General features: G+C 38.5%; 3 protein-coding genes across 6 annotated transcripts; 1 reads left to right on the top strand and 2 right to left on the bottom strand.

Moving 5' to 3' along the window:
* Nucleotides 1-43709: 43709 nt before the first annotated feature.
* ARMC1 (armadillo repeat containing 1) lies at nt 43710-77948 on the bottom strand. 4 transcript variants are annotated; one of them, XM_044245526.1, is made up of 7 exons: nt 77757-77948; nt 70076-70376; nt 65225-65316; nt 54520-54709; nt 46903-47019; nt 46743-46817; nt 43710-44971 (listed from the first exon to the last, which is right to left on the bottom strand). In XM_044245526.1, exons 2-7 carry the CDS (start codon nt 70256-70258, stop codon nt 44780-44782), a joined length of 849 nt encoding a protein of 282 aa, XP_044101461.1. In that variant the 5' UTR covers nt 70259-70376; nt 77757-77948; the 3' UTR covers nt 43710-44779. The 4 variants fall into 4 exon arrangements, with proteins under 4 accessions (XP_044101461.1, XP_044101464.1, XP_044101462.1 ...); XM_044245529.1 differs by having other exon boundaries at nt 70076-70296; XM_044245527.1 differs by lacking the exon at nt 77757-77948 and adding an exon at nt 73901-73920.
* Nucleotides 77949-88308: 10360 nt separating this feature from the next.
* On the top strand, nt 88309-150406 carry MTFR1 (mitochondrial fission regulator 1). The gene is made up of 8 exons (XM_044245525.1): nt 88309-88380; nt 112336-112478; nt 119131-119229; nt 127004-127119; nt 144961-145193; nt 147055-147319; nt 147886-148054; nt 148881-150406. The coding sequence occupies exons 2-8, from the start codon at nt 112413-112415 to the stop codon at nt 148947-148949; spliced, it is 1017 nt and encodes a 338-aa protein (XP_044101460.1). The 5' UTR covers nt 88309-88380; nt 112336-112412; the 3' UTR covers nt 148950-150406.
* Nucleotides 150407-158044: 7638 nt separating this feature from the next.
* Nucleotides 158045-274909, bottom strand: PDE7A (phosphodiesterase 7A). Its single transcript, XM_044245524.1, has 13 exons — nt 274151-274909; nt 218975-219035; nt 215574-215657; nt 186355-186506; nt 184237-184300; nt 174242-174337; nt 172081-172181; nt 167371-167502; nt 167086-167177; nt 164614-164758; nt 163947-164043; nt 163193-163273; nt 158045-159831 (listed from the first exon to the last, which is right to left on the bottom strand). The coding sequence occupies exons 1-13, from the start codon at nt 274286-274288 to the stop codon at nt 159623-159625; spliced, it is 1452 nt and encodes a 483-aa protein (XP_044101459.1). The 5' UTR covers nt 274289-274909; the 3' UTR covers nt 158045-159622.
* Nucleotides 274910-288358: the final 13449 nt, after the last annotated feature.

Here is a 288358-nt window from a genome sequence, read left to right as displayed (position 1 = left end):
ATCTGTCAAATCAAAGTGGTAAACAGAGAAAAGTATTCTGGCAGGAACAGTGAAGAAAGACTACTATAAGGAGGTGGAGCTGAATGGAGGAATCTTAAGAAGAAAAGGCTGTTCACCCATTAAGAGCTAGTAGTGAACAGTAAGTGAGTTTTGGATAAGGCAGATTATCAGACACAGAAGATACAAGAAAGTCCCGTAGAAATGGACATAGTTGTTATAACTTCTAAAGCCCAGTCCTTCTGGAAAACTGATAGCAACATGTGGGAATGAATAACTATAATGTATAATTACATTTATAACTCAGCTAATTGAGTATGAACTTATAGGCAACATAGATGATTATGATATATATTTACATGGGACAAATGATTTAGTGCCAGAGCCTAACAGATTCCTACCTCAGCAAATGGTCCAACACACATGCCTTAAGAAATCTGAAATTGGGGGTGCCTGGGTGGCTCAGTGGGTTGAACCTCTACCTTCAGCTCAGGTCATGGTCTCGGGGTCCTGAGCTGGAGCCCCACATGGGGCTCTCTGCTCTGCGGGGAGCCTGCTTCCCCCCTCTCTCTGCCTGCCTCTCTGCTTACTTGTGATTTCTCTCTCTGTTAAGTAAATAAATAAAATATTTAAAACAAAAAAGAAATCTGAAATTGTCTGATAAGCTAAGTTTTATGTTCCCTGGTGTACCCACTAACCCCCATACCAATCATTTAATTTATTTTTTATTTTTGTTGAGTGATTTTGAAGTATTCCTACCAACTAGGGAACTGACAGATTAAATGATGGATGAAGATAGCATTGTCATTCACCAGGATTTGTTTCTGATTATGTACAACTTTATACAGGTGAATATTGGAGCCCTTATTTTAAAGAAAAAATGTGATTTTTAAAAAGGGGCGGGGACGCCTGGCTGGCTTGACCTCAGAGTTACGAGTTCAAGCCCCATGTTGGGCCAAGAGCCTACCTGAAATAAATAAATAAATAAATAAAGTGAAGCTATCACTTACAAAAGATGGGTTTCTTAGCAGACTTTATTTTTTAAAACAGTTTTGGGTTGACAGCAAAACCAAGCAGAAGACACACAGTTCCCATACACTCCTTGCCCTTGCAAGCACATAGATGTCCTCTCCCATTATCAATATAGCCCACCACAGTGGAACACATGTTAGAACTGATGAATCTACGTTAACACATCAGTATCACCCAAAGACTATAGTTTATGTTATCCACTCTTGGTATTACACATTTTATGGGTTTGGAGAAATATAGTTTCACTGCCCTAAAAATCCTCTATGTTCTGCTCATCATCCCTCCCCCAACCCCCTGGCAACCTCTGATCTTTTTACTGTCCTCCGTTGTTTTGCCTTTGCAGAATGTCACATAGTTGGAACCCTACAATATGTAGTTTTTTAGATTAACTGCTTTCACTTAGTAATATGCATGTTTAAGTTTCCTCCATATCTTTTTGTAACTTAATAGTTCATTTCTATTTATTTTTTAAAATATTTTATTTATTTGACAAAGAGAGACAGCAAGAGAGGGAACTCAAGCAGGGGGAGTGGAAGAGAGAGAAGCAGGCTTCCAGCTGAGCAGGGAGCCTGATGCAGGGCACGATCCCAGGACCCTGTAACGTGGCCTGAGCCGAAGTCAGATGCTTAATGTCTGAGCCACCCAGGCACCCCAGTAGTTCATTTCTTTTTAGTGCTGAAAAACAGTCCGCTGTCTGGATGTACCACAGTATATTTATTCATTCACCTGCTGAAGGATGGCTTGGTTGCATCCAAATTTTGACAATTATGAATACAAGTGTTATAAGCATCCATGTTTGGGTCTTTGTGTGGACATAAGTTTTCAATTCCTTTGCATAAACACCAAAGACTACAATTACTGGATCATATGATAAGAGTATGTTCACTTTTATAAAAAACCACGAAACTGTCTTCCATGGTTGCTATACCATCTTGCATTTCCACCAGTAATAAATGAGACTTCCTACTGCCCCATATCCTCAACACCTTTTGGTATTGTCAGTGTTATGGATTTTGGCCATTCTAATAGTGGTATATTCTAACAGTGTGGTGGTATCTTGTTGTATTAATATGCATTTCTCTGATGACATATGATGTGGAGCATATTTTCGTATGCTTAATTGCCATCTGTATATCTTCTTTGGTGAGGTGCTTATTAAGGTCTTTGGCCAATTTTTTAATTGGGTTATTTGTTTTCTTATTGTTGAGTTTTATGGGTTCTTTGTATATTTTGGACAACAGTCTTTCATCAGATGTCTTTTGCAAATATTTTCTTCTAGTCTGTGGCTTTTTTTTTCCTTTCTCAACAATGCCTTTGCAGAGCAGAAATTTTTAATTTTAATGAAGTCCAGCTTATCAATTCTTCCATTCATAGATCATGCCTTCAGTGCTTTATCTCTAAAGTCACCACTCAAGGTCACCTAGATTTTCCTCTCATATTATGTTCTAGGAGTTTTACAGTTTTGCATTTTACATTTAGGTCTGTGGTCCCTTTTGAGTTAATTTTTATGATGGATATAAGGTCTGTATCTAGATTTTGTTTTTTATATGTGGATACCCAGTTGTTTTAGCACCATTGATAGAAACACAAATATTTTCATTTCCCTACCAACTTTTAGTGAGAGGTGCCTGGTAGTCTGTTAATGTACAATTGTTTCTAACAATAATAATAAATCTTGCTAAACACCTAGGATGCAGGCATTTCATACAAAGACTCAACAGTAGTGTTGCTTTTATTCACTTCTCTCACAACTGCTCTGTGAGCTGGATTAATGGTGTGACCTCATTTTACAGGCAGAAAGGCTAACATAGAGATAGAGCAGGAAAGCTGCCTTGCTCCCCCTACAAAGCCCACAGCAGAGTGAGAATTCTCATTTACTGTCTCTGTCATGTGCTCCCAGAGTGCCTGATGCGTGAGGGTTGCTTGTTTGTACCGTGTCATTCATAAAGCAGTGAAGAGGGTGCATGCTGGGTCCTCTCGGTCTTACATTAGGGAAACACCTAAGGACAACATTTTCCAGAAGTGATCTTTCTCTCAATTATCATATGGTTTCACTTACTTGTGGAGCAGAAGGAATAACATGGAGGACATTGGGTGAAGGAGAGGAAAACTGATGTGGGGGAAATCGGAGGGGGAGGCGAACCATGAGAGACTGTGGACTCTGAGAAACAAACTGAGGGTTTTAGAAGGGACGGGGATGGGGGTGAGCCTAGTAACGGGTGTTAAGGAGGGCACGTGTTGCGGGGAATAGTGGGTGTTATACGCAAACAATGAATCTTGGAACACTACATCAAAAATTAATGATGTACAATATGGTGACTAACGTAACGTTAAAAATAATAATAATTAATTTTAGAAAAGAAGTGATTTTCTCTCATATTATAAAAGAAATGGGAGGAGAAACCCTGAGTGACCCAATCTCAAGGAGTATGAAAATCCCTTCTTGTCAGGAAAGGAGGCATCTCACAGTTTCAGTGGTCTTGCTACCAAAAAATACTAATCTTGTTCCCTTTCCTCTCTTTAGCAGTAATGTTAACCAACAAAAAAACAAAAACAAAAACAAAAAAAATCCCAGTTGTGAGCCCGAATTACAGGTGAAGGGAAGTATCAGGTGCCTCCCTGAAAATGTTCTGCTTGTTTAATCTGTAAGTGATCCTTCAGTAAAGTTATAACAAAAAAAAATTGGGGGAATTTGGGAAGTTGTGAGGACCAGAACACATTGGGATTATTTCTTTTTTTCAAAGATTTTGTTTATTATCTATTTGACAGAGAAAGAGAGACAGAGAGAGAGAGGAAGCAAGAGAGTGCAAGCAGGGGGAGCTACAGCAGGAGAGGGAGAAGCAGGCACCCCGCTGAGCAGGGAGCCCAATCCCAGGACCCTGGGATCATGACTGGAGCTGAAGGCAGATGCTTAACTGACTGAGCCACCCAGGCATGCCCGTCAGGATAATTTCAGAAGCAGAAAGAAGATGGTTCTGCCAATCTCCAGCAGTCCCTATTTAAATATTCCCTTTCCTAAGGGAACACTGCTACTGATTTTTATGATTACTTCACTTGTGAATGGCTGGGGGGTGGGGGGGCGTGATGGTGGAATAAAAGTTATATGACAAATTCACTGATCCCTGGAAAGAATACTCCAGGATTTCTGGGACTTCGTAGAGATCTTTTTTCACTTTGGAGTCTAGCCTTCCTATTACCTACTTCATTTGCTGGCTGCTCCCCTCGCTCTGAATCAATGCTGCTGTCACAAGGAGACTCCAGGCAGCTGTCCCTGTGGTCACCAAGCACTTGTGTTTCATGAGTTGTTCATATGTTGACTCTAACAACTGAATTTGAGAAACTGTGACTCAGAGAGAGGGCCCTTTAAAAAAGGCAATGTTTTTAACACATAGAAAGACTTTAATTAAAACAGAGATAACTGAATCCCCTGGCAAAATGTCTTTTTTAAGTGGGATATGACTTTTCTCTTTGTTCCTGAGTAAGACTCAAATTCTAATATTTCTATTCTTCTCCCTGCTGGTGGCATTCACTCCTTGAACTTCTTTTCCTTAATCATCCATTTGGCTTCTGTACTAACCCATCAATTTCATACTTTGTCAACGTTTATATCCTTTAGCTCTACCCTGAGAAGATAAAAATGGGGTGCCCTGGGAGTTAGGAAGGACATGGTCTGTGGAGACAGTCCCACTTTGTCACATATGAGCTGAAGGACTTTGGACAATTTCACCCACATTAATGTCGATCCTCTAAATTCTGTGGGAGGATTAAATGAAACACTGCCTGTCAAACACACGGCACTGTCCAAACACTAGGTGTGGACTTCACAAGCACCTGGCTGCAGTCAAGCCATTTAACTGCTTTGTCTCGGCTTTTTCATCTTGATGGTGGTAGTGATCATATGTGGACTAGCAATAAAATGGAAGCAACATGAAACATGCAGAGTATGTGGGAAGCAGCGAGCGCTCTGCAAACGTCAACCTCCCACCCATGATCAATACGAGAAAGACCATCTGGATGGAAGTTTTATGATTCTGTGACTTAAAATATACACTTTTAATGGACTCTCTAGGTTGGAAAATCCTGGGACCATTGTTTCTCATGTGAATGGATGCATCGTGTTTGTGCTGATGGTAATTACAAGATTCCCACCCATCCACTGGTACTTTCTAAATAAGGCAAATGCCTTCATTACCTCCGTTTTTCTAGATCCATGTCCTCGCAGGTGTACCCTGGATAGCATTCTTGGTACAGCATATTTAATTAAAATTACATACTGAGGCAGTATAATGGTCACATAAGTTTTTGAATATGACTGAGGAAGAGTTAAACAGATTCTTTTAGTCTAGGATAACTAAGAGCTTTTACTGTACGAATGTCCATCATGACCCTCCAAAAAAAGTAGTGAACATTCTTTAGCAAAGTTCATCAAACTGGTGTGGGTGTGCCATGTGAGAGGCCATGTATTCTTAGGGAAACACATTAGAAATGTCACTTATAGTACGATCACTGGCAGGCCGTGTTGTCAATTGAGGACTGAGTAGTTTTAATTATCAACGTATAAGCCACGTTCGACACTTTGGGGCACCACAGACTTAAGACTCTAAAACATAGCATCCCAGGCTTTACCCCAGACCAACCGAATCCAGATCTCCTGGGATGAGGCATTGGCATCTGGATCCATAAAAAGCTCCACCAAAGGATCTGATGCCCAGTTGATGTTGAAAATGACTATTGTGGAAGGTCTGCGTGGATCCTGAAGACACCATCCTTCTGGACTTTGACATAGGGTTTGACATATTAATTCCCGCTTTACAATCAACCGAGTCATAGTCAGTACCCCCTGAGGCTCCACACACTCACTAATCCAAGCCTTGCTAACTACGGGTGTTCTTACTCAGACCCTGTGAGGTCTGACCTGGAGACCAACGCCTAGAACTCTCTGACCGCTCCCCCCACCCACCCCATGCAAGTCTTTCCAGTGAATGGCAGTTTTAAACTTAGTAGACTAGTTATAGATAACTCCATGTCTGTCTTAGATATTACTGGAGTTCTGACAATAACCACATTCATAAGGTAATCTCAATGCCTCCTTCCCACTTCACCCTTATGTACTACTAGAAGTAGTATTGTCTGGAATCTAGCCAAAGAATACCTCCAACTGGACTTGCACTTCACTCCACTAAGTGGTCTTGGAAACCTGTTAAAAGAGTAACCCAAATGTATTGGTTTCCTCTCGCTGTGATAGCAAAGTCCCACAAACTAAGTAGCTTACAGCAACATATTTATTCTCTTACAGTTCTGGAGGTCAGAAGTCTAAAATCAGGCTGTACACAGGGCTACATTCCTTCTGGAGACTTCAGGGGAGAACTCATTTCCTTGGCTTTTTCAGCTTCTAGAGACTGCCACATTCCTTGAGGAGCTTGTGGCTCCTCCCCGCTTTTTTCCATCATCAGTTTCCTGTCACTGACCCTGATCCTCCTGCTTTCCTCTTACAGAGGCCCTTGTGGGGGGTCGCCTGGGTGGCTCAGTCAGTTAACCATCTGCCTTGGCTCAGGCCCTGATCCCAGGGTCCTGAAATCGAGCCCTGTGCGTCAAGCTCCCTGCTCAGCGAGGGGTCTGTTTCCCCCTCTGCCCCTTCCCCCTCCTGATGTGTGTGTGTGTGCGCGCGCGCACGTTCACACACATGCATTCTCTCTCTTTCTAATAAATAAAAATTTTTTTTAAAAAGGCCCTTGTGATTATACTGGCCCACCCAGACAATCCAGGATAATCTTCCAGGCTCAAAATCCTTAGTCACCCCTCTGAAGCCCTTTTCACTTTGTAAGGGGACTTATTCCCAGGTTCCAAGGATTGGGATTTGAATGTCTTTGGGACAAACATTGTTCAGCCTACAGCACCAATGATTTCTCAATTCATCTAAACCATATATTGACACACGTATTATTTTAAAAGTACAGGGCACTCTTGGGTGCAATCAGGGATCCTAAGGATAACAGACCAAGTCCCAAATCTTAAAAATCCTCTTGAGGACCTAATAAGGCAAATAAAATAAATTTATAAAAGATTTTTTCAGTTCAAAGATTTGTATAACCAAGCAAAAGGGACAGAACAATATGGTCTCTCAGAGCCAAACACAGGAAATTAAGTAGGACACTAAATTCAGAAAGTGCCAAAAGTTAAGGTTGTCATGGCAACATGAACTCAGTAACACAGCAAAACCTGTTCTTCAAAAGTATACACTTAACAGCTTTGCACAATTATGATCTGCTGAAAGAGCAGCTTTCATTCAATGATCCAGAACCCTTTACAATTACAGATTAGCTCTTGTTCTGTAGCTATAAGACAAGAAATGGCTTGCTGCACCAAACTCAACTTCCCAAACATTCAGATGTCATCCACTATGCGTAAGACGCGGAGAGCTAGGTCCTGAGAGGATACAAGTATGCCTAAGACCTGATTCCTGACCCCCAGATACCTCTTATCCCAGGCTAAGCGTGCAAGTGTTGACCGAGAAAGTCCAGGAAGCAAAAGGAGTGCTGGGGGGTCCGAGGTGGAAGGGCTCAGGCTGCTGGGCCCTGGATCCGGAGGCGTGGATCCGGGAGCTGCACAGGATAGATGGGAATACCCCAGCAATAGCGCAGAAGCTGGAGGGAGCAGAGTGCGTAGAGGAACGTTAATTAACAGTGTGGTTGAAAGGAAGATTCCATGTGGAGGGTCTGGGTGACCCAGTCAGTTAAGCATTTGCCTTTGGCTCTGGTCATGATCCTGAGGTCCTGGGGTGGAGTCCCAAGTTGGGCTCCCTGCTCAGCTGGGAGTCTGCTCCTCCCGCTCCCTCTACCTCTCCCCCTGCTCGCTCACTCTTTCTCTCTCTCACTCTCTCTCTGTGTCAAATACATAAAATCTTAAAAAAAAAATAATAAGTTACATGAAAATGATCTTATAAAGCCAGGGCCAGGAATGATAATTAGCTGATATCAAGTGTTTTCAGTAAGGATATTTCACAGATTTAAAGGGTCAAATGTCTTTTCAGAAAAGCCCTAATCCGTTTTTCTCAAACTTTTTACTGATTAAAAAAAAAAGTTTTACTGATCGCGCTCTATTGCGACCACCTGCCTTGGCACCTGTCAATCTCCCCTCCCCCGCACCTGAAATGCAAGGCAGAATTTACCATATCAGCTTTGTAGCCGAGGAGGTTGAGAATCAAAGATCAGTTTCCCAAGCATACGCAAGAAAGGAAGTGGCAAGCAGGGGTGTGAATGTTGTCTATCCAACTTCAAAGCCCAAGTAATTTTCTTACTCTGATGGTTGATTATTTGATGTCTCTGTCCCCGATGAAACTCCAGATTGCTTCTGGATAAGGTTCATACCTTGCTCAACTTTGTGTCCTCAGAATCTATCTAGTTGAGTGACAGACACACAGCAGGCCCTACGTAATTTTTGTTGAATGAATGAATAAATAAAAACTTGAGGCCAGCAGTTATTGAAGGCAGGGTGTTCCTTTCCCTGTGGAGGCAGAATCTTTTCCCAGACAGCACTGATGTTCATTGCATGCCCTGTTACAGTAAACATTTGGTGGGCTTTATTCATCAGCCGGTTATATATAATAATTTTAAAAATGAGTATGAATTTCATGGATGTCCCTTCCCTCATCCTAATTCATGCCTGCAGCTTTCCCTTCTCCTGTTCTATCTAAAACTTGTTCCTGGGAGGACTGAAAAACGCCATCTCCCGTTACACTGGCGTCCTTGAAGATCATATTCTGTCATCCTTCCCAGTTGGGTTTTTTGTCTCCCAGAGACCCCCACCTAAAATGTCTATATAACGTGTGATATGACAGGGCGCCCCTGACTTCTCAGAGTCCTGTCTGAACTGGCTTCTGGGAGAGCTTTGTCTTTTTTCTCTCTCCTCTCCCTGAGCTTTTTATGATCTGAGGGCATTTTGAGGTGATCCCTTCCTTTTTCTACTTGCAGTAAGAGAAGATCATTTGCTCTTTGCCTGTTATTTTGCCTAACCTTGGTAAACCCAATCGACTTTGACCCTGTATTTTCACCTTCTGAGTTTAAAATGGCACTTTGTCTACTGCTCTTTCTACAAGATCTGTTCAATGCTTCTCAAAAAACAGGTTATTTAACTCTTCAGTCATGAGCCTTCCCTGGCTCCAATCTCCGAATATTGGAAAGACGGCTAACATCTCTTCAAAACTACAAACGAAAGGGATGCCTGGGTGGCTGAGGTGGTTAAGCGTCTGCCTTCAGCTTGGGTCATGATCCCAAAGTCCTAAGTCCTGGGATGGAGTCTCACATCAGGTGGGGAGTCAGCTTCTCCCTATTCCTCTGTTCTCCCACCCCCAACCCCCAGCTCTCACTCTCTGTCTCTCTCTGTCAAATAAATAAATAAAATCTTAAAAAAAAAAAATACAAACAAGGAACCTTGGAGAAGCACTGAATTTATCTTCTATCCTACACACTAAACACTAAATTGCCAAATGTTGCTGGTGTCTTCACTATCAAATTTTTCATAACCATCCCTTCCCTTCTATTCCTCACTCACTACAGATTTGTTTGAGATTATTATATTTTCTCCACTCTTTGCCTTTATATTACCCATATTGCTACTGACAAAGGTATTTTCTGTGCGCTTTGCTTTAATTGGGACAACTTCATTCTCTGAGCCATAATGCCTTTGGCTCATCTCACAGGCCTTTGGATCCCATCAGAAGTCTTCACTGCGCTCTTCACCAAAACACTATGAATTACCCGAATTCCTTAGCTTCCTTCCACATCCAAGGTCTCCCCCTCTTGTCAGGCTTATCTCCTAAATGATTTCTCCCCACTCTACTCTTCCAGCTTCTTCTTCTGCTTCTCTATTCATTCAAGCTGTGTCAGAAATTCTCCCCTCCCTTAGACCCTTATTAGGAAGATCCCATACTATCAGGAAATCCTGTCATCATGACCCTCAAAATAGATAATCTCCATGTCCACCACCACCATGTGGTGTGGGCCAGACACGCTCCTTCTAAGATTACAGCGGTGGCCTCCACGGGTCTCCTGGCTGCCCCCACTGCACTGTTCCCAACCAGCACTTCCACTGACCCTTTTATAAATAGAATCGAATTGCTTCTCTCCTCTGCTTTTAAACCTAGATAGCAAAGTCTTCCAGAACCTAGACTAGAGCCCCCTTCCCTCTTTGACCTCATGCCGCGCTCTCTCCCCCTCACTGAGTGCGCTCCAGCTACATACCCACAAGGCGGGCTGCTGCCTGGAGTGGTGGCATATGCTAGGCCTCCTACTTGGGGCCCTCTTTCCTGGTTTATCTACTCCTTCCAGTCATTGTCCAAATGTCATCTTATTCATCCTATGAGTAAGGCCTACCCTGCCTTAAAAATACAACTCATTCCCTTTCCCTGCTTTGTTTTCCTCCCTTGGCAATGATCCCCGCCTAATAGCCTGAGACGGGTTTGTTTGCTGAATTTTTGCCTATTTTTTTTTTTTCCACAAAACAGTGACAAGAACAGTACCTGGCCTGTGGCAGGGACTCAAAGTAAGCTTGCTGAATGAATGAAATCAAAGCATTAATGCCCCACAAGCTTGATATTTTGCCCTCGTTACTATTCCAACTGCATGGGACGCGGAACACAGAAGATGCAGCCTGGATGGAGCAGAAGTGCACATTCATGGCTTTGCCTTTTTTACAGGCTTCACTCATAAGCAGCAGAGCAGCGCTGTTTTATTTGTAAAGTTACAAGCAACAATGCATGTGCTGTGCTGGGAACCTAAAAGGGACTATGAGACACCAGACACACGGTGAGCAGTCCCGACTATCGAACAAGGCACAGTTCGAAAGTGGGACAAGAAGAAAAGCTATTGTGCAAGAATATTGATAAGATGTTGCGTTACATTATAAGGAAAAGTTGTTCCCAATGGTCTTACTTGCAAATCTTGGGATCTTACAGTGTCAGGATCTTTTTTTCCCCCGTTCATACGAAGACAGGTTTTTATTTTTTAAAGACCCTAAATCCTCAGCTTATACAGCTAGAGAGACATAAGATTTAATAAATAACCAAATAACCATGGGACTTGAAAAAGAGGTCTGAATTTGAAATGGTCCGCATGTCTTAGATTTTAATTCCTACCATTTGTATCAAATGTTGATCAAACATCACATGGAATAAATGAGTCTGAGTCCTTTGGCGGAGAAGCCCTATTGTAAAACCATCTTTGCCGGCATTAGCCCCTCCGCGTGAAGTGGCAAAGATGACAAGATGAGGCTGCTGCTACCCAGGCTCGTGGGTGAGGGGAGCCACCATAAGGCGACCACTCAGAAACACGCTTGAGTAAACAGATGGGTCTTCTGCTATGCCCTGAAGGCAAACAGACCGGGCTCTGCTGGACCTCGGGAGGGAGTGCATTCCAGGGTCCTGTTTCTCTCCTTGAAAATACCCTGTCTCTTGAGTTCCCAGACTTCAATCCTCCAGCTCCTTCCTCTCTGGCACCGAGGAGGAATCACAGACAGAAGGGTTCCTGGGGAGAGCACATTTCGGTTCAAGCCGGCTGTCTAGATAAAAGCCGGCCCCTGCACCTGCTCGGCCAGTCATACCGGGAGCCAGCAGTGTCAAGGCTGCACAAGTGCAAAGACATTCCATGGAAAGGGGAGGGCTTTTGTAGAAATCGCTACTACTTAATACATTTAAAAACTTGGGAAAGTTTGTCTTCTGTCCTTTGCTGCCACCATTCAAGCACAGGCTTCACCTGAAAATTTAAAAAAGGAGAAGGACCCTTTAGCAACATGTTCCTATGTTTCCTGCACAGACTCTATCCATTGTGGCAACAATGTAATTATAGGATCTTATTACTAATTTCAATGTGGTGGTCCAGCTTTGAAAATGTTGTTGGGTCAAAAGTTTAGATTTGAGAGGGTATGTGCTATGGTGAGTGCTGTGAAGTGAGTAAACCTGGAGATTCACAGATCTGTACCCCTGGGGATAAAAATACATTATATGTTTATAAAAAATAAAAAAAAATTTTTTTTTAAAGTTTAGATTTGAAGTACACAAAGATCAACAAACTTGTTTAGTGCAACATTGCCATTAGCAACAAGAGTACCATGGAAAACAATATTTATCCATTGAGGTAGTTTAAGAAATTACATCACCAACATACTTTGGAATAATATATAGCCTGCAAAAGTTAAACATAGGAAGGTGTCCACGATAAAGTGAATGTAAGATTTAAGCCACGAAACAGTATCAATGTTACAGGATCTCATTTTATTAAAATGTAAATGCTTGTCTTTACACAAAGAGATACCTCGGAGGATAAGAACAAACCACCTGAGGGGATTATGGGAGACTTCATTTTCTCTTTCACATATTCCTATGTTTTGGAAGTTTCCAACAGGAGTGCCTGGGTTACTCAGTTGGTTGAGCATCTGCCTTCGGCTCAGGTCATGATCCCAGGGTCCTGAGATCAAGTCCCACATTGGGCTCCCCGCTCAGTAGGAAGTCTGCTTCTCCCTCTCTGCCTACTGTTCTACCTGCTTGTGCTCTCTCTCTATCCCTCTGTCAAATAAATACATAAAATCTTTTTTTAAAAATCTCTCATAAAATAATAAAAAAGAACGAAAGTTTGCAACAAGCATTTATTATTACTTTGAACAAAAAACACATGCAGGTTTGCGTGTGTGTGTATGTGTGTGCCCACGTGCACCTGTAATTAAGTTCTCCAAACTGTGGACATAATAAAATCCAAAGTAATAAATGACACAGTGTAATGGAAGTTAATTTGTTATTAATCATACCCAGACTTACATTATGCCTTTTATCACTTCCTAAGAAATACATGATCCTAAACTGAGACGACAGAGGTCATTCACAGAAAAACAATTTCTTTTCTTCTGACTCAAAAGTGCCTGTGACCATCTATTGTTAACTGCAATTACCCACTCGAACAAATACATGAAAGAGAAGCCCGTAATGGAAATATAAATTTAGGTGGAAAACCACAGCCTAGATAAAAACACCTTCTCTCCCCAAAGCACACTCTTTCTTCGTGCTCTACCCACCCAAACTTCCCCAGTTAACCTCAAGGCCCCAAGACCCCAAAATCACTGTCTTTCATTGTCTCTCTTCTTTGTGGGAGCAGGTTGTCAATCACCACAAAGAACACAGAAAGATCCCAAAGTTTTTGTTCCCAGATTTTCTAAGATTACTTAAGAGAATACAGTGACAGAAACACGGAGGGCAGCAGGCACACTGCCCCAGGCTCAGACCTGACTCACAGCAAAAGATGGTAAGCAAGGAAAACAATTTCAGGACGAACAAAGAAAATAAAATCCTCAGTACTTGTCTCATAAAAGGCCCGAGAAGTGGTTTGAAAGCCCTCGCCGGCTACTCTCTGTTCAGAAAGAAGCAAATTAAAAAGGTTAGTCTGTTTTGCGGTAGAAGCGCGCTTATAACCACCTCTTTGTGGATGATAAATTTAAATGAACATTTCTCTGCTGCCATCTCGTGGATTATCGAGGTAATGCAGTCAAGGCTGAGGAGTGGCCAATCTAGTCCTTCCCCACCCATTACACCAGATATGAAAAGACTCTTGATTGTTCATGATCATTTATGTGACAGAACAAAATATAACTCAATTTATATCGAATTCTATTTCTAACATATTATATTAAACATCTTCGAAAGAACCAGATTTATTTTTAAATTTAAGATGTTTTAGTTTTCAAATGTTACCTTGATAGGGAAACAAATGTTCTTGTCGCCGCTTAGGCAATAATTATTATAAAAGACCAATGTTTTATAAATGGTAAGACTGGTAGCTGCAACTTTTAACCAAATAGATAATAAAATGTTAAATGGCTACATACTATATTGAGGCACTGATCACTTCAAAAAAAAAAAAAAAACTAATGTTGTAATATACACCATTGGCATTATCTCTATCACCCAACACTAAAATTTAGAAAACAAAGTTAAAATCCAAGGGCGCTGGCTGGCTCAGCCTGTGGGATTTGCGACTCTTGATCTCAGAGCTATGAGTTCAAGCCCTATGTTGGGTGTAGATATTACTTAAAGAGCGCCTGGGTGGCTCAGTCATTGGGTGTCTGCCTTGGGCTCAGGTCATGATCCTGGGATCCTGGGAGCCCACATCGGGCTCCCTGCTCCGCAGAAGGTCTGCTTCTCCCTCTCACATTTCTCCCGCTTGTGTTCCCTCTCTCACTGTGTCACTCTCTGTCAAATAAATAAATAAAATCTTTTCTAAAAGATAATACTTAAATAAATAAACTTAAAAAGTAGAAGTTAAAATATCTTATCTAAAAAGTAACATATGTGGCATTTTGGTCTAACTCCAAACCCAGTCCCTCCAAACCTACACACCGTTGGGAAATTGTAGCCGGGAGCAGGAACACAAGAGCATGGAGCTGGGGGTCCCAAACAGACCAGGTGCAGCCACTAGCCCCTGACAAAATCCAAAGACAGAGAAATAAGTAGTAGTGAAATGAGAAAGGAATTAATTTTGGTGAGGCCAACCCTGGGAAGACAGCAGACTACCATCTCAAAGACTATCTCCAAAAAGCCAAAAGTACCTCCACAGTTTATACAAGGAAACTGTGGGACAGAGGTGGGTGTGTACTTGCAGGTGGGCCTTGAGGATCAAAGCAATGACCGTCTTGGAGTCAGTCACAGGCAGCGTCTTGCTGCCTCAGTGCGAAATTGACAGCTTGAGCGAGTTTCCCAACAGGCGTTGCTTTGCCCTCAAGGTCTTCCGCCAGAGCTCACCTGGTGGTGTGACCACTCCTTAGAGACTGGAACAGCCCTCGAAGAACCGCCAGCCTACTTTTGATGAGGTGAGGTAGGAGTACAGTAACTTCAGAGGCGTTCCCCTCCACAAACACTGAGAGCAGGGAAAGGAGAGAGAGGGAAAGGGGAAATGGGAACGAGATATTGTGATTCTGGCGAGAAATATATAGGTGGTCTTTGTCGCCATTCCCATTACAGAGTTCCTAAAACTCTTGAAATTTCCTAAATGATGAAAGCAATAAAGGTGTCTTTTGTTACGTTAATAATGTGGCTTTGGACCACATCTCTGAATGGGCCCCAGAGGTTGAATCAATCACCAATAGCCAGTGCTTTAATCAATCATGCCTATGTAATGAAACCTCCTTAAAAACCCAGAGGGTTGGGGCGCCTGGGTGGCTCAGTGGATTAAAGCCTCTGCCTTCTACTCAGGTCATGGTCTCAGGGTCCTGGGATTGAGCCCCGCATTGGCTCTCTGCTCAGCGGGGAGCCTGCTTCCCCCTCTCTCTGCCTGCCTCTCTGCCTACTTGCGATCTCTCTCTGTGTCAAATAAATAAATAAAATCTTTTAAAAAAATTTTTTAAAAACCAACAGAGGGTTCAAAGAGTTTCCAGTTTGGCAAACCTGTGGAGATTCAGGGAGAGTGTGTGCCTGGAGTGGGCACAGAAGACCTGCACCCTTTCCCCCCACCTGGCCCTATGTAACACTTCTCTCTGATTGTTCCTGAGTTAGATCCTTTTATAATACACTAGTAATCTAGTTAGTAAGATGTTTCTCTAGGTTCTGTGGGCTGCTCTTGCAAATCAATCGCACTGAAGGAAGGATCCTTAGAACTTTCAATCTGTAGCTGGTCGATTAGAAACACAGGTGACAATCTGGACTTGCAATTGTCATCTGAAGTGTGTAGAGGGGGCAGTCTCATGGGACTGAACCCTTAGCATGAGGTATGTGGTACTGTCTCCAGGTGATGTCAGAACAGAGTTGAAGTGTGGGACTCAACTGATGCTAGAGAACTGCTTGGTGGTGTTGAAAAACACACAGAATGAAACTGGTGTCAGGATTGTGGCTATCATCCCTTGTCTGATTCTGAATGCAGACCCAGTGGGTGAATGCTATTGTGAAGTGTGGGGAGACATTTCCTACGTGGCTGCCAAACCCACCGTCAAGTGTTGTTACTCATTCATGCTGAAATGTCCATTTCTGGACTTGCAAGCATTCCTTGGAGTACCCAAGTTTTAGGGTCAGCAACAAATCCAGAAAGGGATAGAAGGCAAAAAATAGAAATACTTGTTAGTAATAATATACATATTGGAGAACTGAAAAAAAAAACTGGAAAAAATCCTGCTGCCTAGCCTTCTCTGACTTCTTTCTCCAGTAAATCTGAGGAAGTATAGAATTTTCCCCACTTGAAAGAACTTAAAAGAGTCTATTAAGGGAATGTTCATGAGACTCTCCAAATTTGTTCTTCAGGATACCATGATCAAGGTGGAAGACATGTATTTCTTTTTCTTTTTTTTTTTTTGAAATTTATTTTTTTAAATTAACATATAATGTATTGTTTGCTTCAGGGGTACAGGTCTGTGATTCATCAGTCTTACACAATTCACAACACTCACCATAGCACATACCCTCCCCAATGTCCATCACCCCCGCCACCCCATCCCTTCCACCCCCCTCCCCTCCAACAACCTTCAGTTTGTTTCCTGAGATTAAGAGTTTCTTATGATTTGTCTCCCTCTCTGGTTTCATCTTGTTTCATTTTTCCCTCCCTTCCCCTATGATCCTCTGTCTTGTTTCTCAAATTGCTCATATCAGAGAGATCATATGATAAATGTCTTTTTATGATTGACTTATTTTGTTTAGCATAATACTCTCTAGTTCCATCCACGTGGTTGCAAATGGCAAGATTTGGGGGGTTTTGATGGCTGCATGGTATTTCATTGTATATATATGCCACATCTTTATCATTCATCTGTTGATGGAAATCTGGGCTCTCTCCATAGTTTGCCTATTGTAGACATTGCTGCTATAAACATACAGGTGCATGTGTCCCTTCAGATCACTACATTAGTATATTTAGGGTAAATGTCCAGTAGTGCAATTGCTGGGACATAGGGTAGCTCTATGCTCAACTTTTTGAGGAACCTCCAGGGACATGTATATCTATGGCCACAGTCAGACCAGCACCTTGCAGTTGATTGCTAGTCTAAGCATGGTATATATAGTAAATCAGTTTTTAGGAAAGGTAGGAGAGCAGGGTACTAATATGCACTCTCAGTTGCAATTTATTTACCTCTGGTTATAATGTGGATGGCTACATAAGAGGAGAAAGGTGACCTGATAGATCTTCTGAGCCAGATTCTGGCTCTAAAATGCCACTTCTTCATAAGGTTCTATAAAATGTATTCTTGGGGACTTGAAGATAAAATATTACATTGGCCAGGAAGAAAGCCTGTATTGCTAAATTTAGGGGAGGGGAAAAGGACACCCAGTTAAATTCAGATTTTAGCTTTTTAAAAAGAAATTGGAGGGCGCCTGCGTGGCTCAGTGGGTTAAGTTGCTGCCTTTGGCTCAGGTCATGATCTCGGGGTCCTGGGATCGAGTCCCGCATCGGGCTCTCTGCTCAGCAGGGAGCCTGCTTCCCTCTATCTCCCTCTCTGCTTGCCTCTCTGTCTACTTGTGATCTCTCTCTGTCAAATAAATAAATAAAATCTTTAAAAAAAAAAAAAGAAATTGGACAATGGTCTATTACTCGGCCATCCAAAAGAATGAAATCCTACTATTTACAATGACATGGATGGAACTAGAGGGTATTATGCTAAATGAAATAAGTCAGTCAGAGAAAGACAAATACCATATGATTTCACTCATTGTGGAATTTCAAAAACAAAACAGATGAACATAGAGGAAGGGAAGGAAAAATGAGACAAAAACAGAGAGGGAGACAAACCATGAGAGACTTTAACTATAGCAAAAAAACTGAGGGTTGCTAGAGGGGAGGTGGTGGAGGGATGGGTAACTGGGTGATGGACATTAAAGAGGACACGAAGTAATGAGCACTGAGTGTTGTGTGCAACTGATGAATCACTAAATTCTACTTCTGCAACTAATAATACAGCATATGTTAGTTCAATTGAATTTAAATAAAAACTTCTTTAAAAAGAACTTGAGACATAGTTATATTAAGAATTTATTCAATGTGGGGCGCCTGAGTGGCTCAGTGGGTTAAGCCTCTGCCTTCCGCTCAGGTCATGATCTCAGGGGCCTGGGATTGAGCCCCGCATCAGGCTCTCTGCTCAGCAAGGAGCCTGTCCCCCAACCCCCGCCTGCCTCTCTGCCTACTTGTGATCTCTGTCTGTCAAATAAATAAATAAATAATATTTTAATAAATAGATCAGAACTGTCTGATTCTTGGTTAACATCAAAACCTACACATTGTTGGGGTGCCTGAGTGGCTCAGTCAGTCAAGTGGCCAACTCGATCTCAGCTCAGGTCTTGACCTCAGGGTCGTGATTTCAAAATCTTCACTGGGCTCCATGCCCAGCGTGAAGCCCACTACAAGAAACAAACAAAACAAAACCTAGACACATTGTCTGTCAGATAATAAAATGATAAAATGTCAAAGCTGCAAATTACAGAAATCTCATCCAGCATGTCTGTGTGATAGAACAGAGGCATAAGAGCCCTGTATCAGTGGGCATCAGCGTGGCAGTCCCCTAATCTGCAGACTCTGTCCAGAGTCTTGTCCTGACTATTGCTTCCTCAGGTGACATCAGGCCATGGGGGTGGACTGGCCCATATCTCAGGTTCCAAGTGACGAGTAAACTCATGTTTCCAGACACCAAAGCTGTCAAAGTAGTGAGAATTTTTAAGAGTTACAAGAACGACTATTGCCACACTGTAACACTCCAGCAAGAGCAAAGTGCACAGTGGGTTTAGGAAGGAAAACAGAAAAAGGTATTAAAATCAAATGTGATGCTTCCAGCTAATTCAGCGGGAAATATCCAGTCATTCTATCCTTTATCCTCACAAGGTTGAGTCAAAGGGCTTATGTCTAAACTTAACTAAAGCAAACTGGTTAGGCAAATTCACAGTGAGTTGACAACGGGTTCGCAGAACAGATAGAGTATAGAAATTGACTTATGAATTGCTGATGCTAGTTATTTATTGCCTTCTTTCCTCTGCTTGTCACTCTAACTTAAAAGAATAAATAGGGAGAAGAAAGCAAAAAAAAAAAAAAGAACAGAGCTGAGATTCCATCTCCGAGAGAAAGGGGTGAAATGACATTAACATAGTGAAGTACTTGTCCTCCTTTCCCTTGAACTTTCCCTTCAGCAAATTTCCTTTATTTAATGCATCTTCCTGTCAGAAATCCTTGATGTTGTGTGGGGAAGCTTTGTCTCCATCTCTCCAGAAATAGCCCACGTTCCTATTTATGTATGTATAGGGTGATCCCTTTTAGAAACAGGAAAACTGATTAGGACAATTCCCATTAAAATGGAAACGGTTAAAAGTTTCTAATCTTCCCAATTCACACAGCACCATTTCCCTGTTCTAACAAAACTGATGAAGTTTTAGACATAAACACAAAGATATTTTTACCCATTAAGTGTTTCTTTCTCTGCCCCCACTACCACCTATAATAGGGGACGTAGACATCTCTGGACAAACAATCTGTTTGCTACATTCTGGTCAGTCCCTTGCTTACTGCCCTCCAGTTCAGTAAAATGCCCAACACTCATCTGCCTTTGTTCCACATAGTCAAAAAACTTTTTGATGTTTCCAAGTTACATGATTGCAGAAAATATCTGTTATATTTTGTGCCTAGAACCTCTTCTCCTTGTGGTTACCCCATTTTGCTCTGTTCAGCTGTAGCCCACAGTCAGCTCTCGTGTGTCAAATGCCTTTGATTTCACTCCACACTCTAGGCCTAAATTCTGTGGCCAGACAGGCGATATGGAAGAAAGATGGCTATAAGCACCCTAGAACAAAATTTCCAGATTTCATTCCTATAACTACTGGAGTATGTTGAGGAATGTGCCCTAATCAGTGGGGTGCCAGGAGACACTTGCTGAGAACTACAGGACAGTTCCTGTAGTTCATGTAGTAGCACATGTCATGTAGTATCATGAGAAAGATACTCATTCTCATGCAACTTTCACTGAAGTAGGCTGAGCTGTTGCTATCTCTTGTTACCATGAGTAGAGAGTCTGAGAACAGAACTGGACTAAACAGAAATAAAGTTTAGAATGATAGAAAGCAGGTGCTGTGTTACTATGTAAGCTCCCATAGAAAACTAAACTTCTTCTAAAGAAATCACTATTACTCAGCCTTTTCAGTTTTGTGAATCGTAAGTTACATCCCTGCCTTTAGATCTCCCAGGGGATGATGCTTTAAAAAGAGGGCAAAGATGTGGGGTGCCTGGGTGGCTCAGTCAGTTAAGCCTTTGGCTCAGGTCATGATCTCAGGGTCCTGGGATTGAGCCCCATGTCGGGCTCCCTGCTCAGCAGGGAGCCTGTCTCTCCCTCTCCCTCTGCCCTTCCCCCTCCTCCCCACCCCATGCACTCTTTCTCCATCGTCGGATAAATAAATAAAATCTTTTTTAAAAGCGGGGAGGGAGCAGAGAACCAGAAAGAGTCTTAAAATTAAAAATATGATTTTTTAAATAAAAATTTCAATAGAAGCTCAGAAGACAAAGCTGAGAAAATTCCACAATGCAAACCAAAAAAGTAAAGCGGTGAAAAATATAAGAAAAAAGTTGGAGAATGGAGAATCAACTAAGGAAGCCCAGTATTAGTTAAGTGGGAGTTGGGGTGGGGAGAGACAACGAAAGGAAGAAAATTCCTAGAGCTGAAAACAAAAGTCTTCAGGATGAAATGCCATGCAAGATAAATAAAAAGGGGGGCACCTGGGAGGCTCAGTGGATTAAGCCTCTGCCTTCCACTCAGGTCATGATCTCAGGGTCCTGGGATCGAGCCCTGCATTGGCTCTGCTCAGCAGGGAGCCCGCTTCCTCCTCTCTCTTTCTCTCTGCCTGCCTCTCTGCCTACTTGTGATCTCTGTCTGTCAAATAAATAAATAAATCTTTTAAAAAAAAAAAAGATAAATAAAAAGGATTTACACCAAGATATATAGATAGATAGATAGATATTTATCTATATATATACACCAAAGTATACCTTATGCCAAGGTAGAGCCTTGTAAAACTGCAGAATTTCAAGGAAAAAGTAGAGACCATAGAGCTCCTAGAGAATAAAAACAGGTTCCCTACAAAGGAGGAATTCAAAGTAATATTTAACTGCTCAACAGAGTGCCTGAATGATATAAGACAATATTTTAAACATTTGGAGAGAAAAAAAATGGTATAGATCTAGAATTCTAAACTGCATAGTACCAGCCATCTTGATCAAGGAAATAAGATTAAGAAAATGATAAGACTTAAAAGGAAAAAGATAAAACTGACTATCAATCAATTCTTAGAAATAACGAGTTAAGCCAAGTTCCCAGATTCAAAAAAAAAAAAAAAAAAATGAACCTCTCAATAGCATTATTCTACACTCACCAATTAGAAAATATAATTGAGTGGCACCTGGGTGCCTCAGTCAGGTCAGTGTCCAGCCCTTAATCTCAGCTCAGGTCTTTATCTCAGGGTCATGAGTTCAAGCCATATGCTGGGCGTGGAGCCTACCTAAAAAGAAAAAGAAAGTAAAATTGAAAGTAAGATACTAGTCACCTGGGTGGCTCAGTCATTAAGCATCTGCATGTGGCTCAGGTCCTGATCCCAGAGTCCTGAGACCGAGCCACACATTGGGCTCCTTGCTCAGCGAGAAGCCTGCCTCTCCCTCTCCCTCTGCCACTGCTTGAGTTCTCTCTCTCACTGTGTCTCTCTCTGCCAAATAAATAAAATGTTTCAAAAAAGAAAGAAAGAGAGGAAGAAATTAAGATATCATTCAGAGAAGCAACAAAGCCAAGTGTGAAGAAAAGTAAAAAGGTTCAGAGATATTCAAGGACTCTGTGGACACACTCTTCTGGAAAAAAATTTCATAGAATCTGAAAACAATAAGATTAACCCACATTACTATGAAAAAAAATCCTGTGATGACAGCTATGTGGCTAAGACAAGACATTAGAAGATATAAAGAAGACTGTCTTCAAAAAGAATGTTGGAGGGCGCCTGGGTGGCTCAGTGGGTTAAGCCGCTGCCTTCGGCTCGGGTCATGATCTCAGGGTCCTGGGATCGAGTTCCGCATCGGGCTCTCTGCTCAGCGGGGAGCCTGCTTCCTCCTCTCTCTCTCTGCCTGCCTCTCTGCCTATTTGTGATCTCTGTCTGTCAAATAAATAAATAAAATCTTTAAAAAAAAAAATGTTGGAATGGATTTTATTCAGCAAATCATATGAGTAAGAAGCTGAAAGAACTTACTGATATGGCAAAGAAACGTGTTTTTTTTCTTTCTCAACAAGAACTTAAAAGGCAACTCTGGAAACCCTGGAAAATTTTTAGAAACCTGAAAAAAAAATAGGAAAAATTCTCTTTCAAGTGGCAAAGATTTGATTTGGTGGGAGTATGTTTGTTTATTGGTTCAATCCTACTGGCTCAGTGTTAAATATTATTACATGTACCACTCACAAGAATTAACTCAAAATGTATTAAAGACCTAAATGTAAAAGTTGAATTGTCAAACTCTTATATGAAAACATAGGGGAAAACCTGCTTGACATTGGTCTGGGCAATGATTTTTTGGATGTAACATCAAAAGTACAAGCAACATGGGATGCCTGGGTGGCTCAGTTGGTTACGCCACTGCCTTCAGCTCAGGTCATGATCCTGGAGTTCTGGGATCGAGTCCCACATCGGGCTCCCAGCTCCTTGGGGAGTCTGCTTCTCCCTTCTCATGCTCTCTCTCCCTCTCTCAAATAAATAAATAAAATCTTAAAAAAAAAAAAAAGTACAAGCAACAACAACATCAACAACAAAAAAGTGTAAGCAACAAAAGAAAAAATAAACAGATAAGACCATATCAAACTAAGAAACTTCTATACAGAAAATGAAGCAATCAGTTAAGTAGCACCTGGGTGGCTCAGTCGGTTAGGCATCTGCCTTCAGGGCTCAGGTCATGATCCTGGGATCAAGCCCTGCGACAAGCTCTCTGCTCAGCTGGGCTCCTGCTTCTCCCTCTCCTTCTGCTTGTCTCTCCCCCTGCTTGTGCTATCTCTTCTCTGTCAAATAAATAAATAAAATCTTTTAAAAATAATAATAATAATACAACTAACAAACTCAGGGGCCAGTAGTGGCGGAGGTGGGAGTCATCTTTCACATTAGGGTGTTGACTAATACAGCCTAATGATGACATTCATCAGGAAACAGAGAACTCTGAGTATTATTTACTCTGGTGGTAGCCACCTTTAGAATTAAAAAACAGAACAGTTAAGAAGTGACCACCTCTGAAAAGTGATACTAAAGATAGAGTGAGAGATTTTTACTTGTTATTTAAAACCATTGAATACCAATCTATTTTTTAAAACTATGTGTATGTATTATATAATAATAATAACTTAAGAAGTATCATTTTATCTTCAAGACATAACTATATTTTTCTATATTGCACATGCTGGAAACAGAAACAGTACACTGACGTCCAAGAAACTGTTAAAATACTTCCGCTGCCTCATAACAGAGTGATCAAACACTGACATATGCTTAATACAGCTTTAATGCTGTAAAAGAAAAAACATCATGCAAACACTAAACTTGTTCAGATTTCTGTGTGTTCTAATGGGAAACAACTCTTCCACAGATTTGTTTCAGAAGTTAAGAATTTGCAGGGAGCCGGGGTGGCTCAGTCTTTAAGCCTCTGCCTTCAGCTCAGGTCATGATCCCAGGGTCTTGGGATCAAGCCCCACATGGGCTTCCTGGTCCGTGGGGAGCCTGCTTCTCCCTCTCCCACTGCCCCTGCTTGTGTTCCCTCTCTCACTATGTGTCTCTCTGTGAAATAAATAAATAAAATCTTTTTTTAAAAAAAAAGTTAAGAATTTGCTTGCTTCCCACAAATCCACACTCACTGTCTTTAAGAACCACGCCTGGGTGGCTCAGTTGGTTGGGCAGCTGCCTTTGGCTCAGGTCATGATCCCAGCGTCCTGGGATCGAGTCCCGCATCGGCCTCCTTGCTTGGCAGGGAGCCTGCTTCTCCCTCTGCCTCTGCCTGCTGTTCTGTCTACCTGTGCTCGCTCTCTCTCCCTCTCTCTCTCTGACAAATAAATAAAATCTTAAAAAAAAAAAGAACCTTTCTTTTTCATGTTTCCCAAGTCCTGAAACGCAACTGAAAATAAAAAATAGAGTGAAAGATGATATTCTTAAGTTTGTGGTGCTAGGGGCTATTGACCATTTTAGGAGCCAACTAAGATGCTTCCAGAAATAAATTTTAAAAACTAGCTTATTGCAGAAAACCAATGAAAATATATCGCCCAACAAAAATGTCCCTGTCAAACACATCTTTAACTAAAATCAACATGGTGAGTTGATTTCTTGGGTAGGAGAAGGACGAACAGAATATTAGAGCAGTCTGCCTGCTAGCTCTCGCCCCAGAGAGAACAGACCAGCACGGACCTGTAGATGTAACAGGAAAGCAGTTGCTTCCGAAATTATGATGAGAAAGTAGACACTTGGGAAATAGTTTTCATACAAAATTTGACCCACTATGGATAGTAGGAATGATTTAAGCTGCCACAAAGTGTCAGACAAAACAAAGGAAAACCGAGTTAGCCTCGCAAGTCTGTGAGGCCCCGAGGATCAACCTGGCATTAAGTCCCAAACAGAGTTAACCATCTAGAGAATGGTTGCTTTTACTCAGGCTTCTTTATGGATTGTAAGCCTGTCACATTTCACTCGTTTCATGAGCCTCATCTACAAGCCACACTAAAAATTAATTAGCAAAACAGATTCATCACTGTGATTATAGGACGCAGAGAGTCTAAAGTCAGGAATGTAATGTTTGCCATAGAACTATCTGGCGAGGCCAGAAAGACAGGAGTGCCTGACCATAATAGGATGATTAATCAAAGTTCCCTAAGCAACTCTTCCATGGTAAGCCCACAGTAAAGAGGAAGTGCTGCAAGGCATAGTCAACTCCAAACAACGTGATAAAACTGTAGAAACAAGGGTAGAGAGGCCAATCTGATACATCAATCAGAAACAGAGCAGCTAATTTTAAACACATGAAAATTTTATAGGCTAAGAGCTTCAACTGCACACATTGACAGGACCTAAAAACTCACATGTTATTCCAAACTAAAGGACACAGTTAGACACAAATTGGGGCAGCTGCCAATGACCACCCAAGGTCACGTCTGTGCTCTTCACTGCTAACAGCTCATGCTCCCACTGGTGCCAGAGGTGGCACACAGCCTGCTGACTCACATAGCTCCTCTCCCACGCTGGCCATGATGCCAGGTCCAGGATTGGACAATGGTCCAACCTGTAGCTAGGATGCAGGCGCCATATTGCCTGTCAGAGTGGCACGGGGACGATGCTGGAGTGGCTCGAGCTTTGTTCCCTGCCATTCAGGGAAAGTCCATCCATGGCAATGTACAAGGCAAAAACAAAGCTAGCCTGTGTAAGGTTCCAATGGCATTCAATTCCCCAGATGTCACCAAACCTGGAGCTGACTCTGAGCTTGCCCTTTCAGCACGATATCTATGTGAACCAATGCATTTTTTTTTAGATTTTATTTATTTATTTGACAGACAGATCACAAGTAGGCAGAGAAGCAGGCAGAGAGAAAGGAAGGGAAGCAGGCTCCCTGCTGAGCAGAGAGCCCGATGTGGGGCTCAACCCCAGGACCCTGAGATCATGACCTGAGCTGAAGGCAGAGGCTTTAATCCACTGAGCCAACAGGCACCCCGAACCAATGCATTCTTTTAGCTTTAATTAAAGTTGGGTTTTTGTCATTTGAAAGAGGCTTAATGTTTATCATCTGTGTAAATAGTTTATTGAAGAAACATGGCTCTTTAGGGGAATGATGTAAAGCAATTTTTTAAATTATTGCCTGAAGCTATACTACTTTGAATCTCCCTCTCTTGTCTTTTAAAGATATGCACAAATTAAATGCCTTCCAGTTTTTATGGGAGTCAGCAAACTTTTTCTGTAAAGAACCTGATAGTAAATATTTTAGGCTTTGTGGGTCACATATGATCTCTATTTCATATTCTTGTTTTGTGATCCTTTAAAAAATGTCAACACTATGGATTGGGACTGGATTTGACCCATGAATTGTTTAAAAAGTTCAGTTTTGAACTTCAGTCTCATTTCTTTTTTTTTTTTTTAAGATTTTTTTGTTTGTCTGACAGAGAGAGAGAGCAAGAATAAGCAGGGGGAGCAACAGAAGGAGAGGGAGAAGCAGGCTCCCCAATGAGCAGGGAGCCCAATGTGGGGCTTGATCCCAGGACTTTGGGATCATGACCTGAGCCAAAGGCAGATGCTTAACCATCTGAACCACCCAGGTTCCCCAAGCTTCAGTCTCATTCTTGGGAGAAGCACATTTCTGCCATGTGTGCTGGGCTGACAGGTTTATGTGTCCTCTGACACTGAGCAAATACTGTAGCTACTCATGTAGATAACTAAGTAAATCAAAGTGACCACCAGGAAGTCCCCCATGATTCCCAAAGCCAGGATTAGGGTGAGGCAAGCAAGATGCCCAGGACACAAAAGTTAAGGAATTTCTCACCCTTAGATACTAATCCTACATTTGTGCAAACCTAGGACTGAGTGCTTCCCTAAATTTTGCACCATGGATGCCCTCCTTTGCCTCACCGTTCTCCTAGCCCAGACAACTCCCACGTAATAGCTCACTCTTAAGAAGAGTGAAACTGGTTTGCTTGCTCTATGACGTTTGCTGATTTGGGTCCTGGCTTCTCCTGGAGGATAACCTACTCCATGTATTCATATTAGCCCAGCCCATGAATCACCCCTACCCTCAATGGGACTTGGGGGCAAGGAAACCAACCAATATGCTGAGGTTTGTGCTTTTATTGTGTGGTGAGTAATATAAACAATTTTTCTGACTTAGGAATCTAATATCTTCTGCCAGTAGATGCGGAAGCTAACTTGTTAGCTTGCGAAGTAAAATCAGACCCTCTACAGTTCTTGACTTTCATATCTGATGCAAAACCCCTTGCCCATCGCTATCCTCCAAACCATCTCCATCGAGGGCTGGATGGCAACCCCAGGACTTATAACAGTATTGTCCATCCTTGTGATACTTTCTCCCTTTTCTTCTTTAACTCTGGAGCTGGAGACAAGGAGGAGGGAAGGAAGATTCCCCCCAGTAGGAAGGGTCCTTCATTTCTCTTCACTGGACGTGGTTCTGTCTCACGCTGGTGGTCTCCAAATAGGCTTTATGTGTGTTCGTCTCATGCTCCTGTTAGCTTCAGCCCAGCTCCTTCAGGGAGGAGGAGTCTCTCCCTTTGACCCATACACAACAAACGTCCTCAAAGCCCCTCTTGAGGTGGTTAGTTTTCTCACTGGACCTAGGTAACTGTATAGTTCCTGTCCTTCCTTTAACCTCCAAGTTCCTTCTCAAAGAGTTCAAAGAATCTCTAGGTAACTTTTCCATAGCCTGAGGATATCCTAGAACAGGATATCTAGAACAAACATAGAACAGGGTGGCAGCTCCCACCCACTTCTACAGAAGCCCTCATGCCACATGCACTTCAAGGTCCCGTCACGCTCTCCTGACACAGGCTACTCTGGCCAACTTCTTGCCTTCAGAGACCCGTAGACAGAAGCACGTAGTAGTTCTGTGTACACATTCCATTCCAGATTCTATGGGAAATATTTTCTGCTCTCTGTGCTCTGTCCATGCTCCACTAAAGTGACAATGCAAGAAGGACCTATTGGTACTTTTGGTGTCAGACTGATTGTCTTGGAGCCACCCACCCCTCCCCACCCGCCCCAGGTTGGGAGAAACCACCGGGAGAAGTGGAACAAGTCCTCTGCTATTTCTTCTTAAGGTCAAAATTTCACTCCCCCTTCTTCAAACTTCTTACATAACCTCACAGGTAAAGGAAGTGTTCATACAATAAATATAGAATTTGGTAGTGTTGGACAGTAGATAGTCCATTTTGGATTAGGACGGAGAATTTACTACCCTTTCTTCTTAGTTTCGGGCATGGCCATCGATTCCAGAACAATAGGAAAGTTCCTACTGAATATCCTGACACCTGCATTAAGACATGAGTCTTTTATACACATGGGAAACGAACATATGCAACAACTTTGCAACATTGTTAGGTTCCTCTAAAATAAATCCCACAATGAGAAACTTTGTACTATTTTCATAGGTTTCAGTATATATGATGATAGCACAAACAAAAACTGGTCTCAAATTTAAGGGAAATTTTTTTCAAGAGAAATTTATAATACATTCAAACATATTAACCAGAAAAGACAACTTCAGAAATTAGAAAAACAAAAATGTCCTTACTAGAACTATTAAACTGTTTTCTGACTCAGTAGAATGCTTGTGGTTACTTCAATGTTCAAATGACTTTATTGTCTTGTACACCAATCATGACACCACCAAAAACATCATCTTGTGCAGTTTTAGGGCTGGCCTCAAAGGGTTCTAGGTCTTCATAGCAGCGGCTCTTAAACTTCAGCATGCCTGCATTGAGGTCCCCTGGTGGGCATATTAAAACCCTAATTGCCGGATCTCAACCCCAGTTTCTGACCTATCAGCTACTTGTTGGGTGGGGTCCAAGAATTTGCCTTGCTAACAAGTGTTCAGTGATGTCAATGTTGCTGGTCTGGGAATCAAACATTATTAAAGAACCACTGCATAGGGCACCATCTTCTAGCTCAGGACAGCCCAGAGGGGCCCAATCTAACCTGTCCTCTCTTTATTCAGCTTTATTATACCACAGGCATACTCATTTGTTTACATATTGTCTCTGGCAGTTTTCTTGGTACAGTTGTAGAGTTGTGTAGCTGGGACAAACTTTATACCCTACAAAACCCTTTTTTCTGGTCCTTTTTGGAATATTCACTGTTGGTGAATTTGGTCTCCTAAAGGAAAAGTTTGCTCATCTCTGATCTAGAGCATCATCTTTTAGCCCATAGCAAACCCTACCACATAGCCTTCTGGACTGGACAAAGGATGGTTACAGAGGATAACCATGCAAGGCTGATGCCATGATTGGGGCTTATTTCATTAATTATGCAATTCAATTAAATTGTGTAATAGCCTTGGCTTTGTATGGGTCATTTGCAGCTATATCTAAACTTTAAAACTATTTGCTGGAAAACTTAATTGATATTCAGGTCATTATTTTAATTCTTTTAATGAAAAAAAAATGTTAATGTCCCTATACACCTTGAAAGATAAAGAACTGTTGGAATTATCTGTTATCCAGTAACAAAGGGAAATTGGAAGGATGCAACATTTATTATAGTAGAGTTTACTTCTCATACAGAGATGTACATACAAGGAAAAAAACCTCATAAAGTCAAAATTATGCTTGAAAATCTAAGTCACCTTTAAAATACAGTATACAACATTTACAGACCATGTTGGAGGCAGACTCTCAATATGTCCAACACAGCCAATTTTTCCTTCAGCATTCAAACAGATGGCTCATTCTTTGGGTGAGCACCAGATGAAGTAGTTGGCTTGTATTTGAGGCCATCTTGTATAAAAAAAAACACTTATCTTTAAACACTAGAATCACACTCTGCACAGTGAGAAGCTCACACTACATGGCACAAAGAATCTATGACCAATTGAGGAAGCCATAGATTAATGTCTCCCTTTTAACACTTAGTCTGGGGGATACTCAAGAGAAATGGTAGGCACAAGTGACTGCAGGACTTAAATTCTCAACCTTTCTCACTTTCTCTTTGGCACAGCACTCCAGTTGGAGTCATAAAATTTGAATGTAACTCTGATGGGATTCCTCTATGTACATGAAGATACTGGTAATGAAATCAAGATCTTGAAATGGTGGTTCATATCCCACTCCTGGTACTAATTTCTGCTATTGCTTTGCTCAGAGTAAGAAAAATCCAGGTAAACTTAAAGAAGAAAGATTTGAAATTTTTCAGCATCCATAATGGTACTAGTACTTTGATACTATTATCTCTGTTTATGTCAGGGCTTTTTAGCTCCAAAAAATCCAAGCTGGAAGTTGACTAGGTCATCCGTCACCATCCCTCATCTCTGACCCCTGAAGAGTCATGACCATGGCTGAGTTAACACCATGGTAAAATGCAAACACTTCTATTCCAATAGACAAAGCTGTCTTGGGCTATTTTCCTTTGACAAAGGCTACTTAAGAGACTGTCGCTTTAAGGCTCCATCCATATTTAGTACAAATACCAAATACCAAGCCCCTCCAAAGGATCCCAAAGATTATTTGAAGCCATTATTTATTCCTCATGGTAAGTTCACATGAGATTGTTTTCATTTTTAAAGATTCTACTTATTTGAGAGAGAGAGAGAGAGAGAGAAAGAGAGAGTGTGTGTGTGTGTAATCAGGGGAAGGAGCAGGGAGAGAGGGACAAGCAGACTCCTCAGTGAGCATGGAGCTAGACGTGGGGCTGATCCCACAACCCTAAGATCATGACCTGAGCTGAAATCAATAGCTGGATGCCTAACCAACTAAGTCACCCAGGCGCCCCAACATGAGATTGCTTTTAGAAAGACAATACTGGTTAAAATTTTTTAAAGATTAAGTTCAAGTTTACCTTTGTTTCAAATAAAATTAAAATGCTAAGTTGAGCCTCACACAAGTCCTATGAAGATAGGTATTAATCTTACTTTGCATATGAGAAATTGAAGAGCACGATTAAGTCACACAGGTTTTGGGCTATGGCTGGACCCTAATCCTAGATCTTCTCAGATTCCCAGAAGCTGAATTAGTAGATTTCTTGATAAGTAAATCAATGGCTAACTTTGGTGTAATCATTACAGGAACATGAAAAGAATACAAAATAGCTACATACAATTATTTTAATTGTTGAATGTATAAGTCCAAAATAGAATAAGGTAAGACAGTCTGACTGGAGTAACAGCCTCAGGAAATACACATTTTACAGTTTCAGCAATTTGTATTACAGGGCTAGTGAAAACGAGGAATGCCATCTATCCCTATCTTACTGAAATAGAATAAACACAAATTTATAAGATTCTTAGTTCTAGTAAACAACCTTTCCCTTAGCATATTATTCATCTAGCTAGAGCAAAAAGTCACATGAACAAACTGAATTTTACCATTTTTCCTCCTTTTGCATAGAAGTCAGAAATATAGTTTAAGGAAGCTTGGGCTCATTAGAAAAATGGCTTAAATTTTTTAAAATTAATGTAAGAATTTCAGTATGTTTACTCAAAAATCGTTATTTGTTTGATTCAGTTTAATGAAATGTAATTGTTTCTTACATTTAGTGGTTATGAGTGGAGATTGTATAGACTGACCAATCCATTAGAACATATGTCTACTCTTCCATTAGAATATAGGTCAAGGGGCCCCTGGGTGGCTCAGTGCGTTAAGCCACTGCCTTCGGCTCAGGTCATGATCTCAGAGTCCTGGGATCGAGTCCCACATCGGGCTCTCTGCTCAGCAGGGAGCCTGCTTCCTTCTCTCTCTCTCTGCCTGCCTCTCTGCCTACTTGTGATTTCTCTCTGTCAAATAAATAAATAAAATCTTTAAAAAAATAAAAAATAATATAGGTCAATGAGTTAAGAAATATCTCCTCATGAGTGATTTAGGACTTCCATGATTTCCTAAAGGTTACCATAATTTTACTTTGAGATTTAATGAACACATGACATAAAAAAGTCTTCTGTCCCAGGGTGCCTGGGTAGCTCAGTTGTTAAATGTCTGCCTTCAGCTCTGGTTATGATCTCAGGGTCCTGGGATTGAGCCCCACCTCAGGCTCTCCGCACCTTGGGGAGACTACTTCTCCCTCTCCCACCTACCCTGCTGTGTTCCCTCTCTGTCTCTGTCAAATAAATAAAATCTTTTAAAAAAATTTAAATTAAAAAAACCTGTCCCAATTTGCTGATTCATACTCAAATAAAATGTAAAATATCTGATCTAAATTTATGTAATTTATTAACCAGCAAAATTATGGTATTATTACTGGTATGCACTCAATTTACTTATTATTAGTGTTTCTCTACTTGCAATTTGGACAGAACAGTTCTCAATATTTGGGATTGTCTTGAGCAATACAGGAGTTAAGCATTTCTGGCCCCAGAACCCAGTTCACTACATTATTGTAACCACGGCACTGTGTGGGCATGAGACATGAATGTGCTTCCAGATATTGTGAAAACACTACCACTCCTTTCACCCGTTTCAAGAACCACTGTGATGAAAAATACAGTAGACACAGACAAAGTCTGGCACAGATAGGTAGTTCTTTGGAACAGGTTTTTGGGGGACAAGGTATATTCAGTGTAAGACTTAGCTGGAAAATTTTCTTATAACCCTTAATTCAACTTGCTGACTTCTTCATTATTGAGCTGGATTTTATTTTAGAGAAACACATCTATATGATATTATGAATAATGAACACTGTTTATTCTATCAGATAATTGTGTTCATCTAAATCAAAGAAGGGTTCTGAGTCAGAACTCTGAACTCAGGAATTGTACTTCTCTCTTCCTATCATGGCTCCCAGCCACCCCCTAACCACCACACAGGACTTGGTCTGAAAGAAAATATAATGGAAAATCAAGTTATCTCTGTTTATAAATGTCACATATCATCCAAGATTTTTCTTTAAAGTAATTCAGATTTATTAATATTACTGATTTTATAGAGCACATTTATACATTAGTTCCAGACTTACTTTTGGAAAATTGTTATGCCTATACATATCACAAAAATATTACACCGCAGAACCTTTGCACAATTATGTATATGAATTCCAAATCAGAAAGCCTTAACCTTAAGAATTAAGACTGCATGGAGACTTTTATTAAAATGCATGTGAATCTGAAATCTCAAAAGTGGGTACAGCATCAATCTGCTTTCATACTTTTTTCTTCAATAATTCATTTGCAAGAAAAGGGGGAGGGAGGCAAAATTTCATTTAAAAACTTTCAAGTCTTGAAATCAAAACCACTCCTTAGAGAGCATACAGCCACAGAATCTGTTTTATATGAGCCTGTATTGAAAATAATCCAAAATATCCATTACATTTGTGTATTTGTTACAAATTGCAATGTACATTATGGATCCCTGCATCTACATATGCACATAAACTGGCTATATTTACAGTAATAATGAGATTGCCTCTATAGAGTAAATGATACAATAAATGTTGAACTATTTTGAATGGTTGCTATTTCTATTTTATGGTAAGTGATATGTCTTCATTGTTTTGAAAGTGTAGACAACTGAAATTAGATTGTCAATACCATTCCTCTACAGTAAGCACTAATGGGTATAGTCTACATGAACATATCCTGTGCATTCCTTTGAATCAGGTAAAGAAAAATAATAGCCATAACTTACTACTAAGTCGTATAAAATAGCTGCCTTTCTACTGATGACATTCTTGCTTCTAGTGTTGGATTAGTATTTTTAATTTGGAGAATTTATAAATATACAGAAAATGTGTGACACCCATTAATGTGTGACACCAAGACTCACAGACTAACATAATTCCATGTTGATGTAATAATAGAAGCTGTAATTTATAACAGATACCAAATACAATGCAAGCTTACTACAACTATCAGAGGCTTCCTTATCCTAAAACATTTATGCTTTTGAATAGTTGCTAGCTCTAAAATTTTTATATCCACTTTAAGTATTCATTTGCTTAAATTTAAGCTTTCTGCCCAGCAGTGCCTTGAGAAATTTTTAAACTCTGACTTGACTTTTTAGTGTCTTTTTATTTTGATCACAGCCTAGACGGTGGATATCTAGAGAATCCAAACATTTTGGGGTGTATGTGTTGAAATATTTCAGAACACGTGATACTGGGGGCTAAAATAAAGGAAAATTTCAAGGTTAGAAACTCCATAGCTACAAAGAATACCAAATAGGCAGCACCATACCAGAAACTATGTAGGGAAGACAGAGTATCCGGACATCCAAAATAGGAAACACACCAGACACAAGTACAAGGGCAAAACAAGCACACTAAAAACCATACAAAGCTGACAACTAATAAAATGCAAAGATATTTAGCCAATAATTTAAAAAACTGTGTTTAAGCTTGCACTCTCAATTTGTTTCTGAAACCAGCTGGTTGGAGAAAAGAAGCTTTACTAGACTAAGCAAAAGCTTAGCTCTCCCAAGATCTTTAGATCTTAAAAGTGTATCAACAGGGGCGCCTGGGTGGCTCAGTGGGTTAAGCCTCTGCCTTTGGCTCAGGTGATGATCTCAGGGTCCTGGGATCGAGCCCCGCATCGGGCTCTCTGCTCAGCGGGGAGCCTGCTTCCTCTTCTCTCTCTGCCTGCCTCTCTGCCTACTTGTAATCTCTGCCCGTCAAATAAATAAATAAAATCTTTAAAAAAAAAAAAAAGTGTATCAACAAAGTCATGATTCTCAATCTTGACTGGATATTAGAATTACCACAAAGCTGTTTAAACAAAGAAACAACCACCACTCCCCAACCCTCACCAGTCACCACCTACGCCTCTTGCCCTATCCCTAGAGACTCTGGCTCAAGTGTTTGAAATGGGGACATGAACAATGCTATTTCTTAAGAGCGTGCCGGTGACCCTAACATACAGACAGGGTTGAGACCCTCTGAATTAAAATGCAAAAGTCAAATGAAAGGGTCAGAGAAAGTGGATGGTAATCTAGGAATCTGATGATGCCTCATGGAAAGAAACTCATCCATGTTAATATAAAAAAATACAAGTGACTAGGAGCGCCTGGGTGGCTCAGTGGGTTGAGCCGCTGCCTTCGGCTCAGGTCATGATCTCAGAGTCCTGGGATCGAGTCCCGCATCGGACTCTGTGCTCAGCAGGGAGCCTGCTTCCTCCTCTCTCTCTCTCTGCCTGCCTCTCTGCCTACTTGTGATCTCTCTCTGTCAAATAAATAAATAAAATCTTAAAAAAAAATACAAGTGACTATTATCAAGACTGAGCACATGCTTATCCTGATTTAATCCTTTTTTTTAATTTTTTTTTAAGATTGTATTTATTTATTTGAGAGAGAATGAGTGAGAGAGAGCATGAGAGAGGAGAAGGTCAGAGGGAGAAGCAGACTCCCCAAGGAGCTGGGAGACCGACGTGGGACTCGATCCTGGAAGTCCGGGATCATGACCTGAGCCGAAGGCAGTCGCTCAACCAACTGAACCACCTAGGCACCCCTTATCCTGATTTAATCTTAAATAGACTTAAGACAAAACCATTCCCCTTGCCTTTTTAATCCACTAGGGATGTAAGAATAGTAATATAAGTAATGTCTGAATGGGTCAGTCCACTAAGTCCTCATTCAGCTGTACAGAAGGACCAAGAGGAGTTCATCTATCAAAGCCCAGTCCTTCTATTCGTACTCTGGATTTACTTGCTTCTGAACCTCATTTTATATTGCTCTCTTTTCTGTATCTCATCTCTCTCGAATCCATCCCGTTAATATTTCAACATTTCAGTCTCTCCCATCTTAAAGCACACATGCCTAGATCCCTAACATCCTTGCCCACAATCCCATCAGTGCAGCCCACAAGAGCAGCGGCTGACAATCCTGGATATCTCCTCTCACAACGAACTACCAAGTTCTTCTACTACGATACTACCTAGAAAGGTCTCAAATAGGTCACCTCTCTCCATGCCCACGGCTACTTCCCCAAGGCCAAGCAACCACTGCCACTCTATTTCAAGTATAGAAATACCCTTATAATATGGTATCCTCAGATCCACTCTTCTCCCCTTTTCACATTACAGCCTACTAAACAAGCTCATTTTGGCAAACTACCAAACCCGAACTTCAATTTCTTCATATGTAAAGTCCTTTTTTTCAGACTTTACAGGATTGTTGCAAAGATCAAATGAATACTAGCGATCAAATGAATGGTTAGTGACTGCAAAGCAGAAAAGGTCACTGTTTATTAGTGTACAAATACTTAAGAGCAACTGAACTACTTACATTAGGAGATGAAATATAATATCCAGGGACTAAATCAAAAGGCCTATAATCTTGTTTAATCTGGCTTCCCCCAACATTCCAGTCTCAGTTTAGCCTCCATACACCAGCCTCATAAAGCTGTTCCCTTTGTCTGGAATGCTCTCCTTGCCCCACTCGGCCAACTAATTCTGCTCACCGTTCAAGTTTTGGTTTAAATCTTAATTTCTCCAAGAAACCTACCCTGACTCTCCCACCTTTTCCCCACCAATATCAGGTCCCCCAAACCTTCTGTACTATTTCCTGGTACATCACATTTGTTGTTATCTGCTCCACGATCTTCCTTCCCAGTGGACAGTGAGCCTCATGAAGGATCATGTCCATAATCCCTCCAATAAGCACCAGGACTGGGAGAATATAGGTTTTCAAGTATTTAGTAACTGATTTTAATGATGTAACTGAAAAATACCTGTAAGCACTACACTTTAATAGAAGCCTGTGGCTCTCTTCAGCATGAGTTGGTAATTGCTGGCATTACTCTATCACTTTGTCTCCTTTGAGCTTCACCAACCAGAAATAAATACCATAAAGAGTAAGGGAAGTACCTTCATTTTTTATTTCCAATATAACTTTTTGAATATAAAAGTTGTATGTCTAACATAACTTCTGTGGAGGTAAGAGAAAATCTGCTTGGCTTATTGCTATTTCAACACCAGGAAATCATATACTGAAGAAAAAGCACTGATCAGCTTTCCTATCCTGGGTAATTACTAATCACTTGGTGATCAGGATCTTAATTTGGAATGCACTTTAACTTGTTACCTTACTTGCTACTTATTTAGTCACAGAGTGAGAAGATTCTCATAAATTGTCATCTCTAAGAATTTTACTACATTCTGATTCCACAAGAAGTTTACAAGACTAGTAGTCCTTATATCCAGCCCTATAAATATCTTCGCCCAGAAGTGTCTTTATACATTATCATCCATAAGCTAGTTTTCTACTGAATTTAATATTAAATTGTTCTCTTATCTCAATGGACTGGAAACACTTGGTTTTGTTCCCACTAGTTACATCTTGCTTTAATGCTATGTCACATGGATTATCTCCTAAAACTGAATCCTGATTTCTGGGTCAACATTTTCAGTCTGCCTTAGGGTTTTGATCTACATTTGCTATAACCATTTTTTTATTCATTGGTAAGGTTGGTATATCTGATTTTCCATGCATTTCCTTCCCTTTTCTATCTTCTTTCATTTCCTACTACCATTGTTTAATTCATTCAGCAGTACTTACTAACTTATCAGTCTTCTAATTCATTTATCTTAACCTAAAATTTCCTTTTTTTCTCCCAATCACAAAATCACTTTTTCTTCTGGAAGTGTATTTTATATTGCCCAAATTTTTTTAAAGATTTTATTCATTTATTTGACAGACAGAAATCACATGCAGGCAGAGAGACAGGCAGAGAGAGAGAGAGAGGAGGAAGCAGGCTCCCTGCCGAGCATAAAGTCCAACACGGGGCTCGATCCCAGGACCCTGAGACCATGACCCAAGCCGAAGGCAGAGGCTTTAACGCACTGAGCCACCCAGGTGCCCCTATATTGCCCAATTTTTGCCCCCACTGCAATATTTGTTAGCACAGACTACACACTATTCTTAATGCATCCTAACAAATTATCTTCCTACCTGAAATATGTAAACATGAAAAAATGGGTACCTTTACAGCTTATATTTTCACAAGAAACTTATCAGAAGAGAACAGGTTAGACAAGGGTTTCTGAGCCAGTAAGGGCTGCAAAGCACCTCGGCCAACAGGCTGGTCCTGAGAACAGCAGTAATGAGAGGCTTGGTCAGGCTTCACGTTGGGCTCGGTTAAGAAGCAGTACAGAAGAGGAAGTATGAGTTCTGAAAGCAATCTCTGCTGTCATAATCCACAAAATGAACACATTTGGGAATGAAGAGACAAATGATACGAGTGGTCAAATGTACAGCAGACGTCTTAAGTGCTGAAAGAATTTAAAGAACTGGGAGACAGATTGGCAAGGGCCAAAATGGACAGCCAAGGAGGGCTCCATGGAATGGCCAGTTCTGGAAACTAGAATCTGGTAATTTACAATAAGGAAAACATATGATGCATTGACTGAAGACTAAAAATGTCAACTGAACTACAAGTAAGTGTCAGGTAAATCAGAAGAGTAGGACAGGTTACAGGAGTCTTGAAACCAGCATAATTTGGATCTGACACAATAAAAATCCCTAAAGATGTACAACCAAAAGAGTAGAAATGAAAAATATCTAACAATTACTCGGGCAACTATTTGGTCGCTAAGAAAGAAAATCCCAACCCCAATATTCAGTAGCTGTGTTTGACTCCAGTTACTTTATTTCCAGTAAAATAAGTATGAAAACCCTTCCTCATTGAAGCACTGTGATGATGAAAGAAGGTAACACAAGTAAAGGACCCAGTACAGAGCCTGAAACACAGCATGTGCTCAAGTAATGTTAAATGTTACTAACAAGCAGTGAGCAGCAATCCAGATATGCAATAATTAAAATCCAGACAAGATCTGAACCAAAGTACTAAATACCCATGCCTTCAACATAGAAATACTATTACAATTGTCCCACCACCATAACTCATTTGTAAACACTCCCCAAATGCTCAGCTCTGTAGTGTAACAAACACTAAAACATAAGAAACACTCTGTAGTGTTATGCTCTGGAGTGTGGCAAACACTATTTTGCCCTGTATTATGCTCTGTAGTGTGGCAAACAGTAAAACATAAGAAACACTCCCTCCCCTTAAGGATCTTGATTCCAGTAAGAATATACTCAGGAAAAGTAATGGACCATAAATGAGAGGTCCCAAACGAAAAAGTTAATACAGCAGTTAAGAGGAAGAAGGAATCATGGGGTGAAAATTGTTTACAGGATTTAAGAAGCAACGGGAAATGCTGTTGCAATGTGTGTGTGCTGCGAAGGTTTTTTAGTAAAGAAATGGGCAGAGGCGCCTGGGTGGCTCAGTGGGTTAAGCCTCTGCTTTTGGCTCAGGTCATGACCTCAGGGTCCTGGGATCAAGCTCCTCATGGGGCTCTCTGCTCAGCAGGGAGCCTGCTTCCCCTCTCTCTCTGCCTGCCTCTCTGCCTACTCATGATCTCTCTCTGTCAAATAAATAAATAAAATCTTAAAAAAAAAAAGAAATGGGCAAATCTGTTTAGTATGAGGACTTCTATAAATCAGGTAAAAAAAAACTCAAATGCCTTCTCCTCTCTGCCAAAAAAAAAGAAAAGAAAAGTTCAAAGGGGGAAAAAACAGCTCTTAAATATATAAAAGAGCTAACTCTCATTCAGAGGATATCTTTTTTTTTTTTTAAAAGATCATTAAGGGCTAAATATGGGATAATACAATTGGAGAGGCTGAATGGAAACAGGAACTCTCACATCATTCTGGTGAGAGAAGAAACCAAATATACTCTCTAAGGAGGCAGAATCTATCAAAATTAAAAGCTCTCACAGGCTCTGGTGTACCAATTCTACATCTAGAAATCTACTCTACAGACATACTAACAGCACTATTTGTAATAGCAAATGACTACAGTCAAAACACTGGCTAAATAAATGGTGGAACATGAATATAATACTGTGAAGCTGAGTGGGGGGAAGCTGCTCTGTACAAGGATATAGAATAATTTCCAAGATACACTTTAAGCGAAAAAATTAAGGTGCCAGGCATTTTATTCCTACATAAATGGGGAGAAAATTTGAAAAAGGTGGTAAATTTATAGAATATTCTTGATGGGCACACAAAATTAGTAACAGTGGCTATCCCTGGTTAGGAAAACCAGGTTTGGTAGTTCAAAGATAAAGTCACTTTTCACTGTATACTTATTTTGAACACTTAAAAAATTTAAAGTGTAGGGGTACTTGGCTGGCTCAGTCAGTAGAATCTGTGACTCTTGATCTCAAGAGTTGAGTTTAAGCCCCATGCTGGGTATAGAGCTTACTTTAAAAAAAAGAAAAGGAGGGGCGCCTGGGTGGCTCAGTGGGTTAAGCCGCTGCCTTTGGCTCAGGTCATGATCTCAGGGTCCTGGGATCGAGTCCCGCATCGGGCTCTCTGCTCGGCAGGGAGCCTGCTTCCTCCTCTCTCTCTCTGCCTGCCTCTCTGCCTACTTGTGATCTCTCTCTGTCAAATAAATAAATAAAATCTTTAAAAAAAAAAAAAAAAGGAAAAGAAAATTTAAATGTACACTTCTTACCAACCGAAACAAATTAAAACAAATGAGAATAAATCAAAATGTTTAGTTACTGATATTGTTTATGTTGTAGGATAACAGAGGACTTGTTTTCTTTATTCATCTCTATAATATACTGAACTTATTTTCATAATAAAGTATTTTTTTAAAGGATCTTACTTATTTGACAGAGGAAGAAAGAATAAGAGCAAGGGCGGTGGCAGCAGTAGAGGAAGAAGCAGGCTCCCTGCCAAGCAAGGAGCCCAGTGCAGGACTTGATTCCAGGACCCTGTGATTATGATCTGTGCCGAAGGCAGAGGTTTAACCATTGGGCCATCCAGGCACCCCCGTAATAAAATATTTCACTTTTTTATTTTAAATTTTTTTTTTTAAAAAGATCCTTATTTATTTGAGAAAGAGAAAGCACACCAACCAAGAGCACAAGAGCAGGGGGAGGAGGATGCTCTCTGCTGAGCAGGGAGCCCGATGCAGGGTTGGATCCCAGGATCCTGGGATCATGACCTGAGCCAAAGGTAGAGGCTTAACTCGCTGAGCCACCAGGTGCCCCATGATGAAGTCTTTTAAAGGAGAAATAGTACAAAGGAGGAAATTCCAAATCAGAAGAGTATGAGCAAAGATTCAGAATGTAGGATGAATACAAAATACTTGTTATAAAAAATGGACAAGACTAAATAAAGCAGACATTTCCTAACAGATAAACAATCGTGCCTCCCATAGAGAAAGTCTGTAATTATACTATAGAATGTATGAAGGACTTCATTGGTAGCTAAACTCTCATGACATTTTTGGTGCTAGACAAAGCAGTCAAACTATCCAGAGTCCTTTATTGACATCACAGCAGAAAATGACAAAAATTCTGTTAAGATTAATCTGATAGTTAAAAAAAAAAAAAAGATTAATCTGATAGATTAGAATGTAGCCACCCTGGAAGTTAAAGTAGCCAATTTCTGGCCCAGAGGTGTTGTCTGTGGCACAGGTAGTATTTTAAGAGTCTGGAACAGCCACAACGTCCAGAAGCTCCACATTGTTAAAAGTCCACAATACAAGCGGCAAACATGGGTTTCCCTCTTTAGACAGGCCAGCGGCTCTATGTGTTTTCCTTTGTTGTGGCCTAACCAGACTCACTTCTCTCATTTACCAGACTTTTTTGGTGTCCAGACAGAGTTTCTGACTGCTAAGAGACCCCTGAGTTAAGTCACTTGACAAGATTCAGGTGTGAGGGTCTGGATAGGAACGGTGGTAGTAGAACCAGAAAGGTACAGCAGCAGGACCTAAGACGCAGGCCTCCTTGGAGACTTGGGAGCCAGACTGCCTAGGTTGGAATGCTGGCTTCACCATTTATTAGCTCTGTCACCTGGGACTAATGAGCTACTTACTATTTCTCTGCCTCATTTTCCCCATCTGTAAAATACAGACACAAAAGTACCTACCTATGGTTGTTAAGGGTTAAAGGATGAAATATTTGTAAAGGACTTAGCATGGTGCTGACAGATTTAGTTTTCAAGTCCACTGCATGCTGACCATGAGCTTGGTTCTAAGAGAAAAACTCATGGATTTTGTATCTGATAGGTATGGTGAAGGGAAGGGGAGCTATCAAAGATGACAGTACATGGAGATTTAGAAATTACTGACACAAGGGTAACTGAAATCCTGACAACAGATGAATTTGTCAAGGGACATTCAGATAAAAATCAAATACCTGTGAACTAACCCTCAAAAAAATACCCTCAACTGGATAGAGAAAGTTGAGGAGCCAGATAACATGTGTTTACAAAGGTATAGTGTCTCACTTGGAATCGAGCACAAGAAGAGAATCGTGTCAAACTTCCAGTAAGAGTAATTCCACCTTAAACTTAGAGGATTTTAGTTTCAAGTTACTTGTGATGATCTCAGCAGATTCAAATAATGATCCCATAAAGTAGAAGAATTATCTCCATTCCATTAATGAAGAAAAACCTCAGAGACTACATTATTACCTAAAATTACATAGCTAGTAAGTTATAAAACAGGATATTGAAACAATAAATAAATAAATTTCTCCTATAAAAATTCTATAAGAATCACGATATTATAAGCGAACCTTAACTTCATTCAACAGAGCAAGTATTATGCTCCTCTCCCACTTTTCTGAAAAATAAAAACCAAATGACAAAGCAAATGAAGAAACTTGCTAAAGTCAGATTAAGTCAGAAACAGTAAGTCAGAAACATGCCAGAAAAAATTAAAATAATACAACCTGACATTTTCCCTAGTCACCCAACAAGTTAACAAGTACCTGTCATTTATTTTTACTGATCCAAGAAAAATTCTTTGTTCATCCTCCTAAAAAAATATTTGTTCAGTTATTGCTAGCCAGTTAACAGCTACAGACTCTCTCGGTTCTCAGAGAGCTAAGCCAGGAGGGAACACTGGTAAATCTAATTTCAATCTAATACGATATATGCTACAATGAGTATATGTACAGGAGAAGCTGATCCAAACCCAGGGAGAGGCAGGTGTGGTGCGGGAAGGAAATGAAGGGAAGATGCATGGGAATGAGCTGGGTAACGCACCTGCAGGGAGCCAGGAGAAGGTGCCAGGCACTGTGGATACAAACAGGCTCAGGAGTAATCAATAATGCTTATACCACAAAAATGCAATATCCATTCAATTTTAATTATGTTACCTTTTATTATTTTACAATATATTTCAAAAAATGCTGTTACAGTTGCCTTAACTGCTCTATAAGACCTGGAATAAAAGAACACTTAGAATTAGAACACACAGACATCAAGCTGTAATACCTACTTGTACTGAACCATTACTACCAAAGAGATGTAGTTTTTTAAATAGGCAGATGTGTGGCAATGCAAAATAAAATACAAACTTGTTAAACAGTAAACTTTGTTTTAATGGCTATTGAAAGGAGGTGGTTTTGTTTTCATTTTCAACACATCTGGTTCTGGCAGCAAGTTGTATTATGCATTTAAAGCAAAACACGCCTTGAAAGCTTTTACTTTCAGTTGTGCATGTCATCTGAATCAGAGCCCAGACACATGAAAACTATCATTCCCAATCCCCTCACTACTCCTCCCTCCAGAAGGTCGTGAACTCAAGATTCTTGTTGATGAAGTATTTTACAATAATTTTTTTTTCCAGTGACACTGGATGCTTTTAATTCTCTCTAAAAGAGAAGCGATGAAAATGCAAGGAAACCCTCCAGGGTCCAATATTCACTTCACATTCTCCACAAGCAATAAAATAGCAGCTCTAAATGCTGATGAAAAAGAATGTCAAATTCTCCAGATTAGTTTCTTAATCAGATTAGCACTAAAATTTATCTGGATTTGTTGGATTTCCAAAATGAAAATTTTAGTTGCCAAATATTTCAGAAATTTAATAAAGCATTACATATATGTAATTAGCTCTTATCTACCAAAAAAATATATATGTATGTATATTTATATTTATTTATCTTACCTTCACTGAAGTTCTTTTTTTCTGGCTGGACATGAGAACAAGATTAAGTGGACCAATGCTGGCTTTATTTCTTTATAAGCAATAATTTGAGTCTTTTTTTTTTTCATTCAGTACGACTGCATGTTCATAATAAATTCACAAAAGGCAATACAAGGAAACGCCTACCGAATAGGCAGATGCCAAGCAATTCATGTTTTAAGGTTAGACTCTACCAAATGGCACTAAGGCATTATAGGCATTCAATTTTTGTTTTCTTTTTTCAAGTTTGTCAGTTCTTTACTATTTTTTAACCTAGCGAGGGACAGTATATGACCACAAAGTAAGGCCTAGAGACCACCTACAGCTGCTTCCAGTACTATGCTGGATGTAACTCTTAAGAGCTGATATAAACCAAACTGAACAATAGTCAACTGGAACCACAGCTGATCACGTTCAAACAGTTTCCAACAGTACTTTGCTAATAAACACATTTCCTTCTTCTTGGCTGATTTTGTGTTGATCCTATTAAAATTACAACAAGTAAGATTGCAAAGTTTTTGTAGACTTGTGGTTTTAGGGGACTACTATGTTCATATGGATATATTTTAATTCACAAAATGTCTCTATAGTAATGTTCTTCCTATAAACATGGTTGGCAAAATAAAAAAGGCACAAGAGGGGGATAATGAGAAAGGTTTTCAATTTCAGTGAAGATTACCAAAGCAAATATCTTTCATAAAGAAAAGCAGAGAAAAATGTTCAGTAATTCATGCACAACTTGAGCTTAAAAAAAAAAAAAAAATAAGCTTCTCTTCAGATAGGTCCTGAGGCTTGAGGAGAAAATGAGTTTTCCTAATCATGTGCTTCTCGTAAAATAAAAGGTAAAGCTGCACATACATATGTTTGGTTTAACAGTGGACCCATTTTTTTAAAAAAGTGAGGCAAATAAAGGAAAACAAAACCAAAATACCTTCATCAACAAAGATATCCACCTGTAGCCTCTGTCCTTTTTACCACTGAGTGGGGCAAAATGTCCAATAAAATGTAAAATGCAGCATACGCAATCATGTAATCTAAAAACTTTTCATGATAACTTATTGCAAATTGCACTTGACAGTTCACCACAACAATGGAAAACTGGCCCCTTGTTGGTTCATACAGTCCTTGAGACCCAAAGTGAAGTCACCAGTAAAATGATCTGGATAAAAAGTTTGCAGCTGTGCTGAGCCAGCTGGCTCCACCCTCTGGGTGTGAACCGACCCGGGACACTGCTTTGTCTTGTTCCTTTGTGGGACTCTCATCCTCAGGCAGGTAGTCGGGCAGTTCTGTGTTCTGTTCGACTTCCACAGGCGTATCTTGGAATGGGACCAGCATCTGATACAGAGACATGTTAAGAGTTACTACAAAACCATCCTAACTGACAAAGATATATACTTTTTTGTTGTTGTTTTTTTTAAGATTTTATTTATTTATTTGACAGACAGAGATCACAAGTAGGCAGAGAGCAGGCAGAGAGAGGGAGGAGGAACCAGGTTCCCTGCTGAGCAGAGCCCGATGCGGGGCTCGATCCCAGAACCCTGGGATCATTACCTGAGCCAAAGGCAGAGGCTTTAACCCACTGAGCCACCCAGGCGCCCCAGATATATAAGTCTTAAGTTAAAGTTCAACTTTACTCCTCATTCTAATCACCGTGTTTATTCTCAGGGGTTATATTCTTTTAAAAATCTTCCTCTTCACCCGAATTTTTATAGCAGCAATGTCCACAATAGCCAAACTATGGAAAGAACCTAGATGTCCATCAACAGATGAATGGATCAAGAAGATGTGGTATATATACACAATGGAATACTATGCAGCCATCAAAAGAAATGAAATCTTGGCATTTGCAACAACGTGGATGGAACTAGAGCGTATCATGCTTAGCAAAATAAGTCAAGCAGAGAAAGTCAACTATCATATGATCTCCCTGATATGAGGAAGTGGCGATGCAACATGGGGGCTTAAGTGGGTAGAAGAAGAATAAATGAAACAAGATGGGATTGGGAGGGAAACAAACCATAAGTGACTCTTAATCTCACAAAACAAACTGAGTGTTGCTGGGGGGAGGGGAGTTGGGAGAAGGGGGGTGGGGTTATGGACACTGGGGAGGGTATGTGCTTTGGTGAGTGCTGTGAAGTGTGTAAACCTGGCGATTCACAAACCTGTACCCCTGGGGATAAAATTATATGTTTATAAAAATTAAAAATTAAAAAAAAAAATCTTCCTCTTACATAAAGGTAGGCCCAAATGCTGAGCACAGAAAGGCAGAAATATACATGAAAATTAAGATGCTTTTCTCCTGAGACTCCAGGAATAAACATGCAATTCTTGTCTATTTAAAGAAAACAAAAGCAAGTTATCTGGCTACCTAGGGCCCCTGAAGGGCCACTAAATCTCCCTTCCATGGGAAGACAAATACCCTAAAGAACTGCAGATTTGTTTTCCCTAGTGGCAAAAGTAGCAAGAGGCTAAGATTTTCACTATATTTACCTATCCATGGTGAGAACAGACCCTTATTTTTTACATTAGCAAAACTAAGGTTAGAAAGACAGTATTTAAAAACCAATGTAAGAAAAACAAACAAAAACTAAAACTATAAAAACAATGTAAGGGGCATGGGGGTGGCTCAGTGGGTTAAGCCTCTGCCTTCCAGTACTCAGGTGCTCAGGTCATGATTGCAGAGCCCTGCATCAGGCTCTCTGCTCGGCAGGGAGCCTGCTTCCCCCTCTCTCTGCCTGCCTCTCTGCCTACTTGTGATCTCTGTCTGTCAAATAAATAAATAAAATCTTTTAAAAAATACTAATAAAAATTAAAAATAAAAACCAATGTAAGGAAACTAGATAACCTTTACTTCCATATAAAATTAGGAAGATGTCTCCACTGAGATAAAGACACTCTGAAACCCACAAAATATAAGAACAGACTTTGAAATCCACAAGACTTCTATTTCTAAAAGGGTTAACTGTTAGCCAAGAAACATTAAGATAATCTGACCCACTCATACTCCTGTATATTTGGCAACTACAGCCTGAAAATACTAACAATCTGCTAGCCATAAAGAATAATTAGGAGTCAGTTAGGTATAAAGAAAACTAAAAGCACTTACCTCTTCGCCACTTTCACTTTTCACAACTTGCTGAGCCTTCATAACCTTGGTTGATGCTATCGCTGATGCCAAAGCCTAGGCCAGGATTAAAAGGAACAATTTTGAACAATGATTTGTTTACTTAAAACCTCAAGCATATTCAGCCATTTAAAATACTAACCTCTGCTTTCAAATCTGAACGGATCCGCACCACACATCTTTGAACAGCCATTTGAAAAGTAAAGCTAATAACACCTTTAATTTTTAACAAAGCCTCTTCACAGAGATTTCTCCGAGACTGAAAAGGTAAAAAACAAAAACAAATTATTATTAAAATTGGCAAAATATTTTAAAAATTTGGCAAAATAAAAAAAAAGAAACAAATCAACTCAAACCACACAGAAGTCATCATGGGGGGGGGCCACAGAGGAGTGGAGACGGGTAGCAAAAATCCCTATTTCAGTTCTACGGACTCATTCTTGAGGGCATACTGGTGGGGTGTTCAGTCAAGTTTATTAAATTTTATAAGATCAACAGACTAATAATTCCCGCTGGATTTTTTTTTTTTCAAACTTCATTACCAATACTTAGTTTTAATAATTTTTATCGGAAATAAGTTAGCCAGGGGCGTCTGGGTGGCTCAGTGGGTTAACCCTCTGCCTTTGGCTCGGGTCATGATCTCGGGGTCCTGGGATCAAGCCCCATATCAGGCTCTCTGCTCAGCTCCTCCCCCACCCCACCCTACCCCCGGCCTGCCTCTCTGTCTACTTGTGATCTCTCTCTCCGTCAAATTAAAAAAAAAAAAAAAGAAAAAGAAAAAGAAAGAAGTTAGCAAATATTAATTTAAACCTTAATGAAAATAATAATACAGAAATAATACAGACTAAATATTACTAAAATAATAATACAGAATAATATATATAAAAACTGCTGAAAAGCAGAGGTTCTTCTAGCTTAAGGGTGAGCATACTCTAGTCTACCACTGTTTTTTCTGGAACACAGCTGCACGCATTTGACATTAGTCTGAGGCTAATGTCATACTATAGCAGAGTTAATAGATTTAAGAAAGACCTCGGGACGCCTGGGTGGCGCAGTTGGTTGGACGACTGCCTTCGGCTCAGGGCGTGATCCTGGAGTCCCGGGATCAAGTCCCACATCGGGCTCCCAGCTCCATGGGGAGTCTGCTTCGCTCTCTGACCTTCTCCTCGCTCATGCTCTCTCTCACTGTCTCTCTCACTCAAATAAATAAATAAAATCTTTAAAAAAAAAAAGAAAGACCTTATGCCCTGCAAAACCTAAAATATTTACTATCTGGCCCTTTAAAGAAAAGGTTTGCTGACCTGTGCTCTAGCTTGAAAGTATCTGAGGATAATTCCGATACACTGATATTAGAATTAGTGTTCAGTGTATGACTCACTACTTTTTAAAGCACTTTATCACCACCTCCATCATTTACTGCATTCTCAATGGTTACCACTGCATTCTCAAGGGCTAATACCCTCTTTTTAGTTGTCATTTTCCTCTGATAACACAATAAAACATAACCCTTTCAATGTTTTTTTGATTCCTAGTTACACACTACTTAGACCACTGGTTATTCTGTCTCATCTTGTCGCCAAGGTCCAGTGCCTAAAACTAAGTGATTTTTTTTTTCAACTTCATCTCTCAGCAGACTATTCCCATCACTTCAACCATTATGACCCTGGAGAACACAGGTGTGTATCTCCAAGAGGACTTTATTTTCATTTGCTATCAGACATATCCACCTGAGTATCAAGTCTCAAACATGGTATCCAAGGCAAAAATGGATTTAAAAGTAACTACAGGGGTGCCTGGGTGGCTCAGTCTGTTAGGTATCAGACTCTTAAAAGCCAATCTATAATTACAAAATCAATCTATAAAAATAGACTCAAAAAAAACCATAGATGATTAAATTAGTAAGGAGATTAAAATTATTCCAGCCATCTTCTGTAAGTTGAAATAGATAAAGTATAAGTAAACATGTTAAAGAGATATAAAAAAGACCCAAATCAAAGGAAACTAGATAACCTTTAACATGGCTGGCTGCAGAGCATGTAACTCCTGATTTTAGGGTCATGAGTTCAGAGCAGGTAACTCCTGATTTTAGGGTCATGAGTTCAAGCCCCATGTTGGGCATGGAACCTACTTAAAATTAAAAAAATAATAATAATAATAAAATAAAACAGTGTCAATGGTAAAGGAAAAAAAAACACAGTGAATGAGATTAACAGGAAGTTAAACACTTGCAAAAAAAAAATTTAGAAATATCAACAGAAACTAAAATGAAAGGAGAGGGGAAGAATTGAAGAAAAAAGCAAAAAATGAGCAGAGTATCAGCAAGCTGTGAGACTTCACATGGCTGAATTATGTATAACAGGAATCCCTGAAAGACCAAGGGGAAGGGGGACAGAAACAATATTTGAAGAAATAATAGAAAAAATTGTCCAAATTTGCTGTATACGATAAACCCAGAGATCCAAGAAGCTGAATAAACATGAAGAAAATTATACCAAGGAACATTATAAACAAACAGATCAAAAGCAGTATTGAAAGAGAAACTCTTAGAAGTAGGCAGAGTGAGAAAAATAAGATATAGCACATAGAGAAGAACACAAATAAGCAAACTAGAATCCCGAACAGAAACAACGCAAGGAAGACAACAGTGGAGCAATGTCTTAAAGTGCTGTGTTTTAAAAAAAGGAAAGAAAAAAGAAAAAGAAAATTCTGTCACTTAGATTTTCACACCCACTGAAAAGAATCTTTCCAAAAAAAAAAAAAAAAAAAAAAAAGACTCTACCAGACATACAAAGGAGTTAGAGACTTCAATATCTGACTTTCAAAAACGAACAGACTAGGTGCCTGGGTGGCTCAGTGGGTTAAGCCTCTGCCTTCGGCTCAGGTCATGATCCCAGGGTTCTGGGATCAAGCCTCGCATCGCATCGGGGCTCTCTGCACAGCAGGGAGCCTGCTTTCCCCTCCTCTCTCTGCCTGCCTCTCTGCCTACTTGTGATATCTCTCCCTCTCCCTCTCTCTCTCTGTCAAATAAATAAATAAATAAATAAATAAATAAAATCTTAAAAAAAAAAAAAAAAGTTGGTTCTTTGAAAAGATCAACAAAACTGATAATCCTTTGGGGCGCCTGGGTGACACAGTGAGGTTAAGCCTCTGCCTTCGTCTCAGGTCATGATCTCAGGGTCCTGGGATCAAGCCCCACATTGCGCTCTCTGCTCGGTAGGGAGCCTGCTTTCTCCCCTCTCTCTGCCTGCCGCTCTATTTGTGATCTATCAAAAAAATAAATAAATCTTTAAAAAAAAAAAAACCCAAAAAACTGAGACTCCTTTTAGCTAAACTAAGAAAAACAGAGAAAGACTCAAATTACTAAAATCAGGAATAAAAGGACTATGGACTCTGAAAAACAGTCTGAGGGGTTTGAAGTGGTGGGGGGGTGGGAGGTTGGGGTGCCAGGTGGTGGGTATTATAGAGGGCACGGCTTGCATGGAGCACTGGGTGTGGTGAAAAAATAATGAATACTGTTTTTCTGAAAATAAATAAATTGGAAAAAAAAAAAAAAAAAGGACATTAAGGCAAACCTGACTGAAACAGAGGTGGCTAGGTGGCTCAGTGGGTTAAGCCTCTGCCTTTGGCTCACGTCATGATCGCAGGGTTCTGGGATCGAGCCCTGCATCAGGCTCTCTGCTCAGCAGAGACTGCTTCCCCACCATCTCTCTCTGTCTGCCTCTCTGTCTACTTGTGATCTCTGTCAAATAAATAAAATCTTTAAAAAAAAATCTGACTGAAACAAAAGGATTATAAGCAAATACTATCAACAGTACATTATGCCAACACCTTAGATAATCTCAATGAAATGGACAAATTCCTAGAAAAATAAAATTATCAAAACCGACTCCAGGAAGGAAAAATAGACCTGTAATAAGTAAGGAGATGAAATTAAAACCAGAAAATATCACACAAAGAAAACTCTGGACCAAACAGTTTCACTGGTTAACTCTACCAAATGTTTATGGAATAATCAACCCCAATCTTTCACAAACTCATCCAGACACTTTGCAGCTCATTTTATGTAGTCAGTTATTACCCTGATACCAAAACCAGAAAAAGATACCACATGAAAGAAAACTGTAAATAAAACTATAAAATACCTTGTAGGAATACACACACAAAATACCTCAACAAAATCCCAGCAAGCTGAATCCAGCAGCATATTAAAAAGATTATATAGCATGACCAACTGGGATTTATCCTGGGAGTGAAAGGTTGATTCAAAATATGAAAATCACCAGGATGCCTGGGTGGCTCAGTCTGTCAAGTGTCTGCCTTCAGCTCGGTCATGATCCCAGCATCCTGGGATCGAGTGCCACATGGAGCCTGCTTCTCCTTCTGCCTGCCACTCCCCCTGCTTGTGCTCTCTGACAAATAAAAAAAAAAAAAAAAAAGAAAACCACCAGTGTAATACACGATACTAGAATTCACCTCAAGAATGAAAAGACAAATAAACACTTTAAAAATAGACAATAGGCATTTCTCCAAAAGAGAAAATATGTGACAAAGTAAAGATACATATAATAAGCACTACATCAACCACTGAAAAATGGCCAATAAGCACATGTAAAGATACTCAACATCATTAATCACTAGGAAACCCATATCAAAGCCACGACAAAATAGAAACAAACAAACCAAAAAACAGCAAAAAAAGCCCACAATAAGATACTACTTCACACACATCCACTAGGGCCACTACTGAACAACAAAAGAAATATATGCTGACAAGAAAGAGATGGAGAAAGTGACCCTCATATGTTGCTGATGAGAATGTAAAATGGCGCAGACTCTGTAGAAAACACTCTGGAAGTTGCTCAAAAGCTAAACAAGGTTAATGTATCATCCTAGCAACTCTACCCCAGGAACAATTCCAAGAGAAATGAGGACATAAATCCACACAAAACTTACACACCAATGTTCACAGCAGAATTATTAATAATAGCCAAAAAGTGGAAACAGCCCAAATATCCATCAATTGATGAATGAATAAACAAAATATAGTACATCCATACAATGGAATATTACAAAGAGGAAAGATGGACAATACATGCTACAATAGGGATGAACCTTGGAAACATTATGCTGAAGTGAAAGCCAGGCATGAAAGGTCACACAGCCTATGATTCCATTTATATGAAATGTCCAGAGAAGGCAAATCCATAGACACAGAAAGTAAATTAGGGATTATCGGGGGGTAGGTGGTAGTGACTGCTAATGGGTACGAGGCTTCCCTTTGGAGTAATGAAATGTTCTGGAATTAGACTATGGTGATGTCTGCACAACCCCGTAAATATACCAGAAGCACGGAATTCAACACTTCAAAATGGTGTATTTATAGTATGTGAATTCTATTTCAATTTAAAAAAAAAAAAAAAAAACCTGAAAGAATTCATTGCCAGCAGACCTGTTCTACTGTAAAAAATGTTAACCGAAGGAAAATGCAATCAGACGAAAATCCAGAATCTACACAAAAGAATTAAGAGCCCTGGAAATGGCAAAAGTGTAGGTGGACAGAAAATACTTTTTCTTATTTTAAAACATCTTAAAAGACACTGATTTTTTGAAATCATAGAGACAGAAAGTGAAATAGTGGTTGCCAGGGGCTGGGCGGGGGGAGGATGAAAGGGGAGTTACTGTGTAATGAGTATGGAGTTTTAGGTTTTACAATATAAAAAAACTGTACATTCATAAGCAGTATAGAGGTGAAGGTTACACAACATTATGAATGTATTTAATACCACTGACATTAAATAACAATGTTTTCTTTCTCTTATTTCTGGTATTGATAATTTGTGACTTCTCTTTTATTCTTGATCTATTTGGCTACAAGTTAATCAATTTTATTATGTCAAAGAATCAGCTTTTGATTTCATTGTTTTTTCCCTATTGCTTTTCATTGCACTGATTTGTTTTGTTTCTTCTGCTTTGGACTTAATTTGTTCTTCTTTTTCTAGTTTCTAAAGGCAGAAGCTTAAGTCACTGAGAAGTTTTCTTTCTTGTACATAAATATTTAGGCATTTGGTGCTATTGAATTGCCTTCTAATTATTTGTTTTACCAGCGTCCCACAAATTTTGATATTACATTTTCATTTTTGTTCCGTTTAAAATGCTTTATATTCTCTTGATTTCTTCACTGACTCATGGATTATTTTAGAAATCTATTATTTAGGGGCGTCTGGGTGGCTCAGTGGGTTAAGCCGCTGCCTTCGGCTCAGGTCATGATCTCGGGGTCCTGGGATCGAGTCCCGCATTGGGCTCTCTGCTCAGCAGGGAGCCTGCTTCCTCCTCTCTCTCTGCCTGCCTCTCTGCCTGCTTGTGATCTCTCTCTGTCAAATAAATAAAAATAAATAAAATCTTTAAAAAAAATTAAAAAATAAAAAATAAAGAAATCTACTATTTAGTCTCCAAAATATCTGGTTGGTTTCCAAATAACTTCATTTCTGATTTCTAATTTGTTTTTCCTTGTGCTAAGAGAACATACTTTGCATAAATCTTTTAAATTTATTAATACTTGTTTTGATGGCCCACAATAAGGTCTACCTTGGTAAATATTCTACGTGTATGTGGAAACACTGGACAGGGTGTTCCCATAAATATAGATTCAGTTGGCTGTTAGTGCTATTTGAGTACATAAGTATTTAAAATTGTTATGTCCTCTGATTAACTGACACCTTTAAGACAAAATGCCCCCATGGGACTTATTCTTCAAGACTGCTGGCAAATGTCACTCAAGAAACTATTTACAATAGTCCCTCTTCTCCATCTTATACATGGGAGATCCATTCTAAGACCCCCAGGGGATTCCTAAAACTGCAGAAAGTACCAAAACCTATACAGACTATGTTTTATTCCTATACATACATATGGCTAAGTTTATTTATAAATTAGGCTCAGTAAGAGATTAATAATAATGATTACTAAAATAAAATATAACAATACATTATAGTAAGTTACATGAATGTGATCTCTCTCTCTAAATTAATCTTTTTTGGGGGGCACCAAAAAAGGTGGCTCAGTGGGTTAAACCTCTGCCTTCGGCTCAGGTCATATCTCAGGGTCCTGGGATCGAGTCCTGAAGCGGGCTCTCTGCTCAGCGGAGAGCCTGCTTCCTCCTCTCTCTCTCTAGGTGGCTCAGTGGGTTAAACCTCTGCCTTCGGCTCAGGTCATGATCTCAGGGTCCTGGGATCGAGTCCTAAAGCGGGCTCTCTGCTCAGCGGAAAGCCTGCTTCCTCCTCTCTCTCTGCCTACGTCTCTGCCTACTTGTGATTTCTCTCTGTCAAATAAATAAAAATAAAAAATCTTTAAAAAAACAAATCTTTTTTTAAAAAGATTTTATTTACTTATTTGACAGAGAGAAATCACAAGTAGGCAGAGAGGCATGGTGGGGGGCAGGGAGGAAGCAGGCTCCCCACCCAGCACAGCGCCGGATGCAGGGCTCTATCCCAGGACCCTGAGATCATGACCCAAGCGGAAAGCAGAGGCTTTAACCCACTGAGCCACCCAGGTGCCCTTCTCTCTAAATATCTTATCATACTATACTTACCCCTCCTTTTGTGATGATGTGAGGTAATAAAATGCCTACATGATGAGATAAGTAAATGAGACAGAGATTGTGATATAGCCTTAGGCTACTACTGACCTCCTGATACATCAGAAGGTGGATCCACCACTTTCCCACCCCATCTTACAAACCAAGTGTTTATAAAAGTCTTACCGTATCATCAAGACCATCTATGTGCAAAACCACTGTTTTGGCACGTTTGTTTGTAGTTCCCAGAAAAAACTGAGCTTTCCTTCTACGTGAATTCATTTCATTGAAACTATCACCATCTGCCATATTGGAAGACTGAAGAATATCATAAATTTCAGAAGCCAGCAGTTTTGTTTCTCCTGGAGTCGTAGTCCTTGAAAAGAAACACATACAAATTAATTTGTCTTGTCACTTCTATTGATTCTGTAATTTTATCCCTTGACTTTGCAGAGCCTTGTGTTCATTCTGATGCTTTTTTCAACTGAAAGGAAATACCAGTGAATACTCAACAACATAGAAAAAGCACCTAGCTTTTTCTTCTAATTTCATGTCATTTTTTTTTAAGATTTTATGTATTACATACAGAGAGAGCATGTGCACATGTGCATGGGGGGGGTGGGGGTGAGGAGGAACAGAGAAAAGGGAGAGGGAGGGGTTTTAAAGAATCTCCAGCAGACTCCTGGCTGAGTGTTGAGCCCAACACAAGGCTCAATCCAAGCTGAAACCAACAATGTCACACTTAATGGACTGAGGCACCCAGGTGCCCCAGGGTCTTCTAATTTCATTTTACATCTGTGGTTCACTGAGATTCCAAACTTATCACTATAACAGTGTAACAGCATATTTAATCAAAATCATTAATTCAACAATCAACTAAAAGAATCAAGATATAGCCCATCCCTGAATTCATACTAACATAATTTGGAAGTGCCTTTTCCTTCAAGAAGGTATAAAACATAAAAATCCAAAGGGAGAAAACAAATCAGGAGAGGATCATTCATGTTAAGAGTTACTTCAATAAAGAGATTTCATAATAAATTCAAACTGATTGTTTCTTAATTTACATTTTTTACATATCTTTAACAAAGTGTGTGTGTGTGTATGAAACCACAACTAAAAGTTTTCTTTTTTTTTTTTAGATTTTATTTATTTACTTGACAGAGATCACAAATAGGCAGAGAGGCAGACAGAGAGAGAGGAGGAAGCAGGCTCCCTGCGGAGCAGAGAGCCCGATGTGGGGCTCGATCCCAGGACCCTGGGATCATGACGGAAGCCGAAGGCAGAGGCTTTAACCCACTGAGCCACCCAGGCGCCCCAAAAGTTTTCATTCTTGAACTTTTAAATCCTACCATAGCTCCTCACATAAACATCTAGTGCCATCGTGTCCGAAGACTTTCTGCATTGACAGAAAGGTTTTACAGCTGCACTGTCCACTCACCACATATGGCTCCTGAGCAACCACAACTAAAAAAAATGATTTTATTTTCCTTGAATTAATAAATCACCATATGTGGAAAGTGTCCAAACTTTCAGTCCAGACTAATGCTTTTTAGTTAGTTAAATTGAATAAACAGAAAATACACATAAGTATAAAAAATAACCCTCATTTCACTTATAGATAAGCTCAATTAAGTCCAAACCTTATACATTTGAGGCCTTTAAATCTACTCTGTTCAGCTCTACCAACATCAGCACCTTTTGTCTTTCTTTGAATACCTTTTATAAATGCCTTTTCCTCAACCAAAAGAGCTCTACCCAGACCATTTGCTTTCAAATTTACTCCTCCCTTGAAGGCTCAACCTCAACTGCCATCTTCCTTGTGAAACTTCCTCACCCCAATAGTCCATTCCTCCCTCTACATTTAAGGTACTATGCTGGGGCACCTGGGTGGCTCAGTCAGTTAAAGCACCCCACTCTTGGTTTCGGCCAGGTTATGGTTTCAGGGTTGTGAGAACAAACCCCATGTTGGGTTCTGCGCACAGCGTGGAGTCTGCTCTAGATTCTCTCTCCCCCCTCATCACACTCTCTCTCTAAAATAAATAAATAGGGGTGCCTAGGTGGCTCAGTGGGTTAAAGCCTCTGCCTTCGGCTCAGGTCATGATCCCAGAGTCCTGGAACGTGCCCCATGTTGGGCTCTCTGCTCAGCGGGGAGTCTGCTTCCAACTCTCTCTCTCTCTGCCTGCCTCTCTGCCTACCTGTGATCTCTGTCAAATAAATAAATAAAATCTTTTAAAAAATAAATAAATAAAATAGGGATGCCTGGGTGGCTCAGTCGGTTAGAGCCTCTGCCTTTGGCTTAGGTCACGATCCCAGGGCTGGGCTCTCTGACCAGTAGGGAGCCTGCTTCCCTTCCTCTGCCTACTTGTGATCTCTGTCAAATAAATAAATAAAATCTTTTAAAATGTAGTAAAATACTATATTTGTACTTAAATTAATGATCTTAATTTTCTATTTTTTTTCTCTTCAAGAATGGGGATGTATTCTCTCCACAGGGCCTCACTAAACTTTTTACAATCCATTTGTTTACTGAATAAGCAGGACCAATATTTCCAATATTCAAACTATAAATCTATAAAGAACTTCAGGTCCAGAGGTACTAATCTGGCAATTTCTGGGCACTCAATTTACTATAGCCACTGCTTTTCTGGGCTACTGTTGACCACAGAGATCAATTACTTTGAATGACTTTGGCTGTGTATTGCAAGAAGCTATGAAAAAGACTATTTTGAGGGGGAGATATCTCAGCACTTTTCTGGTAGCTGTTTTACAGTACTGAAAAGGTCACTGCAGTTCTGAGATATTTTAAATACCAGCCTACCAGCCTCTGTAAAGAGTATGAGGACAATAGTTAGAGATACTCATGAATTTAGGAAGGAAAAATATAATGTCTTTGCTACCCCTTTTCCACCACCAATACTGGTTTCAAGTGTTTGGACCAAATAAAAAAACAATCATCACAATACACAAAATACTCCACTAATGAGCTTCATATAAAAAAATTTTAAATGCATACATTATTTCAGAGACCAAAAGTTCTAAACCACTGTAACATTAAATGATTATCTATCTTCCTGTTCTGCAAAATAAGCACTGTGTAGTTCTAAACCACACATGGTTACTTACTAATGCCTTTGAGAATCTGGTGTAAAATTTGAGAATATTTCACGAAAAATGCAAATACAAAAATTTTCCACATCAGTTTCAATGAATTTATGTACCTACCCATGTCATCTATCTTATATCAACCCTGAAGAACACAGATGGTTTAACACTTTTTCAACTGATCTAGAACTGGACAGGGTAGAAAAGGAGAAAAGCAATATAGCAATCCATCCAATGTTTGATAAAATTCAATGAAGTGGAAACTACTTGTAAGAATATAATTGGTACTATTTGAAAAAAAATTAACTGTGATAAGAATACACAAAAATAAGGGGGCGCCTGGGTGGCTCAGGGGTTAAGTCTCTGCCTTTGGCTCAGGTAATGATCTCAGGGTCCTGGGATCAAGCTCCGCATCAGGCCCTCTGCTCAGTGGGGAGCCTCCTTCTCCCCCTTCTCTCTCTCTCTGCCTGCTTCTCTGCCTATTTGTGATCTCTATCTCTGCCAAATAAATAAATAAAATCTTCAAAAAAAAAAAAAAAAAAGAATACACAAAAATATACATACTCCTTGATTCTGTAATTCTTCTACTGGAACTTGTTAAAAAAAATCTACAAAATAAAAGTAATCCAAAATACAAAAACAACCTTTTTATATAGTTAGGCAAAGAAATTCCAGAACAGTAGCACTGCCCAACGTAACTTTCAGAGATGATGAAAATGTAGTCAACTAGTTACATGACTACTGAATACTGAGAATATGGCTGGTACAAGTGAAAAACTGGTTTTTAAATTTGATTTTAATTAATTTAAATTTAAACTGCTACATGTGGCTAATGACTACCATACTGGATAGAATTTCAGAAAAAAGGGAAGACTGCCTCTGCTGTCAGCTTCCTTAAGTTAACCCTCCTTTTCCTGGTTAATTATTGCTACCGTATGTCTGACAAACCATTCCTCTAACTTTTCTGACTGAGATCTGCAAAAGAAACTAGCTCTACAAGAAAACTATGTAAGTGATTATTTTCTCAATTCTCTGACAGATAGTATAGAGCAAGAGCCATTCCAGATTCAAAGGAGAGAAGATAAGTCTATTATACCTATTGGATTCCTTAGGACTTTGGGGTGTAATCCTCTCAAAAACCTGTATCAGTGGTTTTCATATTAACAGCAACAGAAGGGAGAAAATTCCATTTACTCATAAAAACAATTTGCCAAGGTGATACAGGTGCATTTACAATTGCCTATGCTGCTATAGGGGCTATCTGCACTTTCAACTAGAAAATTAAAGATTAACAAAGAAACCCAAAAAACAAAAAACAAAACCAAAAAAACCAAAAACTAAACAAAACAACCCAAAAAAAAAATTTTAAGGCTTTACAACAAACTGTAACTATGTAACTATAGAGTCAAAGAGGGTACAACTGCTTAAATAAAGCAATTACGGATGACAGATTAGAAAAATAGTTCTATGAAATAGATACTCCCACCACTACCACTTTTAACTTCAGTATTTCATAATTCCAAAATTTCATCATTTTCACACTGGAATAAATTCCTTTCTGGAAGATTTTCCATTTCCATCTACTTAAAAACTGAAAGATTTTAAAAGGAGAACATAATCAAATGACTGTGATATTCTCACTGTTAAGTATGGTCTTCAGATGTACTGCAAAGGACTAATTTTATTGTTATCCTTCTTTAGAAACAGGGGATCTATATTACAGATCCCTCCTTTTTTATTTTTTTTATTAACATATAATGTATTATTTGCCCCAAGGGTACAGGTCTGTGAATCATCAGGCTTACACATTTCACAGCACTCATCGTAGCACATACCCTCCCCAATGTCCATCACCCAGCCACCCCATTCCTCCTCCCCCACTCCCCAGCAACCCTCAGTTTGTTTCCTGAGATTAAGAGTCTCTTATGGTTTGTCCTCCTCCCGATCCCACCTTGTTTCATTTTTTCCCTCCCTACCCCACAATTCCCTGCCCTTACTCTCAAATTCCTCCTATCAGAGAGATCATATAACTTTCTCTGACTTATTTTGCTTAGCATAATACCCTCTAGTGCCATCCAAGTAGTTGCAAATGGCAAGATTTTGTTTCTTTTGATGGCTGCATAGTATTCCAGTGTGTGTGTGTGTGTGTGTGTGTGTGTGTGTACACCACGTCTTCTTTATCCATTCATCTGTTGATGGACATCTATGTTCTTTCCATAGTTTGGCTATTGTGGACACTGCTGCTATAAACACTTGGGTCAGACCCAGATCCCTCTTAAAAGTAAATAAAATTTTGTCTTAGGCAAAATTAAATTTACAAAAGCATGTAAGCAAATTAAATTACAAATGAAGTTATTTCTTGATCTGGGTACTATGAACTATCTGTTCAATAAGTCAATTATAAGTAATTATTTCCTTATTTTCAAAAAATGCTTTTAAAACCCAAAGAGGGGGGCGCCTGGGTGGCTCAGTAGGTTAAGCCTCTGCCTTCGGCTCAGGTCATGATCCCAGGGCCCTGGGATCGAGCCCCGCACTGGGCTCTCTGCTCCACAGGGAGCCTGCTTCCTCTTCTTGCTCTGCCTGCCTCTCTGCCTACTTGTGATCTCTGTCTGTCAAATAAATAAAAAATTAAAAAACAAAACAAAACAAAACAAAAAACCAAAGAGGATGCCTGGGTGGCTCAGTGGGTTAAGCCTCTGCCTTCAGCTCAGGTCATGATCTCAGGGTCCTGGGATCAAGTTCCGCATCAGGCTCTCTGCTCGGCGGGGAGCCTGCTTCCTCCTCTCTCTCTCTGCTTGCCTCTCTGCCTACTTGTGATCTCTCTCTGTCAAATAAATAAATAAAATCTTTTTAAAAAAATAAATTAAAAAATAAAACCAAAAGAAAAATCCAAGACCATTACATATTTAGAAGCTACCTTAGTCCTAAAAAAAAAAATTACTATTGGGGAGCCTGGGTGGCTCAGTTGGCTAAGTGTCTTCATTCGGCTCAGGTCATGAGTCCTGGGATTGAGTCCTGCATCTGGTTCCCTGCTCAGAGAGCAGTATGCTTCTCCCTCTGGCCCTCAGCAGCTAGCGCTCTCTTTCTCTCTCTCAAATAAATAAAATATTCAAAAAAATAAAAATAAATTACTGTTCAAATACTATCATTTAAAACATTTAAAAAGTCTAGACTTTTCTGGTCTATTTGGCCATAAATGCAAGAGAGACTGCATAATCAAACAAGTATTAATTGCCCTAATCTTCTTAGGCAAGTGCAAATTGAAAGAGCTGATTAATAATACCCCGGATTTAGTTCAGCCTTTAAAATCTGACATCAGAAGGGCGCCTGGGTGGCTCACTGGGTTAAAGCATCTGCCTTCAGCTCAGGTCATGATCTCAGTGTCCTGGGATCAAGTCCCTCATCAGGGTCCCTGCTCAGCGGGAAGCCTGCTTCTCCCCAAGCCTCTGCCCTTCCCCCTGCTTGTGCTCTAATAAATAAATAAAATTTTTTTTAAAAAGTCTACTATTCTATAGATGTCTCTCTCACTTACATATATATACACTCACACATACACATGTATACTACAACCTTAGCCAACCAAACTAAAAAATTGATTTACAGGTTTAATCTACAGGACCTCTAAAACTTGCTCTAAATCTTCGAAGTTCAAATTTAAAGTATATTTTAAAATAGCAACAGTAAGTTTTTCATCTAATTTCTTACACTTAAATAATCTGTACAACATATTTTCAACTTCAGCATCTATGTGTTAAAAGAATAAACAATCTTAAGTTCATCATATGAATAAAATAGCCCTATAAAAGCATCCATGCCTAAACCTTTCACTGTTTCCAACAGAGCTAATAAGCCAGTTAAAAACAGTATTAAAGCATACTACACAGCATTAAAGCATACTACAAACAAGAATAATGCAACCTTTTATTTTATAGGTTATAAAATATACAAAGCATTTCTACATATATTATCCCATTTGGTCCTCAATCACTTTGAAGCTGTCACTGTAGGCTTTAGTAAGGAAACTGAGGGCAAAGAGAATCTTTGTCTCAAGTAAGAGCTAGAATTCAAATTTTTACTAGTGAAACTGACCTCAAAGGGAGACCTCATTGGGAATAATTAACACAACTGATGGCAGTTAACATTTTCTGCTGTTTATTCCTAACTGATCACTCAATTAAAAACAAGAAAAAAGGGACGCCTGCGTGGCTCAGTGGGTTAAGCCTCTGCCTTCGGCTCAGGTCATGGTCCCAGGGTTCTGGGATCAAGCCCCACGTCCCGCCCTCTGCTCAAAGGGCAGCCTGCTTCCTCATATCTCTCTCTCTCTGCCTGCCTGTGATCTCTGTCTGTCAAATAAATAAATAAAGTCTTTAAAAAACAGGGACGCCTGGGTGGCTCAGTTGGTTAAGCAGCTGCCTTCGGCTCAGGTCATGATCCCAGCATCCTGGGATCGAGTCCCATATAGGGCTCCTTGCTCGGCAGAGAGCCTGCTTCTCCCTCTGCCTCCCATTCTTTTTTTTTTTTTTTTTTAAGATTTTATTTATTTATTTGAGAGAGAGACCATAAGCAAGGAGAAGGTCAGAGAGAGAAGCAGACTCCCCATGGAGCTGGGAGCCCGATGCGGGACTCGATCCCGGGACCTCCCCGGATCATGACCTGAGCTGAAGGCAGTCGTCAAACCAACTGAGCCACCCAGGCGTCCCTCTGCCTGCCATTCTGTCTGCCTGTGCTTGCTCTCTCTCCCTCTCTCTCTCTCTGATAAATAAGTAAAATCTTTAAAAAACAAAAAAATCTTTAAAAAACAAGAAAAAATCTTCAGTCTCAATCTTATCATTATCAAAGATCAAGGCACCACAGTACTATCTTACCAGGCAGCTAACCCCATAACAAATATTTTAGAGATTCCAAAGAAAATAAGATTAACAAAATAAAATTCATTCAGAAGCCAAGAAAACTAAGAAAAAACGCACACTGCCTTGGAAGTCAGTTTAGATGATTCTTCACTGATACAATATAACCATTTGTGTTTGGGAAGTACAGAACTTTTGGGAACACTCAAGCCAAAGAAACTCCAAGTTTTCTTTCCTGTGGTCATTTACAGCAGCTATTTATTGTTCTTGACCCTTTCATGCCCTGGAATGCTGTGGGGGTTATCATGCTGAATTTATGCAAAAGCTAAAAGCACCGGATGTGCCAGAGAAGCAATTTTTTATTAGGTTCTCCAAGAAGACCCTTACAACTAATGAGTTCTTTCGAGGTGGGGAGAAGGGTTATAAATCAGGACTTCACATCCTACCCTTGCAGCTCAGAGAAACTAGTTGTGGCTGAGGCTAATGCGGGGAGTTGCAGACAGCTGGACTTCCTAATATCCATCAGATCTTGCAAAAAACTGAAGGTGAATGCAGAGGACTCTGAGATGCCACCCAAGAGCCTTTTAAAATAAATACAAGTTTTGGGGGCCTGGGTGATTCATTCAGTTCAGCATCTGCCTTCGGCTCAGATCATGATCCTGGGATACAGGGCCACATTATGCATCCTGCTCATTGGGAAGTCTGTTTCTCCCACTGTCTCTGCCCCTCCCCCCTGCTCATGTGCATGCATTCTCTAATACATACATAGATAAATCTTAAGAATATATATATATATATATAAGTTTTTACAATGCTCCTTAAGGAGTCACTACAGAAGTAAGATGCCTGGGTGACTCAGTGAACTAAGTGACTGCCTATGGTTCAGGTCAGCATCGAAGGGTCCTGGAATGGAGTCCTGTCAGGCTCCTTGCTCTAGGGAGCCTGCTTCTCCCACTATCTGCTGTTCCCCTTGCTGTGTTCTGACAAACGAATAAAAATCTTAGAAAAGAAAAGAAAAAGAGAAAAAGAAGACCCAGTTGGGCAGGGGGATGGAGGCATATACAAGGGTACAACTTCTATGTTGCTATAAATTACCTCATCTGTATATCATGTACTGGGACACCTCTCCGTACTACCTGTGCCTACATTGATTAGATGGCAAGATAGAGAATGCCAATATAAGACAGGTATGTTGACAATTGCTCAATTTATTTTAAATCAAATAAATTAGGGGCACCTGGGTAGCTCAGTTGGTTAAGTGCCTGCCTTCAGCTCAGGTCCCGGGATCCAGTCCCTGCTCAGTGGGGAGTCTGCTTCTCCCTCTCTCTCTGCCCCTCCGCCTGCTTGTGCTCTCTCTCACAACTCTCTCTCTCAAAATAAACAAAGTAACCATAAATTAACTAATTAATTAAATGGTTATTCATTACAGTTTTAAAACAGTCAAGTCTAGTAGAAGATCAAAATACACAGTAAACTAAGATTAAGCCTCAAGAAGCATAGCTTTTTTGCTTCCAGACACAGTAGAAATATTGGAACACTTAATCTTCAATTTCTAGCCTTCTAACAGGAAATCAGCAAACACTAAGAAAGGAACAAAACCAGGGATTCCCAGGGCCAAGAGAACTCAAGGACTACAGATAAGTAACTTTGACTAGATGTTCCTTTTTTCTTACCTATAAAACTGTCATCTGTCAAAGCTACCTCAAAAGTTGTAACAAAATGAGACAATGGATATGAAAATCTTAGTAAGATGAAAGGTACAATTAAAAACCACACACATGGGGCGCCTGGGTGGCTCAGTGGGTTAAAGCCTCTGCCTTCGGCTCAAGTCATGTTCCCAGCGTCCTCGGATAGAGCCCCTCATCGGGCTCTCTGCTCAGCGGGGAGCCTGCTTCCTCCTCTCTCTTTCTGCCTGCCTCTCAGCCTACTTGTGATCTCTGTCTGTCAAATAAATAAATAAAATCTTAAAAAAAAAAAAAACACCCATTTGCTAAAATTCAAATTAAATGGCTCTTAAGTCTCTGAGAAATATCTTGATAATGCTCAGGAAAATCTTATCAAAAGCCTTTTTTGGCCATGATATTTCATAAAGGGTCTTTTCAATAAGATAGGAATGAAGTAGCAAAAGAACTTTGTAGGGTACTATAATATTACTTTTTTTTTTTAAAGATTTTAGTTATTTGACAGAGAGAGAGAGAACACAAGCAGGGGGAGCAGCAGAAGGAGAGGGAGAAGCATGCTCTCCACTGAGCAGGGAGCCTGAAGTGGGACTGGATCCCAGTACCCTGGGATCATGACCCGAGTCAAAGGCAGACACTTAACCGACTAAGCCACCCAGGCATGCCCCAGTACTGCATACTTTCAAATGTGATTAGTAACTTGTGTTACTTTGCTAGCAAATCAATTTACATATACCTCACAGAACTTCATACAAGGTAGGATTTTCTCTTTTTAAAGATATGATTCGGGGCACCTGGGTGGCTCAGTGGGTTAAAGCCTCTGCCCTCGGCTCAGGTCATGATCCCAGGGTCCTGGGACCGAGCCCCACATCGGGCTCTCTGCTCAGCGGGGAGCCTGCTTCCTCCTCTCTCTTTCTGCCTGCCTCTCTGCCTACTTGTGATCTCTGTCAAATAAATAAATAAAATCTTTATAAATAAATAAATATAAAAATAATAAAAAATAAAGATATGATTCATAAGTACCATATTTATCAATATTTTAAATAAAATTTGAGCATTTTCCTAAGTACTATTAATATCAGTGTTTAAGAATAATCAAGAACACTGACCATCAGAATATTTCTGGACATACAAACCACAAAAGCATGCCTTCATATCAGAATAAAAATTTCAGTAAAATGATACACTGACAATCAGCATCCATTTAACAGGAAGATCCATTTTTCTACTGCCTTAGGAGACACCCTTTATTGTACTTACTTCTGTATAACATTTTGCAGACTTAACATCATCCCCAGTTCTCCTTTCATCTTTTCTCTGTTAGCACGGCATTCTGCCAAGTACCGAAGAGCCTACAGCAAAAACAGTGACAGGTTAATTCACAGCTCCAGACGATTCAAAACTAAACCAGTTACTAACCTACTGCAAGAGGAAAAAAGGGTGCAAAATAGGTTTTTGTTTTTAGAATCAATTGGTTTTGAAGTGTTTAGAAACTCTTCTTTAAATGTGATAATCAGAGAAGTCCCCTAGGGGAGAAATGATCCTTTGAGCTGAAGCAGCTGAATCTGCTCTTTGAAATGATGGCTCCTAACCTATCTGCAAGGTCAAAATTGGGTTGTTCCAGCTTCCTTTTCACCACTTCATCTTGACAGAGATATAAGGAACCACATTCTATTTATTAATTTCAGGGAGTAGTCCCAATAGCCACCATTTCCCTAGATGCTTTTTACATATTAATTAAAAGAAACTGCTGAGAGAGGCAAAACATACAACCACCTTTACATAATGAACAGTTTCTAGTTTTACAATTCACCTTTAAAATGTCCTTTTTTTACTGAAATGCAAAAGATAAACTCACACAAATTTCTATTTTGGGAGCTTAACTTCTATGGTGCTTTTTTCTTAAAATGTAAAGTACACTTTTTAAAATTTATTTTTTACTGACGTGTAATCAAAAACGTAAAGTACATTTTGCAAGTATTTCTTTCACGTTCTGATTCTTTAGGGATTCCATTCCTAATCACTCATCATTTACCGAAGTTGGGCACCTGCTTCTCAGGGATAGGTCTGTGAACTACACCACCCAAAACTTTGCCGTCTCAGCCTACTGACCTTCACATTTTCTCTTGGTCCTCTACACTACATTTCCCAATGAAAATGGTACCACCTACCAAATCACAAATTCAAAGACCCCTCTCTGTCTATAATCTCCCATAATTTCTGCAACTTCTCCTAACTTTGATTTTCATTTCAGTCCATAAAGGATTAACTGCTATGGGAACTGCCTCCCTCCACAAAAAACTAACAAACAGGACAATATATCTTAAACATACTGAACAAGAGGCAGCATAGGACTGTGATGTCTGAGAGAAGAGAAGTGATGAGGAAAGCCTCGTAACTGCCCCCACCTAACTGCTCCGGAGGCAGTTTTCAGACTAGCACAGGGAGCGGGAACCCAAAAGGAACCCAGTGGTCTTGCTGAGTTACAGATGCAGAAATGAGAGGTGGGGAGGTTAGGGTGGTACAGTGTAATAAAAATAAATATTTGGTCTTTGCCCATTTCCTGGTGCAGAGCTCCTAAAGCCCTTGCAATTTTCAGAGTGACAGCAGTTTCTTTTGTTACTCATAAGGCAGCCTTTTTGATCACGCCAGGGTTTATTTAAAAGAAGTGAGCTGGGCTGAGGCTCCAAGATAGCCTCAGAATGTGGCTGGTCACTAGAAAGACCAAGAGATTACAGGGTGGGAAATTTCAGCCCCACCCATTGGCTGGAGGTGGAAGGTGCTGGAGATTAAGCTCTATAAAACTCTTGAACAAGGAGATTCAGAGTTTCCGAAGTGGGGAATACATCCATCTGCCAGAAGTGTGGCACACCTCAACTCCACAGGGACAGATGGTACTGCACTCAGGACCCCTCCAGACCTTGCCCTATAAACCTATTCATTTGTACCCTTTATAATAAACTAGTACATGTAAGTAAAGTAGCTTCCTGAGATCTGGTGCCATTCTAATAAATTATCAAACTTGAGGAGGGAGCCACTGGAACACCCAATTTATAGCTGCTCAGTCAGAAATTTGGGTGACCTGATACTTGCACCTGGCCTTTGAAGTGCAGGCAGTCTTGTGGGAGTGAGCCTTAAATTTGGGGGGTTTGACACTTAACACCAGGTGGGCAGAGAAAACTGAAGTCAATTGCTGGTCACCCAGCTGGTGTCCAACAGACTGAGAATTGGCTGGTGTCAGAAAACACCCCAGGTGGCTAGAATTTGCAGAGCAGAATAAAAGAGAGGAAGGATCTGACGGGGGCGGGGGGAGGAATCAACAGAAACAGACCAAGATGTGACAGAGATGGAATTAGAAAATAAGGGCATTTAAAACAGCTATTATAAATATGCTCCATATGTTCAAGGATGAGTAGGAAAACATGAGCATGGTGAGGAAAGAAATGGAAGATATTAAAAAGCTCCAAATGTAACTTCTCGCGGACAAAACCAAAATATCTGAAATGAAAACAACACTGGATGGGTTAAGAACAGATTAGACACCACAGAAAAAAAGATCAGTGAACTTAAAATGTAGCAACAGAAACTATCCAAGATGAAGATCAGAGGGGGGTGGAAGACTTAAAGAAAAAAAAAAATTAGAGCAGCACAATGACTTGTAGGACAACTTGAAGTATTTAACATACATGAAACTGGAATACTGGAAGAGGAGTGAGGAGACCAAAAAAACCTGAAAAAATAGTGGATGACAACTTCCCCAAATTAATGAAAACTATAAAAACACATATCCAAGCAGCTCAACAAATCCCAAGAGAAGAACAACAAAAATAAGACAAAAAGAAAACCATCCATCCAAAGCACATCATAATCATTGCTGGAAAACAGTGATAAAATAAAAAATTAAAAAAAAAAAAACAACAACAGAAAAAGGATTTATGTAGAGAGGAACAAAGGTAAGAATTAGAGCTGTCTCGGTAGAAATCATATGAAACCAAAGAAAGGAGTACAGCTTATAAGGTAAGAGTGATGAGAAAACGGAATTATAAAAACACCACACATGCTCTTCAAACTCAGTGGGACCTTGAACTCACTATTCCTCTCCTTTCTCTCTAGCTCTGTCCCTCCATGACTTGACCTCCCTTCCAGCTCAGCCTGGCATCTACAGGCTATCATTTCAACAACTTTTGTCAAAATCCTGAATTCCTTTGCCTACCCCTAGACAACTTACCTGGCCAAGAATCAACTCTGACCAAATCAAAGTATTTGGCTCTCAGGGCCTATACGGGCCTCAAGGGAGGTGAAAAAGGAGGTTCCTAAGCCTAAAGTATTTTATCAATTCAGTGTTACCGAGCTAATCCGGCCTTCAAAACTACTGTAACAATCTCACCATTCTCCTCAGTTAACAACCTGTCCCATTTTCTGAAACAATTCTAAGAGCCTCCTCAAACAACTTCTCCAGCAGCCCCTAGCCTTCTGAATTTAAATAGAGCCAAGTCAAGGACACCGGAGTGGATCTGTCAGTTAAGCCTCTGCCTTTGTTTTAGCTCAGGTGATGAAACAGGGTCGGGGGAATCAAGTCCCACCTCAGGCTCCCTGCTCAGCAGCGAACATGCTTCTCCCTCTGCCTGCTCCCCCTGCTTGTGCTTGTGCTCTGACAATTAGATAAATAGATCCAAGTCTAGTCCACCCCAAAAGCCCACTCTACCTTCAGGCCCAAGTCCCTATCTAGAGCCCAACACTCTTCATAAACTTATACCCTACACAAGTAATAATGACTCTTTAATACCTACTATCCAATCCATATTCATTTCAAAATCTCTAAAAAGATACGTTTATGTTTGATTTGTTCAAATTAGGAACCAAATCAGGTCCACACATTACCCTTGGCTGATTAAGTCTCCCAAGGCACTTTTTTTTAATCTTCAACAGTTACCACTATTCTTCTCCTCCACCCCAACTGTCTTTCTTTTTAATGTCATTTTCTGTTCACAGAACCAGATTATTTGTCCTAGTGTAATTATCACATTCTGTTGCCTGACTGCTTTAAATTATTCTTTCACTTTCCTCTAGTTCCCACATTTCTCATAACATGGTAGTTCCCTCTACATTATTAGCTATGATCCTGTAGATTTTTCTCTTTTCCTCTCCTTTCCTTATCTTTCCCTCCCATCTTCTATAAAAACAAGCGCTTAGTCCATCTACTGACAGGTGGATAAAGAGAATGTGGGAGGCGCCTGGGTGGCTCAGTGGGTTAAGGCCTCTGCTTCCGTTCAGGTCATGATCTCAGGGTCCTGGGATTGAGCCCCACATGGGCCTCTGCTCAGTGGGGAGCCTCCCCCGCCCCCCCGCCTGCCTCTCTGCCTACTTGTGATCTCTCTCTGTCAAATAAATAAATAAATAGAGAGAGAGAGAGAGAGAGAATGTGGCATTTCCCTACAATGGAGTATTATTTGGCCATAAAAAGGAATGCAGTACTAGACATGTGACAATATAGATCAATCTCGAAAACATCATGCTCAGTGAAAGCAGCCAGTCACAAAAACCACGTATTACATGATTCTATTTATGTAAAAATATATATAGGCTTTTTTTTTTTTTTGCCCAAATAGGCAAATTCAGAGATATAAAAGAGGTTATTTGGGGAAAGGGTGCTGGGAAGGAACAGGTAGAGGAGTTTCTTTCTAAGGTGATGAAAATGTTCTAATATTGATTGTGCTGATGGCTCTGTAACTCTGAATACACTAAAAACCAATGAATGACACACTTTAAATAAGTGACTTGTATGTGATTCAGACCTTAACAAAAGTATTATAAAATAAAAACAAAACAAGTATCTTCTTAATGTGTCTATCCATACTGAAAAGATACAGTCGTCAAGCTTTCTTAGTAAGTGAAAAAAGGAAGTCACAGAACATTCCATGCATGAGTATGCTACCATTTATGTCAAAGGACCATACACAGACACACATGAGTCTGCACATGTAGAAATACAGACTTACCACTATTTACTCTATAGTCACTTTTAATTTTTTATGTCATCTAACACTTTTTCAAATTCTTCTAAATTGCAGAATTGTCATGCTGAGATTAAAATTACTAAAGGCAACTTACGAGCAAAGCTGAGTGGACAACTGGGGGGTTGGGATGATCCATAAACAAAATAAGGCCAGGGAGACATCCCTGGTCTTGGACAATGGCTCTTCTATTTAATGGATCTGCTGCTAGATCCCGGAGCTGGTTAACTACCGAGAGAGCATCAGGTTCTTCATTCATCGTGGAGGAGGACGAATTCATCTTCTATGCCATACACATGAACAAAATCTTCTTAAATTCTGTAGAAACGGTTTGCAAGATTAGTTCTAGGCTGCCGAGGTGCGTTCTGGCATTTGTCAAACAATCAGGATTACGACACCTTTAGAAAGAACAGATGACTCTAAATCACACAGAAACTTGAGACTTGGCAATTCCACAGTTTAAGTAAAATGAACATAAGAAGCTGAGTAAAAAAAACACACCAAAAACTAAGTTATTTATGCCCACATTTAAAGAACATATGTCACCTTCAATATTCCAATAAATTCCATTTTAGCAATACATATTTTAACACTAAAGTCACAATAAACAGGATCTTTACAGCTAAAAGTTCATAACCTACACTATACTTCTCAAATTATACCACTGCCAGTGCTTTTTTTCCTCTAGAACAGTTCTGGAGCCTAACACAAGTGCCTCAGGGAATGTGGCTAGCTGAAAGCTTTTTTTCTTATTCATCTATGAACAAAACCCAGCATACTGGGTTTACAAAAGATAAAAACCCCTAGGAAAAAGGAGGGAGTCAAAAAAGGCTGTGAACAAAAAACAAGCCAAGAAGGGTATTTCACCCTGTGTCAGGCCCCAGGAGTTAGGGAGATCACAGTGAACATGAACTGAATCTAAACACACCTGTCTATCTCTTGAGTGTGCCATATTCAGAAGAATGGAACACAATTTGAGGTAATTCATTTGGCAGATAAGGAAACAGTGACAGAGAAGTTTAAATAATTTGCCTCATGTGACGAAAGCTAGTGAGTATAAAAGCGCACTAAAATCTTATCTCCTGGGGCACCTGGGTGGCTCAGTGGGTTAAGCCTCTGCCTCCGGCTCTGGTCATGATCTCAGGGTCCTGGGATCAAGCCCCACATCACAGAGTTCTCTGCTCAGTGGGGAGCCTGCTTCCCCCCACTCTCTCTCTGCCTGCCTCTCTGTCAAATAAATAAATGAAATATTTTAAATAAATAAAAGAAAATCTTATCTCCTAAACAACAGTCTTTCCACTTTCTATAGCCTTTTAAAATCTTTATTTAAATTTAATTAACATATAATATACTATTGGTTTGAGAGGCAAAGGTCAGTGATTCTTCTTCTTTTTTTTTTTTTAAAGATTTTATTTTATTTATGTGACAGACAGAGATTACAAGCAGGCAGAGAGGCAGGCAGAGAGAGGGGAGGAAGCAGGCTCCCTGCTGAGCAGAAAGCCCTATGTGGGGCTCGATCCCAGGACTCTGAGATCATGACCTGAGCCGAAGGCAGCAGCTTAACCCACTGAGCCACCCAGGCACCCCGGTCAGTGATTCTTCTTATACAAAGGTCCTATACAATACCTAGGGCTCCTTATATCACGTGCCCTCTTTCATGTCCATCACCCAGTTACCCCATCCTTTTACCCCTCTACCCACCAGCAACCCTGCTTGTTTCTTCCATAGTCTTTTTCTTTTTTTCCCTTTTTTTTTTTTTTAAGATTTATTCATTTGAAAGAGAATGAGAGAGAGTTCATGCGCATGCATGGAGGTAGGAGTAGAGGGAGAAGGAGAAAATCTCCAGCAGCCTCCATCCTGAGCACTGAATGAGATGTGGGGTTTGATCCCAGGACTCTGAGCCAAAATCAAGGGTCAGTTGCTTAACTCACTAAGCCACCCAGGCACACCTCTATGCAGTCCTTTTAAATTTGCATACCTTTTCCCCATAAAAGCAAACCTGGATATTTTAGAAAACATGCTAAACATACAAAAGCCAAAGAAACAAAGTATCAAGGAATAATCTTCATATGTGCAGAAAGTCAAAAATAATAACTTCCATTCACCAAGTTACACTGCACATTCCTTACTAGTAAGAATATAAAGGTGTAAATACTTTCCATGAATAAATAAGTATGTATGGTTAGTGTCAACTTCAAAAACAATGCCAATTAGCAAAGGGAGGGGATGGACAAAATTTTTCTGTAACTCCAGAAAGACTACTAAAGGCTATTTTGGGGAGAAAAGGTAATAATGCAGAACTGGCCTTACCAGGTATTGGAGGGGAGGGGGCCTGCACAATACAAAGATACTTCTCCCAGGAAAGTTACTTACACATTCAATATAAGAAAACAGACTCTCAGTGAGTCTGACCAAGGCTCCACTGCTTGGTAAATATGATTTCGGGCAAATCCCTTACTCTTTGACTCAGTTTCTTCATCTGTAACTTAGGGCTAATTATAGCAGCTATCAAAAGTGTATTGTCATCAAAAGAAATGAAATCTTGCCATTTGCGACAACGTGGATGGAACTAGAGCATATCATGCTTAGCAAAGTAAGTCAAGCGGAGAAAGACAACTATCATATGATCTCCCTGATATGAGGAAGTGGTGATGTAACACGGGGGCTTAAGGGGGTAGGAGAAGAATAAATGAAACAAGATGGGATTGGGAGGGAGAAAAACCCTAAGTGACTCTTAATTTCACAAAACAAACTGAGGGTTGTTGGGGGGAGGAAGGTTGGGAGAAGGGGGGTGGGGTTATGACATTGGGGAGGGTATGTGCTTTGGTGAGTACTGTGAAGTGTGTAAACCTGGTGATTCACAGACCTGTACCCCTGGGGATAAAAATATATTATATGTTTATATTGGGACACCTGGGTGGCTCAGTTGGTTAAGCAGCTGCCTTCGGCTCAGGTCATGATCCCAGCGTCCTGGGATAGAGTCCCACATCAGGCTCCTTGCTCCACAGGGAGCCTGCTTCTCCCTCTGACTCTGCCTGCCACTCTGCCTGTGCTCGCTCTCTCTGACAAATAAAATCTTTAAAAAAAATATATATATATAATGTTTATAAAAAATAAAAAATTTTTTTAAAAAAAGTGTATTGTCTAGGGGCGCCTGGGTGGTTCAGTGGATTAAAGCCTCTGCCTTCGGCTCAGATCATGATCCCAGGGTCCTGGGATGAAAACCCCGAATCCGGCTCTCTGCTCAGCAGGCAGCCTGCTTCCTCCTCTCTCTCTGCCTGCCTCTCTGCCTACTTGTGATCTCGGTCTGTCCAAGAAATAAATAAAATCTTTTTTTTTTTAAAGTGTATTGTCTAAATAAAAGGGAAATACATGGGAAGGACTGGTGCTTAGCATATTGTTAATGCTCAATAAATAGTGTTCAGTTACATGGAACCAAAAATCGATCAAAAATAGTAAGATTATGGGGCGCCTGGGTGGCTCAGTGGGTTAAGCCTCTGCCTTCAGCTCAGGTTGTGATCCCAGGGTCCTGGGATCGAGCACCACATGGAGCCCTGCATCGGGCTCCCTGCTCAGCAGGGAGCTTGCTTTCCCCTCTCTCTCTGCCTGCCTCTCTGCCTACTTGTGATCTCTCTGTTAAACAAATAAATAAAATCTTTTAAAAAAATAGTAAGATTACTCAATAAATGGTATTAGAATGACTTCTAAGCAATTTAAAACCAATGCTAAGCAAGTTTAATTCATGTAATATGGCAAAAAGAAATCCTATTCAAGATAAAATACATTAGTTTTTTTAGGTATGCAAGCAAATGCAAAATAAAGGACTCAGAAAACAGGGCTTTAACAAGATAGTATTTGGCGGGTTATTTTCAAAAAATGAAAATATTATATTGTGGCCATTTAAAAAAATTTAGAGGGGTACCTGGGTGGCTCAGTGGGTAAAAGCCTCTGCCATCGGCTCGGGTCATGATCCTAGGGTCATGGGATTGAGCATCGCATCTGGCTCTCTACTCAGTGGGGAACCTACTTCCTCTTCTCTCTCTGTCTGCTTCTCTGCCTACTTGTGATCTCTGCCAAATAAATAAAAAAAACTTTTAAAAAAATCTTTAAAATTTTAGGAAAAAAGCAACAAACTGAATGCACAGAGATAAGACTAACGGGTCTGGGAGCATGCTGCCTCTTAGGTGCCTCTATTTTCAACATCCTCAATATCCCTGTTTACAAACCACCTTATCCATGAGCTTTATAAAGTGCTGTCAACAGCACCAATCTTATCCAAACTGGAACCTGAAGAATCAACTACTGGCTCAAAGGCCCAAGAGCCAAGTTATATTTAAGAACCAAATACACTGGAAGGGGTCCTTTTGCATTCACCTCTGGCTGTGTAACCGGAGAGCTCCAATCTTAGCTAAGGAGTCCTTAGATATATTTAATCATTCAGTTTAAATGATGCTGAAAACTTTATGGCCTTTCTTGTTCCTTTGAGATGAAGAAAAGCCAAAACATTTAAAACGTTCAGTTTTCAAAGCCCATGGAGACGGGGAGGACTCAAATAAAACCTTCCAAGGAAAAAGTCAGGAATATCACAAGGCATCAAAAATCCTAACACAACAGAGGCATAAGCTGTGGTCAAGCACTGCATTTCCTGTGGCATGAATGCAAGAAAGACAGAAAGAAGCTATGATTTCTCCCCTAAATTACATGAGTTTTTAGGTAAAACTTTAAGAGATTTCCTCAGTGTTAAGAGTTCATTTTTCTTTCCTTATTTAATAGTCTTGCCAAAATCAAGTTTTTCTTAGAATTGCCTAAATCCTGTTATATGATCAATATTTCTGTGGGTTGAGGAATTCACATAGACGTTTTTATAAGATAGCTATGGAACAGTTGAGAAAATGCAAACAGGTAAGCAAAAGTTGGAACTTTATCTCCAATTCATGTATTAGATACATTTAGTCTTTGTGTTAATTGTATCATTTTCACACACTCAAATTGTTTGATAAAAATGTTAGCCTTGGGTGCCTGGGTGGCTCAGTGGGTTAGGCCTCTGCCTTCAGCTCGGGTCATGATCTCGGGGTCCTGCGATCGAGCCCCATATCTGGTTCTCTGCTCAGTGGGGAGCCTGCTTTCCTCTCTCTCTCTCTGCCTGCCTCTCTGCCTACTTGGGATCTCTGTCAAATAAATAAATAAAATCTTTAAAAAAAAAAAATGTTAACCTTCCTAGGCTGGAAAAAATGTTTTTTAAATGATACATTTTGGTATTCATTCTATGTTACCCTCTCTTATTCTCAAATTGGCAAATCTCAAAATATATTTTTTAAAGATTTTATTTATTTATTTGACAGAGAAAGAAGCAGGTGAGGCAGCAGGCAGAGGGAGTGGGAGAAGCTTCGGGGCTCCATCCCAAGACCCCTGGGATCATGACCTGAGCAGAAGGCAAACATTTAACCAAAGGAGCCACCCAGGCATCCCTCAAAACAATTTTCAAATAACATTTTAAATACATTTATCTGAGTAATTTTGTAGCAACCAATGAACCAAAACTTAAGTTAAAAACAAAAACAGCTCTCTTCTTCTAATAAGGAGTACTAATTAGGTTCAAAAGAAAATAAGCTTGCAGGGTGCCTACATGGTCAGTGGGTTAAGCATCTGCCTTCAGCTCAGGTCATGATCCCGGTGTCCCAGGACAGGGCCCCATACTAGGAGCCTGCTCCTCTGTGTGCTCCTCTACTGTTCTCCCGGTCTCTCTCAAATAAATAAATAAATAAAATATTTCCAAAAAAAGAAAGAAAGAAAAGAAAAGAAGCTTGCTTTATAGTTTCACTCTTCATTTATTTTTTTTTTAAGATTTTATTTTATTTATTTGAGAGAGAGAGACAGTGAGAGAGAGAATGAGCGAGGAGAAGGTCAGAGAGCGAAGCAGACTCCCCATGGAGCTGGGAGCCTGATGTGGGACTCGATCCCGGGACTCCAGGATCACGCCCTGAGCCGGAGGCAGTCGTTTAACCAACTGCGCCACCCAGGCGTCCCTCACTCTTCATTTAAAATACGAATGCCAAGAAATGTGGACCTGGACAGCCTGCATCAGCATAAGCTGAAATTATTAAAATGCAGATCCAAGGCCCATACCCAGACCTCACTAGGAATCCTTGGAGGTAGGGCCCAACACATGATTTTAATAAGCACCCAGGTGATTCCTGGTGCAAATAAGAGCAATTAAAACTTAACGGTGGTCAATAACTGCATGTCCTTTTAATATGGCTGGGAACATCTGAATAAAACCCTGAACATTTGAATTCTACGAAATACTTTAATTATCATGTAACATGACAATAAGTAAATTTGGGACCATGTTTTGGTTTCATTACCAGATAACCAAATAAACTAAAATAAACCCCCACTAGTAGTAGCCAACCCCCAGCAGTAGCAAATTTACTGACTCCTTCCAAAGAAAATGGAAGCTTTTCATCAAAAGAAGAAAATTGTGGGGGGAAATTATGGTGGAGAACCGTGTAGACTTTGTAAGTAAAGAGAAGGTTCTTGAAATTTTGTTAGCAGTATTATTTAATTATCTCTCTTGTCTCAATCATTTTATTTTTTTTTTGACCAATACCCGATTACTTATAAGTTAGCTTTTAATTACTTTTTATATATTCTTTTCTGTTTTAAGATTTTTGGCTGCTAAGCTAAAGTTGCCAATACAGACATAACGAAAAATCAAAGCCTCACTAGCAAATGAGGAAAACGTGAAAAAACTTTTCTGTTTTATTTTCTCTTTTTATTTAGCTCAATTTGGCCAAAGAGATCGTAAGACAATACATGCTACCCAAACTTTAAGGAGTACTCTGATTATCTAAGGGATCTGTTCAAAAGCAGATCTGATTCAGCAGATGGAGTGAGGCTTGAGATTCTGCATTTCCAAAAAGCTCCCAGGTGAGGCCTATCCTGCTGGATGGAACTGGGAATTTATGTGATACATATGAGACTATAATTATGATTTTCAATTCTTCAGCCAAAACCTACCATTCAGTTCAAAGAATGATTTAGATCTCTTATAACTAAGAGCTGCAGAGAGTACACACCCACAACCTAAATCCATATTCAGTTAAGCAAGTTTTTAAAAAATAACCTAAGCATTGAGTTCAGATCTGACTTGACTTTACTAGCAACTAACTGTAACTCTTGGAGAAGTTGAGCCTTAGTTTCCCTTCAATAATCCCCAACGACTGTCAGGATCAAGAAAATAACTGAGGCGAGCACCAGCAGTTACCAAACAAGAACTATATACTTGATCCTGTGGTACTTCTATTCCACCAGGTGTATATTCTGCACCTCCCTCACACATCAGAGCACTATCACGAAAGGAGTTGCTAACTGCACGAAGGCCTCCAAGAAGTTATTTAAAATACAAGAATGTGAAAGCTGACCTCTTTTGAATAGAGACAAACACAATGTCCTTCCACTCCTAGCAAACATGCAGGTGCACAAAACATTTACCAAAGAACAAGCTGGAGAGATGAAGTGAGATGACAGCCATTAACGCCAGGGTTCGAAAAAATCGGAGTGCCGGGGATGGAGAGGAAATGAACAAAGCTAACATTTTTACAGGACATATCGGGACAAGGCGCTTTAAAGCGCTTGGTGGGACACACTGCTGGGTCCCGGGAAGGCCAGAGGAGAGCGCCTCGGCCCAGGACGACTCGCAGATTTGATGCAGGGGCCGCTCTCCGCGGCCTTCCTGGCTCCACCGCTTTGTCTGCCTCCCCTAGACCCTTACATACCGCGCCCGAGATTCAGGAGTCCAGAGCCTGGCGCACCATCAGGGCCACATCGACGAATGAGGCAGAGGGACCCAGGAGCCGCCGAGCGGGTCCCTCCGTCGGCAGACGCGGCCTCAGCGGTAGCAAACGACCAGGTTAACTCGAAGAGCCAAAGAGCGAGGACGCTGGCGGGGAAAGGCTGTACGGACTCTCCCCCATGACCCTGCAACATCTGTCAGTTCTGGCCTCTCATTGGCTGATAGCATTCCAACGCGAGGCTAAGACGCCCAGTACGTGAAGGCCTTCTTAAACTAAAGCGTTCATTGGTGATCTAGGGGAAACGCACTAAGGGTTGAACGGAAGGGTCCAATGAGAGCACAGGAACAGCGGACTTGGGCCGAACGAGTGTCCGTCCGCTAAGCACTGAGCGAAGAAACTTGCATCCGGGCGGAGAAACCGTTTTAGTTTCCCCGACTACAATTCCCAGCATTCCCGCGCGAAATAACCTGTCTGCTCCTGCGTTCGGAAATTCAAATGTTACGTTTTTCTCTGGCAGCTCTTTCAGGTGGAATAAAGTATTTTCGTGATATTTCTTCGTTTTTGTGAGTCTTAATTATTAAAGTTTTTTGAGTTTTTGGTAAGAACATTAACCCTATGTTAGGTGTTTTTTTGGATTGCGTTCATTTCTTGGTAGTGTTCACTGTGTTCCTAAACGCGAAGGCTGCGAAGTACAGTTTTTTGTTTATTTTAAATAATAACTTCTTATTGGGAGGTTTATTTTTCTTGTAAGGGAAAGGGACTTACAGTCAGAGAGAATCTTCTCAAATCCGTCATAAAGTATTTTTTAGATATTGTCTTTTATTTAGTTTATAATAGTAAGGATTTATATACTTTTATCAATGCTAGTCACTGGCGGTTTGTTTTATTTAAGTATAGATCTTGGTTTTTAAGGCTATTTCTCTAAATATACTGTAATTTATTTTTTTTAAAGATTTTATTTATTTATTTGACAGAAAGAGATCACAGTAGGCAGAGAGGCAGGCAGAGAGAGGGGAAGGGAAGCAGGCCCCTGCTGAGCAGAGAGCCCGATGTGGGACTCGATCCCAGGACCCTGAGATCATGACCTGAGCCGAAGGCAGCGGCTTAACCCACTGAGCCACCCAGGCGCCCCTAAATATACTGTAATTTAAATTCCACAGGCCAGTTTGAGAATACTGCATCCACTGCACCAATAACTTAACTGAATGGAGTCTAGAGTCTCTTTAACAATTTGTTTTTGCCACGTAGCTCAAGGAATTTAAGAGGCCTCTAATGGGGAAAGAGAGTGCATGAGACCAAATATCCCCGGGGCGCCAAGCTTGCTCAGTCACAGAGCATGCAACTCTCCAGATCCTGAGTTAAAGCCCCAGGTTGGATGTAGAGCCTACTTGGGGGAAAAAAAATTTCCAGACTGTGTTCTATGCAATTGTCTCCAATACTTTGATTCCTAAGTGAATTTAAAATCCAAAACAGCTGGGGTGCCTGGATGGCTTGGTGGGTTAAGAGTATGCCTTCAAAAAAAAAAGAGTATGCCTTCTCCTTAGGTCATGATCCCAGGATGTCTCCGCTCAGCAGGAGCTTGCTTCTCCTTCTTCCTGCTGCTCCCCCTGCTTGTACTCTCTTTCTGTCAAATAAATAAATACTTCAAAGAAAACTAAAAAATAAAATCCAAACAGTTACTTCTGCTCAAATTTCTTTGCCTCTCTGTAACCTTGGTTATCTTCTTCCTTCTAATAAGCTCAAGAAGAAAAATACGAGCAAAGTGGAATAGAAAAGGTCTCTTTCACACTGTTTGACCAATAGCAAAAGCAAGTCTCTGGCATGGTTTCTGTTTCCCAAGTCAGAAGAGGGAGTGGTGGTAAGTGAATACTGGATCCAAAACAAAAAGTAAAAAGAAATGATGCATAATGTCCAGCAGTAGAAGCACCAGCCTGATTTGTAATAACTGACAAGACCAACCAACTGCTGGAACTTGGGGGGTGGGGGTAGGGATAAAAGAAAATCATCATACATTTACTATAAGAAAAATAAGCTGTAAAAAAGTAAATATAGGAAGTCCAAAGGACACAGACAGGTTAAACATAATCCGTTTGACTGAGTAAATGAAATTGTGTTCAGTATTGTTATCGAAAACAATGCAATAACACAGAAAGTAAATTTGCTTTTTCTCTTCTTAAGTAAGTTCCATGCCCAACATGGGTCTTGAACTCACCACCAACTGAGCCAGCCAGGTGCTACAACTTCCTATTTTTTCTAAGATTAATTTGTATATCAGAAAGGGAGAACACAAATGGTAATTGTCTATTTGTCAATTATAAATGGCAATTCCCAGCTAGTAACTGATGACATAGGTTTTTGGTAGAATGTATGTTTAATAGAGTCTTTGTCTTTTGGAAGTTCAAAATGTAAAATTAAATATAATCATGCCCATGACATTAAAGTATTGAGAAGATTAATTCTTCCTCACCAACTGCTGCTACGAAGAGTTCGATGACTGGCCTTAAAAGGCAAGGATTGTAGTCACAAAAAATAATTAACCATTTCATAAGCACCTATGGATTATAAGCCCAATGAAGTCTCTTAAGGCTTTAAGAATTTATTTTCTCATATTAAAAATGTATGAACTTGGGGCGCCTGGGTGGCTCAGTGGGTTAAGCCGCTGCCTTCGGCTCAGGTCATGATCTCAGGGTCCTGGGATCGAGTCCCGCATCGGGCTCTCTGCTCAGCAGGGAGCCTGCTTCCCTCTCTCTCTCAGCCTGCCTCTCCATCTACTTGTGATTTCTCTCTGTCAAATAAATAAATAAAATCTTTAAAAAAAATAAAAAAAAATGTATGAACTTGATACCAATAAAGTTATACTACCTGCTGTTCTGAGTCATTGCTTGTTCTTAGCCTCCGATATCTTGCCATAGGACACAGCTGGAATGTCAAGTTCTTCAACAGCTGTGTTGCTTAAGAACCATGAATCAGATAATGGCAGTTTTCATTTATTCAATTATTTTACAACTATTTTCATAACACATACAATATACTAGAGACAGTCTTAGCACTGGATTCAAACATAAGAGAAAACATAATTACTGTCCTCAAGGAGTTTATGGTCTAGTATGGCGGTTTCCAAAACCTTTGATGAAGTACCACTTTCAGCCTTAAAAACGTTTTGACCACATGGCTCTGATATGTGTGTATTATTTATTCATAAATTCTATACACATACTATCTAATATGTAGGCTAAAAGGCATGTCAAAATAGAAAATTTTAGGGGCGCCTGGGTGGCTCAGTGGGTTAAGCCGCTGCCTTCGGCTCAGGTCATGATCTCAGGGTCCTGCCTCTCTGCCTACTTGTGATTTCTCTCTGTCAAAATAAATAAATAAAATCTTTAAAAAAAATAGAAAATTTTAAAGGATGAGAAATAATTATAAATAGAAGCACTATTATTTATCTGAATGAAAATAAAATTGTATTTATATACATTATTTACCAAAAAAACTTAAATTCCAGATGGATTAAAATCTCAAATGTAGGGGCGCCTGGGTGGCTCAGTGGGTTAAGCCGCTGCCTTCAGCTCGGGTCATGATCTCGGGTTCCTGGGATCGAGTCCCGCATCGGGCTCTCTGCTCAGCAGGGAGCCTGCTTCCTCCTCTCTCTCCCTCTGCCTGCCTCTCTGCCTACTTGTGATCTCTCTCTGTCAAATAAATAAATAAAATCTTTTAAAAAAAATAAAAAAATAAATACTCAAATGTAAAACAAAATACCAAAAATCCTTTAAGATACATACACACTACATACAACTATAGAAGTAGGTGATATCTTAAATAAGACTAGAAACTCAGAAGTTAGAAAGAAATAGACCTATTCCACTTCTAAAAAGTAGTTCTAAAAAGTAGTTTTTTTGTGTTGGGGTGCCTAGGTGGTTCAGTGGGTTAAAGCCTCTGCCTTTGGCTCAGGTCATGATCCCAGGGTCTTGGGATTGAGCCCGGAATCAGGCTTTTTGCTTAGCAGGGAGCCTGCTTCCCTTCCTCTCCGTCTGCCTGTCTCTCTGCCTACTTGTGATCTTTGTCTTTCAAATAAATAAATAAATAAATCTTTAAAAACAAATAGTAGTTTTTTAAAAAATATTTTATTTATTTATTTGACAGAGAGAGATCACAAGTAGACAGAGAGCAAGGCAGAGAGAGAGAGGGGAAGCAGGGTCCCTGCTAAGCAGAGAGCCCCATGCAGGGCTCGATCCCAGGACCCTGAGATCACGACCCGAGCTGAAGGCAGAGGCTTAACCCACCGAGCCACCCCACGTGCCCCAAAAAAGTAGCTTTTTGTGTAGCAAAAATATATATATAAGCAATGTCAATGAACAATAGATATCAGGGTAAATTTGTAACTCTGTGGGTCAATAGAGGCCAGTAGCCAAAAATTTATCACAAATTGTCAAGAAAAGATTGAACAACCCTATAGAAATTGGGTGAAGAATAAAAATTAGTATTTAATCAAGAGAAAGTCCAATAAACGTGAATATATTTAAACCCACCTTTAATAAAGGAACGCAAATTAATTTAACAGAATAATCATGATACTGATCAGATTGGCAAAAAATCAAAATGACACAAAGTTGCTGGCAGGAATACTGGATAGGAAAACTCTCAGATTTTGTTGTGGAAATGTAATAAGTGGAGAGAATCAAACCAAACATTTAAACTGCCTTTCTTGTGTGTGTTATATTTCAGGGTAACAAAATAGTTGATGTGTAATAATTATTCTGAAAACTGGTAAATATTAAGAAACAAGCATTCAACTTGCTTTTCTTTAAAAACATGCCTCAAGGCGACCAGTTAGCTAATGAATGACACATGCGGCTTCACCTTGTCTTAAAATGCCCCTTACATGGGCATTTCACTGTCTACCTGGGGGTCTTTTGCCAGTTAGGCTTTTCTGGATTCTAACTTGGAACCACTTAAGGCCCATTTTAATGTGTTATATTTTCTATAGACAGGCAGTCGGAGCTAGAAGAAATGCTGAACTAGAGAGAGGGTCTGGATTTTCAGGGAGGATACTGTTTAAAGCTTGCAGAATATTCAGCCTTTCTCACCAAATGGGTATTATTTATTGGGTCCTTGTGATAAATCAGGTGTAATCCTAAGTATTTTACAAATGTTACACAATCGGTTTTCAGGGCTATCCTGTGAGGTGACTATTTTCCCCACTGTGCAGTTCAGGGAAATGAGACCTGGGGAGGCTGACTGACTTGACCAGTGCCATATGGCTGATAAAAGGCAGAGGGTCTGTCTGACTTAGAAGCTCATATTCCTTCTACAAAAAGATTCAGCTTCACCATCTACCAATAAAAACAAATGGGAACCTGACCTTTTTGGTAAATTTCTGCAAGGAAGCTGGCCCACAACTGGCCGTGTTTACCTTTCCATTGCCTAAAATATACTTGATGATGGATAAATATCTGCCTAAACAGGGGCACTATAATTCTTAAATCTTTTAGGAATTTGGAGGCACAGAAAGGTAAAGGGACTTTTTCAAGGCTGCACAGTGAATAAGCGAGAACTCCGATTCTTTCTCCTCTTTTCAATAAATAATTACTGAAGTTTCAGTTATTCTGGATTCTGCCAAGTAAGCTGAGCCGTTTATTTGGGTGAGGAACTCCAAGATCAGATATACTAAATAGAAAAGCAGAGTCCATTTTCTCCTAAAATTCCCAAATGGATTGCCTTGTAACCTTCTACATTAATTTCCCAACTTTGTTGCATAAAACAATCACCTAAGATTCAGGGAAGTGGCCTGAGCATATGTATTTTTAAACATACGATCCAAAGTGGAGTTTCAGAACCATCGATCTTGCAGAGAAGACAGAAATTGTATTAGATATTTATTGCTTCCTAGTGAATCACTCCAAAACTTAGCAGCTTAACACAATAATTGCTTATTATCTCATAGTTTCTGTGCATGCAGAATCCATGTGTGCCTTAGCTCAGGTCTCTGGTTCAGAGTCTCTCATAAGACTGCAGTCAAGGGTCCATCAACAGATGAATGGATAACGAAGATGTGAGATATATATATACAGATATATATATACACACAGATATATATATACACACACATATATACACACACACACACACACACACACATACACACAATGGAATACTATGCAGCCATCAAAACACCTGAAATCTTGCCATTTGCCATGATGTGGATGGAACTAGAGGGTATTATGCTAAGTGAAATAAGTCAATCAGATGAAGACAATTATCATAATGATCTCTCTGATATGAAGAATTTGAGAGGCAGGGCGGGGGTGCATGGGGGGAACAGAGAGAAAAATGGAACAAGATGGGACCAGGGAGAGAGACAAACCATAAGAGACTTTAAATCTCTGGAAACAAACTGAATGTTGCTGGGGTGGCAGGGAGGGATAGGGTGGCTGGCTGATGGACGTTGGGGAGGGTATGTGCTATGGTAAGTGCAGTGAATTGGGTAAGACTGATGATTCACAGACCTGTACCCCTGAAATAAATAATACATTATATGCTAATTTAAAAAAAAGACTGCAGGGGTGCCTGGGTGGCTCAGTGGGTTAGGCTGCTGCCTTCGGCTCAGGTCATGATCTCAGGGTCCTGGGATCGAGTCCCGCATCGGGCTCTCTGCTCGGTAGGGAGCCTGCTTCCTCCTCTCTCTCTCTGCCTGCCTCTCTGCCTACTTGTAATCTCTCTCTGCCAAATAAATAAATAAAATCTTTAAAAAAAAATAAAAATAAAAAAAAGACTGCAATCAAGGTATCAGTGGAGCTCCAGTCATCTCAAGGCTCAACTGAGAGACGATCTTTTGCCAAGTTCACTCACATGTCTGTTAGCAGGATTCAGTTTCTCAGATGCTGATGAAAAGAGGGCCTCAGTTGCTTGCTTCCTGATGGCCAGAGGCCTCCCTCAGTTTCTTGCCCCATAAGTCTCTCCCTAGCACAGCTCACAAAATGGCAGGTAGCTTCTCTCAGAGAGAGTGAAGGAGAGACCAAGCAAAATGAAAGCCACACTCTTTTTTTTTCTTTTTAAAGATTTATTTATTTATTTGATAGAGAAAGAGAGAGAGACAGCAAGAAAGGGAACACAAGGTTGGGGGAGTGGGAGAGGGAGAAGCAGGCTTTCCACAGAGAAGGGAGCCTGATTCGGGCATTGATCCCAGGACCCTGGGCCGAAGGCAGACGCCTAATGACTGAGCCACCCAGGCGCCCCAGCCACACTTTTTTAAAACTAATCTTGTAATTGCCATCCTATCACTCTTTTATTTGATTCATTAGAAGGAGGTCACTATGTAAAACCCACCCTCTTTAAAAGGGGATTACATAAGGGTATGAATACCAGGGTCAGGGATCCTAGCTCTGTCCACTAAGAGAGGTTGTATATAGAAAATATAAGCGAAATAGAAAATAAATATACATGATTCTTTATGAATAAATGATTGAATATAAATAAGTAAATGGGCAGAAGAAACAAATCCTACCTAGAGAAGAATGATAAGTTATTTATGTAGATATTCCACTCCAGGAGTTGAAGCTTAATCTCTTATGACCCTTGAGGGTGGGTAAGATTTAGTGACTTGCTTCTGAAGTAGAGAATATGGAAAGAGGGTAAAAAAAAATGCAGTTTTATAGTGGAGAAACTAGCAAATACTACCATGGTCAAGTTAAAATCAGCAGAAATAAATCATGCTAACATCATGTACCCCCTGATATGATGTGATGAGAAGGGCATCTCAGTGTGTGGTATTTCTCCTAAACCTTACAATCCCAGTCTGATCATGAGAAAAACAGCAGACAAATTTGAATCAAGGCATATTTTATAACATACCTGACCATGCTCCTCAAAACTGTCATGGTTGTATCAAGGTTATGAAAAACAAGGACATATTGAGAAACTGTCATAGATCAGGAATCTAAGCAAGGAGGCATGATGACTAAATGCAATGTGGCATCTTGGGTAGGATTCTGGAACAGAGAAAGGACATTAATAAAACCTGAATAAAGTCTAGAGTTTAGTAAATAGTAATGTACCAATGTTGGCTCCTTAATTTTATAAATGCATCATGGTAATGCATGATGTTAGCATTAGGTGAAATTGGGTGAGGGGTAAACGGGAATTCTGAACAATTTTTGCAACATTTCTGTAAGTCTAAAATTATTCTAAAATAAAGCTTATTGAAGGCAAAAAGTGAAGCACACTGATTATAACTTCAAGTACAATGACTGGAAGATCATCCCCTAATTTCTGTCTCAACACATTTTCCATCCTCTCTCCTCCACGAGCCACATACTTCTGGTGCCACGTGCCATAAGACACATCCATAGGCCATCTGTGAGATGGCATATAGTATGGCTAGGAATATTCTGGGAAGAGATTACAACAGTGTGAAAGTCCATAATAACTAATCACAAAAGGAAGCTAAATTCAATTTAATCATCTTCCCCTCACCCAGATCCTCAAAATGCCCACAGTCACTGGAGGGCACTTAGCAAGCAGAGAAATGTGAAGAAAAGGAAGCTGGAATGGGGAAAAAAAAAAGCACTTAACCAATCTCTGTTTGAAGGTTGCTTTAAGCCATCTTTTTTTAAAATTTATTTTTTATTTTTTTATTTTTTTAAAAAATATTTTATTTATTTATTTGACAGAGAGAGATCACAAGTACGCAGAGAGGCAGGCAGAGAGAGAGGAGGAAGCAGGCTCCCTGCTGAGCAGAGAGCCCGATGCGGGGCTCGATCCCAGGACCCTGAGATCATGACCTGAGCTGAAGGCAGCGGCTTAACCCACTGAGCCACCCAGGCGCCCCTATTTTTTATTTTTTTAAAGATTTATTTATTTATTTGACAGACAGAAATCACAAGGAGGCAGAGAGGCAGGCAGAGAGAGAGGAGGAAGCAGGCTCCCCGCTGAGCAGAAAGCCTGTTGCGGGGCTCGGTCAGGACCTGAGCTGAAGGCAGAGGCTTTAACCCACTGAGCCACCCAGGCGCCCCATAAGCCATCTTCCTTTTTTTTTTAAAGAGTAGAAGACAACATATGTGAACTCAGTGCTAGGGTCCCCCCTTGGGTCTTGGAAAGGTCTGGTGCAAGTCAGGGGGTCTGAGCTCAAGCTTCATTAGCTTCGCAGTAAATCCACTCCCCCCCTTTATTTTTAAGATTATTTATTTACTTATTTGACAGAGAAAGATCACAGGTAGGCAGAGAGGCAGGCAGAGAGAGAGAGAGAGAGAGAGAGAGAGAGAGAGAAGCAGGCTCCCCGCTGAGCAGAGAGCCTGATGCGGGGCTCGAATCAGGAACCCCGAGATCATGACCTGAGCCGAAGGCAGCGGCTTAACCCACTGAGCCACCCGGGCGCCCCAGTAAATCCACCCTTTAAAGATCTCAGCAAGTAAACTTTGCCAGAAATGCTATGTTTTGCTTCCACTCCTTTAGCTCAGAAGCTAATCATCAAGCCTCAGCCCAAGCACACCTCTAGTAAGCGTTCCCCTCAGCCTTTGGGCTGGCTTAGGCAGGTCTCCCAGGCTTCCACTATTCCTCGACGAGAGCATTTGGTTAAGTAAGTTTGTGTTTCTGTCTTCCTGTTAGCCCGGAGGCTTCCTGAGGGCGTGGTTCAAGGCTCTTAAGAATCTTTGCACAGTCATAATGGGCTCCCAAAGGGATTAATGCTCTTGCTGAAGTCGGAAAGCCCTCACCCTGGAGACTTGGGTACGGGGAATAAAAACCACCAAGGCTCTGTGCCTGCTGAGTGACCTGTGGGATCAATTACAAAGGGAGGGTAAGAGAGACAGCCAATCAGCGACAGCCAATCAGCAACAGCCGCTTTAAAGGCCATTCAGAAATCCTTAAGCAGGCTTTTCTCTCTACAAATGAATTTCGACTTGGGCCTACGCACGTTACCATGTTGAATATATTGTTAGCTATAGATGTAATGATCATTTTCATGGCAGGATTTCTTGAAATCTAGTGTCCCCAAATATTCAACTATTTAAAAAAAAACATGCGGCCCACGAATCAGACTAAACAGACGGAACTGAGGACAGTAAAATCGTCATCCATGCTCTTTGGACACTCTGCACCTTCAACTCCCCTCAACACAAACACACCCGGGATATTAAGTTCACGTGGGAAGATCTGCCGGCTAAACACAAGTCTCAATAGAGTGGGATTAAAGGACTCAACACAAGTCAGGTTAACAAGGGCTTAGAACTCCTAGCTTCTTTCAGGGTAATACACACTTGTGGCTACGTTCAGAATGCGGGTCTTGCTACACACTTAGCGGGGTTTACTAACAAAGTACTTTCCAGGGCAGAGCAGTGAAGACACAAAGCGAAGTCCACGCGAAAGCGCCCGCCTCTAGCCAAGCACCGCGCTTGCGCACATTCACAGTGAGAAGTGGCTGCAGGCCTGTGGGCGGGTCGTCTCGCGTCCCGTCCAGGCTCTCAGTACCCGCCTCCGGGCCGTAAGAACCAGCTGATTGGTCAGTCTGGTCCGGATTTGGGGCGGAGGTTGGGTGATTGGCAGTAACTCCCCGGGAGAGCCAAGCTGGAAGCCGGAGAAGCTCACGAAGGCACCTGGCTGCCGCGCGGCCGAGGTAAGTGGGGCTAGGGACCCAAGAAAGCGGTTGAGGGGGTTTCGAAGAGGCCCGCCCGGCCTGAGGGCGGTGGGAAGCCCTGGTAACAAAGTCGAAGCTGAAGGAGTCCGCGTTTCGGGCATGCGGCGAAGACGGCGGGCTCCGTGGGCGGGTTGGGAGTCTGTGCCGGGGATGAAGGGAGGCGGAGACGTTCTCGGGCCGCCGGGTGGCCGAGGGCTTTGCTGGGGCTGGAGCTCCGGCGGAGCGGAGAGAAGTCAGCTGACTCGCCCTGAAGGCTGGAACTCACCCACCCACATCTCCCGCTCGCCCCCGGCCCTTAGGTCCATCTTTCCGAGCCCACAGGTCTCTCGCCAGCCGCCCGGCGGCGGTCCCAGGAAGGCCTTGGGCGTTGCGCTCTTTCCCCGGGTTAGACCGGCCGGCCTCCGCGGGTGCGCCTCCGGGCCGGGCCTTGTGGACTCTGGGAGGAGACGCACGCCTGCTGCTTGCCTGGGAGGCTTAACCAGTCTCACCTGGCTTGTGTTGCTGTTTTACTTTTCGCCTCCCAGTAGTTCCCAGTGTAGCTCCCTGAACGTAACTAGTCGCGTTAAGCCCCACAGAAAAGATCGACCTTTAGACATTTAAAAACACGTTTTATTATGGAGATCTTCAAGCGTACAGAGGTTGAGAGGAACTTGGCGAACCCTTCACCCAGTTTTAACAATTGTCAACACTTCGGCTCCTTCTCCACAGGTTATTTTCAAGCAAATCCCAGGCATTTAATCTCTGTTGGGTATTTCTACGACTTTGTCATGGTCAGCAATTATATACTCTTTTTTTCTAATCATTTGCCTTCTAGAGGGATTGAGTGAAGTAAGGAAAACGTGAATGTGTAGACGGCGCAAATTTAGTTTGCTCTGTAAGAATGCGGGCAGTTCTCCCACAGTGCAGTTTCACTGCCCTATGCTCAGGTTTTCAAAATCATTAAAAATGAAGGTTCCGGGGGCGCCTGGGTGGCTCAGTGGGTTAAGCCGCTGGCTTCGGCTCAGGTCATGATCTCAGGGTCCTGGGATCGAGTCCCGCATCGGGCTCTCTGCTCAGCAGGGAGCCTGCTTCCCTCTCTCTCTCTCTCTCTGCCTGCCTCTCCATCTACTTGTGATTTCTCTCTGTCAAATAAATAAATAAAGTCTTTTTAAAAAAAAAAAAATGAAGGTTCCAAACAATCTAGTCTTGGTAGTAGCAGTGTTGCTTTTGAGTAGTAATAATAATTTTGATAATTTCTGTTTATATGGCTCTTGGTATGTATGAAGCTCTGTGAAATTGTTTCCACCTGTTCATTTAATTTTCACAACAGCCTTGTGAAGTAGGTGTTATCCAGTTTTACAGATGAAGGAAAAGGGGGACTAAGCAATTTGCGTAATTTCGCACTGGTGTAAATAAGGGGGAAATCGGGGGTTGGGGGATCGGGTTTAGGATAGCAACCCTGGTCAGTGCCAAGTTCTTGCTTTTTTAACCATAATTAAATTTCCTAAGAATTAATGGAGTAATTGTAACTGCTGTGGATCATTTCTATTGAGCTATAAATCTATAATGGGAAAAAAAAACCCCTGGAATTTATGAGTATATATGTTTCTTTCAAACAGTAAAAGGTTAGTTCAATTGAATTTTAAGTTAAAAATCAAAGTATGTAAATGTAGATCAGTAAATACAAGTGTTTACAATTTCTGTAGTATAGGACCAATTAAAGGGGAAAGAAAACAAGAAAAAATATATCAGCGAATAGTCTCTACTCCCCCTCCCCTTTTTAAAAGATTTTATTTATTTTGAGAGAGAGAGCACTGGAGAGAGAGCTAGCACAGAAATGGGAGCAGAGGGAGAAGCAGACTCCCTGCTGAGATCGTGACCTGAGTCAAAGGCAGATGCTTAAGCAACTGAACCGTCCTTGTGCCCCTGTCTCTAATTCCTTTGGCATATAGCATGTACTGGCTATTTATATTGACTAAACTGTATCCCTTATCTTCTCAATCTTATACTATTTCTAAGACAGTATCTTTTTCCAAGTAATGTTAGAGGAATAAGGAACCAGAAAGAGACGGCTGGGCTTTTTCAGAGGACAGTAGGGAAAACCAGTTAAATTGGAGTTTAAGATTCCTCTTGTAGGGGATTAATTCAGAAGTCTAGAAATAAAGTTAGACTCATATGTGAAGTACTTTGTGAAGTACTTTGAGGGCCAAGTTTAAGGAGTTTGAACTTGAGCAAAACTGTGACTCACTGATTGTAACCATCTGGTAGGAAAAGTTAGCTGGGCACTATCAAAGATGGCTTTACTTGAGATGTGAAAAGATGAGTGGCTTGACCTGGGGTTATAGACGAAATTGGTTTGGGTAACTGTTGAGTTTATGGATGTAAGGCAAGAAAAAGAGAAAAACAAATTGCCTAAAAAAGGGGGATGAAAAGACAATGGTTCTAAAGTGCTGGTAAATGTCAGTTTCTTTTCTTCTCTCTCTCTCTCTTTTTTTTTTTTTTTAAAGATTTTTAAAATTTATTTATTTGACAGAGAGAGTGGGAGAGGGACAAGCAGGCTTCCCGCTGAGCCGGGAGCCTGATGAGGGGGCTTGATGTGGGGCTGGATCCCAGGAGCCTGGGGTCAGGATCTGAGCCGAAGGCAGACGCTTTAAGACTGAGCCACCCAGATGCCCCAAAATTCAAAACTTCTTAATTTAAAATATTTACCCACAGTTTCAAAACTTTTTGGTCATCTGTACTAATTTATGTTAAAATACATCTTTATTTTTTTTAAGATTGAATTTTTAAGTAATCTTTGCACCAGTGAGGGGCTCGAACTTAGAGCTCTGAGGGTTGCATGCCATAATAATAGAGCCAGCCAGGTGTCCCAATCATCTATTTTATTTTTTTTAAAGGTTTTATTTATTTATTTGACAGAGATCCCAAGTAGGCAGAAAGGCAGGCAGGCAGGCGTGGGGGGCAGGGGACAGCAGGAAGCAGGCTTCCTGCTGAGCAGAGAGCCCAATATGGGACATGATCCCAGGACCCTGAGATCATGACCTCAGCCAAAGGCAGAGGTTTAATCCATTGAGCCACCCAAGCACCTTCATCTGTATTTTAAATGTTAAGAACTCTGTGAAAAGAAAATTAATTGACCATCAGTTTATTTATTTATATTAAAATAAAATGTATTATTTGCCCCAGGGGTGCAGGTCTGCGAATCATCAGTCTTACACAACTCAACAGCACATACCCTCCCCAGTGTCCATCATCCAGCTACCCATCCCTCCCTCCCACCACCCCCAGCAGCCCTCACTTTGTTTCCTGAGGTTAACAGTCTCTTAGGGTTTGTCCACCTCTCTGGTCCCATTTTTTTTCTCCTCCCTTCCCCTCCGCGAACCCCTGCCCTGCCTCTCCAGTTCCTCTTATCAGAGAGATCATATGATAATTGTCTTTCTCTGACTTATTTCCCTTAGCGTGATACCCTCTAGTTCCATCCATGTCCTTGCGAATGGCAAGATTTCGTTTTTCTGGACGATCAAATTTTTAAAAAATTTTATTACAATGTAGGTTTTTTTTAAAATTGGAGTGTAAGTGTTACATTAGTTTCAGGGGTACAAGTAATGATTCCAGAAGCCTGTATGTTCTTCTATGCTCACACACATAGCTACTGTCAACATACAACACCGTTAAAATACCACTAACTATATTTTCTGTGCTATAGATTTCATCTCCTGTGACTTATTCCATAATTGAAAGCCTGTACCAACCACTCCTCTTCACCCTTTTTTTCCATCCCTGAATCCCCCACCTGTCTAACAACCACCAGTGTATTCTTTGTATTTATGGGGTTTTTTTTAGATTCCATGTATAGATGAAATCATATGGTGTTAATCTTTCTCTGATTTAATTTACTTAGCATGGTATCCTCTAGGTCCATCCATATTATTGCATATGGCAAGATCTCATTCTTTCCCATGGCTGAGTAATATTCCTGTGTATGTATGTGTATACCACATTTTTTTTTTTTTAAAACCATCTATGGATGGATACTTAGGTTGCTACCATATCTTGGCTGTTATAAATAATGCTGAAATAAAAATTGAGGTGCAGGGGCACCTGGGTGGCTCAGTGGGTTAGGCCTCTGCCTTCGGCTCAGGTCATGATCTCAGGGTCCTGGGATCGAGTCCCGCATCGGGCTCTCTGCTCAGCAGGGGATCTGTTTCCTCCGCTCTCTCTCTCTGCCTGCCTCTCTGCCTACTGGTGATCTGTCTGTCAAATAAATAAACAAAAATCTTAAAAAAAATAAATTAGGTGCATATCTTTTCAAATTGTGGGTTTGTTTCTTTGGGTAAATACCCAGAGGTGGAATTAGTGGATTGTTTGGTATTTTATATTTTTTTTTTTTTTGAGGACCTTCCTTACTGTTTTCCACAGTGGCTGTACCAATTTACAATCCCACCAGTAGTGCATAGGGTTCCTTTTTCTCCACATTCTTGCCAACACTTTTTATTTCTTGTCTTCCTACTAGCCATTCTCTCTGGTGTAAGGTGATTTTGTTGCTTTGATTTGTATTTCCCTGATGATCAGTGAAGTCGAACGTTTTTTCATGTATCTGTTAACTATATGTCTTGTTTGGAAAAATGTATATTGAAGTCCTCTGCCCACTTTTTTTTTTTTAATTTATTTATTTTCAGAAAAACAGTATTCATTATTTTTTCACCACACCCAGTGCTCCATGCAAGCCGTGCCCTCTATAATACCCACCACCTGGTACCCCAACCTTCCCCCCCCCGCCACTTCAAACCCCTCAGATTGTTTTTCAGAGTCCATAGTCTCTCATGGTTCACCTCCCCTTCCAATTTACCCAAATTCCCTTCTCCTCTCTAACGCCCCTTGTCCTCCATGCTATTTGTTATGCTCCACAAATAAGTGAAACCATATGATAATTGACTCTCTCTGCTTGACTTATTTCACTCAGCATAATCTCTTCCAGTCCCGTCCATGTTGCTACAGAAGTTGGGTATTCATCCTTTCTGATGGAGGCATAATACTCCATAGTGTATATGGACCACATCTTCCTTATCCATTCATCTGTTGAAGGGCATCTTGGTTCTTTCCATAGTTTGGCGACCGTGGCCATTGCTGCTATAAACATTGGGGTACAGATGGCCCTTCTTTTCACGACATCTGTGTCTTTGGAGTAAATACCCAGGAGTCCTCTGCCCGCTTTTAAAAAAAGATTATTTATTTGATAGAGACACAGAGAGGGAACATAAGCAGGAGGAGTGGGAGAGGGAGAAGCAGGCCTTCCACCCGGAAGGTAGCTGGATGTGGGTCTCAGTCCCAGGACTCTGGGATCATGACCTGAGCCAAAGTCAGATGCTTAACAACTGAGCCACCCAGGCACCCCTCTGCTCGTTTTTTAATTGGATTGTTTATTGTTGGGGTTTTTTTTGTTTGTTTTTTGATGTGGGGTTGCATATATATATTTTGGACATTAACACCTTATCTGATACAGATAGCTTCTATTCAGCAGATTCCTTTGATAATTTCCTTTTTTGTGCAAAAGCTTTTCAGTTTGATGTGGTTCAAGTTGTTTATTTTTATTTTGTCCATTGCTTGATGAGACAGATACAAAAAATACTGCTAAGACGATGTCCAGAATTTATTGCCTGTGTTTTCTTTTAGGAATTTTATGGTTTCAGGTCTTACATTTAAGTCTTCTATTTTCAGTTTATGTTTGTGTATGGTGTAAGAAAGTGATCCAGTTTCATTCTGTTGCATGTAGCTGCCCAGTTTTCCCAAAACTATTTATTGAAGAAATTGTCTCTTTCCCATTTTATTTTCTGGCCTTCTTTGTTAGATTGACTATGTATGTGTGGACTTATTTCTAGGATCTCTATCCTGTTCCATTGATCTTTGTGTCTGTTTTTATGCCAATACTATCTGTTTTGATTTCTGTAGCTTCCGTAGTATACAGTTTGAAATATGGGAGCATGATATCTCCAGCTTTGTTGTTCTTTCTCAGAATTGTTTATAGCCAACTTTTATAGATGATTTGCGCTTCTGTACAAATTTTAGGATTATTTGTTCTAGTTATCTGAAAATACGCTATTGGAATTTTGGTGGGGATTACATCGAATCTGTAGATTGCTTTGGGTGATAGCGACGTTGTAACAGTATTAATTCCTCCAAGCCATGAATATGGTGTATCTTTCCATTTATTTGTGTCATCTTTAGTTTCTTCTGTCAATGTCTTAATAGTTTTTAGAGCTCAGGTCTTTTACTTTCTTGTTAAATTTAATTATAGGTATTAAAAAAATAATTATAGGTTTTTTCTACTTTTCAAGGCAATTTTAATGGAATTATTTTCTTAATTTTTCTTTCTGGTAGTTTGTATTAGTGTATAGAAACCCAGCAGATTACACTGTTTATTTTGTATCCTGGATCTTTACTGAATTTGTTTATTGTAATAGTTTTTTGGTGGAGTCTTAAGGGTTTTCAATATGTAGTATCATGTCATCTGTAAATAGTGACAGTTTTTTATTTCTTGTTTGCCAATTTGGATATCTTTTTTGTCTGATTGCTCTAGCTAAGATTTGCAGTATTGTGTTGAATAAAAAAGGCACGAGTAGGCATCCTTGTCTTGTTCTTCATATCTTCTCCCCAAAAGCTTTCAGCTTTTCACTGTTGAGTATGATGTTATCTGTGGGTTAGTCATATATGGCCTTTATTATACTGAGATAAGTCCATCTATATCTAATATAGATAGATGTAGATATCTAATATCCATCTATCTATAATACTTGAGGGTTTTTTTGTTATCATGAATGTTGAATTTTGTCAGATGATTTTTCTGCATCTATTGAGATGGTCATATGATTTTTATCCTTTTTGTAATGTGGTGTAATGCGTTGATTAATTTGCAGATGTTGATCCATCCTTGCTTCCCTGGAATAACTTTGGTAATTTTCTGGTTGTTTGTGTAGTTCTCCAATCCATTTTGTTCTCTTACTCTTTTGACTTATTTAATGACTTCAGTGTTTTTAAAATTAATTTAAAAAAATTTGTGAATGGGATCTTATTTTTTTTGCCCACTGATTCATCAGTCTTATACACAGTGCTCATTACATCATATAACCTCTTTAATGTCCATCACTCAGTTACCCAGCCTCCCTCAACCTCCTCCCCTCCAACAACCTCAGGTTGTTTCCTGTGATTAAGAGTCTCTTATGATTTGTCTCGCTCTGATTTTATTTCCCCTGCTATCCTGTTTGTTTCTTAAATTCCACATATGAGTGAGATCCCATGATAATTGCCTTTCTCTGATTGACTTAATTTCACTTAGCATAATGCCCCCTAGTTCATCTATGTCCTTGCAAATGGCAAGGTTTCATTTTTTTGATGGCTGAGTAGTATTCCATTTTATGTATATACTGCATTGTCTTTTTAGCCATTCATCTGTGAACGGACATCTGGGCTCTTTCCATAATTTAGCTATTGGGGACATTCTGCTATAAACATTGGGGTGTAGGTGTGCCTTTGGATCACTACATTTGTATCTGTGGAATAAATACCCAGTAGTGCAATTGCTGTGTTGTAGGGTAGCTCTATTTTTAACTTTTTGAGGGACCTCCATACTGTTTTCCATAGTGGCTCGACTAGCTTGCATCCCCACCAACCCTGGAAGAGGGTTCCCCTTTTTCTGCATCCTCACCACCATTTGTCATTTCCTGACTTGCTAATTTTAGCCATTGTGACTGGTATGAGGTGGTATCTCCTTGTGGTTTTGATTTGTATTTCCCTGATACCAAGTGATGTTAAGCATTTTTTCGTGTGTCTCGTCCATGTCTTCTTCAGAGAAGTGTCTGTTCTTGTCTTTTGCACATTATTTGACTGGATTATTTGTATTTTGGGTGTTGGGTTTGAGAATTTGTTTATAGATCTTGGATACCAGCCCTTTTTCTGTACTGTCATTTGCAAATATCTTCTCCCATTCCATAAGTTGCTTTTTAGTTTTGTTGACTATTCCCTTTGCTGTACAGAAGCTTTTTATCTTGATGAAGTCTCAGTAGTTCATTTTTTTGCCTTTGTTTCCCTTCCCTTTGGAGACTTGTCTGGCAAGAAGTTGATGCGGCAAAGGTCACGGAGCTTGCTGTGTTCTCTAGGATTTTGATGCATTCCTGTCTTACATTTAGGTCTTTCATCCATTTTGAGTCTGTTTTTATATATGGTGTAAGAAAATGGTCCAGATTGATTCTGTTGCATGTGGCTGTGCCAGTTTTCCCAACACCATTTATTGAAGAAACTATCTCTTTCCCATTTTATTTTATTTGTTGAAGAGAGTGTCTTTTTTCCATTGGTTATTCTTTCCTGCTTTGTTGAAGATTAGTTGACCACAGAATTGAGGGCCCATTTCTGGGCTCTCTATTCTGTTCCGTTGATCTACGCATCTGTTTTTTGTGACAATACCATGCTCTCTTGATCTTAGCTCTGTAGTATTATAGCTTGAAGTCAGATCTCAGCTTTGGTTTTCTTTTTCAGCATTCTTTTGGCTATTCAGATTCTGGTTCCATACAAATTTTAGGATTATTTCTTCCATCTCTCTGAAAAAAGGTGATGGCATTTTGATAGGGATTGCATTGAATGTATAGATTGTTCTAGGTAGCATCGACACTTTAACAATATTTTTTTTACAATCCATCAGCATGAAATGCTTTTCCATTTCTTTGTATCTTCTTCAATGTCTTTCATGAGTGTTCTTTGTTTTCTGAGTACAGATCCTATCCCTCTTTGGCTAGGTTTATTCCTAGTTATCTTATGGTTTTTGGTGTAATTGTAAATAGGGTAAACTCTTTACTTTCTCTTTCTTCTATATAGAAATGCAACCGATTTCTATGTGTTGATTTTATGTCCTGCCACTCTGCTGAACTCCTGTATGAGTTCTAGCAATTTTGGGGTAGATCTTTGGGGTTTTTCCATATAGAGTATTATGTCATCTGTGAAGAGTTAGAGTTTGACTTCTTTGCCGATTTGGGTGCCATTTCTTTTTGCTGTCTGATTGGTGAGGTTAAGACTTCTAGTACTGTATTGAACAACAGTAGTGAGAATGGACATCCTTGCCATGTTCTGACCTTAGGGGAAAAGTTCTCAATTTTTTACCATTGAGAATGATATTCACTGTGGGCTTTTGATATAGGGCTTTTATGATAGAGGTATGTTCCTTCTATCCCTACACTCTGAAGAGTTTTAATCCAGAAAGGATGCTGTACTTTGTCAAATGCTTTGTCTGCATCTATTGAGAGGATTATATAGTTCTTGTCCTTTGTTTTATTAATGTATTATATCCCAATGATTGATTTGCGGAGGCTGAACCACCCTTGCAGCCCAGGAATAAATCCCACTTGGTCGTGGTGAATAGTCCTTTTAATATACTGTTGGATCCTATTGGCTAGGATTTTGGTGAGAATTTTGGCATGCATGTTCATGAGGGATATTGGTCTGTAAGTCTCCTTTTTGGTGAGGCTTTTGTCTGGTTTTGGGATCAAAGCAGTGTTGGCCTCATAGAATGAGTTTGGAAGTTTTCCTTCCATTTTTATTTTTTGAAACAGCTTCAGAAGAATAGATGTTAATTCTTTAAATGTTTGGTAAAATTCCCCTGGGAAGCCATCGGCTCTGGACTCTTGTTTGTTGGGAGATTTTTCATTACTTCTTCAATTTCCTTGTTGGTTAGGGGTCTGTTCAGGTTTACTACTACTTCTCTGCTTCAGTTTTGATAGTTTATACATCTCTAGGAATGCATCCATTTCTTCCAGATTGCCTAATTTGTTGGTTATAGTTGCTGATAATACGTTCTTACAGTTTGTATTTTTTCGGTGTTGGTTGTGTTCTTTCATTCATGGTTTTATTTGGTCCTTGCTCTATTTTTTTTTTTTTTAAAGATTTTATTTATTTATTTGACAGACAGAGATCACAAGTAGGCAGAGAAGCATGCAGAGAGAGAGGAGGAAGCAGACTCCCTGCTGAGCAGAGAGCCCGATGCGGGGCTCGATCCCAGAACCCTGGGATCATGACCCGAGCCGAAGGCAGAGGCTTTAACCCACTGAGCCACCCAGGCATCCCGCTCTTTTCTTTTTGATAAGTCTGGCCAGAGATTTATCGATCTTACTAATTCTTTCAAAGAATCAGCTCCCAGTTTCCTTGATCTATTCTACTGTTCTTTGGTTTCTAGTTCATTGATTTCTGTTCTAATCTTTATTCATTCTCTTCTGAGTTTTCACTTTATTTGCTCTTCTTTCTCCAGCTCCTTTAGGTGTAAGGTCAGATTGTGTATTTGAGATCTTTCTTGTTTCTTGAGAAAGGCTTGTATTGCTTAAGATTGCCTCTGCTGTATTCCAAAGGTTTTAAACAGTTGTATTTTCATTTTCATTAGTTTCCATGTATTTAAAAAAATTCTTTAATTCCTTGGTTGACTGTTTCATTCTTTAGTAGGATACTCTTTAACCTCCATTTATTTGAGTTCTTCACCCTTGTGATTGAGTTCAAGTTTCACATCACTGTGGTCTGAAAATTTGCAAGGGATGATCCTAGTCTTTTGGTACTGGTTGAGAACTGATTTGTGACTGGGTATGTGGTCTTTTCTGAAGAGTGTTCCATGTGGACTCCAGAAGAATGTGTATTTTACTGCTTTAGGATGGAATGCTCTCAGTATATCTGGAAGTACCTCTCATCCAATGTGTCATTTAGCACTTGTTGAACTTTTATTTAGATGATCTGTCCATTGCAGTTAGTGGGATGTTAAAGTCCCTTATTATTATTGTGTTATTATTAATGTGTTTCTCTAATTTTGTTATTATATATATATAATATATATATATTATATATATAATTGGCTGCTCCCATGTTAGGGGCATAAATATTTATAGTTGTTAGATCTTGTTAGATAGACCCTTTAATTATGATATAGTATTGTTCCTTATCTCTTATTACAGTCTTTGGTTTAGAATCTGATTTGATAAAAGGATTGCAACCCCAGCTTCCTTTTGATGTCCATTAGCATGGCAAGTGATTTTCCACTTGTTCACTTTCAACCTGGAGGTGTCTTTTGGTCTAAAATGAATCTTTTGCAGACAGAGTATCAGTGGATCTTACTTTTTTATCCAATCTGATGCCCTGAGTCTTTTGATTGGGGCATTTAGCCCATTTACATTCAGAATAAATACTGAAATATATGGGTTTAGTGCCACTGTATTACCTGTAAAGTCACTGTTTCTGTATTTGGTCTCAGTTCCTTTCTGGTCTGTGTTACTTTTGAGCTCTCTTTGCTGAAAAGATCCCCTTTAATGTTTCTTGTAAGGCTGGTTTGATGATCACAATTCTTTAAGTTTCTGTTTTGGAAAGTTTGGAAAGTTTCTGTCTTGGAAGTTTTTAAATCTTTCCTTCTATTTTTGAATGACAGCCTTGCTGGATAAAATATTCTTGGCTGCATATTTTTCTCATATGCCACCTTAAATATATCATGCCAGTCCTTTCTGCCTGCCAGTCTAATATTCTACCCTTGTAAGTTACGGACCTCTCGTCCTGAGCTACTTTCAGGATTTTCTCTTTGTCTCTGAGGTTTGCAAGACTCACTATTAGATGTTGAGATGTTGGCCTATTTGATTCATTTTGATGGGGGTTCTCTGTTCCTCTTGGTATTGAAAGCCTGTTTCCTTCCCCTGATTAGGGAACGTCTCTGCTATAATTTGCTTCGGTATACTTTCTGCCCCTCTCTCTTCTCTTCTTCTAGGATCCCAGTTTCTCTAATATTCTTTTGCTTAATGGTATCACTTATTTCTTGAATTCTCCCCTCATGATCCAGTAGCTCTTTATCTCTTTTCTACATTTTATTCTTTGTCATTTTGTCTTCTGTATCACCAATTCTTTCTTCTGCTTTATTAATCTTATCTTTTAGAGCCTCCATTTTTTATTGCATCTCATTAGCTGTTTATATTTCAACTTGATAGGTTTAGTTCTTTTATTTATCCAGAGAGGGATTGTCTAGTGTTTTCTATGTTAGTCCAGCTAGTATCTTTACAATCGTTATTCTGAACTCTAGTTCCATCATCTTACTTATATTCATACTGATTGGATACCTGGCAGTCAGTATTGCCTCTTGTTTTCTTTTTTGAAATCAGGTTTTCCATCTTGTCATTCTGTCCAGCAAAGAATAGATTAATGAGGGATCTAAATATGAAAATGGTGACAGTAACCCCAGAGAAATATACACTGAACAAATCAGAAGAGACCTGAAACTGAAAGAAAAAAAAATCAGGTAAAGAGGGCAATACACTATATTTTGTGTGTATTTTGGGCTGTTAGAAGAAGCTGCATCCCAAAATTATGAAGAAAGACAAAAATAAAATTAAATACAATGAAAGGGTAGAATGTAACTGTAAAAATGAAAATTAAAATAAATATTTAATGAAATTATTACAAGAATAAAATTAAATACAATGAAAGGGTAGAATGTAGCTGTAAAAATGAAAATTAAAAAAGATTTTTTTGAAAGATTTTATTTATTTGAGAGAGAGTGAGAGAGAGCAAGAGCACAAGCTGGGGAGAGGTAGAATCAGACTCACTGCTGAGCAGGAAGCCTGACTCGACTTAATCCCAGGACTCTGGGATCATGACCTGAGCCAAAGGCAGATGCTTAACTAACTGAGCAATCCTAGTGCCCCCCAAATTAAATAGGTTTTTTTAAAAAGATGATGAAATAAGAAATATATTGAAAAAGAAAGAGGAAAAAAAATAAAATCGAAAGACTGAAGAATTGTGAGAAAAAAAGCAATGAATTCTATATACAGTTTTCCCCAGTGCTGGAGTTTTGCAGTTCTCTGTGATTGGTAAACTTGGTTTTAGCCAGATGTTCTTCTTCTTTTTTTCTTTTTTTTTTTACAGATTTTATTTATTTTACAGAGAGAGATCACAAGTAGGCGGGGGGCGGGGAAGCAGGCTCCCTTCTGAGCAGCAAGCCTGATGTGGGGCTCAATTCCAGGACCCTGAGATCATGACCTGAACGGAAGGCAGAGGCTTTTAACCCACTGAGCCACCCAGGCACCCAATTTTATATTTATTTTAGACAGGATATCTCATTATCCCAATCTGTTTGGGCTCTGTTAGGGAGTTCAACCTGTAGTTAGGTTTTTTAAAGTGAATTGGGAAAAAATGTCCTGAAATAGTAAGCAATGATTACATAGACATTATTGCTTGGGCCAAAGTTAAAAAAAATTTTTTTTTAAAAGTTACTTGACTTAGGGACGCCTGGGTGGCGCAGTTGGTTGAACGACTGCCTCCGGCTCAGGGCGTGATCCTGGAGTCCCGGGATCGAGTCCCACATCAGGCTCCCAGCTCCATGGGGAGTCTGCTTCGCTCTCTGACCTTCTCCTCGCTCATTCTCTCTCTCACTGTCTCTCTCTCTCTCAAATAAATAAAATAAAATCTTTAAAAAAAAAAAAAAGTTACTTGACTTAAACTAGTATCTGTTGGGCCACTATTTCTATGCCTTTTTTTTTTTAAAGATTTTACTTTTAAGTAATAACTATACCCACCATCAGGCTTGGAACTACAACTGAGGTCAGGAGTCATGTGCTCTATTGACTGATCCAGCCAGGTGCTGCTCTGTGCTTTATTTTTTTAAAAATGGAATCACAGGAGTGCCTGGGTGGGTTAAAGCCTCTGCCTTCAGCTCAGGTCATGATCTCAGGGTCCTGGGATCGAACCCCATATCCGACTCTCTGCTCCACGGGGAGCCCACTTTCTCCTCTCTCTCTGCCTGCCTTTTTGCCTGTTTGTGATCTCTGTCAAATAAATAAAATCTTTAAAAAAAAAAAAGAAATCACATGAACACACACACACAAATGGAATCACACATGCTTGCAACTATTTTCATGTATCTTACGGAAACTTTTTTTTTTTTTTTTTTAATCTTAATTTATTTGTTTGAGAGAGAGAACCACAAGCAGGGAGAGGTACAGAGGGGCAGAGAAGAAGATTCCGCAGTGGGCAGAGTGCCTGACATGCAGCTTCGTCCCAGGACCCTGGCATCATGATCCAAGCTGAAGGCAGATGCTCAACCAGCTGAGCCACCCAGGCACCCCAAAACTTCTTGCGTATAACTTTTTGTTTTTATAGCCATAAACTTAAGAGTGGAGATGTTGAATTTGTTTCAAGTATTTTTCTATTGATGGACATTGTTTACTTTTGAATTTTGTCTTTTTACAGTAATGCTCAGTAAAGACTTTTTAGCTATTAAAAAATCTTTATTTTACAAAGGTGTAATTTACTAAGTTTTGCCACTAAGGAAATTTTTTATACACATAATATGTAGGGGATGGTAATTATTACACAATTTACCCAAATCATCTTTATAGTGAATTTTCATCACTTTGGTGGGCCCAAGAACAGTACTTTTAGTGATAAATATTATTGAGTTCCAAGTATTGTGTGTGTTTGTTTCTACTGATGTTCAGGATCACTTAAGATATTTGAACCATCTTTTCAAAAGATTGTTTTAATACTGATACCACAGTACTTATTTCATTTGCATGGGAATGATTAAAATAAAATACTTCATGAAGAATATATGTAATATGTCATTCATTGTAGGGTTACAGTTCAGAGATCCTCACATGAAAATGATACACTCTTAGTTCAAATGGAAATACAAGACTATCTCTAACCTCTTGTGTATTACTCAGAGAGAAGGTGACATCTAAAAAATGTTACAGAACATGTCTGTCAGAAATTTAATGACTAAGGTGGCTTAGTCATTTAGCATCTGCCTTTGGCTCGGGTCATGATCCTGAGGTCCTGGGATCGAGCCCCACATCAGGCTCCCTCTCACACTCCCCCTGCTTGTGTTTCTTCTCTCGCTGTGTCTCTCTGTTAAATAAATAAATACAATCTTTAAAAAAAAAAAAAAAAAGACATTTAATTTCATATGTAAAAACCCATTTACTTGAAAGAATTTTCATCACATTTTTAGTTTGTGTTATTAGACTTTTTAATTTAAGGGTTTTTTGGTTGTTAAGAGATGCAGTATAGGTCATGAGATTTATTCATTTGTGAACTGAAAAAAGTGAGACTTATGTGTTAGATTTTGTGCTACATGCTGTACTTAATTTTGCACGAACAGTATAGAATATTAGTTCTAAATAATTTAATTATTTAGAATTAATAAATAATTCTAAATAATTGCCAATAAATTGTACCCATGGGTCAAATACTTTATCATTGTCTTACAATGTCATAAAGTGTGGGTTTTTTTTTTTTTTTTTTTTTTTTGTGGTAAAGTGTTCTTAAAGTCGCAACCAGACTGAAGTATACCAGTGGTCACTAGATTTGAATTTTAAGTTTTAATTTTCAGAAAGTAGGGCAGGGTGTTGACATAGGATTGACAATTTTTCATTGTGACAAGTAAGGACATTTTTAAAAAATTGCTTAATATCCATCTACTGTCCCAATATCCTAAAAGAAAAGTACTTTTTTTTTTTTTTTTTTTTTTTTAAAGATTTTATTTATTCATTTGACAGAGAGAGATCACAAGTAGGCAGAGAGAGAGGAGGAAGCAGGCTCCCTGCTGAGCAGAGAGCCCGATGCGGGACTCGATCCCAGGACCCCGAGATCATGACCTGAGCCGAAGGCAGCGGCTTAACCCACTGAGCCACCCAGGCGCCCAAAAGAAAAGTACTTTTACACCAGAACATATGAAGAATATTCTCAAGATAAAAAACTGACTTTAAATTAAATAGGTTTTTGTTTATGTTTTTTATTTCGTGGTACTTATTTTTCTTTTGCATCCCTGTTTGGCACTAGAATGTGGATTGTCATTTGGGATACATTATTAGGTTTATCTATTAGTATTCTGAAAACAGAAAACCTTATTTTTTAATTAATTAGCCAAGTGAATAAGAATGTTCTGTGAAACCTTTTAGACTCCCGCCACCCCCCCCACTATAAAATGGTCATACTTTTCTTTCATATTGTAAAGATAATTAAATGGCCATTTCCTTGAATAGTTCCCAATGACCTTATAAAAATCAGCTCCAGTGTACTGCTGTAGCTTTTAAAAGCTTTTAGCATTTTATTTTTTAGTTTTTATTTTTATTTGACAGAGTACAAGCTGGGGGTGGGGGTGGGGGAGTGGCAAAGAGAGGGAGAAGCCGGCTCCCTGCTGAGCAGAGAGCCCAATGTCGGGCTTGATCCTTGTACCCTGGGATTATGACCTGAGCAGAAGGCAGACACTTAACTGCCTGAGCCACCCAGTCACCCCGGTTTTTGGCATTTTAAATTTAATGACAACTTTGTTATTACTCCTAAGAGGATTACTATGAAACTATTTACTGCTAATAAAACATTTTTTATTATAACTGTCTTAAAAACATACGCTGCATTTGTTGACAACAGTATTGTGTTATCTTTGATTTGATTGCTGTAAACTTTAATTGGTCTCACTGTAGACTGTTGTATATTTTCATAGTTTTTGTGGAGGGAAGAGAAAGTTTGTTTTCAGGGTTTGTCTATTTTCATTTAGTCTTGATTTTCTCTTCTGCCCAGTCAACTACCTATTTCCCCTCCCGAAAACGGTTTGCTATTTCTTACAGTCTGTGTCAAAGTAGGTTAGACGATAAGCTTATACCATCATCGTAAAATTCTTGAAGTTAAATTATATATGTATTGATACAGAACCTAGAAAACAAAATGCAGTCTGATTCTTAGTTATCTTTTTTAAGCCTTTTTTATTTTGAAGTATAACACAAAAAAATGTAAGAAACCTGGATATATAACCAATAAGTTATGACAGACCAAACATCCATGTAATCACCACCCACAGTAAGAAATAGAAAGTTGTTTGCATTCTAGGAAGCTCCTTTATGCTCTCTTCCAACTATTACCTGCCCCCATCCGTAGGTAACTACCATTGTAACTGCTTACACTGTAGCTTTGTTTTGCCTTTTATTATTTTCTTTTTTTTAAAGATTTTATTAATTAATTATTTTTTTTAAAAAAAGATTTTATTTATTTATTTATTTGTCAGAGAGGGAGAGCGAGAAAATGAGCACAGGCAGGCAGAGGCAGAGGGAGAAGCAGGCTCCCCACTGAACAAGGAGCCCGATGTGGGACTCTATCCCAGGACGCTGGGATTGTGACCTGAGCCAAAGGCAGCTGCCCAACCAGCTGAGCCACCCAGGCATCCCTTAAAGATTTTATTTTTAAGTAATCTCTATACTTAAGTAATATCTATACATAGGGCTTGAACTTAAAAAACCCCAAGGTCGGGCTCTCTGCTCGGCAGGGAGCCTGCTTCCTCCTCTCTCTCTGCCTGCCTCTGTGCCTACTTGTGATCTCTGTGTCAAATAAATAAATAAAATCTTTTAAAAAAATAAATAAATAAATAAATAAAATAAAAACAAAATCTAGAAATTAAAAAAGAAAAAAAAAGCATCTCACCTTCGAGCTTTCCCTCAGATACTCCTCTGCCCTTTGTCCAAATTGAGCCCTTCCGTCTCTTCTCCCTGCAATTTTCATCAACCTAATAAATCCCTTCTTGGGACGCCTGGGTGGCTCAGTTGGTTAAGCAGCTGCCTTTGGCTCAGGTCATGATCCCAGCGTCCTGGGATCGAGTCCCACATCGGCCTCCTTGCTTGGCAGGGAGCCTGCTTCTCCCTTCCCCTCTGCCTGCCGTTCTGTCTACCTGTGCTCGCTCTCTCTCTCCCTCTCTCTCTCTGACAAATAAAATCTTCAAAAAAAAAAAAAAAATCCCTTCTTACCTGGGGCGCCTAGGTGGCTCAGCTGGTTGAGCATCTGCCTTCAGCTTGGATCATGATGCCAGGGTCCTGGGATGAAGTTGCATGTCAGGCACTCTGCCCACTGCGGAATCTTCTTCTCTGCCCCTCTGTACCTCTCCCTGCTTGTGGTTCTCTCTCTCAAACAAATAAATTAAGATTAAAAAAAAAAAAAAGTTTCTAATATTTTCTAATAGGAGTATACTGTAATTTAATTAACAGTTTTATTGACAAATATTTAAAGTTGATCCCAATTTTGTGAGTAGAAAAAGTACTGTAGACAATACCTTTATACATGTATTTTTATGTATAATGCTTTTATTTTTGTGAGAGAAATTCTTCAAAGTTGCATTATTGGGTCAAAGGCTATATGCGTTTTTAAAGCTTTTATTTGAAGCATAAATTAAGAAAAATATGTAAAAGCGTGCCTGGGTGGCTCAGTGGGTTAAGCCTCTTCCTTCGGCTCAGGTCATGATCTCAGGGTCCTGGGGAGCCTGCTTCCCCCTTTCTCTGCCTGCCTCTCTGCCTACTTGTGATCCCTCTTGCTCTGTCAAATAAATCTTAAAAAAAATATGTAAGGGTACATTTTGATAAGTTTATGTTGGAAGGTGGAAGGAAGGACTGTATAGTATCCTCCACCTGAGAAGGCACTTAGGATTGAAAAACACAGAAGGCAACTCCATACAGTTTATACAGAGTTTTATTCAGGGTAACTTACAGGATCGGTTTGACGACTGTCTGGACATCTGTGCAGCTTTTCTCTGAAAAGTCCATATCTTAGTCTATATGTCACAGAGTGAGGGTACATGCAGGAGGGTATTGTAGTGAGATCAGAAGGCTTGCACGCACTTCATTGACAGCTGACCTTGTGGCGCTATGTGCTTCAGGAGAGGGAAAGACTCATCTCTTTTAACAGACTCGTGGGAGTCCAAAGCAAGTCTCCTTGGAGGGTATTTCTAAGGTTTGTATATTAATCTCCCAGGAGCCAGGAATACATAACCATAAGACAGGTCATTGAGCAAGTGGATGTGAACAAGATGGAGGGCTAAAGATTGAGTGAGTATTGTCAACTCTCTTACAGTTTAATAGAATAAACACACCTAAGTATCTCTCTGTTAGAGATATAGTATTGCCAGCACCCTCAGAAATCCTTCTCAGGCCTCCTACCAGTCAGTACCCCTATCTCCAACAGTAAAACAAAACAAACCCTGGGGGGGGGAAAATCCCTAATCTATGATTAACTTACTTTTAATTTTACCTAAAAGTAAGTTTGGATCTTTATATGAATGGACTTACACAAAGTATCCTGTTGAATGCGTCATTTCTGTGAAAATAAAAATTACCCAACACTAGTAAATACAAGATATTTATGATTTACTAGTGCTAATGAGGGTAGAACATGGAATTCAATTAGGGAAATACTTGGAATAGAGAAGATGACTTTGCTACAGTCATAGCTAAATAATAGGGAATGACTTGAATGTTCTTGAGTTAGCCCTTATTATAAGCAGTAGAGGATAGTAGGTAAACCCAAAGCCATTCTTCCAAAGGGAAGGATTTCTTTTTTTCTTTTTTTAATAAGGGATTAATTTGGGGGCACCTGGGTGGCTCAGTGGGTTAAGCTGCTGCCTTCAGCTCAGGTCATGATCTCAGGGTCCTGGGATCGAGTCCCGCATCGGGCTCTCTGCTCAGCACGGAGCCTGCTTTCTCCTCTCTCTCTGCCTGCCTCTCTGCCTACTTGTAATCTCTCTCTGTCAAATAAATAAATAAAATCTTTAAAAAAAAATAAGGGATTAATTTGTGTACAGCAAAATTCACTCAGTTTGGCAAACATTTCTTTGATGAGCGTAGTCATGAAACCATCACCACAATACCCATGTTCCTCAAACTTCCTTGTGCTCCTTTGTTAAGTAACCCACCCACCTCAGTCCCTGGTGACCACTGATCTGTTTTTTTGTCCCTTAGTTTTGCCTTTGAGAAAGTTTTTAAAAGAGGTTAGGGAAGTTACTGATTGGAACAGCACTGATAGAAAGTGTGAGAGAATAAGCAAGCAGGAACCCTTTGAGAAGGCTTTGAGACAGCATTGTAAAAGGAGAGCCCAGTTTCAGTTTAGGAAGGGAAGGGACATTTACTCTGAAGGAAGAATTTAGAGAGCTTGTTGGAGAAGCTTGGAGGAGGAGCTGGCAGTAGGAGGCTATCACCTGACTATGTAACCTCTTTTCTGGATTTTTCTATTTAACAAGAACCATTTCCTTTCTTGAAATTTCCTTTTTTTTCCTTTGATGACAAACCTTCTCTCCTTATTTTTCTGCTACCTTTTGATCTTTTTCCCTAGCGGCTTTTATTTTTTTCTAGTAGTTCCTCAAGTATTTCCTGAAGTTTCTATCCTGGCTTCTTAGTCATTCACTCTTAGATTTCATCTCCTTTATCTAAACTGTGCTCTCTAATCTTTAGCTCAGATTGCAAAACATCTCTTCTTGGCAGAAATAATTATATATATATATATTTTTAAAGAGTGTGATCGTGAGTGGGGGAGGACAGAGGGAGAGAGGAATCCTAAGCAGGTTCCACACCCAGCAGGGACCCCTACACGGGGCTCGAACTCATGACCTGGAGGTCATGACCTGAGCCAAAATCAAGAGTCTGACGCCCCGGGCACCTGGGTGGCTCAGTTGGTTGGGCAGCTGCCTTCGGTTCCTGTCATGATCCTGGAGTCCGGTATCGAGTCCCACATCAGGCTCCCTACTGGGCTGGGGAGTCTGCTTCTCCCTCTGATCTCTTCCCTCTCATGGTCTCTTTCTCTCTCTCTCTCAAATAAATAAAAATCTTAAAAAAAAAAAAATGAGTCTGACGCCCAGCCCACTGAGCCACGCAGGTGCCCTGCTGTCAAAAATAATTTAAGGGGCGCCTGGGTGGCTCAGTGGGTTAAAGCCTCTGCCTTCGGCTCAGGTCATGATCCCAGGATTCTGGGATCGAGCCTCACATTGGGCTCTCTGCTTGGCAGGGAGCCTGCTTCCCCCCGCCCCACCCCACTGCCTGCCTCTCTGCCTACTTGTAATCTCTCCGTCAAATAAATAAAATATTTAAAAAAAATTAAAAAAACAAAAACAAGAAAAACCAAAAACACTATCCATTTAAAAAATAAGCAAAAGACACTTTGGAAAAGAAGATACCCAAATGCCCCCCCCAAACATGTAAAGAACTCACTAGAATGGCTAAAATTTAAAAGACAATACCTAGTATTGACAGAGATTGTAGAATAACTGGATCTCTCTCAGTGACCTGCTTTCAGGAGTGTAATTGTTACAAAAAACTTCAGAAAGGTGTTAGTTTCTATTAAAGATGTAGCAATATATCATGTAGCTGATGATGGAGTTATGTCCCAGTAAACCCTTTGTAAATGGAAGATACAAAAGTCTAAAATTCATTTAATACACCTAATTTACTGAACATCTTAGCCTAGCCTATCTTAAATATGCTCAGAACTCATCAGCCTACAGTTGAGCAAAATCAACTAACACAAAGCCTATTTTATAGTAAAGTGTTGAGTGTCTCCTGTAATGTATTGAATTCTGTTCCAAAAGTGACAAACAGAATGGTTGTAAGTCTATAGGTTGTTCATCCTTGTGATCACATGGCTGCCTGGGCGTGCAGTCACTGATGCTGCCCAGCATCATGTGAGAGTATCTACGATATACCAAAAGCCCAGGAAAAGATCAAAATTCAAAATTTGAAGTATGGTTTCTACTGAATGTGTATTTGCTTTCACACCGTTGCAAAGTAAAAAAAGTATAAGTTGGGAACTGTCTGTATGTATATCGTATAATCTAGCAGTTTTACTCCTGGGCATATACTCAAGGGAAGTGAGTTTGAAAGATCCCCTCGGGGCTCCAAGCACCCCGGAATGGACCCCTTCTCAGGAGGAGACCCCCGGACCCAAAAACCGAGCCGAGTCCACTGGTCAGATGCAAACAGCACGAGGTTTATTGAGTAGACACAGGTACCTGCGGGCGGTCAAGTCTTAGGAGGACTCGCGCGCCAGCCCTTAGTTCAGGGCCTTTTTATGGGGTTTGGGGAAGCGAAAGCATACGTACAGAAGCGGAAGCATGGTTACAAAGTTTTCATTGGCTGGTTTGAATGTAAAGGCATACTTGGCGCGCGGGAATACCCCTGATTGGTTCGCTCAGCATCCTTCATTTACATAGTGGGAAGTTACTTTCATTGGTCGTTAACAAAAGGGAAACAGACAGTATTGGCTAGATTTCAATCCTTCATTAGCATGTAGACTGACCATCGGCATTGGCCAGACTACAATCCCTTATTAGCATGTAGACTGACCATCGGCATTGGTCAGACTACAATCCCTTATTTGCATGTAGACTGACCTTTCAACATTCCTTGTAGTATCTTATCACTTTTTACAACATGGGAGGAATGTTTAAGGGAGTGGGAGAAGGGGGTGTTGGCTAAGCAAAGAGAAGGGGGAAGGAGGGGGAAAGGGAGGGAGAAAACCCTTTTCAAGTTGTTATGTGTACCTTACTGTGCTGCGTACAAGAATTATTTTAGCAACTTTGTTTGTAATAAATAAAAGATGGAAACAACCTAAATGTTCATAAACAGTAAATTGGTTAAGTAAATTGTGGTATAGTAATACAATGAACTACCACTACTACTACAATTTACTACGATTTACAAACAGTGTGGATTAATCTCAGACATTGTTAAGTGAAATAAGCCAAACACAAAGAAAAGTATATACAGTGGGCAAAACTATTAAGTGCTCGTAATGTTAGAATAGTAGTTGATAGGGAACTTTCAGGGTTTGGGAAATGTTATGTGTCTTGATTTGGGTGGTGGTTACCCAGGTCTATACATATATAAAATTCATCTAGCTAGACACATAAAATTGATATACTTTTCTGTGTAAGTTACACCACATTAAAAAAAAAAGGGATAGGTTTTCAAATCCTATGTAAAACCATCCTTTTTTTCCCCTGACTAGTTTTTTGTTCATCATTTCCAGCTTTGACCTTATTTATTTTTGGACCTTTGCTATTTTTCTTCCCATTAACTCTCAGTATACATGTTTAAAAGCAATAGTAGATATTGGTAACAGTAAAATATATGTCTCACCAAAGTTCTAGTCATGACCATTTCACAGTTATCGATAAATTAAATATTACTGCCAGTGCTTAGAGTTGTTATAAACTTTGATTTGTCATTAAGACTTTGTTCATTTCAGTTCATGTTTCAGCCAGTGTCTGGTGTGTTTGTAGCACCCTTTATCTCCCCGTCCCCCAGTTCATGAAGTTCTTAAAGTGTAGACAATAGAGTCTTTGTTTCTGGTCCTTAATGGGATGAGCTTGCATCAGAATGTAAATCAAATATACTACCAAGTACACTGATTCTGTTCAGCAGTTTCTGGTTTTTTGTTTTGTTTTGTTTTTGTTTTTAGCAGTTTCTGTTTTTAATCAAGACTGTGTTGATAAGGAAGCAGCACATTGACATGGTTTTGTTCAAGCTCCTTGTTACATTGGAGACCAATGAAACTTTTTTACTTTCAGTAAACTGGGTTATGCTGTATGATGAGTTAACAATTTAATTCTGTCAGATTTGTAGTATATATTGATGGGGAAGGAGATGAGAGGCAGGGGTTATAGTGCCAATACTGTGGAAGGACCTTCTAGCATCTGAATTCCTGTACCATATATCTGGGATTCCTTTGTGATTTTTGGTGGGAGGTAGAATCTGCTCGTAACTATAGACAGGTAGATTTGGCCAAGTAAATGCCACCAGTATAGATAGCAACTTAGGAGCCAGTGAGGCAGAAAAGTGGGAACTGGCAGAATGTTGGTTCAGGTTCTTTTAAGATTGTTATCTACTAAGTATCTTTTCAAAGAAACATTTTCTACTTAAATTAGCCACAGTGGGTGTTTATTGCTTCCAAATAAAAAACCCTGGTTGGAAAAAAATAGTTAAAAAAATATTGTACTGTTTTTTCAAAACTGATCACAGGCAAAATTGTTTTTTAAGTACACACAAAGTTTTAAAATGTTTTAGACTAGACTTTGTGAGACATGTTGCAGACAGTAAAGATTCTAAATAACAATTATTTCATTTTAGTATTTGCTTTTTAAAATTTTAGTGTGCTTATTGGACCATGTGCTGCTATGTATGCCTGAAGTACTTGAAATGCAAATTTGGAGACACTTTGCCATCTAAATGCTTGGCTGGATTAAGCGCCTAATTAGGATGGTTTTTCAACAGGTTGGAGGAAGCATGCAATCGGTGAGTGCTCCTAATTAATTTTTTAAATCCAGACATGTATATGTTTTGAGAATTTTTTCTGAGAACGTGAAATGAATTTATATATGACCAACATTTTAAATTCAATATGTTTATTTAAGTCATAGAAGTGAATCTTTACCTAGTATCCTAAGTATGGGAGTAACATTTTGAGTTACATTGAAAATGTACCAATATTCATGTAACTGTTAAAAGCAATGCATTTGTTAGTAGTGAGAAAAGAGATAACATGGAAATCATTGGATAAAATATGACTAGCACTTGACAACTCTGAATGTTGTAGAACTTATTGAATGCCGTTATAACATTATCACACAACTTTTAAGGTAAAAGGTAAGTCATGTCTTCTGCTAATACAATGACTATGTATATGAAGAAAAATTAGTATAATCTGTGCCAAAGATGTTCTGATCTTTATCTCATTTGAAGTATTTTCTACTGGTACATAACTTTTTTTAAGATCCAGTGTGAAGTTATTAGACCAGTGGTTGAGCCAGGCATGTCTTATGAATATTTGTTTTTCATTTTCACATTCAATACTTTGCATTAATAATGTGGAATTCTATTTTATTAAAAGATACAGGCAGGTTACATATCATGAATATGGGTGTATATGTGTGTGTAAATGTGTATATATATATATATATATATATATATGTATTTTTTTAATAATGGGTATACTTTTTAACGTACTCCTTGTACTCTTGTTTTTATTTTGTGTCTTTTTATGTCTTGTTAAGAGAAAGTCAAACTTTGAATCTCTCAACCCACCCCCCCATTACATCTATTTTCTTTGGAGATAAAAAGCAAAGAACCAAATAAAATTACCTTTTTAAATAGCTGCATAATTTTGATATTATTAGCCTGAGGATAAGCAATAGGAAAATGGTTTCTGAAGTTAATAGTATTTTCATCTTTTTCAGTTACATTTTCCTGTTTTGAACTTTACTTAATGCATCTTATACCACCTTTCTCATTTGTTTACCATCATTTGGTTACAGAGAGTAGATTAACATTTTAGTACTGGCAGTGAAAAATTTCCTTTGCTTCCAGAAAAATGGGAAGCTCTTGTAATTTAAAATTCCCCCAATGTAAAGCTTTACAATTTACGGTTCTTCTTCTTTCCAATTTTAGTAAAAAATACAATTTAAGAGAGGGGTACCTAGCTGGCTAAGCCAGAAAAGCATGCAACTCTTGATCTCAGGGTCCTGAATTTGAGCCCCACATTGGGCATAGACATTACTTTAAAAAAATAAAATAATTGAAAAAGAAGTATAATTTGGTGAAAAGATCATAGATCCTGGATTCAAACAACTCTGGGTCTGAAATTGGTCTCTGCCAGTTACTTTCTGCATGTACAAATTATACACAAGAAGAACTATTGCAGAGTTAGCTTGTGGATTAAATGACTGGATTAAATGACACTTAGTACAGAGGCTTGTATGTAGTATAGCTACATTCAATAATGGTTAGTTTTCTATGGTTTTGCTTTGTCATTCCCCCCAATCCTGGCCCCAAGTCAGGCGAATGTGACTAATGCTGATTGAGACCGAAGTGCAGAAGTTTGTTTCAGAAACAGATAACACAGTTTATTTAGCTTGTTCATTTAATTTAGTTTTATTCATTTTGCCTTTCATCCATGTTCATCATGTTCATTCTTGCCTTTTTTCTTTTTTTTTTTTTAAGATTTTATTTATTTATTTGACAGAGATCACAAGTAGGCATAGAGGCAGACAGAGAGAGAGAGAGAGAGGAGGAAGCAGGCTCCCTGCTGAGCAGAGAGCCCGATGCGGGACTCGATCCCAGGACCCTGAGATCATGACCTGAGCCGAAGGCAGCGGCTTATCCCACTGAGCCACCCAGGCACCCCCATGCCTTTTTTCATCCAAAAAAAAAGAGAACCAGGTAGCAGCATTAACTTACTCCCTATATTATAGGGTATTCATAATTAAGGCCCTAGCAACTGAAAAGACTTTTTTTTTTGGTAACAATCACTTTTTTTTTTCCTTTTCAAAGGTTTTATATATTTGACAGAGCATAAGCAGGGGAGCAGCAGGCAGAGGGAGAAGGAGAAGCAGGCTCCCCACTGAGCAGGGAGCCCAATATGGGACTCGATCCCAGGACCCTGAGATCGTGATCGGGGCCAAAGGCAGATGCTTACCCAACTGAGCCACCCAGGCACCCTCATATAATCATCAACTTTAATCCATTAACTGAAAATCTATATAGAAATAAGTTTTCTTTTAACATAAAGCAGTTTGATACTTCGGAATTGTTTAGTTTCTAAGATCTCTTAGCATGCTGCCCAAGTGTAAGAAGGTATAGTCTACGAAGATTTTACTTTTGGACATCTGAAAATAAAACTTCTTTGCTCCCTTTCAGTAGTAAATACATATTTTCCCATTGTTTGATAATGAACTTAATACTGTGTTTGAAAATATTCCAGGTAGAAACTGCCTTCATTCTTTACGTGTTTTATCTGCTTAAAAAGAAAATGTGCAGCTTTGAGATTAGAGTTTTGTTTTTGCCATTAGAACAACTGTTGAGGGCGCCTGGGTGGCTCAGTGGGTTAAGCCACTGCCTTCGGCTCAGGTCATGATCTCAGGGTCCTGGGATCAAGCCTCGCATCGGGCTCTCTGCTCAGCAGGGAGCCTGCTTCCCTTCCTCTCTCTCTGCCTGCCTCTCTGCCTACTTGTGATCTCTCTCTGTCAAATAAATAAATAAAATCTTAAAAAAAAAAAAAAAAAAGAACAACTGTTGATGATTAGCTCTTTGTATTGTACTGTACACATCAGCACTATAATGGCAGTTACTGATTGATTCTATATCTAGTTCTTTTGCCTAAATTATGTATGTTCAGTAAAACAATACTTTGTTTTATAGGTATATCTACAGTCAGAGCAAATACCTAATTAGTACTAGTAATATATTTCCAGTAATACTTAAGAATTGTAACTTTGTTTTCCTTTTGTGCTTTGGAGGAAGAATGTCAGTGTGGCTAAGAGTTTAGAGTAAGGAAGAAGAGAACTGTGGAAAGTGTTTTCTTTAATTGATTTTAAATTGTTAGAGTTTCATCTTCCTGTCTCTAGCCTCTTTCCCCAACACACACTTCGAATTTTCCCCTGGCTCCCTTGGAGTTAAGAATTTGTATTTTGTTGTGTCTTAGACTCCTTGGAATTTTGATTAATGGTATGGCTTTATTCTAAAAATAATCACATAAACACAGAATTTTGCATGTAATTTCAGGGACTTGACCCCAGAATAAAGACCCTTGCATTAATATGAAATAGCTAGGGTGCCTGGGTGGCTCAGTGGTTTAGGCCTCTGCCTTCGGCTCAGGTCATGATCTCAGAGTCCTGGGATCGAGCCCCGCATCGGGCTCTCTGCTCAGCGGGGAGCCTGCTTCCCCCCTCTCTCTCTGCCTGCCTCTCTGCCTACTTGTGATCTCTCTCTATCAAATAAATAAATAAATAAATCTTTTAAAAAAATCTGAAATAGCTAATCTTGAGAAAAATATATTTATTTAGAATTGAATTTGTACATTTTCCTGCTAAATGGTACCTCTGAAGTAGTAATTTAGATTAAACTGGTCTATAACAGATGAATTACCACATGAAACTTGAGTACAGTCATCACGATGAGACAGATGATAGCTTCAGATTCCAGGCTCACACTTCAACACTTCTACAATAGCATTTCACAATGTTAAAAAAGAACAAATTGCTTTCTTGTTGTCATCCTCCTCCTTGCTGTCATCACTTTCAAACACTGTTTCTAAATGTTAGGGACTGTCATTACTAGACACAGACATGCAAACACACATGCACACATTCATTATTAGATTATTTGTCAGTAGTCATTATAAAGCAAAGCAGAGTTTTTCTGTTTAATAATAATAGTTAATTATTTTCTAATGGAACTGAATTCTTATTTCTTAATGAAATCCATTTGGTTAGCAGTGCTAGTTTTCTCCCTTCTCTCTAACATCTGAAAAAATATTAATGACAGTTTATCTTTAGAGGAAGTCTTTCATTCTCTTGTATACCGACAAGACAACAGTTCAGCCACCAGTTAGGGTAGGAGATACACTTGGGCCTTACAGTCTCCCAGTGCACAGATGGTGACTTTTCAGTACCATCTGTTCATTATTTCTTCACAGCCATTTACAATTTCTCCCACTCCATGATGGCTGAATAGAAAAAATGAAGTAGGACCTAGTTTTAGGGTTCCTGGAAGTTAGGAGCTCTTTACCAGCACTTTTTCATAAAGTCAAGCAAAGTTTATGACTCTTCTTTCTAAATATTCTGGTCATTAGCTTACATAGACCCTTCATATTTCTTGGTGCTAAGTGCTATTCAGTTCATAAATAACAGGAAAACATTGTTAGTCTGCTGTATATACTTTGAAAAAAATCACATAAAGCAGTCTGTTTTTACTTCCTTTAGAATTTTGTATAAGAAGCCTAAATAGTCTACTTTGTCCTTAAAAGTAAATGCTGAATCTTTGGCCACCTTCTCTTACAGAAGTCACCTGGTACTCTTTTCCTTCTGATATTAAGCAGATGGGAAGATAATAGTTGAAACTTAGCCCTGAAGCATGCATAGCAAGGAATGCTAAAAGTTGGCAGAAACATTAGTTCCTGACCTTGGCAAATCCTTTCCAAATTTTTCATTGTGAGTTTCTTGCCCTCTTCATCTCCAGTTAAGATCTTTGCATACTGAAGGGATGGGAGATTCACTTTAGACTCTGTAATTGTCACATTGTGATGCATAGTGTTCCACTACACCTACATCATAGGAGAATTTTGACTTGTGACTAAATAGAAGATTCAAGAAGAGAAGGGATGGTATAGGTGCTATTGCCCTGTGGGTTTCTTTTTAAAAGATTAAGACCTATGAACATGTATAAGGTAGAGTTTGCTTAAATACTGTCTTAGAATTACTTTCCCATATTCTTATTTTGTCCTTGGCCTCTTATGTTGAATTTGTAAAACTGTGATGCTTCCCATTTTTGTCTAGTCCGATGTTTTTCTTCTCGGTCCTTATGTGTTATTATTATTAGTTGTTTGATCAATCATTGGTGTGAATGATTTGCATTCCTCAATTACAGGTAATTCTCTTCTAATCTTCACAGTAGCTTTGCCCCTTAACATTCTTTGTTTAATATTCATATTTCAAAATCGATGTCTTCTTTCTAGTGTCCTATTTCCCACTCTGTACCATCTTTTTAATTTATATTTCCTAAGCAAGAGTTCAGTTTTTATTGGTTATAATAGCCAGTGTAGGCTATAGTACTTTCTGGACTCTCTTGGATAATAGTCAGTGAAACTTTGAACATATTAATGATGAGTTAGGTAAAAGCTGAGGCATATACCAGAGCTATTATATACACATCCCCATGATCTTCACTTTGAGCCCTACTGTTATATCTAATTGGGTTGAATTGCGAAAATCTAAGAAGTCAGATTATTTCTATGCCCATTTTATAAGTTGTGCATGCTTTTAGAATGGTTTAAAAGTCTAATTAGGATTATGTGTTGGAGCCACTGCTGTTTGCAATAACATTTATTCCTTGTTCATACTGCATATATTACGGTAATTCCATTCTTTAAATTAGAACGGCCATGGCATGACTAAAAAGGGTCAATGTCTATTGCTCAGAAAACATGCCGCTGATTTGGTATTACTTATTTAGTTGTAGAATATAATTGAATGTAAAATTTAATGAATTAAGTGGTCATATCATTCTTACTCTTTTCTTTTAAAATTGCTTTTAATAGCATACCACCTCTCTGCCTTTCTGTCCAGGCTTTCAAGTGTAGCACTCAAAACAGATGGATAGTTTTTCTCTTTAAGGAAAAATCATGTACTTGGGGAGAAGTTTCAAGGTACTTTATAATGATTTAACATTCTACATGTGTGGTTTTTTTGTTTGTTTGTTTGCCTTTTGCTTTGGGAGTTTGTTTTTGCATAATGTCCTCTGTGTACTATGATTTCATCTGAGGAATTCTGCTAGTTAGGGTCACTGTAAGCTCATTCAGCCTTTGTATAAATTAGGAAAAGATACCTTTACCTTGGGACAAGGCCTCAAAAAGATGCAGTGGAACTGGATTTTGGTCTACACTTAACCTTGACCAGTCATTCTTATGTAGCAAACAAAAGCAAAGTACCCTGAATAGTACAACTTCAGGTTCTGAACTTTGTACTGATTTGGGTTTCTTTTGAAAAGTCCATTATAACAAAAGTAGCTCACAGTTTTAAAAAAATTGTGCGTAAATTCTAAAACTAAAAATACAGCAGAGGAGAGAGAAATTGTGTTTCCTTTACAGAATAATATGAAAACCTAATGAAAATGCAGTTATTTATTTCAGATGTATTATTTTACAATTACTAGTTATTCTTCTGTGTTTTTTATTTAATGCCTTACATTAAACTTTGTGTTAATCATAACCAGCTATATATATCCTTAAACTTCTAATTGAGAAATATTAGCTCATTTCCTGTAACACATCGAGCATTCTGATCCCTTAAAGTGTCAACATGTTGTGCAATTAATTGTCCAGTGTTTTGTAGGAACAAACTACAAACCTTTATAACTCTTGTAATTAAACTTTTGGTTTTTCCTACTTCCTCAGGTACTTTGGTCTGGGAAGCCATATGGTTCATCTCGAAGTATCGTAAGGAAAATTGGTACTAACTTATCTCTGATCCAGTGCCCAAGAGTTCAGTTTCAGGTACTCTACTTTATATATTTTGAAATTTTATATTAATAAGTGCATTAGAAATACAAATAGGCAAGACAATTTTAAAAGTAATTTTGAACCTTTTCCTCTGTTGATGCTACTGTCAGTAAAAGACAGTAAAATCATGGTAAAGTCTTTCTAATTTTACTTCCTCTGTGAAGTGATTATTCAAGCTTTTTAAAGTTCTTAAGACACTTATCCTTCTTAAGAATATGTAGAATACATCTTTGTAAAAGCATATGATAAGCCAAGGAGTTGTTAATTCCCAGGTGACCTCAAACGTGGCCTTATGTTACTTAAGAAGCTTCAGATACTACCATTGTTTTCTTTATCATACCTTCTCCCTTGGACAGCCATTCTGTTCTCCTAGTTTATTTTTCAGTATCTCTGTGGGTGCCTTTTTTTTTTTTTTTAAAGATTTTATTTATTTATTTGACAGAGAGAGATTACAAGTAGGCAGAGAGGCAGGCAGAGAGAGAGAGAGGAGGAAGCAGGCTCCCTGCTGAGCAGAGAGCCCGATGCAGGACTCGATTCCAGGACCCCGAGATCATGACCTCGGGCTTAACCCACTGAGCCACCCAGGCGCCCCATCTGTGGATGCCTTTTAAGTTGCTTTCTCCATGCTTGGTTTAAAGCTTAACATTAATTGTAGGAACCATTGCTTTTGGAAAGGACAGTGTCAAGACAAAGAAGGAATTGTTCTCTGAATGAGAGGATAGTGAAACCCTGATTTGGGAATACTTTTAAATGCACAGGTCTTAGAATTCTCTTAAAGCACCAGATAGGAGCAGCTCTGTTCTTTGCTTGGAGATAAATTGTTATTTTCTGGATTGGGCTTTATTCCTTATTGTTGTAATATTGTTAGACATGTTCCTGTTTTTCGCTAATTCTCTACAACAGTAATACTGCAGAATATTTCAGTTCAACATTTAAGAATGTAAAGTTCAGATAGCTATACCAATTTTAAATGATCGATTAGCATATGAAATGTGGAAGATATATTTAACTCATAATTTAGAAGCTCAGAAGTGCCCCTGCAAGTTTATTTGATATTACTGATTTACTCCTAAATCAGTTCTCCTGGTAGATGGAGGTAAAAATCTGTTCCTAAGTAAGCAGTAGAAATTAGCATTTGTTCAGGTTGACTAACGAGATTGTTCATTATTGTGCTCATAATCCTGCTTGCAAATTGACTGGCAAAACCTTTGTACATCAGTCTAGAAAGTGACAGATTGGAACTTTCCAAGAAATAATATTTTTATCAAACTATAGGCTTTTGAAAAAATAATGAAAATGAAGAAATCTGTGGTGGTAACTCCCAAGCGCAATTTCTGAGAATTCAACTCAATTAGACACAAAATGCTGATTGCTTCATTTGCTAGCTTCCTTCAAAATAAACTAGGGTTGTTAACTAGGGCTTATTAACTTTTTTTGGATTGCTCAGTTCATTAAAATTTTCTTTTTATCTGTTAATGTATCTACTTAACCTAGTTGCAGGAGAGCTTAAGCATAGTCTTTGTGTTCATGTAGCTAGAGGTATATAGAAGGTAATCTAGAATTTTTTAGTAAAAACCCAAATCTGCCTTGACAGTGAGCTGAAATACTAGAGCCAAGTACATTTTCTTGGATCTCTCCAAGAGATCTCTTTGTGTTACTAGTCACTGAAAAAGGTATGAGCGGAATTAAGCCTATTAGGTTTAGTGCAGGAGCTGCATTTGTTTTTTGTTTTTTTTTGTTTTTTGTTTTTATATTTTTAAAGACTTTATTTATTTATTTGACAGAGAGAGATCACAAGTAGGCAGAGAGGCAGGCAGAGAGAGAGAGGAGGAAGCAGGCTCCCTGTTGAGCAGGGAGCCCGATGTGGGACTCGATCCCAGGACCCTGAGATCATGACCTGAGCTGAAGGCAGCGGCTTAACCCACTGAGCCACCCAGGCGCCCCAGGAGCTGCATTTGAATAAAGATGGATAAACATAGGAGAGAGGGATAATGTAAGAGAAAGATTGGTGACCTACTTGAGAATGTAGTGAAAGGTAGAAGACATTTGTTTATAGTGAGAGTTTTATTTCCAGTTGGTTTTACAGTATACTGAGTCTTTTCTTTCTTTCTTTCTTTTTTAAAAAATTTTATTTATTTATTTGACAGAGAGAGAGATCACAAGTAGACAGAGAAGGGGGGGAAGCAGGCTCCCCACTGAGCAGAGAGCTGGATGTGGGGTTTGATCCCAGGACCCTGAGACCATGACCTGAACCAAAGGCAGAGGCTTAACCCTCTGATCCACCTAGGTGCCCCTACTGAGTCTTTTCAAATTCAAGATCAGTATTTTAAAGATTTTATTTATTTGTTTGTTTGTTTGCCAGAGATCACAAGTAGGCAGAGAGGCAGGCAGAAAGAGAGGAAGGGAAGCAGGCTCCCCGCTGAGCAGAGAGCCCGATGCAGGGCTCAATCCTAGTACCCTGGGATCATGACCTGAGCCGAAGGCAGAGGCTTTAACCCACTGAGCCACCCAGGTGCCCCAAGATCAGTATTTTAAAAGATATTTTATTTATTTATTTGCCAGAGAGCACATGTGCACAAGCAGTGGGATCAGGAGGCAGAGGGAGAAGCAGGCTCCCTGCTGAGCAGGGAGCCCAACTGGGACTTGATCCCAGGACTCTGGGATCATGACCTGAGCTGAAGGTGGATGCCCAATACACTGAGCCACACAGGCATCCCTGAGATCATATTAAAATGAATGTTTTATCTGCTACATATTTTAAGTCTGTATCTTCTGTTATATTTTAACTACATCTATCAGTAAAGTAAGAAATGTGGAATTTTTTTTTTTTTTTAAAGATTTTATTTGTTTATTTGACAGACAGAGATCACAAGTAGACAGAGACACAGAGAGGCAGGCAGAGAGAGAGAGAGAGGGAAGCAGGCTCCCTGCCAAGCAGAGAGCCCGATGCGGGACTTGATCCCAGGACCCTGAGATCATGACCTGAGCCGAAGGCAGCGGCTTAACCCACTGAGCCACCCAGGCGCCCTAAGAAATGTGGAATTTTTAAAGACATGCAATTTAGAGTAATAAAGTTGAAAATGTGTTTTTGCTATTTTTCTGGTTCATTTAAGGATTTGATTGATACGGAATTTGTTTGGACTATCTAGGGTCCAACATAAGTAAATTGTATAGAAAGTCTGGAACTGGGGAACCACAGTTGGACCCAGAGAGAGTAGATACCATTATGGGATCATATTCATTAGACAAAAATCAAAATAGCTTAAACTTACAAGTATGGCATTCGTGAGTCATTTCAGAAGCAGGAGTTAGATAGTCATGACCAGTCCTTCTAGCGTTCCGGGTAGCTTCAGTCTTTTTGAAGATTTATCTGAAACTTGGCATTTTATATTCTTTACTTCCTATATTCCTTTTGGCTTTTCTTGCCATTTCTTTTGTACTGCCCACACTCATAGGCAACACCTTGACTCTTTCACCCTCAGAACAGTTTTACCTCTTCTTACAAAGATTTTATTTATTTATTTGACAGACAGAGATCTCAGATAGGCAGAGAGTGAGAGGGAAAGCAGGCTCCCTGCTGAGCAGAGAACCCAATGTGAGGCTCCATCCCAGGACCCTGGGATCATAACCTGAGTCGAAGCAGAGGCTTTAACCCACTGAGCCACCCAGCACCCCCTTTCTTGGGTTACTTTGACAGGAACATTTCCCTCCATTTCTCTGTGGTCTCTCCACCTTCTCTTCCTACTCTTCCACATTCTAAGAATCATGAATAGAAAGTTTAATAAATGCTCAGTTTTGGGGGGGCGCTGGGTTGCTCAGTGGGTTAAGGCTTCTGCCTTTGGTCAGATCATGATCCTGGGATCGAGCCCCGCATCGGGCTCTCTGCTCAGGAGTATCTCCCCTCCCCCCCTGCCTCTCTGCCTACTTGTGATCTCTATCAAGTAAATAAATAAAATGTTTTAAAAAAAATAAATGCTCTGTTTTTATTTTATTTATTTTTTTGAGAGAGGAAAAGAGAGAGCATGTGCATGGAGTATGGCCTGGGGGGTGGCAGTGGGAGAGGGAAATCTCAGACAGGCTCCACACTCAGCACAGAGCCCAGTGCAGGGCTTGATTTCACTACCCAGAGATGATGACCTGAGCTGAAATCAGGCTATCCAGGTGCCCCTAAATCCTCAGTTTTTAAAAAGGGACCATACTACAGAGAAGCATGAGAATACCAGATTTAGTGTTGTTTACACAGGTATCTGCTTGGCTTATTGTATGTCACTGTATTAAAATATGGAAATTTCGCTTTCAGTTGTTTTTATTATGGCAGGAATTGGTAGAAAAAGAATTAATAAACTGTAAGTAAAAGCTGGAGATTATTATTTTGCTGTGCTGCTTTTAAGAATACATAATTTGCCTTGGGCTATAAACAAATGCCAGTAAAATAGACTAAGTCTGATTACTATAAACACACTTTTTGGCAAGAAACTGATAGAATCATGGTTCCTAATAACTGTTTATTTTATGAAAAGTCCCATTAGGACAAGGTTAGCTCTTCTAATATTCTAGGTATTTCAACTTTTATACAAGCTTTGTATTTTTCTTTGAGTTCTATTAATCAGTTAGTTTTACATTATCAGAATATATAAAACTATGTAAAGTTATTTTAGTAAAATTCTTGAAATATAATTGAATTTTAGATAATTTAAATTATATCAGATGTTGAATTAAATTTCTTAAAATCAGTAAAAATACAATGCAACGACTGGATTATTGCTCTGGATGAAATGGTTTTCATACTTTCTGAAAGGACTTTGGATACTTACAAATCAATATGTGCTAATTTTGCTTTTAAATTTTATAATGCCCTTGACTTTGAAGAAATTTTTTTGTCTGTTCTCTTCATTGTTTTTTTTTTCCCCTACTAACAATAGCTATGGTAAGACAGGACCTTGCTGGAATTTTTAGTAAGTTGGCTTTGTCTTTTTCAAACTTCCCTTAGGTCATCCATGCATGTCAGTACTGGCATCTAAATCATCCTTCCAACAATTCCATGCCATCAGCCTCCTTGCCTGCACTGGTGTCTCCTTAACTAGTATTTTACTGAGTGAATTGTCCTTCCCATTCCATGCTTGTTATTCAGTGCACGTTTCAGCAGCAACTGAAATGCCTTTTTAAAAAAAGATTAGTGTTACTATTTTTCACTTTTATCTTGTCTTTTCAATGAGTTTGGTTTCCTCAGAGACTTTGTTGGACTTTTTTTTTTTAATGGCATAAATCATTGTTTAATGTAGATAAATGACTTAAGTACTAAGATGACCTTGTTTTGTGGGGTAGGATGTCCATTAGAAATGATACAGATATGATCAACAGTATCATCAACGTTTTCATCTCATTGAGCACATGTTACAGACATGTTGTTAAACTAAATCCATGGAAAATTTTGGTTTGTGGTTTTTTTTTTTTAAGTTTATGCAGAAAGCAACTACATATGTAAAATTGAGCTGCATTGTTTAATCCTTAATTGTGTTATAAATACTCTGAAAAGCTGTCACAAAATAGGTAAACTTTTCTATTTTTAAGTATTTATTTTTATAAAAGTACCATTTTGCTTCCATTTGTAAGCAGAAATATCTAGGAAGAGAATTTCAATTTTTGTAACTTTTGTGGGAAAGGAAGAAGGGTCAAAACTTAATTTTGTTTTAATATACCTCACTTCCTACAAACTAGAACTGTATTGCAATAAGATTTTTTTTTTTTTTTTTGGCAATAAGATTTTTTAGAATAGTTACAATCAGATTGATCTTCATAACGTCTAGCACCTTAGGAAGGTACCATTCAGGTTTTACTTTTTTGATCTTTCACTTTTACAAACAGCCCATTAAATACTGTATGTTCTAGGAACTTCCATGGGACTGGGGGCCCTTTTTGTTCAAGGATCTCCATGTAACCCACTTGGGACTCTCCCTATTACAATGTTATGGGAATGTTAATACATTATTGTGTTTTCAGTAACGGATGGAAATAATCTTACCAGATTTCTCTGTGTCTTGAGAGGAGATGTGATGCCCAGTTAATTTCAGTTATATAAGATACCCACTGACTGAATAGCTGTGTGTTTATTGACTTATTTGGATAAATTTCTAAAATGTAAGGGGGAAAAGTAGAAAAATCTTTTTGATTTTTCTTTGATCACATCTTTTGACAGTGTACTTCCTGAGGAGTTTACTTTTTTTCCCCCTTTCTTATGGCCACAGTTATTCCACTACATGCTTTAAAACATTTGTATTTTGAAAGGCTTTTCACCTTAATTCATTATTATTATTATTATTTTGTTTTTGCCCAGGATTAGATTCTTGAATATTTACCCTTTTAAAGCTTACCCTTTTCCTGTTGCCTGTATCTTGTCCTCCCCAAAAGCCATAATTTAAGGCATTTTATAACAAAGATTTTATTTATTTGACAGACAGAGATCACAAGTAGGCAAAGAGGCAGGTAGAGACAGAGAGAGGGGGGAAGCAGGCTCCCTGCTGAGCAGAGAGCCCGATGCCGATGCCGATGCCGATGCCGGGCTGGATCCCAGGTTCCTGGGATCATGACCTGAGCCGAAGGCCAAGAGCCCTTAACCCATTGAGCCACGCAGGCATTTTAAATACTTGATATTCTTAGTATGTTATTAAAATGTCAGTTTTCTAATGCTACTTTATTAAGTTGATAATGTTGGGTAGTTATTTCAGAATGCTGGTATGCTAGTGCATACCAGCAGTGAGTATGTTCGATTAAAATTTTATTTATAATATTAATTATAATATTAAAGACCTTTTGATTTTTAACTCTTTCAGTATTAATGTGTTTGCAAGGTATATTTTGTCTTTGAGGAAAAAGCATTACATTTAAGTGTAGCTTCCAAAAGTTTGATCTGACAGTGACAGTATTAAAAGATTTAAACAGAGCATGGGTTACAGCAGAATCTTTTTTTTTTTTTTTTTTTTTAAGATTTTGTTTGTTTATTTATTTGAGAGAGAGCATGAAGCAAGGGGAAGGGGCAGAGGAAGAAGGAAAAACAGACTCCCTTCTGAGCCGGGAGGCCAACAGCGCTCTATCCCAAGACCACGGGATCATGACCTGAGCTGAAGGCAGATGGTTAACCAACTGAGCCACCCAGGCGCCCCTTGAGAACATTTTTGATAAATGCATTAATAAGTAAATCTCTTTGGCCTTTTTAACTTTTCTTCAATTACAAAGTCTGCATTTTCTCATTTATTTAAAGCTTACTGTTACTTATTTTTAGGAAGTATTAATCTGGTAACTTAATTTTAAAATTATATTCATTGGCATTTTACTTACAAAAAGACAAATTTAATTCAATTAAATTATCTTTCCTTCTTTTAAAGTAAATTCAGGAACTTCAAGAATTTCAGAATATTCTCATTTTTGTGGTTAAGGTTAACTGGGGATTCTGTCTTAGTGCAATTAGTATTTTTTGTTTTTTTACAGTTAATACTTTTATTTAAAAATTCATGATTTAAGGATTTTTAAAAAATATTTTTTCAGCATTTTAACAGCAGATCTATATAATACCCATTTTTATTATAATTCAGAGATTATTATACATTCCTAGGCAACTGTATGACATAACTAATCATCCATTTTGTGGGGACCTTCAATGTAAATATAGAAACTGTCCATGTGGTTGTAACACCAGAGCTGATGATTTTCTTTTAGGTGATTAAGTTTTATTCTGACATGTGTACCAAAGAACTTTCCTTATAACTTACAGCTTACCAGCCCTACAACAGAATGGAGCCCAAACCATCTAGGAGAAGATGCAGTGGTGTCTTTTGCTGATGTTGGATGGGTAGCCAAAGAAGAAGGAGAATGTTCAACAAGACAAAGGTTAGTCTGGAAGGCTATCAGCTGGGATGCAGTATTTATTATTTTAAAAGGTGATATATTTGCAGTATTTCCTTTTAGTAATTTGATCTCTGGTAACTAAGCCCATTGTTTTTCTCAAGCAGTCTTATTTTCTGTTCATTTTAAAGACTCAGTATTTGTGGAGTTCCTAGAGACATGCAACTGTCTTAAGTCTCTATGAATCATAGAATTGCCTGCCCTTCAGGAGTTTAATATTAAATGAAAAGGAACTATCATAAATGTGTTTAGATAAGTAATTTTTATTTTGGGGGGCAGGGGTTTTATTGGGGCAGAGGAACTTGTGATTCTTAGTAGGGAATTGGTATAATTACTGGAGAATGCTTCCTAAAAGTTAAGTCAAGATGAGTTTTGTTTCAAAGGACAGACTGTGTAAGAGTTAGATGCTTCCATTTATTTGAAAGAGTCTGAACGAATTATTGACTATGCTTCAGTCTAATGAACAGTCGTGCAGCATATTTCAACTCTTCATTCTTTTTAGGCCTCAAAGATACAGAGATAAAACAAGACACTGATTTCCAGGAATATTTCTTGTGCTAGAGGAGATTAAAAAGGAAGTCAGTACTATAAAGTTGTTAAGTAAATACAGAAGGCCCCTGTGGGATGAGAGAGGTTTGGCAAGGCTTCTCAGAGGAGAGGACAGTAAAGCTGAGGAAGGACAACCAGCAGAGGTAGGAAGGTTTCATGGAAGGGAGAACTAATTATGAGTGTCAAATACTAGGGTAGGTAAATTAAAAAAAATGAGCAAGTTTCAATTTTATTTTGCAGTTGGAAGATTGTCATTGACTTTAGCAAGAGTAATTTCATTTGAATGGTTTTAGCTGGATAAAATAAGAATCAAGTAATCCAAGAGCAAAGAAGGAATTTGATTTGAATGACAAATAGAAGTGAGGACATAGCTATAGATGAACAGAGACCAGGTATTGCAGGATTAGCAGGTAAAGAGCCTTTCTTTTTAAAGATGTTCATTTTATTTTTTTAAACTTTTTATCTTGAGATAGTAATAGATTCTTCATATATAGTTGTAAGAAATTTTACAGAGACCTTTCTGTATTTCCTATTTTTTTTTCCAGTACTCTTTACCTAATTTTTTTCCAGTGGCAGCATTCAGCAAAATTGGTACAATATCACAAGCAGGATTTGACATTGATAAAAGTCAATAAAGTTGCTATGAACATTGGTGAACCAGATTTTGAGTGAACATAAATTTTTATTTCTCTAGGATGAATGCCTGTAAGTGCAATTGGTGGGTCATCTCAGTCAACTATAGTTGCATGTTTACGTTTTAAGAAACTGACAATTACATTCCTACTAGTAATGTGTGGCTTATCCAGGTCCAGTCTCACCAGTCTTTGGTGTTGTCGTTCTTTTTTCTTTTCTTGCCAATCTGGTAGTTTTGAAGTTGTGTATATCATTGTGGTTTTCATTTGTGTTTTCTTAATGGCTAATGATGTTGAACATCTTTTCAAGAGTTTATCTGCCATCTTTATTATCCTTTTGGATACAGTGTTCTCTTCATGTCTTATCCCCATTTTCTAATTGGAGTTTACTCCAGGAGTTCTTTATTTATTTTAGATATGAGTCCTTGTCAGATATGTAGTTTGTAAACCTTTCTCCCACATATATGGGGACAAGTGAAAGCTTGTCTGTTCATCTACTTAACAGTCTTTCCCAAAGCAAAAGCTTTTAATTTTGCTAATGTCCAATTTAGCAATTTTTTTCTTTTATGGGTCATGCTTTTGCTGTCAATGTAAGAACTTTGGGCCTAGTGTGAGAGTCTGCAGGTTCTCTCTCACTCTTTTTAAAATCTGTCCTTCAATTATTAAACCAACCAAAAGAATGAGGAGGAATGATGGGAAGTTTTCTCTCCCAGACACCACCTTCTGTACAGCACGGGCCATTAATAGTATAAAGAGTAAACTACCATAAAGAATATTTATTTCCTGTGGAAAATTACTTTTCTTTTGAGTACAGATTGCAAGTTAGGTTAAGACAAATGAAAAGAAACAAAATGTTAACTTATTGAGAGAAACAGTCTATTTCCACTGCTTTTGGCAAATCTTAAACAGGGTCTGAAGAAAGCATTATGTGTTTGAAAAAAAATCACGGAGATGGTAAATTGGTGTTCCATGCCCCCCCCCTTTTTTCTGTCTGAAATCATCACTGGTTAAAGACAGAAGCTACTTCATTTCTACAAAGGAATGCCATGAACTTTTAAGACAGGTGCTGTCACACTTCTGTGAATGATCAAAGTAAAAAAGGACATTGTCATAAGAGAAAAATAAAGACAACTAGAGAACTTTAAAGGCATTTAGCTACTCTGCTATCCTCAATCAGTGTTTTTATATATTCGGTGATACAAGAAAATAGGCACATTATAATGACATGGTGAAGGGACAAATATTCCACTGTCACAGAGAACCTCACATTGCTTAATTTCAGTTTAAGGGGTTATTTAAATTCATGGCCTTTTGGAAATTTAATGATATGTTGTGGTTCATCTGAGCTTGTCAGTTGGCCCCAAGCTGGCCCCACCTTTTCTTTTTTTAAAATATTTATTTATTTGAGAGAGAGAGAGAGAGAGAGAGAGAGAGAAAGAGCTAGAGTGGGGTGAGGGGCAGAGGAAGAAGCAGGCTCCCTACTGAGCAGGGAGCCCAAAATGGGACTCGATTCCAGGACCCTGGGATCATGACCTGATCCGAAGGCAGATGCTTAACCCACTGAGCCACCCAGGTGCCCCAGTAAACAAATTTTCAATGTCCAGTTCATTTACTCCTTGAGGAGTTCTGAAGTAGCCCGTCTCTCCTCATGACTGTCCCCAGGAATTCACAGCAACCCAGAGTCTTTCTTTTCTGTCCTTTTGTTACTTAAAGTATGCCCCATCCAGTGAATTTGAGGCATACGTCTGAAGCTTTCAATATTTTCCTGATTCTTCATTTGTTCTGGTAACATGTCTATATATCCCTGTCTTATAATGGAAGAAACCCTCATGAACTTGCCTTATGGCTTGAACTGGTCCATTTTGCATGATTTCTTTCATTATCTGTTTCAGTGTAGGACAGGATTGGCATATCCTGTCTGGTTTCTCAGTTTTGTTGGGACATGGTTTTTTTTTCTTTTACTAGTTCTGTTTTATGTTTAAGTGTGCTCCTTTGATTTATATTTTGTACTTTTCTCCAGTGAAATCTGGGCCTGGAGATTTGTTTTTGGTGTGTGTTAAAATTATGAATTCGTTGTTCTCCAAGTTACAGAACTGTTCTGTCAGTTTCATTTGGATGAAATCTCGGTTGTGCCTCTCAGGGAATTGGTCCATTTCATTTGAGTGGTCAGATTTATGTGTGTGGTATTAACCATAGCATTTCCTTATCTTGTTGATGGTTAGAAGGTGTGTAGTTGTATCCTCGGTTTCATTCTTGATACTAATTTGTACCTTCTCTTTTTTTTTTTTACTTGTCAGTTCTTTTCATCTTTTCAAAGTTCATTCATCTTTTCAAAGAATCATCTTTTCAAAGAATCTCTTTTCATTTTTCTGTTTTCAATTTTGTTGATTTCTCCTATTTTCTTCTGGTTGTTTTGAGTTTGTTTTGCTCTTATTTTTCTAGGTTTTTAAAGTGGGAGCTTACTTTATTAATTTGAGGATTTTCCTTTTTTCTAATACAGTAGTCCCCCCATATCTGCAGTTTCACTTTCCACAATTTCAGTTACCTACAGTCAACGTCCAGAAGCAGATGATCCTCCTTCTGACATATTGTCAGAATGTCAGTAACAGCATAATTCTACATTAATTCTACATTTACCTCACTTCATCTTATCATGTAGGCATTTTATCATGTGTTACCACAATAAGGGTAAGTAAAGTACAGTAAGACATTTTTTTTTAAGTGTTTTATTTGTTTATTTGACAGAGATCACAAGTAAGCAGAGAGGCAGGCAGGGGTGGGGGAAGCAAGCTCCCTGCTGAGCAGAAAGCTCAATCCCAGGACCCTGGGATCATGACCTGAGCCGAAGGCAGAGACTTTAACCCACTGAGACACCCAGGTGCCTCACAATAAGACATTTTGAGCGAGATAACATTCATGTAACTTTTATTATAGCACATTGTTATAATTGTTCTGTTTTATTATTAGTTATTTTTACTGTGTTACTGTGCCTGACTTATTGAACTTTATCATTGATATATATGTATAGGCAAGAACATACTATATATAACATCCAGTACTCTCCAAAGTTTCAGGCTTACATGGAGGTCTCGGAACATATTTCCCCATGGATAAGGGGAGACTACTGTAAAACCATTTTAGTGCTATAAATCTCCCTCTCAGCATTGCTTTAGCTGCACCCTACAAGTTTCAGTATATTCAGTATATTTTTAAAAATCCGTTCACTGGGGTGCCTGGGTGGCTCAGTGGGTTAAGCCGCTGCCTTCGGCTCAGGTCATGGTCCCAGGGTCCTGGGATCGAGCCCCGCATCGGGCTCTCTGCTCGGCGGGGAGCCTGCTTCCTCCTCTCTCTCTCTGCCTGCCTCTCTGCCCACTTGTAATCTCTCTCTGTCAAATAAATAAATAAAATCTTTAAAAAAAAAAAAATCCGTTCACTGTATTTTCTTTTAAATTTCCCTTGAGATGTCTTCTTTGATCTATGAATTTTTTTTTTAAAGATTTTATTTATCAGAGAGAGAGAGGGGGGAGAGCGAGCACAGGCAGACAGAATGGCAGGCAGAGGCAGAGGTAGAAGCAGGCTCCCTGCTGAGCAAGGAGCCCGATATGGGACTCGATCCCAGGACGCTGCGATCATGACCTGAGCTGAAGGCAGCTGCTCAACCAACTGAGCCACCCAGGCGTCCCTGATCTATGAATTATTTTAAAGTTTGTTCGGTTTCCAGATATTTGGAAATTGCTGTTACTCCATTGTGGCCAGAGAACACATGCTGTATACTTCCATTTTAAATTTGTTGAATTTTTTATTTCGTTGGTCCCAGATATGGGCCATTTTTGTTTATATTCTCTGGTTACTTGAGAAAAAGAAGTATATTATGCATGGCATACCGTGTAAATGTCAAATAGATCCCGTTGTTGAATTTTTTTTCTATCCTTCCTCATTGTTCTTACAGTTGTTGAAAAGGGGGTGTTGAGATCCAACTATAGTTGTGTGTGTGTGTGTGTCTCCTTTCTGTTTTAATAGTTTTTGGTTTTTGAAAAAAACATATTCTGAAGTGTGTTTGGTGAGTCTTACCTATGGTGAGTCTTATGCTATGTCTTATCATTTCACTGTTATTTAATGTCCCTCTCTATTCCAGATCATTTTCTTTTTCTGTTTGTATACTTTCATCCTGTCTGTGTCATTACATTTGAAGCGAGTTTCTTGCAGACAGCATACTGTTGGGTCATAATTTTTTTTTTTTAAGATTTTATTCATTTATTTGACAAAGAGAGATCACAAGTAGATGGAGAGGCAGGCAGAGAGAGAGAGAGAGAGGGAAGTAGGCTCCCTGCTGAGCAGAGAGCCCAATGCGGGACTCGATCCCAGGACCCTGAGATATCAGGGTCATAATTTTTTAATCCACTCTTCCAATCTCTCTTTTAATTGGTATATATAAAAGCCATATATGTTTATGTAATTTTTATGTTAGTATAAGTCTACTTTTTTTCTCTTCTGGTCCCTTTTTTTATACTTTTCTGTGGAGTACTTAAACATTTTTTTGGAATCCATTTTTGATTTATCTGTTTTTAAGTGTGTCTCCTTGTAAAGTTCTTTTGGTGGTTGATCTAAGTATTACATTGTATATACCTAACTTACCATGTTCTGCTGGTATTGTCATTTTACCAGTTAGTCTTCTCCTTTATGTCCCTGTACCCTCCAATGTTTATAATTTTATGTTTCCTGTACAAACATTTAGAATCACATCATACAGTATATTTCCTTCAATAATCAAACATAATTTAGAAAACATAATTTAGAAAGAGAAGAAAATAAGTCTCTTTACCCACATTTGCTGTGTTTTTCTTTCTGCCTGATGCGGTTTCTCCTTATATTGCTTTCCTTCTGTTTAGAGAGCTCCTTCAGCTATTCTTTTAGGTTGGGTGTGCTTGCTCTATTTTTTTTTTTTTTTTTTAGGTTTTTTTTTTTTTCCCCCTTTCATTTGAGAATCCTTGATTTCCCCAATTTTGAGGGATATATTTGCTGGATATGAGGTTAGGAGTTCACAGTTATTTTCCTTAAGCACCTGAAAAATGTGCCAGTTTCTGGAAGCCTCCATGTTCAGGTGAGAAGTCCTTTGTCATTCAAAGAGGTTTTCCCCTATAGGTAGGGTACCCTTTCTTTCTAGTTGCTTTAAAAATTTTTCCTTTGTCTTTGGTTTTCAGAACTTTGAGTAAGGTGTTTCTTGGCATTTATTTCTTTGTGTTTATCCTGTTTGGGGTTCACTCAGTTTCTTGAATTTCTAAGTTTATGTCTTTTGTCATTATTTCTGTAAATATTTTCTTTAAGTTGTCTGCCCCATTATTTCTTTTTCTTTCTTTTTTTTTTTTTTAAGATTTTATTTATTTGTCAGAGAGAACACGAGCAGGCAGAGTGGCAAGCAGAGGCAGAGAGAGAAGCAGGCTCCCCGCTGAGCAAGGAGCCCGATGTGGGACTAGATCCTGAGATCCTGGGATCATGACCCGAGCTGAAGGCAGCGGCTTAACCGACTGAGCCACCCAGGCATCCCTGCCCATTATTTCTTTAAGTACTTTTTCAGCCTGGCCCCTTTTCTCCTTTCCTTCTGGGACCCTGATAAACCAAATATTAGGTCTTTTATAGTCATACAGGTTACTGAGACTATGCACTAGTCTGTTTGCTCTTTGCTTTCAAATTGGTTAATTTTTTCTTGTTCTGTCTCCAGATTCACTGATGCTTTCCTCTGTCTTCACCATTCTGTTTTTGATCCTATCCAGTGTGTTTTCAGTTATTTTACTTTTTAGTTCTAAAATTGTTATTTGGTTCTCCTTTATATTTTCTTTTGCTTTGCTGAGACTGTTTGTTTCAGGAGTGCTGATAAGTGCTCATTGTAACCTTTTTATCATAGCTTCTTTATGTCAGATTTTAACATCTCTGTCTTCTCAGAGTTGGCATCTGTTGTCTTTTTCATTCATTTTATGTTCTTTAGGTTTCTTTGTATAAAGAGTGATTTTTGATTGAAACCTAGATATTTTCTAGATCTAAACCTGTTCTTACAGCTGTTTTTCACTAATAGCATTCTGGCTGGGAAAGAGTAGGTACCACTTTACTTCTGCCAGGTGGGAGTAGAAATCCAGGTTCCATTCACCCCTAGGGTGTTGTTGGGAGCTCCAGCTCTTCACAAGGCCTCTTGTGACACCATCCCAGCAGGCAGATGTGAGTGCCTCATTATTGCTGAATGGGGTGTAATTTGAGGCTCCCCACATTATCTCCACTATACTATGAGGGGAGGATGCCCTTGTGACATTCCTTCTCCCTACTTTCTGTGACAGCATCCTGCAGAGTATGAGGTACCGCTTTTATAGCCTCGTAAGGATGGGAGTTAGCCTTTGTTGCATGATAAGGTGGGACCACAGTGCTTTCTGTGATGTTTGGAATAGAGCAGTTATTTTATTACTATTATTTTATTTTATTTTTATTATTATTTTTAAAAAAATTTTTAAAAAGATTTTATTTATTTATTTGACAGACAAGAGATCACATGTAGGCAGAGAGGCAGGAAGAGAGAGAGGAGGAAGCAGGCTCCCCGCTGAGCAGAGAGCCTGATGCGGGGCTCGATCCCAGGACCCGGGATCATGACCTGAGCCGAAGGCAGAGGCTTTAACCCACTGAGCCACCCAGGTGCCCTTATTACTATTATTTTAAAAGATTTTATTAATTTATTAGAGAAAGACAGAACACAAGTGGGAGGAAGAGGGAGAAGCAGACTCCCTTCTGAGTAGGGAACCTGATGCAGGGCTCAATTCTAGAACCCTGGGATCATGACCTGAGCCAAAGGCAGACACTTAACTGAGCTACCCAGGTGCTCCTAGAGCAGTTTTTATATAGCTTCTCTCTCTTGGGAGCCTACCCTTTTCTTGGTCCTTTGGCTGGGAGAGCAGGCTTTTGTTGGGCTTTTTTTCCCTGCATCCGCTGACGTTTCTGGGTCACCCATTACTCCAGCAACCAGTCTGGGATATATGAAGCAAAAGAAAAAGTTGGGGCACTCACTCCTACATTGTTTTTTTGAATCCCAAAGTCCCATTCATTCTGTCTTCTTCCCAGCTTTCAGTCATCTACATTTGTTTTATGTATAATGTCTAGGGGTTTTAGTTTTAGTTAGAGGAAGAATAGGGAAAACTAGTCTGCTCCATCCTCCCAGAAAGAGAAGTCTCTAAAGGACTTTTAACAAAAATGTCGTGTTTGTAGAGGATATGACATGGGGTAGCTATTAATGGGGATTGTGATAGTAACTGAATTGGCGTAATGGATCTGAATAATGGATTTGGCCTGTGATGTTGAAAATAATTGGCTAAAGGGTCTTTGAAAAGGTACCTGGAAGTACTGTAGGTAAAGGTAATCTGAACTTGAACAAAGTAAGAAGGAAACAGAGGAAACCCAGCTGGATTTGAATGGTGCTCTAGAGGGAGGGAGTTGCAAAGGTGGTGAAGTGTCGATGGCCATGGTTACAGGGTTAGTGATACGGCCTACATGATTAGGAAAATTGGACAGACTTTTTCTTTTGAGTATGGTGCTATATTGCCCTTTGTATTGATTTTTGACAAATTATAGATGGAGATTATGTAATAAAAAAATTTTTTAAGGGGCGCCTGGGTGGCTCAGTGGGTTAAAGCCTCTGCCTTTGGCCCAGGTCATGATCTCAGGGTCCTGGGATTGAGCCCCGCATCAGGCTCTCTGCTCAGCGGGGAGCCCGCTTCCTCCTCTCCTCTCTCTGCCTCCTTCTCTGCCTGCTTATGATCTGTCAAATAAATAATAAAAAAATTAAAAAAAAATTTTTAAAGCATAACTTAAATTTTTCTTTTAAAAAAAGATTTAATTTTTAGGTAATCTCTAAACCCTGTGTGGGGCTTAAACTTACTACCCCAAGATCAAGAGTCACACGCTCCACCAACTGAGCCAGCCTGTCCCTTGTAACTTAAATCTTAAAGACCATATGAATGAGAGTAGATTCAAGAACTTGTATATTTCAGTTTGAGTGTTTCTTTGCCTCTCATATTTGTATTTGAAAGGCAGAGCTATTCGAGATACTTGTTTCTTCTTTCTCCCTTCAAATTTATGTTAATGACATTTCTTTAAAAAATATTTTATTTATTTGACAGACAGAGATCACAAGTAGACAGAGAGGCAGGCAGAGAGAGAGGAGGAAGCGGGCTTCCCGCTGAGCAGAGAGCCCAATGCGGGGCTTGATCCCAGGACCCTGGGATCATGACCTGAGCCACCCAGGCGCCCCTGTTAATGACATTTCTATTAACCATTAAACTGTCACAGTATTTTCTCTGGGAAAATAGCTATATAAGAGCCCTTCATAGTTATTGTACAAATGATTTTTTTCAAATGCACAGAACTTCAGTTTTTTTCTTAATATTAGAAGAATTAATACTTTTGTTGAGGGGCACCTGGGTGGCTCAGTTGGTTAAGTGTCTGCCTTTGCCTTGGGTCATGATCCCAGGCTCCTGGGATAGAACCTGCATGGCATTGGGCTCCCTGCTCAGTGTGGAGCCTGCTTCTCCTTCCTCCTCTCCCTCTGCCTCTCCCCCTGTTGGTGCTCTGTCTCTCTCTGTCAAAGAAATAAAATCTTAAAAAAAAAAAAAAAAACCTGGCTTGAGAATTTTAGAAGATAACATAAAAGAATTTATCACAACTTAGCACTGTAGCATGCAGAGTAAGGCCTCATTTTTTTCTCTTCTATACACATTTTCATTTCCCTTTGAATTAGCAGAATGGCCTCAGAATTGGAAAGAATTATAAGAAGCATTGAGATTCATTGAAAGGATCAATATAACTGACAGTCTTGTTTTAAGATAATCCATTTGGGGCGCCTCGGTGGCTCAGTGGATTAAGCCTCTGCCTTTGGCTTAGGTCATGGTCCTAGGGTCCTGGGATTGAGCCTGGCATCGGGCTCTCTGCTCAGCAGGGAGCCTGCTTCCCTCTCTCACTCTCTGCTTGCCTCTCTGCCCATTTGTGATTTCTGTCTGTCAAATAAATAAATAAAATCTTAAAAAAAAAATAATCCATTTGTTTTCTTTCATAATAGTAGCCTAAGGAGAATGTATATCTTTAGATATGTACACAGCATAGCATTTGTATTATGTGTGATGAAATTTAAAAACTGTAATCTCTGTGGCTTCTTAGTAGACAACATATTGTCATCAAGTATTTGGTAGCTTTTGGAGTAGAAGAATATTATTTAAGGAATATTGGAATATTTCAAGTTCAATATTGTTAGGGTCCGTGATCAAAGGAACGAGACTAATACAAAGCGAAGGTCAAGCAAAACTTTATTTCACGCCAAGCATCAGGAATCAAACAACCAGTCAGAGCTACCTCTTAGGAAAAGGCGGTGACGATGAACCCAACAAGGTCACTTCCAAGAAGGCCACTCTGGACGAGGCCGCTCTAGATGACGCTGCTGCTCCGCAGATGAGGCCGCTCCATGATTGGAGCCGTTCCCAAGAAGAGGCCACTCCCAAGACAAGGCCACTGCTCAATGAAGTTGCTCCCCGGACAAGGCCGCTCCCAAGAAGAGGCTGTTCTGGACAAGACCATTTCCTGGATGAGGCCACTCCCAATGACGAAGAAGCAACAATGACAAGGAGGACAACCCAGATGACACAGACTCTGCTCCCCACGATGCTACTCTGACCAGGCTTCCACCCGGAGGAAGCCACCACTGCGGACAAGGCCACTTGTGGTTCGGAGTGGCGAGGCATTTTGCAGCGAGGCTGCTGGTGTCTAGGGGCCGTTGGCATCTCAGGGCTGCTTACGCCTCCAGACCGCTGGCATCTAGGGGCTGCAGGTGTCAGGACCGACTGCTGGCATCTAGGGTCTGTAGGCATCAGGACCGCAGGTGTCGAGGGACCACTGACAACTGGACCGCAGATGTCTCAGGACCGCAGGCGTCGAGGGACCGCTGACAACTGGACCGCAGATGTCTCAGGACCGCAGGCGTCGAGGGACCGCTGACAACTGGACCGCAGGCGTCGAGGGACCGCTGACAACTGGACTGCTGGGCCGCCCGCCGGAGGCTGGAGGCTGCAGGCAGCGGCGCTCGGGGCCGCCGGAGGCTGGAGGCTGCAGGCGGCGGTGCTCGGGGCCGCCGCCGGAGGCTAGACCACCGGAAGCTGGAAGCTGCAGGCGGCTCGAGGCTGCAGGCGGCGGCTTGGGGCCTGCGGGAGGCTGGAGACTGCAAACACGGTTGTAGCTCTTACAAGAGCTGTTACAGCTCTTCTATTCACCATTGACTCCCCTGCTCTCCGCCGACTTCCACCGCTCTCCGCAGACTCCATCCCTCCTGCAGCAGCCCCCCTTTGACAGCCTGGCAGAGTAACCTTTATGGGGTGGTTAAGCCCCGCCCCTACACAGGTGGCCAATTGAATTCCAATTTTCCCAGTGGATATACATACGGCTTACTGATTGGATGACTCCACTCAGTCTGCCCCACCCTTACAAATATCTGTTGTTTATATTAATCTAATTGTACCTTCTTGATTCTGAGTACCACATACATATCAAAATGAGTATGCAGCAAATGCAAATTTATAGGTTCATAAGACTTGAAAGTATTAAAGGTAGCCCCTTTGCTTACCAGACTGATTGTAATCTAATGACCAAGATGAACATATTTATAAAAATTTGCAATATAAGGATAGCAAAGTGAGATTGAGGATTTGACCAAAGATATCCAGTTTAATTTTTCAAATTTCAAAGTGAGTATAGAATGGAATGCGTTGTTCAAGGAGTGTTGGGGAGGAACTCTGACCTCATAGAGAAGGACCTTGATTAATAAGATTCTAAAGGAGATGACTCATTGTGCAAGCTGGCTGGTTTGCCACAGCTCCACAGTCGTGAGGGTAGACCAGGAACCTCTGTAGACTGGAGCAAGACTGTTTCCTATTCACAGCACAGCAAAAAGCAGTTGTTACTCATTCCTATTTTAATTTTAATTAATTGACACTAGATGTTAATTGATAATATACATCAATAAGATGCTACAGTCAGTACTGCATTAAATACATGGATTTAATGTTATTAAATAATCACTTTTAGGAAGGTCCAGCTTTTAAAATGCCAAAAAAAGAACAGAGTCTAAAACAGCTAATGAAATGGTCATCTGGGTCTGTAGCCTTACAAAAGTCCTGCCTTACTCCCCACTATAGATCCTTTAATGGATTACTTGCCTCTGAAAATAATTTCCTGGTCCAGTTGTCTATTCAGCTACTTATGCACTTTGAAAAGAGACTTTATGTTTTCAGGGAACTAAATTGCTTTAACCCCCTCCCTGGATCCCATTGACAAGAGAGTATATTTTTATCTTTCTGGGCTATTCTCTAAACTAAAAAGGTGTGGGAGAGTTAGTAACAATCATCCTAGGAATATCATCTTTCATAGGGCAGTGGCTAACTTAAAATGAACTCAGATTTTGATGTTTCATTAACTGTGTGATAGAAAGGACTTCAGAGGTGTGTTATATTTAATTTAGAATTTTCTTTGAAATGGTTAGCAAGCTTAAAAAGCCCTTCGTATTTATCTAAGTTGTACTCCAAAAGTGGCTGCCCTTGATAATATCATTTAAGAAGTAAGAGAGCTAGAAAACTCTTGTGCAGTGCTACTCTGAACAGGAGCTTGCCATAAGGCATTTTGGAGCCAAACTCAATAAAGGTAGAAATCTCACCTGTAGAGTTGGGGTGCAGAAAATGGTTTTTAAGAGATAATCATGATTTGTCTTCTGCTTTTGGGACATCCATACTTGATCCTTCTTTTTGTTGTTTTTGTTTTATATTTGCTTTGTTTCTTTCACAGTTCTCAGAATTATACATACGAATTTTGGAAAAGATCATTTTTCTTCATTTGGATTAATTCTGCCTCTATATTGTAGCTTTTACTAGCCCTTTGAAGGATGGCAGAACACATTGGTTCTGAGAATGAATTATTTGTCAGATGTCTTATAGAACAGGTCTGTGGGAAAGGGTGTATGCATTTTTAAAGGAAGGAACATGTCTGAGAATTTCATAAAATCTAAATATTTTCCATACACAAGAATATTGCAGAACAGCGTCTTGGCTTTTTTTGTTTTTGGTTCTTGCGCTCCTATAAATGTCAAATCTTTCTGTGGTTTTGAGAAGACATAATCATTTCAGGTTTACTTTCCTTTTTCAGCTTCTAAAAATCCACATTTAAAGTTCGACATTTACTATAATTACTGTGTATGGTCATAACTATTAACATACTTCACATAAGGAAATGAAAAGTCTTTATCATCAAATTTATAAAAATAGGATAGACCTAAAATACAGATGATCTGACACTGTTATTAAATTATTTTCCTAAAGGACCAAACTTTTTTCCTGTTATCCTGGCACACTTGTTTTCAAGATTAACAATAATGAGTGTTTTGTCCTTAATTTTCAGTAGAAAATCAAAATGAAAAAACTGATCTGTAGGGGTTTTGGGGAGATGCAGTAACTTCTTTTTTTTTTTTTTAACATTGCAGTTGCTTTTCAGTATTCATTAATTCTCTCAATTCATTTTGGCAAGAAGATATTTTGAAGTAAGCTGTTCAAACATGATTTATAGTTGATTAGTTGATCTCTTAATCCAAATTGTCATATTATCTTGTTCTAATTCTGGATATTGAAGAGTAGATGTTCATGGGATTTGAACTTCAGCTTACTTGAATGGTAACTTTTTTTTTTTTAAGATTTTATTTATTTATTTGACAGGCAGAGATCACAAGTAGGCAGAGAGGCAGGCAGGCAGAGAGAGAGATGGAAGCAGGCTCGCTGCTAAGCAGAGAGCCCGGTGCGGGGCTCGATCCCAGGACCCTGAGATCATGACCTGAGCTGAAGGCAGAGGCTTTAACCCACTGAGCCACCCAGGCGCCCCTGAATGGCAACATTTTTAAGACAAACTTCGAATCATTTAAAACTTCTGGATCCTGAAATGTGTAGAATTTAAGTGGGAAAGTATTATCTACTAAAGCGACCACTAGGGGGCACTTGGCCGGCTCTGTTGGAAGAGCATGCAACTCTTGAGCTTGGGGTCATGAGTTCTCGCCCTAGTTGTATATCAAGATTACTTAAATAAAACTAAAAAAAAATAAAGTGACCACTAGTTTTTGAATAAGAAGTATTATAACATCTTTTTTTTTTTTAAAAGATTTTATTTATTCATTTGACAGAGAGAAATCACAAGTAGATGGAGAGGCAGGCAGAGAGAGAGAGGGGAAGCAGGCTCCCTGCTGAGCAGAGAGCCCGATGCAGGACTCGATCCCAGGACCCTGAGATCATGACCCGAGCCAAAGGCAGCGGCTTAACCCACTGAGCCACCCAGGCGCCCTATAACATCGTTTTTTGATGAGTGACACTATAGATTCTGGTATCCAGAATTTATTTGCTGTTACAGTATAGACTTGAAGAAATTTCTGTGTTCATACATAACAGGAAAACAAACCATCATTTTCCTCTTCCCAGATACAAAAATATTCATTCTTTTGGGTTCTTTTTTTTTTTTTTTTTTAAAGATTTATTTATTTATTTGACAGATCACAAGTAGGCAGAGAGGCAGGCAGAGAGAGGGGAGGAAGCAGGCTCCCCACTGAGCAGAGAGCCCGATGGGGGGCTCGATCCCAGAACCTTGGGATCATGACCCAAGCTGAAGGCAGAGGCTTTAACCCACTGAGCCACCCAGGCACCCCTTGGGTTCATTTTTTTAAAGCAAAGTGTGTGCATGCCCTTTGCAAGGAAATAAATCTTTAAAAATAAATGACAGTGCCTTATTAAAATTTTATTGCAGGTGATTAGAGCACATGCATCTAATCTATAACTTATATAACATGTACTCTTTCAAAGAACATACTAATGTATGTAATCAGAATATAGGTACTATTTCTTAGAGAAGTTTTTACCATTGTTTAGTCTTCATGTACTTTTAAAGAAATTTTATCACCTGTTTCTTCCCAGTGTGGAGGTAAGCAGGGTAATTAAAGCTTTGTAAGCCAAACCTACTTCTTTATCCCACAGATACTCAACTTAAAATTAATAAAGTCAGTCTTTTTTTAAAAAGATTTTTTTTTTTTAAAGATTTTATTTATTTATTTGACAGAGAGAGATTACAAGTAGGCAGAGAGGCAGGCAGAGAGAGAGAGGAGGAAGCAGGCTCCCTGCTGAGCAGAGAGCCCGATGCGGGACTCGATCCCAGGACCCTGAGATCATGACCTGAGCTGAAGGCAGCGGCTTAATCCACTGAGCCACCCAGGCGCCCTAAAAAGATTTTATTATTTGACAGAGAGAGACAGCGAAAGAGGGAACACAAGCAAGGGGGAGTGGGAGAGGGCGAGGCAGGCTTCCTGAGGAGCAGGGAGCCCAATGCGGGGCTCGATCCCAGGGCTCTGGAATCATGACCTGAGCCGAAGGCTGATTCTTTTTTTTTTTTTTTTTTTTAAGATTTTATTTATTTATTTGACAGAGAGAAATCACAAGTAGACGGAGAGGCAGGCAGAGAGAGAGAGAGGGAAGCAGGCTCCCTGCTGAGCAGAGATCCCGATGCGGGACTCAATCCCAGGACCCTGAGATCATGACCTGAGCCAAAGGCAGCAGCTTAACCCACTGAGCCACCCAGGCGCCCCTAAAGTTAGTATTTTTAAAGTTTCTTGCTAGTTAAGCTAAGGCTAGGGGACAACTGAGATATTTAGTCTCCAGGTATTTTTATTTAATAATATTACGGGAAAAAAAGTTTACAGGCATCCTCCATGTATGGTAAATTAATTAAGAGAGCATAAGCAAAATTAAATAATGAAGAAAAACTTCTGAATTCAGGGAATACCAAAAGCTAAAGGTCCAAGAATTCCTTCATTAGGAACACAAGGTAGAATGAAGAATTATAACACTTGTTAAGCAAAAATAAAATGCCAATATCCAGGTAAAGGAAAATTAAAATAGAATTTAATGATGTTTTTATAACAGGATTAGGTTTGAGTACATGTAGCAGAGAAGCCCCAAATAATGGTACCTTTTACAAGATAGAAGTTTATTTCTCTCAAATCAAAAATATCCAGAGTAGATAGTCTGAAACTGACAGTGGCTCTACAGTGTTCACAGGGACCCAGATAGGCTCTCTGCCACCCTTAGCATTGGCTTCTATGCCCAGGTTAGCCTTTGGCTGTCTGGGACTCTCAAGTCCAGTCATCACCTTGTACTCAAGACTCAGGAGCAAGGAATGGGGGTGGGGCTAGAGATTAAAGGACTTTCTCAGGGAGTCCTCTCCTGTCAACATCTGCCTGTATCTTGTTAGCTGGAACTCAGTCACATGACCACATGAAACTGAGGGAGCCTGGGATATGTTCATTAACTTGACTGTGGTGATTATTTCACAATGTGTACTCAGATCATCATATTGTACACCTTAGATAAATAAAATACAACTGTCAGTTTTACCTCAGTAAAGCTGGAAGAACAAAGGGCTTAAAGGCTCAGAAAACCCAGTTGTAGAAAAATAGGATGAAACAGCTGAGCATATAAATTGATAGTTGAAAAGCTAAATTTTATTCTCAGCCTCAAAAGACTTATATTTGGGGGCGCCTGGGTGGCTCAGTGGGTTAAAGTCTCTCAGGTCATGATCTCAGGGTCCTGGGTCCTGGGATCAAGCCCCTCATTGGGCTTTGTGCTCAGTGGGGAGCCTCCTTCCTCCTCTCTCTCTGCCTGCCTATCTGTCTACTTGTGGTCTCTCTCAAATAAATAAATAAAATCTTAAAAAAAAAAAAAGACCTATATTTGTAACTATGGAGCAGTGCATAGTAAAAAAACCTTTTTTGTTTTTTTTTTTTAAGATTTTTCTTATTTATTTGCTAGAGATCACAAGTAGGCAGAGAGGCAGGCAGAGAGAGAGAGAGGGAAGCAGGCCCCTGCCAAGCAGAGAGCCCGATGTGGGGCTCTATCCCTGGACCTTGAGATCATGACCTGAGCCCAAGGCAGAGGCTTTAACCCACTGAGCCACTCAGGCGCCCCAGTAAAAAAATTCTTTAAACCCAGGTGAAAATAAGACTGTGTATGTAGTTACTTCATGGGTTCAGTTCATTCTTGTTCCTCCTTTTCAGTTTCTGATGCTGTGTTTCGGCCATATTGTTACACTATGTCTTGAAATTTGTTGTATTTTATCGTATGTGGAAAACACTGACTTTGAAATGCAGAAGCCCAGATCCTGGCAAAAGGATATTGAATTACTCATTTGATTTTGTTGTCAAATGAAACCAGTAATTAGTTTACCATTTTTAAGAACATTAAGAGTTTCTTTACCTTAGTTCAAACCTACTCAAAATGTGGATTAGCAAAAACATTGTTGGAATCTGCGATACTCCTGATAGTGTAAGTTTGTGCATATTACGTAGAAATTAAGAATGATTGCAGTAATAAACCTGGCTTGGTATGTACCTGCATCAGGTTGATAAGTACTTTGTTGTTTTCAACTTATAGGAGGGGATTTATGTAAGGTTGGTCTGAAAAGTATTTCTCAGATATCACGTTCTGATTAATTGGTAATGATCTTTATATTTCCTTACAAACCCTGTGATCTAGCGATCCTTTTTTCTTTCTTGCAGGACAGAGGTCAGATCAAGGCAACCTCTCCAGGATGACCTTCCTTTCTTTGAGAAGCCGCCAAGCAGGCAGTTTTCCTTACCAAACCTGTCTCCAGAAGATCCTCAACAGAAGACAGCACTAGCGAATGAGGAAGCATTGCAGAAGATCTGTGCCCTTGAAAATGAACTTGCTGCTCTCAGAGCTCAGATTGCCAAAATTGTGACCCTGCAAGAACAGCAAAATCTCATTACAGGTCTGTAAATCATACATTTAACCAGTGAACTGGAAATTAGGAGAATGCCACTAATTTTAAAATGTATTAGCAAGTAATAGCCATGGGGTTATTAAAAAACCAAAGATCAGTCTTCTCCATGGTTTAGTCCAGGACCCAGTCAAGTTTAAGTGGTTTTTGTTAGTTTTGAACAATTTTGATGCTTCCAGAGGGAATGAATTTGGGAAAATACTGAAATTCATACAGTTGAATTGCTGCTATGTGAATGCACTTGGGAAACTTTTGTCTATGATAATGGCACCAATTTGATCAGCCCTGAAGTAATCTCAAAAGAGCCCTGACAGGGTTGAGTGCTGTTTACTTACCTGCATATTGTAAGGCAAGTCCTAGGCCTTTCTTCCTCCCTTTTATGCTCTAAAATGGGCCAATAGTACCTATATGGTGGAGTTGTGATAGTAAATGTGGAAATTTTATACAATGCCTTTAGCACATGGTAGCTACTTAATAGTCATTTCTCTTCCTCTTGCCCAGAGTAGAAACTGAATTCAGGTCCTGTGACTCCTGGTTTAGTACTGTTTGCTTTTATTTGTGTGCATTGTTACTTTGGAGAAGAAACCATGGCCTTGAAATCCTAGCCCATTAACCCACTGGCAAGTAGTAGTTGTTTTTCCTAGTGGTGTTCCTGAGGCCTGGCTAGATTCAGAATTAGCCAATTCTAAAGGTTAAAGGATAAGGACAGTTACTCTGCTTCTGAGCCACTTATGCTCCTAGAGTTTAATGTAATCCAACACGGAAACCTCATCCAGCCTGTGTACTGCCAAGATGGACAGAGAGCAGATGCACTCTGGGCACTGAGTGCTTAAGAAGTAATTGGTTACTAAAATGAAATTTGCATGTAACTTTTTGAAATCCAGAAGTCCTGCCTTTGCTTTTAACTTTTAAATTGCATTTCTCTTTTGCTTTACCTCCCTCTTCTGGCAGACTATGAAAACTGCTGTAGTGAGGCAGTTTGGAGATTTATGTTACTAAATGTTCTATTTACAGTCAAAAACGCTTGAGTAAAAATTTTACATTGAGCTCCCCCTAATCAATACAGTTCAACCAGTGAACAACTGTGTCCTCTAGTTATGCAGAAAGATGAATTTTTACATCCTTATTTTGGTATCACTTTAACTCTTACCTTGGTTACTGTTTTGAAAAGTAATACTTTTTCTTCTTTCAGAAATTTGTTGAATAATAAGCCTTAAAACTTTAAATGCCCAGTAAGTCTTAAATATATATATTCCTAAAATGAATCATAAATTTACCAGTTTTTCCAAATAGAGTAGCGAATTGTCAAACTATGTTGAAGATGTTTATACAGCGCACACTGTTTTATATTTTATCTAAAAGTAGTTAGAGAGTGTGCAGTAGCCAGGCTTGAACATTTGAGATCACAAAAACACCCCTGTTAAGTGGAACTTTTCCATCTGGAGAGTTTGGGATTAGATGCAGGTATTCAAGATTCTAACCAAGTAAATGAAACTTCCTTTACTTCCTTAACTGAGGTTTCTTTCAAGCATATTGATTTCAGGTATACAAAAGTCCTTAACATAATTTTGCTGTTAAAAGTATTTTATTTATTTTTTTTAAGATTTTTTTTTTTAAAGATTTTTTATTTATTTGACAGAGATCACAAGTAGCAGAGAGGCAGGCAGAGAGAGAGGAGGAAGCAGGCTCCCTGCAGGGAGCCTGACTTGGGGCTTGATCCCAAGTCCCTGGGGTCATGACCTGAGCTGAAGGCAAAGGTTTTAACCCACTGAACCACCCAGGCGCCCCTGTTAAAAGTATTTTATTTGCCGGTTACCATCAAGATTAAATTGATTTTTCCTTATTTCTGTAGGTGACTTAGAGCCTGCCACATCTGTTACTACACCACCATCCTCTATTCCACCACCACCACCGCCGCCCCCACCTCCCCCACCCCTTCCCCCATCAGGGCTCCACCAAAGTGTATCATCGGCTATTGACCTGATAAAAGAGCGAAGAGAGAAAAAAGCCTGTGCTGGGAAGACTTTGGTTAAGAGCAGTCCAAAGAAACCCGATATGCCAAATATGCTAGAGATCCTTAAAGATATGAACAGTGTAAAACTTCGGTCAGTAAAAAGGTGAGAATACATTTACCTTCTCTCACACTTCTTTATTTTTGTTGTGTTTTGTAAAACAAAGTACTCGACTCCTTGAGAACTTTCTTTTATAACATGATTTCCGTGAATAGTTCTAGTTTTTAGTTTAAAAAAAAATTCTTAGTTCTTATCTAAGAAATTAGCAAACATCTCTAGGTTACACTTTGTCTTTCCCCCATTGCGTTTAAAGTTTTTATGTAAAGCCTTTGTTATTGTCCAGTGCTTCGTTTAGTAAAGCTGTGTTGTATACGCACTGTGGTGATCACTAGGCTTTGGGAGAAGAATGGAACTGTAATTGCCCTGAAGGGAGAGCACAGTGTGTGCTCTTGAGTTGAATTGAGTAGCTGTTCCTTGGGCATCTTTATGTTCTTTTACTGAGCCTTAAATCTAGGGTTTCTGTCTCACTTCTCGCAATGTTTGTCAGTAACTTCACTGGGGATCTGTGATGCTAGAGACGTGCCATCAAGCATGTGCAGGCACACAGTGGACTTCTCGGAAGGATGCCAGCATACTGAAATGTCCCCTTGGTTTCTCTTCACTTCCTTAAGGTCAGAACAGGATATAAAGCCCAAAATGGTGGATGCTACTGACCCAGCTGCCCTCATCGCAGAGGCTCTGAAAAAGAAATTTGCTTATCGATATCGAAGCGATAGTCAAGGTGAAATTGATAAAGGAATTCCCAAACCTGCATCAGACGCCACCTCAGAAACAGTGTTGGTGAGTATTAGGTCACCTCTTCCCTTGTACAGCATGGCAGTTTACTCCATTACTGAGCCACCTGTATTTTGTGACATTGAGCTGTGGCCTTAGCAAAATTCAGAAGGATGTGCTATGGGATTTAGCCCCTACCCACGAGTAGATTTAAGAGCGTAAAAAGGGAAGCAAAAGCAGTGACTTCACTGCTTAGCATCTCGAGTGTTAAATTTTCCATGCTGTGCCTGATTTCCATGTAAGCATAATGAAGCGAAATTCATTATACTAAAATTTGTATCTTAGGACAGTATGTATGTTGTGGAGGAGAGTTCAAAAAGTAAAGATCATTTTCCTTTAGGGGGCCTTGTGAAAGTAGTCTGATGTGGGTGAGATTCAACATGGACCTTCCTTGCAGCATGTTTCATGTCATAGGGGAGATTGAGCAGATATTATGGAAACTCAAATACTAATTTATACATTCCCTTTACTGTCCTGTGGTATATGTGCTTATCCATTCTAGAGAAGCAGGTATCTTAGAAATTCTAGCATCTTTGAAACTCTTTAGACATTGAAAAAAGGAAACCTTATACTTCATTCTTTTACTCAGAGAAGTAAAATTGGACTAAAGCTTATGGTCTTGCTAAGATGGTTACAGTTTTCTAGGAAGTAACTTGCTTTCCTTGTTAATGTGTCCTATTCAGTTCACGGTTTTACTATTATCTAGCTGCTTGGTTTTTCATGCAGAACCTACCCAGACCTTTGATCCATGATTAGGAGGGGAGTATATCATTACTTTTACCTGAACCAGTGTCTTTATTTATACTTTTTTTTTTGTTTGTTTCTTTTCCAGTTTGGGCCACACATGTTGAAGTCTACAGGAAAAATGAAGGCTTTAATTGAAAATGTTTCAACTTCCTAATAGACAGTGAGCAGAGAAAAACTATCCTTGTTCCAGCTGTTGGTTTGTTAGGGCTGTTTGACAAGTAGAAATCAACACTATTTAGTAAATACCTGAATTTAGTATTCAGTGGCATCCTTTAAGTCTAATTAGATTCAGCAATAACAAAAGCACTCTAAGTTTGTGGGGGTTTTTTGTTTTTTTTTTTGGGGGGGGGGAAGATGAGTTCTGAAGTTTTCCATAACATGTATTCAGACATGTGTTTTTAATGTATAGTTGGGATGTTCAGGTTTCTACTCTTGAGAACAATTACATAGATTTCAGAAGAAAGGACATTTATAGATGTTGAGTTTTTAATTTTTAACACTAATTTATCTGTGCAGATATTTTATATGCATATATTTGGATATAAAATAGTATGTAGATTTTAATAATGATGTCAGTGAAGGTACTGTTACCATCATTAGTTGTCACTGATCATTTACTACTCAATGATGGAACACAGGTTGTTGGAGTGAAATATTTAGGATTGGAACCTTTTTGCCTTGAACAGGACTTTTTACCTTAGAACCTCTCATTTCCTTGGAGATGGGTTCAAAGTAGGAACCAGATAATGTTCACTGCTGAAAATTCCATAATGCTTTCATTTAAAGGGAAGTCAGGGACTATGAAAGCTGCTTTCACTTTAGTGCTGTCCAGCACTGAGAAAGAAAATGTAGTTTTCATATAGTGAGAAATCAGATTATTGAATTAAATCTGTAACAGATGAAAACCACAATGTACCATCTTTTTTTTTTTTTTCCAGTTGAATAAATGGCATTGTAAAGATAACTTGTTGCTGAGGTAATACATAATGGAAATGGCAATATAATGGAGTTTTAAGATTTTTAATATTGGTCAAATATCGTAGCTTTATAATGAAACCTTGAATAGGCGAAAGAATTTCATATAAGTTTATCATTGGTCAGAGTGCTGTTCTGTTGAATTATATTATGCAGCAAACCTTAGGTGCTATTAGAAAGTGGAGAACAGCCTTTCTCATTGAGGGCTTCTGAGGAATTGCTATACCTGATCATTTGTGAATGCTTGATAATCTTTATGGTTTTCTGTATTTCTGTTAAACTCATAGTTAATGCCAGAATCTCTTACCATGAGTAAATATTTGGATTTACTTAAATCTAGTAAAAAGAAGTGAAGATAGGAAGAGGAGAATTTACTTTTAAGTTATTGAAAATATGTGCAGTGTTCTCAATATTAGCAAATGTTACGCAGCTTAAATTTGAACTGTGACTTATTTTACATATGTTGTTGATTACATTGTTTGATTTATAAATTCTGCCTTTAAAAAAATTCAGAAAATTTGCCTGAATTACATATTTTGACCTCCTAAGAATTTGTATCAGTATTGAATTTAGGCCACTTCTCCAATTGAAGGAAGTTACTGTTTTAAAATAAAGCAAACTTACGTTTTCCTTGGACCACAAGGCCTATATATTATTTTTTAATGGGTAAGATTCTCTTATATCGTACATGCAGATTCTTTAGAATTTACTTCCTGCATTCTGAAGGTGGAAATCCATTGCCACTTACTCATCAGTCTCCGTTTCTCCCACTCAGCACAGTGCCTTAAGTGAAAGATGATAAAAATAAACTTTCTGAGCCTCAGCTATAAAATGTAAAGTAACTAGTATGTTTTGTCTCCTATGATCTAACTAGTCCGAGATGCACTATATATACATACTGAATAGGAGTCAGAGAGCGCCGGACTTGGGAGTTTTACAAGTCATTCTGTTTTCAAAACAGGAATAATGCTCAGCTGAAACAGTCGTTGAGGATTACATGAAATGAGTTTGAATGCATTCTATGAGTGGTAGATAGATAAATAATTACTACTCACATGATTTTACGTGAGGGTGCTCTAGTTTCCAGTAGACTGATTTCTGCTAGGTGTCATCCTGTATACTGCTTACACAGGCTTGCGGTGGAGCAGAAGTCATGGGCCCGTCTGTGCAAGAATCCTGTTTTCTTGATATACCTAGTTCCAGAGTCTGTGTCTCAGTGATAAAGAAGACAACGTGAGATAGCAACTACCAGAAACAAATACTTTGGAAAAACCATCCTTCTAACAACTCCAAAATAAGGGAGTTTTCTGAGGGATAGAATGAGGCTGAAGTAGACTTTTGGGAGGCAGTCCAGGATAGTGGTTTAGGGAGCTTAGAGAGCTGCTAAACTCAAGTTTACATATAAAGCAATTGTTCTTGAAGAACTAAGGGCTGACTGAATAGCTTTTGTACAACGGAAGAGAGAGGGACCACAGAGAGAAAGGTAGGTGAGAGGTAGTAATGACAGGAACCCGAACCCCAGTACAGCTAACTACATAAGGAGGGATATCCTGGGGGAGCCGGTGTGCAGATTTGTCCACCCTGGGGCACAGCAAAAAAAAAAAAAAAAAAAAAACTGGTTTAAAGGGCAAATAGCCCTGAGTGAAGGAGAGCCATTTACTAACTACAGCTGTCAGAAGAATGGTGGAGAAACTGCTGGGCCTCAGGTGGAAAGCACTGCTCATTACCATTGTTTATGTTCCCCTTCCATCTTGATAGGGTAGACTGGAGCAGAGTCCAGGCACTCTAGCCAGCCTGCTGGGCCACCCCAGTGAGCCTCAGGCCCCCACTAGCTTGAGCCATTCCCCCCAAAGGTGGCCCTAGCTTAGTGTGCATAGGATATCCCTGGCCTGTGCCTGCTTCCATTCCGGCTCACCATGCAAAGCTGTCAGGCAGCTGCAGTCTGCACAGGGCATTCCTACACAGGGCCACTCCTTCAGGATTGGGAGGGGTAGCTGTTTGCCTACTTTATAGAAGAAAGGCAAAAGAATAGGACAAAACCTGAGAAAAAGAACTAAACAAAATGGAGATAAGCCTGTTACCTATGAGGGGGTGGCTGGGTGCATTTCAAAAAGACCCACGTATTTGCTGCCTATGGGACTTATTTCAGATCTAAAGATACATCTGTTGGAAGTGACAGGTTGAAGAAAGTTATTCTATGCAAACAGTAAGAAGGCTAATGTTAACAATACACATATCATACAAAGTAGACAAAGACTAGAGGCAAACATGTGGCTCAGTCTGTTTAAGTGTTCAACTCTTGATTTTGGCTTAGGTCATGATATTGGGGTCCTGAGGTGGGCTGCATCAGGCTCCATGCTCAGCAGAGTCAGTGTGTCCCTCTCTCTTTGCTCATCCCACACCCCCCTCATGCTTGTTTTCTCTCAAATAAATAAAATCTTCAAAAAAAACCCAAAATAGACCAAGACTATAACAAAAGACAAGGGCATTACATAGTGATTACAAGTGTTAGATCCTCTTGGATCAACCCCTTTTTCATTATACCTCTGCAGCCAACATAGGAGCATGTAAATATAGAAAGCAAAATATTGAGACATAAACATAAAAGAGAGAAAGTGACAGTAATACTTTAATAGTAGGAGCCATTAATACCCCCACTTACATCAATGGATAGATCATCCAGAGAGAAAATAAGGAAACATTGGCCTTAAATGACACATTAGACCAGATGGACTTGATACATACAAAACATTCCATTCCCCCAAACTGTAGAATACAGATTCTTTTCAACTGTACACAGAACATTCTCCAAGAGCAATCACGTTAAACCACAAAAGTTTCAATAAATTCAATATCAGGCCTCTTTTTTCCTAACAGTTAAAACAGTATGAAACTAGAAGTCATTTACATTAAAACTGGTAAAAACACAAAAACATGGAGACTAAAAACATTATTAAACATTAAGTCAATGAAGAAATCAAAGAGAAAATTAAAAAACACTTTAAGACATGAAAAATGAAACAACTTTACAAAAGCTATAGAATGCAACAAAAAGCATTTCCAAGAGGAAGTTCATGGCTAAAGAAAGTTTACCTCGGGCGCCTGGGTGGCTCAGTGGGTTAAAGCCTCTGCCTTCGGCTCAGGTCATGATCCCGGGGTCCTGGGATCGAGTCCCGCATCGGGCTCTCTGCTCAGCAGGGAGCCTGTTTCCTCGTCTCTGCCTGCCTCTCTGCCTACTTGTGATCTCTGTCTGTCAAATAAATAAATAAAATCTTTAAAAAAAAAAAAAAAAAAAGGAAAGAAAGTCTACCTCAAGAAACAAAATCCCAAATAAACTACCTAAGTTTGTATCTAGTTAGTAGAAGGAAGGAAATAATAAAGATTACAGAGGCCAGCACTGGCCTGATACTGAAAGACAAACCACATAAAAAAAAACTACAGGTCACTATCCCCAGTGCAAATAGATGCAAAAATCCTGAACAAAGTACTAGCAAACAGAATTTAGTATGTTAAAAGGGTCATACACCATGATCAAATGGGATTTATTCCAGGGATGCAAGGATGATTTGACATCTGCAAATCAATGTGATATACCACATTAATAAAACAAGGATAAAAATGTATGTAACAGATGCAGGAAAAAGAAACACTTGACAAAATTTGATGGCCATTTGTGATAAAAACAAAGTGGGTGTAGAGGGAACGTACCTGAACGTATGACTGACTCACAGATAACATCATCCTCAATGTTGAAAAGTTTAAGCTTATTCCTCTAAGATCAAGATAGGGATACCCACTCTCACCACTCTTATTCAATATAGTATTGGGAAGTCTAGCCATAGCAATCAGGAAAAAAAAAAAAAGGCATCCAAACAGAAAAGTAGTAAAACTCACTATTTGCAGTTGACATACTATATATAAAAAACTCTAAAAGGGTCTACCAAAACACCATCATAACTAGAAATGAATTGAGTTATGAAATTTTAGACAGGGGCACCTGGGTTGCTCAGTTGGTTAAGCATCCACCTTTTGATTTTGGCTTGATCATGATCTCAGGTTTGGGACTGAGCCTCTTGTTGGGCTCCATGCTCAGCAGGGAGTCTGCTTGAGATTCTCCCTCTGTCTCTCACCCCTGAAATAAATCTTTTTAAAAACTATACAAAATTAACCTACAGAAATTAGTTGTAGTTCTATATACTAATAAGGACCTATTAGAAAAAAAGTTGAGAAAATAATCCCATGTATAACTGCATTAAAAAGAAGAAGATACTTGGGAATAATTTTTTTTTAATATTTTATTTATTTGACAGAGATCACAAGTAGACAGAGAGGCAGGCAGAGAGAGAGAGGGAAGCAGGCTCCCTGCCGAGCAGAGAGCTCGATGCGGGACTCGATCCCAGTACCCTGAGATCATGACCTGAGCCGAAGGCTGCAGCTTAACCCACTGAGCCACCCAGGCGTCCCTTGGGAATAAATTTAACTAAGGAAGTGACACCTATACTGTGAAAATTATAAGATAACTGATGAAAGAAACTGAAGATGACACATACCATGCTCATGGACTGGAAGACTTGGTATTGTTAAAATGCTCAGACTACCCAAAGCAACCTACAGGTTCAGTGCAATCCCTATCAAAGTGCCAACAGCATTTTTTTTTTTTTTAAAGCAGAACTAGAACAAATAATCCTAAGATTTGTATGGAATCACAAAAGACCTTCCAATAGCCAAAGCAGTCTTGAGAAAGAACAAAGCTTGGAGGCACTGTGCCGATTTCAAAAGCTATTACAAAACTCTAGTAATTAAAACAGTATGATACTGGCATAAAAACAGACCTATAGATTAATGAAACAGAATAAAGAGCTCAGAAATAAAGCCAGGCATATATGGTCAATCAATCTATGACAAAGGAGCCAAGGATGTACAGTGTCTTCATAAGTGGTATTGGGAAAACTGGTTCACTTATACCGTATACAAAAATTCAAATGGATTAAAGACTTGAATATGAGGCCTAAAACCATAATCTCCTAGAAGATACCACAGGCAATAGGTCTTTGACATTGGTCTTAGAAATAGGCTTTTTGGATTAGTCTCCTTAGGCGGGGGCAATAAAAGCTATAATAACAAACAGGATCATATCAAACTAAAGGGTTGTACACAGCAAAGGAAACCCATCAACAAAATGTGAAGGCAGCCACTTAGTGGGAGTTGTTACTTACAGACTGTACATCTGATAAGGGGTTACTATCCAAAACAAAGAATTATACAACTTCTATCAAAAAACCAAATAACCTGATTAAAAAAAGGGGCAGAGGACTTGGATATTTTTCCAGAGAAGACATACAGATGGCCAAGAGGTGCATGAAATGATGTTCGTCGTCATCAGTCAAATTGAAACTACAGTGTCACTTCATACCATCAGACTGACCAGCATCAACAAGTGTTGGTGAAGATGTGGAGAATGTATATTAGAATCAAATTTGAAGGTTAAATGATTTTGCCAGTCATGTTAAAAAAAAATTCAAGAATTACTAGAAATGGTGTCATTTTCATCATTAACCAAACTAAAACCATTCTCCTAAACCACACCCTAATATTTTGCACCTACTTTGTGTAATACAGAAACTGCAATATAGAATGCTTTTCACACATCATTTTGCCACCCAAACATTTTTGAGAACAGAGACCAGGGTTTTGTCATTTTTAATACCTTTATTACATCGAGTGCCATGCTCTCTGCACACAACAGGAACCCAGGTGTTGCTGACCACATGATTCACCACAGACAGACTAGTTTTGATATAATTGTTCAATATTAGACTGATGGCTAAAGAGGAAAGACATCAATACCAAATTAGTTTGTTCAACAAACATTTATTAATGGCCCAATTTACGCTAGCCCTGTGCCAAGCACAAGAGACTAGAAGGTGAGTGAGACCTGCTGTGTGCTCCCCGTCAACTCACCTCCAAGTAGTGGTCATTCTACCTACAGACCTTGGACACTTGGGGGCTTTCCAAAAGACACAGGTCTGCAGATCCTTAGCAAGCAAGGAATGGTTCAGATGAACTCTTGCATTTTTATTTAAAAACATTAGTGAATGCGTATTAGCTGTCTGTCACTCTATGTTTTCTCAAGCAGGAGATACTGATTGGGAGAGGATTTAGTATTTATACAGTAAAAAAAGTTCACATGAAAACATCGTAAACCTCTGATGCGAAAGTTAGAGAGTTTTAAGAAAACTTAAAGCTTAAAGAGCCAGGAAAGCATTTTGGAAAAAGAAATCAATATAGGAATCTTCAAAGAATTACTAGCACCTCTAACCTGTACCTCAGGTACAAATATATTTCCCAGGTTTGCAAAGGACATAAAATATTTGCTTCTTTTATACAAAGAGGATCATTATAAACCATCGCATTTACAGAATACAAATACTGACCATGTACCATATTATTTTTCGTTAAGCTAAGGCTTGTGCCAAAATTTCCTCTCCATGAACCTCTACCCCCAGAACAGAGGAGATGCCCCCCACCCCCACTACTGAAGTATTGGGCCTAGAGACCCAAAAGGCTGCTACACGCTCAACAATTCTTTGAAGTCTCCCGTTTTAAAAATTCATGTGAATTTTAATTCTGTTCCATAACATTTACTTAAGTCTAATCTTCTAAATTATTGAACTGTTTCTTCAAATTTCTTCTAGAAAATCAACGTTCAAGGAATATAGGTTATATTTAAGGAGTAGGGCTGTAGACTGTGACCTCCACGTACATGTAACAAAACATGATTTTTCAGTGGGTTTATGATATGCGTAGGCAGGAAATGGGAGCAATACTGAGGTGTCTCTCCCAAGAATGGAAAAAGAAGAAAATCCTTTGACTATCAAACAGTAAGAAACACAAAATGGATCAGGATAGAAGCAATCATACGCCTGCAGATGGAGCCCGGGCAGGCCCAACAGAAACAAAGCCGAAGGTACTGACAGATCTACTGGGTGTGCCAATCAGAAGCTGATGTGGAGAAGCAACTACTGGCAGAGAATCTCTAGCATCATCCGGGGGAAGAGTGTACCCTGGTCGACACACATGGATATCAGCAGGTATCCCCATAGGGAGATGGATGCATGAGGCAACTTGCTTCCCTTGCTCAGAATCCATGCTCACCAAGTAACCGCTGATCATAATTTGACTTCCCAAGAAGGTTTGCCTAAAGGGAGAGAATGATTGATAGTTATATTTCCATTGTAAATTGAAAAAAAAATACTTTTAAGTAAAATATCAGTTACTGTGAGTTTGGTTAATGTGTTTCCTGAGAAAGTTCCACTTTCCATGTGCTGACATACTAGGTCTGTAAAGATCTTCTCAGAGCCTGTGAAGATCTCATCAGACTCTAGATGCATCAGATTTGCCAGGGTGGTGCCGCCTTAACTGGCCATTGACCTGCCCCAGCTACAGTCCACTCGACTACCGTCAGACTTCTGTACCCGTGTTGTCCAATATGGTAGCCATTAGCCACATGTGGATATTGAGCCCTTGAAATGTGGCTAGTCTGACCTGAGATGTGCTGTAAGTGTAAAATACACACCAGATTCCAAAGACTTTGTATCCCCAAAAAGAATGTAAAACATCTCAACAATTGTTTTTTCTAAGATGATGACTATCTATTGAATTGATAAAATGTTTTGGATATATTGCAATAAATGTTAATAAAATAATTCCATCTGTTTCTTTTTCCTTCTTAAAATGTGGCTAGTAGAAAAATTGATAATTCACTTACATGGCTCACATCATATTCCTATTGGACATCACTCTTCTCTGCAAATAATGACAGTATGTTTGATTTTAAAGTTTGTACTATATCCTTTCTAATGAATTGGACTGGGGAAGACACTGGAGAGGCCCTGTGGTGCCTGTCTTACACTGGTACCAGTCAAAGCAAGGCCAATATAACTAGTATTTAAGTCCTTCCAAGAGGTGCTGATGTCTTAGGCAATTCCCAACTGTGGGAACAGTAAGGCTGTGGAGTCAAGAGGATGGCCTCAAAGCTGACTTGTACCTTGTATCAGTCCGAACTCTGAGCCAACTACCTAACTGGGGCCACTCGCTCCCGCACGAGCTGCGGATGATGGCACAGAACCCCAGAGGACTGCGCCTGCACCTAGCTCTGCCTAAATAAACCGTGGAAGAGTGACTGCTAGCACAAGAAGCGGAATCTTTGCTTTCTAATAATTTAGCATCATGATTTCCAAAAGACTGAGTTGGAAGTTAAATATCAAAGATAAATATGTGAAAAGATAGGTTTTTATTCATCAAAAGTTAACAGCAACAGGCACATATTAAAATGAGTATGGCAAAGCCTTTTACAAATGGCTTTACACTCAAGCTTTCTCCCAAGAAAATGGCTGTTGCAACAAACTGTAAACATAATCGATAAACAGTCTTTTACAGTAACAAGGGAAATACAGTTGAACTAAAAGAAAGCACCGGTTTCTCTTAAAACTAGATTACAGTTGTGCTTACTATACATAAAACAATTTAAAACAAATTACAAAAGTGGAATGTTTGAAGTTTAAAATTAGTCCTTAGATTTTGTCCTAGAAAACATCTGTTCACATCAAAAGGCCCATCAAAGGGTAACGTTTCATCAAAGGGAGGGACAAGAAAACAATGCACTTTTTTCAAATCAAAACAAGAAGTTTGGTCACTTAGCTTTGTGCATAGTTTAAGGCAACTGGAGCAGTCTGGTACAGCTCACCTACCTTCCCCTCCCCCGGTGTGGCTGCGCATTGTGTCACATTCTAAAATAATAAATAATTTCCCACGTGGATAAATATAACACATGCACAGTCACACATGCACAGACATGCACGCAAACATACATCCACACATTCACACACAACATACCTCTCACTCACTGCAGCGAAAGGGACTTTAGTACCCTTGCTCTGAAGGACATACTTCCCCATCCCACTTTATTTCAGATTGGCAAATACCCTGAGCTGATTATGGTGTTTTAAACATTCCACCTTTTTCTTGCATGTGCAGGTCAAGTGTACAGTAGTGAAAACAACATGCAATGTCTTCACTGCAGAATCATAATACAGCTAGGACATTGGTGTTCTTCCCCTCCCGCCCCAAATGAAAAACTAATAGTTAAAAAAAATTGCATTGCCAAACAGCACTGGAGGGAAAGCTTGGCGGTACTCTATGATAAATGCTCAGTTTCCAGTGCGCAAAATAAAACTATAGCAAATGGGAGGCTTTGGTGGCATCCAAAGAAGAAAAAAGGCAAACCAGGGGGAAAGAGCTGCAGTTTCAGTTTGATCTTTAAAATTCTTAGTGGTTCCTTCACAATCATGCTCCAAGGCAATTTAGAACCAATATTTCAGAGTTGATTTGTAAACATCGAGTCTCGCAGGAGGCAGCAGAGGCTGGGCACTTCACATTTCCATTTTCTCAGAACTTAGTGGAAGGTACAGGTACACAAAGTTGCATCAGACTGGTTAAATTCCAAGAGATTTCTGCTGAAAGATAGAGTTCAAGTTTCGTGGTTCGAGGAATAAATGCTTTGAAAGACTCATGGCACACCGGAAAACTTCCTCTGTTACTCCTTTCCAACGGGCTCCTGCTGGGCTTTGCATATTCAAGGTTTCACACGAAAGCCAAATGCATATTGCTATGTGTTCAGGTCTTATAATTAAAAAGTGGGGTCACATGATCCGAGAGACGACACCTTGGGAATAACGCTGGCCTCGTTCCTTCGGAAACCTTGGCAGCCAAGAGAACGTCCTCTCACCTCGAGACCCCATTTCACATTTCTGAAAACCTGCAGGAGGCAGTCTGTCCCACTGCTTCTGGGGGCTATGATAACCGATTTTCCTGAGGTAATAACTGTGAGTTCAACTCCTCGAACGCAGTGTCCGTGTCCTCACTGGTGGACTGTTCTCTCTGCAGCCCCTTCCAGCTGGCTTTGTTCAGCCCCATATGTCCGAGCATCGTCTGCGAGAGCCTGGTATTGGAAAACCGGGCCCATTCTGTGAAGAGAGGCTCCACTAGATAAGTCATGAAACCTTGAGAAAAATAAGAGAAAAAGGGCATTAACATATATTCTGAAACTTTATCTTCAGAACATCTATCCAGCGTTTATTCTCTTAAGTCCGTAAGGACATCACCTAAGTTTTCAGCAGGGATGTGTGTGTGTAAGTTGACCTAACTTCTCTGAAGAACTATTGAGTAACTCAATGGGACTTAATGTAAAGGTGAACTGACAAACACATCCAATCTTTTCGGACGATTCCTCTCCACTGGTCAAACATATCCTATCTGCGCAAACACTCAATGGCCCTCTCAGCTCTGCAGAAAGCAGGACACACCGTTCCCACTGAGACAGCTGGAAGCGACGAGGGGTCTTTTCCAAAGGCCTCTGGGTGATGAGGTGGGAACTGAAGCAGCACAGTCTTCCACACCTGGTCATGCTTACAACTGGCCACTTTATTTGAGTCAGAATTTATAGAGCCAAAACTCATGACAAAATGCAAATTCTAGGGACGCCTGGGTGGCTCAGTTGGTTGGACGACTGCCTTCGGCTCAGGGCGTGATCCTGGAGTCCCGGGATCGAGTCCCGCATCAGGCTCCCAGCTCCATGGGGAGTCTGCTTCTCTCTCTGACCTTCTCCTCACTCATGCTCTCTCTCACTGTCTCTCTCTCTCAAATAAATAAAATCTTTTTAAAAAAAAAATGCAAATTCTATCATTGGTACGTTCACTGTGCTTAACTTTTCTTCACCTCCAGAACTACTACTTTTTGGCAAAAGACCATGTGGACCACAGACAACATAGGGTACATTTAGGCAACAAAGAAATCTGGAGTTAAAGCAATCAGCACCTGACTTTTCATTAGAAAACTGTATAAATTGTGGTATCTGAACTAGTAGTTACTATTGGAAATAAGGCTTTCTTCTATTTCTTCCATTCCCTCCACACATATTAACTGAGAACCGACTATCTGCCAGGCACTATTCTAGGGTGGCCAGGAAGATAGCAATGAATAGATATGCCCTCAAGAAGTTGTGTTCTGGTTGAAGAGAGAAAACAGAGAAATGTCATCACTGGTCAAAGCAGCACTGTTCTGGGAGCCATCCTCACACCACAGTGCCAAGCTGAACTGTCACCCAACGCCCTGTCTTTTCAAGGTGCCAGAGTGAAGTCATGAGCAGCTGGAGTTTTATACCCAAATGAGATCGACCCATTATTCCAATTGGTTGAGAGCTTCTGGATCTTGCCTGTAACACCCAACAATCCAGAAGTATTACTTCAGGCTCTAGGTTAACCTCATTCTTTTAGCTCTTAAGTACCTGGTGAAAATGAATGGCCGGGGTCCTGGACACAGACAGCCACGCAGCGCCCTCTCCGAAGGTGGGGCGCCATTCGTCAGCTGCCCGGGAACCCACTTACTGTTCTAGCCCACAGGCCTCTCTCCCCTCCACACACACCACAGGACACCATGCCAAATGCCTTACTTACCCAGGACATAATCTTTTCTTGTTTAACAAACTATAATTCCTATTAGAGAAGGAAACTGGATTAAACATGACTTCTACTTACTGACCCTGTGCTGGCTCTGAGTAATCACAGTATTTACAGTTCCATGATTTACCCTAGAAATAGAACTTTCAATCCCTGTTTTACCTGGGATTTGATGTCAAAAAACCAGTATCTGTTAACTGTACAAGTTGGGCAAACTACCTGAAAAGGAGGCTACTGGTGGTACTTTTGTTGTAGGGTGGTTGTGAGGAGTCAGCCGATGTCAACTTTTACTGTCATTTTCTGTGAAATCTTTGTCTCTCAGATAACCTTACCCAGAACTGTCGTGACAACAGAGACAAGATCTATAGATGGAAATGAAGAGTTTAAGGGATCCAGCTTCTCTTTCCTTTTAAAAATTGCTATTTTAAAAAACCTCATTGTAAGTTTCCTCATTAACCGAGGGGGTCATTTACTTAGGCAAAAGAATGTGAAGGGTAGCTACGGAGACTCTGCTACCCACTTTCCTCTCTTCGATTCAATCCCCTTTGCCCATGTTTCACCCATTCTTTGGCTTTTGAAGATTTATCTACTTGAGACACAACAGATCTGCTGCTTAACTGTCTTTTCATCCTCCCCAAAGAAAACATCGCCCTCGGTAAAGTTCCTCAGGCTTCCTGGCTGCCTGAGATCTCTGGGCACCCCAGCACCCCCACACCATTCCCAAAGGCCTGCGCCCCACTATCCTGGGCATGGCTCTTCATCTTCCCTACCTCTCCCTCTGCGGTCAAGTCCTTTCCTACGGTACACTGTCTTCCATGTGACCATCCTCTGTGGTTACAATGTGAGCATTAGATTTCTGAATTTCTCACCCTACAGCACAGCCCTCTTTTCAAATTATTATGGTGCAGAAGCACGCTATCGTCTGAGTTTCTAGAAACTTTCTCTTTCTGAAATTTGTGTACACACTTTTTTATGTTCACCAATGCTCCAAGACCCTACTCAACACCAACTACCAAGATTATACTCATCCCTCAATACCTAGCTGACCTGCCTCCCTGCACACTGTCCTCCTACTTTACACTCAAAACCCCACCGGCCACTCCCTGCTCTTGCACAGGCTGTCCAAACTGCAGTCACAGCCCATCTCCCTGTGTTTTCCATGACAGCTACGCTTCAAGTAAGGTTCTCAAGTGCCCCCTGCCTTCAGGGGGCATGGCCGCCCCTCAGGAACACATCCCCAAGGGCAAGGGCCAGGGAACCAGGAGAGACATGGATCCTGGGCTCTGGATATCTGGAAAAGGGGTGACTCTGCCTGCAGACAGTGGAAAGCAGTTTCTGGGGGAGGCGGCTCTTCCAGAAAAATGAGTCCAGCAGGCAGGTGGGAAGGATGGCGAGGCGGAAAGAGTGAAGGGGTGTCACAGATTTGGGGAAAGGGCCGAGTCCCAAGCTGCTGTGGGTGTGTGAGGGGTGGATGCTGCGGAGCAGAGGCCCCGTGCAGGAAGCTGAAGAACAAGCCAAAAGCAGAGTGAAAAGAGACAAGGAAGCAGTAGTGGAAACTGATCTTCACGTTATGGTCCTGCTCACTCAGGGTCCTCTTTCTCACTGGCAACGCCAGACTCGTGCAAAAGAAGCTTCCACATGGGCAAACCATGTATTCTTTCAGTGTCAGAACAGACACAAAGCTACTGCTACCTGTTTTGCAAAAATCATGGTTTGGGGGACCTAAGATCAAATGAGAGCAAATTATGAAAGCCAAAAATGGAAAAAACTGGTATAATTTCTTCAATTAAAAAAACAGAAATGAGTACAATTTTAATGTTATATATTTCAGGTGTGCATCTCTTCTTGACAAAACTAAAGTCAGCAGCACTTTTCTAAGCAGTTATAGCTAAATAAGTAGAGTTACCGATCTGGATGTTGGCAACAGATTCAGTCTGACGATCACAAAGTGGACTCACACCCAAGTGATACTTCTTTTCTATATCTCCTGAAATTAAAAAAAAAAAAAGAATTATTAATGTGGAACATACCTATTGCTTAAGTATATAATTAGAGTCCTCATCTTACCTGTAAATTCCTTAGGAAAAACGATATACTTAATCCTCCTGAGAGGATGGCTTCTAACTTAGCTCTTTTTTTAATTTTTAAGTTATTCACAGATAGAAAAAGTTGCCAAGCTGATATCCTATTTTAAATGGAGGAGATGAAAAACTTCACGAGGTGTTACCCTAAGACTGTAATTCTGTCAGCATTTTAATTTAAAACTTAGATTTCTAAAAGGAAGGGGCTTGAAATGAAGATCCTTGGTTCCTGGCTTTCAATTACTAAAAATATCCTGCCGTTCATAGAGCCATACCTTCCTCACAGGGCAAAGATGGAACAAAGGAAATCTTTCTGTACAGCAAAATTTCCAACCTGATCTACATCTGTTTACAAATCCATACATATATACATATCTGATCATTTCAAAAGTGAACTGTTTATTTCCAAAATAGGTGTTCAATTGTTACATTATTTATTCTATGTATATCTACTGTGAATTATCACTAAAAATAGCAAGCATCTCTTGCTGGACTCCTGTAAATGTCTGGGTTAGTTTATCCACATGATGCTAAAAATGGAACTGAACAGACTACTTATCACTCAAAACTGTAACTTGCCTTGATGGAAGAATTCCTCTGTTACTTTCTCACTCCACTGCTTGCTTAATTCCCAGGTCCGACATGGGTTACAAATATCAGCACATTTCAAAGCCATCTAGCAAGCAAAATATTAAAAGTCTTTTAAGGAAAAAGTAAAATTTCAATTGTACTAAGCTTCAACATACTCATAATCTAATTGTGGTAAAAACAACATCTTAATAAAAGTATAGCAACAGAAAATTCATTGTCCTTTATCTTTAAGTTCATGATGCTGTTAGGGCTTTCAGTTATTTCTGCAGGAATGTGGAAGGACTGCTCATCTAACTACACATGCTTACTAATACCCAAGAGCCATGTGGAAGGACTGGACTAAACATAAAGCTACAAGTAAATCACGTGATTCTCTCTCATTTGTAGATGCAAGAATTGATTCGGATCCCGCTGCAGCTCAGCACCCTAATATCACAAAAAAACACTTTTGTTAGAAATCCCAAATATGAAAACTACAAAAGCAATGATGCTTTCCAAATGAGGAGATTCACCTTCTGGAAAGTGTTTCAGTAATGGAAGGAGACTCCACAGCTTTCCCTCAAGATCTGACCACTCTGAAAGCTACCCCAGAAGAATTCATTTTTATTCTATGTGATTTAGCCCAGAAAGACAATCTTTCCCAGCCCCATTTTACCTGTAAAACCAAATGCCTATGCCTGGTATCTTCTAGTTGTAAGTCACCTCTGTCCAAATGGGACCTAAACAATGACAGATACTCATTTTGGCGACTGATGTCTGTGGCTAGTATCAAAGCACCTATCTGAGTCTCCATTTGTTGCCTGCAATTAGAGAAATATAAAGAGAAAATACAAGACTTTCAATTAAATAGTTACTCCTTGATTTTTTTTCTTAAACTTAATATTCTAATTGCCATTCAACTTTTAACCTATCACAAAACATGAATTTTAAAAAATGCATTAAAGAAAACACACTAAAATAATGAAAACTAAAACCAAAGGAGCTTAAAGGAAAATATCAATATGCATACATTCCAAAAAGATTTATTTTGCCAGCCACAGAGGAATTAATTGCCTTGAAAAAAATCTACATATGGTATGTTATTTGAGAAAATTCTTTGCTGGGATGTGCGGAGGGTAAACAACTCTGGTCTATTTTTTGGTGTCTGACATCTGAAAGCCAGAAGGTTGGTTCAAATGGAGAAAGAACAGCCCATTCAACAACTAATTCCTGTAGGTATTTTGACAAAGATGCCCAGTTACACACTGATAAAATCCCACCAAATAATCTGATAAAGTTTAGATAAAATTACAATTCAGTTCTTGAATTGTAATTCAAGAATCAAAGTTATCTGAATGAAATCCAACTTTTCTGGAAAGGAAAAGGTAACATGTTAACACAAATACATTATATCATTTTTTAAAATGTCACAAGTCAAATAACAAGAGAAAAAAACCTAAAACAAACAAACAAACAAACAAACAATAAAACCCTGCCTTTTTCCCCCTCAATGGGCCATAGCAAATATTACCTATGTATAAAGATCAGTAAAGAGCTGTCATCAGATTAAAAGGCTCACAATACTGGATATTAAGTAAAACAAACCCTAAATAAAGGAAACATGAAAGAATGCTATTATGCAGTGTTCCTTATTTTCAGTTTTTAATCAACAGAGTTAATCATCAAATGTAAAGTATGACAAAAAGGGAATAAAGCAAACATTTTAATCTGCCTTAATCAAGAAAAAGATAATTTATAAAAACAATGGTTTACACAATTATTATATTTGTACTACAGCAAGAAACAATTTTACTTACCAGAAGTACTGTCAAAACTCCAAATGGTATCCGTGAATAAAGATTTAAAAAAATAAAAAATAAAGTCCAGCTTTTTTCTTGTGGTCATTACACAAGATAGTTAAGTTTTAAAATGAAGTTGTTTTAAATTATGAAAGGGAAAAAGGAAAGAATTATGATAGTAACTTAGATTTTCGTACCCAAACATATATTTATGCCTCACCTTGTTTTCTAGAGTTAGATGGTTTATACCCATTTACGTGGTTTTCTTAAGTGTATTGTCTCTCAGTGAGGCATTAGTAAAGTTTTCCTCTGTGGATCAATGGTAAGAGATTTTGTCAACTACCATCATATTGGGCTCATTTGCGCTGTTGCTTTTTATCAGGCTTTCAAATGGCCTTCTTAACATCAAATGGCCTTTACTTAAAAAATTAGGGATTGGGTGGCTCAGTTGGTTAAGTGGCTGCCTTCGGCTCAGGTCATGATCCCAGCGTCCTGGGATCGAGTCCCACATCGGGCTCCTTGCTTGGCAGGGAGCCTGCTTCTCCCTCTGCCTGCCACTCTGTCTGCCTGTGCTCGCTCACTCTCTCTCTCTGACAAATAAATAAATAAAATCTTAAAAAAAAAAAAATCAGTATTTCCTTCCTTCCATCCCTATTTTATCCTATAGCTCCAGAAGTCACTCCAGGACTAAGCTAACAAACTAAAAGCATTCGTTTTATTTGTTATCCATTTTGAAAACTTCCTGAAACTTATTTGAACGCGTGTATTTTAAAATCTTTTTTTTTTTTTTAAAGATTTTATTTATTTATTTGACAGAGAGAAATCACAAGTAGATGGAGAGGCAGGCAGAGAGAGAGAGAGAAACAGGCTCCCCGCTGAGCAGAGAGCCCGATGCGGGACTCGATCCCAGGACCCTGAGATCATGACCTGAGCCGAAGGCAGCGGCTTAACCCACTGAGCCACCCAGGTGCCCCTGAACGCGTGTATTTATTATACAGAACGATTAATTTCTTTACACCTAGAACGTAAGGTTTTATTATAATGAGTGTAACATGGAAATATGTAATACTATTTACATCAATAAGTAGTAAACTATGACTGAGCCATTGTGTGTGTCGAGTGAATTTTATAATCCTCAAATCCAGAGTGCGCCATAAAAATTCACCAAAAAAATTACTTTCTATACGTAGAATGTTTAAATTACTATAATTTCGATGTAAATTTGTAAAATAACTTAGTCATTAAATTTAACAAAAACTGCAAACTGTGAAACACCTGAATAAATTTTTAAAACTTTGTAAAAATTGTTTTGCCAGCTTAATCTCCATAGTTGTCTTAATCCAGCCTACCTGCTTTCTGATGGCATATGTGAGAATAAACCAGATTCTCTCAATAATCCCACTGCAGATCTCCAGTGGTGATTTTCCAGTACTGAGGTATTCTACAAAAAAAAAAAAAAAGGCATATCTAAGTTATTTAATGGTAAGCCTCTTCCTGAACATAAAGAATTCTTGATAGGTAATATTAATCTGGTTAAAATTCCAACATTCGTAGACACTGTTTATGACTTCGACTCCATTAAAACATTTTCTAGAATGCAAGAATATTAAGTTCCATGATAAAATTGTACTAACCTTGTACAGAGTGGCCAAGTAATGGTTAGTTTTAATAAGGAAAGGTTGATTAACACCCGGATGATCCAGATCGTGAGTGGCAGCCGCAATTAAGCTCAGCAAGACATCCCAAGGGGTTACAGAACTGGCAAGCTGAAGTGTGACAAGAGAATTCGTTACAGACGTGTCTGAAATAAACAACCTGACCCGTGGGCATGGCTGTGGGCATCTTATGAACAAGTAACTTATTAAGCAATATGCAGAGATATCATAGTCTTAGGATAACTAAAACAGAGGGAAAGCTGCAAAAGAACAGGCAGGCACTATCCCGGAAGAATACAGTAGTCCAGAATAAGACTTAACTTAAAAAATTAATGTGTCCTTACACAGGACAGCAAATGATCTCAGGTAGATTCAAAAGTTGACCATTAAAAAGAGAAACATGGGGCGCCTGGGTGGCTCAGTGGGTTAAGCCACTGCCTTCGGCTCAGGTCATGATCTCAGGGTCTCTCTGCTCAGCGGGGAGCCTGCTTCCCTCTCTCTCTCTCTCTGCCTGCCTCTCCGTCTACTTGTGATTTCTGTCAAATAAATAAATAAAATCTTAAAAAAAAAAAAAAAGAAACATGAGGAGGAGCAACTGAATTTTTAAACGTTCTATGAAGGGAAAGTAAGTTCTAAGTTGAAAACAAATCCATATAAAAAAAATTGTTTTGAATAAAAATGTAACACTTCAGCTTGTAAAAAAAATTTCATCAGAAAGAAAACTATGAGCTTCATAACAAAGACAGAGAAGTCAATGACATTAATACAGTTTTTTTTTTTTCTAAAGTGCATTAAAACCAAAAGCCAATGTTCTTTCCATTCCTGTGACTGTATCTGGTGATGCCGACAGAGCCGAGTCAGGTGAAGTCTTAAGAAACTGCAAATCGTCTGCCGTCTGTGAGCAAGGCTTCACCTGTATCCGCAAAGCTATCAGCAGGGCCCTTCACCAAACAGAACACTCGTAACAGTGAGTTTTCCTGTGTTCAATAAAAACCCTCCCCATTTTTACTGTTGCTATTAAATGTTAATAGGCTCACCTGGAACAAAATTGTAATCTACAGAAGTGCAGATACGAAAACATAAAAAGGAAACACTAAACTTAGAGCTGAGGCAAGTGCAGAGAGGGAACTTTTACCCCTTACTTTCTAGCAATTTTGGGGGGCTTTGAATATTTCTTTTTTCACTTTGAGTACAGGAATTAGCTCTTACACAGAAATCATACATAACAACTGAAAGCAGGTTTCTTACTAAATACTATACCTAGGCCTTTCTATTTATGCTTTCCTCTACGCCTGGATCTTTGTACGCTGACTCCCCCTCAAGTTTTCCCTTTCAGCTTCGGTGTTTTCTGACAACTCTACTTAAAGCCATAAATGCTTGCCATCCAGTGGTCACTCTCCAGTACACTCCTCTCTTTCACTTTCTCCATGGCAGCAATTACTAAAATACATGTCAACATTTTGAAGATACTTACTTATTTTTCAGAGAGTGAGAGAGAAAGAGCATGAGCAGGGGGAGTGGCAGGCAGAAAGAGAAGCAAGTTCCCTGCTGGGCAGGAAGCTCAATGTGGGACTCGATCCCAGGACCCCAGGATCATGACCTGAGCCAAAGGCAGACACTTAACTGACTGAGCCACCCAGACGTCCCATAGCTCAACATTTACTTATCTGTTTAATGACTGCTTCCCTCACTGGGACCTATCCTGTCCTGTTTACCACTGGATTCCTAGCACCAGGAAAATGTACTCAATTAATGAACGAAAGCACCTGAAAACACGGAGCCACATGAAAGCCTGGAAAATAAAAAAGATATAATCTTAAATTTAAAAAAATGCACTTTCAAAACTTTGAGTGATTCTCTTTTAAAATGTAAACTATAATAAAGGAGAAGGGAATTTTTGCATCTGAGGGCTCAGTGATTTTATCTATCTCCTTCAGTGAAGCTCTGGCTAAGTTCATTGAGTATGCCAACGATGAAAAGTTTTTATATAAAAGAATTATCAGAGCTACCCAGGCAAAAAAAAAGGTTTAAAAATTTGTATTGCCAGAGCTGTGTGGTTAAGACTGTCCTTACTCACTTTTATCCACAATCTTCCCATCCTGCATGTTCTCTCGTAACGCCCACTGCCTGGCGTCAACATTAACTTCTGTCCCCTGGATTCCAGGCATCACCCTGGATTGGGTGCGGCCAGCGGAAGACAGGAGGGGAGAAGCCTTCACAGACATGTTCCCTAGGTTATTTAACTTTCTGTGACTCACAGAACAGGACACTTAACCTTCATCATTCTATTTACCATTCCATTTACGGTACGGTGATTACTTACTAAGTAATTTCTCCCAAAGAATTCTCAAATAGAGGCTTCAGTCTTGGCCCAGAGATTTTCTAAAGTTCGATTAAAAAACTGGGGCATCTGGGAATATACATTTGTCAAAACTCTACCCATGATCTCTGACAAATAAATAAAATCTTTTTTTAAATTTTTTTTAAAAGATTTTATTTATTTATTTGTCAGAGAGAGAGGAGCGAGAGTGAGGACAGGCAGACAGAGAGGTAGGCAGAGGCAGAGGGAGAAGCAGGCTCCCTGCCAAGCAAGAAGCCCGATGTGGGACTCGATCCCAGGACGCTGGGATCATGACCTGAGCTGAAGGCAGCTGCTTAACCAACTGCGCCACCCAGGCGTCCCTTTTTTTTTTTTTTTTAAGATTTTATTTATTTATTTGACAGACAGAGATCAGAACTAGGCAGAGAAGCAGGCAGAGGGAGAGGAGGAAGCAGGCTCCCCGCTGAGCAGAGAGCCCTATGCGGGGCTCGATCCCAGAGCCCTATGCGGGGCTCGATCCCAGGATCATGACCTGAGCCGAAGGGAGAGGCTTTAACCCACTGAGCCACCCAGGGGCCCCCCACTTTTTTTAAAGATTTTATTTCAAATAAATAAAATCTTAAACAATAACAACAACAACAAAAGGACACCTGGGTGACTCAGGTCATAACCTCAGAGTCCTGTGATCGAGCCCCACATTGGGCTCCCTGCTCAGTGGGGAGCCTGCTTTTCCCTCTGTCTGCTGCTCCCCCCGCTTGTGCTGTCTCTCTCTGGCAAATAAAGAAATAAATCTTAAAAAAAAAAAAAAAAAACCAAAACTGTATCCGTGAAATGTATACATTTTACTATTGCATATAAATGATATCACAATAACGTTGCTTTTTAAAAGAAGTTGTGATGTGGGGCACCTGGGTGGCTCAGCTGGTTAAGTGCCTGACTCCTGATTTCAGCTTAGGTCATGATCTTAGGGTTGTTCGATTGAGGCCTGAATCAGGCTCCACACTTAGTGGGTAGTCTACTTGGGATACTCTCTCCCTCTTCTTTGCCCCCTGCCCCTCCCCCCCAACAGGCATGCATGTGCACTCACTCTAAAATAAATGAATCTTTAAAAAAGTCATGATGAGGGGCACCTGGGTGGCTCGGTCATTAAGCATCTGCCTTCGGCTCAGGTCATGATCCCAGGGTCCTGGGATTGAGCCCTGAATCGGGCTCTCTGAACAGCAGGAAACCCGCTACTCCCTCTCCCATTCCCCCTGCTTGTGTTCCCTCTCTTGCTGCGTGTGTCTCTTTCTCTCAAATAAATAAATAAATAAAATCTTTTAAAAAATAAATAAAGTCATGATGTGTATCCTTTTGAGGTTCACATATTCCACAATCTCTTCAAAAATCAGAAGACTGTCAACCACAGAGCTATATTCTCCAAGTTGGCATCAACTAGCACAAACTGGTTTGGTCAGGCTGCTTTCCTTTCTAACATCTAGCCAGAATTTGGATCCCAGGCGAGAGGAGTTTAGAAGCAGAGCTTAGAGTAAGCAAGCGTAATTTCAGAACCCTCTGAAACGTCCACAGGCAAATGTGGCTTTCTGTTATCATCTTCAGTCAGTGATTCCCTCATCTGTAGCTCTAACAGATTCTCTCCTGTGCTCCAGAGTCTTTGATCCAACTATCTAGTCGACATCTCCATTTGGCTATCACACAAATATGCTTAATTCCACATGTCCAAAATGGAACTCATCATTTCTACCAGCCTTAACCCCCCAAACTTGCTCCTTTTTCTACACTCTTTCTCTCACAGACTTCCACCTTCTACTCCGCTGCCCGCTGTGGTCTCCATCGACTCTTCTCCCTATTTCACTCCCCCATGTGCGCGCAGACACTATAACCTACTTACAGACCACCCACCTCTCTCCTTCCCCAAGGCTACCCCCTTCTAGCTTGGGCTGCCAGGCTCATTCATGGTGCATTGAAATGAAACAGCTCCTGACAGGCCTCTGTTTTCCTGGTCTTGCAGATTCATTTTTACACCACAACCACAAGAGGTTTCTAGAGTCTCCGGTTTCCCTTCTGTAGCTCCCCATTCATTCACTGACCTGGACTAACGCTGTCCAGTCTTCATGGAGCTCACAAGGAGCTTGGTGTAAATGCCAGTGTCTTAAGACAGCCCTGGGGGGGACAGGGGGTTCCTAGGATCTGGACCTTGTCTGGACTTCAGCCTCGCCCTCTACAATCACCCAGTTCTCCAGCTGCTGCACTTATAAAGAAAGACTCTCATTTTGAGTCAAATCACTAATTTAAGGAAAAGTATTTGAAAGTTAAGCCAAAGGAAGTTTTCTTAGGATTTTCACCCACTGGAAATGTCAGCACCTTACCTTAGGTTCTTTTAAGTAACAGTGCATGGCCTGAGTAACATCTGCAGCGTGGACTGCATTGTGGTAAGGGTTCTGACTGTGGTAATCCTCTTGAATCATAACTGCATCAAAGACAAAAGACCCCAGATTTCACTGTAGCTGAGAAACATGTACAAGTACAAAAATTATGATGATTTCAAGTTTTCCATTTAAAATTTTCATGTGGCTATCAGCTAACTGTTCAGCTTCAGAGAGATGATAATCACCTCATAACTCACATGCATACCCATGAATCAATACCATTTGACCGCTGACTTGTTCGAAACTTTCAGAAGGTACTCATGTCAAAACAATAAATGTTTTTCTCTCTTAAAATGTGAATCTATCACTGTGCCAAACTTCCCTCTTTTCAATGTAATTTAAAAAGTTTCTCAGCTTAATTAACAAATAGTATAATTCATTCAACACATACTCGTGTCAAGTACTGTTTTAGATTCTAAATAGTTACCAGTGAACAAAAATCGATATGAAACTAAAATATGACAGTTATTGAGGGTGTATGAACATGAGCCTACAGGTGCCTCATCAGTGAGGTATGTTCTGGATCTGGGATTAATTTTTCAGTAGTAGGGCTGGACCTTCTGCTAATCCTACTCTCTGTTCAGTATCTGTCATGTTCATGAAAAAGTAGACTAGGATTAGGGTAGAGCTGTCCCCACTGCCATCAGGTCTGCAGTACGGCCCCAACAGCATAACACCCTAATCTACTGGTCACTGAGTCAAGTGAGCCAATTCCACAGTGATAAACCAGGACTCACCAGTGAGAAGGAATGAGCACTGGGATTCTATATTTACTTTAATTCATCTTCTCAAACAATCTTTTCGTTTTTCTTAGTATCTATTTTTCTATGTGTTTTATAATTTATACAATATATAAGTATAGTATTACAGGCATATAAACTATAAATAAATATACATGAGAAGTTTCTCAAAGGCCTAGGTAATGAATTTATCTTCCTTTGGTATTTAAGAGGAAAGAAAATATTATCTTCTTCTTTAAAAGAGTAAGAAATAATCCTCACGCTTCTTTTAACATAGTTGGTGAAAAACTTCAACTTTTTTCCTAGCACAGCAGTCCTAAGCAAATATCACCCTACTTGTTTAAACATGTTAAAAATAATCTTTAAAATTTACTGTAAAGAGATTTCTGGGATCAGAAAAAGAGAACACCTAAATACAATGTACTTGATTTTTTGAAGTCTCAGCTTTCAAACTTTTTAAAAAGGACAGAAACAGTGTCATCTTTGTAATAAAGCAGTGGTCAGTGTAAGAAACCGACTGCAGAACTGTCCCACCTTCTTCCCTTTGCCCTCCAGCCATGGCTTTGAACCTTCAAAGCTTCCTGGCAGAGAGGTGCTGCTCATCCCTATCTGATGTGCTTTGGCCAACAGGATGTGGTGGAAGTGATGGAGAGCCAGTGCCGAGACCGGCGGCGTGCGGGGGGGCGTGGGGACACCAGCTCTCTCATGAACACTGGCCACTAATCCTTGAATAAGTTCGGCTTGTTGTCAAATAAATAAATATTTCCTTCTTTTTTGTTTTTATTTTTAAATTTTTTTTTAAAGATTTTATTTATTTGACAGACAGTTATCACAAGTAGGCAGAGCAGCGGGCAGAGAGAGAGGAGGAAGCAGGCCTCCCCCACACTGAGCAGAAAGCTCAATGCGGGGCTCGATCCCAGGACCCCGGGATCATGACCTGAGCCAAAGGCAGAGGCTTTAACCCACTGAGCCACCCAGGTGCTCCTCTTTTCTGTTTTTAATGTGAATTTATTAAGGTGCCAAACTCCTCTGCCTCCTTTTAATTTAATGGGAGACCATGGACAGCTAAGCCCCAGGAAGCCCAGCGTCCCCCAGCTGAGGTCTCAGGTGAGGTCCAGGCAAGGCCCAAGGAGCAGCTGGCCTATGGTCAGCTGCGGGCCCATAACTGAGCTCAGCCAGACCACAGGAAGCATTCAGTGACCCCACAGACTCAGGAGCTAAACGAATGCATGTCATCTCAAGCCACTAAATTTGGAGTAGCTTGTTTTAGAGCAATAGCTAATGGACAGAAGTGATGAAAATTTATTTAAACAGGTTCTTGTTTAAATCTTACTACTGTTAAGCAGGTTAGAATCACTTACCTAAAAATCTACGAAGTTTCATCATATCTAAATGGAAGTACTCAATTAATCCATGAAGACTAAATAAATGAAAGGTTAAACTTACTAGACTATTTCCTAAAATGAAAGAAGAAGAGATATTAGTAAGAAATACAGGTTTGCATCATTGCACTGTGCTTCCAAATATGGGTTTTGAATATAAAACATGGGGAGTACAACTTCCCACTTTTTGTCCATCTAAAATTTACATCCTTTTATTTTACCAGCTATGAACTTTAAATCTCACATCTCTTTTTTTCCATTCTAAGGGAAAAAATGGCTTTGTTTCATTTTTCTACAACCAAATAAGATAAGCATTTTCAAACCGATCAATTTTTTGAAAGACACCGAAATAATTACAATCAATAGAAACTTTGAAAACTATCCCACACTAAGCTGAATGTAGCTTCCCAAAGCACCCAAAACAAGGCTGCACTCCCTTCAGCGACCCATCCCTCCACTGAATGAGGACATTTAACTGAATGAGGACATCCAAAGTCAACTGCCTTAGCTGCACTGTGTGTTAGGTGGAGGTTGTGTTTAATCTTCAAGATACAGAGCTAGGAGGAGGGATCAATGGTCTCAAGATCAAAACTTTGCACCTGACCACTTGACTCCCCCACACTTGTAGCAAGAAATCTGAATAGCACCAAGGGGGTGGGCGGGCAGTGGTCACGAAACTAAGCAGAATTCTATTCTATCACTCTTAAGTTCATGGCCAATACTACACAGCAGTCTTACTATGTTTTTCTAGCAAAATGGTTAATTTACCTCCTCAAATGCCTATTTTCAAGGCTCTTCTACTCTTCTCAAACATTTTTTTTTAAGTGTTTATTTATTTGACACAGAGATAGAGAGCAGAAGTAAGCAAAGCAGCAGGCAAAGATAGAGGGAGAGGCAGGCTCTCTGCTGAGCAGGGAGCCTGATGCAGGGCTTGATCCCAGGGTCTTGGGATCCTGACATGAGCTCCTCTCTTCTCAAACTTCTAACATACTTCCCATTCACCACCTCATTCTCAACAGGCTCAGACTTCACAGAAAATGTACAATTTTCCTTTCCTTTTCAAAGCCAATCTCTCCACCCCCCATAGAGTTTCTCAGAAACCTTGCTTGGATATACTACCAACACACCCCACATGCCTCGTCCTCCATCCCAGCAAATCAAAATATCCCTCCTCAGTTGCTCCCTATGTTGTTCAATAAGCGTGAGCACTTGGACATGCTCTAGATTTTCTTATCTTTCAAATAATAAATTATATTTGACTCTCTTGGCTCCCTCCAGTGACACCTTCTCTATTCCCCTACACAGCTAAATTTTCTGATGCAGTGGGGACTACCTCATCCTCAACTTCCACTCATTTGTCATGACAGCGGAGTCAACACTTATATAGAAATTACATTTGGAAAAACTACTATTGTTGTAACGGTTAGTTTCCCTTCCAAGATGTGACTCTCCATTTTTGATACCTTTTATTGTATTTCTCAGAGTTTTGTAGATTTCCTCTAGAAGGACAAATATGTTGTGGCTTAATTTTAAAAAATGTAAGTTTTAAAGAGTTATGAGCTTAAAAGTTATTGCCGGCATTTAGACAGTAAGAATAACATTACCATGATCTTAGTGTTCTCTAAGAAATCCATGTTTCTTACAAAAATCTACAGAGCACTTAAGTACTCCCACATTGCACAGTAATAATACTTATGAAGAATTAGAAAGGACCACTGGGCTAACCTCATTACCCAAAACTGCCTAAACAACTGTCAACAGAAGCCATGGCTGAGGAAAATAGAAATCAACTGAAAAAGTATCTGAATGAGAAACCCTGGAAAAGATGCAGCTGACCAAAAGATACTCTTTTTAGAAAACCTGACATACCACCTTTAAATGATATGTCTTTCAAATCTTTTAAAAAACTAAATGTTAAAATGCATTCAAATCCTGGTAACACTCTATTGACGGTTTGGAACCATCTGTGAAGAAGTGAGCTATATTTCTGTTGTTATGGCTGTAAGAACCAACTTTGCCTTGATACTTCACAATGTATGTTCAAGCAAATAATCCAGTTAAAAAAATAGACAGAAGGTATGAATAGATATTTTTCCAAAGAAGACCTATAGGTGGCCAAGAGTTGGATGAAAAGATGCTCAATTATCACTAATCATCAGGGAATGCAAATCAAAACCATAATGAGATGTCACATTACACCCGGCAGAAAAGTTATCAAAAAGACAAGAAATAAAAAGTGTCAGTAAGGATGTGGAGAAAAGGAAACCCTCTTGCTCTGTTGATGGGAAGATAAATTGGGGCAGCCACTCTGGAGAACAGTAAGAGGATCCTCAAAGAATTACAGAGAGAACTAACATATTACCAATTCCACTTCTGGGTATTCATCCCAAGAAAAGGAAACACTAATTCAAAAAGATATATGCATCCCTATGTTCAGTGCAGCATTATTTACAACAACAAGTTATGGAAGCAACCTAAGAGTCCACAGACAGATGAACGGATGAAGACAATGTGGTATACATATATAAAGGAATATTATTCAGTCATGAAAATGAAGGAAATCTTGCCAGTTGCAACAACATGGATTAATTTTATGGACATTAAGCTAAGTGAAGTAAGTCAGACAGAGAAAGACAAACGCCACATGATCTAACTTGTATATGCAATCTTAAACAAAAAACCAAGCTCATAGATACAGAGAATAAATTGGTGGTTGTTGGAGTCAAGGGTTGGTAATGTTGAGAAAGTGAGTGAAGGGGTCAAAAGGTACAAATCTCCAGCTAGAAAATAAGTCTGGGGGATGCTATGTACAGCATGGTGACTATAATTAATGATACTGTATTGCAGGGGTGCCTTGGTGCCTCAGTCAGTTAAGTGTCTGACTCTTGATCTCAGTTCAAGTCTTGATCACAGGGTTATGACTTCAAGCTCTGTGTTGGCCTCCAAGCTGGGTATGGAGCTTACTTAAAACAATAAAATAAAGATACTGTATTACATATTTGGAAGTTGCTAAGAGAGGAGACCTTAAAAGTTATCACAAGAAAAAAAACTGTAACAAAAAGTGATAGATGTTAAAGACTTTCTATAATTGTTTTAAATATATACATATATTAAAGCATTACACTGTATACATCAAGCTAATATAATGTTATGTATGTCAGTTGTATGTCAATTTAAAAAATGGGCAGGAGTTTCTAAAAATGGCGGAGTAGTAGAATCCTGAGATCACCTCTTACAAAGAATACACCAAAAGCAAGTCCACACAGAGCAAGCCTCTGAGAACGACCTGAAGACTAGCAGAATAGCTTTTCCACAGCTAAAGATACAAAGAAAAAGCCACATCGTGAGAGGTAGGAGAAGCAGAGATGTGGGCTGGTCAGAACCCACACCTCCAGCTTGGTGACCCACAAGCAGGAGGAATATCATAGGTATAGAGATCCTCCCTGAGAAGTGAAGGGTTCAAGCACCACATCAGGCACCCCCTGCCCTGGAGATCTCCACCAGGAAGACAGTCCTCCACAACGTCTGGCTCTACAGCAGGTTGTAGGTCCCAAAGCTTTGAAAATCAACAAAGCTTAACTCCAGGAGAGCTGCAGGGCTATCTGAAGCCAAGATTCCACTCTTAAAGGGCCTGCACACAAACTCACTTGAGTGCTTGGGCCATACATTATGCAGTAGGGTCAGGGATCTGCGGGTACTTTCTCCAGGAATGAAAGCACTGAAAGGTACTATTTTTCTTGCCCTCCTCCTGTCTAGCCAGCCTGATGCTGGTGGACACCAGTTCTGACACTATGATATACCTTGCTAACACTGCTCACCCTGGCCAGGTGTTTCCCTGTGTACCTGTCCGGTTCAACCTACCCAGCACAGCGAACACCCCTCCAATGTGGCTCCCATCCTGTTGTACATAGTAGGCAGCCTTAACTGGGATTGGTATCTGTCCCTCACAAAGTGACTACTGTCCTGCCACACTCAGTGAATGGCCTCAGCTGGGACTGGCATCCCACCAAAGTGGTCCCTCCCCTACAGTCACAGCCAGCCACACTGGGGGCTAGCCCTGCTCCCCAACTAGTCCCAGGGTCCAGCCACAAAAGAAGGCACATGTAGCCCACACAGGGGAAAACCCTGGAGCTCCTGCTTACAGTGATCTGCAGGTAATGCACTAATGGGCCCCACAAGATGCCTTCTACATAAGGCCACATGTTCAAGACCAGGAGACACAGCTGATTTATCTAATATATACAAGCAAAAACAGGAAAAGGAAGAGAGCAACATGTTTCAAATGACAGAACAAGACAAAACCTTAAAAAAAAATTCTAAATGAAATGGAATTAAGCAGTCTACCTCATGAAGACTTCAAAGTAATGGTCATAAAGATGCTCACCAAACTTGAGAGAAAAGTGAATGAACTCAGTGACAATTTCAACAGAGACAGAAAATATAAAAAAGAACGTATCAGAGCTGAAGATACATTAAAATGAAAAATTCAGTAGAGGGAATCAATAGCAGATTGGATGAAACAGAAGAACAGATCAGTGATGTGGAATTCAGGGTAGTAAGACACCATTTAAACTGAACAGCAATAATGAAAAAAAAATTAAAAATGAGAAAGGTTTCAGGGACCTCTGGGACAATATCAAGCATACTAATATTCATATTAGAAGGGTCCCAGAAGGAGAAAACAGAAAGGGAAGGGGCAGAAAACTTATTTGAAAAAATAACAGTTGAAAACTTCCCTAACTTGGGGGAAGAAAATGGACATCTAGGTCCAGGATGCACAGAGAGTCCCAAACAAGATGAGCCCAAGGAAGTCCCACATCATGACAAATAATTAAAATGTCAAAAATTAAAGATGAAGAAAGAATCTTAAAAACAGCAAGAGAACAGCAACTAGTTATGAACAAATGGAACCCCATAAAACTGATTTTTCAGCAGAAACTTTGCAGGCCAGAACAGAATGGCATGATATATTCAAAGTACTGAGAGGAAAAAACCTATAAAGAAGAATACTCTACCCAGCAAGGACATCATTCAGAATTGAGGGAGAGATAAAGTTTCCCAAACAAAAGTTAAAGAAGTTCATCACCACTAAACAGGCCTTGTAAGAAATGTTAACAGGATTTCTTTGAACAGAAAGAAAAGGTAAAAAATAGAAGAAAATTATGAAGGAAAAAAGTCTTACTAGTAAAAGCAAACATGGCAAAGGTAGTGGACCTGCCACATATAAAGCTTATATTAAGGTTAAAAATCAAAAATAGTAAAAATCAACTATATCCACAATATTTACTTAGGAAATATATACACTATGACATTAAAGAAACAAAATGTCATGGGGGGAGTAGAAATGTAGTTCTTTTAGAATGTGTTCAAACTTAAGTGACTGTCATCTTAAAACAGACTGCTGTATACATGAGGTGTTATATATGGTAACCATGAGCCAAAAACCTCTAAGAGATACATAGAAAATAAAAAGGAATAAAAACACAACACTAAAGAAAGTAATCAAACCAAAGGGAAGACAGCAACAGAAAACTGAGAACTATAAAACAACAAGAAAACAACAAAATGGCAATATATACCTATTAACAATTACTTCAAATGTGGATGGACCAAATGTTCCAATCAAATGACACAGGGTGACTGAATGGATAAAAAATCAAGACCAACCTATAAACAGCCTGCAAGAGGCTCATTTAAGACCTGAAGACATATATAGACTGGAAGTCAAGAGATAGAAAAAATACACAAGGAAAAAAAAAAAAGAGAGAGAGAGATAGAAAAAATATTCCATGAAAACACAAATGAAAAAATGCTTGGGTAGCAATACTTGTATCAGACAAAAGAGACTTAAAAAGAAAACTCTAACAAGTGACAAGAAAGGAATGAAGAATAAGAAAAAAGAGACATAATGATGAAGGGATCAATCCAACAAAAGGATAAAAAGAAATGGTAAATATCTATGCACCCAACAAAGAAGGACCTAAATATACAAAGCAAATATAAACAGACATCAAGGGAGAAATTAACAGTAATACAATATTAGTAGGGGACTTTAATACCCCCCTCCCACTTAATATCAGTAGATGGGTCATCCAGACAGAAATCAATAAGGAAACAGTGATCTTAAATGACACCTTAGACCAGATGGACTTAATGTATATATATATATATATATATACACAGAACATTCCATCTAAAAACAGCAGAATACACCTCTTCTGAGGTGAACACATTGTATTCTCCAGGACAGATCACATGTCAGGCCACAAAACAAGTCTCAGTAAATGTAAGAACACTGACATCATATCAGGTATCTTTTCCAATCACAGCAGTACGAAACTAGATTACAAAAAAAACAAAAACAAAACAAAACCTGGGGAAAAAAACAAACATGTGGAGGCTAAGCAACATGTTAAAAAACAGCCAAGGGGTAAAAGAAAAACATCAAGAGAAATTCATACCTTGAATCAAAAACATCAAGAGAAATTCATACCTTGAACATACCTTGAGTCAAATGAAAATGAAAATATAATGTTTCAAAATATGAGACACAGCAAAAGCAGTACTAAGAGGGAAGATTATAGTGATAAAACATACCAAAAGCACTAAGAAAATTATCAAGGAAACAATCTAAGCTTACAGTTAAAGGAACAAGAAAAAGGAAAAAACAAAGCCCAAAGTTAGTAAAACGAAGGAGATAATAAAGATCATAGTGGAAATAAATGAAATGGGACTTTAAAAATAATAGAAAACATCAATAAACCTGAGAGTTGATTCTTTGAAATGATAAATGAAGTTGATAAAACTCTGGCCAGGTTCATCAAGAAAAAAAAAGACAGGACTCAAGTAAGTACTATCAGAAATGAAAGAGAAGAAGATACAATAGACACCACCACAATACAGATTTTAGGAAACTAATAAAACAAGCATATGCCAAAAAACTGGACAACCTAGAAGAAATGGATAAATTCCTAGACACATTTAGTCTTCTAAGACTAAATCACAAAGAAACAGGAAATCTGAACAGTCTAATTATTAGCAATAAAATGAATTGGGAATCAAAAAACCCCCAACTAACGAGTCCACGACCAGATAGATGGCTTCACAGGAGAATTCCACCAAGCATTCAGAGAAAAGGAAGTACCTATCCTTCTCAAACTATTTCAAAAAAATTAAGAGGAAGGAATGTTTCTGTACCAGGCCAGCATTACCCTGACACCAAAATCAGACAGACACTCCAAAAAAAGAAAACTACAGTCTAATATTCTTGATGAACATATATGCAAAACACTCAACCAAATACTACCAAACCGAACTCAACAATATATTAAAAGCATTACATACTACGATCAAGTGTGTTTTATTCCAGAATGTAAGGATGGTTCAACATTGCAAATGAATCAACATGATACCTCACATTAACAAAATGAAGGATAAAAATCACATTATCCTCTCAATAGATGCACGGAAACCATTAGAAAAATTCAACATCCATTTATGATAACTCATACCTCAATATAAAAAAGACCAAACACGACAAACCCACAAGTAACATCACAGTCAATGGTGAAAAGCTGAAAGCTTTCCCTGTAAGATCAGGAACAACAAAAAAAGAATCCCCACACTTGCCACTTTCATTCAGTACCGTGCTGGAAGTAGGGATCACAGCAACCAGACAAGAAAAAGAAATAAAGGCATCTAGGTTGTGAAAGAATAAGGCCATAACACGGGCTTGGCAACAAAGGTCCCTCACATACCAGACAGATTTCAGGGGTGACAAATCATATCTTGCTATTTCACACATAATCTCTCATTCCTATAAAAGGAATGTACTCTACCAGATGGCAAGTACTTTATTGGTTGCTGTGGGCAAGCTGGGGCCATTTGTCTTGGCGGGAATCACTGAGTTTTGCCTCTTCCCCGACCTCCCCACAATGTCCTCTGGTGAAATGCCCAGAGTAAGGAACACAGAAAGCACTGGATCAATAAACAAGACAGGAAAACTATATACTTGGATACCATATACATATATCATCCAGAATTCATTTCAGGCTAAGCGGTTTTAAAAGCAAAGCACTTCCAATTAAATTATGAAGATTAAAAAAACTCTTCCTCGGCCCATTTGCTTCTCAATAATCTCTCTTCATGGAGAGATTCCTATAACTTTTCGGTGGCTGTATTTAACTGAATAGGAATATCACCATCTGTAAAATCATAGGTGGGTAGCTAACTCCTAACAATCAATCTTAAGAAGAAACCATCTGGCCAACTCCACAAAAAGTAATGAGATGATTAAAGTGAAAGCAAAGTATTAAATTAACTAATGTAGCTAGTGGCTATTCTGCCCATCCCACACACTGTCAACCTCACTCTACTTTTATCACCAAGATCCCTAACAAGCAGGATATGTGCTTTTCAGAAATAAAATTTAGAGAACCACCATTTATTTCAATGAGTGACAAGTGTCCCAGTAGACTAATAATAGACTAATAATAGCTATTACAGTTTATATAAGGCTAAATTTTGAAGGTGCTAAGGGTGGCAGTATTTTATTTACATTTATCTTGAGATAACAACTGAAATAATATTCATATTAAGTTAGAAAAAAAGGAATTTCCTGTATCTTAGAAGATAAGTCCACTGATACTTTATTGCACATAATATTTAAAAAAAGAAGTACAACTGTGTGAAAGATACTAGAGAATTTTCTGTGTGGACATACCAAAGTGGGGGCAGGGAGAGGAACAGAAGAGTCACCAAAGGGCAAAAGGGAGGTGGAAGAGAAACAGAATAGTAAAGGAAAAAGGGGGGTGGGGCAGGGAAGCAGGAAAGAGGTAAGAAGATAAGACAGAGTTCATGGTCTTTATAGTTTTACCCAGAACAGTCAAATTTATTTTCTGTCAAAAGCGTACAAACAGAAGGTGATTACAAAGCTATTTTCACCTTACATGGCCATACATATTATAGGGAATAACATAGTAATTCTAAAAAACTAGATCCTCTTTGATTCTCAAGATGAATAAAATTGTATCTCCTTGACCATTTTCCATGTCTTCCTTATGAAATGAACTTCATTCCAAAGTAAATTAAGAAAAAAAAAATGGTGATGTTGAAGTATATTGTAGTGAACTACAGAGCCGTTACTTCATCCTAAACACTCAGAAGTGACTTTCTCTCAGTGCACTTTCCACTCTGCTTCACTTACTAAAAAGATGCTTAGACAGGGACAAAGTCCAGTTGAACAACATGTACCATTTTTTATGCCAAAAATTTTATCCTAAATAAAAATGATTCCCAAAGGGAATCCTTTTCCTGTTCCCAGAGAGAATAAGGAAATAGGACACCTACCCCTAAAACAAAACAAAACACAGGAGGGGGTAAACAAATTAGAATCACCTAGTGTTTTCAGATCACTCATATTCCATAGATTCTGATAAGACTCCAAAGAAGCTACAAGCTCATCCCCATTCAACCATGGAGAAGGGGAACCACTGATTAGAATAAATCCTCTCTCTCTCAAGTGTTAACAGAAAGAAAAGTCCAAGGACCACAAAGTCAGAAGAAAGGATATCTTTCAAAATGTCATTAATCTACCACATATCTGTGGCTATCAAAGCTGGAATACAGCATCAGAAGATTCACTGTAAATAGCCACAATCCAAAAGAAACCAAAACAGAAAAATAAAGAACATAATGAGGTAATAGTTTCACTTTGGGTTATCCATAATAGTAACATGAATTAGGGTGATGATTATAACTTTTGATTACTGCTAAGAGGAATGAAAAAATAAAACTATGACAGCGATTCTCTGGCTTAGATAGAGATCAGTAACTAAGACAAGGGACAAAATGGTGTTCTTCTGCCAGCAGAGGGCTCACGACCTAAAGAAACAAAAGCAACGACCCGCCAGGGCCTATACCATCAAGGCAGCAGTCTAGAGTACACAGTAATTTGAGTCAAATTCTTCACTTACCATTTGTTAGTCTATCAAATAGAAAGATATCAAAATTCCAATTTCCAACTTTTTCCAGCATACACTGAAATGAAAACCAAACATTCCTACTGTAATTTAATTTCAGTAACAGTCTGTCTCTTGTAGATAGCCCATAGAGCAGTTAGTGAAAATGGAAAGTGATCTGAGAAATGCTAAGTATCATTTTCTTTTTAATCATGACATTTCCAGCTGACTCCAAAAACTATCCAAATGTATGCTTCATTTGGAAAACCAAATATTATTTTGCTTTCCAAGTAATGAATGTACAGGTAAGCTTAATGCTTTTTTCAACTCACTCCCATGAACTTTTCAAGAATTCTAATTTAATACCATGGAAGTGTGGTTCATACACTGCATGGGTCTAGGAACGATATTTTAAAAGTCTAGTAAAAATAAGTTACAATAGCTGAGTACTTAATATATTCCATGCTGTTAAAAGTGCTAGTTCTCTTTTAATATTCGTATCAACACTGTGAAGATGGCACTGTTTTCCATATTCATTTACAGATGGAGAAACAAGCTAAAAGTAACTGCCTTGAGCAGCTAGAAAGTAACAGAGCTGCGATTGAAAATCAGGTGGTCTAACTCTGAAAATGAGGCACCTGACATCTATTTTACACTATGCTTAAATTATTGGTTAGTCATTTTCTTAAAAAACACTCCCAACTTGCAGGCACTCATTTATATTCTTTAACTATCCTTTTTACAATAAGTAATAGTATTTACTACATTTATTTTTAAGGTGATGTGTATTTCACTTAAACAAATAAATCCCATAACAACCCCAAAGTGAAATTGATTGAATTTTTTAAACCATATATTTGTAACCTGAAACTTTTATGGAAAGTTCACCGTTGTATATATTTATGAATAAACTGACATAAATAATACTAATATATTACCAGTAGAGACTATTTACATATCATACAATCATACACAGATCAATATTCTCATTTTAAAAAGCAGAACATGTAAATTTTTCAAATTTAAAGAAAGCATGAACACTTTCTATTAATTTCCTTCATCAAACTGGGAAGCAATCTTTTTGCTTTAATGTAATCATAAAGAAGATGCCTTCGCCCTATGTAGATATACACACTTGGAAAATCTGGCCTATAAATATTAAATCAAAAAATGATTTTAAAAACACTAGAAACATAAGATTATTAAAAAACCCTCATTTGGTCAAAACCAAGTTGCTCTGAGCTTCACCTTCATTAAAACATTTCTTTTAAACTGTGGAAATAGAAAATAATGCTTATAATCACTGGGTTTAATTAGAAAACCTAAGGAATAGCACAGAGGACCACAGGGGCAGGGAGGGAAAACTGAATGGGAAGAAATCAGAAAGGGAGACAAACCACAAGAGACTCTGGACTCTGGGAACCAAACCAAGGGTTACAGAAGGGCGGAGGGTAGAGGGATGGGGTAACCGGGTGATGGGTATTAGGGAGGGCACATGTGGAGATGAGCACTGGGTGTTACACACAACTAATGAATTGCTAATGATGTACTATATGCTGGATAACTGAACATGATAATAAAAAAAGAATTTTCTTAATAAAATAAAATAGGAATAAGATTAAAAAGAGAAAAGAAAAGAAAAAACCAAAATGTACAAATCCTCAAATAGCTCAGTGATAGAAGAGACTCTGAAAAGTAATTTGACTGGAAGTCGTGAGGCCTGGGTATACCTCGAGCCAGGAGGCAACCTCAGACTGGTCTCTGATGCTCTTTAGGCCACAGAGTCCTTGCCTACAGAATAGTTTAATTTAGTCTAATTTCTAGAACAGCTATAATATTCTTCTCAGAGTTAAGAATCTGTGTGATTGCATAGTTTAATGTCCTACTGAGCTACTTGTTAATGTTATAATAAATGAAAACATTTTCACTATTTTAGTAACTTACAGAAATTTCCCTTGCTCTGTAATACCTACTTACAAAATGAACATGTGCTCTAAAGGAAAAAACCTGAAAACTGGGCTTAAGTGATTTTTGCATACAGAGAGAGGTTCTAATAATTCAATACCACATGGTGGGGGAAGGCTTCATTAAACTTATCAAAAATTAATGTTTTCTTGAAAAAGCAATACACACCTTGGCTTGTCCATTATAATCATCATCTAAAATGTTGAGAGAATTTGAAACAGTAGTACCACGAAAAAAGCGTGAAGATCTAAGATACCGTTGGAAACTTAGTAACCTTCTGATATTCCTTGCAGACACAGAAACTTCGATTTCAGATTGAGCTGAAATAAAAGAAGTAAAAGGTGAGTAAAGCAAGTCAAAACTGTGCATACACTATCTTTGTATCACCCCTTTCTAGTTATATATAAATAAAAATAACTCATTATACCACATTTCTAGGAGAGAAGAAATACTTTATATTTTCAACTAAAGAACTAGGAATGAAGGGGTAAATGGTCAATTTTGACAGTACTTCGAAAGCTAATAATGAGTGTGACTGGATTAATAATTAGATTTGTTTGTTTTTTTAACTCTGAAGAATTATTAACCTCTCATTCCATTGCTTGAGTATACTATATAAACTTTATGGAGCAGAAAGATAAAACCTTGTTTATCTATCCTTCATAGTGAGGAGCCAGGTCCCAAGTTTAATCCTAATGAGGTCTCATTTCAAATACTAAGATAATTTTACTTAGAGGAAAAGGAGATGGGCTGGAGAAATAAGTAATTTCTAGTCTATAAGAGTTCTACAGAATAGGGACCAAAATCCTGTAAGATAGAAAAGCTCAAGAAGGAGCAAGTCTAACACAACCATTTTTTCCCCTCTAATTTTAGAACAAACCAGAGTATTTCCTTAACCAGATGAAGTAATGGACTTGGGTTAAAAGCCACCTCCCAGGGAACACACGTTATCTTCAAACTCCAGAATCAAACTAAATTCAGTGAAATGTTCATAAAATAAAACACATGAAAATGGAGACTAATGATCAACAACTCATCACCTCTCATCTTAACTTCTATTAGATTAAAATCACCATGTAGAATGGTAGGTAATCAAACATACTCTCCCTTGTGTGTCCAGTCACTACCTAACTCCTCTATTAACCTCTAGTACCTCTGTTTTCCTATCTATAAAATAATAGCAAGAATATCTAATTCAAATGGTGCTAGATTAAATGAGATAATGTATACATGAGGTAGATATGTAATAGGTTTTAAGTAAATGGCTGCAGTGTAGAAGATGATAAAAATTGATGTTGAAGCCACTGTATGCTTCCAGGTAATTATCCTAAGTTCCCAGTCTATTCATGTTGCTCTAAATATAAGTATCCACCAATTCCTCATCATCTTAAAATAAACTCCATCTCCTTATTCTGGAAGAAAAGGTTTCATTCATGCTCCAAATCTCTTCAGATTTGACTCAGATTTGATTATAACTGCTTATTTACCTGTTTCCAATAAATGATGACCTCCAATGTAGGCAAGAACTATCTTCAGCTCTTTATTCCAAAGCCTAATAATAGCACCAGGTAGATATGTGAAAAATATACTGAATAAATGCATCCTATTTTTGAAATACCTGATGAGTTTTCAGATTCCCATATACTCACATAAGCCAGAAATAAAATAATATACGCTCATAAGTACATATTTCACAATGTATTCATTTTTCATTCCACCAAATCTAAAATAGAAAGTACCTACAACAACTGTGGAATCAAATTCCTGGTCTTTATCAATGTAACTTACAGTAAAAGGACTGGAACCAAAATGGTAAAACTATTAATATCAAGTGATAATGTCCAAGTAGAATTAGCAAGTTTGAGGAAATGAAGGTAGACTAAATTTGTGAAAACAATGTTCCCAAGTGCTTTGCAAAAAGTTCCTCATTTAGTCCTTAGTAATCTCAAAAGACAAATATTATCCTTCACTTTACACATGAAAACACTGAATCAACAAGAGATTAAGTAACTCGCCCAAGGTCACACAGCCAATACAGGATGCAAGTGGATTTTAAAACACAGAACGGTTTGCTTATAAAGCCTTTGTCCACATTATGACTCCTAAGTTTTTATATCTCTACAGTATTATTTATTGATTATTAATTGTAAAAATTTTGTGTATAAAATTATTCAAAACTGTGTTTACTTAGACGAAAGCATGCAGAAAAAGAAACAGAGGGGAAAAATGCTATTGTATAAGAATTTATGCCTGATATGATCCTTCTAGTCCTATTCTTAGAAAAGAGCGAATCTGGAAGGGACAGAGTTGAATGGTACGAATATATGGGGAGCAGATGAGATCTAATTAATACGATACTAGTACTACCATCTCTGTGTTCATAAGGCACCCTACAGTTTTACAAAAGTGCATTCACATCAGCTATCCCATTCAGTAATCAGAATAATATGAAGATGACAAGATTATCACCCCATTTTATAGTTACAACCTTAGAAACCAAAGTAGAAATGCAATACAATTCATCTGTGGGAGCTAAAGCCCTTAGAAAATTCTAGAAAAAGTTGCAGAATACATGTATTCTATCCATTATGGAAAGGTAACCTAAAAGAGTTCAAGGTCATGAGCATGCCTTCATGAGCATTCCCTTCAATTTATCTTAAATCACACACAAAAGGTAACAATTTCATCACTGGCAATTACACTGCATCCCAGTGTGCGTGTGTTTCCAGGCATGTATACAGAAGTAACAGTAGCATCGCTGCTTTCAAATTCTATATCCAAACTCATGCACCCCAGAAATAAATGTGAGAATCTCTTTGGGAGGAGAGCTGCATAAGGACCAAAAAATTAATGAGCTTCATTTCAGGGGAAAACCCTAATGACTCAACACACTAAGCTGAGTCCTCCTATCAACACAGCAGGATTCTCAGTGTCAATGGTTAAGACATCTAGCAGCCTGGTAGCCAGAGCCCTATTCACAAGATCATAGCTGTATGCGCCTGCTTTACTCCTATTTTCTGGGTAATTTCTTTTTTTTTTTTTTTTAAAGATTTTATTTATTTATTTGTCAGAGGGAGGGCGAGAAAGCAAGCACAGGCAGGCAGAGGCAGAGGGAGAAGCAGGCTCCCCGCTGAGCAAGGAGCCTGATGTGGGACTCGATCCCAGGACGCTGGGATCATGACCTGAGCCGAAGGCAGCTGCTTAACCAACTGAGCCACCCAGGCGTCCCTTCTGGGTAATTTCTGACAAGTCACAACCTCTTGTTGCCCCATTTTCCTTAACTGAAACAAACCAAAACAAACCAAAACAAACAACTAAACATAATTCATGTCTTCCTGTTTCCCAGAGTCCTGAAGTTGGTACACATTATCCGGAATTCTGGTTTGACTATACTGAGTTGAGAATGAATATTAGACACTAACTCAAGGGCAAATGCTCTCTCACAAGAGCCTAGCACCATCCAGCAAGACTAATCCCATAAATAACCTATACAAAGGATCAGAAACAGAGCTTCATTTAACCATAGAACCAGACTTAACAAGTACTGAGTATTTCACAGACAACGTAAGAAAGGGGAGAACCTGTCCAGATGAAACAGCAAATCACCCATAGTGTTTTCTTCACCTAGAAGGCCTGGGGAAGATTACTTAAGAAGATTACATTGTGGAAGACTGAAAATCCCATAAGATCCTTTAGAGACAGCAGCTAAAACTACCCCTAAGCTTTGCCCAAGACTTTATGTCGAACCAGAATTTGGGGGAGAAGGGAAGAGAACATTTGATTTTTCTATTAGGCTAGTTATTGAATATGTCATGCATTCACATGTCTAAAAAAATGGAAGAGGAAGCAAGATGGGATGAAGAAAAGCAGGGAAAGAATATGAGGAGGAGGGACGGAGGGAGAGAAGGCAAAAGGGAACACAGTGAAAAACCTAACCCTACCCAGTCATCCATGCAACTATGTCCTAAGCCCTCCCCCAAAGTGATAATCTTTTTCTTAAAGTATTCTGTGTACCTTTCCTGAGTTTGGTCAAATGTAAGAAACATTCCATACTATTTTTCTACTTCTTTTACATAAATGGTAGCATATTCCATTGTATGTTCTGCACCTTGCTTTTTCATTTTTCTTAGAGTTCCGTCCCTACCGGTACACAGAGACCTTCCTCATTCTTTCACAAGGTTGTAAAGTATTCCATAATATGGATGGACCATAATCTATTGAACCTTTACTGAACAGCATTGCTACAATTTTTAAATCTTCAAAAATACCTTCATTTTGTGAAATATGCTTATATTTCCACTTCTTGATCTGTCAGCTTAGGGCATTGTCCTTTAATATTTTATCACACATGAGGACACCACTCTATACTCTACCTTCCCTCCTTTTTCCTTTCCCAATGTTTGTTAGTTAGCAGAGTATAGACTTTTCCTTTCATTCCAATTCTCACTGTAATCTTTTGTTTGCTTTGGTTCATCCTTTAGCAGTTTCTTCAGGGCTCATGAAAACTATGGAGCTCATAAACAACTTCTTTTTTTTTTTTTTAAGATTTTATTTATTTATTTGACAGACAAAGATCACAAGTAGGCAGAGAGGCAGGCAAAGAGAGAGACGGGAGGAAGCAGGGTCCCTACAGAGCAGAGAGCCCAATGTGGGGCTCGATCCCAGGACCCTGGGATCATGACCTGAGCCGAAGGCAGAGGCTTTAACCCACTGAGCCACCCAGGCGCCCCTCATAAACAACTTCTTTTGGTAGTCTTTGTATTTGACAGACAGCTAGACTGGATATAAAATCTTGGCTCTCATTTTCCTTCTTTGAGTGAAGACAGGAAAATGAAGGTTTTGATTCATTACTTTCTGGCACTGAGATCTGCAAAGTCTGAGCAAACGAATCTTTATTTATAAGTGATACGGTTTTTTGGCACGGGCATCCAATCTCTCTTGATCTTAAAGTCCAGTGACTTTGCAAGGATATACCCCACTGTTAATCATTCTGGGTCATTTTCCCCAGATACAAGGGGTGCTCCTTTTATATGTAAATTTAACTCTTCTGTTACTTCTGAAGAGTTTCCTTGAATTATGTCTCTAAATACTTGTGTTCCACTATTTTAGCTTTATTATTCTGAGACTGGACTGTTCTGTCGAAATGCCTTTACCTATCATCTGTATCTCAATTCCTCTCCATTCTTTTTAATTTTTTATTTGTTTGCTTTCTCATTTTTCCCATCCAAGTACTAACCCTGCCCAACCCTGCCCAGCTTCTGTGATCAGATGAGACTGATCTCACCTGTAGGGTAGGATGGCTGTGGACTGCTGTTCTCATTTCTACCTGTGCCCATTACCTTGGTTAGTGCGTATTTTAAACTTTGTGCTCCTACCAAGTGCCTTCACTTCTGTGATCTATTTAAACATTTGCTGCTTCTTTTTTCCTTTAAAGATTTTATTTATTCATTTCTCAGGGAGACACAGTGAGAGGGAACACAGAGGGAATGAAAGAGGGAGAAGCAGGCCTCCCACCGAGCAGGGAGCTAGATGCAAGCTCAATCCCATGACCCTGGGGCCGCGACCAGAGCAGAAGACAGATGCTCACTGACCAAGCGCTTTTTTTTGTTGTTGTTGAAGATTTTATTTATTTGAGAGAGACAGAAATAGCGAGAGAAAGCATGAGCAGGGAGGTGAGGGAGAAGCAGGCTCCCCGCTGAGCAGAGAGCCCGATGTAGGACTTGATCCCAGGACCCTGAGATCATGACCTAAATCAAGACGGCAGAGGCTCAACCCACTGAGCCACCCAGGCCCCCTCTATTCAACTTTTTTTCAACTACTTCTTGATTCTGAATGTACAGGTTTCAGCTACTTTCGTTGTCTTGCCTTATTTATCATCTAGTCCCCGAGTTCTTCAATTTGTGCTTTACAGTAAAGCTACTGCTCCATTTAATTTTTAGAGCAGCAGAAAATACAGTCACAGCTTTCATTGGCTTAAAGGCAGCATCTTCCTGTGAGCTGTTCTTTAATCATCGCTAACTAAGTTCTGCTATTCTCTTCTACTGCTCTGCATAATTCAATGACCCGATGGGCCAGTTTCTTTTTTACAAGAATCATCACTGAATGCGCTAAATTTTTGTGAACTAACACTCTACACCAATTTTTTTTTTTTTTAAAGATTTTAAGTAATCTCTACACCCAACAAGGGTCTCAAACTCACAATCCTGAGATGGAGAGTCCCACGTTCTTCCAACTGAGCCAGCCAGGTGCCCCTACACCACACTTTTTTTGTTTTTTTAAAAATATATTTATTTATTTATTTATTTGACACAGAGAGATCACAAATAGGCAGAGAGGCAGGCAGAGAGAGAGAGGAGGGAGCCCGATGCGGGACTTGATCCCAGGACCTGAGCCGAAGGCAGCGGCTTAACCCACTGAGCCACCCAGGCGCCCCCTACACCACACTCTTAATAGGGATAGAAGTAAAGTCTTAAGAGAGGGCAAAGGAGCCCTCTCAGCTTCCTTACTCAAATGGATCTCTCCTTTTCTGCCAAAGAGACAGACTGCTTCTTACAAACATATCTCTGCTCTTTCTGTAATAGAACCCGGGGGAGTGCACCTAACTCTGCTCAACCCAGATCACAGACCAGATGAGGCAAGTAAAATATTCAACCTTACACTTTCCGGTGAGCCCCTAAGAGAAGTTTATTAAGACTTCTTTTGTGGCTTATGGTCTATTCTGGATAATGTTCATGTGCATGTGAAAAGAACATGTATTCTGCTTTTGGGCGGAGAGTTCTGTATACATCTGATGGGTCTGACTGGATTATAGTGCTGTTTAGGTCCTCTAATTCCTTACTGATCTTCTGTCTCATCATTCTACTCATTATGGAAAATGTTTATTAAAGTCTCCATTACCATAAAATTTCTCCCTTCAATTCTGTCAGTTTGTGTTCATATATTTTGGGGTTCTGTGTTTAAATGTATATATGTTTATATTTATGAATTTATAATTTGTATCTTCTTATATACTTATCAATGTATAATGTCCTCTATCTCTTGTAATTTTTTTTTTATTTCAAATCTACTTTGTGTGACAATAATAAAGCCACACAGCTCTCTTTTGGTTACTATTTAGATGGAGTATCACTCCCATCCTTTTACTTTGAACCTCTTTGTTTCTTCATACCTAACGTCAGTCCCTTCTATACAGCATATAGATGGACTCTGTGGGAGTTTTTTTAATTTAGTTTGCCAATCTCCACTTTTAAGTAGAATTTAATCTATTTACATTTGAGGTGCTTATTGATAAAGAAGGATTTACTTCTGGCATTTTGATATTATTTTGGGTATGTTTTGTATGTTTTTGTTCCTTAATTCATCAACTATTGCCTCTTTTTTTTCATTTAGCTGGTATTTTGTAGTGTACCATTTTGATTCCTTCTTTCCTTCTCTGTATACTTTTTAGTTCCATAGTATTATCTTGGGCATTACAATTAATGTCTTCAAGTTACAATAACCTAGTTTGCACAGTACCAACTTATTATACAAACACTCCCCACTCCGAAATTCTCCAACTGTTCCCTTTTACCTTGCTATTGTCATAGACTGCATCTTTACTGTGTAAGCACACACAGATTTATAAAATAGTAACAAACCAGATGTGTAATACTACTTTTATATTTACCTATATAGCTACCCTAGCCGGTATTCTTTACTTCTTTTTATGGTTTCAGGTTATTCTCTAAGGTCCTTTCAGCTCATCCTGAAGGACTGCCTCCAGCATTTCTTATAGCACATGTTTACTGTACATGAACTCCCTCAACTTTTGTCTGGAAATGTATCTCTTCTGCATTCATGAAGTATAGTTTTGCCAGAAAATTCTTGATGGCTAGCCCCCTCCTCCTTCAGGATTCTAAATATGTCATCTTACCTACCCCTTCTGGCTTCTAACATTTCTATAATGAGAAATCAGTTGTTAATTTTATTTTATTTTTCAAGATTTTATTTATTTATTTGTCAGAGAGAGAGGGAGAGAGAGCGAGCACAAGCAGACAGAGAGGCAGGCAGAGGCAGAGGGAGAAGCAGGCTCCCTGCAGAGCAAGGAGCCCGATGTGGGACTCGATCCCAGGACGCTGGGATCATGACCTGAGCCAAAGACAGCTGCTTAACCAACTGAGCCACCCAGGCATCCCAGTTGTTAATTTTACTAAGGATCCCCTGTTATGACAAATTGCTTCTCTTTTGCTGCTTTCATAATTCTGTCTTTGGGTTTCAACAATTTGACTATATTATGTCTCAGTGTGGATCTCTGAGTTTCTCCTGCTTGGAGTTCACTAAGCTTAGATGTCTATATTTCATGTTTTCAGATTTGGAAGTTTTCCATCTTTTCTTTTTTTTTCCTTCAAATTCCTTTTCTGCTCCTTTCTTCTTCCTGCTACTGGGATTCCTAGGTTCATACATTGGTACATATGATGATCTCCCACCAGTTTATTGGGCTCTGTTCATTTTTCTGCTTCTCAGTTTGAATCATTTCAATGGTCTTTAAGTTCACTGATCCTCCTCTGTCTACTCAAATCCGTTGTTGAATCCCTCTAGTGAATTTTTCATTTCAGTCATTATGCTTTTTAGCCCCAGAATTTGTTTGGCTCCTTTTTGTAATAACTATCTACTGAGATTCTGGTTTTGTTCAGACAATGTTTTCCCAAATTCCTTTAGTTCTTTGTCCATGGTTTGCTTTAAGCATTTAAGATAGTTGATTTAACATCTTTGACTAGCAATTCTTAAGTATGGGTTTCCTCAGGGGTGGCTTCTGTGAAATTCTCCCGTTGTATGTATGGGCCATACTCTCTGGTTTCTTTGTATATTTTATAGTTTTTTTTTTGAGAAGACGATAGTTTGACTATTATACTGGAAATCTATTCTCTTACTCCTCCAGTACTGCTTACTTTTGCTTGTTGTGGGCTGAAGCCATCTGTTTTGACATTTTCAAACTATTTTCACTTTTGCATATCTATTTGCCTTTGTGTGTTTCTTGTTGTGTGTGGTCACTGAAGTTCCTGATCCATTATCTCTGCAGTCATTGCCAACACAGTGACCCAACACAGATTTCCTTAAATGTGTGGCTCCAAAAGGAGGAGTGGAGGGGAGGAACAGATTCTTTAAATCTTCCAGTAGACACTGCTGGGTGAAATCTCTGCAGCTGAAAGGCTGAAATGAGGGCAAATATCTGTGCTTAGCACTCAGGGATCTGACAGACTGACTTAAACATAAAACTCCAAAGTTTTGGAGAACAAAGTCCCCAGTGCCTACCCTGGTTTCAGCAAGCCCCTCCAGGAATATAGTGCACTGTCCCCAAAGGATAAAGGGCTGAGGAATGGGGAATGATCACTGGTTTGTGCATAAACTGCCAAATAGCAGCTTCTTCCTTCATCAAGTACTCCCAAGGTTCTTTTAAGTGTCCAAACAGGATCCAGAGACCGAAATAGTAGACTCTGGTCTTTTTCTCCAGTTTAGTGGTTGCTTTGGTAGAGAGATAAACCCCTCGATCTTCCTACCCTGTCATTTTGAGTGAGATCTGCCCCTTTCTTTTAACAAGATGTGTTTTTCTTGGTCCTTTCTGGGAGCAGCTGCCCTAAACCATCTCTTCTGCTCAACCAAAGTTTGAAAGCGGGGGGAGAATTTGCATGGGAAGACTTATCTGTATAGAAACAACCAATGTTAACAGTCTGGCACTCCGGATTTTTTTCTATGAATCATTTTCTATATGCATGTGTATGTATAGTTTTTCTTTTATCCAAGACAATTCATAGTAATTTTTTTACTTACAAATTCATGAACATCTTTTCAATAAGTAACATAAGTACCATCATTAGGGTGCCTGGGTGGCTCAGTGGGTTAAAGCCTCTGCCTTCGGCTCAGGTCATGATCCCAGGGTCCTGGGATCGAGCCCCACATTGGGCTCTCTGCTCTGTAGGGACCCTGCTTCCTCCCGTCTCTCTCTCTGCCTGCCTCTCTGCCTACCTGTGATCTCTGTCTGTTAAATAAATAAATAAAATCTTAAAAAAAAAAAAAGTACCATCATTACCTTTTTACTAGTTATATATTATAAAATTATTCTAAAGTATGAAACTATCATAATTAATCTTTTTGCTTTTTGGCTGTTTCTAACTTTTATTTTTCTTACAATTCTGTAATAAACATTCTTTAAAAAAAATACTTATTTATTTGACAGAGAGAAAGAGAGAAAGCACACAAGCAGGGGGAGTGGCAGGGGAGGGAGAGGAAGAAGCAGGCTCCCTACCAAGCAGGGAGCCCAACACAGGACCTGATCCCAGGACCCTGGGATCATGACCTGAGCTGAAGGCAGATGTTTAACCAACTAAGCCACCCAGGTGCCGCTCTGTGATAAACATTCATAGAACTAAATCTTTGCACAAATCCTGGTTTGGAAAAAACCCTCAGAAGTAGAACAAGCACAAAAGAGCACATTTCAATGGCTTCTAAAACACACTGCCAAACTGGAGAATAAGTTTTCTAAAAGAAAATTAGAGAGGCTTCCAGAACTGTCCTAGGATAGCTTCCAAAATGTGATCTAAGAAAAGGCATCAGTGACTATAAATCAAGGATGAAGCATGATGATGTCATTTTAAGATGGAAATTTTTAGTTTCATCAGGTTTGCTCTCCTCCCATTCTTCTCCCTTGCGCACACACATACACACACACAAATGGATTCCCCATAATGATCAGACATAAAATTCTTATACTGAAACAAGAAAAAAGCACTGCAGGGGAGAAAAAAAAAGAATATCAAGTTAACTAAATGATAACTACAAATAGTTATCATTTAGGAATATATAAAAAAGGTTACATGGGGAACTAGAAACAAGAATGAGTGACTGTGAGAATTTGATTAGTACTCTTCACTCAGACAATTAACTAAAAAGCTCACCCTCTGACCATACCACATAAAATCTGACCCTACTACCAATACCGTCCTGAGCTTGTTCTGTAACTTGAGGCAGGCACTATTTATTTCACGGCAAAACACACAATAGATTAAAACCGTCTTTATTAAAGCCCAGCTTCCACCAGGCTAGGACTATTTATTTTAAGTCCCAGGCTTGTTCTAGTTTACATGGTTACCTACATTCCAAACCAGCTTAGAAAGCCAACAAGGCTCACTGAATTAATCAAGTTACTATTAAAGAGCTGTTAGCTCTGCTGGTTCTCTTCTAAAATATCACATTACCTCACTATGTGACCATGAACAAACTAATCAGCCTCCAAAAACTTAGTGAGTGTTGTTAATAAATGTTCATGGGAGTTACTTCCAGGCATCCACTCTTAGAGTCTCTGGGCCAAAAACCTGAAATGTGGGATAGGAAGCACATTTAGAAGCAATTTTTTTCCCCCTAATACTAGAAAGTAGATAGGAAATACAAGCAATAGGTCAAGGAAACAAAAGGGCTGGAGAATCACACACGTTGAGCAGTATTACTCCCGACAGTCCCAGACTCTCTTCTCTATCATCCAAGTTGCATGACAAAGGATGTCACTGATACTTAGTTATTAGACAAAAATGTTTTTAACAGAAAGTCTTGGGATCTTGAGACTTGATCACTACTTGCTGTAATGGTCCACAAGAGGGAGCCCTGTAGTCACTGTATCTCCACCTTAAAGTCGTAAAAATCAACTTAGATGCATGCATGTAATCACAAATTATCCTTGGAGATTATTTAAAAAATGTTTTTTAAATTCAGTTCCAACTCAAGCCTAGGGCAATGTCATGCTGAATGGTAATGGAATAAAAAACCTGGGGGCGCCTGTTTTGCTCAGTGGATTAAATAAAGCCTTTGCCTTTGGCTCAGGTCATGATCCCAAGGTCCTGGGATCAAGCCCTGCATCAGGCTCTCCGCTCAGCGGGGAGCCTGCTTCCCTTCCTCTCTCTCTGCCTGCCTCTCTCCTGCTTGTAATCTCTGTCAAATAAATAAATAAAATATCTTAAAAAAAAAAAAACCTGAAGAAATTCTATATTCTAATCTCCCTTTAATTTTCCTAAACACACACACACAGAACCGTATCTGAAAACCTAGTATTAATATTGAATAATTGCATTTATCAATATCTATGGGGAAACTGCTTGGAAGAATATTTACATTGAGCATGTGTGGACACATGGAGAAGAGCAAAGTGCATAAAGCCACAGTGAAGTCTTGTAGTAAACAATACAGCCGAGTGGGTAAAACACATGGGCTTGGGAGTCACACACCTGAGTTCGAATCCCAGCTCAGCCACTTTTATTAGTTTTGTGACATTAGGAAAATTATTAAGGTCTTAACACTTTCCTCACTGTAAAATAGGCTTCATAGGACTGTTGTGAAAATTAAATGATATAATACATGAAATATGTCTTTCTGGGAAAGAATAAACACTTCAACATTAATGGCTACAATTATCATACATATCAAATATTTTTTTACTGGAGGTATAACTGGTCTGTAACATTATTTTCAAGTTCGGATATTTTTAAACACAGGACTTCAGACTACTTATTTTAACAAAACCAAACTTATTCTTTGTGACAGCATAACTTCATCCTGAAGACCACTGTATACTTTTATATACTATCAAAATAAATGCTCATATTTAAAAGATTTCAATATACATACAATTTTATTACTTTATTTGTGTATGTAACCATGTGTGTCTGAATGTATGTATTTAAGTAGGCTCCATGCCCAGCGCAGAGCCCAATGTAGGGCTCTAACTCACAACCATGAGATCAAGACTTGAGCCAAGATCAAGGGTCAGATGCTCAACAAACTGAGCCACCCAGGCGCCCCAATTTCCTTATTTTAAAATGAGTATATTGGGGCGCCTGGGTGGCTCAGTGGGTTAAGCCGCTGCCTTTGGCTCAGGTCATGATCTCAGGGTCCTGGGATCGAGTCCCACATCGGGCTCTCTGCTCAGCAGGGAGCCTGCTTCCTCCTCTCTCTCTCTCTGTCTGCCTCTCTGCCTACTTGTGATCTCTCTCTGTCAAATAAATAAATAAAATCTTAAAAAAAAATATTTAAAATGAGTATATTGAAGCCCAGGCTTCAATACAAATAAAAGAAATAAAAATGCTACTCATAATCTAAAATCAGATCAATGTTAAGCTGTAAAATCAATATTCTTTCCCTTAGTGAATTCTTACAGTTTATGGAATACAAAGTTCACTTTGACAGGATTTGATATAATAATTAATATGAAACTCTTTTAAAGATTATTCTTATTATTGTTCTGAATTAGGCATTTCCATAGTAGGATATGTGATATGTTGGATCTCTCTTATGTTTAAACTAAGGACTTGAACATAGCTCCTTATTGATTACATTTTTAATTACCTTCTTAGTGAACTGAGAAAGAAAAGAAAGTACAAAAAATTTTAAAGTGTAACATACAAAATAAAGCCTAAAGTTAAATCTTCTATTCCCCCAGTCTTCCAAGCACAATTAGAATTAAAATACCATTAAACTGTATTAAGGTCCATTCCACATTAGTTCCCTAATTTGTGCTATGAAGTTCAAGAAGATAGCTAGAGGTCAGAATATTCTATCAGTTTGGGACAAAGAAACAACAAAAATCAGTGGTTTTCAAATGTAGACATTTCACAAGCACCTGGAAACTAGGTAAATTTTTTTTATAAGATTTTACTTATTTATTTAACAGACAGATCACAAGTAGGCAGAGAGGCAGGCAGAGAGAGAGAGGGGAGGAAGCAGGCTCCCTGCTAAGCAGAGAGCCCGATGTGGGACTCGATCGCAGTATTCCAGGAACATGACTTGAGCCGAAGGCAGAGGCTTTAACCCACTGAGCCACCCAGGTGCCTGAAACTAGGTAAAATTTTAAAAATACACAAACATGGGGCAGAGTGCTCTGTTTCCTAATTCAATTCAACACAGCTGTGCTCCTCTCTACACGCACTGGTTCATAAGGGGATTCTTACAGGAAGCAGAATCATTCATGACAAAAAGGCAGGGAAAAAAAAAGACCTAAGATAATCGTTTCCTGTGATATCTCTGTGATATCACAGAGAACTGTGATACTATTGTATAACTGTGATACTACTGTATCACAATAATACAGTAGTGATACAGTAGTACACTATTGTGTACTATTGAGAACTATTATAGATATGTTGTTTACATTACATACCATAGACATGATCTCAAGACAAATGGATGACTGGGAACCAACTAAAATTTAACAGAAACCCCAGACAAAATGTGACCTTAGTCTACAATACCACAATTTAAGTAGAGGCTGGGATGCTATATTTGTAATAAGACCAAATTACAAGTGGTGAATAGCTATGTTAGCAGATCAAACAAATAATGGCTGAAGAAAATATGGTTGTAAAAAGTAAAAGTACTGGCCAGGTGATAATAGGAAAAAGACTGCAACAAAGAAAAAGTCATGGCTGAGTGAAACACCGAGCAACAACTTTTAAGCCTAAAGGGAAGATGTGGGAAAAGCTACCAAAAAAGCATAGCATCTACTCTTGTGTGCAAGTTGTTATACATTAAAGACTCAGGTAATCTAAGACAATAAAATCAGTAAGACACAGACTTTTAAACTCAAAATACACATAAAAACAGACGTTCTTTCTGATCATGTAACAGTATAAAACAAGTACTGAAGTCCGACACAGCCCTGTTAGGAAGACAGGAAACAACCCCAAATCAAACACACATGAGGATCTAAGAACAAATTTAAGGAGTTTGTAGGTTTTCATAGTGAGTTGTTACAATAAAGACAACAGAAGACATTTGTTTCAGCAGAACGGCAGCAACCAGCCTGAATTTGGTTCATAGTTTCAGATTATATTTAGGGAACGAGAAGTGGGACCCTATAAAACCTACCAGTGGAAGATAGTTTTAGATAACTTGATGCCAAGGAGCCAGACCCTGCCAGAGGCTAGAAACAAAGAGATGAATAAGACTAAAAGCCTAGAAAACCTAAAAGCTTTTAGGCTACAATTTAAGTATCCTGACAAGTTCCCTTGCTGCCCTAGCAAGAGGAGAGTAAAGTGCTAAAACGAACACAAATCTCTAGATAATGGGTAAAACACACATGGACTGGAACATTACCATGTGCCAGAAGGAAAAGAAAATGGAAAGAACTGCATTTACGTGGACATGAAAAAAAAAAAAAAAACCTGTATAAAGAGCATATTCCTTGTATTACATCTTGCCTGATATTGGCAGAGAGAACATGCCTTCCAGTCTGGATGACGTCAGTAAGCTCTAGTGAATTCCATGAAAAGAAGTAACTGTCAAGCTGGAAGCTTCTGTTACTATTTAATAATGATGCCAGAAATCTTTCAAAAAACAAAGCAAAAAACCCCCAAACAAACCCAAAAAACCAAACCTCATCAGATTTTCTAAGTGCACACAGAGAGTTATAGCAGTTCCTGTACATTTTAAAGACACTAGTATTGGTATTATATAAGCTAAAAATCATGTGTAACTAAAAGAATGATTCATTAAATTCAGGGACATAGAGTTTTAGAAGCAAACACGAGATAAAGTGTGACAGAATGTCAACAGAGAATTCATTTCATCAGGTCTCGTAAACTGAAGCCTCAAAATATTCAACAGACCAGGTATTAGAAGAATATCTGTAGGAATATTTGGGGCTGTTAATCCAGCCTGCTGAAAGTAAGCCACCGTACTCAAAAGGAAGAAAGTGAAATGAGGAGGCTTCTGGTGGTCTCTAGAGTTGAGTGAAAGCAATAAACTTGAGAGAGCCTGGGGAAGAGAGGCCACATTGAGAAAGGACGCTCAAGAGCACAGGAGCCCAGGGTAGGGAGACACAGCTCTGGGCACCTTGCCATGTAAACTACTCTCCTGTGGGGCTCATGTCTCCATCAGCCCCTCACTCTATCTAATCAAATAATTTTTCTCCCCCCCACTTCAGCTTTTCCTCCCAGTGTGTTAATGCTATATATCACTTAGTGTCACTAGGTGCCTCAAACGTAGACTTTTCACAACATAAAATCAGGAGACTACATAGGTTAAACTTAATTAAATGAAGGACATCCAGAAGCAGTTTTTAAAAGCTGGAGGACCAGAAATTTGTACCTTCGTGAATATAATTCCCAGACACAGCAGGTCTGAGCATTAGGGATCTTTTTACCTATTTTTAAAAATTATTTCTTTATTTTTTTGACAGAGAGAAAGAGAGAGAGCGCGCGCACAAGCAGAAGAAGTGGCTGACTCCCTGATGAGCAGGGAGCCCGATGGAGGGCTCGATCCCAGGATGCTGGGATCATGACCTGAGTTGAAGGTAGACTCTTGACCAACTGAGTCACCCAGGCACTCCAGGGATCTTTTAAAAATGGGATGAAAGCTCAAGTTTCTCACTGGGTCTCAAGAAAGTGTTAATATCAACATTTTCATATATATGATACATATTACCTCTTGTTCTATAATGTAAAAGTTAATAAGAACAAAAAACAAAGGTAAAAGAATGCTTCAGAAATTCCCTTCAGTGAGAAATGATACCTGGGAAAAATTTTTGACTTCTTGTCCCACAGAACCACAATAACACCTAATAAATGCACACAGAAGTTAGCATGAGCTGCCCACTAAAGCATCAGAGACAAAAGAGAAAAAGTAAAATCTGGTTAAGAATAAAAGCTTCTGTGCAATATATCCATTTCAGGAAAAACTTAAAGATACAGCAGAATTTATTGATTAAAGCAGAATCATTGCAACAAAGATGCCAGACTAATAACCCTGACTCCAGATTTATTCCAGATTTTGGGGAAATACTTCTTGGCAAAGAGGATTCATGATCATCGAAATCCCTCCATCCTCTGTAGCGATGAATATAAGTAAGTTTCAAATCATCCTCCCAAAGTTTGGACTCTCTCAGTTCTGTAGGCACAACCACAGAACTGGTCTACTACCAGTTATTTAATGAATACATAATCTGAATAAAAACCCATCCTTTTTAATAAGCACATGATTATCAAACTTTCTATTTAGAAATAATTTCAAAATACAGATCTAAAATACAAAAAGTTGCAAACTAAATAGTACAAAAAATACCCTTTATTCAGATTTGTCATTGTTAACATTTTATTACAGTACTTTAACATCTGCACAGCGTGTGTGTGTGTGTGTGTGTGTGTGTATACTATTCTCCTTCTGAACATCTGAGAGCAGGTTATAAACATTCTGGCTTTTTACTTCTAAATATTTCAGTCAATAATACCACAATTTAATGCATTTCCCATATAAACAAAGCCAAAGTGAGTATCTTTGGACATACATTAACATTTATATGTGGGGCGCCTGGGTGGCTCAGCGGGTTAAAGCCTCTGCCTTCAACTCAGGTCATGATCCCAGAGTTCTGGGATCAAGCCCCGCATCAGGCTCTCCGCTCAGCGGGGAGCCTGCTTCCTGCGCGCTCTCTCTCTCTCTCTCTCTCTCTCTCTCTCTCTGCCTGCCTCTCCGTCTACTTGTGATTTCTGTCAAATAAATAAATAAAATCTTAAAACATTTATATGTGATTATTCCCTTTGCATACATTTCTAGTGGTGAAATCAAAGGAAAAATCTGTTTAAAACTCTTGATGCAGACTGAGGAACTGCCCCCTAGAGCCCATCACAATGTTACTATCACCAGCACTGAAACAGACAGTTAAACCTCCTAAATTTGACAGGAATTTGTCTGTTTAGAAGTAAGGCTGAGCATTCTTTCTGCATTTAAGGTAATTCTGTGTTGAACTGATTTTCTTCTGTTGTTTCTTTACACTCTTTCAGAAAGACTCAAAAGCCTATTGTGAAAATAAATTTACGAGCCTTAATAGAAGATGTATTTATGACAAAAGACAATCCAAACAACAAAAACTCAAGGGAGAAAAACCTGTAATATCTACAGAATTTTCCCTAACTAGGCATCTCTCTTGAAAAGTCACCTTGAGTTTGATCCCGGGTTTCGGCACCAAAAAAAAGAAAGAAAAGAAAAGAAAAAAGAGAGACAGAGAGAAAGAGAAGTCACATTGATATTGTAAACCTAAACACTTTATTATAAACTGTATTATAAAAAAACATTAATAGAAAAGCTCAATATTGCAATGTAGATGTCTAATTCCCAGGTATATTCCAGCATTTAAATATTAGCACCTCACAGATAAAACACAGAGAACACAAAATTACTGACAAAAAAATAGTATCACTTAATATGCTAATAGCATACTACATCTCTTTACCAATTGTGATGCGTTTTCCCCTATTTCTTAAGCTTTCCCTCTCTATAGAAAGACCCAACTTTGGGTACAGAGTACAGGACAGATTTCAGGAGAGAAATCTTAATGTTTAAGATAATGCCAGAATAATCCTAGACAGGGGTGATGAAGGTCTGAATGAAGCAGGAGAAGAGATAAAAGAGGACAGAGAGGAAAGAAGTATGGCAGTTATTTCCGGCTAGAGATTACATGGAATTTAATACAGACTGAATATAAGCAACAGAAGAGCAGAAAGAAACAGGAATTTTACAACAGGGAAATTAAGAGTGACTTCAAGTTACAACCACAGAGATGCACAGAAGAGGTATTAAGGAGCTCTATATAGAGAAAATTCTAACTTTAATCAATTTAATACACATATCTAGAAGTTTGCAATCCGAACATCTAAAAACTATTTTAACTTGAGCTTGCAATGTTTTGTGCCATTGCGAAAAATAAGATGTTATTTTTAACTATATATATGGGAGAAGACACATTACTAAAGTCTTTCAAGTGCTTCAGTCCCTCTGAAGGTTTAAACTTATCCTGGAAAGTTACTTAAGGGTAGGTAGGTGCCTTCCACCAAGTCTGCAGAAGAGAAGGCTCCTGGAGATGGCTCATAGGTTTTAGTCATAGCAGCAGCATGTGCTCACTCAGATTAGATCACATTTCACAAAACATACTAGATTAAGGTTTTTTCTTTTAAGAATTCTGAGCTCTGCGATAAACAGTACCCACACTACCAGTAGGAAAAAATGATTCATTTTTTTCTATTAAAAAAAAAAACCCTCCAAATTTTATTATCGTCTTAGCTTAGAGACACTGTTTTGCAGTAACTATAGAACCAATTCTAAAGTGAGACAATTTTCCAACTACAACCCAAACTCTTAGACTTTTGTCACTTTCTGTAAACAATCAGTGTAATGAGGTCAAGAGTTATAAGATACCATACCACATGGTTCCTACAATGGATCTAAATCACCAGATCAGGATCCAAGTGTAAGTCCCCAAATCCAATTTAACACCTTCAAGCCTGGTACTGCTTCATACTGTTTTCAACCATTTTATGTCATTAGGTTTCATTTTTTACCTAGTCTGAGCATCTTCATCTCTTAGAAGGAATATCTCATCCCTTTACCTTTATTACTATCATCAGTATCTTTGGTCTGCTCTCATTTTGTCCTTCAGATGTTGTATTACTTGCTCCTGGTTTTGTTATGATTTAGAAGGTACCCATCCTATTTTAATTCCACTAGAAAGTACTTCCAACAATTTCGTCATTTGTAACTTCCCTCTCCCAACATCATGTCCCACTATGTCCCTCATTTAAATCGACACTTTATAACAATTATATTTTTCAAATTCTCTATTTCATTAAATTCAGTGAAAGGCAAGGGGTTATACTAGTGACTCCCAAGACAACTGTACCTTTCTATATAATACTGTCAATATTTAGACTTAACCTTTTTACTGATATCCCTATTCATAGCCAATCTTTGTATATTACAATATTTATAAGTAATTTTATTTAAGCTTTTCAATAATACATTCACATGAATCAATATTCAAAAGAGTCTACAACAAAAAAATCTTTTTCTTTCATCTTCCCAAGCCACCCATTTCCTCCTAGAAACAATGAATGTTATCCAAAAAAACCTCCACAAAACCTAGATATTAAATCATGCTTGTGCTCCTCCCTGAAACTAACTCACTAAGGCTGGACGATTGTTCTTTTCATGCTGTTGGACTCCTTTTTGTTAATATTTTTTGAATATTTTTATAGACATTTATAGTAAGAGTATACTTGCTTCTTACAAACAATCATCAGTCTTTTAAAGATCCCAAAAGAATATGCCTGAAAAATCTTTACACCTCATGATTTTAGAGAGGTAACTGTTCTGCAACTTTCTCAAACGTGCTACTTTTCCCAACTCCTTCACACTCTTTAAAATTACTGACTGCATCAAAGAGTTTTAACTTATTTGAGTTACAGCTACTGATATTTACCATGATAGAAATTAAAACAAAATTTGCAAATACTTATTTGTCATTTTGCTTTAAAATACAATAATAGGACTTTAAGTTTCTGTAACCACATAAAAAAAACTTGGAAGCTTTTGCTCTGTTTTAACGATAGTAAAAAGTGCAAGATTGAAAAATCAACAACTCTTCTAGTATTCACGAGAGGTGGAGGGCACAGGAAAAACCACTGCCCTCAAGAATGGAGAGACCAACAGATGATTAGAGACAGTAACAATTTACTAGAGCACAGACACAGAAATCTGGTTGGGAACTAATGCCAGGGTAGGGAAATCTGAACTATACTGATGAATTTCTGAAAGCCTGGTGCAGACAACGCTGAAATCCAGTCATGGGAGGCCCAACATTTTGTGAGATTTACTTCCAGTGGTCTAAGTTCTCACGGTAAATGTCTGCCAAAACTCACACAAGAATAAATAGACAATCTGAATAGGCCTGTATTTAAGAAATGGAATCAATAATTAGTAACCTTCCAAAACAGAAAACATCAGGCCCAGATGGATTCACTGGTAAAAATCTGGTGAGCCCTTAAGGAAGAAGTTATACCAATTCTCCACAATCCCTTTCAGAAAACTGAAAGAGAGGGAAGGAATACTTCTAATTCAATCTATTAGCCAGCATTACTCCACTACTAAAACCAGGCATGGGTGTTCTAAGAAAAAGAAAACTACAGACCAGTATTTCATGTGTACAGGTGCAAAAGTCCTCAACAAAATATTAGCAAATCGAATCCAAAAAAGTATTAAAAGAATTATACACTATAACCATGTGGAATTTAACTCAAGCATGCAGGCCTGGTTCAATATTAAAAAATCAATTAAAGTAATCCAACAAGTCAACAGACTTAGAAAAAAACACATGATAATACCAATAAATGCAGAAAAAGCACTTGACAAAATCCAACACTCGTTCTTGATTAAAAACTCTTAGAAAACTAGGAATATAGGGAATGTCCTCAAAATGTCTACAAAATGTCTACAAAAACCCTACAACGAAAAAACATTGTGGTATTTTGGTGAGAATTAATGGTGAGAAATTTGAAAGTTTCCCACTAAGATTAGGTAGAAGGTAAGAATATCCCCTCTAACCATTCTTTTTAAAATCATATTAGAAATCCTAGCTAATGCAGTAAGAAAAGAAAGAAAGAAAGACATAGGCAGATGGGGAAGGAAGAAACAAAAACTTTTGCTCACAGATGACATGACTGTCTATACAGAAAATCTGAAAGAATAAACAAAGAAACCTCTTGAAACTAATAAACAATTATAGCAAGATTGCAGGATACAGGTTAATAAAGAAAAGTCCATTGCTTTCTTATATACCAACAATAAACAAATGATATTTGAAATTAAAAACACAATACTATTTACATTAGCATCCCCCCAAAGTGAAATACTTAGATATAAATCTAATAAAATATGCATAAGACCTACATGAGGAAAACTACAAAACTGGGATGAAAGAAATCAAGAAAGAAGTAAATAGGGTGCCTGTGTGGTTCAGTGGGTTAAGCCGCTGCCTTCGGCTCAGGTCATGATCTCAGAGTCCTGGGATCGAGGCCTGCATCAGGCTCTCTGCTCAGCAGGGAGCCCGCTTCCCTCTCTCTCTCTCTGCCTGCCTCTCTGTCTACTTGTGATCTCTCTCTGTCAAATAAATAAATTAAATCTTAAAAAAAAAAAAGTAAATAAATGGAGATATTCCATGTTCATGGATAGGAAGACTCATTACTATCAACATGTCAGTTCTTCTCAACTTGATCCATAGTTTCAATGCAATCCCAATCAAAATCCCAGTAAGTTATCTTATGAATACCAACAAATTAATTCTAAAATTTATAAAAAGTGGCAAAAGACCCAGACTAGACGACTCATTACTGAAGGAGAAAAACTAAGCTAGAAGACTGAATTGACCCGACTTCCAGACTTACTATAAAGCTACAATGATCAAGAGTGTGGTATTGGCAAAAGAAGAGACAAACAGATTGTAGAACAAAGTAAAAAGCCCAGAAATAAACCCATCTAAATACAGCCAACTAATCTTTGACAAAGGAGTAAAAGCAATACACTAGCAAACACAGTCTCTTCAAACAAAAGGTGCTGGAACAACTGGACATCCACATGCAAAAAAATGAATCTAAACACAGACCTTACACCCTTCACAAAAACTAATTCAAAATGGATCACAGACCTGTATGTATATGTATAAAAGACAAAACTAAAGAACTCCTAAGAAGATAACACAGGAGAAAATCTCGACAACCTTGGGTACTGAAATGCCTTTTTAGAACCAATATCAAAGACATGCATGATCCATGAAAGAAAATTGGTTTTAGATGGACTTCATTAAAATTAAAAACTTCTGCTCTGCAGAAGACAGTGCCAAGAGAATAAGAAGACAAGCCACAGAATGGAAGAAGATATTTGCAAAAGTCACATCTGATAAAGGACCGATATTCAAAGTGCACAAAGAACTCAAAATTCTATAAGAAAAACAATGATTTTTTAAAAATGAGCCAACACCTGAACAGACACCTCATCAAAGAAGATACACAGATGGCAAACAATCATATGAAAAGATCACCCACAGGGAATTTTGAATTAAAATGAGATACCACTATGTACTTATTAGAATGGCTAAAATCCAGAACACACCACCAAATACTGATGTGAATACGGAGCAACAGAAATTCCCATTCATTACTGGTAGGAATACAAAAAGGTATATAGCCACTCTGGAAGACAATTTCGCAGTTTTTGCCATATAATCCAGCAATCACACTCCTTGGTATTCACCCACAGAAGTCACATCCACACAAAACCCCACACATGGATGTTTGTAGCAGCTTTATTCATAAGTGACAAAACCTGGAAGCAACCAAGATGTCTTTCAGTAGGTGAAAGGATAAATAAGCTGTGGTACATCCAGACAATGGAACATTGTTCAGTGTTAAAAAGAAATAAGCTATCAAGTCATGAAAAGATTACATGTAACCTAAATAGCATATTATCCATGTGAAAAAAGCCAATCAGAGAAGGCCACTAACAGTATGATTCCAACTATATGACATTCTGGAAAAGGCAAAGCCATGGATAAAGTAAAAAGATCAGTAGTTGCCAATGGCTGGGAAAGGGGGGATGAATAAGTGGAGCATAAAGGATTTTTAGGGAAGTGAAAATACTCTATATGCTGTAACAATGGATACGTGTTATTATATATTTGTCCAAGTCCATTGAACATACACCACCTGGAATGAATCCTAATGTAATCTATGGACTTTGGGTGATTATGATGTGTCAATGTACGTTCGTCAATTATAACAAACATCACAGTCTTGTGATGTTGACAGTAGAGGAGACTATGCATTCGTGGTGTGAGGATATGTGGGAAATCTCTGTACTTCCTCTCAAATTTGCTTTCAACCTAAAAAGTCTCTAAAAAAATTTTTTTTTAAAAAAGACACAATAAACCCATGTTAACATAAACAACATTTTTACTTGAAAATAGTATTCTCCTAAACACAAATTAATAAGAGTAAGCACAGTGGTCTATTTTTATTCTTTAATTTCCCTTGTATCTATATACAATCCTATATATATAAGGATTCCTCCCTGCGTCTGCTTAGTTTTTAAGTATTCATATTCGCTTTATTTAATTCATTAAGTCAGCCAGCAGTTTATCTACTTTGTTGTAAAGAACCAGTTCTTAGTTTATTTTTATTTTAGTTTCTTAACTCATTAATTTCTGGTTTTAATCTTTACTAATTGCTCTCTTCATCTCTTTTTAGGTGTACTTTCTTGTTCTAACTTCTTGAACTTGACTATTTAATGCATTTGTTTCACTTTCTCATTTATTAATGTAAATATTTTTAAAGCTATGAATTTTCCTGTAAGCACTGCTTTATAACTGAATTTTGCCTGAATTTTCACAGGTTTTTATATGTAGTCTTCATCACTTTTTAAAAAGTCTGCAAAGTCAGTTTCCATCTCCTCTTTGACTCAAGAAGTATTTATTCAGAACTTACAAATTTCCAGGTGTTTTCCAGCCTTGGCTATTAATTTCCAGCTTTAGTGATCCCACTTCCCCTGTCAGCTGCCTCACTCTCTTTTCTTTTCTTTGCAGCGCAAGTCTCTAAAGGATTGTCTATACTGGCTACATCTATCTTCTTGTTCTCTTAAATTCATTTAATCATAAGGTTTCCTCCACCACCACTTCCGTATCACTAAATCAATTCTTACTCCTCATATTATCTGACTTACCAGTACAAGATGGAAAACTAAATACATCCAAATTTGATTTTTTTCACATACTGTGTGAATAATGGGTTAAGATTCATTTTTTTCCCCCACATGGGTAGCCAGTTGATTCAGCACCATTTATTTAAAAGATAATCTTTTCCACGCTGCATTACCATATTTGTCACCAATCAAACACCCACAATATGTGTGAATCTGTTTCTGAACTTTATTTTACAGTGTTTTATTATCCTATTTGTCAGGCTTTGAACCAACATCACCCTAGTTTAAAATTATAACTATAGTTTATAATAAGACTTTATATCTGGGAGGAGTAACTCTTTTATTTTTATTTTTTTTAAGTAGGCTCTATGCTCAGTGTGCAGCTTGAACTCGTGACCCTGGGATTAAGACCTGAGCTGAGATCAAGAGTCAGACATTTAATTGACTGAGCCACCCGGGGCACCCCTGGGAGGAGCAAATTTTGCAACATGGTTCTTATTATTTTTCTGATTGTCTTGACTAAAATTTGGGCTTGCCCTTCCTTCCTCCTTCCTTTCCTCTTCTTCTTTCCCTCCTTCCTCTCTTTTCTTAAGATTTTATTTAGGTTTTTCTTGTTTGTTTGTTTTTTAAAGTGATCTCTAAACCCAAACCAAGGCTCAAACTCACAACCCTGAGATCAAGGGTCACATGCTCCACTGACTAAGCCAGCCAGGCTCCCCTAGGCTTTTTCAATAGGTTTTAAAATCAGTGTGTCAATTCGACCAAAGGGGAAAAAAAACCTACTGGGATTTTTACTACAGTTTCACTAAACCTACAGGTCAATTCAAGAAAAACCAACATCTTCAAAATACGGAATATCTTCCAATCCATGAACAATAGTATGTATTTCCATTTATTCAGGTCTTCTGTTTCTTCTGTAGCATCTTTTTTCTATGCAGTTTTCTATGATGAGTCATGCACATCTTTTGTTAAGAGTGATCCCTACATATTTGACCTTTTGTTAATTTGTTATTTCAATTTTTGTCAATGCTGCTTTATAAAAATACAACTACATACTGTCTTCTTACCAAGAAAACTTGCTAAATTCACTTATTACCCCCAATAGTTTTCTAAGTATAGAATCATGTCATCCATAAATAATGACACTTACACTTCTTCTTTCCTAATCCTTGTATCTTCTATTTCTTTCCCTTGAATTATCGTACTGGCTAGATACACCAAAACAATACTGAATAGAAAGGTGATAAGTGATACCTTTATATATTGGTCTTTCTGTGACTTTTTTCCTTTATTCTACTAATATGATGAATTACAATGACTGGTTTTTGAATGTTAAAGCCAACCTTCTATTTCTGGGAAAACACAAATTGGGCCAAAATATATTTTTTCCTATAAATTACAGATTTAATTTGATAGTATGTTACTTAGAATGTCTCATCTATATTCGTGAGTGATAGTGGCTATGATTTTCTATTCTTGTCATATCCTTGTCAGGTTTTCGTATCAAGATTAAGCTGGCTTTACATAATAAGTTGTGAAGTATGTCCTTTTCCTCTTATTCTCTAGAAGAGTTTGTGGGTGAAATCTTAGTTTGACATTTATTTTTTTCCATCACTTTGAAGCTATCTTTCCTTCTGTTGAAAATGAAACAGAATCTGTTTCTGGCAATCTCATAGCTGCTCCTTTGGAGGTAATCATTTTTTTTCTCTCTCACTACATTTTTTTTCTTCTCACTACTTTATATTTTTAAAATTTATTTATTTCTTTTACCTTTCCATTTTGGAAAAGAGTTTATTCTCAGGCTTAAAATACCCCATATATATTTTTAAAGTTTTTATTTAAATGTGTTAGCTAACATACAGTGTAGTATTAGTTTCAGATGTACCATATGGTGATTCAACACTTCCATACATCACCCGGTGCTCATCACGGCCCTCCTTAATCCCCATCTTCTATTTCACCCATCCCCCCATCCTGCACCCACTTCCCCTCCAGTAACCATCAACTTGTTCTCTATAGTTAAGAGTCTGTTTCTTGGTTTGCTCCCTCTTCCCCCCACTTTGTTCTTTTGTTCTGTTTCTTGAATTCCACAGATGAGTGAAAGTATTTCTCTATGATTTTGGTTTTCAGTTATACTATGCTAATATACTGTGATTTTCTTTTAATGGTACTGTACTTAAAATTCATAATGTTTCTTGAATCTGTACCTTAATGTGCTTTTTTCAAGCTTTGGAGATATCTTGGTCATCATCTTTTCAAAGACCACTTCTACTCTAATTTCCCATACCTTTCCTAGGACCTGATGACCTATTCAACACATTTTGTGCCAAATTAAGGTTAGAAGACTAACAATTTTTTTGACCTCACTCCCTTTGACAAGTGGGGTCCATGTCCCCTGTGCATGAATCAGGGCAAGCTGTGTGACACAGCTGATCAATAGAATAGGAAAATGTGAAGCTGTGCCCCTGTCCATGCCCACATCTTCAGACACCAGGTGTTCCCATACTTCCTCCCTCTCGGAATGCTTGCTCTGGGGGAAGGCAACAGCTGCCATGGAAGAGGTCCAACTCCCCTGAGATGGCCATTTATGGAAAGAAATGCTGGCCAGCCCCAGAAATTCCAGCCACCCTACCCTGGCACCAGATATAAGAGTGCAGAAGTCATCTGAGATGTTCTAGCCCCAGCAGAGGACATGTGCAGAAAAAGCAAGGCCCTAGACATATGGACCTCGTGGAGCCATCCCAGCCACCTCTAGCTGTTTGAACTATCCCAGCTGAAGATCAAAACACTGTGGAACAAAGACAAATCCAACCTGATAAGCAGACTACATTCCTGACCCTCAGAATCATGAACATAAAAAAAAAAAAAAAAAAAAAGCTGTTGTTTTATGCCAGTAATTTAGGAGTCATACTATTGGGAGCGGTAATCCTCCACAGAGTATTCACAGAGTATTCTCCTGAGTGCCTCTGCCTGTTCTTCCTGGGTGTGCCAAGAACCCCAAGCCCTGACCAGATCCCTATCCAGGCCATTTCTTGCGTTTGCAGCTAGCAACCTTGAGGGACAAGGAACATCTTTTTCTGGGACAAAGATCAGTATGATTCTAAAAGGGGGTATATTCCCTAAATTCATGGAGGCAATGCAAATTCACTGTGTGTACAATATCCACATAAAACCTTCTGTGTTGTCACTGCAGGATGTGCTGGGGCTAGAAGAACTGACATAATAGAATGTTCACGCTGCTTGCTGTGCCATGAATAGTAAAGTTCTTTGTCTCGGACCTAGGAGTCTTGTTTCTTCCACTAGCATCCAGGAAGCAGTAACTTATTTGTTAACTTATAAAGTAGAATCTTAGATTTGTCACGATTCCTGACAGATACAGAGCAATCGATAAGTAGATCATACTCCATTTTATTTATTTTCTACTTCTTATTTGTATTTCATTCTAAATTATTTCCTTCTGACCTAATATTCCAAACCGTTAATTCTCTCTGCACTTTGGTCTTATTGGCTGTTAAAACCACCTCCAATGAGTTCTTATTTAAGGTATGTTATTTTTTCAGTCTTAAATTTCCATTTGATTCATTGTGTTTTTTTTCTTCACAATTTGCAGTCCTCTACTGATATTCTCAAGCAGGTCTTTTTTCCCATTAGCAAATCATGTTTAGTTATTTTGAAGTTCAGGTAAAATAATTCCAACATTGGAATTTCCTGTGGATGTTTCTACTGTTGTTTCCTTTCCATTTTTGGTCACACTGTCTAACCTCCTTTTGCCTTTATTTTTAATTCAGTGCTTGACACTGTACATGAAAAATTTAGAGGTAATATGAGACTTAGGGTAATGTTACCTTCCTTCAAAGAGGATTAACATTTTACTTCAAGTAGGTGGCTAGAGGTACTGAAGTCACAGATCACCTTGATCTAATCACTGACTCAGATATTTCATAGCTGGGATTTATTTCTAAGGTATAGTACTTTGGGGTTCCAACTCGAGTAGAGGGCTTACCAGGATCAATGCCCCAACCCTGGTGGTATATCAACAGCTGTTTTTGTTTTTTCAGCCTTAAGTATCCATCAGAAACTCTGCTCAGCTTCTTGACGACCTTTCCCAGAATTGCCAGATGCTACTAAGGCGAAAGTAGCCCTAATGCCAGGTTCATCTCCGCCTTAACAGCATTCTGATATATTCAATACAGGTCTTCCATGTATTTGTCCAGTTTTTCTAGTTTTTTAAACTGGAGTGTTAATCTAAATAATTTATCCAACATTACCAAAAGTGGAGCTTCTCCAAAAGCAGATAATATTGTTTACTATTAAAGGGTTTTATAAATTCTGTTTTTTCCATTTTCTCCATTATGAGCCAGACCCACATAATGTTTGTTTTCAAGATATGCATCCTATGGAACATCTTTAAAGTTGGCAGTGTATTTTCAAATGAACCAGGATATACCTAACTATGAAAATACCTCATGAAATGTCATTTGCACAAAAACATTTTTTATAGAGTAGTAAAGACAAAACACGGAATAAAACAACTTTAAACATTTTGTGTGTTTGTGTATATATATATACATATATATGTGTATATATATATATATCAGAAAAAAAGTAATTTCACATTTAAATTGAAAAGGAGAAGAAAAACTGTATCAGCTTTCATATTTTATACTTTACAATTCTAATTGCTTCTAAGCATTTACTAATACTATCTAGAAATAAAGTGTCATTTATCATGACCCAGTGTTTTTAAAACATTCCAAATATAGCTTTCTTTTTCCTTTGAAAAATTATATTATTTTATGGAAATCTGAAGTTTGCTGAAAGCCTAAGAGAAATACTGTATATCCAACACTTACCATGAAAAATACGAAAATCAATATATGGATGAGAACCTCTTCTTTCTGATTCAAATCCTGCTCGACTCCTTACACGTACATCTCCTGGACAAAATCAAGAAAACATAAGCTTAGAAGGCTGCCATTTTGGGAAGGAGCTCCCATATGTAACAAGGGTTTATGTGGTATAATACTCAAAAGTACTGACTCACTAATGATAAATATATGGAGTAAGGAGTTAAGAGTTTATCTATTTAAAGGGATTTACAAATTCAATTACAACACAATATTGAATTGTAGGGCTAGATAGACTTTTTTTTTTTTAACTATACCTCAATAATAGTAATAATAATAATAACAATCTAAAATTTAAAGTTAGCATTCAGAAACATGACAAGTATGTAGCAACTGAACCTCCAGACAGAAAAATATTGTCTACCCCATGCCCAGGACCATACCAGATTATAAGAGATATGAAAGAAAATAGATGAACCATTCTCAAGCACCTTACAATTTTATGAATGTACAGAAAAATAAAATGTTAAAGATTTTGCCTTACATGTTTAATTTGGCCAATCTTCTCTTTTCTCATTGATAGCGGATATACCCAAGGCCTTTAGCTGGGTCTTAAACTTTGGCCTTTATAAGTTCAATATTGTTTCTACCTGTATTCATGACTTTCAGATCTACTTCTACACAGGAAAATAACCATGCGAGGCAGGTACCAGACACTATTTTTGTGCCTTACAGGCACTATTTTCTGTGATTCTCTAAGCAACTCCGGGAGGTAGGAATCTTAGTCTCCATTTTACAGATGAAGAAACTGAGACTTTGAGAAGTTAAGTAGCCTGTCCATGCCACTAAGCTAGTAAAGGGTGAGTCAGGATACAAACCTAGCTCTGTGGACTCCAAAGACAGCACTTTCCCTACTACACTTCCACAGCTTCCAAATTCATTTTGGGATGGATCTATAACCTTTAGGTCTTCAGTCCTTGGCCCTGTGCCCTTGAATTCTGCTTGCCTAGAAGGCCTTCCTGTTCACTCGTTATTTCTCTAAGTAAGGCCACAATTTCTGTCAAGGTTCATGTCATCCCCCAATGATGAATCAACTCTTTCTTGTGGGGATTCCTGCAACCTGCAACAAATTCTTACGGAACACCCACCACACGTCAGGCACTGCAAATACAGCAGTGAGCAAAACACATAAAGTCCCTGTCTTCATGAAGCTTATCCTTTCACGGAGATAAATATTGTAACAAACAAGAATTTCATTCTACGGAAGATGTTAATAAGCAACCTGGAAAAAACTAAAGCAAGGAAAGAAGAATGGTGGGGGTGTGGAGGGGAAAGTATGGGAGAATGGACTCACTAGTGTGGTCAGAGAAGCCCTGGCTGAAAAAAAAACCATATTTGAGCAGAGGCCTAAAAGAAGTGAGGCAGTGACCTTCCGGGCATAAGAAAGAATAATATACCCTGAAATGGGTGGCATGCTTGACATGTTCAAGGTTAAGCAAAGAAGCCAGCATGGCTGGAGTGAGGTGAGAGAGAAATAAGATCACAGAAGTGGTAGGGCCAGTTCATGTTGGACCTTCATGAGCCATAATAGCAGCTCTGGCTGTTTGTCTAAGAAAACCATCAGAAGATTCTGAATGGAGGAGTGAGACAGATTTAACTTAGGTCTCAAAAGGTTCACTTTGGCCACAAAGACAAGAATCAAGCAGAGGCACATAGGTAGAGGCAGGCAGATTAGCTAAGGCATGAGTGCAAGAAATGCAATCTATGGCTTGGTGAGGGGTCGCTATGGGGAGATGCTATTCAAGGGGAACCACATGTCAGTTATACAGGTTAAGTTCCATAGATCTAACGTACAACAGTGTGCCTATAATTAACTATTAAAAAAATAACTATGGCTTAGATCGTGATGATAACAGCATCAGGGTGGTGAAATTCTGAATATAGTCTGAAGGTCTCAGCCAAGAGAATTTGCTGATGAAGTAGACATGAAGTGGATAAGAAATAGTCAAAAATGACTCTAAGGTTTCTGACCTGACACCAGAAGAATGGAGTTAATGCTCTGAGATGCCAAAAGACTGAAAAATGAAGAGACTTGGGAACACAAATGTTTTGTTCTTGCACTTTGCTCCTTAGCTAGTCTCCCTGCCTCTCTACCTATGTGCTTCTGCTTGATTAAATGTGAGGTACCCACAATACACCCATGTGGAGATGTTCTACAGAGTTAAAAAAATAAATATGAATCTAAAGTTGTTTTCAGGAGAACAGAATCCCAAACATGTTTGCAGAGAGAGACAGAGACAGTAAAGAGGAATATACCACACACTAGTGAGGAAACAATTCATACTACAGTAGAATGGAGTTAAGGCAGACACACAAGGTAAATTAAAGAGGGAAAAAAGGGAAGAAAAGCAAAAACAGGGCACTGGAGAACAGTTAGGCTTAAGAGGATGAGAAAGAATTAGTCAAAGAGGCAAAAACAAATAAAAAACCCAGAGGAACGTGGAGAATATGGATTGCTCAATATCTTAGAAGTTGAGGAAGGAATTCTGAGCATGAGGAGAGGAGTCACAGAAGACTCCTTTAAGAAAAGAGAAGTAAATATGCCTACTGGAATCTTAACTGTACATTAAGTACAAGGGATCAAGGAGTGTGTGATGAGAGAAATCTGGCAAAGAGGGAGAAGAGAAAAAACGGATACATATATATACAATCTAAATTCATTTTACATTATGGACTTGAGTGATACACAAAAAATTTAAGAGCTGAGACTGGAAGAAACCACACGGTGTTCCTCACAAGCCGAGCAAGAGGAGAATGCACACAGCGACAGGACTATCTGTTCAGGTACTTTACAGCCTCATCTTTGTCCACGTTAACATGCACATCTTTTTAGGAGTTCATCACTCTACAAGTCCAGACCCTTTTTTATGAAGAATACTCAGAGTTCAATTTAAAATTGGTTCCTGGGACACCTGGGTGGCTTAGTCATTAAGCATCTGCCTTCAGCTCAGGTCAGGATCCCAGGATCCCGGGAGAGAGCCCCACTTCAGGCTCCCTGCTTGGCAGAGAGCCTGCTTCTCCCTCTCCCTCTTCCTGCTGCTCTGTCCATTTGTGCTCTCTTTATATCTCTCTGTCAAATAAATAAATAAAATCTTAATAAAAAAAATATAATTGTGTACTAATGATAGAGACCCAGTTATTAAATCAGAGACTTCTTAATTACTCTAAAATGCCTCTTTATTCACATAACATTCAAGACTGGTTTTAAGACTTTTAAACATCAAAATAATAAATTATTCCTATTGCAAATAGTGATGAAAAGCAACGGAATGAAAATTATCTTAATCTAAAGTAATCTACACAATAATAAAGTTAATGGACATGGGTACAAAATAAATACTGCTTACCTAGCATACGAATGTACAACGCAGTCTGGTCAGAACTGTCATAGGAAATAGCTCCACGCCTCTAGAAAAAAAAATACACACATTTTTAATGCATGGCAATTACATGGGATATGAAATTTAACCAACATTTATTATTTATTCTTTGTAAAGCACAGTACAAAAGAAGCTGAACATACAAAATGAAATTAGATATGACATTTGCTCTTAAAATCTCTAGTTGTGAAGAAGACAATTTTAATTTGATTAAGCAATACCACAGAGTGGATACAGAGCAAGGAACATGCAATACATAGAAAGCTAATGTCAGTCAGACTAGCTCACTTGGGGAGAGACCTTTTGCAGAGGTAGACAGAAATGAAGAGGAGATATGATTCAACTATCTACCATTCCCTTAATTTAAACATGAATGAATAAGCAAAAAAGAATCATCATTTGAAGAAACCCATCAGGCTGGAAATAAATGGAACAAAATGAAAAACCAAATGGACCAGAGGCTGGCAAGAAATAAGAGAATTTTTAAAAAATAATTAATATACGCAAAGAGATTTGAGAAGACACTGAATCTGTAAAACAAAAAAACAGGGTACCATTGAAACAGAAGTTTTAAAATATATTTTGTGTTTAAAAGTAAACAGATACAGGGGCACCAGGGTGGCTCAGTCGGTTAAGCATCTGCCTTCAGCTCAGGACATGATCTCAGGGTTCTGGAATCGAGCCACGCATCCGGCTCTCTGCTCAGCAGGGAGCCTGCTTCTCCCTCTCCCTCTGCCTGGTGCTCTGCCTACTTGTGCTCTCTCTTTACCTCTCTCAAATAAAGTCTTAAAAAACTTAAAAAAAAAAAAAAAGTAAACAGATACAAAAATGCATCTTTGCAACATTATTCATAATAGCCCCAAACTAAAAACAGCCTGAATATCCAGCAAGGAATAAACGGATGAATAAAAATGCAGTATATCCATACAAAGAGGCATTATTCAGACACATACAGGCAGGAAGTACTTGGATGCTACAACATGGCCAACCCGCAAGAACAACGTGTTGAGTGACAAGAGCCAGTCACAAAGGACCACAGAGTGTATAGTTCCATTTGTATGAAATGTCCCATACAGGCAAATCCACAGAAGCAGGAAGTCGACTGGTGGTTGTCTAAAGTGAGGAGAGCTGGCGAGAAATGGGGAGTGGGTGCCAATAGTACCATGTTTCTACCTACAGGGCTGAAAGGGTTCTCAAATTATCTATGGCAAGGACTGCACAATTCCGTGCATACGACTAAAAACTACTGAATTGTGTACTTTAAATGGGTAAATTGTGTGGCCTGTGAATTGTGTAGTTCAATAAAGCTATTATAAAGAATAACAAATACTACAAGTTTAAAATGTACATCCCAAAACAAAATAAACCGGAAGCGCTGCAATACCCCCGACAAGCTCTGCCACCTCTCCCTGCGCACATCTCTCCCGTTCTCTAGCTCCACTTCTTCCTTCGGTCTCGGGCACCACCACCTCTAACCGGGCTGCTGACTGCTTCCTGCTGCATCATGTGGCCCCCGGTGCGCTCTTCACATAGAAGCAACAGTGAACAACTCGGCTACTGCTCAAAAGCCTCCAAAAGGCTTTTCACACACTTGGAATAAGGCCCAACAGCAAACTCTGATTTCCAAAGGCCGCCATGATGTGGCCCCCCACCCCCTCCTCACCGCCACAGGGCCCCTGTACTGTCCCCTTGCTGTCCCTCAGGTACATCATAGTTTCAACCTTTATATTCGTTGTTCCCCGGTCCAGGATCACAGCACCACTGTTCCCTTCTTAGCTCTCCAGTTCTAGATGAAACATCATCTCTTCAGAGAGGCATTCCAAGGCTATGGAATCTAAGGACACCTGAGAGCCAGCCTCTCCCACAGCCTCATCTTCCCGCCCTGCTATGGCACTGGCACTTAGCTGCGATTATCCCGTTTGCTTGTCCGAAAACAGAGAGGAGCAGGAACTGTGTGCTTTATTCACTGCCATAGCCCCGGCCCCTAAAACAGTGGCTTTTAGTAGATTCTAAATAAGTATCATAAATGAGCGATTGAGTGGATTTACTGCAAATAGTGAATAGTTTATTAAGTCGATGAATAAACACATGAGTAACAGAATTCACAAAGACAGATTTAAAAATCTAGAAGATGAAACTGACCAAACCTCCTATTAGAAAAGCCTTTCTAACCATTCTATAAAACATGTCTAGAAATCATGAAAGACGGATCAAAATGAGTGCAACAGATATGAATGACAATGGGCAAATTCCCCCCCATTCTATCTAAAAATGAAAGGAATGAGAAGTGCCTTACAAATCAATTAGAAAATGCTGAATAACAGTGCAGAAAAACAGGTAGGACATAAACGTACTATTCACAGGGAAAGAAACAATAAGCCCATAAACACAAGACAAGAAGCTCAACTTCATTAACAAAAGAAATAAACATTAAGACAGTAAGATATTTTTATATATCAGATTAATGATCTTCTTCCCTCATGAAACTCCGGCATGAGATTTGTAATTCCTCAACACACACCTAGAAATCTCAAGGAAAAATAATCTTTTTTTTTCACTATCACTATAAAGAAATTTGCTTTATTTTTTTAAATAATTTTTTTATTATTTTTTTTAATAATTTTTTAAAAACATGTATTTTTATCCCCAGGGGTACAGGTCTGTGAATCACCAGGTTTACACACTTCACAGCACTCACCAAAGGAAATTTGCTTTATTTAAAACCCTTATTGGAATGTAGTTTGCAAAGTAACTCCCCAATCACTGTTATAATCTCCTTAATCCTTATTGTGTAAGAGAAAAATGTCAGTTACACTCTTACATAATTTCATGTATCCTTACAAAAATGAAAAACAACAGTTCAGGAAATGTAAAAGGAACAGAAGTTTCAAAGAGAAATAAAATTCTAGTTTTCAACACTGGTTGTCTCTAGGGAGCCTGAGGGACACAGAAGTAGAAGGAGGACTTTTCAGTGCTTATCCATTGGATTTTGTCGTATGTGTAGTTATTATCTACTCTCAAAATAAACCAAATTAAAATTAAAAAGTAAAATAAGAATCTACTACAAAGAAATATAAAGAAAAGCACAATTTATGTCAAATCCCAAGGCACCATATCACATAGAATACATTTCCGGCAGCATCACGCTTAAGGTGTCTTCTACCAATAGAATATCTCTCGTAAGGAAGCCGACTGCAGTGTAAACTAAAACAGTTTCAGGGTAAACTATTTATTTTGGAGCCAACAGCCACTATAATCACTTGGTATTAAAAGGCACCTCTTGGACCTGCTGTTTGATCCCCTCTAAGATATTTAGCTTATTAGATGACTGGCCTCCCCTTAAATACTACTATATTAGAAGAAAACCTAACAGCCTGGAGAGCATGTATGTGGAAATAAATATTTCTCTCAGCCAAGATATATGAATGAAGCTAAGGTATCACTATGTAATAGCTTGTCATGGTCAATACCTATCTACCTGCTATCCAGTAACAACTTGGATAAATAGGTTGTGAAAACGAATTGTGACTTGCCATCACTAACTGGCCCTCTTTAAGAGAGTGATTGACATTTTTTTTAATGTACAATGACTATTTACTAAAAGAGTCACTAATGAGGAATGTAAAAATCTCATTTATCACTTCACATATTAAGGACTGAGAAAGACTAGTATCAGCTTTCTGTTAAATAAAATAGTGTAAGCCAAAAACTTATTAGTGAACATAATCTACATTATAACTATGACATACTAAAAATATTTTAAGGTAATCCTTTCAGACTTATTTATAGAAGCATTAATTTAGATAAAAAATGATAGGATCTGTATTAATCATAATAAAAACCTGGCAAAAGACTAGAATTTAATTTTAAATAGATTAACAAATTAGTGAAGTACAACTTTTTCAAGATATTTTGTTCATTACTAATTTAAGTAAGTCTGGTCAAAAGCTATATTAAACAAGACATAAGTCTTATAAAATAAATCCAAATAAGACAATTTTTTTTAAAAGATAGACTTTAAAATAGATTTAAATCCATCAGCAAATACATCCCGAATGATACTTCATTCATTCATCTCACCGACCAAGATTAAAATGAATATTAAATTCTCTTACTAAACAATCGTGGTAGAATAAAGTAACTCAATTTGTTAAAATACACTATAAATTATGAATTGTAAAAATCTGATTTAAATGTTAGAATTAGTTACTTTATACAAAGGTCATATGTGCTTTATACACCAACACTGCATCACAAACCTAACATACAACATTTCAAAGCCATATACCGGTAAAATCCCATTTTTAATAAACTAGTAAAACAAATTTAATATCAATCCTGTGCTGCAGTCAGTCACAAAACACTCTGTACTATTATCAACATTCCCACCTCACCTCACCAGTGAGTGGAAATAACTGAGACGCTTCTACTCGTGACTCTTCTAATTTAGCCATCCTGGGAACAGCTTGTAAAGCAAACTGGTATAGGTCAAAACATGGGCGAGGCTAAGCTAATCAGAAACTGACAGCAGCAGCATAAACAAGTTCAACTGTAAGGTTCCAAGGATCCACAGCCACGCTAATAGACTTCTGAGTGCCCTGGTAAGACACTCACTAACCGTCAATCAGGATGAATCATTCTTCCACAAAAGATCTCACTTACAAAGTGAATGACAGAAGGTGTAAATGGTGTTCTGATATTAGTTAATAACGACCCTTTTAAAGACAAACATTTTAAAAAACTGAGCAAACAAAATGGGATAGGGAGGGAGACAAACCATAAGTGACTCTTAATCTCACGAAACAAACTGTGGGTTGCTGGGGGGAGGGGGGTTGGGAGAAGGGGGGTAGGGTTATGGACATTGGGGAGGGTAGGTGCTTTTGGGTAAATTGGAAGGGGAGAGGAACCATGAGAGACTATGGACTCTGAAAAACAATCTGAGGGGTTTGAAGTGGCGGGGGGGTGGGAGGTTGGGGTACCAGGTGGTGGGTATTGTGGAGGGCACGGCTTGCATGGAGCACTGGGTGTGGTGAAAAAATAATGAATACTGTTTTTCTGAAAATAAATAAATTGGAAAAAAAAACTGAGCAAATATATTTTAAGTGCCTCTGTTTTTATCTTGTTCAAGTTTTCCACTAAAATGATCTACTGTGCAAAAGCATGTTTATTTCCCTTAACATGGGAAAAGTACTAATATTATTAACTAACACTTGCTGAACTCCTGCTTTGTGTCAGAAAATGTTTCAGGTGCTTTCATATAAAATCTCACTTAACCAGACAAGACCTTTATAAGATAGGCTTTGTTGGCCCCATCTGGTGGATAAGTAAACTGATGATCAAAGGGCTTAACCACAGTAGCACTAAATAAATTTTTTGGTAACATTACCAAACAAGAATAACAGAATATGAAAGATGGAAGTGCAGTTTTAAAAGCAGTTTTCACTGATGTAGTTAAATGAGCTTTTTCAAAATATACCCATCTTACACATGCTAGAAAAACATGCTGATGTTTGTCTATTAAAACACTGCATAAATCTACTCAATAGTATCCATCCATTCTTCCTGTCTATGCAAACAATATGTTTTTCAAAAATATCACAAACTGAAAATATCTACATTCTTTTTGCTTAAAAGCTTAATTTGGGGGGGCACCTGGGTGGCTCAGTCAGTTAAGCATCCAACTTTTAATTTTGGCTCAGGTCATGGTCTCAGGGCTTTGAAAAGAAGCCCCCTATCAGGCTCTGCATTGGGCATGGAGCCTGCTTAAGACTGAATCTTTCCCTTTGCCCTACCCACCACCATGTCCTCCCTTCATGCTGCTCTTGCTCTCTCACTGTCATAAAAAAAAAAAAAAAAAAAATTTTTTTGCTCGTTAGAAAAAAAAGTAAGAACTCTCTGAAAACATTCACAACTCAATAAATTATTAATATTAACTTGACCTTCATTCAATAAGCTGGTGAGCTAATCCTTTAAAAACAATGAGTAAATAGCTGTCAGTGCAACAAAATTCTTAACTTACAAAACACAAGGATTTAAAAAATTTGAGCACACTGTTTTTCTTTAAGAGATTTCTTCAATCATATTCACTAAGAAATCAAGATTACTTCAATAAAAGACCATTATGTTTAAAACATTATGTGAAAAATTATGCACCAATGATTAAAACTTTGCTTGAAAAAGAAACTTAAATCTTATTGAACCTTTACATTACTTAGCAAATACTGAGGACTTAATAAATTTTAAGTTAATATTCTTCAATTTCTTAAGGCAGGAAGAAAAAAAATTAATGCAGGAAGAAAAAAAGCTGCATGTTGGACTAAAGATATAATCACTTTTATACAAGTATAGAAAAATAATTTCACATAGTATCATCTTAAATATTTCCTACATTAGTGTTAGACTTTTGTCCAGATGGCAAATGGCTAGCTTTTTAGCTAGCCTGATACTCAGAATTAAATTTCAAAAACAACAGATACATAATAATCTTACATTTTTTTCCCAACATATTAGAAGTATGGTATACATTTTAGTAGAAGCAAGACTTTAATAGAGAACATGATAGAGGGGAGTATTTAGTTTTAAAAAAGTTCATAACTGCTTAGAAATTCACAACAACTACACACTTAACATATTAGTAAATTCTTTACTTCCAAAGAGAATATTTAAAATATGTACACCAAAAGTATAAATTAAGAATTAATCTTAGAAGTATATCTTTAATCATAAACTTCTTTAAGAGAATGAAACTGAGGGAAACTACTCGATATCAAGGAATGATACCCTTAAAAAGCCCGTGAAAGGAGGAATAAGGTGGGAAAAGAAATAAGTCCACACTTAATTACAATTAACCTTTTCAGCTGACAGATAAAACTCATAGCTCTTTTAATCAGAGAAGTAAAAGCCGAAGCAAAAGAAGAAACTCCTAGCAATTCCATTCCAACCAAATACATAAACTAATGATTAATGTCACATTCCTAAAAATAAAGATGGCCTACCTTAGAGGCGATCCACTTGAGAACAACCACAGCCAGACACCAGATCAATGTAATTCCCATTGGATCAATCAAAAGCCCACTGCATAATCTCCCTCCTCTTCCAGCAGGCAATAAGCAAGGAAGACTTGTTACAAGTTTGATAATCACCAGCTGTCCCGAGGCAGAAGAGAGGGGACACTGACTGCCTTGAACCTCAAGCAGCTGCCTTCAAACAACGATCACCTGACTTCTCTGAGAATGCGCTGCCAGCCAGCCTTCCCTCAGCGCGTGCTTAATGCCACAACCCCAGGGTTGGGGTGGAACAGCTTGAGTAATGTTGGAAGAGGAAAGGAAAGAAAACCTTAGTGAGGGCTGACCTAACAGTCTCACAAGATATAAACAAGAGAGGTCTCACGCTAGCCCCAAACACACAGACAAGCTTCACAGGTACGATGTTCCAGCACTTGAAAATATTAATGCATTTTATTCTATCTTTTCAAATTTTAACACTGAATTTGTTCAACTTTTTATTTCTTTTAAGGCTAGGACTATTTTATGAATGTTAGAATCATTTATAAATGCTGTCTGCCCTATTTAACACTGTGATTCATTCATTTTAGATTTACTGGCAAAGGCCAATCTCACATGCAATTTCTAATTAAAAGTATATTATCTCTAAGTCTTCGCTGCCATCTAGCTTACATTACCATATTTTGGGTACATGTCACCTTCCCTTGGCTGGTGAGTGAACTCTCTCGCAGCCAGGTGGGCCTGTACGCCTCCACCTTCCTGACCTCACAGCAGCCAGCAGGCTGCAAGTAGTACCGCTGAGAAAGTCTGTCATGAAACTCCCATTCAAGTATTCTGCAAATATTTGTTAACTTTCTACTATGTACCAGGCCCTGTGCTCGATGCCAGGGCCACAATCCTTCAGTAAAAACAGAAATGGCCCCTGCCCTTGTGAAGCTTATGGTTCAGTCAGAGTCTACTTTAATCAAAGTCTCAAACGTAAATATAAAATTGCAAGTGTAGCAAGTATAGTGAAGTGGGGAGAAGAACTGCGAACACAGTCTGGATCTGACCTAATTCAGAGGAGTGGGGCGTCCTCACAGTTCCTGGAACGAAGGGGCAAGCACATAAAGAGGACAGGCAGAATGATCGGGGCAGGCGCGACGACACATGACAGCCAAGCAGCTCTGAAAACAGAGCAAGGTAAAAAGAGACAGGAAGACCAGGGGAGGCTGGAAAGCAGGGCGAGTCAAGTGAAGCCAAGCGCAAGTGTTTTACCTTCATCCTAATGCCTAATCCCAACCTAAAAAACTTTTGCAGGTTCTGGTCAAGGACAGCTGTGTGGGGGGAGCTGGATGGGCAGGGCCACTGTAGAGGTCCAGGAGAGGGGCCAAGAGCCTGAGCTGGGTGCTAGAGGTGAAGTGGAGGGGAAGGGAGTGGCTGGCTGGAGAAATACTCAGGACATGACAGAACTGTCACAGACTGTAGTCTGTGACAAGACAGAGGTGTCTGCAAGGCAACAGTCCATAAAGAATGGTTCTGAAGTATTTGAAAGAGCCCTATCGGGTCAAATACTAACGTAATGCTATTTTCACGATCCAATCCTCAGTACAAAGAAGTTTATTTAAAAGAAAAGTTAATTTGAGACCTGTCAAGAAGAAGCATAAATTAAATTAGCAGATCTAAATCAAAATTTTCCTAAATTGAAACCGTTCAGAACACATGGTCATACATTTCTCACTCTACCTTATACATTATGTATGTCTCTTCCTGCTACCGAAGCAACAAGCTGTAATGCAATCCTTGCACAAACGGAGAATTTTTTGTCAGGAAACTAGGTGTGAGATGAGATTGGCAGAGTCTTTCATTATTCTCTGTATTCTAGTAGGACTCCAGCAACAAAACTGAAAGGATGCCCAGGAAAAGGATCGGGCTGCAGAATGCGTATTAGCCTGTCTCAGGAGCAAGGCTGGTGGCCATGGGTGAGGGGCTGTGCAGCCTGGGCCAGGGCTAACACGGGCTTGAGGTCGCTATTTGCTGCTCTATCCCTAACTGCACACTCCGAATTAGCCCATCACCATGACGCTCAGCCCAGGAGGACTTCTCAGTTTCACACTTCCTTTCCAATCAGCTTTCAATCAGGAGTCAAATTTTGAGAAGCAAATACAAGATTGCTGTTTTGGGTACAGTACTTTAATATTTTTATAAAAGTCTTTTTGATTAAAGGTGAGCTCAAGAATCTGCACTTTCATGTAGTCTAAAAAGGATCGATCAGGAAAAAAAGGAAAGAATCAGAATTGAGACAAAAATTAAGTGGGGAAAAAAGGCTGTAAGAAAAGCAATCCCAGAAGTTTTGTCACTTAAGTGAATTTCTGTCAAGTTTATTTCCACCACCTCAAAACTCTCCTGGGTTTAGAGACAAGAGCCTGGGTTTCTTTCCAGGCTTTAATGCCAAGAGCTGAGTGACACTGGGTAAGTTATCACTTTGCCGGGCCTTATTTTCCTCACCTTCACAGGACTTAGATAACATCTGTACAAGAATACCTTGCTCATAGTAGGCTCTCAATAATTTTAGCCAAATGAGAATTAAACACTTAAGACTTAAGAATGATACTGAACAAATCACTCCAGCTTCAACCTAACAACAGACTGAACTGAAATCACACTGGTCCATGAAGGGAACCTGCACATGCTTCCTAGGGCCCTCAGAAACATTTTTCTGAGTCTTAGGAGAGTGAGGGTCTTAGCTTTCATTTTTCACACTAGGAACAGGTTGGCTCCCTAAAGTGGTTTCACCAACATCTTCTTAAATTTGTACTCTGTGTCTGACAGTGAAATACAGAGATAATCAAGACACGATCCTCCCAGGTTAGAAAATTCTCTGTTTGAATAGAAAGAGCTATTGAATTTATGCTTAAAAACCCCATAGATCATTGCTAATGATCCATACACATCACTAAATCTTACAAAAATCTCAGGCAATGCAATTCTTTTTTTTTTTTTTTAAAGATTTTATTTATTTATTTTACAGAGAGAGAGAGAGAGATCACAAGTAGGCAGAGAGGCAGGCAGAGAGAGAAGGGGGAGCAGGCTCCCTGCTTAGCAGAGAGTCCGATGCGGGGCTCGATCCCAGGACCCTGAGATCATTACCCAAGCCGAGGGCAGTGGCCCAACCCACTGCGCCACCCAGGCGCCCCTATGCAATTCTTTTCTTAACACAGTACACTTAACTTTCTTAATGGCATGGATCTAATAGCTTTAAATGTTTTCCTTATTTTAAGATATGAAATATTTACCACTAATTTATGTGTATCGGTTACAACGACTTCCTTTAATAATAAAAATATGTCGATAAGATGAAATAAAAGCAAAAGCTGTTATCAAGCTAGTGTGAATACTTCTTTGCATTATGTTCACTTCATAGAAAATTCTCCTAAAAATTAATCCTCCCAGATTGAATCATGTAACTTATTATTCCATAGAGAAATAGCTGTGTCTCTCACACTAATAACAAATATATCCTTTTACATTAACTTTTCTCACCCCGCCTTATTGAAACATGGCAGAGTAACAAAAAAAATAAAATAAAATAAAATAAAAACTATACTAGAAAAATTAGTGCACAGGATACAACTAAGCTTCAAAACCAGAATTCAATACTTTAAGAAAAAAAAGCACAAGACTTTTTACCTTTCTGGGTCTAATAAAACTAGTCTCTGAAAAATGAAAGTATTAAAAGAAGACCTCACTATTTTAAAACTGTGATCAATAAAAAGAAAAGACATGACTTTGATCACTGTGTTTTAGAGAAGTAATCCAAGTGCAAATCTTATTCCTGGGGCTCTCTGCCACCCACAGGACACCTGTCAATCTTGGCAATAGCCTTTAGCTATCCATATAGAGACTCAGCATGTCCTTCCCTTGACCAAATTAGGCTAACCTCATCTGCATTGACATCAGTGTCTATAATTTTGGATTCTCATGGACAGAAATAGCCTATCCCAGAGTTCGTTATACAAATGTTGTGTCTGTGGAAAACTATAACCAATTTTATAATAGAAAAACGTGAACACTATAGTTAAAGCCCTCCAATTGTACTTTTATCATTTTGAATTCCAGCCAATTTTAATATCAAGCTATAAAAAGCAAAGCAGGGTTTTTGGTTCATTTCTTTCATTAAAATCCACATATCAGGGCTTCTTATTCTTCAAATAGTATGAGTTTCAAGAGATATGGAACTGACAAAAAAATAGACTTTGATAACAACAAATATTTTAAAACTATGGTAACATGGGAATTTTACCTGTCGATCAATACCTTTCTGTCATACTGATTTAGAGCTATGAATTAAGTTTTTTGTTACATAGTATCATAGTAGCTGATGACAGCAGGCATATTGTTAGTCCTGGCATGAAAGAAAGAGTAAAAATACTTTGATACTTTACAAAGCTTCAAGTCTGTTTAGACTTGTTAAGTCTAACAATAGTCTGTTAGATAGTCTGTTATAACAACTACCTCAGGACATTAAAAGAACTTAGAGATTTGCTTATTGAACAACTGTTCTTAATATATTAAAAATTACAGAAAAATGGAAGTAGTCACAATTTTTAGATGGAAAAAACAGTAGTGTAGATCTGCAGAATGGGAACTTAAAAAAGGAGCACTCAGTGTGCATGCTGTAAGTGTAAGGCTACTAGTATGTTATTAGACCAGGAGAATGTCACAAAGATGGGACACCTTAATTTTAGCAAAGTTGCACACAAAGTCTCTGGTGGCAACCTTAAACAAAACAGAACAATGTGAGTCCCATACTACAGTTAGGCAGACTACAAGCTGGCTAAACGAACATACCCAGAAATTAAGTGCTTGATATCAAACAAGTGGAAGAATTCTAGAGGTAACTAACAGAACTCTGCATCTGAACTTATCTTGTTCCACAGTTTATTCACTGGGATGGGGTGCAGATCAGACAAATGCATATCAAATCTGCATATAAAATGCAAAGGATAAACCAGCATGCTTAATTACAAATAACTTAAAAAAAGGTCAGGATATTTAATCTCTAAATTAATAAGAGACAGTAATTAAAGGCACTGAAAGTCAGCTAAGTATCCAGATCAAGGATGTTCCACTATTCTCAATACAGGACACATTTTAAAGACTCAGTTCAATTCTGAAAACACACTGGAAGATGCATATATAGATGGCATTTTAAAATACAGATAAGAATAATATACAGGGGCGCCTGGATGGCTCAGTAGGTTAAGCCTCTGCCTTTGGTCATGGTCCCAGGGTCCTGGGATAGAGCCCCGCATCGGGCTCTCTGCTTAGCGGGGAGCCTGCTTCCCCCTCTCTCCCTGCCTGCCTCTCTGCCTACTTGTGATCTTTTTCTGTCAAATAAATAAATAAAATCTTAAAAAAAGAGAGAATAATATACACAAGGAATAATAGTATTATGAACTGAGATGCTTCAGGCAGAGAAATAAAGAGACAGACAGGTGTTAAAGAGCTATGAGATAAAATAAGATAAAATAATCTAAAGGGGTTTAGCTTTACTCTGCAAAATTATAGAAGGTGAAATAAGACCAACGGGCAGTAAGTTTGCAGAAAATAGATCTTGACTCAATATTACTATCTAAGAACTTTCTACAACTTAAGCTATGTAAATTGAAAAATGGTGCTTCAAATGCCTCTGTCAGGGAGGCTGTGGGACAGGCGGGAACAACCAACCTTCAAGTTCTCTGCCAATTCCAAAATTCCACAGTACTCTAACTGAAACAGAGACTGGAATTCAGGGAGGCTAAGGCACTTGAAATTTGTAGGGTAGAGTACCAGAGAAAAAAAGTGTGAAGAAAATGGGCTCCAAAAGGCTGAAAGTGTGTCTCCTTTAGTCTTTGGCTAAATATTAACTTAGTTATGTATAGTATGAGATTCCATGAGGCCAGAAGAATACCAGGGTAAGAACTACTACAGGGGAGCTAGGAGACAGGAGTCCCACCCAAACATGCACTATAAAAAGCACTCACGAAATACCTGGGACATTCCAGAGAGACCCCAGAAATGCCATACCTTAGGAGAAGGGCAAAACTAGCCCATCAATGCAGAAAATTCTTTTAAACAATACTGGTCTAAAGCCATACTAACAAAGTTCATAATATGCCAAAAAAGGATCAGGCTGATCAGAAAGTAACTAAATTACCTGCCAGATCAAAATTTAACACTCTTTTAAGAACGACAAAAAAAATTACAAATTAAGAGAATAAACAAGAAAAGGTAACCTGATCCAAGGGGTAAAAACAGTCAATAAAAACAAACCTGGAAATGATCAAGATGATGGAATTAGTAGAAAAGAACTTCTAAAATCCTATTTTAATATATCCAAAGATTTAAAGGAAAACATACACACAATGAAAAAAGAAACTAAAACTTATTTTAAAAAATGGATTACTTATAACTGATAAATACAGTATCCAAATTGCAAAATTCACAGTTGACCTTAACAGCAGAGTAAACACTGTAGAAAAAGAGATCAGTGGGAATTACAAACATCTTCCAAATTTGATAGAGAACTATTAATCCAGATGTCAAAGCTCAATGAACTTCAAATAAGAAAAACACAAAACCACAAGATACATGATAATAAAGTTGCTGAAAATCAACTGATACCAAAAACACAATAAATGTAATCTAACATATTAATAGAATTAAAAACATAAATTATTTCAACTGACAAAGAAGAAACATTTAACAAAATTCAATGCCAATTATGATAAACACTTACTAAAGTAGGAATAAATGAAAACTTTCTCACCCAATAAAGAATATCTATGAAAAATCTATAGCCATTCTCATACTTAGCAACAGAAAACAATGTTTTTGCTCTAACATCATGAACAAGGCAAGGATGTCTGTTTTACTACTTTAGCACAGTATTAAAAACCAATGCATTAAGGCAAGAGAAAGAAACATAAGGCATACAAATTGGAAAGGAAGAAGAAAATCTATCTTTATTTGCAGGACAGCTTATTTATGCAGAAAATCCTTAAGACTCTACAAAAAAACTACTATAACTAGTATTTACCAAGGTCACAAGACCAATATACAAAATCAATTGTATTTCCATATATTAATGAAAAATGTTTAGAACATGAAATTTAAAAAATATTATTTCCAATAGCATCCACAAACGTGAACTACTAAGGGAAAAACGTAACAGAATGCATGCAACAAAATCTGTACAGTGAAAACTGTAAAACATTTTTGAGAGAAATTAAAGAACTAGATAAATGGAGAAATATACTATGTTGTTACAGGAGTGAACTGTGTTCCCACAAGAGATATGCTGAACTCCTAACCCTGGATACCTGTGACTTTATTTGGAAATAGGTTCTCTGCACATGTAATTAAGATGAGGGCATAATGAGTTAGAATAAGTTCTGAATCCAGTATAACTGGTGTTCTTATAAGAAGAGAGAAATTTAGGGATGCCTGGGTGGATCAGTGGGTTAAGCCTCTGCCTTCGGCTCTGGTCATGATCTCAGGGTCCTGGGATCGAGCCCTGCATGGGGCTCTCTGCTCAGCAGGGAGCCTGCTTCCCCACCCCACCCCGCCCTCTGCCTGCCTCTCTGCCTACTTACGATCTCTGTCAAATAAATAAATAAAATATTAAAAAAAAAAAAGAGAGAAATTTGGACACAGACACACAACCACACAGAGGAGAAAACCATACAAATGTGGAGACTAGAGTAATGCATCTACAAGACAAGGAATGCCAAGGACTGCCGGCAATATCAGAAGTTAGGTGGGGAAGATATTCTCCCCTAAAGCCCTAGAGACAGCTTGGTCGTGCCAACACCTTAACCTCAGATTTCTAGCTTCCAGAACTGTGAGATAATCATTTTCAATCATCTTAAACCACACACTTTGTGATACTCTGTGATAGCAGCCCTAGGAAACTAATACAAAACCTGTGGTGCCCACGGAGAATGAATTTATCTCTGGGATTTGTGAAAGATGCAAATTCAAGGTGTATCAAGGGTTTCATAAAGGCCTTGAAAGAGAAGTGAGCATAAGAGAGCGATTTGGTAGCAAACCTCTATTAATCTATACCATTGAGTAAAATTACCAAATGAGAGAAGACAAGATGGTTAAAACCAAATCTTAAGGCTCTCAAGCAGGGGAGGCCTGCGAAGGCAAAAGGCCAAAATTTACAAATGGTTACATTCAGATTAAACAGCACTTCCTCCCCATTCTATTTTTTTTTTTACCCCCCTTTCACACATATATGCAAATAATATTCCCTCTATACCTCAGTAACATTAAAGCCAGTAAGAAACAGCTTTGATAAAGAACAAAAAGCAAGTGAGAAGAAAGCTCAACAAAACTCAAATCAAATTCCCTTTTAGAGTTTAAAGTTTCTTACAGACTTAGGCTAGAGAAAGAATTTTTGGTTCAGCTCTCCCTAATCTAGGTTCCTTCATCTTCATAGAAGATGCAAGCAAGGCACAGCAGCTAATAATATTGAAATTTCTTCCATCCAGTTCTGTAACTGACACTGATTTGGAAGAAGCTGTTGAGATAAATAGTGGCTAACCAAGACAAAAACCCATGTTCCTATTATATTATTGACTAGGTGTAGTGAATGAATCTCTTGTCAAAGTCTCTTAGATCACTTTTCCAATGGTGGACTAGTTCAAAGAAATGCTCCTACACTGAAAACTGAAAATAGTGGAAAATGCAGAAAATATCTACTGAAATGAGTCCATGAACTGGTAAGAATATAAGGAAAACTCAGGCAAATCTACTTAAAAGCAGGAATGCACAAAGATAAGCAGAGTACTGAAGCTGGCTTTCATTTCAAGGTCAAAGGAGAGGGTAGAGGGGGTGCACCTGAGCTTTGGATTTTTCCCAGATGCATGGGTATATGGAACAAAAAAACACCAAAGTCCAGGGTCTGGCCAAAGTATAGAGCATGTCCGAGTACTTTTAACTAACAGAATATACAATGGGCAACAATTACATTCTATGTTCATTAAAAAAAAAAAAATAGCTTGAATCAAATCATATGCAGTTTGACAACCACCATCCGCTAGGAAAACATAACAAATTTATGTAGGCTGGCAAAAAGACTGCCATATTTTGGATTTGCTACAATTCTGAACTTGACTGTAAAGGCAGTTAAGATTAACTAATGCTACCTCAAGAAGCTCTAACTAGAACATATAAAAGCAGTTTATTGAGGTTCAGAGAAAAGAGTTACTTACTTTCTCTTAAATTAACACCAATTGTTTACATTTAATAAAATGAAGAGAAAAGGAAACCTTCTGTACTTAGCATATATAATTATAATGCTTTGTTTAAAATAGAATAGACAAAGATTTAAAAAGACAAAAATAACTTTTCATTTGCATTGAAGTACACAGTACTTATTCAAAAGAAACGCATTTATAATCAACATCCACAAAGAAATTTAAAGTCTAACTTGTATCACCTAACATCAACAAAACTCTCACTAAAAAATCTTTTCTTCATAGAGACATAAAGTAGAATAGAGGTTACCACAGCTGGGGAAAGAGGGGAGCAAATGACTGTTTTATGGGCATACAGTCTTTGTGTGGCATGATGAAAAAGTTGGGAAACAGACACTGGTGATGGTTGTAGAATACTGTGAGTATACTTAATTCAACTGACTTGTGCTTCCCAAAATGGTTTAAATAGCAAATTCTAGGTTAGGTACAGTTTAGCATGATTAAAAGAAAATACATACAAAAACTATTTTTATTTAATTTTCCCTAAAGTTTGGAATTCTCTTAAGTCTAAAATTCATGTAAATAAGTATCCTCTAAAAATTGGACTAGAAAAGAAGAGGCTTTGGGTTATGTAATCATAGACTCAAATCTGAGGTAGATTCAAATCTACCCTTCCTAACCACAGACTCTTGATACATGTTACATTCTAAAAGCCTCAGTTTCCTCCACCTGGAAAATGGGAAAGTACTTGGACACGAAGTTTTAGTAAGGATTACAGCAGATAACTACAGTATGCATGAAGATAATCCAGGAACTTAACACCAAGGGATTTTTATTCAGTTCTCTTCTTCATATGAAGAGTTATTAACTAAAATATACAAACCTTTAAAAATCACCTATCACCCTTTAAGCAGTGCTTGATAAAATATTCAGGCATACGAAACTCGATTCAAATTCTTTAAAATGGCTTTTCCCTCTCTGTTTATCAACCAGCTCTTACTTTTTAAAAAAAGATTTATTTATTTAAGAGAGAGAGAGAGAGAGAATGAATGTGGTGGGGAGGGGCGGGGGAGAGAAACTCAAGCAGACTCCCCACTGAATGTAGTGCCTGAAGTGGGCCTCAATCCCAGGAACCTGAGATGATGACCTGAGCCAAAATCACGAGCTGGACACCCACACTCAGGCTCCCCTGAACCCAGCTCTTATCTAAATTGCCAGTTTCTCTAAGTTACAATATGAAGAAGTCAGGAGTATTAAAAAAAAACAAAACAAACAACTTATTGTTAAGTAAAAGAAATGACTATAAATACTCTCCTTTTCAATTTTTTGCCAGCTGCCACCCAATGCTAATAGTCCATTTACAGTCATCTCTATCAACAACAGGCATGCACTTAACAATATTAAACCAGTCAGGAATTTGCCCAAAGTTGTGTACAGTCTAGATCACAATTTTACTCTTTTAGGAAATGAGACATGGTTGGCATAGGTGGTGGTTAATCTTCTTAAGTATCAAACACTTTGCATACCCCCCACATGATACAAGTTAATCTTCTCATACCCTGAATTGCATTTTTTTAAAATCTGCATATTATGATGTCTGACAATCTTAAGAAACCATTCTAGCTGGGAAGAGACTGCCTGTCCCAGAGCTAGCCAATTCTTGGAGACAGCAAAGGGCCCAGCGAGGAGCTTGCCCTTGATGTGCGAACTAATTCAGAGACCTTCTCCATCAGATCCTTTTCCCCAAAGGCCTTAATCACCCAGAGCCAGGTACTAGGCATCTGGGACCCCTCCAGCCCAAAGCACACCAAAGTTATTTAAATCTGCCAACCATAAATCATTCACTCTGCCCTGCCTTTCCCTGGGAACCCCCAACTAAGACTGTGGCTCTAAGGCTCTCCTTTCATTCCTGTCTTCTGCCTGCTGATCACCTTGTGCTTTCCCTGTGGCCCTGCAGGGTGTGCTCTGTCTCCTGTCTCTAGGACCTCTGAGTATAATAAACTTTGTATTTCCTCAAGCCTTTCCTGTGTCTCTTCTTGTGGCTGCACCTATCAGCAAAGAATGTAAAACACATCCACTGATTGAGAAAATACAAAACATTATTTGGAGTTCAGTAGTTATGTTTAAATAATTTTACTTAATCACAACAGTATCTACTTATATTTGAAACACACTAGTACTATATGTTTGGGATTTATATTTTTAAGTTAACTATTTCAAATACATATTCAACTAATATTTCAATACACGTGGACTCATGAATCCCTTGCTCAATTCCCAGATTTTCCTGGGATTTGCCATTATCATTTGGGAACCACTGGCCAGAGGATGATAAGGCAAGGTGTGTATGTATATGCACAACCCTGCTCCCCCACCCCAATCTGCCCCATATCCCCACCTCTGACACACACTTCTGGAAGAAATACGCCCATTCAGTATACCATCATCTCTCTTTTAAAAAGCTGATATAAGAAAAAAAAGTGTTGAAAGGGGACACACTGAAGAGCATACAATAACTAACCCTCTCATCGTACACACAGCACTTTATCATACATCTTTCCTTACCTCATAGCATGTTGCATTACCAAGAAGATATAGAAAACCACTTAATATTTGTCTTTTATGGCACAAATTTAACCTTTTTTTCAATCTCATTTCCCCCTCTACATATCCTAATTCTAACCAATTCATCAAGATTTCCTACACCCAGTCTAGACATTACTGCTGCCATACTTGTACGCTCATTTCCTCAATATAGACTGGATTTCCTATTAGGAAAGTCATGTCACTATTAACACCTCCAACACATATTTGCAGAAAGACAAAAATGAAACCCAGTCATTTCTGGCTATAACAATGGCTTATTTCAAGATTTACTGGAAAACTAAAAAAAACTAAAATGGGTAATTTGATACAGTTGAAGATTTTAGTTCATTCCATGAACAATAAGAACCAGTTAAGTGTAATACAGGTAATTACAACAAATGAATAAAATAAATTTAAAGAGCCTCTTGTTTAGAACCTAGAATATAGACTGGTAGCATAGGAATTTTATTAATTTGAGCAAATATTTCAAGTACAGTTGATTTTTAATATTTTATTTATTTATTTGAGAGAGGGAGAGGTAGAGTATACAAGCAGGGGTAGCAGCAGGCAGAAGGAGAGAGAGAAGCAGGCTGCCTACTGAGTGCGGAGCCCAATGTGGGGCTCGATCCCAGGACCCTGAGATCATGACCTGAGTGGAAGGCAGATGCTTAACTGACTCAGCCACACAGGTGCCCCTGAAGTACAGTTGATTTTTAAATGATGACTCTTGTTCAGTGAAAAGTTGTAAAGTTTCAAGTACAAAACAATTTCCAAAATTAGGTGAACATTTAACTAGTAGATAGCTATCACTCTATACATAAAAAATTTTTTATTGTATTATTATACTTTACAACTTTTTAAGTCTTTCTTACATTATTATTTGAATGTAAATTGATACAATCTTTCAGGAAAGTAATTTGGCAATGTATATCAAGATTTGAAACTAAATCTAACGTTTTAACCAGCCATACCTCTTCCAGGAATTAATCTTAAGGAAATTATCATGAATAAGCATGAAGATTTAGCTACAAAGATTTTCATCACAGCATTGTTTATAATGAAAAACTGAAACTTCTAAGTATCTGACAGTAAGAGATTGATTAGCTAATTACAAAAATAGAAATATAGAGTATTTAAATCATTTAAAGTGACTGCCGAAAACATGCATCCTCAAACTGTTTTGAAACTGCCTATAACTCTTGGATACTTTTAACTATCTAAAATCTGTAGTAATAGTAATGCACATATTTAATATGTAAGTTCATAGAGGCAGAAATGGAAGACTAGTTCTCAGGGGCTAGGGAAGGAGAGTGTGATAAGTGATTGTTAACAGGTAGTTTTAGGTGATGAAAGTGTTCTAAAATTAGATAGTAATGAAGGTGTGCAATATTGCACAACTTTGAATAAAAACCACTGTATATTCTAGAAGAGTGAATTTGAAAGGTACGTTTCAAATATAATTTGAATTATTTAAATAATTTGAATTATTTCTCAAAAAATGTACATATTCAAACATTTTAAAAAAATTTTTAAAGATTTTATTTATGTATTTGAGGACAGCGAGAGACAGCACAGGCCAGGAGAAGCAGGCTCCCCGCTGAGCAGGGAGCCTGATGTGGGGCTCAATCCCAGGGCCCTTGGATCATGAACTGAGCCAAAGGCAGACACTTAACTGAATGAGCCACCCAGGCACCCCTCAAACATTTAAAATTCTTAACTGTTACATATGTTATATATTAAAGTATAAATTATAAATACAGATATACTTTACACAAATCTTAAAGTAGGCCATCCATTGGCATCTCTGCGCATGTATCTGAATGTTTTATATGTGTGTAACTCATGAGCAAAGTTGGTCTCTGAATGGACCTTCTATTTTCATTTAGGACTGCGTGATTCCTCATGTAAAATTATGCTCTGCTAAAGCAAATGAACTCCTCAAACAAATGCAAGGCAAAGCTCACATGCATCTGTTCACATATTTCACTATAACAAAGCGGTTTTATACTAACAGATGAACATGCAAGAGCACCATTGGGACTGTATAATTTTAAATGCTTATTGCAACTTTAGCATACTTCTCAAACTTTTATATTCATGACAAATAAAATGGATGGAATTTTAGATAATTATTACTGACTCCACAGTGAAACTAAAATTTTTGACTTTTTCCTTCAAACTTCTGGGTCACTAATTTATAAGTATTCTGAAACCATGAGGGAAGCTTTAAATACTAATTAACCTTTTTAAAACAGCTTTCTTGAGATACAGTGCACAAACCATACAATTCACCCATTTAAATACACAGTACAATGGTTTTCAGTTTACTTAGATAGGTGCAAACATCATCACTGTTAATTTTAGAAGATTTCATCAACCCAAAGGAAACCTCATACTCATAAGCAGTTATTCTCCATTCCCCCTCCCTCCGCCCCAGTCCCTGGCAAACACCAATCTGCTTTTTGTCCTTATTCCGGTAAGGACATTCTGGATATTTCATATAAATGGAATCATACACTGTCACCTTTTGTGTCTGGTTTATTTCACTTAGAAAAAGGTTTCTAGGTTCATCCAAGTTGTAACAAATATTAGAAATTCATTCCTTTTTATGGTTGAATAACATTCCACTGTATGGATATACCACATTTCGTTTATTTATCATGTGATGGACATTTGGGTTATTTCTACTTCTTGGCTATTTGAGAAACACTCCTATAAACACTCAAGTGTAAGTTTTTGTGTGGACCTCTTTTCATCTCCCTTAGAAGTGAAATTGCTGTGTCATTTGGTAACTCTATGTTTAGCATTTTGAGGAACTGCCAAAATGTTTTCCAAAGTGGCTGCACCATTTTACATTCCAAACAGCAGTGTATGAGGGTTCTGATTTCTCCACATCCTTGCCAGCACTTATTATTTTTTATTCTAGCTGTCTCTCATTGTGGTTTTGAGTTGCATTTCCCTGATGCAAATGATGTGGGAAGCATCTCTTCATGTGCTTATCAGTCATTTATTTATCTTTTTTGAGAAATGCCTATTCAGATCCTTGGCCCATTTTTTAAATTGAGTTGTCTTTTTTACTACTGAACGTAAGAGTTCCTTATACACTCTAGATGTAAGTCCCTTATTATATGTTTGCAATGATTTTTCTCCCATTTTGTGGCCTTTTTACCTTCTTGATAGTGTCCTCTAAAGCACAAGTGTTTAATTTTGATGAAGCCTAACACATCTATTTTTTCTTTTGTTGCTCATGCTTTTGGTGTCATATTTAAAAATCCTTTGCCAAATCCAAGGTCATAAAAATTTACTCTATGTTTTCTTCTAAGACTTTTATAGTTTAGTTCTTAAAATTAGTTCTGGATCCATTTTAAGTCATAAGGATCAACTTCATCCTCTTCCCTGTGGCTACTCAATTGTTCTACCACAATTACTGAAAAAGCTATTTCTTTCCCCATGGAATTGTCTTGCACTCTTCTCAAAAATCAGTTATTTGGGTAAATTGGAAGGGGAGGTGAACCATGAGAGACTATGGACTCTGAAAAACAGTCTGAGGGGTTTGAAGTGGCGGGGGGGTGGGAGGTTGGGGTACCAGGTGGTGGGTATTATAGAGGGCACAGCTTGCATGGAGCACTGGGTGTGGTGAAAAAATAATGAATACTGTTTTTCTGAAAATAAATAAATTGGGAAAAAAAAAATCAGTTGACCATGGGTTTATTTCTCCACTCACTCTCAATTCTATTTCACTGATCCCTGGGTCTCCAACGTAAGTATTTAAGTTAAGGACTCTAAGTGCCAGTCATACTGTCTGGATCACTGTGGCTTTGTAGTAAGTTTTAAAATCAGAGACTATGGGTCTTTCTACATTGTTCGTTGAGATTGTTTTGGGGTCCCTTGCAATTCCACATCAATGTTCTTTTTTAAAGATTTTATTTATTTTTGGAAGAGAGAGAGGGAGCATGCGAACAATGGAGGCAGGGGAGGCCAGAGGGAGCAGAGGGAGCAGCAGACTCCTGCTAAGCTGGGAGCCCCATGTGGGAACTGATCCCAGGACCACCTGAGCCAAAGGCAAGCACTTAACCAACTGAGCGACCTTATAAATTTTCAAATTAGCTTTTCAACTTCTACAGAGAAGTCAGCGGGAATTCTAAAGAAGACTGTGCTGAATCTGAAGATCAATCTGAGGAGTACTGCCACCTTAACAAAAATGGGTATTTTAATTTATGAACATGGGGTACTTTTCCACTTACATGGATCTTCAAGTTCTTTAAATAATCTTTTCTGGTTTTCAAAGAGTAAGTTTTATACTGCTTTGGTTAAATTTATTCCTAGGTATTTCATTCTTTTTAATGTTACTGTAAATGGAATTGTTCTAAGTTCACTTTTGGGTTACTCATCTCAAGTGTAAAGAAACATAACTGATTTCTTTCCCTCAAACACACATAACTGATTTTGCCTATTGATCTTGTATCCTGCAACATTGCTGAACTCATTTATTAGTTCTAATAATTCTTTAGTAGATTCCTTCATTATTTTCTATATAGATCATGTCATCTGTGAGTAGGATTTTACTACTTCTTTTCCAATTTGGATGTCTTTTCTTTTTCTTGCCTAATTTATCTAGTTAGAACCTCTAGCACAATGTTGAACAGAAGTAGCATGAGTGGATATCCTTGTCTTGTTCCAGATGTTATGAGCAAAAGCAACCAGTCTTTTATCATCATGTATGATATTAGCTGTGGGTTTTTCATAGGTGCCTTTTGATCAGGTTAAGGAAATGCACCTCTACTCCTAGGTTTGAGTGTTTTGTTATGAAAGGATGTTGGATTTTTGCCAAGTGCTTTTTTTGTATCTATTTACACAAGCATTTGGCTTTTATTATTCTACTGACATGGTGCATTACAATGATTTATAATAATTTCTGGATGCTAAGCCAACCTTGAATTCCTACTTGGTCATGGTATATAATTCTCTTTTATGTTGCTATTTTCAGTTAGTATTTTGTTTAGGATTTTTGTGTCCATATTCGTAACAGATATTGGTCTTAGTCTCCTTGTGATTTTTTTTTTGTTGTTGTTGGGTTTTGGTATATTGGCCTCATAAAAATAGGTGGGAAGAATACTTTAAACATTTGCAACTTTTCTGAATAAATGAAAAACTTACCACACAACCAGAATAGAAACATAAATACTGAAGCTGATAATACAACTGGAAGTGACATTCCCAACACCAGTGCAGCAGACCCTGTTGATTATACAACCAGTACCCACTTTCTTCTTCTCCCTAAAAGGATCAACATTTTGTTCAGATGTCTAGCAGCCATGTGCTTCAGGGGAGTGTGGCTGCAGCTTTAGACCTGAAGAGTGGACCCTGACTGGTCCAAACAAATCATAATGGTTCCATCTTGCTTGCCAGAGGCTAGTTTGAAAATGGCAGTGTGATACAATCAGGTGTGATGGAAACTCTGCTAAAGGAGCCCCATGGAATTTGTTGTTGTTATTGTTGTTTTTTGGGGTTTTTGTTTTTGTTTTTCTTTTTTTTGCACTTAAAATGATACAAAAGGAAAGAGCCCTCTCTTCCCCTGGAAGTTGTCATGTCTGGATACATGGAACTGTATCACTTTGCAACCATGACAAAATCTGCCATGAGGACAACTTTGACATACTGAAGACAGCAAAATAGAAAGAACTAACATAGGTCAGTGATGATGCTGCTGAGCTGCCGAATTAACCAAATCTGGAACCACTCAATCTTACTGTAAATATACTGCAGAAATCGGCAAGCACCACAAATCAGGTAGGTTTTTCCTTCAGAGATCCCAAGGCATCTTATCCTTATAGAAATGTATTCCCTGGATAGTTATTATATAAATGGAATCATTACACTAAGTGATCTTTTGTGTCTGGCTTATTTCAGTTAGCATAACATTTTCTAGGTTCATCCAAGTTGTAGGTAATAAGCGTTTTCTAGAAAACCGCTGGATACAACCCTATTTCAAATTTTTTTGTTCATCAAATCATTTTTATTCCCATAGTAAAGTTGTAAATTAGCAATATAAAAATTTTACCAATAAAACACTGCATTAATTTGGGTTTCTAATAAGACTTTATTTAGAAAAAAGTCTCTAGTATTTGAAATACTGATATATTTCATAATATGAAAAATTACTATAAGTTTAAAAAACTGATTATAAAACATTATGCACAGTAAGAGACAGAGAAAAAGAATACATTTAGATAGATTCTAGAATTGTTGGACTCAACACCAATATGTTCACACTGTTATCTCTGGTGGTAGGATTACAGAGGACTTTGATATTTTTGCCTGTTTTATTTTTCCCTAAATTTTCCTTCATAAATATGCATTAACTTAGTAATAAAGAAAAAATGTAATTCATTCTTTTAAAAGGAAAAATTTCAGTATTTTTTATTCATGAGTAAATGAAGACACACTATTTTTTCTTCCATTTTTGTCTGGGAAGAGCCTATATAAACCTTGTACGTAGTATTTAAATTGGGTGATTGTGACATGTATAGTATTAAGCTATACACGTTCTCTGACCACCTCAAAAAGAAGTTGTAGGCTTGAATTATAATCTGCATTGTAAGAAGAGTGCTACATTGTTCACACAATCACTTTGGAAATAAGATCTGAGCCAAGGTCTCTCCTATTTTGAAATATACACGTGATCGGATTTCACTGACTCTACTCCTAAAGGTAATGAAGCAAAGGAGCATTGACCAGGTGTCACAAGATTTATTTCCTAGGTCTAGAGATAAACCTGATTACATGTGATCTCTGGCAAGCAGCAATCTCTCTGAATCTAAACCTTATCTGTTAAATGGGGCAAAGACCTACCCATTTCTCCTCACAGGATGAGGAAAAGTCGATGAAAGATCAAGTGAAAGATGGTATTGTACGTCACCAAAGCACTACCTACACATCTTAAGTCTGGTAACAATTGTACTTTGTACCACACTGATAAAAGTCAGCCTTACAATCAGCAAGGTATGATGCCAGTTTCCCTGGTAACAAGTTAACTTCCACACTGCTTCAAAGGTATTTGCGTATGTGTGTAAAATCCCTTTTCTTTGCTGCTTTACTGTTTTTAACTTGCCTCCAAAAATACTGGAATGATGTAAACAAAGCACTGGTACCACAACATGACACTGGATGGAGAGAGAAAACTATAGATCATTTTCAGTAAGAAATACTGTTGCAAAGATCCTAACCACGACACTAGCAGGTAGACTCCTAAAAATAATACAGTTCAACCAAGTAAGTATTATTCCAGGAATATAAGGGTAAGTTAATATTAGTCTACCTATTAAGATAATTTACTAAATTAGTAGACTGAAGGTGAAAAATTTTAAGCATCTCAATAGATGCGCAAAAATGTATTTGAATAATATAACCATTCCCAAATAAATACTCCAAAGGAATAAAAAATAGCAAAATTACTGTTTGAAAGTGATACACTGTTTGCTGATGATCATGAAATAAGGTATTGAAAACCTGTTAGAAACAGTATGAAAATTCAATATACAGTTATTATAAAATTAACTACAAAAATCAATAGTTTGCTTATATCCAATTAGGTAGAAAACATAATGAGAGAAAAGATTCCATTTATAGCTGCAACTGAGTAAAAGTAAACCTGGGTACAAAAATCAATAGTTTGCTTATATCCAATTAGGTAGAAAACATAATGAGAGAAAAGATTCCATTTATAACTGCAGCTGAGTAAAAGTAAACCTCTGTATAAACAATAAATGATAAAGGGCATTATAAAGAAATTTTAATCTCTACTGAAGGATCTCAAAGAAGACTGGAATAGGGAGATTCAGTATTAGTAGTAATGAGGAGGAGGAGAAAGAGGAAGATAAGAGCAGTTTCAACAGTCAGGCTCCCAGCAGGAAAATGATGGCACATTCACAGGGCTAGCAATAGCAGGGAGCTGTTATCACTGTTACTACTAGACCCTAGGTAAGGTCTCTCGGTATGGGAGAGGAACCAACCTTGGCAGAAAGTGTGGCCGTAGGTAAACAAACACAACTCTATAGGGTAAGAGGCTGGGAAATCTACACTCTTTCCTCCCATGCACTCATCATCTCCTACAAGACCTCCCACTGGCCAAATCCAACAAGAAGCCAGAGGGCTGGAGAGCTTGGATGATGTATTCCACAGAGGTCAGCCTCCCGGGGCATAGAGCAAGACAGAGAAAGTAAAGAAAATATCTGATGAGGCACAAAGAATATCTAGCACAACAGCTAGTCTCCTGGCTGTTTACTCTATGCCAGGCACTGCTCTAACCACTTTAGGTGGATTAATTCTCATAATGTCAATTTGCCCAAACTACAAAATCAAACAATCCCAGTAAAAATACCAATAGGATATTTTATGGGTAGTGAGAGGGCAGAGGGGAGTTTCTGACTACCAATAAGTTCTTCTAGAATAATAAACACAAATGCAAGATTAGGCAGGGAAAAAAAGAGGGGAAAGAATGGTCCTATTAAATATTAAAATGTTATTAAGCTGTAATAATTAAAAGTTTAATGCTAGCACATGAATAGACTGATCAATGAAACAGAATTAGAGTCCAGAAATAGACCAAACAGATGCAAGAATTTCACATATGGTAGCGGTAGCACTTTAAATAAATGGGGAAAAGATATATTATATAATAAATGATTTAGGAGAAACTAGATAGTGAGTGGAGGAAAAAAGCACTAGATTCCTGCCTTATTTCTTATATAACAATAAATCCCACATGGAGCAAAGATCAAAACATAAGGAATAAACTGTGGAAATAGAATTATCAAGAGAATAGTGTAAAAGGCTATAGAAGAATACAAGAAAGAATATATTTATTGTCCTGAAGCACAGAAAATAATAGTCTAACTATAATATAAAACCAGAAGCCTTATAAGAGGAAAAAATGAGACATTTCACTAAATAGATACAAAACTAATACATAAAAATTTACCATAAGGTTATTAGTAATACTGTAATAAGTCTTTATTTCCCTAATACTGGAAATATCACTCTCATAATAAGAAAGTAATTGAAAGGTACATCTTAAATAAAAAGGCCATTAAAATTAAAATATGCATAGGGTGACTTACAATTAAAGAGAAGCAAAACAAACCTAATGAGACTTTTTTTTTTTTTTGCTGCCTATAAGAGACTCTTTTATTTTCAGTGTTCCAAAATTCATTGATTATGCACACCCAGTGCTCCATGCAATACATGCCCTCCATAATACCCACCACCAGGCTCACCCAACACCCCACCCGACTCCCCTTCAAAATCCTCAGTTTGTTTCTGAGTCCACAGTAATGAGACATTTTTATTTTAACCTATCACACACTGGCAAGGACTTACAAAGCCTGATAATACATCAGCATCAATGAGGAGACAACAGGTACCCTGTGTTATTCAAACTCCCACTATCCAACGGAGGAGCTAAACAGATTAGGATAGATTTTCAAATGAACCCCTTATTATTTGGACTGTCCCTACTCTAGCTTCCCAAATCTCAGGAAGTAAACAGACTGGGATAATATCCAATCTCTCACTGTACAAACTCTCACACTACAAATTCTCACTGTGCTAATTCAAGGAAAGGTTTGGAAAATAAGGAATACACTGAAAGTATATACGGAGTTTTGTAGTGAGTTTGTAAATTCATGTAATCCTTTTAGAGATAACAAAATTGAAAATGGTCATAGCTCTTGACCCAAGTTCTTCCCCTTCTAGATATGTAATCCACAGACACACTCACATGGGAAAGTAAAGATTATGTACATGATATTCTCTACAGCACTGTTCAGAAGACAGACACACATACACACACACACACACACACACACACACACACACACAAATATTGCTGATCTAAATACCCTTGATTGGCAGGGACCTGATAAATGATATACAGTACACCCATACAAATGGAATTAATGTGCTCCTAGTTTTCTAAACATGAAAGATTTTGAGAAAAGATCACTTAAGTGAATTATTTAAGCTAAGGACCAGAATGTAATTGTAAATATTGAAAATGATAAAGGATTTTCAAGATTTTGACTTGAAAAATAAAACAGAAATATAAAAATAAGTTTTAAGTTATCTTACATTTGACAAGACTTGTTATAATTTCAACTATGCACAAATTTCTTAGAATAAAAAAGAATTAGGTGTTGACTTTATTCTTTAGCATAATCTTTTCAACAAAATTGCATTATAATACAATATGCCACATCTTTCATGTTTTTCTCTTTGGAGATGATTGCAAAGATCTTATTTTCAGAATTACTGAATGGCTTCAGCCATTTTTCCTAGGACCCCTCTCTTTAATCACTTACATCAAAAGTCACTGTAATCAAATCAGGCTCCCTTCAAAGCATATATCATCCTTAAGAATTTTGTTTCATTTATCTATCAGTAGCTCTGAGTTTTTTAATAACATATCCATGAACTTCATAAAAACTTGCACACTTTCCAAGACATCCAATTTCAGTTTACAGGTGACTTTGCTTTGTTTGCAAGTGATGACTTATTTTTGACCAATAAAAATGTTAACAAAGGGTCAGGAGCAACAACTGAAAGAATTAAATTTTTAACTTTAAAAGTAACATTTTCATTACTAAAACTTTTCTCATAATAATCAATCTAGTAAAATATATGTTCATCAGCCATTAAAAAAGAATGAAATGCGGGGCCTGGGTGGCTTAGTTGGTTAAGCATCTGCCTTCAGCTCAGGTCATGATCTCCAGGTTCTGGGATCAAGTCCCACACTGGACTCCCAGTTCAGCGGGGAGTCTGCTTCTGCCTCTTCCCCTGCTTGTGCTCTCTCTCTGAACTGAATAAATTATTAAAAAGAATGACATATATACTTATATAAAAATATCTAAAATTTATGTATTTACAGAACAAAACAATATGTATGATTCCATTTGCTTAAACAGATTTTCATATGTATATGTATAAGACATATACAGATAATACATACCAAGATACCTATATGTGAACATATTTTCAGGAAAAGCACTCAAGAAACCATTCACATTGCTTATGTCTTGGGAATTGGTAAGGTGAGGTTTACTCTAATTACATTTTACACCCTTCTAAGTTATTTAGCTTTACCACAAGGAGGTGTAACTTCTACAATGATGATGATGATGATATCTATATATAAGTAGGATTTAAATTAAGTATATAGTAATAAAAATCTGTGGTCCCAGCTTCCAGTAGTTTTAAATTAAGCCCTAACTTACAGAAGCCATTACATTCAGAAAACTCAAAGACTAATAAAAGCCATTCTTATGCAACACTCAATTATCCTAACAGTTTTTTTTCCAGATTATTTCAGTCAGAAAACTTTTGTTTTTTCCCTTATCCTTTAGAGATAAATAGGAAGGATGGATTCTGATGTGCCAAAGTACACTGCTTAATGTAACAATGAATCAAAAAAATCCACTGGTTTATGTTTTAGATTCCACATTGCAACTAACCTTTACAAAACTACCATTTCTTGAATTCTGGCATCATATCAAAGAAAAATATCCATAACTATAATTAAAGGCTATGATTATACACCTCCCTTTTCCAACTACATCTGAGTGGGGCCAGATTGTCTTTCTTTTTTTTCTAAGATTTTATTTATATATATGAGATACAGAGAGAAAGAGAACATGAGCAAGGGGACCCCCAGAGGAAGAAGGAGAAGCAGGCTCCCTGGTGAGCAAGGAGTCTGAAGCGGTGCCTAATCCCAGGCACTGAGATCATGACCTGAGCTGAAGGCAGATGCTTTCAACTGAGCCACCCAGGTGCCCCAGATTTTCTTTATATACTTCCACCAAATGTACATATTTTGATAAATTCAATGCAGAAGCCTATAGGAGAACCCAGCAGTTTTCTATTAAAACCAGACAATAAAGAGATTTGAAAAGTATAAAATCAATACCATTCTTCTTTTTTGCTTGCGAATAGTCACCTTCTAATTAAAAAACATGTTATTTATGTTAACACATAACTGGTATGGTTATTTGTAAATAAACAGCATTTGAATTTTTTCTCAGTTTTATTTCCTAACACAAAAAATATCAGTACATAAAGCTCATTTAAGCAAAAACTCTCTGGAGTCTTCAGTAACTTCTTAAAATGGAAAGGAGTTCCGAAACCAAAAATTTTGACATTCTACAGACCAAAAGGCAAACAGCTGTGAACAATTTGTTTACAACAGGGATGAAAGAACTGTAACATGTGGGGTGGGGGTAATAAAATATTACAGATACTGAATTTGTTTTCAGATGGGATTCAAGTTACTTTTGTTAAAATTAATGAGAAAAAGAAGTATTTCAAGTTTTTATATTAACCTATATATTTACGTTTCCAGTGTCTTCCCTTCTTCTTGTGGATCTGAGTTACCATGAGGTATCATTTCCTTCTTTGAGTATTTCTTGTAAAAGTCTGCTTGCTACAAATTGTCTTGGTCTTTGCATATCACTGTATTTGTTTCACCTTTATTTTTGAAGGACAGTTTTGCTAAATACAGAACTATTCATAGACAGTTTTTTCTTTCTTTCAGCACCTGTATATGTCACTCCCAGTGTTTCTGATGAGAAGGCAGTGATCAATCATACTGATGCTCCCCTGTATGAAACAAGTAATTTTCCTCTTGATTTTCTAGATTTTGTCTTATCTTTTTACAGACTGACTATGCTGTTTCTGGGCACTGGTCCTTCATATTTATCCAACTGAAGTTTAATGAACTTCTGGATGTATAGTTTTTCATCAAATTTGGAAAATTTTCAAATTTGGAAAATTTTCCAAAAGGCTATTTTCTGCACCTTTCTCTCTCTCCATTTGGGGGTCCCAGCACAGACATGTTGTATGCTTGATGTTTTCCCCAAATCTCTGAGGCTCTGGTCCCTTTTTCTTCATTGGTTTTTCAGACTGAATCATATCTCTTGGTCTCTTTAAATTCACTAATTATTTTTATTGGCACCCTGAGACTACTATTGAACCCCTCTAGTGAATTTTTCATTTCAGGCATTGTATTCTTCAAGTCTAGAATTTCCATTTGATTTTTTTTTAACTTTTTGCTTTGGAATAATTTAGATTTACAGAAAAGTTGCAAAGATAGTACAGAGAGTTCCTGTATATGCTTCACCCAGCTTTCCCTAATGTTAATATCTTACATAAACATGGTACAATATGTCAAAAGTAAGAAACTAACGTTGGTTCAAACCTACAATCTTCGTTCAGATTTCATAGGTTTCCCCACTAATCTTTCCTTTTTCTGATCTAGGATCCAAATGCGGGACTACTGCATTCAGTCATCATGTCTCCTTGATCTCCTCTGATTTGTAACAGATTCAAGTTTTTCCTTGATTTTCATGACCTTGACAGATTTTAAGAGTACTGGTCAGGTGCTCTTACAGAGTGATCCTAAGTTTCATTTTGCCTGTTTTTCATTTTTTGTTTTTCAAGATCAGCCTCAGGCTATAAGTCTTGGAAAAGACTACTACAGAAGTGAAGTACTCTCTCATGACATCATATCAAGGGTACAGGGTTTTGTTGTTGTTGTTATTGTTTTTATTATTTCTAGACCCTCATCCAGAAACTTCATTTGTTGACTTATAATTTCCTATATTTAAACATGGTTCCCTTTAGTTCTTGTAACAAATTTTTAGTAGTTTAAGTCTTTATTAAAGTCTAACATTTGGGGACATTAAGAGAAGATTCTTTTTCTTTTTTTCCCCGTGCATGAGTCATACTTCACTGCTTCCTTACATGGCTTATAATTTTGTTGTTGTTAAACCTTAGAATTTTATATAATATAATGTAGCAACTCAGGATTCTGATTCTTTACCCACTTACAGGTGTTGTTGCTTCTTTCTTTTTGTTTGCTTCTGTCATTTTGTTTAGTATCATGTCTAGGCTAATAAATATGTAAAATCTTTCTCCCTGAGGTATGCACTCACTGATATCTCTGCTCAGTTTTAAATATACTGTTTTTATTTTTAAGCCTGGTTTCCTAGGGGTTATCCCTTTGCATTACTTAGGGGTCAATCTGTGGTTAGACAGAGTTTATCTCGAACACCTCAAGCTCCTAAGGCTCCCACCCCTGCCAATGGATATGTGTGTGGGTAAGGGGAGCTCATTTGAGTTCAGTCTTTTTTCAAGTTTGCCCCAGGTTTATCTTTCCATAGGGCCTTTTCAAGTCTCCTGGTGCATGAACGCAATTTTAGGGTCAATCAAAAGTATGTGAATACCTTGAGCCTTCCCAGATCTTTTCTGTGCTTATGTGAAGGCTCAATCAAGAATGTTTGCCTCAAATATTACTGTAGGCCCCTGCTATTCGTGTTGAGCCACTGGCCCTTCCTTGTACTTTGAAAATGATGCCACTGGGCATCACCCACCACTCTGAGAACTGAGCCCTCTTCAAGCTGAGGTCTTTCTGCCCTGCTTCTTGCTGGCAGAACCTCCATGCCAGTTAAGCTAGGTCAGAGTGGGGTGGAAAGTAAGTAGTCCCAAGCCAGAATGCCAGAGATTCCCATTTTTCTTACTTGAAGTTCAACAGCATAATACTTGAAAGTTTCATACAATTGGCCTCTGGTTAACCTCTCAAGTACTGAAAAGTTACATAGAAATAAAAAATCTATTCACATATTCATACTGTTTTGGACCAGTAATTCCAGTTACATAAAACCATCCAAAAGAAATAACCCAAAATCATGGAGAAAGCTGTGGAAATAAAGCATTTTCCTACAATGTTATTTCTCCTTTAGTGCCTCCCTCACAGCTAGGTGGAGCCCTGTGACTAAGTCCTCACAAAGAACAGAAGATACCACAACTTCCTCCCCCGCCCCAGTAAACTGCCCTGAACCACTTCTCTTCCCCTGCCCTAAGGCCTAAGTTTGGATTGCAAGCAACTCACAGCCACAACAAATGGATCCCTGTGTCACCCCATGAAATGGAATCACTTCACCACCCTGTACCTATTTACAAAATAAAATGTTATATTACTAAGTGACATTACAAAACCACACTTTTAAAAGAAATACATTCCAAAAAGCTACAAAATTAAATGTACTGATTCATCACAGCTACCTTAAAATATGTATGTAAATAGGGCAAATACATAAAAATAACAATGTTATGGTGGGATTATGAATTATTCCTTTTCAAACTTTAAAAAATATTGTTTAAATTATTTTGATAATTTAAACACTGAAATTATTTAAATTAATTAAATTGGTTAATTAAATATTTCAAAATCATTTTTACATTTCAAAAGAGATTTAAGGAATCTTTATCCTATAAAATTTCATTATTTGTAGAAAACACAGATCTTCTGGCCAATGCTCTAATCCAAGATGCCTGGTCTGCAATCCAGCCACTGTGTTCTTTCTTTAATAAATGAAAAATTATCTACTCATGTTCCTCAAGGGCACTACTAGCTAGAACCTTAGCCAAATAAGACTGACTCTGTATAACTAAGTGAACTTTTTCTACTTAAAAAAAAAAAGACTTTTCATTTCATCTTTTATACCTGTATTTCTTAAGAGAAAACAAAGTTTCAATGCAAAGGGATATATTGGAAACTGACCCAACAAAAAGCTTTATATGTTTTCTCATCCAGCAGCTTCCATCAACCTAAAAATATATCTGAAGAAGGATGAAAGCTGGTCCCACTATGAAAAGCATAGCTTTTAAGATTAAAGCTAGAGCCCCCAAAAAACCCCAAGGCCAAAGAAAGCAAAACAGAGCTGCTAAAAACTTCGCTGTCCTCTCGTATTTGAAACTATACAATCTCTCTAAAAATGCAGCTAACTTATACAGTGTTTTAATGTGTCCAAACTTCTTAATAATTAAATTTAAGGCTTGAACAAGGGAAATGTACAGCACTCACAAAATATAACTACACATTTCTCTAATTATTAAAAAAAAAAAAAAGCGGTCCTGACTCCAATAAGACGTACCACAAAACATCAGTCACTAGCCACCTGTGGCTCCAGAGTACATGAGATAGTGCTTGTCAGAACTGAAATGCGCTCTCCAAAAATATAATGATAAAAATAGGTCATTAATATCTTCTTAATACCGATTACATGTTAATATTTGGATATAGCTGGTTAATAAAATACATTAAAACTAATTTGACCTATTTCATTTTCTTGTTTAAAATGTGGCTCCAGGAAAACTTCAAATTACATATGGGGCCATGCTTTATTTCTATTATCCCTGGTGTTCTACCTTAGCAAACCATTCCAATTTCTAACCAGCAAAATTTTATAACCATTTTCTTTTGGTTTGGTACTCTCTAGTTCCATATTCTTATCTTAAAAACAAAAAGGGTATGTTGACCTGGGTCTATGTCCGGCATGGTATTGAAAATAAGGGCTGCCTATAGTCATCTGGCTACTCAACAACAGGAATCTAACCTATTACCACAACCAAGGCCCCAAAAGAAAGCCAGGTACCTTTTATAAAGTCTTCAGAGCCTGGAAAGCTAATCCTCACTCAAACCAACTCACTTACCAGCTTTCTATGAGAGAATGTGAATCCCAATACCACTTCAAGAGACTCTCCAGAAATCCTTCAGCCATCAAAGAGTTAAAAGTGACCACCTTAGGATGGCATAAGAGGATTTAAGGCAGAAATGACTAACTTGCACAGCAGGGTGTGAGGAGGCACTGTGGGAAGGAAAGGATGGAAGGGAGTGTGAGTAAAGCTGAAAGCTGGACTTCGTAGGAGTCACAGATAGGACTTCATAAGGGTCCGAATGACTTACTTTTTACATTTGCTTAGTATCTACGTTATGTAAAGCACTAGGATTAACACAGCTAAATAAACAGTGTCCACTCTTAAGAAGCTCATAATCTAATCAAACTGAAGTCAGGACAGATCAGTGTACAAGGCCAGCTGTTTTGACAGTTAATCCTGAGCTATAATCTCAAGGACGAAAATCAGAGATGGTTAATAAAGTCAAATCAGTAGACAAAATGTTGAAGCTAAATGGATTCAGGAGGTAAAGAAGGTTATGGTTAAATGAATATCATGATGAATGGACTCCAAAAACCCTTTGAAATGTTACATTTGGGACACGCATGCGCGCGCGTGTGTGTGAGAGAGAGGGGGTGGGGGTGGGGGGGAGAATTCATAGCAATCAACAGATGCTCTGAGGTAATGGTCTCCAAACTTGTAATTTTTTTGTGAACTGTATATACCTACTTTTATGTACTCTATGCAGCATGAATAAAATTAGGATCTAAAACAATAAGGCTAAAAATATTAATAAAAGTTCTAAAATTTTATTTTTATATCTTCAATGGCTTCAATATCTTGCATAGCCCACATGAATCCTACTCTAAAGGAAATTTAAAAACACCACTGATAGGGAAGTATGTGTGGAAAGCCTCGGCAGTTACTAAAACTACACCTCAACTGGAGATGAGTTAAGGTCAACCACAAAAATCCTTTAAGTCACTTCCAGAAAGTTCTTCTCTGAAAATGAATGGAGTATTTTCACTCTGAAACAAAGGAAACATTCTTAAAATGTTGGTTCTACACATGTCAGATAATATATACTTTGCTTTTATCTTCAGTTTGTCCTCCTTCATGTTAATATTTTAAGGCCCTAAAAACCCTTCTAAATGTTAAGATAGAGATTATCTTTAAAAATTGAGATTTTTAGAAAAGCTGTGTAAAAGGAGTTCTATGTTGATTTTTTTTTTTTTACTAGTAAAAAATTTGAGGTAGTATCACTAAATTTAAAATATTGCTTGAGGGAGAGATTGTGTGCTGTTTTAACAGTGAGAGTGCTTCTGTAGTACCTTCAGAAGCTCTCAAGTCAATTGTTTTCAATATACTTTTCCAAGCATAAAATTTTTTGCCTCCAATTTCACATTTCAGTTCCAGAAAAATAGGTAATGGATATAGACAAGTCAAACAAAATAGCTAGCAGGTAATTAGTAATAAACATCTACTTCAAGTTTAATATCAATAAAAATCTAAGAAAAGGAAACTAAAAATATTAGCAAGGTATGAAAAGGCACTCACATACTGCTCACAGAAATATAAACTGATATCACCTTTCTGGAAAGGAAATCTGACAGTATGCTCTGATCTAGCAATTACATTAGGAAATTATTTCAAAATTTGGAGAAAAATTTATATATGAAAATTACATCACAATATTTTATTTCTGTACAGAAAATGACTGGATGAAAGTTTTCTAAAATGTTAACAGTGTTTATCCCTGGGTAGTAGGGCTACAGGTTGTGTTTACTTTCCTTTTTCTTTTTTCTTTTTTGTATATTCTCTTTAAATAATAAGCATGTATTAAATTTAATCCTCCCAAAATTCAAGTTTCTTTTTAGAATTCCTTTTAACAAATATCACTCAGCTCCTCTCAAACAAGTAAGTATCTGCTATTTTTATTTCAAGTAAGAGAGGGCTCCTATTCTAATCCTTGATTTTTTACCTCCCCCTCATCAAAAGCATTCAGCCCCCAACTACAGCACAGCAGAGAGGAGCTCTAGTCAACGACAGATCTAAGTTCAAATCCTAGAAACACCATTTACATTGTGTTACTTTGGGCAAGTTTTCTAAACTTCAGAGAATTCTTAAATAAGATTACATAAATTTAGAGATTAAGATAGTTTCATACCACAGTGGGCAGCTCAGAAAGGGTATAAAGATGAAGGTGGAATTTTAAGGGGAGGGAGTAGGTGGGACTATAAAATGAAATTACAGGAATACAATTTGGGATTCATCCCAGAAAGAGTTATGGTGACATATGATCTGACACGATAGCATGAGACTAAAAAGAGCAAAAGAGTAAATTTTTCTTCAGTCTTCTGTATTGAACATTTCCTGTGTGTTGCACACTAGGGACACTGCACTGAACAGAGTAAACAAGATCCCTGCTTCCTGACCACACATTCTGTGGTAGCAGGGGTGGGGAGTCAGGTGGGGGTGGGAGGCGGAGACAGACAAACGAATCAAGTTGGGGTTTGTGCAACAAACAAAACAAGGTAAGAGGACAGCTGGAGGATGGGGTGATGTTTTAAACAGGGTGGTCAGAGAAGACTGCTCTGCAGAATGGGCTGCGACTGGAAGGACAAAAAGCCAAGACAAGATCTTGAGGCTGAGAGGAGAACAAGAGCGAAGTCAAAGATGGGAACACCTGGGCGGCTCAGTGGGTTGGGCCGCTGCCTTCGGCTCAGGTCATGATCTCAGGGTCCTGGGATCGAGTCCCACATCCGGCTCTCTGCGCGGCGGGGAGCCTGCTTCCTCCTCTTTCTCTCTCTGCCTGCCTCTCTGCCTACTTGTGATCTCTCTCTGTCAAATAAATAAATAAAATCTTTAAAAAAAAAAAAAAAAAGATGGGAACAAACCTGGCGTGTTCACAGCAAAAAGCCCACTGTGGAAGAGGGAACTGAAAAGTTAGCAGGTGTGAGATTACATGGGGCCATAGCATGGAAAGGAGTTTGGGTTTTATTTTCACTGTGGTAAGAACCCACTGATGTTTCGGCAGAGTGGCATGAGCTGACTGTATTTGAAAAATTACTTCGACAGATTTGTGGAGAGAGAATTCTAGTGACAGGATGCTATGACAGCAGGCCAAACATGCCCTGAACTAGGCAGGACTGATAGATAGCATGAATTGGGGTGGAATTGTGCAGAATTCCCCTAGAGGCTGATTTTCAGACCTATCTTTCAAACTCTTTCAGACCAGCACAAAGATTTCTCTTTCTAAAACCTGCCCTGGTTCTCCCAGCTCAACTGTGCCACTACTAAACTTCACATACTATCATAATGAGAACATACATCAAAGTATATTACAATTTTAGATTTACATAGCTATTCCTCCTACTAGACCAAGCTCCAAGAACCAAGGCAGGAAACATGTTTTATTTCTCTTTGATATACCTAGCAGAGTACCTGGCATATAAATGTGCTCAATTAATGTCTGCCAATTCAAAGGATGAACAAATACATTTAAAATAATCAAAGCCATTTGTAGTCATTTCCTACGGCTACTGAAATAACACAAACTTTGTGGCTTAAAACAAAAGAACCTTATTTTCTCTCAGTTCTGCAGGCTTGAAGTCCAAAATCAAGTGTTGGCCAGGAAGGGCTTGTTACCTCTGAAGGCTTTAGGGAAGAATCCTTCTTTGCCTCTTAGGAGTTTCTGGTGTATCACAGCAATCCTTTGCATTCCTGGCTTATAAACCACATCACTCCAATCTGTTCTATCTTCACATGGTCTTTCCTATGTGTGTCTCGGTCTCTGTGCATCCTTTCCTTTTAGAAAGACATTAGTCATTGGATTTAGGGCCTGTCCTAATCCCATATGACCTCAACTTGATTATATCTGCAAAGATCCTTATTCCAAGTAAGGTTACATTTTGAGGTTCCAAGTAGAGATGAATTTCTGGTGGACACTATTCAACCCACCATGCCATTCAACACCACAATGGATTGCCTTATAAAGTGGTAATCTTATTCCAAAAATGTTCAAGCAAAAACTGAGTAGCCAAAATGGATGTTCAACAGAAGAGATTTTTTTTTTAAAAAAAGATTTTATTTATTTATTTGACAGAGATCACAAGTGGGCAGAGAGGCAGGCGGGGCAGTGCGGGGGTGGCGGGGGTGGCAGGGGAAGCAGGCTCCCTGCTGAGCAGAAAGCCTGATGTGTGGCTCCATCCCAGGACCCCGGGATCATCATCTGAGCTGAAGGCAGAGGCTTTAACCCACTGAGCCACCCAGGCACCCAAAAGAAGAGATTTCTATATTGCGTCTGTGTGTCCTTTAAAACCTCTGTGGTTTCAGTTTACTTAACTGTATGTTGAGGAAACTCATTTTTATAGTCTCTTCTAACATAAATGTTCTGATTCTGGGTCATAAATTTTCTTGGTGACTTTTTACATTTTATAAATATGTTATGCTAATAAAGAGACCCTTAAATATGTGAATAAATTAAACTATAGCAGAAAGCTTAACTTCTCAGTTCTGAAATAGGCAAAATAGTTTTTGTAAACTATCTCCCACCAAACTTACTTCATTTTCCCATTAAAAATGCAATGTATTCCTCTACAAAGCACTAGACTTCCATTTTAATAAACCACTTTGAATACCTAGTATATGCCAGTGAACAACCCACTTCTGAACCATCTATTTATACTTATTGAATTATTAGCTAGCTAGACCTTTCTTCATTATTTCTACATAACAGACGTGTCACTTAATGGTAAGTTTAAAAAAAAAAAAGCTTTACTGATTTCTATTACAAAAGTGATATATTTTTACTCTTAAAAAAAATTCACAAGGCACCTGGGTGGCTCTGCCATTAAGAGTCTGTCTTAAGCTCAGGTCACCATCCCAGAGTCCTGGGATCAAGTCATACATCCGGCTCCCTGCTCAGTGGGGAGCTTGCTTCTCCCTCTCCCACTCCCCTTGCTTATGTTCCCTCTCTCACTCTCTCTGTTAAATAAATAAAAAAATTTTTTAAAAAAATTTCACGAGTACAAAGATAGTAAAAATCACCAGAAGTCCCAGTCCCAAAGATAGCCACTGTTAACATTTTGCTGACCAACCCATCAGACTTGTATGTATGCATACATTGGTGTATATAATATCCTTCATATTTTTATTTACAAAACTCAGATGTTATGTAGAAAGTTACATAAACAGGCTAATACACATGTTACTCTGCAGGTAGTCTTTTCCCCAAATCGTTATACATACCTTTCCAAGACGAATATGGATATATGGCATCACTTTACTGGATAGAATTTTATGCTGAATTAAAATGACATATTCTAACCAACCACCACACTGATGAGCACTGGAATAATCTAAATACCCATCATTCCAGTGTTACAAATTGTTACCAAAAAAATTTCTGTGCATTTATTTTAGCAAAATTTTTGCAACTACCCCTTTAGACAAATTCCATGACTGCAAACAGGGTAGTATTCACACTTAAAATTTGGATTTGTAAAGATCTGCTGCCTTCCCAAAATGCTGAATCAAATGATGCTCCTAGTTCTTTATAGAAGAATAAGCCATTTTTCTCAGACCCTGCTAACAGACTGGGTTTTGCCAGTCTTTGTCAATATGAAAATATGTCAATATGAAAATATGATTCCCCCCACCAAAAATACTCTTTCTTTCTTTCATTCTTTCTTCCGGCATTTCCTTTATTACTACCAAAGTTAAACATGTTTTCCTATATTTGTATTTCTTCCTGGAGATGAGTGTTCTACCAATTTTCTAATGAGTAGTCTTATATTTTCCTAAAGGGTTTTTTTTTTTTTTTTTCCCTGTAAATCTTATTGCTCTTGCTCTGTTAAAAGAATCCTTTAGGAACAAGGTAAAGGTTATTTCCTTTCCCCCCTCCTTTTCAATGTCACACTGGATATCCTAGCTAATGTAGTAAGACAAAACAAAAAGAGAACACGGTAGAGATTGGAAGACATAAAACTGTCTTTGTTCACAGATGACATGACTGTCTACAGAAAAAATCTGTAAGAATAGGGAAAAAAAATCCACCTGGAACAAATGAATGCTATAGCAAGGTTAAAGGATACGAGGTTAATACACAAAACCAACTTCTTTCCTGTATACCAGAATGAAAAAGTGAAATTAAAAATTTAAAACAGAATACCATTTACATTATCACTTCCAAAAATGAAATACTTAAGCATATATCTAACAAAAAATGCACAAAATCTATGAGAAAATAACAAAACTCAGATGAATAAAAGAAGAACTAAATAAATGGAGAGTTACTGCATATTCATGGATGGGAAGACTTAACATTGTCAAAATGTCAGTTCTTCCTAACTTGATCTAGTTTCAATGCAATTCCAATCAAAATTCCAGTAAGTTATCTGCACACAGTGGTTTGTAGTAGTTTTACTCCTGAGTGCCAAAATTTAGAAGCAATCAAGATGTCCTTTAGTAGGTGAATGGAAAGACTGTGGTACAACCGGACAACAAACAGTGCTAAAAAGAACTTAGCTATCAGGCCATTAAAAACAACAACAACAAAAAAAAAAACCAAAAAAAATGGGAAGAACCTTAAATGCATGTTATTAAGTGAAAGAAGCCAATCTGAAAAGGCTGGGGACTATATGAATCCAACTATATCCAACTATATGACATATATGATATATATGACTATATGACTCATAGAATGTACAACACCGAGAGTGAACCCTAACGTATAGTATGGATTTGCATGATTATATCAATGTAGATTCATCAATTGTTACAGATGTAGCTGTCTGGTGGAGGGTGTTGATAAAGTTGGAGAAGACTATAAATGTGTTGGGGCTAGAGGCATGTGGAAAATCTCTGTACAATTCCTCTTAAATTTACTGTGACCTTAAAACTGCACTAAAAAAATTAACTCTTTAAAAAAGGTCTGATATCGGGAATAGCTTCACTGTTTTTCTTAAAATTTTATTAAAATGTCCACTATAAAGAGTTCAATGAAAAAAGTAAAATAAAGTTAAAAAATTATCAAAAAAACTCCATCACCCACCATTTCATATATAAAAGGCTATAGAGTGAGCAATTTGTATAACAGGAATATTATTTTATTCCTCAATGTGAAAAAAACTTTATTCTTAATTTTTAAAGTATAGGTGAAATACATCTTTCTTTAAAAAAGGTTATTCCTGTTGTATATAACTCTCATTTCAACAAATCAAACGGTATCTTCCCAACTGGCCCATTACACTTCTAATAATGGTTTGGCTTTATCTCTTACTATGTTTTAAGAAATAACTCACATATGTTTTAAATTGAATGTGTTTGTACTCTGATTTGTTTACATAATCACTGGATTATACATAGTTGCTATTCAAAGAATAATGTTCAGTAATGAAAGACTGATATTTAAGGAAATTCAAAGGTCAATCCTTTCACAAGGAAGTTGGGGATATAGTGAGAGAAGCAACAGAGTTGAGAAGAACTAATTTTAAAACTCTAATTTCTCCACTGTCTAAATTGTGGGATCTTGGAGAAATCACTTAACCTTTCTGAATCTCAACCATCAAATCTTTAAAATGACTTCCAGGATTCCTTTCAAGCATTAATATCCTGATTCCATTTCCAAAGAAGTCCTAGAGTGATTAAGCATGAAGACCGAGATTAGAAGCAAACATATACCATGGGAAAAAATTTGATGTATGAAATATTATTTCTATATGCCTGTGGAAAATGGTAAAATACAACCAGAAGATAATAACAAGGTGGAATATGGAAAACCAGTGGTCTGCAAACTGGGGCATGCACGTATAGCCCTTAGAAGTACAAGAGCATGGAGAGTTCAAAGAGATTAATTTCTCAGCTCTCAACTTCCATATATATAATTTTCTAGAAACATTCTGCTAATCCAGCAAAGCAGTTTTTATTTACCTCCACTCCCCTTTCATCCCTACTCCTCTACCACCTCACAAAGGAACCTGCAACACTCAACACTTCCCTATACTTACTGTGGAGCTGTTGTCTAACAACATCTAAAGAGCCAAAAGGAGAGTTCAAAATACCCATGGCGAGAAAGTTAATGACTTTACAGACTGGGGTATCCTTTTTTTTTTTTTTTCCCCCAAGTAAAGGGGTCACCAATTCTGACTTTCATGAATACAGAAGTTAAACCAAATGCAGTTGCTACCTGACAAAGTATTGAAAATAATTTTGACCAATCACTTCATTGTCAACTTGGAAGAATGGGTGATATTGCTAAAATAAAGCACTTTTTATTCATGAGATTTCTCAACAGGTTCACTATTAAAGTAAAAAAGCAATTTAAGTTTTGACTTATTTGAGAAACAGAGAGCATGAGCAGGGAAAGGGGCAAAGGGAGAGGAAGAATCCCTGCATGCAGGACTCAATCCCAGGACCCTAATATCATGACCTAAGCCAAAACCAGATGATTAACTGACTTAGCTACCTAGGCACCCCAAACTTAGGAAAGTATGAATGTTTTTAATTATAATTGTTTTTGCACAGAACTCAGAAGAACTGGGTGACAATTAATACTAAACATTTTTTATTCCCATTCACTAAATTTATGAATTTACTCACTTTAATTGTAGAAAAGTATGATAGTGTGATTGGTACAATGTTTCCAAGTATAAAATATGTAGTGACAGAAAAATAGAAGTGAGTTCAAGAGAAAAATAAATATAAAAATTCTGACTGTTAAAATTAAGATATTGTTCACATATTTTTTGAAACAGATGTGGAAAGTATCAAGTTGTCAAAAACTCCCTGGATGTATTTTAAATAGTGATTTAAGTAATACACCAAAAATTGTATCATTTACAAATACTGAAACTTGGAGGAAAGGTTGTTTTGTTTGTTTGTTTGTTTGTTTAAGTAGACTCCACACCCAGCATGGAACCCAACATGGGGCTTAAACCCATGACCTGAGATCCAAGACCTGGGGTAAGATCAAGATTCAGATGCTCAACTAACTAAGCCACCCAGGCACCCCTAAAGGAAAAATTCTTAATATGTGAGAAGGTATATAGTTTTGTGTTTGTTTTTCCAGTTCTTTGAAGGGGGTACATGAGCAAAAACCCTGATAGTGAAAGTTAGAACGTATCATTTGTCCTAACCTTCCTAAGATATTGCCTACTGGATATCCCCACCTGGAAAATCCCCAGATACTTGAACTCAATATACTCAAAGCAAATGTTTTATCTCTTCCCCCCTGCCCCCCCCACAAAAAAAAAAACCTGTCTCCTCTTCCTATCTGTATTTTTGTTATTAGCTTCATGATCTACCTGGTCTCCAAGACTAAAAAAAGTAGGAAAAAAAATTTTTTTTTTTTTTATTACTTCCCTCAAACCAGTTCCTAGGTCCTAACTCCTAACTTTCTAGTCCTTGTGCCACGGTCATTGTTTAGCGTCTCCTCATGGGTTATCATCAAATAGCTCTTCAAAACAGTAACTATGTTTTGTTGTTATTGTTGTTGTTGTTGTTTTCAGTATAGTTGACACACAATGTTAGTTTCAGGTGCATAACATAGTGATTTAACAAGATTATACATTATGCAGGGCTCACAACAAGTGTAGCTACCATCTGCTCTCAAACATCCCTATTACATTATCAGTGACTCTATTCCTTATGCTATGCCTTTTATTCCTGTGAATTCTTCATTACATAATTGAAAACCTGTATCTCCCACTCCTACTGCCCATTTTGCCCAACCCCTCACTCACCTCCCCTGTGGCAACCACTAATTTGTTCTCTGTATTTGTAAGTCTGATTCTACTTTTTGTTTATTCTTTTTTTATAAAAAGATTTCACTTCTGAGTGAAATCATACAGTATTTGTCTTTCTCTGACTTATTTCACTCAGCATTATATCCTCTAGGTCCATCCATGTTGTCTCAAATGGCATGATATCATCCTTTTTTATGGCTAAGCAATATTCCAGTGTGTGTGTGTGTGTGTGTGTGTGTGTGTGTATGTGTGCGCGCATGCACATGCACACACGCACACATCTTCCTTATCCATTTGTCTTATCAGTGGACACTTAGGCTGCTTCCATATCTTGGTTATTGTAACTAATGATACAAGAAACATAAACCTTTTCAAATTAGTGCTTTTGTTTTCTTTGGGTAAATATCAAGTAGTGGAATTACCGGATCATATGGCATTTCTATTTTTAATTTTTCAAGGAACCTCCATACTGTTTTCTACAGAGGCTACTTAAATTTACATTTCACCAACAGGTCACAGGAATTACTTTTTCTCCACACCCTTGCCAACACTTATTTCTCATCATTTTGATTTTAGCCTTTCTGACAGGTGTATGGTGATCTCTCATTAGTTTTGATTTGCATTTCCCTAATGATAAGTAATGTTAAGCATCTTTTCATGTATCTGTTGGCCATCTACATGTCTTCTTTGGGAAAATTGTCTATTTAGGTCCTCTGCCCATTTCCTAATTAGATTTTTTTTTGAGATGAGTTGTATAAGTCCTTTATATATCTTGAATATTAACCACTTATCACAGATATAATTTGCAAATATCTTCTCCTATTCAGTAGGTTGCCTTTTTGTTTTACTGATGGTTTCCTTCACTGTGCAACAGCTTATTTTGATGTGTTCTCAATAGTTTATTTTTGCTTTTGTTTCCATTGCCCTAAGGAGACATATCTAGGAAAATGCCACTACAACTGATGTTGAAGAGATTACTGCCTATGTTGTTTTCTAAGATTTTTATGGTTTCAGGTCTTACATTTATGTCTTTAATCCATTTTGATTATTTTTATGTATAGTGTTAAAATGTAGTCCAGTTTTATTCTTTTACATGTAGTTATCCAGTGTTCCCAGCACCATCTATTGAAAAGTCTTAGTCTTTTCCCCATATTCTTGCCTCCTTTGTCATAGATTAGTTGACCATATAATCAAGAGTTTATTTCAGGCGTTTATTCTCTGTCCAGTGATCTATTTTTGTGCCAGTACCTTACTGTTTTGACTACTACAGCTTTGTAGTATGACTTGAAATCTGGAACTGTGATACCTCTAGCTTTGTTTTTCTAACAATAATTACACTTAAATTTACTTCTCAACAACTCCCATGGAGAGTGAAACTACTTTATAATTGTCAGAACTATGCAAAATTACCTGTAATGTGCATAATTGAGTTAGCCAAAGAAATTACAAAATCATGAAATTGGAAGGAACCAGAAGAGTCAATCCCCTTGACCATATCTTTCAAACTGCTATCTCAATTTATAATCTCATGAAGTAGCCTGTTCGCTCTCTGGACATCTCTGTCAGAGATCTGGACCCAAATACAACTTGTTTCACTTTTTCTAGGGTTATTGTGATTAAAAAGAAGATTCATGCTAAAAGAAGGACATTGGAAAAATTACACAAAATTCTAAACAAAAAGTTAAAAGTAAGTTATAGTTTAACATCCAGAGATGGCTTCCATTAGCATCTGGGGGTACCTATACCTTTATTTTTCTTTTTTTGTGAGTAAGCATGGTGTACAGATATGTATACATTTTGTTATTAAGTCTTAAACAAAATTGGGACAAACTATAGATGATCGGTATTAAAAGTGAAGGCAATGTATTAATTTTTTTATTCAACTGCTCAATTACTTTTCAGCAAATTTACAATTTATATCCTACTGGCATTTTGTAATCTTCATGTTATATACTTATTTTATCTTTCTTTTAGTTTGCGTTTCTTTAATTATTAGTGTGATTAAACACAAGATCTACGTCCCTATTGTTTCAACCTATTAGTCTTATTCTACTCTCTACAGTAACATCCTTTACTCGTGTCATAAAGGAAGAAGAGAACACGTAGTCTTTAGGGCCCCCAGAGCTTAATCCATTTCTACTATCTAGTTGTGTTACCTTGGACAAGGGACGACTTTAAGCTTGTATCTTCTCTGATATATTAGCAACTGCCCTCACCAAGTAGGAACAGGGTGTACCAATCAAGAACACACAACCAACCAAAATCTTAACCCTTTCCTCCTTTTTCTCATTCACATGGTAGTAATTCACATGCTGGAAAGAGCAATGCTCTATCATCTTTTACCAACCACTCTTCCACCTCCACCCCCAAGTTCTTGACCCAAATTCTAAGGCTTTCCTTTTCCAACTTAATGTCTCCAATTTCTTCATTCACATATCAAACAATGTGCTTTGAAATCACTTCATCACCTTGGTGAATATCTTCAGAATATGATTTAACTTAGTCATGTCCTCCTAGAAAGTGGCAACTAGAACAAAATCCAGATATGATTTGAAACAACCAAAATAAAGGTTATCACTTCAAATAATCACCTCAAACCATTAAATGTGTTTTCTTTATCCACATCTATGAGTCAACAAAAATCTATAATCATTAAACATAAAGACTAACTACATTCTACTCACCTTCACGGAGGCAGACTAGGATACAAAGTAAGGGTATGAAACATGAGAGGCATTTCTCAAAGTTCTTGTGATGCCTTGGGCAAATAATGTATTGTGTCTAAGGTCAATTTACTCCTTGGGAAAAAAAGGTAAAAATGGGAGTAACAGCACTTATATAGAGTTTTTGTAAAGATTAAATACATCAATTACAGTATCTGGCATGTGAGATACTCAATAAATAGAAACAATTATGACTGAAACAAGAGTACTACACCTTTATTAAGCACCATTTGTAAAGTACTTTACATGGTCCTGAGCTCGAGTTTGGTCTACCGGAAACGCGGATGACAGAGAGGCTTGGCTGAAACTTAGCCAATTAACAATTCATCTTCTTCCCCCAATTCTCCCTGTCCTGCTTTCATCCTCTCCTCCTCCTGCCATCATCTTCAGAAAATGAAGAGCCCTCCCTACCAGTAGGTGGAGGCATGGAGCAATAATCCAAAATTCCTACTCAAAATTACAAGCAGGAGAAACTTCTGATCACTGGCACAGATTCATTAGGAAGGGAACTTGCCAGCAGCCAAAATGAAGCTCTGCAAGGTTCAAAAGCTCATCTGCAAGTGTTTTCGTTCCTTTCCTCATATACTACTACCTCATATAGTGTACCTGAATGCAAATACGTGAAAGTATCATTTATTTGTGAGTAACCTTTGAAAGATATTTTTAACAATAATATAAAAAATCAACAAAGTCTATATTGAGTTTAGGGAAGAACAGGCTAGTTAAATATGGGAAAGAATAAACACTCAATTTTCTCTCAATTCAAATTAAACAAGATATGAACAATCTGTAGAATAAAAAAGTTTTAAGTTGTTTCTAAATCAGAAGATTAAAAATTAATGGTTGACGTTTTCGGGAATTCCAAAGGGAATGTAAGAATGCCCAGATCTTAAAGATGTTTAGTCAAGGTACTTCTAACAAATTAGATTTTATATAAACACAAACACACAGTCTTTGGTACAGAAAATTAAATTCCTTAAGATCTGCATGCAATGAGAATTCTTTTATCACCTAAATTTCCTAAGTGTCTTTAGTCCAACTAAATGGCTATCAACGGTCCCAGGCAAAAATCTGAATTAAGCTAATCTTTATCAACTTCCTTTTTCTTCAGCTCTTCTCTTCCCAAACTTGTCTCTATAACCATCACCAGAAAGAAGTTAATTCTCTAAAATTACTCTGGTCCTTCATGAAAAGAAAAGGGGGGAAAAAAGGAAGGAAGGAAGGAAAGAATGGTTGAAACTTAACGTATAAGCAGACATCTTATCAAATTGCCTTAGAGAGAATGGATGGTACCTCTCCTTTCCATCCAGTGAGTTCCCTACTCTTCATAACTCCCTGAAAAGGCTTAATATTTTACCTTTTGTGGGACATTTGTGTTTTAAAAAAGAATTCTTAAATAGAGAGTATGTACAGCTGATGAAACTCTAAGCATAGCAACAAGGCAACAAAACCTGGGCATAGGTCTAAAACCTCTTCCAATCACATCCCACAGACTAAACGTGTTCCTGATGACAACTTACAAACTAGCAATTTGAACACCCTACGCCTCAATCAGAACAACACTCCAAATACACTATAAATTTACATTAATATTATGTTTGAACATATATTTGAATTATAGCATAGATACATATTACTTCAGAAGTAAAAGCCAAAATATGATACTATTAAATTTAAATCAAAGTAAGAAAATTTTCTGAAAATAGAAAAATGAAACCAAGATCCCAACACAAGTGTTTTGGGAGTAGATAGGGAGGAAGTTCTCAGCAAATGAACCACTCCAGGACGTCCCACTGACTGTTCACATTATTTCCTGTGTACTGGCTTCTGAATGTAGATTTGTGAAGAGGCAACTACTATCGTAACAGTAATTCGGAGTAATGCACTATTACAAACTGACATTAGATGTATAACAGTCCTTTCAAACAAGCACAAGACATGCAAATGAAATCTGACAAAAGAGGAAATGTAAATGCACAGAAACACTTCGGAAAGTGTATATTATTGCTTAGTCTAAGTTGAAACAAACTCAGCATACCATAGTGCATCTAACATAGAAGAACATTTCTTTTTTTTTTAATAAAGATTTTATTTATTTATTTGACAGAGAGCACAAGTAGGCAGAGAGGTAGGCAGAGAGAGAGAGAGAGGAGGAAGCAGGTCTCCCGCGGAGTAGAGAGCCCGATGCGGGGCTCAATCCCAGGACCCTGGAATCATGACCTGAGCTGAAGGCAAAGGCTTTAATCCACTGAGCCACCCAGGTGCCCCTAGAAGAACATTTCTATAAATGTTTATAAAACATTCATAAAATTCTTACTAATTATATATTATAATCTAGTAATCTATGATTGGTGATGAAAGAGTGATAATCATTTTTCTTAGTATTGTAAAAGGACAGAGCATTCTAGAAAGCCAAAAAATGTTCTTACTTCTTGACCCAACCCAGTGATACCATTCTAAAGACTTTATCAAACATGTATGAAGGTGTTAAGGTTTTGTGTACAACATCAAGACCTGAAATAGCTCTAACGTTCACCATTCAGATAATGTGGTACTCACAGATCAACATGACATCACCACTAATGATCATTAAATATACATAAAACCATGCTGATCTCTGACAGCATAGTACCACTAGCCATATGCAGCTAGTTAAATAAAACTAAATTTACAATTCAGTTCCTCAGACTAGCCGCATTTCAAGTGCTTATCTAGGTATATATGGATAGTGACTATTACAATGGATACTGCAGAGAAATTTTCCATCATCACAAAAAGTTCTGTTGGATAGTGCTGCCCTACACAATTTCCCGGACCATCCTCTAACCGCCACTGATCTAGAAACATCTACATAATCTTCAGGCTTTGGCTGAAGCCTCAACTACTATGTGAGGCTTCCCCCTATTCATTCAGGAAATTTGGGTTTACCTTCCTGTAGTCTCATTATGCCTTGATAACTCCAATATAAAAATTATGTCACATATAATCATACCATTTTCCCCCAACATAATCCTGTAGGCTTCTTTAAGAACCAACTTTTATCCAAGGGACTTTGAACTGTTCTGGCACATCTAGAAACTTGAAAATTTGTCATATACTAAGAACATTGCTAAAGACAACAGAGATGTATACTGTAAGTAAAAAATGTTTATGTATAAGGAACATAATGCATCAAAGAAAAATGTGGTTAGGTTGGCAGGCTCACAAGTCATTTTTTTTTTTTCAATTACTAATTCTTTGCATTTTCTTAGTACTCAATACAAGGAATCTCATTCTCAGAAGGTGTTTAGTAAATATTTATGGAATAGTTTCTGTATTTTAAAAAAAGGAGAAAAAGACACCAAGAAGGAACCCTAATATAAACTATGGACTCAGGGTGGTAATGATGAGGCAATGTAGGTTCAGCAATTGTAACAAATGTATTACTCTGATGGGGGATGCTAATAATGGGGGAGGCTATGCATGTACCAGGCCAGAAAGTGTATGGGAGATCTCTTTACCTTGCACTCGATTGTGCTGTGAACTTAAAACTGCTCTAAAAAGATAATGTCTTCAGGAAAGAGACCCTAATATTTTGTTCAATAATACATACCATCAATTTATGATAAATTTAAAAAATTAGATCACAAATTTCTAACCCAAATAATATTTCTCTCCAGTGCATAGAAAATCTGACTAAGAGGCGCCTGGGTGGCTCAGTGGGTTAAGCCACTGCCTTCGGCTTGGGTCATGATCCCAGGGTCCTGGGATCGAGCCCCACATCAGGCTGTCTGCTCTGCAGGGAGCCTGCTTCCTCTTCTCTCTCTCTCTCTGCCCTGCCTCTCTGCCTACTTGTGATCTCTATCTATCAAATAGATAAATAAAATCTTTAAAAAAAAAAAAAAAAGAAAATCTGACTAAAATAATCACAGGCACAGTGCTTTGGCATGTCATCAATACACTAATTCAGCTTCCACACTTACTAAGTACTTACCTATGCAAAGCACTATGGACATAGTAGTGAACCAGACAATTTCTTCTTCTTTTTTTAAAGTTTTTAAAATTTATTTGAGAGAGAGAGAGAAGTAGAGTGAGAGGGAGAAGCAGACTCCCTGTTGAGCAGAGAGCCTGGGACTTGATCCCAGGACCCTGAGATCATGACCTAGTCTAGTCCAAGGCAGATGCTTAACCGACTGAGCTACCCAGGCACCCCAAGCAAGACAAGTTCTGCTCTCACAATATTTTACCTAAGTAAGAACTTTATTCTCCAAGAAAAAACCTTGGATAAAATCTTGGATAAAAAATCTTGGATAACTTTAATATCAGTTATCAACAAGATACCCTAAAATGGCAAAAACAAGCTTCTCTTATTATTCTGAATTTTTCAAATAATTCAAAGAATTCATATTAACCATTTGAGAAAGTAATACCTGACCTGGTTTAAAACAAAAAGTTAATGCCTCATTTACTTGGCATTCTTGGGACAGTTAGTTGGTATTCCACAGAAAGGAATTTTTCAGACAACTCACCCTTACCCATTTAAGCACCAACACTGGTTTGGCATGGAGATTTTTTTAAGTGGGAATCTTTCCATTTTTAAAAGCAGATTCAATTAAGTATTATTTTGACTAATAATTATTGGGTTGTATAACACTCAAGCTCCTAAAGTATATGTCCCCAGGGTTCCCTTTTAAAAGTTGCTGGCTTTGAAGAGTTTTTCTTCTGATCTCCAGCTTTGGTGTGTCGGTTGTCAACTTTTGCCAGTATCAGTGAGAAACTGATTCTAGCAGCCTCCAACCCCTTTAAATTTGCACTGCTTGCAACACAAGTTTGTCAGAGCTTTACCTAAAACACATGGGCTTTGAGAGGATCATCAAATCTATACTTTGGTTGCTCAGTCTTCTGCTTATTTCCTGAATCTTTTTGAAGTCTGCAGTTACAAGTTCCAAACCAGGTTCAGGATAAAGGAGTGCTATACCTTGATAAAAGTCCTTGCATTGTTTTCATATTTAAAACTGATGCACAGTCAGAGGTAACTTCATTACTTATTCACTCATCCAATAAGTATTAAGTACCTACTAGGAGATAGTCTCCTGTGGTAGGTGAAACTGAAGAACTGAAAAGATTGCTAGTTTTGAACATATTCTAAAATGGATTCAGAAAAATAATTTCGTAGCACCTTAAAAAAAAAAGAAGAAAAGAAAGAAAGAAAGCCAGGTTTGGAGAGGTTTTTTGTTTTTTTTGGTTTTTTTTTAAGTATTAAATGAAACTACCAAACCACCTCAGCTTTTTAAAAATTTTGTACCTTTAGACTTAAAACTGAAAATGCAAGGGTTTTGATTTAATCAAACATTTATTGTATAAAGCTCTGAAAAAGATTCCCAAATTTTCTTTTTTTTTTTCTATTACACATTCCCATCTAGCCCTAGATAAATCACTAGCAACATGAGTCTTGGTAATGATAAACAGTCTAAGTCTTGGTAATGATAAACACACCCATTTCAGTGCATGGTAAGTTTAACATCATTTTAATGTTAGGCAACAATGTTTAGAAAAAATGTTATAATTCAAGAAACCTTCTGTCCAAATTTTCGTAAATTCCTATATATTTCACTTTGAGGTTTAGTTTTTTTATTTTTTTAAGCTTTAGGAATTAGTAAAATATGGTGTAAATCTACAATATTTGCTTTATCTGCCACAACCATAGTTTTAAAATTCCATTATCCATTTAAACCCAAGGCTAGGAAATGAGTCAAGAAGGAGCAGGGCTTCAAATTGGTCTCTGAGGATTAATTATGACAACAGGTAAAACCCTGGTATGAGGCTTGTTTTAATGCTCTTGGAATCTCCTTTCTCATTCATTTTCTCCTCAGGGAGCACAAGTAACTTTATTGGTATTTTATTATTTTATCAAGAACTACTGATCATCCTTATTATTTATACTGATCTGGAAATGGGTATTAGTTATGTGCCTGTGATCTGAGAAGGTAAAATAATATTGTGAAGTGAAAAAAATTACATTAAAATCCTTTTCCAGCAATGCATTAACATTTCTTCAACATTAATTTTGAAACCTAAAAATGCTTTAAGCTTAAATACTATAAAGGCAGAGCATGGACCCAACTTTCAAAATAACAATGTAGTATTATTTAAACTACTATAGTAATCACAAATTTGGCTCTGACCTCATTAGCATACCATCTTGTCCTGTGAAATAAGTCTCATTTCAAATAAAAACAATTTACAGAGAAATCCAGATGCTCTCTTGCTTTCTCTACCATTCAGGCAAAGAAGCAAATGACAAATATTTACTGGACTCACCTATCCCACGCAAAATCTCTACCAGGTGCTATCCACACTACGGGTTTAAACATATATATACATACATAGACCCGGCTCAAGATAATTACAAGTGGAGAGAAAATACGCTTCATAAAAGATACTAACCAAGAGGAAAAACAAATATACTCGAATTAAAAATTGATCATGAACAGGTAACATTCTGGCAGCAGAAATGCAGGGTACTTGATTCAAATGTAAAGAAATTGTTTTTGCCTATTTTAAACCTGGCAATCAAAATCACCCAGAACTAAGGAGTTGGGCCAACGGCATCACCAAAGGAGAAAACCGAAATTCTCAGGAGCGACTGGTATTGGACCATTCAAAATAAAGTCTCCCTGTGAGTGCTCATTAGTAGTTTCTCTCCTAAAATCTCCTTATCAAATTAAAAACAAAACTGATGCCTGTTTATCAACTTTGCAGAAACCGAAGCTCTTCGGGGAAGCACTCCCGATTCTTGTTTCTTTGCTAGCACTTCATGTCCATCCACAGAATAGAAGGGGCTGGGGAACAGCGACGAGGAATTGGCCTATTGTTCAGAGAACCGCAGGACCATCCGAACGCCACGGGGCGCGCGGGAGCAGCGGGGAGGCGAGGCGCAAACGCTGCACAGGTGTGTGCATGGGGGAAGGGGGACAGGTGTGCCCGCGGGCACAACTAAGGTTAGAGAGGCCAGACTTCAAGATCCAGACTTCGAGAAAGGGAGGAAAACGGTCATTCCCGAAGCTTAAACCGCTGACCACGGAGGGGGCGGACCTGGAGAAGGTCTGAAGGGCTTTCAAAGCCCACCCGGGTTGGGCGCAGGGAGGAAATCAGAGAAGGCCGGGGGACTTAGTGTGCAAAGCTCGAGGATAAAAGAGAAGGCTCTCGAACCAAGAGGCCAGCCTAGAAATCCGCAACAATGGACAATGTTGGGTCTGAGGTAAATGGCTAGGAGACTGGGGGTGTCGCGAAGGTGAAGCTGGGTGGGAAGAGGGAAACAAAAGAGAGAAGCCCCCATGTGTGGGTCCCCTGCGGCGGCGGCGGCAATTACCTGTGAGAGTTGCCGGGGATTGGGGCAGCCGAAGAGCGCGGAGCTGGAGCTGAAGCTGATGGCTCCTCGGCGGCTGAGGACGTGCTGGGGGACCGGCCTGTCCAGGGGCAGCACCGGCAGCTGGTAACATACTTCCATTGAATACGCCCTCCCTGCCCCCGCGCGGCGCCCGCCCAGCCGCGGCTGCCGGCCCCTGCGCTGGGAAGGGGCCGCGGCTCGGGGGCGCCGGGCCGAGGCGGGGGCAGGGCCGGCGACCGCCGACCCCGGGCCGGGAAGCCGCACTCACGCCTTCCCCACCCCAACACTCCGCCCGGGCCGCCGGCGGGAAGACGCTGCGGCGGCCGCGGCGACAGTTACGAGGACCGGCGCGCGCCCGGCTCCGGGGTGCAAGCGGGGTCAGCACAGGCAAAGTCGGAGGGGAACCCTGCCGCCCAGGGGCTCCTCGGCCGGGAGGAGCGGGTCCGGGGAAGGCAGAGCAGGAGCGGAGCAAGGACAGAAGAAAGCGGTGCAAGAAAAGACTGCCGGAGCCAGCGGCGAGACCCAAGGCGCGCGGGGCTTGGGACCAGCCACCAGCTCGGGCCGCCACCACCGTCCAGCCCCTCCCCTCCCCCGGAGCCTGACTTCACTCCGCCGCCGGCGCGAGCCCGGCGTAATTCACACTTTGCAGCCGCGGACCGTGCGCCAACCACGGCCGCCGCCACCGTGACGTCACGACGCCGCGCCGCAGGCCCCGCGCCACCGCAGCGCCCAGGGAGACGGACTAGCGGCGGAGGGGGTAAACTGCCTTTCTCCAGTTCTGCACGTTAAGCTCGGTCGCTGTCCTCTCCCGCCACACGCCGCCCTCCCTCCTCCCCCAACAAAATCAACCGCCAGCTCCCCCTAGCTCTCCTCTATCTGTCCTCCACCCAAGGCGCGTGCGCACGAGGCCCCACGGTGTGGGGACATTCCCCTTATCGAGAAACTCTTGTTTTCGAGTGCGCTGAGGGTGTGAAGTGGACTCAGCCTGCGCTACAAGAGATACTCGGGCCTTCTGACCCGAGAAACCTAAAGCATGCGCACTTGCAGCGCTCAGCCTTAATCGCGGGGTCACCGCTGTGCTTCCCTCCTTGAATTCCCATTCTTGGGCTTCGCTGGGGACCGCTGCGGCAGTGACGTCAGCGGGCCGCGCGGGCCCCCGGCCTCCACGCTACGTCACTGTCCGTCCCTTGGCGGGGCCAGGCTGGGGCTCTCCCCAGGCAGGTGCGGGCCCCAGGGCTGCCCCGGGGCCGAGGGAAGAAGAGGGGTGCGGAGAATACGGGAGTGAGTAGGGGGTGAAAGGGTGGAGGGGAAACACCGAGACTGAGAAAGAAGAAGTGAGAGTATGCACTGGAAAAAATGAGAGAGAAAGGGTGATAACTGAGAAGACAAAGGGAAAAGCCTGCATGACCTTTTACCAAAAGTGTTTTTCTTTGTTAGCTTTGATTTTTAAAAAGCGGATAAAGGGGTCTTGACCTGGTTTGTAAACTGAATATGTCATTTGCAGGTTCATTTTGTCACATTTCTCCCCAAACTATCAAAGCTTTTCAGTTTTGGCCCATTGTTTCAAATGCATTCCAGCCCCCGGGATGTCAGCCTGAACAAGCTTTTTCCTGCTGGCAGAAAGATTCGGCTCTGCTCTCAGGGCACCCACCCTTCCACTTATTTGCTCTGACTAGCCATTGGCAAGGTGGTAGATCTTTGAAAGTACTGCATAGACATTACTGATGACATCAGATATGAAATTCTCATGATTCTGTAAATCAAAAGTCTGCAAGACCTTTTGTAATCTTTCCACGGCATCTGTTTCTTTTACATCACTTAAAACATTCTACCTCTTCAATGGTTGTCTATTTGTCTGTTCTCTACTATTAAAAGAAATATAACTTCCACTATGGTTTCACGGATGTTGTCTTCATTAGATGGTAAGCTCTCTAATGCAACACTGACCCACTAATCTTTGAAACCTTCATTACTCCCACAACATCTAGTAGATATATTGAGCATCTGCTGTATGCTTAGGATTAAGCTAAACACTCTTATTCTGACAAAAACCCTACGAGATAATAGAATCTAAACTGAAACTGGGCTTAGGGAAACATAACTTGCCCTAGATCTTACACAGATCAACGGCAGAATTAAGTAATGTTTGAATTCTGTGTACATGTAAGCACCCAGAAGGTGGTATTAGGGTTACATCAAACCGTATAGGCTTCAAGTAACTATCACACTTAGTAACATCTAGGAGACTCAGTTCCATTAAATCATTTGATAAGACTCAGGGCACTAACTAAACAATGCTTCTCTCTTCAGCAGAGTGGGGAGCTAGCATTATGCACCCACTGTGAGCCATGACAGGTATTCTACATAAAACGTTTAACTTTAACCCACACAATAGCCACATACGTAATCTGTGCCATCGAACTCTGTTCTGTGTGATTTCAGAACCATGCATTTCCACCACACGATACAGTATCTCAAGACCACAATGTCAGTTGTTCTCGGTGTTGTTTACTGTACTGGGGAGCATACAGTCAGTGTTATCCAGAAACACAAAACCAATAAGAGAATATATATATATATATATATATATATGTATGTATGTATGTATACGTATATATATGTACACACACACACACACACACACACACATATTGCAAAACTGCATGTCATGTGCAAACTGCAGTGCTTGGGAACCCGCATGGACCTACCAAATGTAATGGCTGGTGCTTCACTTCCACTTCCCAAATCTCTTGCAAATTTCTGTTGTGGCCAACCAAAACCCTAAAAATGAGAGAATTCAGGGAAATGTAGTTCCAATTTAGCTAAGTTGCTAGGGCAAACTAACCCAGTCTGAACTCTTGTCAATTTGACATCCATACACACTTCTTTTAATCACATTTAATTATCAAATAAGGACCATAGTAAAATCATACTTATGTCCATATGATACTTATGTCCATATGATACTATCTCTCATATAACCCAAAATAGCTCCCTCCCTCCCTAAAAGAGGATAGAATCTTTGAATGATGTTCATCTCTCTTCTTGATGAGTCATATTACCCCTTTTACTTAAATACCCCTGTTACTTAAATACTAAGATGTAAAATTACCCACTATCAACACATCCTAGGGAAATGGGGGGGGGAATTAGTTAAAATATACACAAATATATTCATATCAAAATGAGGGGAAATGCTCACAACTATTATAGTCCTTGTAACTGCAACTGGCAACATAATCATAATTACTATTTATGACTATTTCCTTTTTTCCCCATTACCTTTTAAAATATCCCTTCGCCTTCAATAAGCATCTCAGCTGATAATAGTACCTTCATTTATGGGGTAACCCAAATTTTTATTCCTGAAATATCTAGACCATTAGAGGTTCTACTTTGGATGGGTTGTTGTGCTTTTTCATTAATTCATATTACAGAGTATGGGAATACTAAGAAATACCCCAAAGAATCTCCTGCATTCCAGGCATATTCCCAAAGATCAGTTTAACAGGATCAATCACTCCAGGCAGTAGAGTAACCCCCTTTTTTGCATATTGGTTAAATAGCATGAGGAGCCCCAAATGGCCAAATGGCAATCTCAGTCTACAGATTGAGCTCTTGCTGTGTACCCTGGTAGAAACACTCTTTGAGAACTAAGACCTCTGGAGAAGCAAAACCCGAAGTTGCAGGAATTGGAAGCAAAAGTCTGCATGTGACTCACTAGGGGTAAAAGATCCACTTCTACTCCCATCTCTTGATTCCTGGACCATAGATATATATTAGATTTAGAACACAAGCCAAAACTTGGAGGACATTATCCTATCTACAAAAGTTATCACAATTTAGATCGAGGGATTATTTTGAGTCTGTCAAAGGCTATTTCAACTCTGCAACAGGGACAAACCTTGAAAACATTCTCAGTGAAGAAGCCAGATACAAAAGTCTACATATTGTATGATTTCGTTCATATAAATTATCCAGAAAAGGCAAACCATAGAGACAGAAAGCCAATTAGTAGTTACCAGGGACTGGGGAGAGGAAGGAATGAGGAGTGACTGCTTAATAGGTACAGGATTTCCTTTTGGGGTGATGAAAATGTTTTGGAACTAGATAGTGATGATGGCTACAAAACATTGTAAACGTCTTAATGCCACCGAACTGTAGACTTATTAATGGTTAAAAGTAAAATTTTATCAGAAAAAAAAAAAGAAAAAGGCCGGCCAATCATCCTATTAAGCCACGACTTCAGGGTAATAGGCAACATATGACCAGTGAATTATATGAGCATGAACCCACTGCTGTCTTTATTTGTTGTAAAATGAGTTTCTTTGTTAAAAATAATGCTGTGTAGGGGGTGCCTGGGTGGCTCAGTGGGTTAAAGCCTCTGCCCTTGGCTCAGGTCATGGTCTCAGGGTCCTGGGATCAAGGCCCCCATTGGGATCTCTGCTCAGGAGGGAGCCTGCTTCTCCCTCTCTCTGCCTGCCTCTCTGCCTACTTGTGATTTCTGTCAAATAAATAAATAAAATCTTAAAAAAAAATAGCAGTGCTGTGTAGAATAACACAATTGTGACTAAGACATTTCCTAAGTTTGTACATGGTGGCTTTGATAGAAGCATTGCAAGTGGGGAAGGAAATTCATTTCCAAAAGAAGTATCTATTTATTCAGTGAGAAAAAAGGTCTGTCCCTTTCATAATGAAAGTAGCCAGATTCAATACAACTCATGGATGGCTGACACCTAGGAAACGGAAGCTTGATCTTAGACTCCGCTCTTAGCAATTTGGGCATTTAGCAATAGCTGTTGTCAGACTGGCCTTGTTAAGTGGAAATCCATGCTGCTGAGCCCACATATAACTTGTATCATGGCATCATGACCACTTTGTTCATGAGTCCGTTGAGCAGGACCAGGGATAAATGGGGGTAAAGGCTGAGACATACACAATGTATCACTCATCTACCTGATTATTATGATCATCCTCTATTGAGATTGCTCTTTGGGATCACATGAGCCATAAACATCTTCACACTCTGCCCATTCAATCTATCTACATATACCCCTTTCCCAACCTCTTTGTCATCAATTTTCCAATCATGTTCCTTCCAAGTTCCAGACCAGCCAGCCAGTCAGATACTCGCCGTGAATTAGAATGACCCATACACCTAGCGATCTCTCTTTTCAGACAAAATGAACACCCAGGTGTACTGCTCCAAGCTCTCCCAAGTGTAGTATTTCTCTTCATCACCTTCAGGACCACCCCCCAAAAGTGGCCATGGTGCCGTAGCTATCTACTTCCACACCATAGAATACAGAACTATCTGCAAATCAATCCCAAATATTTCTCTTCTGTTACTCAACAGGAGACACAGGGGGCTCACCACGATGCCTTGGATGAAAGTTGAGAGGGAGGAGGAAATGTAATAATAGCGGAGATGATGGACAACTGGGCCACTTGTTCATACAGTTTACTTGAGGTTGCTTGAGCCTGATCTCATGTGTACCACTGCTTAATGATGGAGTACTGCTGGACACAACTGACTTTATGGCTTGGTGTTTCAAAATACATTTAGTATATTATAGGCTGCTCAGGTGACAAGGTAATTTGATCACTCATGGTCAAGCTTTTAGTTTCTGCTAGGGCCCAATAGTAAAACAATTTCCCAAAAAGCCAATAGTTATATAAAGAAGGTGACATAACTTTGCTCCCCAATCCTAAAAGCTTGCATAAGACTTAATTATAGAGGGTTATTAAAAGCTTCATATGGTATCACGAACTTATCACAAACACTTCAGTACCATACCTGCTGCGTCATATGGCCCAAGTGACAGAGAAGCTAATAAGGCAGTATGGATTCCTTACATAGACCTCTCTCGTCTTGAGTCCCACCCACTCTCATTTTTTTTTTATTGTGGTTAGACATATACAAGATAAAATTTATTTATAATTTTAACCATTTTTAAGTCAGGGACATTAACTACATTCACATTGTGCAACCATCATCACTACTCACCTCCAGAGATTTCCATAATTCCCAAAATGATGAAATTTTGGGAATTTTTGCACCTGCACCGCTAAACAACAATTCACCACTTTCTCCTCCACCAGGCCCTTAACCACTATTTCACTTTTCATCTCTATGAATTTGACTACTCTAGGTACCTTATATAAGTACCTTATATAAGTAGAATCATACAATATTTGTCCCATTATGTCTGCCTTATTTCACTTAACGTAATGTCTGCAAGGTTTATCCATATTGTAGCATGTAACAGAATTTCATTCCTTTTTTTTAAATTTTTTTTTAATTTCATTCCTTTTTAAGACTGAGTAATATTTCAGTGTGTGTGTGTGTGTGTGTGTGTGTGTGTGTGTGTATTTATACATGCACCTTATACATCTGTCAATAGACATTTGGGTTGTTTCTACTTTTTGGGTACTGTGAATAGTGCTACCGTGAACATGAGCGTATAAATATCTGTGTGAGTTCCTGCTTTCAATTCTTTTAGATGTATATCCAGAAGTGCAATTGCTGGATCATATGGAAATTCTATTTTTAAGTTTGGGGGTTACAGGAAAATAGGCATACTGTTTTCCACATCAGCTGTACCATTTTATAATTCCATCAGGAATGCACAAAGTTAGAACTTCTTCACATCATATCCAACACATGTATTCTGTTTTTCAATAATAGCCATCTTAATGGATAAAAAGGGGTATTTTTTTGTGATCTTGATTTGCATTTCCCTAATGATTAGGGATGTTAAGCATTTTTTTCATGTGCTTATTAGCCATTTTTATATTTTCATTGGGGAAGAGTCTATTCAAATTCTTTCTCTATTTTTGAATTATTTGTTGCTGCATTTTAGGAGTTCTTTGTATGCTCTGTATATTAATTGCTTATCAAATATGCGATTTTAAAATAGTTCCTTTCAATCTTTGGGTGATCTTTTCATTCCGTTTTGATAATATCTGATGTCCCAAAGTAGTGAATTTTGAAGAGATCTAGTTTATCTTTTCTTATTTTTGCTGCTTGTGCTTTTGGTGTTACATGCAAGAAATCATAGCCAAATCCAAAGTTATGAAACTTCTCCCCTATGTTTTGTTCTAAGTTTTTTATAATTACATTTAGGTCTTTGAACCATTTTGAGTTAATTTTTATGTATGGTGTAAGAAAGAGTCCAACCGTATTCATTTGCATGTGGATATCTAGTTTTCCAAGCACCACTTGTTGAGAAGACTGTTCTTTCCTCACTGAATGGTCTTGGCACTCTTGTCAAAAACCATTTAATCATGCATGTGAGGCTTATTTCTGGGATAGTTATTCTATCCCATTGGTGTATATGTCTTTATGCCGACAGCATGCTTTTTAAATTACCACAGCTTCATTTAAGTTTTAGAAGCAGAAAGTGTGATTCCTTCAAACTTCTTCTTTTTCAAGATTGTTTTGGCTATTCAGGGTCTCTTGGGATTCCGTAAGAGCTTTAGGATATATTTTCCTATTTCTGCAAGAAAGAAATGTCTTTGGAATTCTGATAAGGATTGTAGTAAATCTGTATATCACTTTGGGTAGTATTAAAATCTTAACAATACCATATCTTTCAATAATGAATATGAGGTCTTTTCATTTATTTATGTCTTCTTTTACTTTTTATGCCTCCTTTTAGTTTTTTTTTTCAGCAGTGTTTTCTACCTTTTCTAAGATTTTTTGTTTATGTATTTATTTATTTGGGAGAGCTCACACACATGAGAGCAATGGGAGGGGCAGAGGGAGAGGGAGAAGGAATCTGAAGTAGACTCTGTGCTGAGAGCAGATCCTGACACAGAGCTCGATTCCCCAAGTGCAACATCATGACCTAAGAAGCAACCAAGAGTTTATACTTAACCAAGAGTTGTACACTAAACCTACTGAGCCACCTAGGCACCCCCTAGTGTTTTATACTTTTTAATGTACAAGGTTTTCATCTTCTTGGTGAAGTGAATTCCCAAGTATTTTGTTCTTTTCTGGGCTAGCATAAACAAAACTATTTTCTTAATTTCTTTTTTGAATTGTTCATTATTAGTTACAGAAAAGCCACTGGTTTTTATGAATTGATTTTGAATCTGCAACTTTGCTGAATTCATTTATTAAATCTATCAGGGTTTTTTGTGTGCATATGAAATCTTTATGGTTTTTTAAACATAAAATCATGTCATCATGGGGTGCCTGGATGGCTCAGCGGGTTAAGCATCTGCCTTCAGCTCAGGTCATGCTCTCAGGGTCCTGGGATCGAGCCCCACCTTCGGCTCTCTGCTTAATGGGGAGCCTGCTTCTCCCTCTCTCTCTGCCTACTTGTAATTTCTGTCTGTCAAATAAATAAATAAAATCTTTTAAAAAAAATCATGTCATCTGCAAATAGATAATTTTACTTCTTCCTTTCCAATTTGGATGGCTTCTATTTCTTTTTATTGCTTAATTGCTCTGACTAGAACTTCTAATACCATGTTAAATAAAAGGGACAAAAGAGGATATCCTTATCTTGTTTCTGGTCTTAAAGAAAAAGCATTTAGTCTTTCACCATTGAGTATGATGTTTGTTGTTGGTTTTTCATATATAGTGTCAATTACATTCAGCTAGTTGCCTTCTATTCCTAGTTTGTTAGTTGTTTTTACCGTGAAAGAATGTTGAATTCTATCAAATCTTCTTTCTGTATCAATTGAGATGATTGTGTGCTTTTTTTTTCTTCATTCTGTAAATGTATATTACATTGATTGATTTTTAAATGTTGAACCATCCTTGCATTCCAGGAATGATCCTATTTAGTCATAGCATTTAACCTTAATATGCTACTGAATTCAGTTTGCTATTATTTTATTGAGAATTATTTCATTGATATTCATAAGGAATATTTCTCTATAGTTTTCTGTCCTAGTAATGTTTTTGTCTGGCTTTGGTATCAGAATAATACTGACCTCATAGAATGTGCTTGGGAGTGTTTTCTCCTCTTCTATTTTTTGGAAGTCTGAGAAAAATTGATGTTATTTCTGTTTTAAATTTTTGGTATAATTCACTAGTGAAGCCAGCTGCTTTAGGACTTTTCTTTATTGGGAGGTTTTGATTATTAATTCAATCTCCTTACTTGTTTTAGGTCATTTTAGATTTTATATTTCTTTGTGATTTAATCTTGGTAGGTGAGAAATTCCTCCATTTCATCCATGTTATCCAATTTGTTGGTGTACAGTTTTTCACAGTATGCTTTTATAATCCTCTTTATTTTTATAGAATCGGTGTTAATGTGTTCATTTTCATTTCTGATTTTAGTAATCTGAGCCTTCTTTTTTTTGTCATTCCAGCTAATTGTTTGTTTGTTTTAAAGATTTTATTTATTTGACAGAGAGAGAATACAAGCAGTCAGAGCAGCAGGCAGAGGGAGAGGGAGAAGCAGGCTCCCCATAGAGCAGGAAGCCAGATGTGGGGCTCAATCCCAGGACCCTGGGATCATGACCTGAGCCAAAGGCAGATGCCCAACTGACCGAGCCACCCAGGTGCCCATAATGATTTATTAATTTTGTATTCAAAATACCAAATTTTGGTTTAGTTTATTTTCTCTGTTGTTTTTTCTATTCTCTGTTTTATTTATCTCTGCTCTTGTCTTTATTATTTCTTTCTTTTAGTAGTTTTAGGTTCATCTTATTGTTTTTTCTCTAGTTCCTTAAAGTGTAAATTTACATTACTGACTTGAGATCACTTTTGTCAAATATGTTGTATCTAAAAATTTCTCTCTTAGCAGTGTTTTTGTTGCTTCCCATAAATTTTGATATGTTGTGTTTTTGCGTTCATTTGTTTTGAGATATTTTCCAATGTCCTTTGTGAATTCTTCTTTGACATTTGATCATTTAAGAATGTGTCATTTAATTTCCACATGTTTGGAAATTTCCCAATTTTCCTTCTGCTGTTGATTTATAGTTTCATTTCACTGAAGCTGAAGAAGTTTCTTTGTATAATGTCAGTCTTTTACATTTATTAAGCTTGTGTAGTGGTCTAGCATTTGGTCTATGCTTGAGAATGTTTAATGTACACTTGAGAAAAATGTGTATTCTACTCTTGTTGGCTGGACTATTCTGTATGCTATGTATATCTGTTAGGTTCAGTTCATCCATATTGTTGCTCAGTACATTAAATTACATCCTGAAATTATAACAGCCTTTTCTTTTTTTTTAGAAAAAAAATTTTTTTAAAGATTTTATTTATTTATTTGACAGAGGGAGAGATCACAAGTAGGCAGAGAGGCAGGCAGAGAGAGAGGCGGAAGCAGGCTCCCCACTGAGCAGAGAGCCCAATGCGGGGCTTGATTCCAGGACCCTGAGATCATGACCTCAGCCGAAGGCAGAGGCTTAACCTACTGAGCCACCCAGGTGCCCCTAAAACAGCCTTTTTAAAATTGATACTAACCTAGTGACAATCACATACAGAAATTCTATTCTTTTACAACTCTTCCTCCACTTTGTGCTATGGATGTCACAAATTACATTTTTATGTATTGTGTAAGTATTAACATAAATTAATAATTATTTTTTAGGCATTTATCTTTTAAGTCTTGTAGAAAATGAAAGCTGGAGTTACAAACAAAAGTTATAATACTGTTTTTTGTATTTGCTTATGTGTTTACCTTTCTTGGAGATCTTTATATCTTCATATGACTTTGAGTTGTTATCTGGCAACATTTCATTTCAACTTGAAGAACTGCTTTTAGCATTTCTTATAGGAGAAGTCTAATAGAATGAACTCCCTTTGCTTTTATTTATTTAGGAATGTCTTAATTACCTCTTCATTCTTGAAGAAAAATTTTGTCAAATATAGAATTCTTGGTTGACAATTTTTTCCCCCTTTTTGTACCTTAAATATACCATCCCACTCCTTTCTGGACTTATAAGTTTCTTCTGAGGAACTGGCAGATCATCTAATAGAGGATTTATTGTAGAAGAAGAGTCATTTTTCTCCTGTTGCTTTCAAAATTTTCTCTTTGTCTTTGTCTTTCAACAGTTTGACTATAATGTGTCTCCCTGTGGGTCTCTTTGGGTTTATTCTATTGGGGTCTGCTTATCTTGGATTTGTAGATTCATGATTTCCACAAACTTGGAAACGTCTGCCATTATTTCTTCGAATAACTTCTCTGACTCTCTCTTCTCTTTCTGGGACTTCTGTAATGCATGTATTGGTCCATTTGATAGAGTCCCATAAGTTCAAATATCCTTTCTCTAAGTTTGCTGACTTTGTTTTGCCTGCTCAACTTTGCTATTGAACCCCTCTAGGGATTTCTTTTTTTCAATTGCATTGTATTTTTCAGCTTCAAACTTTCTACTTGATTCCATTTTACAATTTTATCTCTTTGTTGATATTTTCATTTTGTTCATATATTGGTTTCCTGATTTCCTTCTAATTATTTACTAGTGTTGTTCCTTAGCTATTTGAGCATATTTAAAACAGCTGTTTTAAAGTCTTTATCTATCATGTATGATGTTTATGTTTCTTCAGGGCTGCCTTTTGCCACCTCATTTTCTCCCTATGAATGTATCATGTTTTCCTGTTTCTTTGTATGTCTCGTGAGTTTTTTGTCATTATTATTGAACACTGGGCATTTGAAAAGACAGCCACCTTTCCCAGTCTTTGTGGACTGTTTCTGTGCTAGTGAACATTCTCACTAATTAGCTGAACTTTGGTTCTAAGCTTTGTGATCAGTCCAAGAGGAAATCTTAAGGTCTTCTTAGGTTATTGTTTGAACATGCATCTTGCCTGGGCCTGTATGTGTATGTTTTTGAATTTTCTGTATACATGCTGTTTTCAAATGTCTTAATATCCCAGAGTGTCCCCCCTCAGGCCTTCCACCCATTATCTCTTACACCAGGTTTCTGTTGGCCAGTCTCCCTACAATTTTTTCTGAGCAGTGTCCACTTGTTCTTCTTGCTTGAGATCCAAGTTAGACAAAACAGAGACCAGTCCTTCAGGCATCTTCTGGTAGGTTAAAATTTTGAAAATAAAATCTGCTTTGCTCCCTCTGACCTATAGCATTTTTTTTTGGTACTTTCTTTGTTTAGCTTTCATGTTAGAGTAATACTGGTCTAATAAAATAAGTTTTATTTATTTATTTATTTAAAATAAGTTTTATTTTCTGAAAGAGTTTGCATACAAGTGGTATTATTTCTTCCATAAATATCTGATAGGATTTACCAATGAAACTCTCTAAACCTGGACTGACCAAACATCCATCCATCCTTCCTTCCTTCCTTCCTTTCTTTCTTTTAAAAGATTTTATTTATTTATTTGTCAGAGTGAAAGAGAGAGAGCACAAGCAAGGCAAGTGGCAGGCAGAGCAAGCAGAGCAGTCAGAGGAAGAAGCAGGCTCCCCACTGAGCAAGAAACCCAATGAGGGGCTCCATCCCAGGACCCTAGGATCATGACCTGAGCCAAAGCCAGATGTTTAACCAACTGAGCCACCCAGGTGTCCCTGAACCTGGCCTTTTCTTTGTGGAAGATTATAAATTGTTAATTCAATTTCTTTACTTAATAAATTCATAAAATAAGCTCAATATATTCCCCCCAAATATTTCCCAAATTATACCCCAAAATGTTCAAAGTGGTGAGATTGGGGTTTTTCATTTTCTTTTAAAATGTTTTCTTGATCAATTCTATTGGCCAAATTTTCAAAGATAAACATAATTTTATAATAAAATTATTTGTTAATTATATAAACTATGAATAAAAATAAAATGTTTATAATGCAATAATGAATGTTTAATAAAATAAAGGGCAGTGAAGGAAAAGTTCACCTGAGGTTTGGTTGCTCTAGACTACTTAGGAACTTGACATTAATTGACAAGCACCTTTCATGATGATACACTAATAAATAATCAATCAGAGAACTTCTGGCTAAACACAGCAGATTACATACATGCATTCATAAGTGTCTCCTCCCCAAGCCCTACTAAAAGACACTGAAAGAAGAAGTAAGTCCAAAACCCAGAAGGGCAAAAAGTAAAAGAGGGGAAATGCAAACTGACAAGTCCACCTTTTAGAAACTGAAGGTGGATGGGCATGTTGTTCTGGTCTTAGCAGAACAGAAAGCTGAGCCAAAAGCTTACAAATGGGGAGGACTCCATCTGGACAATACCTGCTGCAAAGACCCAGGATAATCTCAGAAATTTCAGGCCCTAGCTGTTTTGGAAGGCAAGGATGCAAGTGCAAGGATGCAAGAAAAAGAGAAGGATTAATTGAAGTTCTTTGAAAGAGTGGTTAGAACCACAGACAGCCAACTCTCTCTCCTTTACCTCAGCAAACGATTGGATGGATTCAACCAAACATGTTCTGGACTTGGGTTAACCTGACAGAGGTGAGGATGGGGTTAGAGTATCACATGAAAAGTGGCAGGATAAAAGAGAATCTGTCTACTTGTTGACTGCCAAGTTTTTATCCTAGGGGCAAGAGGCTAGAAGATTCCTCTTTTAGAAAAGTAGACCCACCTCAGGCAAAAGTTTTATAGGTACTATCTGCTTAGAGTCCTCCAACCAAAGAAATGGGTCCACATAGAATTCTAAGATAAGTCTCATTAATGTACATGGAATTTTAAAATAGCATTATCAATATTTCATTATTAAATGACAGAACATTAAACTTCAAATTAAACATTAAATTTTAAACATTAAATTTAAACATTAGTTTAAACATAAGGTTTAGGGGCGCCTGGGTGGCTCAGTGGGTTAAGCCGCTGCCTTCGGCTCAGGTCATGATCTCAGGGTCCTGGGATCGAGTCCCGCATCAGGCTCTCTGCTCAGCAGGGAGCCTGCTTCCCTCTCTCTCTCTGCCTGCCTCTTCATCTACTTGTGATTTCTCTCTGTCAAATAAATACATAAAATCTTTAAAAAAAAATAAGGTTTAAACATTAAACATTAAATCAAACATTACCAGATTTGAATAAATCCCACTGCATGAGAGACAATAGAAACAAATAGAAACAAATAGAAAAGCAAACAAACAAACAAGGGGAAACAGAAAAATACAGAGAAATGAAAGATCAATAATATCCTGTGAGAAATGAAAAGTTATATAAGAACAGGATGATAGAAAGAGAAAAAATAAGATAGTTCTTTAAAATTAAAAACTATGGTATAAAAATTAAATATATATTAGATGGGTTAGAAAATAAAGTTGAAGATATCTTC

This window comes from Neovison vison, chromosome 4, assembly GCF_020171115.1.
Source record: "Neovison vison isolate M4711 chromosome 4, ASM_NN_V1, whole genome shotgun sequence".
Taxonomy (NCBI): domain Eukaryota; kingdom Metazoa; phylum Chordata; class Mammalia; order Carnivora; family Mustelidae; genus Neogale; species Neogale vison.
The sequence above is the reverse complement of the archived record's forward strand: the minus strand, read 5'-3'. Positions and strand labels throughout refer to the sequence as shown.

Bases quoted from the DNA above. Each gene is read 5' to 3' on its own strand.
- MTFR1 (XM_044245525.1), top strand. From the start codon at position 112,413: ATGCTTGGCTGGATTAAGCGCCTAATTAGGATGGTTTTTCAACAGGTT. The intron at 127,120-144,960 runs GTTAGTCTGGAA...TCTTTCTTGCAG, and splicing joins GAATGTTCAACAAGACAAAG to GACAGAGGTCAGATCAAGGC. The intron at 147,320-147,885 runs GTGAGAATACAT...CACTTCCTTAAG, and splicing joins AAACTTCGGTCAGTAAAAAG to GTCAGAACAGGATATAAAGC.
- ARMC1 (XM_044245526.1), bottom strand. From the start codon at position 70,258: ATGAATTCGTCCTCCTCCACGATGAATGAAGAACCTGATGCTCTCTCG. The intron at 47,020-54,519 runs GTAAGACTTTTA...TTACCTTTTCAG, and splicing joins TAGATGGTCTTGATGATACG to TCTCGGAGAAATCTCTGTGA. The intron at 44,972-46,742 runs GTAAGTGCTTTT...TCTCTGTATCAG, and splicing joins AAAGTGAAAGTGGCGAAGAG to ATGCTGGTCCCATTCCAAGA.
- PDE7A (XM_044245524.1), bottom strand. From the start codon at position 274,288: ATGGAAGTATGTTACCAGCTGCCGGTGCTGCCCCTGGACAGGCCGGTC. The intron at 219,036-274,150 runs GTAATTGCCGCC...TTTTTTTTCTAG, and splicing joins ATCCCCGGCAACTCTCACAG to AGGCGTGGAGCTATTTCCTA. The intron at 164,759-167,085 runs GTAGGCTGGATT...CTCTAATTGCAG, and splicing joins CATATGCCATCAGAAAGCAG to GCAACAAATGGAGACTCAGA.